The 259,688-nt window shown below is 55.7% G+C and overlaps 9 protein-coding genes across 17 annotated transcripts; 3 read left to right on the forward strand and 6 right to left on the reverse strand.

The window, feature by feature from the left end:
* The first annotated feature begins 687 nt into the window (after positions 1-687).
* On the forward strand, positions 688-56,294 carry GPATCH8 (G-patch domain containing 8). 5 transcript variants are annotated; one of them, XM_084222120.1, is made up of 10 exons: positions 757-785; positions 16,092-16,166; positions 17,134-17,168; positions 21,858-21,875; positions 23,973-24,045; positions 35,896-35,963; positions 36,390-36,476; positions 40,592-40,735; positions 49,950-50,080; positions 50,425-56,294. In XM_084222120.1, exons 6-10 carry the CDS (start codon positions 35,937-35,939, stop codon positions 54,245-54,247), a joined length of 4,212 nt encoding a protein of 1,403 aa, XP_084078246.1. In that variant the 5' UTR covers positions 757-785; positions 16,092-16,166; positions 17,134-17,168; positions 21,858-21,875; positions 23,973-24,045; positions 35,896-35,936; the 3' UTR covers positions 54,248-56,294. The 5 variants fall into 5 exon arrangements, with proteins under 5 accessions (XP_084078244.1, XP_084078246.1, XP_084078248.1 ...); XM_084222122.1 differs by lacking the exon at positions 17,134-17,168 and adding an exon at positions 24,724-24,810; XM_084222121.1 differs by lacking the exon at positions 17,134-17,168 and adding an exon at positions 33,865-33,909.
* A 1,058-nt stretch (positions 56,295-57,352) lies between these two features.
* On the forward strand, positions 57,353-65,885 carry ITGA2B (integrin subunit alpha 2b; the record flags this gene model as incomplete). Its single annotated transcript, XM_084222248.1, has 29 exons — positions 57,353-58,094; positions 58,172-58,269; positions 58,350-58,515; positions 58,605-58,654; positions 59,008-59,053; positions 59,224-59,349; positions 59,432-59,479; positions 59,726-59,769; positions 59,878-59,937; positions 60,053-60,105; positions 60,234-60,442; positions 60,552-60,734; positions 60,821-60,866; positions 60,944-61,048; positions 61,195-61,250; positions 61,347-61,498; positions 61,730-61,843; positions 62,545-62,615; positions 62,698-62,845; positions 63,612-63,704; positions 63,789-63,868; positions 63,988-64,068; positions 64,139-64,241; positions 64,331-64,483; positions 64,565-64,690; positions 64,853-64,966; positions 65,181-65,288; positions 65,364-65,486; positions 65,778-65,885. 29 exons carry the CDS (start codon positions 57,353-57,355, stop codon positions 65,883-65,885), a joined length of 3,606 nt encoding a protein of 1,201 aa, XP_084078374.1.
* A 1,040-nt stretch (positions 65,886-66,925) lies between these two features.
* Positions 66,926-75,440, forward strand: FAM171A2 (family with sequence similarity 171 member A2). Its single transcript, XM_084222346.1, has 9 exons — positions 66,926-67,067; positions 69,813-70,040; positions 70,943-71,035; positions 71,158-71,316; positions 71,402-71,578; positions 72,036-72,152; positions 72,477-72,603; positions 73,244-74,515; positions 75,169-75,440. The coding sequence occupies exons 1-9, from the start codon at positions 66,959-66,961 to the stop codon at positions 75,221-75,223; spliced, it is 2,337 nt and encodes a 778-aa protein (XP_084078472.1). The 5' UTR covers positions 66,926-66,958; the 3' UTR covers positions 75,224-75,440.
* A 78-nt stretch (positions 75,441-75,518) lies between these two features.
* GRN (granulin precursor) lies at positions 75,519-81,034 on the reverse strand. Its single transcript, XM_084222268.1, has 13 exons — positions 80,983-81,034; positions 80,005-80,108; positions 79,863-79,934; positions 79,678-79,762; positions 79,490-79,593; positions 79,260-79,407; positions 79,075-79,181; positions 78,343-78,457; positions 78,165-78,262; positions 77,349-77,591; positions 76,391-76,633; positions 75,753-76,037; positions 75,519-75,681 (listed from the first exon to the last, which is right to left on the reverse strand). Exons 2-13 carry the CDS (start codon positions 80,092-80,094, stop codon positions 75,583-75,585), a joined length of 1,689 nt encoding a protein of 562 aa, XP_084078394.1. The 5' UTR covers positions 80,095-80,108; positions 80,983-81,034; the 3' UTR covers positions 75,519-75,582.
* A 2,087-nt stretch (positions 81,035-83,121) lies between these two features.
* On the reverse strand, positions 83,122-87,775 carry TMEM98 (transmembrane protein 98; the record flags this gene model as incomplete). Its single annotated transcript, XM_084222237.1, has 7 exons — positions 87,701-87,775; positions 85,633-85,819; positions 85,063-85,194; positions 84,782-84,815; positions 84,379-84,494; positions 83,855-83,914; positions 83,122-83,329 (listed from the first exon to the last, which is right to left on the reverse strand). The coding sequence occupies exons 2-7, from the start codon at positions 85,761-85,763 to the stop codon at positions 83,122-83,124; spliced, it is 681 nt and encodes a 226-aa protein (XP_084078363.1). The 5' UTR covers positions 85,764-85,819; positions 87,701-87,775.
* A 1,375-nt stretch (positions 87,776-89,150) lies between these two features.
* Positions 89,151-100,671, reverse strand: ARHGAP27 (Rho GTPase activating protein 27). 3 transcript variants are annotated; one of them, XM_084222422.1, is made up of 16 exons: positions 100,543-100,671; positions 99,599-100,301; positions 96,020-96,445; positions 94,563-94,778; positions 94,131-94,241; positions 93,971-94,038; positions 93,787-93,874; positions 92,428-92,532; positions 91,947-92,045; positions 91,784-91,874; positions 91,531-91,650; positions 90,627-90,725; positions 90,279-90,356; positions 90,004-90,138; positions 89,603-89,708; positions 89,151-89,491 (listed from the first exon to the last, which is right to left on the reverse strand). In XM_084222422.1, exons 2-16 carry the CDS (start codon positions 100,280-100,282, stop codon positions 89,314-89,316), a joined length of 2,604 nt encoding a protein of 867 aa, XP_084078548.1. In that variant the 5' UTR covers positions 100,283-100,301; positions 100,543-100,671; the 3' UTR covers positions 89,151-89,313. The 3 variants fall into 3 exon arrangements, with proteins under 3 accessions (XP_084078548.1, XP_084078549.1, XP_084078550.1); XM_084222423.1 differs by lacking the exon at positions 91,531-91,650; XM_084222424.1 differs by lacking the exons at positions 90,627-90,725; positions 91,531-91,650.
* Positions 100,672-101,264: 593 nt separating this feature from the next.
* Positions 101,265-122,660, reverse strand: PLEKHM1 (pleckstrin homology and RUN domain containing M1). Of its 3 annotated transcripts, none has more exons than XM_084222315.1 (14): positions 122,609-122,660; positions 121,505-121,922; positions 120,831-120,988; positions 117,530-117,611; positions 115,776-116,023; positions 113,806-114,435; positions 112,290-112,623; positions 109,863-110,094; positions 108,523-109,428; positions 106,821-106,966; positions 106,493-106,686; positions 105,987-106,050; positions 105,423-105,580; positions 101,265-102,029 (listed from the first exon to the last, which is right to left on the reverse strand). In XM_084222315.1, the coding sequence occupies exons 4-14, from the start codon at positions 117,569-117,571 to the stop codon at positions 101,906-101,908; spliced, it is 3,078 nt and encodes a 1,025-aa protein (XP_084078441.1). In that variant the 5' UTR covers positions 117,572-117,611; positions 120,831-120,988; positions 121,505-121,922; positions 122,609-122,660; the 3' UTR covers positions 101,265-101,905. The 3 variants fall into 3 exon arrangements, with proteins under 3 accessions (XP_084078441.1, XP_084078439.1, XP_084078440.1); XM_084222313.1 differs by having other exon boundaries at positions 109,863-110,097; XM_084222314.1 differs by lacking the exon at positions 120,831-120,988 and having other exon boundaries at positions 109,863-110,097.
* Positions 122,661-242,881: 120,221 nt separating this feature from the next.
* LOC311163411 (somatotropin) lies at positions 242,882-247,104 on the reverse strand (the record flags this gene model as incomplete). The annotated part of the gene is made up of 6 exons (XM_084222249.1): positions 242,882-243,082; positions 244,639-244,800; positions 245,133-245,249; positions 246,040-246,203; positions 246,324-246,362; positions 247,095-247,104. The coding sequence occupies 6 exons, from the start codon at positions 247,102-247,104 to the stop codon at positions 242,882-242,884; spliced, it is 693 nt and encodes a 230-aa protein (XP_084078375.1).
* Positions 247,105-252,057: 4,953 nt separating this feature from the next.
* CD79B (CD79b molecule) lies at positions 252,058-256,939 on the reverse strand (the record flags this gene model as incomplete). Its single annotated transcript, XM_084222166.1, has 6 exons — positions 252,058-252,156; positions 252,460-252,501; positions 252,755-252,873; positions 253,376-253,684; positions 255,021-255,062; positions 256,873-256,939. 6 exons carry the CDS (start codon positions 256,937-256,939, stop codon positions 252,058-252,060), a joined length of 678 nt encoding a protein of 225 aa, XP_084078292.1.
* Between the last annotated feature and the right edge of the window lie 2,749 nt (positions 256,940-259,688).

Here is a 259,688-nt window from a genome sequence, read left to right on the forward strand (position 1 = left end):
ACCGGGGGCTCCGGGCCGCCCTCAGCCACCCCCCGCGCCCGCCCCGCCGAGCTGGCTCTGCGCATGCGCCGCCCCGGCAGGCGGCACGGCCCCCTGCGCACACCGGGAGCGGTGGCGAGTCCACGATCCCATTGGCTCACATGGCCATCACTCAAGAGACTGGGGCAGCTCCCATTGGCTCGGGCCGGGAGGGCGGGAAGGCTGAAGCAAAGCTCGCGATCTTCCGTGTCGAGCCGTCGCCGTGTGACGCTTTTACACATGCGCATTGCAGCGGGTGGGAAACGGTGCCCCGCGCTGCGCAGTAGCTCGCGCCCTAATTGGCTGCTAGGCACGCGCGTGCGCTACTCGCGCCCCCATTAGCCGCCGGGGCGCGCATGCGCGCTACCATCCGCAGTCAGAGGCGCAGCGAGGCTCGGCGGGACGTGACCTGCCGCGGCGGAGCCCTGAGGGTGCGGCCGGCCGTGCGAACCGGTTCTGCCCCCTTGGTGTGCCGACACCCGGCGTGCCGCTGTCTCCGGGCCGGCCCTGCCGCCGCCGCCCCGTCGGGCCCCGCTGCAGCGGCCGTTCCACTCCGCGCGTTGGCGCTGCCGTGAGGGACCCCCGGCTTGCCAATCACGTGACCCGCGCTGTTGCGCACGTGACCGGTGGGCGGCGCATGCGCGGTGCGGCGGGGGCGGTGCAGGCGGGCGGCGCTGAGGGCGGAGGCGGCGGCGGCCGGAGCGGGGCCGGGCCGGCGCGAAATGGCGGACAGGTTCTCTCGCTTCAACGAGGACAGGGACTTCCAGGTACTTCCCTCGCGCCGCTCCGCGCGGCCGCGACCCCTCGGGCTGGGCTCCGTTGCCTTCTCCCCACTCCCCCACCGGGGCTTTGTGTGCGGGCCCGGCGCTGCGCCGCGGCGGGGAGCGGCACGGAGGGGAGCGTGGGGGGCCGGGGCCGGCTGTCAGGATCACCCGCAGCTGGGGAGAGCTCCCGGGCAGGGTGGGCAGCGGGCGGCGTGTTGTGACGGCGGTGGCGCCGGGCCGACCCCGTGGAGGGACCGGCAGGGGAAGATGGTGAGGGGATCAGCTCTCCTCCAGTGATGGGACCGACCACCCCCCGTGAGGGGTTGGGCCCCTCCGCGGTGAGGGAGCCAGACCCTCGATGAGGGGAATCACCCACCCCCGGTGAGGGCTCGGATCACTCCCCCCGAGATCCGCACCGCGCCGTCCGAACATCTGCCAGCGACCCCCTTCTCTGTGGAAAAAACGCATCTTCCTTCTCACACCCGGCCCCCTCGCCCAAACATCAGTATTTCAACGTAATTAACGCCACTGATTCTTTTTGAAAGGGGCTTTAAATAAACAATGGGGAAATTAACGTTGACTCATTAAGCTCGAACAATGACATGTTGTTCTCTGACTTCAGCCCGAGAGAGTCTCGGGGTTAGAAAGGAAAACAAAAGGAGCGAGGATAACGCTGCTCGAGGAGAGTGGTGGATGAGCTGTTCTGTGGGTCCTTGTTTCGGGATCCTGCCGTTGGAATGGTGCTGTTCATCCTCTCTCGGGCCTTTCACCCAAAGACCTGGGAGGGTTTTTATACTGTGGAGCTTGCGTAATTCTGCTTCATCTGGCATTAAGGTGCAGTCTTGGAAGCAGTCAGGACATCCAGGAGTGACTAATTTATGTTGCTTCTGGATGTTATAAGGGGTGCACGCTTCAAAAATTGTTACTAAACTGTGCTAGAAACACACAAGAAAATAAATACCAGGGTAGTTGTGTTCTGTGTTGGCATTGCCTGCTCTGAGGATGGAGGTTTGGCTCCTGCCACAGCCCCAAACGTGGGCTTGTTTGCATCCTTCATTTCCTTCAATGAACAAACGAGCCATAATTAACACTGCAATAGTCTGATTTGGCTTTGAAGTTTGTGTTTCAGGAAGTAGAGCGAGCCAGATCTTGGGCTTGAAACACATTTCCTGTAATCCTTTGGTAAGGAAGAGATGGGGAACCTAAACCAAATTGGGTACTGTGGCTGTGCCCAGGGAACAGCTGAGCTCTGCAGTCGTGTCCACATTTGCCTTTGGGTGTCCTTGTTCCTGTCCCTGTGTGGGGAAACCCCATGGCAAGAAAAATAATTGTAGTGGCAAAACCTGTTAGTGTGTCGTGGCTCTGGACACACGGGGGAATGTGTGGTGATGTCAGGGAGGAAACTCGGCTCCATTACCTGATCCCAAGATCTTGGAAGCTGCTGAGTGTGCCTGGGGACAATAACTGAAGTCACAACCCTGTGTCGCCTTGACTTTAAAAAAGGGCACTGTTCTAAATTGGGATTTATCCGTGCTAAATACCAGGCTTTCCTTGTCCTTCCCATAGACTAGAGTGAAAAATAAAATGATAGGGTTTGGTTTTATGGAAGGGTCACTGCTCTGTTCTTCCCTGCCTGAAAATATGCCAGGGAGAAGAGAGACATTTTATTTTGTGTTAAAGCTTCCTGTGAGGGAAAAGTGGAATCGCTCCCCTGGGAGGAGCAGTTGGGAGCTGTTGAGGCTGCAGAGGACTGAAGGTGAAAACAGTGAGCTGTGGAAGAGAAGGTCTGAGGGGGACTGGGACAAGGTCACACTGAATTTTGAGAGCTCAGGGGCCTGTGCACCTACCCCTGACAGCTGGGCAATCTAACAGTTTTTCCAAAGTATATTGAGGGAGGAAAGCTTTTGGCTGAAGTAGAAGGAAAAATAAGGTTCAAAGTCACTTTCAGAGAAGACTTTTGAGTTTTCTTCTCCGTATTGAGACAGAGATTGCTTGAGCTGTAACATGGGTGTGGAGTACAGGAAATGCTTGCTGCGATGGGTATTTGCAGGGCTGCTGTGGCCATAGGTAAAAATGCACCTGTGTGTACCTCTGTAGAAAATTTTGGTCTGCAAATATAGCAAAACCAGGAGTGTTGCTGTTGGTGTCAGGGATGCCCTTTTCACACAGTTGTAGTTCTTTGGCAGGTGAAATTTCTGTCCTTGGAGCAGGTGTGACTCTAGATGTGATCCCATGTCCCTGCCAGGCTGGTGAGTCCCAGGGAGCATGGCCAGAGGGAGACAAGCTCTAAAATGACACAACTTGATCAGGGATGGATGCAGTGTGGGGAGGGAGGCTGTGGAGAGCTCTCGGGTTTTTTTCTGGATGTACTTGTGATCTCCTCAAAGTGAAAGGATGTGTATTTTGGAGAGAGGGAGAGAAACAAAAGGTTGGGAGTAAAGAGTATAGGTCAAAGGAACCTTTTAGCTGTTTGAAAGGAAGGCAGATATCTTGGGATTAGTGATGTGGCTAATGAAAAAAAAAAAGCATTTCAGAATTCTCATTATTATCAGCTGCCTTTCTGGAGAGAAGCTGGAAAGAGTCTGGGTTGGGAGGATCAGTTTGGCAAGAGTGCAGATTGAGCACTGTAGGCAGGGGAGAGCTGGCAGTGCAGGGTTAGCAGAGGTGATCCTTGGCTTTCTGAGCTTCTGATATGCTGGAGAAAAGTGGATTAAAGGTGAGAGCTGCTGGGAGCTGTTCTTCCCTCCCCTGTGCCTGACTGAAGAAAGATCAGAGCTCTCAGGGGAGGCTGGAATGGAAACAAACAGCACTGCAGGAAAATCAGGAGGGAAGGACCTAAATCAGCTGAGAAAGAGAAGGTGTCCATGGTCTGTAGTGCTTGGAAAGGTGCTCAGGGGAGAAGGGTTCTGCTGGGTGGGGTAGAGGGATCAGCTGAGAACTGGAGAGGTAAGAGGAGTGAGGGATCTTCCCATAGCTGTAGCCACAGTGATGTGGTGGGCATGAAGCGAGCTTCAGAGGGAGTGATGCTCCTCCCTGGGAGTTCTAGGGAGTCCTGTGGAAAAGAGTGGCTTGTGTAAGGATAAGAAAGTCATCTATCCCTAAGGATGAAGGTCATGGTGTGGAGGGAGAGGAGAAAGATTGTGTAGGTGAAATTGTAGTGACTCCTCTCTGTGTTGGGTGGAAGGAACCTTGAAGCTGAGGGTGGCTTGTAAGTTGAAATTGCCAAAGGAGCAGGAATTGCACTGAAGGATATCACTGCAGTGAGCTGATTAGGCAGCCCTTGGGTTTTTCCTCACAGGATTGTTGTGCTCTTGCTGTGCTCTGTAGCTTTAGAAGCCACACTAAAGGCTTAGATCCTCTTCCCTTTTTGCTTTAAGTTCTGAAACCTTACAGAAACTTGGAAAGCCCCTGGTTTTGAGTTTATTTTTCAGGTGCTGAACCTGAGGGCAGTTCCATAGAAAGGCTTTGAGCTATGCTCTGCCTGTCCTGGGGATTTGTCCCTTCCCAGGCCAGCACAGGGCTTCGTTTGGGAGCCTTGGACAGGGAAATGGATTAGTGAGGAGAAGGGGTATCTCTCACCTTCCTTCTCTCTTGCCTCTCTTCTAGGCTCTGCCATAGCAAGTGAAGTCTTGGGTGGCTCATCCAAATAAATCCCAACCTTTTTCCATTTTTCATTCAAGAAGGTTATTTTTGGGGTTCTGACAAGCGTAGTTCTTGGGGTGAAGGGCTGGGGAACTTGTCTGTCACAGGCTCTGTCACTTGTCTGTGCCACTGTCCCCTGGGCTGATGGGCTTTCCTGGCAGAGACAAATGGGAACTACCCTAACTTTGAGGAATTCTGAACAATAGCTGTAGATGATGCTAACAGAATATTATAGGAGCATTAATGAAAGCTGTATGAACATATGAAACTGCTGCAATAAGTAAATATATATTTTCCGTGCTATTTTTAAAGCATTTGCAATGATTTTATTCTTCAGACCAAGTATGCAAGCTCAGAGAATAATATCATGGATGTCCCTCTTGCTGAAATACAGGGGAGCTCCCACTTACTCCCAGATGTTGAGAAAATGTTTTCTCACTGCATTTTTCTCCTTTTCATTGTTGAAGCAGAAATATTACCAGCCATATGTGTCTATGTGTTCAATTATTTCCTCTTCCTACGTACATTGCACTTACTGGCATCATTAGCCAGACGGAACACAGGCTGTTCTGTCTCTTGTTTTTGTGATGTTGTGTAGTCTGTGCAATGGAATAACGCTTCCACCCAGCAGGAAGAGCCATGCCTGCTTTTCCCTGCTGGGTGGAAGTGTGACCAGTCTGAATCTCAGCTTGGGTATGCCTGCTAATTCCAAGAAGATAGGTGGTGTTTTTTTTTTCTTTCCCTCCACAAAGGATTTGAAGAGCTAAGCCAGCACATCGCTGTGCTTCTGGCCCTGCCTGCTTCCAGCAGGTTGAGCTGAGCGCTGCTGGCAGGGGGATTTAATGCTTTTTAATTGGCAGAATGTCAGGGATAAGTTCTGCTCCCAAGCAGCTTAGGCAGCGCTTTACTGGACAGCTGGGCCAGCAGCGAGGAGGTTTAGAATCTATCCTTAACGAGTGTGGTCATGGCTGCAGCTTCACTTCACTTCCCAGGTGCTGCCTAAGGGAAGTGCATTTGGTTTCCATGTCCTTCAGCAGGACCAGCTGCTCGGGGTGATGTGGCACTGAGAGCTGATGCCTGTGCTCTGCCCTGCAGAGAGATAAAGAGGGTCATTTTCTCTGCCTGCCTTTACTAATTGGGAAAAGAAAAACTTAATGTGGGGGAACAAGGATTGGAATCTGCAAAATCTGTTATGCTGAGCTTTCAGCTGATCCAGGATCCTGGGGTGTGAGTTTGCTTTTGGCAGGAGTAGCTGCAAGCAGTCAGGAGGCAGCCTGCGCCTTTTCCGCAGAGTGTTTTCTAACTGAAGAATTAGTCTGAGATTTTAGAAAATCTATTAGAATTTTTTCGAGATCTTAATTTATCATTTGATTCAGGTTATATTTCAGGTGTGGGCCCAGCACAGGAAGAATAGAGCTCTTACCTCCTTGGCAGGACGTTCTGACCTTTCAGTTGAGCAAAGCAGGAACAGCAGAACTGTGACTGATTTTTTTAACCTCCCTGTGTGAGCGAGGAGGGGGGGAGAGGACTGGGAGAAAATGTGTTCTAAAGTAGATCAAGTAGTAGTGGTTCCAGTTTTAGAACATCTCAGTAGGGTCTGAACTTCAATGTGGATTTCTGGGGTTCACGTGGTGAGGTAATTTTATATAGACCTTTCCTGTCTTAGTTGTGCCTTCCCCCAGTCTGTGTTGTCACTTCTCTCCTACAGCGGTGGTCTCCATTGCTGAGGCCCAGTGAATGGGAAAGGAAACAGTCCCACAAGCCACGGCTGAGCCACCTCAGCTTCTTCTGAGTCACCTTCTCTAAGACAAAACCCACCTCTCTACCCAGGCTCCTGATACCCTCTGTGTGGGAATGTGGAGCTCATCTGATAAAAAGCGCTGCTGCAGTTCTAGGGCAGCACTTCCTCAGTTGACAGAAGCTTTTTCCCTACCACATGGTTTTAAACCTGTAGTAATTCATGCTACTTTCTCCCTTTGGACAGCTCTATGGACAGTTAATTTGAGATTTTGGCCATTCACAGTTTTAAAGCCAGAAGTTAATATTAGGATGGTGGCTTTAAATATCTAGGTATTACTTAAGTTTCTGTTCCCATCTTGACCCAGTTCTGAGTCCAGGAGTTTGTGTTTGGCTGCAGTATCTCTCCCTTGAAGACAATTGGTGATGGGGAACATTTTCCTTTGTAGGTTTTTCTGGTAGTTTAGCCATTGAAAGCTGCATTTTCCTTAATTTTTCTTCTAGATTTTCTTTATTTTTAGCTCTTTGCTAAGCTTTATGTCCTTCTCTGCTGCTCCAAAGCACACATTACTACTCTTTGCCCTCTTATGTGAAGGCACATACAGCATTTCTGCTCAATTTTAGCTTCTGAGAGCCTTAATGGCTCTGAATTCTGTTATTGTTCTTTCTTTGTGTTGTTACAGCTTTCTGCATCCTAAATTGTCCACACTTGTAATTGGGAAACTTGCTGAGAGGAGACTAGAGCAGACTCTTGCCTGGTATAACATACTGAGATAAACATCTTTTTTACTGAGAGATAAATATCTATTTACTGCTTTTTTTTTGTGTTTGCCCTTCCTTTGTTGCACACCCTTGGACTGTATTTTTATCCTTTCTGCTGCCATGTTGCATGAGGAGGTTTTAACTGGGATTTCTCAGGCTGCTGGGTGCAGCCCTGTGCTGTAGCTGTGTTTGTACAGGGCTCTGTGAAAGCAGACGTGGTGTCAGGGAGTTGCAGCCACTCTTACACAGGTCAGGTTGCTCTGTACAAACACATCCTCGCTGTTGCTCCCTCTTTGTTGGGCTGCCTGATCTGCAAGCTGAGCTGGCAGGTGCTCTGTTTCCTCTGGTCATTGATAACAGTATTGAATGGAGTTTGAATCCTGTGAAGGTGCTCCTCAGGGAGATTTTCTGTGAGATTTTGGTTTAGAAACAATTCTTTATCAAGTCAGACACTGTAGTAAGAAAGAAAAGGCAGATAACTTCATGGAAGCTTGGAAGTTCATAGTGGTAAATAGGTTACACCTTGGATATCACATGATTGGCACCCTGTTCACCAGGGTTGTTTCTCTTTGCCTTGTACTGTCTGCTGTGCTCACCCGCAGCAGGGAAGGGATGGCATCCAGAGGGACCTGGACAGGCTGGAGAGGTTGGTCTGTGTGAACCTCATGGAGTTCAGCAAGGGCAGCTACACAGTCCTGCACCTGGGTCAGGTCGGTTCCAAGCGCAAATCCAGACTGGGGGAGAATTGATTGAAAGCAGCTCTGAGGAGAAGGACAGGGGGGTTGTTTGATGAGAAGTTCAGTGACTCAGCTGTGCTGGCAGCCCAGGAGCCAACTGTGGGCAGCAGGTGAGGGGGGAGTTCTGCTCACGTGAGACCCCACCTGCAGAGCTGCCTCCAGCCCTGGGGTCCCCAACACAGGAAGGACATGGAGCTGCTGGAGTGAGTCCAGAGGAGCTGTTCTGAGGGCTGGAGCTAGGCTGGGACAGCTGGGGGTGTTCACCTGGAGAAGAGGAGGCTCCAGGGAGGGCTCAGAGCCCCTTGCAGGGCCTAAAGGGGCTCCAGGAGATGTGGGGAGGGACTGGGGACAGAGGGGCAGGATAAGGGGAAATGTCTTCCCACTGACAAAGAGCAGGGTTAGATGGGATGTTGGGAAGGAATTGCTCCCTGTGAGGCACTGGCACAGGTTGCCCAGAGAAGCTGAGGCTGCCCCATCCCTGGAAGTGTCCAAGGCCAGGTGAAGCAGCCTGGGATAGTGGAAGACTATTCCCTGCAGGGGATGGAAGAAGATCATCTTGAAGGTCCTTCCCACCCAACCCCTTCCCCTTCTTTGGTTGTTTGAAGGTCCTGGTTAGCCATGAAGGTGTGGGTGCTAGAAGCTGCAGCAGCTTCTGCATCAAGGCACATTAAAAATGACAAGGAGAGAACTGGGTGAGTGAGGCTGATGCTGGCTCTTGGGTAGAGCTTGCTGAAGGGCTGCAGAGCATCCCTCGTGTGCTGGAACAGATCCACAGCTGGTGTTGGTGCGGCAGAAGGAATCTGAAAGACATGAAATTGTTCTTGTTTGGTGCCAAAGTATGCAAAGCAGAGACCTGCCTCTGGCTCCCACTCCTTGTGTGGTACGAGCTGTTTATCTCTGAACTGTAGAACATGTTTTTGTTTGGACAGCTCTAAGTGGGTATTGATATGTACGTTTTCCTGGTTTAAGCTGCTTGACCTGTGACTAGTCTTAAATATGTTCTGCTGAATGGGTTTTCAGTGTTTTTGGACTTAGCGGGAAGAGTTTTGTCAAAATTAATTTTTAGTTTGGTAAACAAAAGGTGCCATCAACTTCTCAATGTGCAATTCCAAGGTGCTTCTTTCAAACCTTGCCAATTTAAATTCATCTCCAAGTCTCAAGTGATTGCTTTTGTTGTATTGACTTGAGAGGATTTTCCTGTTAAGTACTCTCAGAATAATTGATGTGTGTGTCTGCTGAAAATGAGGTTTTGCTGCAGCTTTCACAAGATGTTGACTGTAAATATTCAGCTGTTTCTGGGGTGTGCAGATGTGCCGTGTCCATACTTCCCACTTGTATTCCAGGGAGAGGTCTGGGAAAGCAATTCCTGGTGTGTGGAGGGCAGTGAGAACGTGTTGTTTGGGAATGCTTCACCTCTGCGTTGCTAGGAAAGAATCTCTGGGTTTTTTTGTGTGTGTGTCTTTACAGACACTGCAGGGAACAACAGGAAAAAGGATGATTTTGTTCTGGGAAGCATTAACAAAGGCTTTTCAGGTGCCAATACAAAGTTGCTTTTGTATTGCTTTTTATAGCTTTGAGAACCCATGTGGCCTTTATAATTATCCGAGAGGGTTTCCAGGATTGGATGGAGCCATCTCCTAGGTGCATGTTGGTCTTAAAAATGTATTTTTTTCTGGGTGCATAATGAATATTCAAAAAACGTTGTAAGCCACACTTTCCTGGAGTTGTTTTTGAGTTCTTTGGATGGATTTCTAAACACCAACATGGTTGTCTGCATCAATTACATTTTGGAGCCCTTCCATGGTATAGAGTCATCAGGCCCTGCCGTGCTGCAAAGGGCAGCATGAATTACTACTGAGATCTGCAGTCAGCCTGCGTAGGGAGGTGTGGATCTTGCAGAGGTATTAGAAACCCGTTACATTTTGATTGTGTGTAATAAACACAACAATCAGTCATGGGGAGCTGCATTTGGGTTTAAAAACCTTCATTCCCCCACTGTTCTTGGCTGAAACTCGCTGTGAGGTCGGTGGTGATGTTAGTGATAGAGCCCCACAAATAAATCAGAGCACTGGCAGACCTTGGCACTTGTACCTCTTGTATCTCATCCATGCCTGGAATGAGTTTTTATCCTGCCTGTCCCACATGTGCCACTGCAGCTGCAGGTGGTGGGTGTCTCACCCTCAGGCCACATGCAGAGAAGTGAAACCAGCATGTCTGGAAGCAGCTGCCCGAGTTGGAGAGGTTTGTCAAAAGAGAACTAAATACAGCATGAGTGTCGATGGTGGTTTGCTGAAATTCCTGGTCTTGGGGTCAGGCGAGAGACGGGTGCTCCATCAGGGCTTAGCAGAGTGATTCCTGAGCCTCTTGGCCACTGTGCTGGTGCTGGGCAGGCAGCATTCACCCAGGTGTCCTGGATGTGGGATGTTGGCAAGAATGCTGGGAGTCAGCTCTGGGGAAAGTGGATGGATGTGAGGGTGCCTTATCCATCTAAAGGTTTTGTAACGGCTCCATCTGCTTTAAAAAAGAAGATTTCAATTTTAACAGGATATTCACTTCTGAAATCAGAGGGTTTTTTCCCCAGCTCCATGGGCATGCTGTGTGCGTGCAGAGAGGGAGAATTTGGCAAGATGGCATTTGCTCCCTTGTGCTCAGATGCTGCTCCAGTTCCCTGTGCTCAGACCTTGCATCTGTGCTGACCTGTCCCGGGAGGGCAGCAGGAAATGTCAGCTGTGCTTCCCAGCCGCAGAAGGAAAACATTCTGGGATGTGCAGCTCACGTGGCCTGCTCTGGCTTTATCCACACTAGAAAATGGCCTTTTTCAGGGGGGACTTATTTATCTTTTTGGATATTCCTGTGTCTCAGCTGCTGTTCTTAGTCTAATGCCCGCAAGGCTTTTGGGAGTGGGGAGTGGGCCCGGTTAAATGCTTTCAAGTGATACTTGTGGCTAACAACACTGCATTTTATGGCTTGATGTAACGTTTTTGGAGTTTAAGATTTATTGATTGAATTGATGGATAAATAGAATGTGAAAAAGTGGTGCTGATTTGCTTTAGTGTTTTAAAATTCCATTCTCTAAGGTAAATGCAATATAAATGTGATTTTTTGGAGTCTCTTTCTGGTACTCTCCTAGTGTAAAACTAAATTTCGAATATCTTAAGTAGCACACTGCACTCTTTTCAAGTGCAGTTAAGCAGTCATGATCATGCTGTGCTCTTTTCCAGTGCATTTAAGAAATAATAACAGTGAGTATAGTAAGGCTTTTCTGCAAAATTGCTTTCTTTAGATTGTTATTGGCGTGGTCTCACTAAGCAGCATCTGAGTGCCTTCCTGAGCCAGTCCTGCAGTCCAGGAGGGACGTAAATAGATTGTTTCTGCTGTGACGTCTCAGCAGCTGCATTCTGCCCATTCCCTCCCCAACCAGTCCTGCTTTAATGCTCCCAGGCAGAGCTGCAGGGTTTTCTGCCAGAATCTTTTCCTATTTTGCTCCATTCACAGCACTGAAGGCGTTGTCCCTTGTGGTTGGAGCAGGCAGTGTTTTCCAATCCTAGGCTCTTGCTATCTGACTTGTGTTGTGCTTATAATTCACCTTATCCTCTCTGCTGTTAATAACACCAGGCTGGTGTGACAGGGCTCTGCTGGAGCCCAGGGACAGCTGAGGGGAGAAGTCCTGAATGTATCCCCCACGCTCCTTTGTGTCCTGCTCCCAACTCCGTGGGAGCTCTGTGTCCCCAGCTTTGGCCCAGCTGCTGGGGCTGGAGACTGCCACATTTTCTTTGGGAATAATACATGGATAACTTAGGGCTGTTCATCAAAGAAACCACTCATTCCATCAGGAATGGGCACTGTATGGAATGTGTTCTGCATGCTGACATCTTAATATGCTTTGTGCTCGGGTGGATTGGACAGGGCAGTCCAGTAATTAATATCCAGGGAGGTCTAATGGGCCTGAAGCAGTTGAAGTGACTCATCCTTATTTTGTCATTGTGTTGGTAGTGCTTTAGGTGACTTAGAAATGCAGGCAGCGCTCATGACCCAGCTCTGGTTTTGGATACACCCTTTGGGGTGTGAGAGGGAAGGAGGCAGTCTATTTTCTTCTGCTTGTCAGTGTGAAGATTTTAAAGGTTCCCCCTCTCAGTGATTTCTGTGTGGCTTTGTGGTAACCCAGCTTCCTGAAGAGGTGCTTCATATAGAGGAGTGAGTGAATTCTGTGGTGCTAAACTGTGATAAATGGGCTTTAATCAACAATTCATTTCACTTGCATTGAGTGATTTATTGGCAACAGTTCTTGACACTAAGGATTTTGGGATGAAAGTGTAATTAAGTTTCTTAAATTTTTTTTATGATGCTGACTGGGTTTAGTTTCACTGCCACAATGTTTGGGACACTGTAAGTAGGAAGGAAGCAGCAATGCTCTTCCCCATAACTATTAACTTGAATTGCCCCAGGAAATGCAGTGACTGCACTGGGTATGATCTGGGACAAAATGGCATTTGTTGAGCCAGGCTCCAAAGTATTTACAGTCCAAAAAAGGGAGAACAAGGGTTGAAATCCTGCATGGAGGCAGCTTTTGTTGGTTGATTTTTCAAATGCCATATTCAGTGTGTGAGGGCTCTAAGAAGGTTTGGCCAAGAGCTTCGAGCAAAGATCAAACAATGGGAAAGTGGAGGAGAGAGCAGAGAACATGTGACTGTGAGTAACCAGAGTGCACAGAGAGCCAAAGTTCAGATGATATTACACAAAAATTACAGGGCACAAACATGTTGGCTCCTGGAGAAGAATGCACAAGGAAGCCATGTGGTGTGTAATGAGGAGTGTTTGCATGCTGGAGGCTTGTCCTTGCTTCTCATGAAGTAGGAAAATATATTGAATTTCAATGTGGTTATAGGGAAACACCAGTGTCGGAGCACTCGATGCAGCACAAAGAGCAATAAATGGTGCTTAAGTGGAAGCCTCTCATCTTACTTGCTCTGCTGTTCCAGGGTGGATGGAGAGGTGTCTGTGAGAAAGGGACAGTGCAGCACATCTTGTTTCACAAAGCAGAAGGGAGAGACCCTGATACAAGCAGCTGTGAAATGGAGGGGCAGAGGATGAGTGGGAGAAGGGTGCCGCAGTCAGCACCAAAATCCATGTCCACTGGAGCACGTGGAAGCTTTGCCATTAGCTCCCAGGGCTGGGAATTTACTGCATCTCTGTAAATCATATGGGAAGAAGGCTTGGGAATAGGTTTTGAGTAGTGCTGGGTTTAGTGCAGCTCTTATTTCATGTCCTGCTATCCATGGGGTTGAATACAAAGGGTTGAATCCTTCCTTTCACATAAAGATTTCCTCTGAAGTGGAAAGCATCTCTCAAGTTTGCAGAAGACACACTTCAAAATTTTACTGAAACATGGTCAGTGCTTGGGGTTTGTGTTTGCCAGAAATGTATTCTCAACAAATCCAGCATTTAGGGTTTATTTAACTGTTGGATTTAAGTGTTAAAGTATTTTGTGTCCTTCTGATTCATTGTCTTAAGGTACAGCAAAACAGAAATGTTTTATGGATACATTCAATGCACCAGTTTATAGGATTGGAAAAGAGGGAAACAGATGGAATTCTCCCCAACTTGTTCCTTAGCCAGTTCCAGGGATGAAGAAGCAAAGGGACAGACTATGCTGCTTCCAGCTCCAAAAGGCCTGGGATCCCCATGAAGGCAAACGGCATTGTTGTGGCCATAGCCATGGAACTATTTTTCTCTTAGCTGGTTAGACATCACTGTCCTAAACCTCCATAAATCCAACCTCACAATAACCATTGGATTGTCTGCTTGCCTTTTTCCAGGATGAGCTTCTTTCTGGTGCAAGGGAATTTTCCCTTTATCATATATTCTAAATATTGATAAATAAAGAGCTGTCTCTGTGATGAGTATTGATTTTGGCTCTGTTTGGTCACTTTGTTATTTTGAAGCCTTGAATTTCCAAGCCTGAAACACCCTCCTGAGCCAGGAGCAGGCTGGCAGCGTTCCCACAGGGCCTGCTCCCTGTGCTCTGTGGCCTTTTTATGCCCAGGACTTACAGAGACAGGCAGCACCTGCCTCTCTGGAAAGCTCCAGTTTTAGTATTGCAGCTGTTTGGACCAGGAACAAATAGAGATTAAGTACATAATAAACCCCAAAGAATATGAATATATAAAATAACCCCCAAAATACATGGAGTGGGTACTGGTGAGATCACCAGAACTCAGAGATAAAGGCTTTGTTTGCTCTCTGATTCTCTGGCTGGGGCACAGGGAGTGCTCAGCCTTTTGCATAGTTTCAGAGAGGAGATGTTGTTTTAAGCACTGAAGAAGTGACTTGTGAAGCCTCAGAGCAGCAAGGCGTGCTGCCCTCGAACTGGGATTGACCCTTGCCTCGGTAAAAACAGCTTTCAGTGCCTTGGCAGGCAGCCCACCAGAGGAGCTGGGGAGTGGGCAGCAATATTTAGCTATTCCAGATAATTTAGTGTGTGTTGAGCTACCTGCAGGCAGCAGGTGAAAGGAGGTGCAGGGACGTGTCTGGGTTTGTGCTGAGAGGGTTTCAGCTGTTGGTTAACTGAATGTTATGTGAGTTTAATGTTTTAATAGGTGAGGTTTAGCAATGCGTTTTTGCCAGTGTTGGAAGCTTGTGCACTCCTGACTGTTCTGGTCCTTTTGTGCACTATATTTTGGGAGTGCACTGAGGCAGGTTTTTGGTGTGGGCTGCTGGCCTCCTCACACACAAAGCCTGTGCATCCACACCACACTGTCTCTGAGCATTGTTAGCCTTCCAAAGCAGCTCAGCTACTGCTTGTGCATAGTAAGTTTGCCTTAGCTTGCTCCTTGAAGGCTGTCCAGAAAAAAAAAAAGAGTGGGAGTGGATTGCTGCCTGCAGATTAAACCCCAAATTTGCTCTGGAGAGGCCATGGGAGAGACAATGCCCGGGAGCAGAGCATGGCCAGGGTGAATTTACCACCGGGGCCTGCAGGTGATGGATGGGCTGGAAGTTGGGGCACCAGCATCAAAGCACCTTCTCTTGGCACTGGGTTTTAGTCAGGATGTTCCCTTGCAGATTTACATTGCTGCATAGGAACACTCCTTCCAGAGGATTTTTGGAGGCTGGTGCCTGGCTTGTAGTATTCCAACTGTCTGTCTGTTACAACTGCAGTTTGCTCTTTCGGGTGCTGGCTTCCATTAAAATTCTTGCAGAAGGAAAAGTTGGTATTGGTGGAAGGAGGAGGGTGACAACATGTTTCTCTTGGCAGCAGTGTTGTGTGTTCCTTCTCCAAGGGATTGTGGAGCTGGGATGCAAATAGAGCCTGCCAGGGGTTTGGTGTGCACAGAGCAGCCAGAGGTTCCAGTGGTACTGCAGGGCCTGAGGGGGCAGTGGAGGTGGCAGCCAAGGCTTGGCACCTCCTGGAGTTCTTGTGACACTGAGTGAGGCCTGGGAATGTAGGAGAGCCCGCTGAAATCACCCCCTTCAGTGGCTTTTGGTCTCATCCCAGCTGCAGGAATCTCACTTCTTTTGCTTCCAAGTGTGCAGCTGGAAAGTCTGAGTATTTCCTTTCCAGGTCTGTGCCAGTGATGGTGGATGTGTTGCATCATGGACCTATTGAACAGCCAAAAATGGTTCACCATGTTTGAAATCTCAGGAATTTGAGGTTTCAGAAACCTCAAATTATGGCAGAGCTGCAGTGGAGGTGTTTGCTTTTCCTGAAATGGCCTTTCACTGTTGTGTTCCAGCACCAGCACTTGTTCTGGAGATCAAAGATTGCCATTGCCATGCTAGCTCAGGAACCTACGTGCTCAGTATTCACCCCAAAATGGAAAGATGCAATTTTTCCAAGGGGGATGGTGGTCAGCTGGCAGGGGGGTTGCTTCAGGTCAGGACGAAGGCTGTGTGGTGTGTTGGAGGATCACTTCCACAGACAGATCACTGTTCAGATTTGTAGCAAGGGCCGCTCCATGGACCATGGACCAACACTGTGGGCACAGGAACAGGTTTCCTTTGGTACTACTGTGGGGTTTTGTTGGCTTATGGTGTATGAAATCACATGTATCCCTCAAGCAAATTCCTGGTGCAGGGAAAGCCTTCTAGTGGCGGGGACATCCATTCCTGCTGCTCCTTAGCACGTGTGGTTTCAATGCTGGCATTGGTGCTTGTGCTCAGTGTTTCATAGACTTTTGAAGGAAAAAATCCAGTATTTTCATTGTAAATGTTTGGTGTTTTGCCAACTTTAATAGTTTATTATTGTCATCAAATTGACTTAGGACCAAAAAACCCTAAAAACTTACAGTTGATACATTGAATTCAGCCTGTATTTAATAAGTTCATTTGTTAGCAAAATTCTGTAAAATATAACACTTTAACCAAACGTGTGTGGACATGAAACTGTTGGAGGTGTGTGCTGTTGTGTGGAGCTGACCCTGGTTTTCTCTTGCAGGGCAATCACTTTGATCAGTATGAAGAGGGGCACCTGGAGATAGAGCAGGCGTCTCTAGACAAGCCCATCGAATCGGTAAGGCCCCCCCCGACCAGCAGCGTTCCCCCGGAGCTCGGCCGTGTCGGATGGTCCTTGATGTGAATGCAGTCAAATCTGAGAGCAGTGGGCTCCTTGTTGGCAGTGAGGGGTAACTGGTGGTAAACTGCATGCTGACATTAGTGAGCCTGGGATTTAATCTTGAAGTAGTCCTAGAACTCAAACCTGAAATTTGAGTTCAACGTGATATTTCAGGAACTATTTAAAATAATACATTCATTCATAGATATTTATTTTAAGGTTTTATACTTTTCTTTGAGGAATCAGTTTAATTTAAATGTGAACCTCATGGAATAGTACAGTGAAATACATTTTGATCCTTTTTAGTTTATATTTTTGGAAAAGTACCAGCGTGTTTAAAGTGTTAGAATGACACCTGGCGGTATGGAGAGCGGGATCAGTGTTAGTCCAGCAGTCCTTCCCCATGGAGCTGAAGCTGCCCTGAGCCTTTCTCTAAAACTGCTTTACCTTGAGTTAGGTGTGAAGACTCCTGCTGTAAGATGGGGAAAAAATAGGTTTTGATTTTTTAATCTTCTTGGAGCTTTTTAATTTTTCTCTTTGCAAAGCACCTTCTGCTGGTTTTAGACACAGCAGCTTGTTCAGCTTAAACTGGACCCACGTTTGGCATTTAGCTTTAGCTAAGTTTCATTGCAGTTTCCTTCAGTAACAAGAAAACTTGTAGTGAATAATCAAGGGACACTTAGTGGTGTTCTGATAAGTCTAAATTTTTGTTAAGAAAATATTTGTCAAGTGGTTCTTTTGCCTATTAATTGAAGTTTAGTTGAAGTTTCTCTACATTAGTCAGCCCCTAGAAGAAGCAATGTTAGCCAAAGCCCACTATATATTTTTGTTGGTGTGTAGGTTGGTGTTGTGTGTGTTTGTGTGCGTGTTAGATGTTTACCAAAAATTTACACAACTTGGGGTGTTCGACGTTTTTCTTCCGCAGCAGTTGGCCCATATTAGCTAAGCAGCCATGATCTGGTTTGTATTGCACGGTCTGCCTTTTTTAATTTCTTCTCTAGGGTTTCCTTTCCCCTTCTTATTTCTGTTCTTCTGGTCCAGTGAACACTGCATATAGTACCTACTGTCTTAATGTGCTGGCATGATGCTAGATTTAGGCATGGCAGTAATTGATGACGCATGAGATAATGCTGCAGAGATGGGAATTGGTATTCACTCTTCTCCTGAATACTTCAGTCTTACCTTGGGACACGGGGATTTGAATTAAAATGCCAAGCTGGATGGAAATATAATGGGAAATACGTGTTGGTAGCCTACTCTGGGCCACACATTAGCATTTCAAAATAATCAAATGCTGCTTACAGACTAGACTGGTTACCTGATTTCCAAAAGGGCTTTCCCAAAGAGAGGAATAGAAGAGGTCACAGATTACATCTCTGGTGATCCAGAGGGAAGGATGCCTATGGAAGTGTGTAAAGCATGAGCAGGTACCCATAGGCTCATTGTGTAGATCTCATCCTCCACAGAAGTAATGCTTTGTGCAGTTTGATTAATGCTGAACTGCAGGAGAAAAAAAAAATTAAACTATGGCTTTAATATTTTATTCTTGTCTTTCACTATCCAAATGTCAGGACATTTTTAATCTTTACAACTCCTTGGTTAGGTACAGTTCAGCCTAATTGAAAATAGTTGGATGAAGAGGACAAGAGAATGGCTTGGTTTGTGAGGAGAAAGAGTTAAAACCTCAAATTGTTCTATAAAATCAAGTTTGTTCCACTCTTCTTTTGTCTGAAATAAGAGAATCACAGAATCATTAAGGTTGGAAAACCTCTCTAAGCTCATTGAGTCCAGCCAATCCCACAGCATTGCCAAGGCCACCCCTAACCCATGTCCCCAAATGCCACATCTCCATGGCCTGTGAACCTTTCCAAGGATGGTGACTCCAGCACTTCCCAGGACAGCTGTGCCAGTGTCCATCCCAGGGTTTCAGCTGTGGCTGAAAGGGGCTGAGAGGGGGTCTGGCCTGAGCATGGGTGCTGTCAGACTGCAGTCAGAAACAAACCAGTCACTTCTGAGGTTTCACGTGGCCTTTGTTAAAATACATTGTTGATTCCTTAATTCCCCATCTGGGAAGCAGGAATTACTTTGTTGTGTTTCCTGACACCTGTGGAGGTGATTCTGCTTCTACACTTTCAATGATCAGTGTGCTCTTTGAATTGGCAAATTACACACATTACCAGAAGGGACAGTTTCCTTGGCAGAATTCAGTGGGGTACCTCTCCTGAAAGATATTTCACCAGGAAAGGAGGGTTCATTCTACTCTTTTGGCTTTTTTTTTTTTTCCTTCTATTTTATGCTGTTTGCTCACCCAGAACCAAAACTGAGAGGGAAGGAGGAAAGGCAAATTAATGTTTTAGAGCTACCAGGCATCTAAGTATTTTCAACATTAACAAATTGGATTTTAATCCTTAACCAGTTCTCTGTTAGCAATCCACCTGGCTTCTTCCAAGGAATCTGCTCAGAGGCATGAGTGAGCCTGTGCTTCGTGGTATGGAAGCAGTTTGGGTGATGAACGCCCTGTGTTTATGACCGTGGCAGATCAAAGTGCTTTCCAGTTAAAATGTCGTTCTTCAGAACAAAGAGTGAATTTAGTATAGTCTCATAAATGTGCTCCTTGCAGCTTCCCACATCTTAGTGACAGGAAGGTGCTCCAAGGCCTGCAGGTGTTTGGAGATGGGGGGGAGTGTTTCCTTTGCCATGTCCCTGTGACAGTCCCCATGATGTGACATCCATCTCTGCAGCATTATCTGTTGAGAGGTGCTGACTGTACTGCTACAGCATGCAACTCAAAGGTGGCTGGAAAAATAGGTTTGGGAGTCTACAGATCATTACAATGTTGAAACATGTCCTCAATTAGCCTACTGGTGTTGTTGTTCCTGTGGAAATCCTGCTGTGTGCAGCTCATTTTGGCCAAAGATGTCTGCTCTGAAACATGCAACTCTAACCAGAGTACATTTATGGAAAACAGAGCTGCCAGGAGCTAGGGATGGACGTGGCCTGAACGAGTGCCAGCTGTTTTCCATTACTAAATTGAAGAAAGTATTTCATATCAATGGACTCTTCAGAGCTACAAATACTGATGTTTTTTTCCCCCCCACAAGTGACATTTTTTCATGTTGTGCTTTGAAAGATGCTGCACTTACACTGGCTGTTCATGTCAGTGCAGTCACTGATGTCCTTGAAAAATCAGAACACTTCACCCTTTTTTTCTAAACTCAAGAAGCTGCATGCATTTGTTTTGAGGCATTTTGAGTTCACTGAGTTCAGGTACTTGAATGGGAAGTCACAAATTATTGCAGCTTTAATAGAATCCAGATTTTCTCCACATTAATTCCTTATCTCTACTTGTTTATTGAGTCTCTTTGCTGTGAATTCCTGGTTTTCCTCATCCCAGCAGTGCAGATGGAGTAGGAGACAGCCCCTAGAGCCCCCAAGAAGCAGCCCTGGCCCCGTGCAGGCAGTGTCAGGGGTGGACCCACGCCGTCACCACTGCGGTTGGAGGCCAGACTGGGAATCACCCACTTATCCTGGAGCTTGTTAGTTTGTCCTTGTCCTAACTAACAAATGTCCTTTCCCCTCTCTCTAATGCTTCTCGGTGCCATGGGGGGCACCTTGAGCCCCCGTGCCAGGCTGCAGTCGGTGGTGCTTGGGCACCAGGGGCTGGCACAGCCTGGCCAAGCCGGAGCCGGGTTGTGGCACTGGAAATCTGTACGGATCTGTGGACTCCACTAGTTCCAAAGTGTCATTTGATGAGGCTGCTGATTTGACATTTAGCAGCAGCCATATGTGGACAGCGCTATAAATAATGTGCTTCTGGAAGCTGAATGGTGTAGCATTACTATTTGGCTTTTCTCTCTGGTCTTCATTGTGTCATCTGTAGTGAGCTCTAGGTTTTGTTTTGGGAATCTTTTCAACCTCTTGTTTGCATGGGTTCACCCAGTAGCATCTGATCCTTGCTTATAGATTCCTCCATACACAGTCAGCACAGCTTACAATCCACTCAAGAGAGGAATGGTTCCTGCCCGAGCTGGGTTGAGTGATGGGATCATGGGGATCTCATGGAAAAACCTGTGCTAGGCAAAACTATTGGTGTGGGTTACATCCCACAGGCATCATCAAAACCTTGGGCTTCTTCTACCCATCTTTTAATTGTAAGCAATTTTTTTTTTCTATTGGTCAAACCTTTATCAGAAATTTGTGCTGGAGATGTCCTGCTCAGGAGTCACTGATCTGCATGGAAAGGAAGCAAGGGCATCTTGTCAGGGCACAGGATGGGAATCTGGGGAGGCCAGTTAGAGCTGCTGGAGCCCAGTCACTTTGGATGAGGTTTTTCCAATGTAGCCTACCCAGCTCTGTGAAGGTCTGGTAGACCCAAGGCCTTGCATTTGCTACACCTTTGGAGAAGTTCTGCTTTGTCATTAGAGCAGAGTTGGCCATCAGTGCTGTGCAGCTCCAGAGCCGGTGTTGTCCCACCCGGAGCTGCTGAGCCCTTCCCCTGCATGGGGCACCCCACAGCCTGTGCCCACGTGGTCCAGGAGAGCTCTCTTGCTCACCCAAACACCTATTGGAGACTTACTTTGGCTGCCTCAATAATTTTTATTGTGGCTGTAACACAAGGAGCTCCCAAATGGCAGAGGAAGAAAGTGAGGAGACTCATGGCAGCCCTCTGCTGAGAATTGAGGGGTGTCCTCCTAGGGCTGTGGTGTTTCTGTAGATCACAGCAGCTCTTCTGTAGGAAAACTGCTGCAGTGTGAGGATAGTCTGTTCAAAAGGAGTGGCAGCTCTTGACATGGCAGGAAGCTTGCTGTGAAAAGCCCCATCTCTTCCATGTGAAAGTAGCTGTACTTTACAGAACTTTCACTTAAAACTGCACTTTAAAAAAAAAGCTGTCAGCTGTTACATTTGTTGTCCCATGTCCCATTTTGGTCCCAAAATCCCTGGATACTCCCTAGAGAGCAGACAGACTCTCACGTGGGATTAAGCAAGCCTGGCCTGCCATTATTTAATTTTTAGGGCAGGATTTGCACTGAAGAGCAGTTCTGTCAGTCCACCTCCATCAGAGGTCTGGGTTAGCCATTGGAAAAGGAGGGAGGAGCTGAACATGGCCAGAAAGGAGCAAAATGATGGCCAGGTCTCAACTCAAATATTAATTTTAAATTATTAGAGTTATTATTAGAGTTGTTCTCCTTATTCAGTGCAACAGAAGATGCTCCATTTCAATTGAGTAGGATCTAAACTTAGGGAGTAGTTCCACTGCATAAACAAACAAATGGAAAAGTTGGGGGGGGGGTGGGAACAGCCCCTTCCTGGGAACTGAGGGCAATGTTCAGGCATAATTCCAATTTATGTCAAACAACTCGGGACCATCCTCTTGAGTGGGTCTGTAAAAGTGGTGCTAATGTGTATAACCTTTCTAAATTTTTCTTTTTCCCTTTAACATTTGTTTACCCCTTCACTGTCAGTCACAACACACCGCTCTTGAATCTCCCAGCTGGTCTTGACTTGTTGAATTTATTTTATGCTTTCACTCTTCTTTAATAAATACATTACTTGCAAGCAGTGAATTGAAAACAAAGCAAAAGAAAAAAACTACCATTAGTGATTGGACAGTTTCTTACTTTGTGTTACATTTAACTGTTCTTTTGACAGCCCAGTTTTTAAAGCCAGGTTCGTATGGAAATGCTTTCACTCCACTTGCACTGCTTTTGGAATAGCGTTCTGCTTCATCTGTCTTTATTTTAGTGCATTCATAACACACACAGTCAGCACAATGTCTCATCTCCCCTTGGCCAAGACTGCAAAGTACTCCTTGTCCTTTGAATTCTTTTGTTTTGTTTTTTTTTTCTTTCTTTTTTTTTTTTCCCTTTGGGAAAACGCAGCCATTTTTGTCAGCACCAGCTTTTAGATTGAATGATCATTTGTCAGGGTAGGGCAATTAATGCCTTATCCCAAACATATCCCAAGCTGCAGCCCCTCTGTGCCAGGATGGGGCACTCTGTGGTCCTTGGGATTGGCCTGCCCAGGTGTGCCTGCAGGTAAGTGTTCCCTCTTCCCAGCAGAGAGCCTTCTCCATGGTGCCTGTGGTGGGGATCCATCCTTGTTGGTGTTTTTTTTTCTTTTTTTTTTTTTCCTTTTTCCTTTTTTTTTTTTTTTTTTTGCATTTAGCCTTTTATCCCCAGAAGTTTTCTTATGTTCCCTGGTTTAATTTTTTTTCCCATGTAGCCCTAATTATGTCCTGGGGCAGAGCCAGAAGTGTGGGAAAAATGTACTTTATTCCTCAGGAAATACAGGAATACAAAAATGTCTGACTTTATTAGCATATCAGAAAAAAAATCCAAAATTTGTACTTGATAACATCTTTTTGAGGAAAAATGTATCCATGCAGCCAATATCTTTGGGAAGGGTGTGCCTTTCAAGCTGATTCACCAAAGTTGTGCAAACCTTGTGGTCATTTTCTTCACTGTGGAGTGACAAAACCTACTCTGGTTTCTGTTGATTACTGTTATTTAATTAGAGAAACCTGCAGCTTATAGATAGAATTATTTTCTGGGTTCCATGTACCACTCAGTGCTCTGGAGTCACATCCTGTTATAATTCAGGATATTTCTGCAATACCTCGGGTTGTGGTTTGCCTGATGATAATTTATAATCAACAAGTTCATACCTGATTTTTATTTTTATTTTCTGTGATTGGAAGGTGTCCAAGGTCCCAGCCAAGAGTCCTTCTCTGAGGAGCTGGTCACTGCCTGTAACTGGGTAAACTGGTCACTGAGGGTGAGCTGGCAGATTGAGGTGGTTTGAGGGTGCTGTGAGTGCTCTGCTCTTTGTCTGGGGGCAGACACCCTGCAGAAAACACAACAATTTCCACACTGAGCCCTGCTCAACCCCATTGCCAAAAGCTGACACTTAATTGCTGCGTCAGTACTTTTCCAGTTATTCCAAAATAGCTTTTTTTTTTTAGGAAGATGAGACATTATGCTTATTGTTTCCCCTATATGCACTAATGGTTCCTTGCTGTTAACTTATTGCTAGGCCTGTTTCATTCTAACATCTTAGTATTTTTGTTAGTTTACATGTGAAATGCATCACCCAGTCTGTGCTTGAGCTCATTTTATTTAATTGATTTTTTTTTTTTGTTTTACTAACCTCACTGTTTTTTCAGTTTAATATTGGCTGCATGCTAGTTTATATATATATATACATATATAAAAAAACCCAATCAAGTCTAGCCTGGATTTTGCTCTGATTGTGTTTTGGTTTCTAGTGGTGGGGCAGTCTTGCACTTACAACTTACTCAGTATTATAAAAGCCTGACACACAAACAAAATGACTAAACACATTGTAGATTTTCTTTACAAAACAAAATCTTAAGTGGTGCTGTCTAGGTGATGGATATGATTGTATAAATAGCTTGATTTTATGCTTTTTACTGTCAATTTTTATTGGTACACTTTATTTCCTTCCACATTGCTTTTTAGTTTTATTATTTTTTTATTTCTTTTAAACGTGATGCACAAAAGTTGCCCAGCACACCATCAGAAAGTGACCGTCCCCAATACCCATCCCCCTGGAAAAATTCTAGCCAGCAATTTTTGACATTTGTCTTTCCCTTTATTGGGCATATATTGCCTTTTCAGTAGCATTTTTTTGCATGCATATATATGTAGAAAAATCTCTTGCTCATCACATGTTTAAATGTCAGCGGGAAGGGAAGAATATATTATTGGAATATTTTTGGTTTGTTTTCTCTGTTCTGTCTGTCAGGATAATATTGGACATCGCTTACTCCAGAAACATGGGTGGAAGCTGGGCCAGGGATTGGGAAAGTCGCTGCAGGGTAAGTCCAGTCCCTTCTGTCTGAAACCTTCAACTCCAGTCTCGGTCTTTAACAAAATTATTTCTGCTTTTTGTTCCTAGATTAGATTTTCTTTCCATTATTAATATATCCAAACAATTGCACTGTTAAGTTTCATATTTGGCAGTTTGCAAGTGGAAGCTGCTGCCTCCCTTGTTGGTACAGGTTAGAGCTGTGTGTGTGGTGGATGTGTGAGAGTCAGCGTGGAGGAAGGAGGATTCACTTTGCACACTGACAGGGAGTGGTGCAGCTTCCAGCTGTGCTGGTGTTTTGGTGTTAAAAGAATGAAAGATTGGAGGTAGTTCCCAAGATCTGTCAGTGCTCCCTGGGGTCAGAAGCCATTAGAAGGCCAGGAAAGGGCCCACTGAAGATGGAAAGTGGTGGCAGAGGTTCTCTGGATGGGAGGGGCTCACTCCTGCTTTCTCCACAGGACGGTCACAGGTTGCATTTATTCCTGTTCCCAGCAGTTTGTCAGGGATTAGCAAATCTCAGTGGGACACCAAAGTGCTGGTTGGCCCAGCACACACCAGACCTTGCTGTCTTGAGCCTGAATCCTTCTTGTGACACTGAACCCCATTTCTGTAGAAACCTGTGGCAGTGTTTGAAGCTCAGGTGTGCCCTGAGCCCCTCAGTAACTCACTCATGTTCCTGTGCCTGTAGTCTGAAGACCTGGGAGCTTGTAATCCATGTTCCATGAGGGAGCCCCTTAGAGATGGGGGTGTCTGTGCTGTGGAGGACTGTGCAGAGGTAACAAATTCTCCAAACTCTGGGAATGCTTATTAATCCCTGGACTGAGGCTCTCTAACCTCTCAGGCAGGACTGCCTTGCAGGTTAATGCTTCTGGCTTCCTCTAATGTGGTTTCAGTGGAGTTCTTTGGTTGATGCATGGCACTCTCCAGTCCTCTCATGTTCCTGCTGGGGCCAGACCTCAGGGGGGGTTGTAGCTGTCACCTCTGGGCCTTTCCTTTGGCACGTGGGATGTGCATCACAGGGTGGAGCTCATTGTTCTCTCTTTTGGGTGCCCTGTATTGATTGCTCTGTGTGTCACCAGTGTGGAAACACAGAGACTTGAAAGAAGGAAGAGCCTTGTCCCAGCCCTGGGTGGATCTCAAAGCACAGCCCAAGGGCCCAGTGGTGCTGCAGGCTCAGATGTGCTGGAGTGAGCATGGATGATGGGGCTGGGGCTGGAGTTGGGGCAGGGGGTGGTGGTGTCACCTTGTCCCATGGGCCGAGCAGGAATTTGCACTTTGGGTTTTGTCCAGATTTTGTGCCTCTCACTGTGCTGGAGCTGTTCCAGATCTCTCACACGTCCTTGGAGCTCTGCTGGTTGGGTGCAAATTGTGGGTGTGGGCTCTGAGGGCTTTCCTGTGCCTCCTGCATGGTCACAGGAACACAGGAGTGACAATAACCCACCAGTTTAACCTAGTTCAGTGCTGAGGCCTTCCTAATGGAGGCTTTGGAGCATGTGCATGAATTTCAGCCCTTTTGGAAGGGAGAAGTGCCCTGCCCACCTGCCAGCCAACTTCTCCAGAGGTCTGGTCAGGCAGAGGATGGAAGGGAGGCTGCTGCTGCTCCAGCTTTTTTCCTCTGAGTTCTCAGCAGCCAGAGCCTATGCCTGTGGCATTGGTGATGATTGTGTTGGGAGTGTTTAATTCATTATCCAGTGACCTTTCTGCATGAATCTTAGATTGGCCCAAAAATCCAAGTACAAAATGTCAGGAAGGAAACATTTGCATCCAATTTTAATTTATTCTAAGAGTTTGAAGAGTGAAGTCATTTGATGTGCAGTGAGAAGGGAGGAGCAGAACAGAAGTTCTTCCCATCTTCCACACTCCCTTGTTCAGGAAAGACCAGGAGAGGTTTCTAAAGAGATGTAGGTGTGTTCCTGTTAAACTCTTCCTGCTTGACACTGCTTGAGCTAAAATCTTGCACAGCCTGTGGTGAGGAGGTGCAGCAGAAACAGAACCCCTTCAAGCAGCCTTGAGCTGTGGGTGTGGTGTCTGACCTCCTGCAGAAGGTCCTTACGTCAAACCCTCAAAAATTTTGGGTTGCATGTATGGAATTGATACTGCATTCAGCTACTTTCTGTGCACTTCAGCTTGAAAGGAAGTGGATGAGTTCAATGTGCTGAGTTTTGTGATGTTGCTTTTCATTCTAGATCTTCATCTGAGTTGGGGCTCCCTCTTTAGTTCTGTTGAATCCCAAAGTGATGCTGGGTTACATCTGCCAGGCAGAGATGTTTCTTGTAGTTTTATGGTGTTGTTCAGCAAGAAGCTCACACTGCAGGACTTTACCCTGTGATGGTTCCTTCATCCTGACCACCCACATGGGGATGGAATCCAGTGGTGACAGTGCTGAGCCGTCTCTGGGTGGTACCTGCAGCAGCCTAAAATCTACACTTGCCACTTGTTTATGGTAAAAATCTGCTGGTGTGGTACACCATGGCTCATTCTCAGGAAAATTCCAGAGGAGGAGGCATTTTGTACCCCCTGGGGTAGCTGCCTTGTGGTGTAAATCTTGTTACTGAGAAAAGCTGAGCCCTTGGGTAGGGCAGCGCAGAGCCCATGCCCTGAGTGATGTGGCTGTCACCAGCTGTGTTCTGGCTGAAACATCTGCATCTTTCACTGAATTTGGGCTGTGTGCTGAGTGGAGCATCAGGCAGGGACAGTGCTGTCAGCTCTGACCACGCCAGTCCTGCTTCAGAGATACTCGTAGGGAATTCAGCAGAGTCATCCTTCAGCTCATCTCTTTCTCTGATGTTTTTCATCATATTTCCCCACAAATAACTTGTGTTATATTTGGAAATGGTGCTTCAGTTTGCTAACAGCCAGTGAAAATGAAAAAGCAGGAGAGGGGGTTGCCAGTTGACAGGGGTCTTTATTAATTTGGAAAGTATGGCTTAGGGAGCCGCTTTTCCATAGAGATATGGGATGGTTGTGCTCTGACAAGTGAGGAAATGGTGATTGTAGCCTGTTTTATCTTTGGGAGAATGCCTTTAGTTGATAATCCAGAATTTTGTGTCTCCTGGAGAAATGAAACTAGCAAACATCAGTTAAAAGCATTGCCTGACCTTCGTGTGAAGTCTTGTGCTAAATGAGCCCAAGGATTGTGAATAAATTAGGAGTTACATAAGTCAGGAGGGGAATGGGAGGGCTGAGGGAAATCTGAATTCGACCACACTCTAATGATTTCCCTTGGAATGAGTATTTCCCATTAAGTTAAAGTAGTATTATGAAAAGCCAGGAGTCTGACGTGCAGAAGTGGGATAATCTGAATGGTACATTTGAAAATATTTTTATAAGCTCTTTGCCTTTTCCCTGTCAATTTTTTTGACAAGTCTTGTTTGGAAAAAAAAAAAATTGTGCTGAAAAATGCTGGATTTTTTTTTCTTTTGGACTTGTGTGTTTAATATGAAGTAATAGTACTCTAGAGGTATATCTGCAAGACTGAAACCAGTAGTTTAATCTCATTCAATTAGACCAGGGGAAACTGAGTAGATTGTCCTGCTGTTTCCTGGGTCATAGCAAGGCCTGGGGAGGGTGGGCAGCTCTGCAGGGAGGGTTTGGAGAGGGCAGGAGGAAGGTTTGATGTTTACTGGCCATATGGAGGGGGCTCTGAGGAAGGATTGACCAGCTCTGGTGGACAGGTCCAGCTCATCCTTGGCTAGTCTGGGTAACAATTGTATTCAACACAGATTTGCCTCTCTGAAGTTCTCTATTGTAAACATTCTTGCCTGACTGCAGCCTTGACCCTTTAAAAACAGCCCCACCAGCAGTATAGAAGCAGTTACAAGTTCCCCTACACCACAAAGTATGTCCAGTATGATTAATTTGATTTGTTTTAAGGCACTGATTTCCTGCATATTCCCACAGTACTCCCAAGACCAGGATTCTCCTGATCTTTTGTGGTATCTCTGAGAGGTGAATCCCAATGTAGTACTTTGCTATGGCAACAGGAATGACACGATTTGTCATGGCAGAGCTGAGTGTCTCAGCTGTGAATCAAACAGCTCAGGTAACTGGGGGCTCAGTGTAGCTCTGGAATTCCTGTTCTTGCTCCTCAAGGGCTGAGGCAGCTCATTCAGTGCTTGGTTATTGTCATGAAAATGCTGAGAGTGAAACCAAAAGGAGTTTCAAGGTGGGTGGCTGCTGGTCTGTGCTGGGACTTGGATTATCTCCAATACTCAGGAAATAGAAGCATCAGGTGGTTCTGTTTAGGGCAGGGTTGTCCCTTTTGGGGCAGGTCCTTGCAGTGGCAGGAACTTTCCCTGTAGCCTTCAGTCCTGAAAAAATACCTTCTGTCCTCTGCTTCCTCTGCCTATTTAGTAATAACTTCCTTCATGTTTGCTTATGTTTTTAGCCAAGTTTTGGCATCATTTCAGTGTAACTGTTCTGGAAGAGCTGCTTCCATCTCCCTGGGGAGCAGCTCTGCTGATGTAACGCTGTGAGGAGAGGGCAGGGCCGTGCCTGTGTCTCTCTTGGCAGTGCCATGCAGGGCTGGGAACCCTTCCTGCATCCTGGTTCCCTTCCACTCAGGCTGAAACAGTAAACCTGCACAGACTCTCAGGACAGTGCTGTTCCTGTTGACCAAGGTGTGCCCCACACTGATAGTATAAATCATCCTGGTGATGATGAGCAGCAGTTAATAGAAAGTGCTTTGGGCTTATTTTATCCTTTCATGAGTGCATCCAGCTAGGTAGCAAAGCCAGGAATAGCAAATTTGTTAGCAAATGCTAAAATCCAATTCCTCCATCAAGCTGTATTTTTGTTGCACGGTTTTCAATTAAAAGAAAAAGCACAAGTGGATTTGTGCTCTGACTTGCAAATTCTGTGAGGATAAATATAGTCAGCACTTCCCCCCTCAGCATCACTATGGTGCAGTTCTTTGGCACATTCCTCCCCAAATCTGTTCAGAAAAGGGAAAAAATTCCCTCTTGGTCCAAGGGCTGAGCAGGGTGGAAGAGCAGAAGCATCTGACAAATGCTGGAAGCTGCTCAGAGCTGCAGGTGAAGCCGTGATCCCGTGGCTCAGGCAGGAAATGACCTCTCCTGGCAGCCCCTGGGGTGATCCCAGCTGTGAGATGGAGCCAGATCTGAGTCCCCATTTCAGGGCATTGCCAGGTGGCTGCAGGCACTGCCTTTGCTGGATGTTCCTCAGGCTGTGGGAGCAATAAACAGAGCTTTGACCACTCGAGCAACTGAGATCAGTCACAAATGTGATCACTTGGCAGCTGCAGCTTGGAGAAATGAGCTCAGGGTTTGAATTCCAAGGTCTTGAATCCTGGTGCTGTCACCTGCTCGCCAAATGGCTTCAGCTCAGATATTAATGTGTTTTCCATTTGTTGGCTCCTCTGATCTCGTGGAGGCAGACGGTGGATGGGTGTCAGGCCTGTGAACATGGAACAATGAGCATCTGAGGGACTGAGGGGTGTCAGATTTCTTTCTGGGTTTTGGAGCTTTGTAATAAATACAGGAAAACACAGGAGAGGCAGATAAAAATGCTTAACAGTGCCTTTATTCATTAGGTATGGGTTGGTTTGGCAGTCTTACCCAAAAAATAGCTGTGATCGCTCGCTTATCTTCTTGTATCTTCACATGTCCTCACAGGAACCTCAATCCTGGCATGGAGGAGCATTTCCATGCTGGTGTTTGCAACACAAATCATGGCAGTGGTTTTAAGAGTGGTGTTTTCATGTGAACTTAGCTTGAGAAACCTGGCCTGCTGTGGTTACTGTCATCATACCCATCTTCACTGCTGTGTTAAAACCCAGCAGACCACAGACCAAAAAGGAAGTTTGCCCAGTGCCTCGGTGTCATTTGGGGGAAGCAGTTGCCCCCTTGTTTGCTTTTGGAGGTGTAAGATCCTTCCCTTGATTACAGGTGGTGAGTTTGTGTTGCTTGAGTGGGTGCAGCCAGTGAAATCTGCAGTTATTGTGCTTTCAGTGCCTTGTGTTTGTTGTCATAGACTGCCTTCCCCTGGCTTGGCATGAGGCCTTCTGGCCCTTTGTGCTGGTGCAATGGAAGAGCAGTTTTGTTAAACATGGAGAGAGGAGTGTGGGGAAGGGAGAGGCAGTGGCCATGCACAGCCTGCCTCGCTCCTCAGTGCAGCCCTGAATCAGAGCAGACCCTTCAACCCCGTCCACTTACCAAGATGAACACAGACAGCAACTCTTACCTTGAATTCCTATCCTCAATCAACCAGGAATTGTGGTTTTGCTCCAACACCTTCTTTGTTGATTTTTAATCCGTTGCCCAGCATTTGGGATAGGGATGCTTTTTGACCCAGACTCCACTGTGTTCCTTCCCCTGCAAAAGTTCAAGGAGCTCTGCTTGGTGCCTCAGTGTCAAACCTCAGCTTGGCTTTCTGCAAGTGGCACCCTTGGTTTGTGTGTCTGTGAAGTTTTGAGCTCCCACTGGAAGTTTTCCATGTTTTTGGGATGTTTACCACTTGACTTTCTCTTGTAATTTCTTCCCTGCTTAGTAAGGATGAAATTCACAGGGCAGTTTCTGTGTTCTTGGAAAACACTCTCTCCTCTCTGGAACTTTGTTGGCTACCAAGGATGATGGACCTTTGTTTGAATCTCGTGATTGTTTTGACCCCTTCCAGAAATCTGACATAAACAGGATGAGCTCACAAATCTAATCCCAAAGGGGACTGGGATTAAAGCTTGCCCTTGTTTGTTCATTTGCTTCTTGCAGCAGTTGGAATGAGTTTGATAACGTGGTGTCACTTTTAGCCACTGAGGAGCCCCCAGGCTTGTGCATCAGTGAAAACAAGTGGATTTTCTCCTCTCTCCCCTTTTGTTGTACTGAATGTGGAATCTGAATTTTCAACAGGACAGCTCTTGGTTTCTCATAGACTCTTAGGGAGCCCAGTGCTGCCAAGGCCACAACTAACCCCTGTCCCCAGGTGCCACATCTGCACAGCTTTTAAATCCCTCCAGGAAAGGGGACTCCACCACTGCCCTGGGCAGGTCCTGCCTAGGCTGGACAACCCCTCCCATGAAGAAATGTCCCCAGTATCCAACCTAAACTTTCCCTGGCACAATTTGAGGCTGTTCCCTCTTGTCCTGTCACTTGTTCCCTGGGAGCAGAGCCAGACCCCTGTGCTGTGTTGAAACAGTCCCAGGAGTGTTGCAAAATTCTCAGCTTTAAAAATGCAGCTCATCCATGAGCACAGGGACTCCCCCCTATCTCCCTCTTCCCATACAGTGCAGCTGAAGGTGAGCCCTGCCCCTGTGGATCCATTCCTCCAGGTGTTGGTTGCTGACTCCAGGCACCTGTTTCCCTTGCAAGCCTGCAGTGGGGTTTGTGCTGACTGAACAAACCAGCCCTTATCCGCCAGAGCAGCCCTGTGCTGTGGTCATGAACCTGCCCTGCATGCAGCTGAGGGTCCCTTTCCAGGAGCAGCTGAAAGCTCCTGGAGGTTGTGTCTCACTGTGGGTTTCAGTTGCAGCAGATAACAAATAAGGAGAAATCCTCCATGTCCAACAAGATCAGATGCTGTTGTCTGTGTCCTCTGGAGATGCTGAGTTTATGAAATTCTCCTCCAGTGACAAGTGTGTGATATCAATCACTCCTCTAGGATTGGATCCTACAAAGCTTGTACCTGGGGGAAATTTCTATGAAGATGTCAACAAAACAGACAGGATTACAGTTCTTGTGTTACAGCTGTGGTGCTTACACACTGTGCATAAGGGACACAGTGGAAGAGATTTGATTGAATTATGTTAACATAGAATTCTTGGGGTACTTTTTTTCATCCTGTTATATCTGAATGCCCCTTTAACGGAGAAATTTACCTGTTGAGACAGGACAAGAAGTAGATGTTATAAATTAAATAAAGGATCAATTTACATTGGATATTAGGAGGAAACTTCCCTGTGAGGATGGTGGGGCCCTGGCACAGGGTACTCAGAGCAGCTGTGGCTGCCCCTGGATCCCTGGAAGTGTCCAAGGCCAGGTTGGACGGGGCTTGGAGCAGCCTGGGTTTGTGGAAGGTGTCCCTGTTCCATGGAGGAACTGGCTTTTAAGTTCCCTCCCAACCCAGACCTTTCTGGGATTCTATTGCCATATTGCTGTTTTTGGAGGGAGGAGTTCCTCTGAATCTGCAAATCTGATGAAAACTGTTTTCTGCTTTGACTTGTTAAAAACAGGATAAAACATTGGGCTGGTGTTGACAATGCTGGCATTTCCAGGCAGGCTCAGATGGCAGCTCCAGCTGGGATATTCGCATTCCAGAGGGCAGAGCAGCATCCACACCACATCCAGAGCCAGAGCATGGCCCTGAACCCACAGTCCCCCATGTGCAGCCTGACCTGTGTCTGATACCAAAGCCTTAGGATGAATTTTCCCAAGATTTAGTCATTTATAGCGCCAGGGAGAAAGTATTTGCTCATATCCAGTTGCTTTATGCAGTTAAAAACAAGGGAATCTGGAGAAGCCTGCCTGTCCACGTGCTCCCTGCCAGTGCAGGGCTCTGGGAAGGGATGGCTGTCAGGGTTTGTTTGGGTCTGAGCAATTTTTCACAAGCTGGGAGAAAGGTGTTCCCGTTTCTTGGGGAGAGGAAAGCAAAACAGGTACAGCAGGTCAGTTTGGGAATCTCATTTCATTTCTGAGTGCAGGGAATCATTACTAACCTAATTTCCTTTGAGATTGGGTTTTCTAAGGTGTGACTCTTGTGTGAGCTGTTTATTTTTTTCCATCCTGCTGGAGGTTCCTGCTCTGTCCTCTCCATGAGGTTTTCCCTGTGTGTGGGGAAGTGTTTTATGCAATAGCCCTCTCTGCTTTGGGGTCTGCAGCCAGTGCAGTGACCGGTCTGTGAAGGAGTTTGTGACCTGCCTCAAAAAGAAAATAAATGTCGCGAGATGCAGGGGGCTGGGACAGGGACACAGCAGGATTTGCCCTGGGAATTAGCCCTCCATGTGGCACTGCTTGCAGCCCTGCTGAGTGGCAGGAACTGTGGGAATTCCTTCCACGTTCCCTTCAAAGCCTACTGGTGTGCAGGAAAGGCTCAGCAGGGACCCCAGACTCTCAAGGGAGGCTCTCAAGGTCCAAGCCATGTTTACCTGCTGGGAAAGATCCTGTTGTTATGGCCAGCAGTAGGAAAAGCTTTCCTCAAGGAAGTTCCCTCAAAGGAGAAGTCATGAGCTGAGCTTGGAGAGTCCCATTTCCCCCTTTGGTGCTCCCCATGTCCCCCCTGGCAGCCAATGGACAAGGGGTGGCCCTGAGCCTGTCCCTGTCCTTTCACCATCGTGGCTTTCCTTGGAGATGGAGTGAGGCCACCCCTGTGCCCAGCAGCATGTCCTGCTGCCCCAGCTGGCTCCAGGGGGATCCATGTGGGGTTGGCACTGCTGCCATAGCTGTGCTACATGCCTGGATATGCCCCTTGTCACCTGGATGTCACACATGAGGTTTCATTCATAATGAAATGATGGTTCAGTTTAGAACAAAGGCATCGCTTTTTGCATGGAATATTCTCCTCTTACCTGCAAGCAGAGTTCCTTTTGGCCCAGAATATTTGTTATTCCTTAAGATCCTGATTTGTTTCCTTTTTAAATTGCCTGCTTACATGTGCCTCAGAGCCTCCTCGGAGCGGGGCCGTCACCAGGAGCTCTCCCAGCACCCAGCAGGAGTCAGAGCTGCTCCAGTGGCTCCTGGTTCTGCAGGGCAGAGCACGGTCATGGGGTGGAGGGGTGAGCAAGAAGCCTCCTGTTATTTTTTTTTACCCATCCTCCCTACCAAACGGCCTATTTTCTGCCCCTAATGGTTTCTGCCTAACAAATGGTGTTTCTTTTTTACAGCGTTATGATCCTGGACTTGTTGTGGTGATGGTAAACTTAGCAGTGGTAATTTTTTATTTTCAGACTGAATTACTCCTTTGTCATCAGTGCACCAATGTTAGGCTTACTTTCTCTGTTGTAGCCATCATCCTTCTGCTTGGTCTTTCATTTTCCTTTCCTTTCCTTTCTTTATGCACACTTGTCTGATCCTTGTTCATTAAAGGGTATTGCTAAGAAGGGATGTTTCTGTTTGTGTTAGAACTGCCAAAATCAGTTTAAGCATAAATTTTTAATACTGTCCAAACTTGATTTTTTCCCCCCAACACGATGGGCACTAGCACTTGCTACTGCAATTTCCAAATAGATTTTGAATTAAAAAAAAAACAACCCAAAAAACTTTGACTGCCCTTAGAAGGCAAAAGTACTGATGCATTGTTTGTGTACAGGGGTTTACCAGGCCAATGAGGCTGCATCGAAAGATCTCAATTGCTGGAGAAACAAAACAAAAATGAACCAAAAATACTCAAAACCAAAACAAAAAAGAAAAAAGCTTGAAAAAAATTTGAACAATAAATTGTTGGCACTTGGTGACAGCCATTCCATTTGGGTTCACCACTTACCAGTAAATCCCTGGCTGAGACGTTATGAAAGTGATATTGCACCTAGGAAGTCATTTTTATAACCTGTCTTTAATTTGGTCCTTTTGCTAAAAATTGCAGTCACTGCTTACTGTATTATACCATTGGGCATAAGAGAAACTTTGTCAAAGATGAGCCTTAAATATCCAAAGGAAAGCTCAGTCCAAACCGTTCCAGATCAATGTGATCACTACTTTTGAACCTGATGGATACTTGCCTGTCAAATTCTTGGGCATATCAACAAAACTGTAAAGCAATTAATTAAATGGATTTATTTCGGAATAAAACCACGTCTGTACTTTAAGGTTCAAAAGCCCCTCTAGGGCTGTGGTTTTGGCAGGAATTATGGCTGATGCTGGCAAAGAGTTCACACCTATCCAGGTTTTCTGAGGCAGTTTTAAAGACTTTAGCCTTTTGCACATGTGGATGGCAGTGGAATATTTCGGCATGACTCCAACGTGTCGATCTTTTAGCCCAAAGGTATAATACCTGTGTATGTGTGTATAACAAAAGAGTTGTTTACACCAAACAAGAGCAATAATAAGGGAAGTAAACATTCTGTTTTTTCACTCAAGGTTTGCACTGGAGAAGGTAAGTACTTTGTCAGTGGGTTACATCACAACCACCAGTTCCAGTTGTGATGTAAAAAATCAAAATAATAATAATTTAAAAAAAAAAAAAGCTGTGGTAGTAAAGTGCTTGTCTGCCCCATTTTGCTTTGTTTGGCTGGTTATGAGTGGATTAAAGATATGTTTTTTTAAAAAAATAAATCTCCAGCATAGTTTGATTAGTTCAAAGTCAATTTTCTTCGCAACCAGTCCTTTTCACAGCTTACAGGTGACACGGCAGGGCCAGAGCATCGCTCCAGGGCTGGGGGAGCAGGGACCCACCCCAGGCCTAAGCTGAGTGGTTGGGATGGGGGAAGTTTGGCTTCTGTGCCATCCTTCTCCTCAGCATTCCTTGCTCCTGGGGAGGGCAAAAGCTGGTGGGAGAGAGGCTTCCACATCTCTTACAGGGAAGTTCTAATCGATTATTCATGAGCTGCAGCAGTGAAATGTGATTAGCAGCTTCTTCACTGTTATGGGAAGATGATGAGCCTGATGTGGAAGCCTTGAGGAGAAGGCTCAAGTCCTGTTATCAGCCCTGCCCTAGGGCTTGTCATGGGGGAACATTAACCATGAGAAGCTTTTACATGAGCAGTTAATGTTCAGAAAAATGCATTTGTCATCCTGGGTACCGTTCGGAGCTGGGCTCAGCGTTGGCTGTAAGCTGTGAGAATGGCTCGTGTTTGGTTCACTGTAGCTTTCTGGTCTCTGCACTCCAAGGCAAGATCTCTAACCACCCAAACCCAATGTGTACAGTGAGCTGTGGTGCTGGGCTGCTGCTGACCCCTCTCTGTGTGTTCCTCTTCCAGGGAGGACAGATCCCATCCCTATCGTTGTCAAGTATGATGTCATGGGCATGGGCCGGATGGAGATGGAGGTGAGCTCCCCTCACTCCTGCAGGGCTTCTGGGGAGTGGGTGGGAAAGGCATTTAAAGTGAGAGGTTGTGCATCCAAAGCAAAGAACAACTTGCTCTTGAATCAGTGCAATAAGAAAACACTTGTCTGCAAAATGCATCCTCTGTTTATCCCTTTGAGCCTGAGTTCTGGGCTCTGAATGCTCCCCAAAATCCCTGGGCTCTGAGATTTCCCCTCCCCAGAGCTGTCATGGGCCTGCCAGGGCCCTCCACATCAGGGAGATTAATGACCTGTTTTACACTTGGGGTGACAAAGCAGGGAAAGCAAAGTACAAACTTGCATAGATTCTGTTTCAGCTGAAGTTGTTACGTTGTGGTTTCTGGTAGATGTGATAGTGCAGTGTATTTATGGCCCAAATTGCATCTCTTCTCTGTTTTTTATCAAACAGCTTGACTACGCCGAGGATGCCACAGAGCGGAGGCGAGTGCTGGAGGTGGAGAAGGAAGACACCGAGGAGCTGAGGCAGAAGTACAAGGTACAGAGAGAGGGGCATCAGCATCAGTGTCTGTGGGCTGGTTGGGAAAAGATCTCTTCTGATGGGGCTGAGCTCCCCTGCTTCTGCTGCAGTGATGGTGGTAGGAATTCACTGCTCTGGGGTTTGGTCATTGTGGAGATGATTTATATTTTAACACATTGGTTTTTCACTTCCTGGCATCAACCTTCCGGTTTGTTTGGCTGCTGAAGAGCCCCAGGACAGCAGCAGGGCTTTCTCCACTTGCTTTGCTCCTGTTCTGGAAGGAGCAGTCCTGGGGTGAGCTGGACATTTCCTTCCCTACACCCAGGGCTGCCAGATTTTTCAAGTGAGCCTGCAGGACAAAACCTGCAGGTGGTAGAGGGGCAGTTACCAGCTGTGAGGGAGGAGCTCCTCTGTTGTAGTGAGTGAGGAGTGAGCAGTACATTGTGATGTTATTGCATAAATCCTGCTTGCTTTGGAAAGGTAGGATATGGCTCCAGCTTGGAAAAATCGATGGGCTGGAACTCTTTGGAAGAATTTTTCAGGCAGCATTAAAAGAAAGACAAATTCTGTATTCCTATGTGATTTACAGAACCTCTGGGGTTATTTTGTAAGCCAAGGGCTGATAAAAATGAGCTGTGGTGTTGGGATTGAGCGTGACATGCAGGAGCATTTTTGGATTAGCTGTAACCAGGTTCTCTGTAGAGACATGGTCTCTGCTCATCCTTTAATCCACTCTTCTACTTCCCAGCCCTGCAGTCCATCAGCTCTGAGGAAAGCCTGCTTGTTCAATTGTCCAGAGATTTGGGGAGTACCAGAGTTGAGGAAGAGCCCAAGACATCCAAATGAAGTGTCAGTCTTGCATAAATTTTAATTATTTGAGAAATAATGGGAAAGTAGTTTCAATGCCATTAAAATTAAACATAACCTCGGCAAATCTAAAATTCCATTTCCCCAGTTGAACAGTTAATTCTTCAGGCAGTTTGCTCAGCTATGAAAATTTATTGCCTCCTCTCCTATTTTTTTTTTTTTTCCTTGAGACCTTGACTTGCTTGGTAAGTGAACTGCAGGTGTTTGGGTACCCAGGGGTGCTGTGGACTCCCCATCCCTGGGAAGGTTGGATGGAACCTGGTCTAGGGGGAGGTGTCCCTGCCCAGGGGGTGGGACTGGGTGAGCTTTAAGGTCCCTCCCAAGCAAAACCATTTTGTGATCCTGGAGTTCTTGGGGTTTACAATTATGTTTCCAAACGCAGCCCAACCTCTGTTGCTCTGAGACTCTTCTCTCTTCCTGCCCTCATCCAGCACAGGTTTTTTCAGGAGCTCTGGTGCAGTAGCAGTCTCTCCCAGCTCCAGTGGGTTTTTATAAGCTCAGTTCATCCTTATCCCCTTGCATTTTGGTATTAATCTGTGAAAAATCTCTGCAGCCGTTACTTTTTGCTGCTCCACAGGAGTCCATTATGTAAGTGCCAACGGCAGTGCATCCTGATCAGCCATTCAGGGAGCCCCAGAGAATTTCAGATAACTCTGCAGCCAAGAAGTGTGCTTTAATTCCCTTCTTTTGTATAAATTCTGATCACTCAAATGGCTGGGTTTCATTGTTTAGCCACAGGATGCTTGCTCAAAAAAACCCACACATGGCACAGGAAGCTTGTCTGGGATTCAGAGGAACTTTCAACGTCCGTGTTCTGTGGAGCTCACGCTGCTCTGTTTTCCTTTCTTGTCTTCCTGGGGACCTGCCTGAGGCTCACAACTCCAGATTTGTTGATGTTTTTCTTTTTTTTTTTTCCTTGTCAAGGGCATCTGGTAATAGATGGAAGCAGGAAGTTGCTTCCTTTTTTATGTAGAAGTGAACAGTGTTTGAAATTGAAAACAATCCCAAACATGAGCACTAACATTTTTTAGATATTTTTTTTCCTCTCCTAGGGTGTTGAATTTTTTTAATATAAATTTTCTATCATCTAAAACACACTCAGTAATGTTATTTTAATGCCATTTTGATGTGGTAACTAGGAGATAACCATATTGCCTTGAACAAGATCTGAAATTCAAAGGAAAAACCTTTCAAAGTTTTCTGTCTTAAACGTTTGCTGCCTCCTCTTGCTGAGGAAGGAAGCTTCCCATAGGAGGTTTCTATTGAAGATGGAAAAAAAGATCCTTAAGTGCTTTTTCTCTAACGTTAGGCTGTTTTTAAATATAATTTCTCTTTATTCCAGTTGAAATGCCTGTGGTCAGTGGTTATATGGGGAGTGCTGCAGTGAGTGCAGTGGGCTTTGTGATGCAGCATTTGTAACTGATTTTGAGTAAAACCTTCCACCTCCTTGGGGTAAAACTTCCCCAGAGAGCTTGTGAAGAGTGGTGATGTTTTATTAATTCTGCTGGGGGGGTTGTAATTGATACAGTCTGGCAAGAGGGAACAGCTGCCTAGCCCTGAGGTTGCTGTGTCCCAGCATCAGGTGTGTCTCAGAGCCCCCCGGGTGTGCAGCAGCCCCAGGGACAGCACAGGCTCCTTCCACACCTGGATTTCCAGCCAGTGCAGCCACCTGAGGGACTGGGATTTCCCCAGTCCCAGAGCTCAGTGCATATTCAAAACCTGGAACAAAAGAGGGAAGGATGTGGCTGTTGCCAGGTAAGACACCTCATCTATGCTGAGGTTTGGTTTTCCACCTGTGCAGGTGTTCAGTTGTAGAAGGGGAAAGACCCTGTCAGCCCCCCAGGGCTGTTACCTCTCCCTCACCCAGTCACTGCAGCTCCCTGTGCCCACTGCAGTGTGCTGAGCCCAGCCTGAGGGGCAGTTCTGCTCCTGGGAACATTTCCCTGGAGTGGATTGGGCTCAGCAGGCTCTGAAGGGTAATTCCCAGCCAGAGCCATGTTCCTCCCTCCTGAGTTCAGACAGCCAAGCCAAGATCAAGCAGACATCTCTTAGCACTCAGAGTGGAGCAGTGTCAGCTTTAGAGGTGTAAGGTTCTGCTCCCAAGGCAGGGATCCTCCTAGGTTTGATGCCAGTATGTCTCTGGATTAGCTCGAGGCTTTGAACCTCTCCTTGGAGCACAGACAATCCAGGAGGCTGCCCTGAGGCAGAGCTGCCTCACCCCATCAGCACTGCAGGCCTTGTTTGAAGCAGTCTTCTTTTAGTGGTACTTCTGCAATGACCAGGGGCTGTTCAGTCCTTGTGGGGCCCTTCCAGAGCAGAATATTCTGTGGCTGTGGGTAACAAATAGCACTGAGGTTAGCAGCATTGCAGAGTTCTGGAATCTCACCTGTGAATTTGCAAAGGCTGCTCAGCTTGATAAGCTGGGTTCAGTAAGGCCAAGTGCTGGGACCTGCGTTTGGGTAACAGCAACCCCATGGGAGGTTCCAGGTGGGGGCAAAATGACTGGAAAGCTGGACAGAACCTGCAGGTGCTGGTCAGCAGAGGCTGGACATGAGCCCAGGTGTGCCCAGGTGGGCAAGAGGCCAATGGCACCTGTCCCAGGACTGGGCTGGCAGGAGGACCAGGGCAGTAACTGTCCCCTGAGCTGGCACTGCTGAGGGACCTCAAGTGCTGTGTCCTGTTCTGGGCATGTCATGATAAGGACCCGGAGGGGCTGGGGGTGTCCAGGGCAGGGAATGAGCTGGGAAGGGTCTGGAGCCCCAGGAGGGGCTGAGGGAGCTGGGCAGGGGCTCAGCCTGGAGCAAAGGAGGCTCAGGAGGCCCTTGTGGCTCTGCACAGCTCCTGGCAGGAGGGGACAGCCGGGGGGTCGGGCTGTGCTCCAGGGAACAGGGACAGGAGCAGAGGGAATGGCCCCAGGCTGGGCCAGGGCAGGCTCAGGGTGGGCACAGTAGGAATTTCCCCACAGAAAGGGGGGTCAGGGCTTGGCAGGGGCTGCCCAGGGAGGTTTGGAGTGCCCATCCCTGGAGGGTCAAGGGAAGGCCTGAATGTGGCACTCAGTGTCTGGGCTGGGGACAAGGTGGGCATTGGGCACAGGTTGGACCCAGTGATCTTAGAGGTGTTTTCCAACCTCAGTGATCCTTTAATGACTGTAATCAATGTACACTAAGTTTTTATTAACCATTATTTTTCCTTAAAGGACTAACCCATCATCTTCTAGGCTATTCTACAGGATGCTTAACAGAAACAATTTTTTGTTAATTTTTCAGGATTATGTTGATAAAGAAAAGGCCATTGCCAAGGCTTTGGAAGACCTCAGAGCAAACTTCTACTGTGAACTCTGTGACAAGCAGTATCAGAAGCACCAAGAGTTTGACAACCACATAAACTCCTATGACCATGCTCACAAACAGGTAACCAGTTGTAGACAGCACAGTTCATCCATTTGATGTTTATTGTGGTGGTCTTGTTTGTGGTTAATACCTGGAGTTTCCCTGGTGTATCTGTTTTCCTTACTGGTCCTGGAATAGGTGTTTTATGTCACTGGGTAAGATTTTTATGCCCATCATTCATTTAAGAACACAAAACAAAAGAAGAACCTCAAGCCCCACTCCGTGGTTGGCATCAAGGAGCCCCGTTTCTCAAAGACCCATGGGCAGGCTCAGGGTGTGCTGGTGTAAAACTGAGGAGAGCACACGTGGAGGTGGATGGCTCCCAGCTTGCTTTTAGCATTAGTACAGCTCTGGGGAGTGATGATTCCCCACATTTTACTACCTGAGTCTGTGTTCTGATGAGTTACTGAAAACAGACTAGGAAATAATGGGCTGTGTCAAAGGAATCCTAAGAAAGGAGACCTTCCCAAATTCTGCAATTCTCAAGAGAAGGTGGGTTCAGAGTGGAGCTGGCTTTTTTCCCAAGCTAGGGATGTACTGTAGTGTCTGCAGGGCGCTTCATGCTGCACAGTAAGTAATGGAAGTTCTTGTGTTAGCCTGATCTGTCTGACCATTTAAGCTGCTAAATGAGATGTAACTGCACAGCAGATAGCAGTGTTGGGCTCCTCCAGGACTGGAAGAGCTCGGAGGAGGGGTTTGATGTTGCTAGTCATAAATTCTAACAACACAATCGTCAAAATGCTGGTAACTCGAGGAGGATGTGCTGTAGAGCTTGCAAAATAGCAGTGAAAACAGCTTAAAAACAAGAATGTGGCTGTAGAGTATGATTTTTGTTTGTGTGTATTAAGTGTAGAATATGACAGAGAGTCTGCTTTGAACTAAGGGAGTCTTGTCAGGAGTTCTCATGGCAGGGCAGTCGGGCTCTGTGAAGAGGAGTGGTTTGGTAGAATCAAGAGCAGAAATTCATTTATTCCCTTGGTTATTGGGCACAGGGGTGGTTTTAGCCAAGCTCAGTCGTGACACCTGAGAGCAGAGAACTTCCTTGAAAGGTCTCCGTCAGTCTGGCTGAAACCCAGGTGCAGTGACCTGCATTTATCTGGGAGGTGGCAGGACCTGTTCGTGTCACATTCTCGGTGTGCTGACGCCGTGGCATTCCGTGAGCTGCTCCAGCCCTCGGTGACTGACGGGGCACTGACGAGAGCCTGGCCAGGCTCTGAGCTCTTCCAGCAGCTGGAGATGCTGTGGAGGAGGAAACCAACCTGTGGAAAGCAGTAAAAGGAGTCAGCAGGAGTGGCCTGAGAGAAAAATGTCTTGTGTGCACATAGGGCGGGGTCATCTCATCAGGAGAAAGAATTTGGAGGTTGCTTGCTACTGCTGATTATTTTGAGAGGAATTGTGTTCTTGGATAATTCCATCTATTGCAGTCACTTCAGGCAGGCTTTGGAGAAAATGAGCCTCCAAACTCTGGCTGCATCACCCAGGCATTAATTTCTAGTTACAGAGGGATTTAAACAAAGAAGCAATCATGCTTTGCTTAGGGAAAAAATTGCTTGTCCAGCTTTGTCGGGTTGAAATGTGTGTGACCCCGCTGGGTCAGCGTTCAGGGAGTGAACTTGAAACCCCTGAGACAGAATGAAGTGAATTTGCATAAGGAACATTATCTCTCTGCTGTGCTCCCTCCTGCTCCAGGGAGGCTCATACCCAGCAGTCCAGTCTGAATTTTAGAATAGTTAAAAAATAAAACAAGCTGTGCTTTTGATATGTTGCACATTGATGTTTTATAGTTTGTCTCTTTGGACAAGAAGGTGAGGTTGTAGAAAGGTGAGCCTAAAATTTTTGAGGAAAAACGTTAACTTTTCCCAAAAGTAGGCCATCAGTTGGCTTTCTTGGAAAGAAAGGCCATTACAGTATCTGAGTTACAACAACCCAGCTTGGTATACATCATCTGCAATATTTTGTTGTCTCAGTGGTAATTTTTGAGGCAACAGAGCTTGTTTTTGCTTTTTTCTTGGCTCAGTTTCCACAGCATTTTTGCTTTTAAGTATTTTTAGTTCCACATCCCGCTGACGTTGAAGTGTTTGGTTATCCCTCTGTGGCTCTGCAAGCATTAGGCTGTCCCTGTAAATAGATGTTCCATCCTCAGATCCCTTTCCACTCCCGAGTTATAAAGACACTGTCTTGTATTCCAGGAAGGAACTCGGGATTATTGCCCAACAGGGATGATAGGTAAGTGTATTGATCCCAACCGGATGAATTTTGGACCCACCAAAATTGTGTCAACACCAAACAATTAAAGGGGAGGTTTATTCTCTTTACTTCCTACCTGTCCTGGTTTCATAGACCATTTGGCTACATCTGAATCAACCTCAACACCAAGTTTCTCCAAAAGGCAGCATTTCCTTACCTGGGAAAAGATCCTTGCATTTATTCTGCCAAACCACTGGCATGTTTTAGGCATTGTGTTGGAAGTGTGCAGTGTTGTTCTGGAGCTGGTTTTAATTAGGTTGACACTTGATGAGAAGTGCAGCTGTTTTAAGGACCAGTCACCCTCTGGTCAGCACATGGCCTGTCCCTCTCAGGGGACTGCAGGCAGCTGGAGTGGGTGCAGGTGGCCCTGCAGGAGGGACAATGAGCTCAGTTCTCTCACACACCCTGCAGTGAGCAGCTGGAAAAGGCTGATCTTACAACTTCTACTGCTGCTGATGTCTTTAATGGTGGTTTTTTAGCTGTAGGATTTTCATCTTGAAGGCCTGGTAGGTTATGAAGGGCTCCACTCCTGATGATACCCAGTCCTGACAGTCAACAGAGTAATAGTTAATAATAATTAACAGAGAGAAGGTGGCAAACATAGAAAGAAAGCTTCTGCAGCTAAGAAGGAGCTTGGGTGGTGAAGCTGGACCCAGGGTATATCCCTGGAGGTGTTCAGGGCTAGGTTGGACAGGACTTGGAACAAGCTGGGATAGTGCAGGGTGTCCCTGCCCGTGGCAGGGGGTGGAAGAAGGTAATCTTTAGGATCTTTTCTAAGCCAAACCAGTCTGTGATTTTAATGCTGCTCTCCTGCAGATCCACAAGGTCCTGATACTTGGGAGCTCCCACAGTCCTAGAACACTCTGGTCTCAGTGGGAATGTGTTCTGAAGGCATTACACCTGTGAGGGTCCCTTATTTGCTTTGGGGTTTTGACATTAAGATAAAGACTTCGTGTTAGATTTGTGTGAAGAAGAGTGTAAGCCCCTTGTCTGGGTTATGCCCAGTCTGTGTGTTCCTGTCAAACAAACCTGGATGTGCAGGGCCCAGCACCTGAAGCAGCCTGCAAGAGTTATGGTTGGAATTACCTTCTGTGTAAGTTATGTAGCATTTACAGTTAGCTTTTACTGTGGGGGGTTTTTAACAATCCAAGAACTTGGAGAATCTCCCACCATCACCTCGTTCTGCTTGTGTGCCTGCTGAGGGCTCGAGCTGTTTACCGAGTCACTGACCCAACAGAATCAAAACATTTCCCTTCTGCCTTGCCTGTGAAAAACAAACGAGTTCTGAGTGAACCTGTGCCAGGTTCCCTGGGAGAACACAAACCAGCATTGAAATGCAGATTTTATGTAGCTGTTTTTCCCCCTAAGTATGTGGTGTTTTGGAGGTGTAGGTGATTAATTCTGCCTAGATTCTCTTTGTAAAAGGGCAGAGGGAGTGTATTCTATAAAGAAGTTCTTTGGGAAAGAGGGTGGAGCTCAGAACTGAAGGTGGAGATGTGCAGTTCTCTTTGTGCCCTAATTAGCTGCATCTTTGCTTCTCATGCCGAGGGGGAGGGATCTGTTCAAGCGCAATAAAATTACCAAGGCAGTCACTGCTGGGGTTGGGGAATACTCTGAATGCAATCCCTGAACTTTGTGTTTTGGGGAGACTTGAGATTTCCAAAACCTTGGGCTTCCAAGCATGGCTTGAATGGAGAAGACTGAGGAGGGAATCCCTGAGGTACTTGGTGTTATATGGCAAGTTCTTCTGCTCCAGAAATGCTTTGCCCCCAGCAGACCCACCAGTTACCAATAAAGGGCTGCAAGAGACCTGGAGAGGGACTTTGGACAAGGGCATGGAGTGATAAAACAAAAGGGAATGGATTTAACTGAAAAGGGAGTAGCTTTGGGTTAGAGATGATGAGCAAATCCTTCCCTGTGAAGGGGGCAGGCCCTGGCACAGGGTGCCCAGAGCAGCTGGGGCTGCCCCTGGATCCCTGGCTGTGCCCAAGGCCAGGTTGGACACTGGGCTTGGAGCTGCCTGGGACAGTGGGAGGTGTCCCTGCCATGCCAGGGGTGGCACTGGGTGAGCTTTATGGTCCCTTCCAACCCAACCCATACTATATTTTTCTTAAGCCAGCTAAGAAAAATATTGATTCCTTCCAGGGAGGAAATTAAGATGAAATAAACCAGCATTTACAGGCCATTTCCCCTCTGTTCTTTTCACTTCATTTATAAGCGTGCAAAGAATGTTGATGACCAAAGATAAGCCAGGCTTGTGTTCCCACTTCAGGAAAATGATCACGGTTCCCATCGTTTGAGCTTCTGTTTCATGGTGTCATTCACTCCCAAAAGCTTTTGGGGCAAAGAATCAAGCAGACATCAAAAGTTCAGAAAGCAAGAAATCTGCTGGCACAGAATGAAAAGTACATTATTATTATTATTTTATTTAATGTGGGTTGGCAGAGGGACATGAGAACAATGGCAAGAGAGGAGGGAGCTCTGATGTCATGGGTGCTGCCTCCTGCCTCGAGAGGTGGATCTGCTTTGACCCATCTCAGTGTGAGGTTTGGCATGAAAGTCTCACATCTTCAGGTCTGGTGACAGTGCTTTTGTCTTTTGAGAATAACAGGGGCTCTTTCTGCTCTGCACTTTTAGGCAAAGAATGTCTCTCCGTGGGCCTCAGTTCAGTGATGCTGTGTGGCTTTGTCAGCTTAAATGGAGAAAATCCATTTACTGCTGGTCCTGAGCCTGTAAAGCTCTGCACCCCAGCTGGGTTCTGGGGAAGTCTTACCTGGTACCATCTCATCAGCAAATCTGGGGTGTGCTGATTTTTCTCATGGCCCTGAGGCTGCCAGAGCTCCAGGAATGCTTGGACAGTGCTCCCAGGGTGGGATTGTTGGGGTGTCTGTGCAGGGCCAGGGGTGGGACTGGATGATCCTTGGGGGTTCCTTCCTACTTAGGACATTCTGTGGTGATCCAGTGATTTTCCTGCTGCAGCAGTTCCTGACTCCTGCTCATCCCCATGGATTCCCCCCTTTGCTGAGCCTGGGATGGGCTCTCAGGAGCTTTTCAGCAGTGCTGTGGTGCAGCTGGTTTAAGCTGATTTGTGAGAATTGGAAGGTACTGGTGGTGTTTGCCAGGATTGTCTCTCCTGAGGCATGCAGGGATTGGGAGATAATCCAGCCCTGTGGCCTCTCTGTGCTGCAGTCCAGAGGTAGCTGCAGATTTGATACCAAACCTGCTCTTTAGGAGCTCGATTTGCACTCCTGTGGAAATGCAGAGACAAGTTTGGAGTTTTGTTAGAAACAAGGCTGGAAATTTAAAATACAATTCTTTGTTCCAAAGCTGAGGGGGGTGGCAGCTATTAATAGACCCCAGGAAGGCTGGAGGTAGTGAACTACTGCCTACAGCATGTGGAGATATGGAGAAATTTTATGTAAGTGCTGGTGATTTGTGTCACTGCTGGTCACTGTAGTGTAGCTCTTCTGACAGCTGAAGTAATAAACCAGCAGAATATTCCTTGGCTTTATGGTCCCCATGATCCTGCAGTTTGAAAGAATATTGCTGCTTGGATAAACTGCTGCTTCCTCAGAAAACACACTGCCCAGGGAGAAAAAAATGCCCCTTAATTTTGAAATCTTGTAATAGCATGAAGTATGTGTTTGATTTAATACAGGTTGGCTCTAATCCTGTTGAAAAAAATCATTGTCTTGCTAAGCACAATGGGAAGACTTTAAAAGGAAGGATTCACTCCAGAAGTATGAGTTCCCAGGGCTCCTTGTGGAGGGCAGAAGCTCCCTGAGGATGGTTGAGTGGCTGTGTTAAATCCTTGTTAGAATTTCTCCATGGTGCTGGGGAAGGGCAGTTCCATGCACCTCCAGCCTCACTCACACCCACACATATGGTGTGGTCCAAAAAGTCATTTGGAGGTTTTTGGGGGATTGCAATAACACTCTCCTCAGATGGAAATTTCTTTAGTGTAAACTGAGTTTAAATATCTGTTTAGTTCAAATTATTTCCTGGGCAGGCTGAGACCTGGAAGTGTGTGAGCAGCATTTCAGTGCTCCAATTGCTCACTTCAGCCAGTGAAATTGTCTTTGGATTGCTCCTTCCCAGTCAGGACTGGGGAGCAGGGTAGGCATGGCTGTAGTGAACTGGTTATCCACTCTGAGGGGATGAATCACTGGATTCAGTGACATACTTGAAAGAGTGAGGGGAGAGTTACAGGTTATTTTGAAAGTTCTGGGTATTTTTCATTCCTGCAGCAGGTTGTTATTACAGATGAGCAGTGTTGGCTCCTGTTTTCCTCCCTTTCCCTCCCCCAGGATGCATTTAGGGAAGGTAATGCAGTCCAGCCAGGTCTCTTGCACACCTGGAGTCATTTCTGATGATGGGTCTGTTGGTTTAGGTCAGTCTTAAGAAGCTGAGCTGTGTTCTGTTCAGTATTTTGCATTTCCAAAGAGCTGGCACGGTGCATTTGTGAGCTTTTCTGTCCTGTACTTCCCCAGCAAGACTCTTTTTCCTCCTGACTCCTGTGTGACAAAAAGAAACTCAGCCTTGAGATCTCTTGGTCCTTTGAAAACCAGACCAACTCTTCCCCAGTTTTGGAAGTACCAAATTCTCAGCAGTCCTGACACCAGGGCCAGTGGTTTGTCAGCCTAAAGGGCCCAGGTTTGGGTGCAGCTGGGAGTTACTGTGGTGCATATTCTGGATTACAGTGCTTTGGGGTAGTTCATTTGCTTCACACCTCTGAATTTGAAGTGCTGAGAGTGGGAGGTTTGGGGGAGCAGAGACACACAAAGGTCAGCATTTAATAAAGGGCATTTAATTCTGTCTGCATTCAAATTGCCATGTAATGGAGGCAGGAGAGCCTGGGGGCAGCTGCATGTTCCCAACAGCTCTGAGCCCAGTTTGTGTCCTGGGGGATGATCAGGACCGTGCCTGGGGGCGCAGGGGGCTCTGAGTGCACCATTGCACCTTCCTCTCGAGAGGAAAAGGTCACAGTTCATGTCTGGTGTAAATAGCTGGGTCATACTTTTTTCCAAATGGGTGAGTGATCTCGAGACTTGGCATCAGCCCCCATTAAATAGTTTTGTCAGCTGTTGGTGGCTGTAACTTCCCAGAGCATTTCAGACACACTTTCAAAATCAGCATGAAAAAGCTGATAGCATTGCTCTGTCCATCTATTTTATATTTTTTTTCCTTCCTCTTGGAAAAAAATTTCCTCCTCAACTTTTAACATACACCACAAAACCCCTGAGCCCTTTACTTGTCCTGGTGAAAGTAGCTCTGCTGTTCCAGGTGGGATCATGGCTGTGTCCGTGCGTGTCCGTGTGTGTCCCCTGCTGCAGACCCCGGCTCCTCCCGTGCCCCTGCTCTGTAGAGTAGCTGGCACACTCCCCCACAGCTCTCTAGTCATGCTTGCTTGTTGTTGGTTTTTTTTTTTCTTTCCTCTCTTCCACTCTTGTTATATTTTTACTTTCTTTTTTTCTTTGTGATGTGACATTTTCAGCTGATGTATTGAAAGCAAACCCTTCTAATTTGGGAGTCCAGATCACAAGAGTGAGTTTCTTTCTACCGGTGTCTGTAGTTGTATCTTTTTTGTGTGTCCTCCCCTCTGATTTTGGTAACAATCAACCACACTTAGTAAATACAATTAGGTAAGAGAATCCTCTGTCGTGTCCAATCTCTCCCTTTTTCACAAAGCAATGTTCTCTTTACATTGGGCCAGCCTAATTCCTCTAATTTGGGCTTTGGGTTGGCTTCCAGATCCACTGTTTCTGTGTGTGGCGGTCTGACTCTGCTCCAGGAAAGAGGCAGAGTCAGCCAGCCAGGAGTATTTAGAATTCACCAGTGATTTGTACATCCTGTACAAGAATTGTTCCAAAGTGACTCTTGCTCTGAGTCTCGTTAGTCTCCCAGGCCCTGTGTGAAATGCCTGAAAAACATGAAACTTTTTCCAAAAGCTGAGTACAGGATGCGTTCTGGAACTGGGCCCTTTGAAAGCGTTTTGAATTGTGCACTTAAAAAAAAAAACAATGAGTCCCTTTAGGATGGTAGAGGTCTGTCTTAGTTGCTTTCTGTTACTTAAACTTCTGTAGAGCACTCTAAAAAAATGTTGTGAATATCCACATATATTCCAAGAAAAACCAGCAGCCTCTTCTCCCAGTGCTGTGAGACAAGGACTTTCCAAAATGTTCTGAAGTCTTGGATGTTTATTTTCTATTAGAATTGGCTACCTAGACTTCCTCAGTGAATATTAGGATTTTTGAAATTCCTTGGGATTGGGTTTGCTCCCTCATGATAAGATTTCTGGGGAATTTGGTGCTTCTGTCCCCCTGCCCCCACCAAGGTATTCAACCCCAAGAGACCCTCCTGCCTTTAGAGCAGTTTGTTTCTTGACCCTCTCAGAACTACTGTCAGGAAAACAAGTAACTGGTTGTGGTGTATGTTGTACTCTGGGTTTGCTTATGAAATCATTTGCATGGGATTTTTGGCTCCTTCTCCAATGTAATGGTACATTGCTTTTGTCAGATGTCATTCCTGGGTAGCTCTGGCACCAGCTAATCCCTCCTGTCCTTTGGCCCATGCTTTTGACTCGTGTCATGCACTGTTTGTCAAGTACATCTGCACGCTGCAAGAGCAGCAAAGTAAACAATCCTTCTTCTTTTCCCCTTTTCCTTCCAGAATTTGCTTGTTGCTTCAAAATCAGCTTTGTTGTCCATGCTAAAGAAAACCAGTAGTGTTGATTGGAAAGGGCTGTACACAGAACTTGAAGTCATAGCCAAAAGTGACCACCAGTTGTCTTTTCCTTCAGCTGCTGGGAGGATGGCAGTGTGCTCCGTGGGGTTTGTTGAGCTAAGATGCTGTTGCTCCATCCTGGCTCAAGAAATGTCCCTGGGGAGGGGCTTGACACCGCAATTTCCAGTGGTACAGCAAAGAGCTGCTCTTGGACAAACCACAAACAGCTTTGATCTGATCCATCCCTGCTTTTCTTTTGCCTCAGAGGTTGAAAGATCTCAAGCAAAGGGAATTTGCTCGCAATGTCTCGTCGAGATCCCGGAAAGATGAGAGGAAGCAGGAGAAAGCCCTGCGGCGCCTGCATGAGCTGGCTGAGCAGAGGAGGCAGCCTGAGTGGTGAGTCTGGGTGGTCCCAGCACCCTTGGGCTGGGCTGGCATTCCTGCTCTGGGATACTGCACAGGCTTTGCGGGCAAAGCTTCACACTGGTGTGTTTCTGGTAGGAGTGAATTCACTAAACTGGTCATGCAGAGCATCCCCAAATGGCTTTATCCAGCAATACCTTTCCTTCAGTAATTTACTGTTATGAAAAACTTTGAGGGGCTGTATATTGGTGTTTTAATGCATGTGTCTGGGTGCAAGAGCACTTGAGCTGTGTAAGATTGTCTCCACTGAGGGATGGATCCTCCTGCAGAGGGAGAGGGACACCAGTAAGCTGTGTTTTCTCTCTCCCCTGTTCCAGTGCTCCTGGAAGTGGGCCCATGTTCAGGACCACCACGGTGGCTGTGGATGAGGAAGGTGGAGACGACGACGACTCTGCAGCCAACAGCGGCTCCTTTGTCCAGACGAGCTCCGGCCAGGCCACAGAGATGACCACGGACAGAGGCTTCCTGAACACTGGACAAGGCATTGTGATGCCAGGCCAGACATCACAGGGGGCACAGGCCATCAGCTTTGGCATTAAGAGCTCCTTGGGAACTCCGCTACAGAAGATTGGCGTGTCCTTTTCCTTTGCCAAGAAGACCCCAGTGAAACTGGAGACCATCGCTTCTGTTTTCAAGGACCACGTGGACGAGTCCAGTTCTGCAGACGGGGGAAAAGGTGATGAGAGGGGGTCCTCAGAGGCTGGCAGCCTGCAGAAGTCTGGGGAGGGTGAAGGCACCAATAATTCTGATGGCAAGGGGGAGGACGATGACCAGCACGACAAGGACAGCGGGGCTCTGGCCAGCACCTTATCCAAACTGAAGAAGATGAGGCGAGAAGATGGACCAACGGCTGTGGAACCACAATATTACCACTACATCCCCCCAGCCCACTGTAAAGTAAAGCCCAACTTTCAATTCCTGCTTTTCATGAAGGCTACTGAGCAAACGGAAGCGGAAAATGTGAACAAAAAAAACGCGCACGAAGTGAAAAAGGGGAGTTCCCCCAAACCCAAACCCAGCAAGCACACAGAAAAGGCTGCCGAGAGCACAGGGCAGCAGAAGGAGCAGAGTACTACTGAAACTGCAGCTCAGCAGGGCAAAACAGAACGAAAAGACATCCCAGAGAATGAAAACACGCAGGAGAGCAAGCACCTTCCAGAGAGCAATCCCCCCGAGCCAGACGCTGCTAAAGAAGCTCCTCCTCCTGCCTCGGGCTGCAGAGATGGCTCTGAGGGACCAAAGCACCCCACGGGACCTTTTTTCCCTGTTCTGAGTAAGGACGAGAGCACGACACTGCAGTGGCCTTCAGAGCTGCTCATCTTCACCAAAGCTGAGCCCTCTGTGTCCTACAGCTGCAACCCCCTGTACTTCGACTTCAAGCTCTCCCGTAACAAGGATGCAAAAGGGAAAGGGGCAGAGAAATCCAAGGATCCAGGGGGGCTTTGTAAAGACAACGCTCAGAGCACAGAACCTGGTGAGGTGAGCAAAGCCAAGGAGGCCGAAAGTGTAGAGAACAGTTCTGCTCAGAAAATGGAAAACAAATCCCAGAGCAAGCAGGAGTCCGGTCTGGGGAGCATCGGTAAAGGAGAGGGGGAGGACAGCAGTAAGAGTATAACGGGTAAGAGTAAATCTGGAAGGTCCCATAAACACAAAAAGAAAAAGAAGCACAAAAAGTCCAGCAGACACAAACGCAAACACAAGGAGGAAGCTGAGGAGAAGGCCCGGAAAGCTGAGCTGGGGGAAGAGAAACCCAAGAAACGGAAAAGGCACAGGCACAAAAAAGGTAAATCCTCCCTTTCGACGGAGTCAGATCGGGCTCTGAAACCTGAACTGTCTGAAGACTGCAGCCATTTCCAGAAGAAAAAGCGATGCTCCCAGGAGTCCCAGAGGAAATCCCTGTCTGCTGAGGAGGGAAGCAGCAGTAAAAAAGAGGACGGGGGTAACTCCTGCCAAGAGCACGGCAGCAAAAGACACAAGGCTGAGCTGCAGCAGGTGCCTGGTGCGAGGAGGCGCTGCCCAGCTCTGTCCCAGGCCCGGAGCGGCTGCCGGAGCCGCCAGAGCAGCGGCGATGATGACAGTGACGAGGGCTCCCCTGGCAAGCACTGCCACCAGAAGTCCCCGTCGCAGTACAGCGATGACTACGACTCGGGCAGCGAGCACTCGCGCAGCCGCTCCCGCTCGGGCCGCAGGCACTCCTCGCACAGGTCCTACTCCAGCAGCTCGGACGCGTCCTCGGGGCACAGCCGCTACAGCCGCCACAGGAGCTACTCGGACGACAGCTACAGCGACTACAGCGACCGCTCCCGCTGCCACTCCAAGCGCTCCCAGGACTCGGAGGATGACTCCGACTACAATGGCTCAAACCACCGCTCGAAGCGGCGCAAGTACTCCTCGTCAGAAGATGACTACAGCTCGAGCAGGAGCAGGTCCAGGAGTCGGAGCAGGAGCCGAACCCACCCTCGAGGCAGGTCGAGATCGAGGAGCCGGGGCAGGAGCCGCAGCAGCAGCTGCAGCCGCAGTCGGAGCAAGAGGAGGAGCCGCAGCGTGACAGGCCGCAGCTGGAAGCGCAGCCGCAGCTACAGCCGGGACCGCAGCCGCAGCACCCGCAGCCACTCACAGAGGTCCCTGTCACGGAAGGGCTCACGGGGCCACGAGAGCCCCGAGGAGAGAAGGTCTGGCAGAAGGGACTTCATTAGGTCCAAGATCTATCGCTCCCAGTCTCCCCACTATTTCCGGACAGGCCGAGGTGAAGGGGCGCTGCCGAAGAAGGAGGATGGCAAAGGAGAGGATCTGAAAGGATCTAGCTCCCTGTCCCAGAACAGCAGCGGCTCTGGCACGGGGCGGACCTCGGAAGGGGACTGCAGTCCTGAGGAGAGGAACTCCGTCACCGCAAAGCTGCTCTTGGAAAAGGTGCAGTCCAGGAAGGTTGAGAAGAAGCCCTGCGTCACTGACGACATGCTGTCAGGGGCAAACAAAGTGGGCATAAAGCTCAAAGATCCTCCCCAGGGCTACTTTGGCCCCAAACTGCCTCCTTCCTTAGGCAACAAACCGGTTCTGCCCTTAATTGGGAAGTTGCCAACCATTCGGAAACCAAACTCCAAAAGATACGAGGAGTCTGGCTTGGAGAGGGGCGAGGAGCAGGAGCTGTCAGATGCTGAGGATGGTTCGCAAGGTATGGAGGAGGGTCAGCTGGCTGGCCAGTCTCTCCTGGAAGATGTAGTGATGGTAATTCAGGACAAGCCTCTGGATGAGCAGAAACGTGATGAAGCCTCTGTGGAGATGCCATCCCTTCCCCTGGACACGCCGGCGCTCCCTGAGTGCTTTGGCTCCGGAGATCTGGTTATGCCACACAACTTCCTCTCGGATCCGAGCGATGGTGATGGGCTGGAGCCTATGGATGGGGGCACCCAGCCAGTCCCAGTGGAAACCAGTATGATGCCCTTAGTTCCAGATGTTGAGCACTTTCCTGGCTATGTGCCTCAGAGCGGGGAGCCGAGCATGGAAGGAGATCGGGAGGGGGGAGAAGATTCCTCTCTAGCCCCACTGGAGAGCCAGCCCATCACCTTCACGCCCGAGGAGATGGAGAAGTACAGCAAGCTGCAGCAGGCTGCCCAGCAGCACATCCAGCAGCAGCTGCTGGCCAAGCAAGTGAAGGCCTTCCCCACCTCGGCCGCCCTGGCGCCGGCCGCACCCGCGCTCCAGCCCATCCACATCCAGCAGCCGGCGGCGGCCTCGGCCACGTCCATCACGACGGTGCAGCACGCCATCCTGCAGCACCACGCTGCTGCCGCCGCCGCCGCCATCGGCATCCACCCCCACCCGCACCCACAGCCCCTCGCTCAGGTCCACCACATCCCCCAGCCACACCTGACACCCATTTCCTTGTCCCACCTGACCCACTCGATTATTCCGGGGCACCCCGCCACGTTCCTGGCCAGCCACCCCATCCACATCATTCCGGCATCCGCCATCCACCCGGGCCCCTTCACCTTCCACCCTGTCCCTCACGCTCTCTACCCGACCCTCCTGGCTCCGAGGCCAGCAGCTGCTGCTGCTGCCACGGCCCTGCACCTCCACCCCCTGCTGCACCCCATTTTCTCAGGACAGGACTTGCAGCATCCACCCAGCCACGGCACATGAAGGACAAAATGAAGGAACCTCGGAGGAAGGAGAATATTTGGCGTTTTGGGAAGGGGTTGGAGTCGAGCCAGCAGGCAGGTGAGGCCTGAGCATTTCCTTTCACTCTTGAGCAGCCAAAGAAGCCAGGGGCTCGAGGGCTGGGCAGTTGGCTGTGTCCCAGGGAAGTCTCCCTCCGACTCCTCCGTGCACGCAGCAGCACCAATCCAGAAGAACCATTTCACCTTTACAACAGCAAGACACTTGGAAAGGCTTTTTTCCCCCCTGGATTCTTACACTTGGTCATCTTCCTTCTGCCACCTTGTATATGACGAATGAGGTTTCATACACACTAATAGGATCTCTAAAAATCCTTTTAATGAGGTCATCTAATTAAAATAGCATGATTGAATCCAGCTTGTAATTGGTGATGGAACATCAGGAGCTGCCGGCTGCGGAGGGGCTGGAGGCCTCAGCTTTCAGGCATTGCAGGAGGTTCCTTGGCCCCTGTCTCTGCAGATGTGGGTTTTTCTTGGTGTGAGCAGCAAAGGTGAAAGTAAGATCTTCGTGTAAAGAGGAGGAGGAGCTCTGTGTCTGTGCCCAGAGCTCCCTTCCTTCCCCTGCATCCACATTCTCCTGCACCAGGATCATGCCTGGATATCCCAGACTGGAGAGAGGTTCTGGGGGTGGGATTCCAGTCTGGGCTTTGACCACTCTTCTCCTGAAAGGGGGGAAAATCACTTTGAATTCCATCTTCTGTGGGGTTGGGAAAGAGGCACTGGGATGGGAGAGAGGAGGAAAATCCTGTTAGGAATTGAAGCAATACAGAGGACAGGGGAGCGCGGCCTGGATGTAAAACGTGTTCTTTCCTCTGTAACACTGATGGTTTCCTTATTAATTTATAGGATTTTTTTTTTAATGTAAAGAATTGCACTGAACTCTGTAAACAAAGATGCTGCTTTTTGTAGCTCCTATCAAAGGTTACATTTGTAGTATATCGCAATAATATTTTTTACAGCCAGTTCTTAGTGGTACTTGTTCTGGTGGCTTCTGTGTAAATATGTTTGCCGTAGGTGACCCAAGACACTTGTAAAGGTTCAATTTATAGTTTCAGCTAGATGCAGAACAGCTAAGCATGTATATTTTATCAAGCTCATGTATTTTTGAAGTTTTTATGTAGTATAAAATGTAAAAACAAACAAAAAAAATCTTCATTTAGAATTTTGCAGAAGAAAAAAAAATCAACAGGTGAGACTTGGGTGAGGTGAGGGGTGTGGGGGTAGCAGTGACTCTGGCAGGTTCTGCATTCCTCCCTGCCATAGGAATGGGCACTGGAGCAGCCTGGGGAGCAGCAGGAATTCAGGGTGCTCCCAGAAAATAGGAGCCCTTTTTTTTCCTTTCCTTTTCCCCCACTTTGGAAGCAGTAATGTGCAGACCCTGCTGGTGCAGGAGGAGCCTTGGGACTTGGTCCAGCCCACACAGAGCTTAGTCCATAAGGGATTTCCCGGTTCTCCCAGCATCACCTAGCTCAGGTGACACTGCCTGTGGGAGCTTCCCCTCCCCAGTGCAGGGGATGTCCCCACTCACGGGGCAGTGTCACAGCCCTTGGGCCACCACCACTGGAGGGAGGGATTTCAGAGCAGTGTGGGGATGTGGTGACATCCCTGTCCCTTTCCTGTCCCCTTCCCCATCCTCATCCGCTTCCCTGTCCCCTCCTGGAGTGCAGCACAAGGTCAGGCAGAGTCAAAGGATCAAAACCCCCTGAGCTCCCTACCGTGTAAATGAGAAATTGAAGCAGGTCAGAGTGACAGCAGTCACAAAAAAGGGACTCAATTTCCTGTAAATACCAGACAATTCAGTGTTACTGTCAGAGCTGAGCTTCATAGGGCCCATCTGTGCCCTGGCCCCACTGCACTGTGGGCAGGGATTGTTTTTGGACTTCAGGATAGCGCTAAAATAATTAACCTGTCATTACTTACAAGCATAAACAGACTGTATTTAACTTTGTCACATAAGATATATATATAAATATATATATATGCTGTAAAATGAGGGAAAAAAACCTTTCTAATAAACCAATGATTTGTGGAAAAAGAGATGTGATGCTGTGTGGTGGTCGGGAGCCGCTGTGCAGAGCACCAGCCTCTGTTTTCCTAACCAAAGCCCTGGTTTGACTAAAGGAAAAAAAATCTAGCCCCCTGCATGCCGGCAGGCTCGGGGTCCAGGCTGCCACCTGGCCTTCCCTGGCGTTGGCCCTGGGAGGAGGTGGCTGATGAGGGATGGGGCAGCAGTGCTGAAAGAAACAGGAAATGAAGTAATGGGACAGAAGAAAAGATTATAATTGCCCTCAGGGGCTCCAGCTGGGTTCAAATGCTGCGGCAAGTTGGGGATGAGACCTCCCGAGGAGGAGCAGCTGCCCCTGAGTCCGGTGTCCTCCTCTCTGGGGCGCAGAGCTGCTCCAGGCTCAGCTAAACCCTTCCCACCCCTCGGAGCTTTAGGCAAATCCCGCTCTCTTCCATCTGCAGCTGCTCCGCAGGGCTGGAGCAGACCCCGCTCCGGGGACTGTGTCTCCCGTCAGGGGCCCCCTGTGCCCCCCAAAACCCCCCGAGTCCCTGTCCTGTCCTGCTTCCCACCTGCAGCTTCAGAGACGGAGGAGAAAAGCCCCATTTCACACGGGCTGGCTCCCAGGGAGCTGCTCCGGGGCTTCTCCCGGCCACGGGCGCTGGGTTGGCACGAGGAGCCCCCGGAGACCTCGGGCAGCCTGACTGTCCTTAATTAATAACAGTTTCAATTAATTCTTCAGGTGGGTTCAGGGCTGACGCCGCTGTCCGGGCAGGGCTGAGCCCCGTGGCTGCCCCAGGCCTGGCTGCAGGCACAGGAGACGCGGACGGGCTCTCGCACGGGGACAGGGACAAGGACGCGCCTTGTTCGCTCGGCCGTGGGCTGTGCCCACCCTGCCCCCGGTCCCTTGCCGGAGCCATTGCCCTGCACGGCGCTGCCGCTGCCTCTGCCCTGGCCGGTTTTGGGGTGTCCCTGCCCTGGGGAAGGGGACACTGGGGGGGTGATGCCCAGTGCGGGCGGGCTGGGTGCTGTCAGCTCCATCCGGCTGCGGAGGGGATATCGGAGGCGATGGAGGGGCCCTGGGCCCTGCTGTCCTCCCCCCCTCGCCACATTTCCGCTGGCAGGGACTGCCTGCACCCCGCAATATCCACCCCGAGATGCACATCTCGAAATAGCCACCCGAGACTGGCACCCCGCGGCGGGCCGGCCGCGGCCCCGCGGGCGATAGGCTCAGGCTGCTGTGGCCGTGTCCCCCCACCCTGTCACCGTGTCTCCCTGTGGCACTGCCACCTCCTGTCCCCCGCCCTGCTCCGGCCATATCCCCCGCACCTCTTCGGCTCCCTGCAGGAGCGGATACGCGTCCGGGGGGGCCCCTTCCTGTGTTCCCCATTCCTGCTGGGCCCGGCTCCAGCTGCGTCCCCCGAGATAAAGCCAAGGACACCCTTGTGGCTGTGGCCACATTTTGGGATGACGATGGGGCTGCTGCGGGTGCTGCTGCTCATCGGGGGGCTGCGCCTGCTCCTCACGCAGGGGCTTCTCCAGGAACCCCCCACCATCTACGAGGGACCCCCCGGCAGCTACTTCGGTTTCGCCCTGGATTTCCACATGAGCAAGGCACCGGGAGGTGGGGGTCGGGCACGGCACACGCCCGCCGACCCTGACACCCGCTCTGCCCCCAGGCGCAGCGTGGTCGTGGGGGCCCCCCGTGCCAACACCTCCCAGCCCGGCGTGGTTCAACCCGGCGCCGTCTTCCTCTGCTCCTGGCCCCCCGACGAGACCCCCTGCCGCGCCCTGCCCATCGACACTGCGGGTGCGTGGGCTCCGTGGGGTGGGGAGCGGGCGCGGGGGGTGCCAGCTCCGCACATTCCCCCTCTCCCGCTCCCCCAGGGAACGAGAGCGAGAGCCAGGGCACCTTGGAGCTCCGCACCTACAAGTCGCACCAGTGGCTGGGAGCGTCCGTCACCAGCTGGGACGACAAACTGGTGGTGGGTGCCTCCGGCGGGGATGTGGGCAGCCTTGGGTGTTGGCGGAGTGGGCACCCAGCCTGTCCCGTCGCCGTGCCCAGGTCTGCGCCCCGCTGCAGCACTGGAACGCTTTGGAGGGGCAGCACGAGTCGTTCGCCACCCCGACGGGCGCCTGCTTCGTGCATAACCCGAGCGAGGGGAGCTCGGTGTGGTACTCGCCCTGCCGCGACCGGACCATGGCCAGCACCTACCGCCAGACGAACTACGGTGAGGGGAGGGCGGGGAGCGGGGAGCGGGGAGCGGGGAGCGGGGGGGGCCCAGCCCCGCATCCCTCTGACCCTGCCCTGTGCCCGCAGTGCTCGACAAACGCTACTGTGAGATCGGCTTCAGCGCCGCTGTCACCCCGGTGAGAGGGGATTGAGGGGCTCGGGGGACTCGAGGGACTCGGGCACCTCGGGGGGATCGGGGGGCGGCGCCACCGGGGCGCCCCCCAGGATGCCCAGGGGGGCTGATAGAGGTGCAGAGGGTGCGGCCAGGATGGTACCTGGGTGTCACGGCGGGGGATGTTGGGGTAGGGATGCTGAGCTGGGGAATGCTGTAGTGGGAGTTCCGGGAGGAGAGGTCCTAGGAGTGGAGGGCGTGCCAGGATGGGCTGGAATGTGCCAGGACGGGAACTACCGGGGTGGGGGATACTTGGGTGAGGGTGCTTTGGGGGGATGCCAGGGTGCCCGGGGGGTGCTGAGCCAGCTCTGCCCGCAGGATGGGACGCTGGTGCTGGGTGCCCCCGGCGGGTACTACTTCACAGGTGAGTCCTTCCTGCCGGCGTTGCCACCCCGGCTGGTGCTCCCAGGCGGGGGGGGAGGGCACCCCGGATGCGGTACCCCTAAGTGCCACCCGCAGTGGCGCTGGCAGCCTAGGGCGTGTGGCAGCGGGTGCCCCGTCAGTGCTGGTGCTCCCCGCCGCGCTGTGCCCCAGGGCTCGTGTACTCGGTGGAGCTGGACAAGATCCTCAATCGCTTCCTCGGCACGTCCCTGCTGTGGCAGGGGAGCCCCGGGCGCCCCACGGAGCCGGTGTCCGGGGACTACGAGGACGGGTACCGGGGTGAGCAGCGGGCACGGGCACCCTGCCCCTCTGCCAGCTCCTGCTGGGCTACCCGGGGTCACCAGTGCCCATCTCCCTGCAGGATACTCGGTGGCTGTGGGCGAGTTTGATGGCAACCCGAAAACCAGAGGTAGGGCTGAGGGGTGCAGGGAACGGGGGTTGATGGGCCTGGGGCACCCTGGGGCTCCAGAGTGCCCTTGCTTCCCTTCCCGAGGGGGCTGGACAGGCTGTGCCAGGACAGGGGTCCTGTCCATCTCTGTGCCCTCATGGCCCCATGTCGCACCAGGGGTATCCCTGTGCCCACCCCAATGCCGGGGGTATCCCCGTGCCCCCCTCAATGTCCCAGTGGAGCACTCAGGGCTCTCATCCCTCACAGAGTACGTGGTGGGGGTCCCCAACAAGAGCAACACGAGGGGTGAGGTGAGTGCTCTGGAGTGCCCGGTGCCGATGCCTGAGCAAGGGGACACCAGGGGACACCACCAGGTGTCACCCCGGGCTGGGCCTGGTGTCTGACACTGCCCTGGGCAGGTGGAGATCTTCACTGAGGGGGACACCCTGCGCAGGCTGCGGGGCATCGCCAGCGAGCAGGTACCCCTGCCCTGTGACACCCCCAGCGCCCCCGCTGCTCCCCAGCACCCCAGCCCCAGCTCCCCCCGCCCACTGTGCTCCTGGCATCCCCCGGTGCCACCCTGACCCTTTCCAGGTGGCTTCGTACTTCGGGCACACGGTGGCAGTGGCCGATGTCGATGGGGACGGGTGAGAGCAGGGACAGTCGTCCCCCCTCCATGGCGACACCCAGGGGTGCTGCCCCGTGCCTGGCACACCGCTGGGTGCCCCAGCCCCCAAACCTGCGGACCCTGACCCTGACCCCGCGCCGGGCGCAGGAGGGACGATCTGCTGGTGGGTGCGCCCCTGTACATGGCCCGGCGCTCCGACGGGCAGCGCAGCGAGCTGGGCCGCCTCTACCTCTACCTGGGGCGGGGACAGCAGCGCCTCGCCGGCCCCCCCCAGACCCTGACGGGCACCCACCCCTACGGCCGCTTCGCCGCCGCCATCGCCAGCCTCGGGGACCTGGACAAGGACGGCTTCGGCGGTAACGGCGCGGCGGGGCGGGGAGGGGGCTGTGCCACCCCCGGTGCCGCGCCTTGGGGAAACTGGGGCAGGAGAGCGCGGGTGGGTGTTCACGTCCCTTCTGTCCCCAGACGTGGCCGTGGGCGCCCCGCAGGGGGGTGACAGTGGCAGCGGGCAGGTCTTCATCTTCCGCGGGCAGAGCGAGGGGCTGGCGCCGGTGCCCACCCAGCGCCTCGACAGCCCCTTCCCCGGCCCCGCCGCCTTCGGCTTCGCGCTGCGTGGTGCCACCGACCTGGACGGCAACGGCTGCGCGGGTACAGCTCTGGCACGACACCGCCCTGCCACCGCCCTGCCACCCCGGTGTCACCACCCCGGCACCGACCTCTGCGTGTCCCTGCAGATCTGCTCGTGGGGGCTTACGGGGCGGCCAAGGTGGCCGTGTACCAGTGAGTGCCCGTCCCTGCGGTGGCCCGGGGCTCCCTCTTGGGTCCCCTGGCATCTCAGCAATGTCCCCGTGCCCCAGGGGACTATCCGTGGTGGTGGCCCGGACCCAGCTGAGCGTCCCCGACGGGCTGAATCCTGAGATCCTGAACGATTTCCTGCCCGACTCCGGAGTCCATGTCAGCCGGTGAGGGACACTGCCATGGGGACACTGCCATGGGGACACTATCGCTGGAACACTGCCGTGGGGACGTTGCTGTGGGGACACTATGGGGACACCACCGTGGGCACAGGACAGGTCTCTAAGCCCCTGTTGGTTGTGTCCCCCCGCAGCTTCCACGTGGAGTTTTGTGTCAGCGTGACGGGCCAGCACATCCCTCAGAGCATCCGTGAGTGCCAGTGTCACCCGGGGGCACCGCTGGCACAGGGCCACCGCTGGGGTGTCACCGCGGGTGTCACCAGTGCCACCTCCCGTTCCCCACCAGAGCTGGAGGCTGAGCTGCAGCTGGACCGGCTGAAGCCCCGGCCATCGCGGAGGGTCCTGCTGCTGCCGGGACACCAATCGTCCTGGCAGGAGGCGCTGCTGGTGGCACCAGGGGCACCCCCTGTGTGCAGAAACCTCACCGCCTACCTGCGGGTACGGGCGCAGTAACAGCGCGGCAGAGGGCGGCAACAGTCCATGGAGGGGACGGGAATGGGGATGTGGCATCGCCAGCCAGGATGGGGACAGGGTTGGGGACAGGGATTGGGGATAACAGTGCCTCCTTGTCCCAGGAGGGTGGCTGACAGGGATGGGGACAGTGTTGGGTGGGGCCGTGGGGCGGGCACGGAATGCCCTCCAGAGTGCCGTGCCCATGGGTGTCCCCAGGACAAGACTGAGTTCAAGGACAAGCTGAGCCCGGTGGCCCTGAGCGTGGCCCTGACGCTGCCCAGAGAGGCCTCGGGGTTGGTGCTCTACGGGGACACCCTGGTGCAGGCACAGGTAGGGGGGACGTGGCTGTGGGGGGACATCACTGTGGTGACACGGGGTGGGCTCATCCCCACCAGGGCACATGTGGGTACCCCCAGCCTGGGTGAGCTCAGCTCTGGGGTCCCCAGCTTGTGCCAGTGTCCCCAGCACCCGCCTGGGACGTTGCCCCTGTCCCCCTCCCACTTTTCTCAATTTCCACTGGGATGTGGCTCCCACCCTCCCCCTCCCCCACTGTCCCTTATTCCCTCTCAAATGTGCCCCACACTGTCCCTGCCACTCCCTCGCATGCCCGTCCTGTTCTGCCCTCTGTGCTCACCCTGCAGTCCCCAATCCCTCCCCTGGATGTCCCCTCTGTACCCAGCACTGTCCCCATTCCCAGCCCTGAGATGTCCCCTCTGCTCCCTCTGCCATCTCCAGTCCCTCCCCAGGATGTTCTCCTGCTGTCCCTGCTCCCTCCTTGGCGTGTCTCAGGGTATGTCCCCATTCTTCTCTCTCGGAGATGTCACCTCCCTCCCCTCCTTCCCTGGAATGTCCCCTCTCTACTCTGCACTGCCCCAAATCTCCCCTCTGGGATGTCCTCTCTGGCTCTTCCACCAGCCCAGTCCCTCCCCGGGATGTCCCCCCGTGCCCCAGTGACTCCCCCTCCCCCACCTCACCCTGGATGGGGGGGGTCCCGCTGTCCCCTCCCTGTCCCCTCCCTGTCCCCCTCCCAGACCCACATCATCCTGGAGGACTGTGGCGATGACAACCTCTGCGTGCCCGACCTGCACCTGGCCGCCGACACGTGAGCACCGGGGAGGGCTGAGGGAGTGCCCGGTGTCCCCGCGGGGTGCTGAGCCCTGTCCCCGTGTCCCCGTGTCCCCCAGCCCCAGCCAGCGCCTGCTGATCGGGGCGGAGGCCGTGCTGTCCCTGCGTGCCAACGCCACCAACGCGGGCGAAGGCGCCTTCGAGGCCGAGCTGAGGGTGCAGCTGCCCCCGGGCACGCACTACCAGGCTGCCCGCAGCACCATCCCGGTGGGTGTGCCCGGGGGGACAGGGGGGACCGGGGCGGGGGGGGCACGTCCTGCCCTTGCTGGTCATCACCTGCCCCTTTGGGGGTGCCCGGTGGGGATGGGTGTCAGGGGGTGCCCAGGGTGGGAGACTCAAACCGTGTCCTTGGTGCTGTCACCTTCCCTGGGGGTGCCCGGTGGGTGTCAGGAGGTGCCCAGCTGGTGGAGGGGCCAGAGGGGACATCCCAGAGGGGAGATTTGGGACAGTGCAGAGTAGAGAGGGGACATTCCAGGGAGGGACCGGGCATGGAGGGGAGGGAGGGGACATCTCCGAGAGGGAAGAATGGGGACAGCAGAGGTGACACCCAGGGGGACGACTGGGGACATACCCTGAGACAGGCCAAGGAGGGAGCAGGGACAGCAGGGGGACATCCTGGGGAGGGATTGGAGATGGCAGAGGGAGCAGAGGGGATATCTTGGGGTTGGGAACGAGGACAGTGCTGGGTACAGAGGGGTGATCCAAATCGGGGGGCTCACACTGTGCCCTTCATCCTCCATGGGGCTGCCAGGTGGGGTGGGTGCCCGGGGATCCTGGGTTGGGGGTTCCTGTCCTGCTCTTGGTGGCTGTCATTCTGCACAGGGACCCCACTGGTGATGGGTGTTCAGGGATGTCCGGGGTGTGGGGCTCAAGCCCTGCCCTCAGCTCATGCAGGTCCCCAGTGTGGTTGGTTCCTGATGGGCCCATGACGTGTCCCCACCCCATGTCCCCACCCCATGTCCCCACTCTGCAGGGGCAGGAGAAGCTGAGCTGCAACCCCAAGAAGGAGAACGGGACCCACGTGGTGCTCTGCGAGTTGGGCAATCCCATGAAAGCAGGAGCCCGGGTAAGGGGACAAGGGGGTCCCTGCTGTGCCTGTCACCCACTGGGGCTGGTCACCCACCTGCCTCTCTCCTCTGCTGTCCCCCAGATCACCGTGGACATGGAGCTGAGCGTGTCCGGGCTGGAGGACATGGGGGATGCCATCACCTTCCACCTCCAGCTGCGGAGGTGACACCCTGCTGTCCCCCCCTCCCCATCCACTGCTGGGACACCGGCACCTCGGGCTCGGTGTCCTCAGCACGTCCCCAAACTCAGTGTCCATCTCTCATCCCGCTGTGTCCCCACAGCAAGAACAGCCCCAGCCCCAGCAACGCGTCGGTGACGGTGACGGTGCCCGTGGAGGCAGAGGCGGAGATGGAGCTGCGAGGGTGAGGGTGGGGGGAACACGGGGATAACGGGAGGGGACGAAGGGGGACACTGACCCACTTCTCCCACCAGCAACTCCCTGCCTGCCACCGTGGTGCTGCCCACGAGCTGGCACGGCGTGGAGACCAGCCGGCGGCCCGAGGATCACGGCATCAGGGTGGAGCACGTCTATGAGGTGATGCCCGCGGGTGTTCAGGGATGCCCGCTCTGTCCCCTGCCCGGCGTCATCTCCTGTGCTGGGCATCACCCGCCGTCCTCCCGCAGCTCCACAACAAAGGTCCCGGCACCGTCAGCGGGGTCGCGCTGAGCCTCGCCGTGCCCCACCGGCTGGGCGACCACGTCCTGCTCTACCTGCTGGAGCTGGGCACCGAGGGGGGCATGAACTGCTCCCACCACCGCGCCCTCAACCCCGCCCAGGTAGGGGCTGCGGGACCCTGCCCGCCGGCGGGCTCTGGGACGTGTCTGGGAGGTGGGTGTCACCTCTGTGTCCCCTTCCAGCTGGAGATCTCCGGTCCGACGGCCGCAGCGCCCGGGAACGGCACCCACCAGCGGGAGCGCCGGGAGGCGGAGCCGCCCCCGGCAGCGGGGCTGGGGGACGAGGGACTGGGGGAGCTCGTCCGTGTGGTGAGCGGGGGACCCTGGGGATGGAGGCAGAGCTGGGGCTCCCAGGGTGGGACCACATCCTTGGGTGACCCTGGGGACCTGCGGCCCATGGTGGGCACAGGGCTGGGAGTGTCCCCTGGGTGGGGGCCCCCCAACGCCCACCGTGTTGGACGCCACCCTCAGGACTGTGACAATGCCACGTGCGTGGACATCACCTGCCACGTGCCCAGCCTGGGCAAGGACCAGCGGGCACTGGTCAGCATCCATGCCCTGCTCTGGATGGACACCCTGCAGCAGGTACTGTCCCCCTCCTGGGGACAAAGGGGACGGGGTGGCATTGTGTCCTCAGGGCATCTCTGCAATGTCCCCTCCTGCACGGTGGTCCCCAGAAAGCATCCTGGAGATACCATGTGTGGGGTCATGGGTGCCCTGTTAGCTGCCAGCACCCCTGATGCCAGGTTCCCATGTGTCCCCCCATGTGTCCCCCGCGTGTCCTCCCTTCTGTCCCTAGCGGGAGCACCTCCTGACGCAGTTCCGCATCCAGTCACAGGCGTGGTTCAACACCTCGGCCATGCCCTACCGCGTCCAGCCCCGGGTCCTGCCCACCGGCAAGGCTGAGGTAGGGCTGGCGTGGGTGTGGGGACACGGGGACGGGCCGTGGTGGCAGCGGTGTCACCCCCCTGTCTCTCTACAGACTGAAACCTGCGTGGTGCGCACCAGCCCTGGGGGCGAGGGGGCTGTGCCGGTGTGGTGGGTGGTGCTGGGGGTCCTGGCCGGGCTCCTGCTCCTCACCCTCCTCATCCTCCTCATGTGGAAGGTGAGTGGGCACAGGGGGACACTGGGGACACTGGTGTCATACACCATGGTGGTGGAGCCTCACTGGCACCAGAGGGACCATGAAACACGGGATACAGTGTTGGGGGTGGGGGCTGTGGGACAGGACGGGGGACAGCAGCACGGGTGACACTGTGGGGTCCCCAGAGGCAGGGGGTCCCTCAGGAGCGATGCCATGTGTCCCCGCGGTGGTGCCACAGGGATCTCCGGGGGGCTCCTGGGGCTGCTGCCGCGGGGTTCCCCCGGGCCCGACTGTCACTGTGTCCCCTTCCAGATGGGTTTCTTCAAGAGGACGCGGCCGCCTGCCGAGGGGGACGCGCAGGAGCCGGGCCAGGCACAGGAGCCGAGCAGCGCCCAGGGGCCGGGCCAGGCCCAGGACTAGCGGGGTCCCCCCGTGCCCCACCCCCACCCCGCTCGCCTTCCCCAGCCCCCCGTGGGACCCCGGCCCCGCTCTGCTCCCCCCGGACAATAAATCCCTGCCCTGCCCTCGGGTGCTGCCCTCGGGGTGTGGTTGTGTCCCCCCGGAGCTGCACCGGGGCTCTGCCGGGGGACAGGGCACAGCAGGGGCAGGGAGGATTTTGGGGATCCCTGTGTGTCCTTGCGGGGCGCCCCGGGAGGGCAGCGGGGAGGGTGGTGCCGGGGTCAGTGCCGGGGGACTGCTGCACTGCTGGGGATCCGTACCGGGGCCGGTGCTTGGTACCGCGGGTGGGTCACGGTACCGGGATGGGACCGGGGGATCGGGGCAGTGCCAAGGGCCAGTCCCGAGATGCCGCTGCGGTACCGGGGCTCGGCGCTGAGGCTCACGGAAGTACCGCGAGTGGGTCCTGGGATGCTGGTGCCGGGTCAGGGCCAGTCCCGGGATGCTGGTGCCGGTACCATGGCTCAGTCTCGGGTCTCGGAGTGGAGCCGGGAATGGGTCCCGGGAGGCCTGTGCGGTACCGGGGGCAGTTCAAGGCGGCCGGTGCCAGTACCGGAGAGAGTCCTGCAGTGCCGAGTCCCGGTCCTGGTCTCGGCATCGGTACCGGGGTTCGTGCCGGGGCTCGAGACAACGTCAGAGGTGGATCTGGGGGTCGGTGCCGATGTCGGGGGTGGGTCCTGAGATGCCGCTGCCGACACAGGGTCAGTCCCGGGATGCCGGTGACGGTACCGAGTCCGGGTTCAGGTACCGAAGCGGTCCCGGGGAGGGGTGCTGGCGTCTGCTGCGGTACCGGCGACGGGTCCCGGCTCTCGGGGCACTGCAGGGGGCGGTGCCGGAGGTCTGGGGCGGTGCCAGGGTTGGTCTGGGGGTCTCGGGGCGGTGCCGGGGGTGGTCCCGGTGCCGGGGCGGTGCCGCTCTGGGGGTGGGCACTGGGCGGCCGTGCCCGGCGGCTCCGGCAGGTGGAGCCCGGTCCCCGCGGCGGGCGGGCGGACGGGCCGGGCGGGCCGGGCATGGCGGGGTAACGGCGCGGAGCCACCATGCGGCCCCGCCGCCTCCTGCCGCCGCTGCCGCCGCTGCCGGTGCTGCTGCTGCTGGCGGCCGCGGGCGGGCGGCGGGCGCGGGGCGCGGCGGAGCCGGGAGCGCACGGTGAGAGCGGCCTTTGTGTGCGGGGCGGGGGGCGCCGCCGGCAACACCCCCGCGTTCTCCCCTCCCGACCCCCGCGCCCACATCCCCCCGGCATCCCTCGGCCCCCACCCCCTGCCCCGCACCACCCAAGCCCTACCAACGCCCCGGCTCCCCCACGCCCGCCCGAGCCCCGCGCCCACATCCTCCGGGCATCCTTTGAAGCCTACCGCCCCCCCGCGCACCACTCCCCGATCGATCCCGGCACCGGCCCCCCCATCCCCGCATGACCCCCGCCCCGACATCCCCCCGGCGTCCCTTGGCTTCTTCACCCCCTCAGCAGCACCGGCCCCCTCCCGCCCCCCGCCCCGACACTCCCCGCACCCCAAAGCCCAGCCCCGCCCGCCCCCCGCCCCGAATCCCCATCCCGACACCCCCATCCCCTCCCGTCCCCCCGGCTCCGACACCCCCATCCCTGCCCACCCGCCCTCCCACTTCCCCCGCGCCCCCCGTCCATCCCCCTTGTCCATCCGCCGTCCATCCCCGGCTCTGTCTGTCCGGCCGCACCCCCCTCTGTCCGTCTGTCTTCCCGTCCCCGGGCGGTTCTGGCCACCAGCGGGAAGAGGGTGATGGGTGGGGGGCCTGGGCAGTGCCGGGGGGTGCAGCTGGTTGGGGGGGGTCTCGGACAGAGCTTCTGGGGACGAGAGGGTGGGGATGGTGCCGGACCTTGCGGAGCAGGATGGGGGGGGGGGGGGGGTCCCGGGCAGCGCCAGGGGGCCGCGATGGTGGGTGGGCGTCACAAACCAGGGGGTGAAGGAACTTGGGTGGGGATCACGGGCAGAGCTTGGGGTGCAGGAGGGTGGATGGGGGTCCTGAGCAGAGCTTGAGGGTGTCTGATGGTGGGTGTAGGTCCCAGGTCACGGCGTGCAGGAGGGTGGGTGGGCAGGGGGTCCTGAGCAGCAGCCGGGGATGCAGGATGGTGGGGGTGCATCCGGCAGGCAGGGTGGGCCTCGGGGTCCCCGCGGTTCCCTGTGACCCCCTGCTGCACCCCAAACCCTCCTGGCAGAGCCCCTGTGCCAGGGTGAGGCGTGCCTGGGGGTGACAGGGGGGCTGTGGGCTGAGGGGGGTCCCTGACCCGTCCTGTCTGTGCTGGCTCAGCTCCCCGCTGGCGTCACCCCTGCCCATCCCCGTCCCCGTGGGGTGACAGCCATGACAAGGCTCCTCAGTGCCCCCCCAGGGCCTGGCACCCCCGCCCTGCTCACGGGACACTGGGGTCAGACTGGGAGGCGCTGGGGAGCCAGCGAGGGGCCAGCGCGCCTCGGGGTGGCCGCACCACCCTCTGGGGACCCTTTGGTGGTGGCGGGGGGTCAGAGAGTGAGGACGGGGCCGTGCCTGTGCCTGTGTCCCCGTGCTGGGAGTGGCACCGTGGCCCCCTCCTCGGCCGCTGATGCCAGCTGTCCCCCGGCAGCTGCGGGTGGCCGGCGTGTGGCCGCGGGGACATTCCTGCCCGCGGGTGCCGGCTGTCCCCGCCATGCGGGGGGACTCCCCCAGCCCCTCCATTCCTGAGCCCGCCCCCCCCGCCCCTGTGCATCGCTGGAGCAGCTGCTGCGAATCTTCCCCCCTCGCCCATTGCCACATCTGGGCCGCATCTGGGCCGGGGCGGGTCGGGAGGGGTGCTCGGTGGAGTGGGGGGTTCCGGGGGGCCGGGGCTGCGGGGGGCCCGGCGGCAGCCCCGGGGCGCGGGATGAAGGAGGTCGTTGCCTGGGTGACGGCGCCGGAGCCGGGACCGCTGCCAAGGGCTGCGGATCATGCGCAGGATGGCGCCGGCTCGGGGGGGCCGGGGGCACACGGGGGTTTAGGGTCCCCCCTCCCTCCAGCCGGGCCCTGCAGCCGAGACTTGCCGGGGGGATCCCTCCCCCTGCTGCTGGTGGGGCCTGCTGGGTTCGAGACCCCCTGGCCTTGGGACAGGTGTGAGTGGCACCTGGGGGTGGCCTTTGGTGGGGGGGGGGGGTGAGAGTGACGTGACTGGGTGCACCCATCCAGGTGGGCACGGCACCCTGGGGCCAGGAGCCCCTCAGGGAGGCACAGGGTGGGCACAGCAGTGATGCTCACGCCCCCTCAGGATGGTGCCTACTGGGGAGCACCTGTGACCTGCCAGGGTGGTGCCTGTGACTCACCTGGGTGGTGGCTGTGACCTGCTGAGCATGGTGGGCGCTGGGATGGGTCCCACCACCTGCTGGGATGGTGGGCATGACCCACCAGGATGGTGCCCATGGCTTTCTGGGATGGTGCCTGTGACCTGTCAGGATGGGTCCCACCATCCTGCCTGGATGGTGACTGTAATCCATTGGAACAGGTCCCACCACCTGCTGGGGTGGTGACCATCATCCACCAGGATGGTGGCCGTGATGGTGGCCATAACACCCCTGGGATGGTGGCCATGGCCTGGCAGGGTGTGTTCCACCATCTGCTGAAATGTGGCCATGTGTGTGGCCAGCACCCTGTGCTATTGGCCATGACCCCCTATGATGGGGATGGTGGCCATGACCCAGCCGGTCCCACCACCTGTTGGTGTGGTGCCCATCATCCATCAGGATGGTGCCCATGAACCCCCTGGGCTGGTGGCTGTGACCCCCTGGGATGGTGGCCATGCCCCCTGGGCCGGTGGCTGTGACCCCGGGTTGTGTCCCATCCTGCTGAGACGGTGGCTGTGACTCCCCCCCACCCTGTCCCCTGTGCCCACGCCATGTCCCCGCCGTGTCCCCGCAGAGGTGCTGCTGCGGGTGCAGGTGTTGGAGAGCGGCACGCTGGCCCCGCTGCCGCAGGCGGCCCTGGACGTGTTCGGCGGCCGCAGCGCGCTGGCCGAGGGCAGCACGGACCACGCGGGCTCCGCGGTGCTGCCCGTGCCCTACCGCCTGGGCTCCTGGCTGCTCGTCACCGCCGCCCGCCGCGGATACGTCACCGCCTCTGTCCCCTGGCGCGTCACCAAACTGCCACGTGAGTCACCGGGACCCCAGCGCCTTCCTGGGCTGCTCTGGCTGGGGGTCCCCCATCCCTTACTGGGGTCTCTGAGTCTGACTGGGGGGCACAGTCCTTTCCTAAGGGGATTTAGCCATGAAGGGGGATCCCAATTGCCTTCCTGAGGATTCTGGGTCTGATTTGGGGTCCTAAATTCCTAACTGAGGGGCTCTGAGCCCTGGTGTGGGGTCCTTAGCCCCTTACTGGGACTTCAGTCTGTTCCTTACAGGGGACCCCTAATAGGTATCAGTGTAGGGATCCCTTATAGAAGGGTGTTTGGGAGGGGTCAGGCCCCTTTGGGAGGGAACAACCATGTCCTGGTGTTCCCCAAGTCCCCCATCCCATCCCATCCCATCCCATCCCATCCCATCCCATCCCATCCCATCCCATCCCATCCCATCCCATCCCATCCCATCCCATCCCAGGGGAAGTTGGGGGTGCCCCCTGGGATGCACTCCAGCCCTTTTCCCCAGGGCAGGGGGGACTGGGGGTGGCATCAGTGGGAGGGGTCACCTTGGGGGGGTGGCACACATGGGAGCACCCAGCTGGGGAGGTGGGAATGGGGGTACAGGGATTGTGGGGTACAGGATGGGGATGGGGGAATGGGGGGTACTGGGATGAAGCGATACAGGGACAGGGATGGAGGGTGCGTGGATGGGGTTGTGGAGGGGGTGCTCCCACCCTGCCCCCCCCGTTCCTCCTGTCCCTGTACCCAAATGCACCTCACCCCTTGCTGGGTCCCCCTTCCCCTCCCCCTCCACAGACCCCACCTCCCCCCTCTCTCCATCAGTTCCCCCAACCCCGGGAGGAGTGTGTGAGTATTTTTGGGGTCCAGGTGTGTGTATTTTGGGGTCCCCCATCACCCCCTCTTCCCCTTGCAGTGTACGCCTCCATCAGCCTCTACCTGCTCCCGGAGCGCCCGGCCACGCTCATCCTCTACGAGGACCTGGTCCAGATCCTCCTGGGATCCCCAGGTGAGACACGGGGGTGGCCCTGGGTGCCGCCACCCGCCCCGTGCCCCCCGGCCGAACCATGGGGATGGCAGTGGGTGACACCGCCATGCCCCCGGGTGCTGCCACCCGCCGTGTCCCCGCAGGTGGCCGTGGGCAGCCGTGGGCGCAGTTCCCGCGGCGGGCAGCCCGCCTGCCCCGCAGCTCCACCTACAGCCAGCTGGCCGCGTCCCTGACCGCCGCCTCCGGCCCCGGCCTGGCCCGCGCCTTCCCCGCCTTCCTCGGGGCCGAGCAGGACGGCAGCGGTACGGGGGACACCGGGCACTGGGGGGTGGGGGGCGCGCCCTATCTGACCCCCCCTTAGGGATGTCCCCGTCCTTGTCCCCGCAGCCAATGGCACGTGGCTGGAGCTGGCGCCGGTGGCGGCCGTCAGCGTCCACCTGTTCACCGGCAACGGGACCGAGGTGCCGCTGGCCGGCCCCGTCCATCTGTCCATCCCTCTGGCCCCCGACGCCGCGGCTGTGGTGGCCACCAGTGTGCCAGCCTGGAGGTTTGACCCCAAGAGCGGTGAGTGCTGGCTGGGGGTGGCAGAGGGGACACAGCTCCTGCTGGGGGTGGCAGAGGGGACACAGCTCCTGCTGGGGGTGAGAGAGGGGGACACAGCTCCTGTTGGGGGTGGCAGAGGGGACACAGCTCCTGCTAGGGGTGGCAGAGGGGGACACAGCTCCTATTGGGGGTGAGAGAGGGAACACAGCTCCTGCTATGGGGTGGCAGAGGGGACACAGCTCCTGTTGGGGGTGGCAGAGGGGACACAGCTCCTGCTAGGGGTGGCAGAGGGGACACAGCTCCTGCTGGGGGTGGCAGAGGGGGACACAGCTCCTGCTATGGGGTGGTAGAGGGGACACAGCTCCTGTTGGGGGTGGCAGAGGGGACACAGCTCCTGTCAGGGGTGGCAGAGGGGACACAGCTCCGGCTGGGGGGCCGGGGGGGTGATGAGGGGTCTCAGCCCGGTGTGTCCCGGCAGGGCTGTGGGTCCGGAATGGGACAGGGCTGATCCGGAAGGAAGGCCGGCAGCTGTACTGGACGTTTGTCTCCTCCCAGCTGGGATACTGGGCAGCAGCTCTGCCCTCCCCCAGCACGGGTAAGGTGACACCTGTGAGTGCCCTCCCAGCCTGTGCCCCTTGGCTCTGGGCGCAGGCTGGCTGAGGGGGATGGCAGCACCTTGGGGTGCTTCTCTCTCTGATCCCCCTGTCCCAGAGCTGCCTGAGGGGCTGGGACCACCCTGGGGTGCTCCTGGTGGGCTGGGGGCTCCCCCCAGTCCCATTGTCCCCAGGGCTGTCTGTGCTGGGGGGACACTGCAGCCCCCCGGGGTGCTTTGCTGGGGGCTCCCTTTGCCCCTCTGTGCCAGGGCAGCCCCCCAGGGTACTCTCAGGGGGGGCTTCCCCTCTGACCCTGCTCTCCCCAGGGCTGGTGGCGATGGCAGCGGGTGTGACAGACATCACCACCTACCACACCATCTTCCTCCTCACCATCCTGGGTGCCCTGGCCCTGCTTGTCCTCATCCTCCTCTGCCTCCTCATCTACTACTGCAGGTCAGTGTCCTGCCCATGGAATGTGGGAATGGGCGTCAGCACCCACCTGTAACCCCTGGGTGCCCCCATTGCTGGGAGGGACCATTTCCTGGCACCCTGTAACTGGTTATGGGGAAGGCGCAGCGTCCTCCTGGTACCCCTGGGTGCCCTATATCTGTCTTTGGGAAGGGGGGCACCACCCCAAGGCACCCCCAAGTGCCTTCGACCTGACTGTGGGGAAGGGGCACCACCCTCCTGGCACCCTTGAGTGCCCTGTAGCCATTCCGGGGTAGTCACCACCCCTTGGAGCCCCCAAATGCCCTGTAGTTAGCTATGGGGAGGAGGCACCAGCCTGTGGCACCTCTGGGTGCTCCTTAGCTCGATTTGGGAACCAGACACTGATCTCCAGAACCACTGGGTGTCCTACAGCTGGCTTGGGAAGCGGGACACCACTCCTCAGCACCCCTGGGTACCCTATAACTGGATTTGGGGGGTGACACACCACTCCCCAGCATGCCCGGGTGCCCTATAACTGGATTTGGGGGGTGACACACCACTCCCCAGCGCTACTGGGTGCCCTATTCCTCTAGCTCCTTCCAGCAAGTGAGGGAGGGGGCAAGCAGGGGGACCCTCGCCCACACGAGCCCCCGTGTCCCCGCAGGCGGCGCTGCCTGAAGCCGCGGGCTCAGCACCGCAAGCTGCCGCTGCCGGGGCCGCTGGACGCGGCGCGCCGGGACCAGGCCACCTCGGTGTCCCAGCTGGACCTCCTGTGCGGGGGCAGCCACCTGGAGACCGCCTCCTCGGGCGGCGACACCGACCTGCCCACCCCCAGCCTGCCCCCCTCCACCCGCGAGCTGACCCCCGCCCGGCCGGACTTCTTCCAGCCGCCGGCCCCGGCCCCGCTCCGCGCCGGCCTCCGGCCCCCGGCGGCCACGCTGGGCCCCCGCCGCCGCCAGCCCCCCGCCCACGAGGACTACGGGCGCTCCGGCGAAGCCTTCGGCCTCCGGGCCGCCCGCTCGGTGGACGGGCTGCAGCCGCCCGACGAGCACCCCCGGGGCACGCCCGCCTTCGCCCCGCGGCCGCCCTCGCCCTCGTTCTCCCGTTACGGGCCGCAGCCCAGCGAGCACCCGCTGCCCGAGCCCCCCCCGCGCCCGCCCTCGCTGGCCCCCCCCGGCCCGCTGCTGCTCTGCGGGCCCCTGGACCGCGGCGGGGGCCCCGAGGATGTTTACCGGGGCGTGATGCCCACCCTCCTCATCCCCGCCCGCTACATGCGCCTGGCCCCCGGCGAGCCCGAGGGTCCCCCGGAAGCCGACGGGGGCCCCGGTTCGACGGCGGCGACGGCCGCGCCCCCGCCCCCCCCCTCCTCCGGGCAGCCCTTCGAGGAAGGGGAAAACTGGGGCGGGGCTCGTGCCCCCCAACCGGTGAGCGGCTCGGTGGCCATCCCGGTGCTGCTGGACGGGTCGGCGGTGGCCCAGCTCAACGGAGAGCTGCAGGCGCTGGCGGGGCAGCAGCTCCTGGAACTGGCGGGGCCGCCACCGCCGAGAGCCTGGTTCGTGTCCCTGGACGGGCGCTCCTCCCAGGTTCGGCACTCCTACATCGACTTGCAGGGCAGCGAGAGGGGCCCCGGCCCCGCGCCCCCTCCCCGCCTCCCCCGGGCCGCCGGAGGCGGGGAGGAGGACGGGGGGCCCCGGCCCCCTCTGCCCGCAGCCTCCCCCGAGGACAGCTCGCTCGCCCCCTTGCTGGAAGCGGGCAGCGGGGGGCGGAGAGGGGGGGGCAGCGGGCGCAGCAGCGCCAGCGAAGCCCCCCGAGATTCCCTGACCAGCCCCGAGGAGGAGGCGCTGACCGAGGCGGGCGACGTGGGCGACGAAGGGGGCGACCGCAAGAGCCCCTGGCAGAAGCGGGAGGAACGGCCTCTGATGGTCTTCAATGTCAAGTGAGTGTGGGGAGGGAGGAACACCCTGGTCCGGGGTGGGGTCCATGGGGTGCTGAGGTGGTGGGGACACGGCTGCTGTCACCCGTCTCAGCCTACCACTCCTGCCCAGCCATCGTCTCCTCCCACCACTGTCCTCTGTCATTGCTGTCCCATCGCTGTGCCATCCCATCCCATCCCATCCCATCCCATCCCATCCCATCCCATCCCATCAGTCCCATCCCACCACAATACCACACAGCCATCATCTCCCACTGCTGTGATCCCCATCCCACCCTTCCTGCCATGCCATCCCACCCCACCACCTTCCTCACCATCCTGCCTTGTCACTGTCCTCTCCCACCACCATCCCAGCCCATCACCATCCTCTCCTGCCACCGTCGTGTCCCATCACTGTCTCATCTCACCACAATCCCATCCCACCACCACAGTCCCTTTCTGCCAGGGCAAAGACCAGAGAGACCACACCCATGTCCCTATTCTGCTCGGGACCCCCACCCTGTGCCACCAGACTCTGCCACACGAGATCTTGGTGCCCCTGTTCCCTCCGTGTCCCACCCAACACCACCATCTACCTCCCTGTTCTTTTGGGGGTGGGAGCTGCATGCTCCATGTTCCCCCAGTCCTGAGCCCTGTCCCCTTTTGTGTCCCTGCAGGACAGGGGGGGCTGGCACTGCCCCCCGAGCCAGCGGTGCCTCCAAGCTGCCATAGGAGCTGGGGGTCCCCAGTCCCTTCACCCTCATCCCCCTTTGGATTTTAACTTGTGTTTCTAAACGTTTTCTACGTGGTGAGGATGAAGAGGGGTCATTGGGGCCAGGCTGGCAGAGAGGGGGGCCATGGGGACCCCCCCGGGTGCCAGGCTGGGCAGGGAGCTGCTGCCTGCACCTGCCTGCACGTCCTGCCTGCTCCTTAGAGGCATTAATATATTAAATACACAAAATCCCCCCGCCTCCGCCTCCTGCCTCAGTTTCCCCCTTGCCGGGAGCCATGGGTTGAGTTTCTCCTAGAAACCGTTTATTGGGGTGGTGGCACTTGGGGGGGTGGTGGTGGTGGTGGTGTCCCCAGTGCCATCAGAGCAGGTCCCAGCGCTGGGGGCTGCACCCCCAGCCCCCCGTGGTGCAGCGGGAGCCCGCGGGGCAGCAGTGGCGGCCGTCGGAGCAGCAGGAGCCCTGCAGAGAGAGACGGAGTGAGGAGGGGGTGATGCCACCCCCCCCCCCCACCCTGGTGTCCCCCCACTCACCTGGGCGAAGGGGCAGCACCCCCAGGAGCCTCCCCGGGCCTGGCAGCACCGCTGGCCTCCGTGGCAGGAGCCAGTGGCACCGCAGGGCACGAGGCCACCCGGGCGGGAGCCAGTGGCTCGCAGTGGGACGGGGGGTGCCCGGCGGGGGGCAGAGGGGGCCTGGCGGGGGGCAGAGGGGGTTGGCAGCAAAGGGGTGGGCGCCAGCAGCTTCTCACAGCTCTCGGTGGCCACATTGCAGGTGTAGCCCCGGGGACAGCAGTGCTTGTGGTCCCCGCAGCAGACGGCCTGGGGGGGGGACACAGGATGGTGTCAGTGGGGTGACAGTGGGGGACATGGGTGGCTGGGGGACACAGGTGTCCGGGTACCAGGGACAGAGGTATGTCAGGTGTCCTCAGCAGAGACCCAGGGACTGTGCCAAACCCTGTCCCCAAGGTGCCCACAGAGCCTCCATGGAGGGTACCAGTGACAAACGTGGGAGTGTCCCATGTCCCTGCCCCTCCCAGCCCTGCTCATCCCCAGAGGGTCTCCCCCACAGTCACGCTCTGTCCCAACCTCCCTCCATGCCATTCCCAAATCCTCACTCCCTGGGACAACACCCGACCCCTGGGGTGCCCCCACCCCCAGGGACTCCCCCATACCTGCTCGAGGGGGCAGCACCCCCAGGTGCCCAGGCTCAGCCGGCAGCACGTGCTCCCATCAGGACAGCTCGTCTTCTCATCACATTTGACATTCCCCGATGTCACCTGTCCCCCCCAGGGCAGTGCCGGGGTCTTGCGCAGCCAGGGCCGGCGGGTGCCCCCCACCTGCAGGCAGCTGCCCCCCTTGGGGTCGCAGGTGTAGCCCTGGGGGCAGCAGTGCACGAGGTCGGGGCAGCAGACAGCCTGGGGGGTAAAGAGGGGGGCACTGAGCACAGGGGACCCCCAGCAACACAGCTGGGGAGCTCCAGGGACAAGTGCCCTCCTGCCTGTTCCTGCCCTCCCGTGTCCCGTGTCTCCCTGGGCCCAGCCTGGCTCCATACCCCCTCTGAGGGGGCAGATATGGAGACCCCCTCGTGACCCTTCTGCCCCACTGTGGGACACACAAATGTCCCTGAGCATCCTCATGTCCCTGGGCAGCCCGGTGGCCTTGTGTACCTCCGTCACCTCCTGCCACTGGAGTCCCAAACTGGTCCCAGTTAGCAGAGCGGGTCTGACTGGGGTTGGGGGCCATCAAAGGGGCCCTGTGTCCCATGGGAACATGAGGGGCTTGGAGCCCAGCCTGTCCTTCCTGAAGGACAAGGGACATCTGCCCTCATCCTTCAAGCAACAAAGGGGGACATCTGGCCTTGACCCTCCTGGCCTCTGTCCCCTTGGGGCACAGGAGACCCCCAGCCCATGGGACTGCTGAGGGGACAGGTGGTCGCTGTGCCCTGGGAACGTTCCCATGTCCCCAGGTAGGTCCTCCACTCGGGGTCCCTTGAGCCATGTCCCCCCCTCCAAGGACACCCCAGGACCCCCTGGAACCTCTGCTCAGTCCAGGACCCCCCACTCCCCTGGGTGGGCCCCCAAGGCCCCCACCCTACACAGCCATGGACACCCCTGGGCAGAGCCCCCACACCTGGCTGAAGGGGCAGCACCCCCAGGTGCCCAGGCTCATCCGGCAGCACGTGGTCCCATCAGGACAGCTCGTCGTCTCATCACAAATGACATTCCCTGATGTCACCTGTCCCCCCCGGGGCAGTGCCGGGGTCTTCTGCACCCAGGGCTGGCGGGTGCCCCCCCCCTGCAGGCAGCTGCCCCCCTCGGGGTCGCAGGTGTAGCCCTGGGGGCAGCAGTGCACGTGGTCGGGGCAGCAGACGGCCTGGGGGGCAAAGAGAGGGGCTGAGCACAGGGGACCCCCCCAAGGACTGCCAGCTCCACAGGAGAGGGGACAAATGTGTCCCCTCCTGCCCACTCCTGCCATCCCCATTCCCTGCCCCAGCAGTGAGGAGGGGGGGATATGGGGACCTCCTCATCCCTCCTGACCTCCCTCTTCAGTGGGACTCAGGAAGGTCCCTGAACACCCTGGTGGCCTCCAGGATGTCCCTTCACCACCTCGTGCCACTGAAGCCCCACTGGGGCTTTGACTGGGGGATGTCAAAGTGTCACCCTTCCCCATGGGACATCAGGAAATGGGAGCCCTCCTGGGGGACAGGGGACATCTCCCAGTCCCAGAGGGGCATAAGGGACCCCATCCTTGTCCCTCCCAAGGCGGACAGAGGACATCAAACCTTGTCCTGGGCAAGTTCAAGGAACCCCCACCCTTGTCCTTGTCAGTGGAACAGGACACAGCTGCCCTCATGCCATCTGGGGGGACAGAGGACATGTGCCCTCATCCCACCCAGGTGGGACAGAGGACATCTGTGTGTCCTGGGGGCACAGGGGACCCCTGTACCTGCTCGAGGGGGCAGCACCCCCAGGCCCCTGAGCTGAGCCTGCAGCACGTGTTCCCATTGGGACAGCTTGTCCACTCGTCACACTTGACGTCACCAGCTGGGGACAGGGGACAGTCAGAGTTGGTGTCCCCTCCCCGGGACAGGACAGGGGGTGGTTGTTCCCAGGGGGGTTCTTACCTGTGGGCAGTGCTGCCAGGGCGGCAGAGCCCCCCAGGGAGGTGCAGGTGGAGTGGATCAGGTCACAGGTGGTGCCCTGGGGACAGCAGTGCTGCCCGTCACTGCAGCACACGGCCTGGGGGGAGACACGGTGTGACAAGGACTCTGGGGATGGGGACAGGGGGGCACAGCAGAGGGGACATGGCATGGAGGTGCCCTTGGGACAGCAGTGCTGCCCATCACTGCAGGACACGGCCTGGAGGGAGAGACATGGCGGGACAGGGACCCTGGGGACAAGGACAGGGTGTGCTCAGCACAGGGGGCCGTGCAGGGTGCCTGGTATGGGGACATGGCACAGGGTGGGGTGCCCAGGGCCCAGTGTCCACCACAGGATGCCCAGCAAGGCGTGTCTGGTGTGGGATGATTGGTGCCCAAAATAGGGTGCCTGGCATCACTGTGGGGTGCTTGGAACTGGGGTGTCCAGAATGGGGTGCCTGCATGGACTGGTATGAGGTGAGTGGTGTGAGTCGGGGTGGGGGGTGCTGGAGTGCCCAGTGAGGGGTGCCTGGCTTGGGGTGCCTGGCACAGGGGTGCTTGGTTTGGGGTGCCTGGGGGAGGCTGGCCAGGATTTGGGTGTCTGGCATGGGGTGCTTGGTTTGGGGTGTTCAGTGGGGGGTGGTGGGTTTGAGGGGCTGGGCACAGGTTTGGCACAGCTGCCCATGCTGGGGTGCCCAGGGCTGTGCCAGCACTCACGTTCTGCAGGGGACAGCAGCCGTACTGCGTTGGGGACAGCTGGCAGCAGGTGGCCCCGTCGGGACACGCCGAGCGGCCATCGGGACACAGCACCTGGTGCAGCGCCACTGAGGGGACACACGGTGTCACCGCGTCCCCTCCGAGCGCACCGCACAGCGAGGGCACCCCCAGGGCACACCCCTTACCTGGGGCGGGGGGCTGGCGCTTCCAGGCGGGGAAGGCTGTGCCCAGGGGGACATCGGTGTCCCCGGCAGGGGACACACAGCGCCCGTGAGTCAGGTCGCAGACGGTGGCGTGGGGACAGCAGTGCACCTTGTCAGCACAGCACGAGGCCTGTGGGTGCCAGCCGTGCTCGTCACAGCGATGGCCGTGCCAGGTCCCCCCCTCAGTGTCCCCGTGTCCCCACACCCTGTACCTGGGGCATGGGGCAGCACCCCCAGGCGCCACTGCTCGTCACACAGCACGTGGCATCGTCGGGACACTCGGACTGGCCGTCAGGACAGGGGACAGCACGGGGGGCTGCGGAGACAGGTGACACCCCACTGTCCATCCTGTCCCCTCGAGGCCCACCTGGCCCCCCAGCCACCCCCCGTGTCCCCATACCCAGGTCTGTGACACAGGACTCCCCATCAGCGCTGCAGTGGGACCCTCGGGGACAGCAGCGGTGGCCCCCAGCACAAGGGACACTCTGGGGAGAGAGAAGGGGGGAGGGAGAGCAGGGGATCAGGGAGTGTCCCCCAGATGGCAGGGACAGGGGGAAACTGAGGGAAACAGGGGAGGGGGCTCACCTCTGGCAGCTGGCAGCTGGCGGGGCAGGATGAGCTGTCCTGGCATCCCACAGCACTGCGGGCAGGCAGGGCCTGGGGGGGCACAGGGGGGGTTACATCCCCTGCTGAGGCCCCCCCGACCCCCCAAACCCCACACACTCACCGGGGTGACGGGGCAGGGTCTCCCATGGGGACAGGGCAGCTGGGCCCCCGCGCCGGCCAGGGCCACCCACAGCAGCAGGAGGGTCCTCATGGCTCTGGGGACACCTGCGGGACCCCCCCGAACCCCCGGCCTCAGTTTCCCTTCTCACTGAGTCGGCAGGCGGCTCCGCCCCCCAAATCTCACTTCTTCTTTCAGCCATGTGTTGGGAAAGCTGCAGCCCCACCCCCCTTCAGCCAGCCCCCACCCCAGGGTGCTGGGGGGCACCTCAGGGTGCTGGGGGCACCCACAGAAAGCGGGGGGGCCCTGCGGTGTGTGGCACCCCAACCGCGCCCCGATAACATCTCCCTGCGGTGCCAGACGGGCACCCCCACCCCCCCCATCCCACAATCACTGTCACTCTCAGTGTCACTGTCACTTCCCTTTCCCCGCTGGGGACACCTCCTGCCCCGCCCAGGGCGGTCACGGGGCTTGTGTCCCATGGGGGGCTCGGGGGGACACTGGTGTCACCGCACCCCCACCCCTGCGACCCCCCAGGGCAGGCTGGGCTGACCCCAGACATCCCCCCGCAGCAGACCCAGTATCTCCAGTGCTCCCAGTGCCCCCAGTGTTCCCAGTGCCCCCAGTGTTCCCAGTACTTTCAGTGTTCCCAGTGCACCCGCTGCCCCCAGTGCTCCCAGTGCTCGCAGCACTCCTCCCAGCAGGGACTCCCAGCACTCCCAGGGTTCTCCCATGACTCCCGGGCAATCCTAGTCTTGCCCCATGACTCTCAGTGTCTCCCAGTTCCTCCCGTAACTTCTAGTTCCTCCCAAAGCTCCCAGCACCTCCCAGTCGTCCGTATGACTCCCAGTGGCCCCCGTGACTCCCAGTTCCTCCAGTGTCTCCCAGTGGCCCCCGTGACTCCCAGTTCCTCCTGGCAGCTCCCAGCGCTCCCAGTACCTCCCGGCTGTGCCCGTGTCTCCCAGCGCTCCCAGTACCCACCAGCGCTCCCAGTTCCCTCTCCCGGTCCCGGCCGTGAGCCCCCCCCGCCACCGCTGGCCGCAGGCCCCGCCCCCCGCCGCCCATTGGCCGCCCGCCGCACCCGCCACGCTGCCATTGGTCAACAAGGGGCGAGGGGGCGGGCACAGCGGCAGCCTCACCTCTGTCACGTGACGGGTGGTCACGTGGCCGCACCCCCCACCCCCTCCGGGGCTGAGGGCGGCGGGAGGGGGGGGGGCGGTTCGGGGTACAGAGAGCCCTCAGACCGGCCTGCCCGAGGGGAGACCCTTCAGACCGCCATGCCCGGGGCACAGAGAGCCCTCAGACCGGCCTGCCCGAGGGGAGACCCTTCAGACCGCCATGCCCGGGGCACAGGGAGCCCTCAGACCGGCCTGCCCGAGGGGAGACCCTTCAGACCGCCATGCTCGGGGCACAGAGACCCCTCAGACCGCCCTGCCCGAGGGGAGACCCTTCAGACCGCCATGCCCGGGGCACAGAGAGCCCTCAGACCGGCCTGCCCGGGGTACAGGGACCCCTCAGACCGCCCTGCCCAGGGCACAAGGAGCCCTCAGACCGCTATGCCCAGGACACAGACCCCACAGACCACCCTGCCCGGGTCATAGACCCCCTTGCCTGGGGCAGGGACTCTGTCTGCAGCCTTGAGCCGCCCTGTGCGGCCCCAGGCCCTCTCCCCTGGGCACAGACCCCCCTGCCCGTGTCTCAGGGTTTCACCCCTCAGTGCCTCAGAGCCCTCCAGGCCTTGCTCCCAGGGCAAGCAGTACCCCTAGAATCCCCAGTCCCCCAAATTCTCCCCAATCCCCGTAAACTTCCACCAACCCCCACAGCCCCCTCCAATCTCCCTGACCTTCCCAAAACTCCAGTCTTTGCCCCCCAGCATCCCTATCCTCCCTGCCAATGCCCACAATTGCCCCAAATCCTCTCCAAATCCCCTCCAACCCCCATGCCTCAAAGACTACTTAAACCTCTCCAACCCTTCCCAGAACTTCCAACCTCCATCTCCAAGCCTGTCCCACCCCCTCCAAGCTCCCCTAAATCCCCTCCAATGCCAACACCCCTACAAACCTCCTCCACCTCCCCAAACCCCTCTTCCAACCCACCCCAAACATTCCCAAACTCCCATCTCCCCTCCTACACCAACTCCCTCATTCTCTCCAACTCCCCCAAATCACCCCCCGGCCTCCCCAGTCCCAGGTAATTCACTCCAAAACCTCTTCCAACCCCTCCAACACCCCCTAAACCCCTCTTAAAACTCCCTCAACTTCTTCAATTCCCTCCAAACCTCTCCCTAAAGCCCAAAACCTTCCCTTCCAACACTCAAATCCCCTGCAAACCCCCAAACCACCTCTGATCTTCCCAACACTTACAAATCCCTTTCAGCCCATGCCAACCTCCCTCCACACTCCCTTCCCAGCCCCCCAGCCTCTCCCTAGACCCCCAACTCCTTCAAATCCCGCTCCAATGCCCTGAAATCTTCTCCATAACCCTCAAACCCCTTCAAACTCCATTCCAAGCCCCCCAAAACCGTCCCTAGATGCCCCACCCCCAACAAATCTGCCTCCAACCCTCCAAACCACCTCCAGCCTTCCCAACCCCTCCAAACCCCAGCCCCACTCCCTTCCAAGTCCCCAAAACCCTCCCTACACCCCAACCCCCCCAAAATCCCCTTCCAAACTCCCCAAAATCCCTTCTAGCTCCCCCAAACCACCTCCAACCTTCCAAACCCTTCAAAATCCTTTCAAGCCCCCTTCCAACCTTTCTCCACACTCCCTTCCATTTTCCTCAACCCCTCCCTAGACCCCCAGCTCCTCCAATTCCTGCTCCAACACCCTGAAATCCTTCTAAATCCCTCAAACCCCCTCCACCCTCACTCCCTAGCCCCCCAACCCCTCCAAATCCACCTCCAACCCCACAAAATCCCCTCTGAACCCCTCAAACCCCCTCCGCACTCCCTCCCAAGCCCCCCAGTCCCTCCCTAGACCCCCAACCTCCCCTTCAACACCCCCGTTCCCCCCACCAGACCCCTGTCCATGCAGACACCACATCACCAGCCCATCCCAGAGCCGCCGTGTGGGGTTGGGGGCACACGGGGCCTTTATTGGGGTCAGACGGCCTTTATTGGGGTCAGATGGCCGACTGCTCCTGGCGGGGGGGCTCGCCGGGGGCCGGTGGCCGCTCGGGCTCGGTGGCCATGGCGGCCTGGCGCAGCACGGCCATGTGCTCCTCGGCGGCCGCCAGCGAGCGCTCGACCCAGTGGCGAGCGGCCGGCTGGCGACAGGCGCTGCGGGTCACCAGCACCAGGTGACTGACCGACAGCAGCAGCGCCGCGGCCCTGCGGGGACACGGGGCTGTCACCGCCCTGTCACCTCCCTGTCACCGCCCTGTCCCATGTGGCTTCCTCAGCAGCAGTGTGGCCCCCAGTTTGCCTGTGGTGACTAGGGACAGGACCCCGGGAATGGCCTGAGGTTGTGTCACAGGGGGTTGGGATGGAACTCAGGGAAAGGTTCTCCCCCCACAAGGTGCTGGGCACTGCCCAGGCTCCCCAGGGGATGGGCACAGCTCCGAGGCTGCCAGAGCTCCAGGAGCCTTTGGACAGGGATGCCCAGGGTGGGATTATTGGGGGGTCCAGGTGGGGCCGGGGGTAGGACTGGATGAGCCTTGGGGTCCCTCCCAACCTGGGATATTCTGGGATCTGCTTATACCAAGGGGCCTCCCTGTTCTGATGGGTCACCTGGGCTGGTCCCTAAATGGGGTTGTCCCCAGAGGTGTGGTACGGGGTGGGGAGTGTCCCCACCCACAGGTATGTGTCTCTGTCCCCACCCAGGAGTGGGGTCCCTGTCCTTCCCACCGCTGTCACCTTGCGTCCAGCAGTTTGGGGTCCAGCGGGGGGTACATGGATCTCACCACATCGTCCACCCTGCAGTGGGGACAGCATTAACCCCAGGGACGCTGCGGTGACACCTCCAGCACACCCACCCCAGGCATCAAGAGCTCTCTTGGAGCCCTGGGACCCCCCCTAGAGCCCCAGGAACCCCCCAGAATCCCAGGTACCCCCTGAGCCTCAGGACTCCTCCCAGAGTCTCAGAACTACCCCAGGGCCCTGGGACACCTCTCAGAGTCCCCGGGCGCCCCTGAAGTCCCCATGTTTCCCTCCAGAGTCCCGAGGGCTCCCCCCTGCCCCACCCCAGTGCCTCAGGACTCTCCCCAGAGCCCCAGGACATCCCCAGAACTCCCATGACCCCTCCAGACCCACCCTGTCCCAAATCTCTGGGGACCCTCCAGAGTCCTGAATTTCCCCCCCCCCCCGCAGTCCGTGGGGACACCCCAGAGCCACAAGGCCCCATGCAAGAGCCCTGGGACCCGCCAGACATCCCCTGTCACCTGGGGCTGATGCGCTTGGCCACCACAATGATGTCACCCAGGCTGGCTGGGGACTTCACACGTGCGCCTGAGCCCATGGTCATGGCCACCAACTTCTCCGTCAGCGTGTGACAGATCTGGGGGATAGCGGCAGGCAGTCAGTGCCACCATCAGCACCAGTGGCACAAGTGCCACCTACCATCAGCACCAGTGCCACCAGTACCAATGTCACCATTGCTACCATTACCACAAGTGCTGCCCACCATTGACATCAATGTCACAAGTGCCTCTGGTACCACCACTGCCACCAGTGTGACCCTTGCCACCAGTGCCACTGGTGCCACCACTGCCTACGAGTACCACAGCTCAACCAGTACCACCAGTGTCATGTCACCCCTGCCACCAGTGCCACGCCCTCACTCACCTTCAGGATGGCAATGCAGTGGGACACCAGACCCCTGTGGAGAGGGAGGAGGGTGTGAATTCACCTGTGTCCCCCTGGCTCTGTGTCCCCTGTGTGTCCCCCATCTCCTGGCAGCCCACACCCCATGTCCCCCAGACCTATGGGGTTATTCCCACCCCAAGACCATCTTGAGGACCATCCCTATGCCTTGGTGACCTCCAAATCTGTCCTCTACATCCCATGACGAGGGGCTGGCACTGCATAGGGGTCCCCAGCATTGGGGGGACACAGGGAACACTCACGAGGCGTCCTCGAGCCAGTCCTCGTTCTCCAGGATGGCCTCTATGTGGGGGTTGGTGATGACCACGTCGTCCAGCTCCAGCTCCGAGGGCTCTGATGGTGTCTCTGTGGTCCCCATCAGGTCCACGATGGGTCTGTCAGAGACATGGGGGACATCCCACCAAGGGCCACCTCCTCAGGCTGCCCCACAGTCTCAGTGGCTGGTGGATGTGTTCCCATGTTTGTCCCTCTGGTGATGTGGAAGTGTCCCCAGCTTCTTCTCTCTGATGATGCTGGACATCACCTGCATCACCCTCCCGATCACAGTGGATGTGTCCCCATCTTTGTTCCCTGGATGATGGGGATATGTCCCCAGCTTTGTCCCTTTGATGATGGCCGATGTGCCCCCATCTCTGTCCCCCTGAGTATGGCGGGTGTGTCCCCATCTTTGTCTCCCTGATGACTGTGGACATGTCCCCCACATTGTCTCCTTGATGATGCTGAATATGTCCCCAGCACTGTCCCCAGCCCATGGGGGTTGGGGTCCCTCCCTGGTGGGGACAGGGACGCTGCCACCCCTGCGGATCACTCACTTGGTGTCGTAGTGGTGGCGCAGGTCCTTGGGGTGACAGTAGCGCTGCCTGCACACCACCACCAGCGCCACGAAGGACGCCAGGAAGATGGTGGCCAGCACCCCGATGGCCACGATGACAACGGTCTCCATGGTTCGTCCCCGCTGCAGGGGCTCAGGCGTCCGGGGCCATCACAGCACGCTGGGGGCTGCAGTGACAGGGGCACTGGGGACTGGAACCCCACAGATGTTCTCCTCTCTATCCTGCACCCCAAAATGCCCAGCCAGGACCCGGTGTCACCCCCTGATGGATCCCTGTCCCCAGGGTCCCCCTGTTCCCCCTCTTTCTAGAGGCAGTGTCACTTGGGGGATGTGGTGACTCTGGGTATGGGGTGCAGCATGATTTGGGGAGCTGCCCTCATCCCGTCACCATGGCCATGGGGATGCAGGGACAGGAGCTGGGGTCAGGAGAGCAAGGCCTGGGCCATAGAGGGGTGACACACCCCCAGAGTGTGTCCTTCTGGAGACCCCACCCACAGCCCTGTCCCTATGGGCACATGGAGACCCCCCCAGAGCCTGACCCTTATGGGGACCCCCAGAGCCCTTCCCTATGGGGCCATGGGGACCCCAGAGACTGATCCCTATAGGGAGCCCAGAGTTCCCAGATTTCCTCTCCCTATGGGGCCACAGGGACCTCCAGAGCCCCCAGTCCTGGTTCCTATGGGGTCATGTGGACCTCCAGAGCTCCCTTTCCATAGGGATCCCCCAAATCTGATCCCAGCTGGCCCACAGGGACCCGTGAGCCAGCCCTGCTGCAGTAGCAGGGCCTTTGTGTCCCTTGTCCCCATGTTCAGCAGGACACCAGCCATACTAGGCCCCGGGGACCTTGTGTCCCCACCTGGAGGGACCGGGAGTCCCTGTGGGGTTCCCACCCTGCGGGGGGACCCTCCGCCCCATGCCTATCCCGCGGGCCGGGGGCTCCATCCCTGCCCTCCCTACCTGCTCCAGCCGGGAGGCACCGCCGGGCGGGACACGGGACACGCGGGAACGGTGCCACTTCCGTGCCGGGCGTGCAAACACAGCCACACCGACCTTCGCCCCCTGACTCACACCTGGGCCCCCCACGGAGCGGGGGTGCGGGATGGGCCCCCAAAACCCTCCGGCCCCACTGCTTCCCCCCTCCCCTCACCCTTTTTGATTTCGCCCCTAAATCCCATTGGATTTTAAACCAGGGTTAAGGATTTGGCTTAAATTTCCAGCCCGGCTGCAGTTGTCGCTGTAACCCTACAGAGTTGGGGACAGTGAGGGGGGGCAGGGGGCTCCCCCCTTCCCTCCCCTCCGCCACTTTCTCACTGCGATTAAAGCCTTAAGAAGGATTTTGGCTGCCAAAGCTGCTTTTGCTGTAACCCCCTGGTGCCTGGTGCTGGGGAGGGCACAGCCCCAGGGGTGTCTCCAGGCCCCCCCAAAGTGTCCCCAGTGCCGCCCCCAGCCCCAGGGGGTGTCCCTGTCCCGGCTGGGCTGGGGTCGGACCCTGCCCGTGCAGCACCAGGGAAGGTGAGAAGGAGAAAGGGGGAGTCTGGGGGGGCACTGGGAGAGGGGTTTGGAGGGTTCTGGGATGGGTGGACGCTGCTGGGGGGGGGGGAGTCCTGAGTGTGTGTGGGGGGGGGAGTGCTGCTGGGGGGTGTCCGGAGAGTCCCTGTGAGTGCCTGGGGGGGTTGTGGGGGGGTCGCTGCTGGAGGGGGGACCCGGGGGTGTTTGTCTGGGGGCATTTTGGGGGGGGGGTGGGGCGCTGCTGGCGGTTCCCGGTCCCGCACAGTTCCGGTTACCGGGGGGTCACGGAGCTGATGGGGTCCCTCCTGGCCCTGAGGGTCGCTCCGAGAACCCAGAGATGGGGATGAGGGTCTCTGGGGGGTCCCGACACGGCTCTATATGAAGGATGGCTCCCAGGGGTCCCTTACAGAGCCTGGGATCCCGTGGAGGGGTGGGGGATGGCTGGGGGGGGGGTCCCAGGCGGGAGATCCCCTCCCAGATCCCTCGGCGGGTCCCTGCGACCCTCCCGGGTCCCCCCAATCCCTCCCGGACCCCCGCACCTGGAGCGGCTCCGCGGCGGCCGCGAACAAGATGGAGCCGGGCGGGGGGCGCGGAGCGGGGCCGGGAGCGGGGTGGGATCGGGATGGGAGCGGGGAGGGAGCAGAGAGGGAACGGGGTGGGAGCGGGGATCGGCCGGGCTCTGCCCCCGGCACCGCCCCCCTTCCGCCCCGCAGGGCCCCGAGGGTCCCCTGCGCCTCCCAAAGCTCTCAAGTGCGTCCCATGCATCCAAAAGTGTCCCAAAATGTCCCAAAGCACTCCCACTGCGCTCCTGAAGAATCCCCTCTTGTCACAAAGTACCTCCTTGTGCTCCAAAGCGGCCCTCTTGCACCCCAAGGTGGCTCTGTTCTGCCCCAAAGTGCCCCTGTGGCACCCTTGAAGCATCATCTTGTCCCCCCAAGGCATCCCCTTGTGCCCCCAGATTTCCTCCTGCATTCCACACCGTCTCTTTCCTGTCCCCAGTTGTGTTCCCTTGTGTCCCAAAATGTCTCAGTTGCATCCCAAATTGTCCCCATTGTGTCCCAAACCACATCCCTGCACTCCTGAGGCTTTCCTTTGTGTCCTGAAAATCCTTGTGCCCCAAAATGACCCCACTGCACCCCAAAGTGTCTCAGTCTTGTCCCAAAGTGTCCCCACTGCAGTCCAGCTTGGCCCCATTACATCCCCACCACACCCCAAAGTGCCCTTGTTGTGTCCCCAAGTTCCCCTCTGTACCCCAGCCATCCCTGGGTCCCCAACTGCTGCCATGTGCTGTCCTTGATGTGTTTCAAAGCATGGGACATGTGTCCCATGTCCCCACACCTCCTCCTGATGTCCCTGCCATGCCCTTTATTGTCCCCGTGATGCCCGAAAGCACTTTCAGTCATGTCTCTTGCCATCCTTTTTGTGTCCCATCCAGTCCTGGTTGTGTCCCAGCTCGTCACCATCATGACCCAAAGTGCCCCCACCCCAGGAGGTGGCTCTGGGTGAGGGAAACTCATGTCCCATGACCGTGTGGCTCTCATCACGTCTCGCTGTCTGTGGTGACATTTGTGGTGATGCAGTGCTTGGTGACACCAGCCAGGTATAGGTGTCCCAGGTCCCCTCATCCTCATGGGCTACGAAGGCCATGTGGTGTCCCCAAGGGTCACCAGGAACCAAGGAGCACCGAGCCCCTGCTGTGCCACCCACGTCCCTGGGATGTCCCCTTGTCCTGCCAGCCACACCGCAGCCCTGTGTCTGGATGGGCTCTTTATTTGGGATGGGGGCAGGGGCCACAGCCAGGGCACTGCCCGGCCCCTCCCTGCCCGCCGGCGCCACCGCCCAGCAGGCCCTGCCCGCCGGCCCCTCCTTGCTCCACCCGGGAATGCCGGCTCCAGGGGGCACTGCAGGGCTCCACTGACCACGGCGACCGCCCGAGCTCCCCCCACACCCCCCGGGGCTTGGCCCCCCACATCCAGCCCCGGTGGGACGGGGTGGCCAAGGAGGACCCCCCAGGTGCCCCTCCCTTGAGCCGGGTCACTGCGCTGCCCTCCGTGGAGCCACCACCGAGGTGACACATGGCCAAGTCCTTCCTGGAGATGCTGCTCCATCAAGTCCCCACTGCCAGGCTCGTGCCCACACGTGTTCCCAGGGTTTATCCATCAGGGAAGATGTATCCATAGTGGTTGAGGATGTGCTCCACCACTTGGTTCTGGAAGACCATGTGCATGGCCATGTTGCTCTCCTCGCTGGCTGGCCGCAGCAGCGTGGGGCCGAAGACGATGGCGACGCTCTGCACCGACATACGGTTCTCCTCCTTGTGCTCCACCACCCTGCAGGACAGGGGAGTGTCACCAGCATGACCCTGACCCTGGGGCCTATCCCCAGAGTCATGTTCTGCCTTCCTGCTCTGGGTTGGGTTTGGGGGAACAAGGAGCTGTCACCTGCAGAGGTGGCGGAAAAGGACCTTCATGGTGTCATGGTGGGCGGATGGCAGGGACAGCACCAGGTCCCGGATGCAGTGACCCCGCAGGGACAGGTCCTGGATCTCTGCCAGGGAGGGAGGGCATGGTGGGGTGCTGGCTCCAGCAGTCACAGCATCCCTGTCCCCACCTCCACTCCCATCTTCATCCCATCCTTCTCCCTGTCCTAATCCCCATCTCCATCATCCCCCCCGTTCCCAGTTCCTGTCTCCATTCCCATCCCTTTTCTATCTCGTTCCTGTCCCCAACCCCATCCTTATACCCTTCCCTATCCCATCTCCATTCGATTGCAGTTCCCATCCTTGTCTCCATCCCATCCCACCCCACCCCATCCCACCCCACCCCCTGTCCCTGTTCCTCACTGATGGCAGCGATGAACTTGTCGAAGTGGCTGAAGGGGACAAGTGGCTCTGGCAGCTCCCGCAGGAAGAGCTTCAGTGCCCCGGTGACAACGTGGATGTCCTCCCAGCGCCCGTCATCCAGGTCCAGCTGCTCATCTGGGGGTGGGGCAGCACCTCAGCTGTGTCCAGAGCCTCAGGGATGGGTGGGTGGTCCCTGGTAACCCCCTCCCTTGTCCCTCTGCCCCTGAAGGAGGCGATACCCCATTGTCCCTCACTGTCACTGCAGCTGACCGTACCGTGCTCCACCTTGTAGCGCAGTTTCTGGATGGTGGCCAGGTTGCCACTGACCCGGTACAGCCCATCAATGTCCAGACCTGGGCAGATGGAGATGGGGGAAAGCTCTCAGTTAAACAATCCATGCTGGGATGGGTCATTAGGCAATCCTGAGGGATCTCTGGGTCCCCATGTGTCCCTGCTGTCCCCTGGAGGATGTCCACAGCCAGCTGTACAGTGACCAGTACAGCTGCGTTTGTGCATGTAGCAGCCAAGGCTTCCAAGGAAAACCCAAATATCCCATGTAGCTGTCCCTGGAGCTGTCCCCATGTCCCCATGCCGGTATCCCAGGCTGTCCCTGTCCCCTGTACCTCTCCTCTCCACGGTCCAGATGCACTGCAGGACAAAGCGTGGCACCGTCCCTCGCTCCCGCTCACACAGCACCAGCAGTGAGCAGCCGAAAACCTGGTCTAGGAACACAGCAGGGACATGAGCATGGCCAGGGGACACCAGGAGTGTGGCTAGTGGGGGACAGGGTTGAGGACAGAGTGACTTGTTCCCATAGGAGTGTCCCACCACAGTGGCTGGAGGCGATGGGACATGCCCAAGCCCATCACCAAGACGCTGGGTCAGGCTTGGGCTCGGTCACTCAACCCAGTGTCCCAGCTCCCCCCTTGGCTGTCCCAGCTCCATCCCTGACTGTCCCAGCTCCATCCCTGCCTGTCCCAGCTCCATCCTTGCCTGTCCCAGCTCCATCCCTGCCTGTCCCAGCTCCCCCCTTGGCTGAACCAGCTCCATCCCTGACTGTCCCAGCTCCCCCCTTGGCTGTCCCAGCTCCATCCCTGCCTGTCCCAGCTCCCCCCTTGGCTGTCCCAGCTCCATCCCTGCCTGTCCCAGCTCCCCCCTTGGCTGTCCCAGCTCCATCCCTGCCTGTCCCAGCTCCCCCCTTGGCTGTCCCAGCTCCCCCCTTGGCTGCCCCAGCTCCATCCTTGCCTGTCCCAGCTCCATCCCTGACTGTCCCAGCTCCCCCCTTGGCTGTCCCAACTCCCTCCTTGGCTGTCCCAGGTCCATCCCTGCCTGTCCCAGCTCCATCCCTGCCTGTCCCCTCCCACCCTCCAGCCTGCAGCCATCCGGAGGGACTCAGCCCTCTTCCAGCACCCACCCTCGACAGCCCTAGCCCGACACCCCATCTCACTCTGGATTTACCCTCATCCCAGCACGTATCCTCAATCCAGCCCCGTGCCAGCACCCCCCGATCCCGCTCCCCACACCCACCCTTGATGTAGCCCCTCTCCCGCAGGGACTGCAGCGTCGGCCGCCTCTGCAGGAACTTGCGGAGTTTGTTCCGGACTCGGTTGGTGTCACTCTCGGCAGTGCCCGTCACCTGCCCGGCCGCTGCCGGGGACATGGCACACGTCAGCACCGTCCCCAGGGTCCGCCCGGGCGCTCCCGGCCCGTCCCACCCCGGGACCCGCAGGGTGGGTGGCACTGCCGGTCCCCCGTGCCCATCCCGGGTGCCGGTGCTCACCTGCCCTGCGCTCCTCGCCGCCCCCCAGCTTCTCCCGGGAACCGAATTCAGCCCGAATTTCGGCCTCCTCCTCTGCGGAGATGTCGGAGCCCTACGGAAGCGGCACCGTGAGACGCCGGGGCCCGGCCCCAGGGTGGCCGCGGGGGATCGGGGGCCCGCTCACCCTCCGGCCGATGCTGTCGGCGATGGCCTTGTGCCAGGCGGTGATGATCTGCTCCGAGTCATGCTGGATGAGGAATTCCGAGCCCTCCCGCGTCCTCAGCTGCCGGAGCGAAGGCAAAGGTCAGGGAAAGGGCACGGGGCTGCCGCAACCAGCCGGATTTGGGAACCAGGATGTGGCTGAGCCCGGCGCCAGCTGCGGTGACACCAAACGGTGCCGTCTGCGGGGAGCTGGGGCGGCTGGAGCGGCTCCTCCCTGTGCAAAACCCCTCTGGGAGCCAGGATGTCCCTTGGTGGCCTCTCGGTGCCCATCAGAAGGGGACAGTGACCGGCACTGCCAGTCCCTGTAGGCCCAACCTGGCACGTCCCCAGTGTGCCCACATCCATGCCCTGGTGGGATGAACTGGGCAGGTGTGGCATTGCCCTGTGGGCCACATATGGACCCTGGGGTGTGACCAGTGTCCCTCCTGCTGTCACCTGCTCACCTCCAGGACATTCTTCTTGCTGGACTTGTCCCTGCCGGCCCAGGTGAGGGTGGCCCCGCGCAGCTTCACCGTGTGCTCGGGGGTGGTCAGGGTGCTGGGGTGCCTCTGTGGGGACAAGGGGATGAGGGTGGCACCTGCCCAGAGGGGACAGGGACACCGGGATCCTGCTGGGGAGTGTGGGCTGCCCTCCAGAAAGGCAAGGTTGCCAGATGTCATTTGTGGGACTCCTCTGTCCCCTCCTATGGTCTCTGCAGGACTAGGACATGAGACTGCTGTGGTGGGCTGAGGGGACAGCCATGTCCTAGGGCTGCCATCACCTCAAGGGACATTCCCAGCCCTCCCCAGGGACCCTGGTGGGGCTCCAGCTTTGGGGTCCCTCTCAGTGACACTGCAGGAAGGGAAGGGGTGGCTGCCCCCAGGGAGGAGGATTTTGCAGAGGGAGAGCATCAGACCCACTGCTTCTCCTCATGCCCTGGATTTTGGGGTGCTTTGGCCATGGTTCCCCCTGCCCCAAGAGCCTCTGCACCCCCAGACAGAGCACTGAACCCCCGAGGTGGGGCCAGCACTGTCTCCCCAGCTGTGGGTGCCCTGTCTTCCCCGTCTCCCCCCCTCACCCGTCGCTGTCACCACAGGGTGTTGCAAGACCCACGGCAACTTCTGCACTTTGCATCCGGTGGCAGCTGCTGGGCACTGCGGGGGGAGGAGCTGGACCCGGGGACGACTGGGGCTGGCTCTGCTTCCTCCTGCTGGCTCCCACCAGCTCCGGGTGCTCCAACACTGCCACCCCAGCAGGGAGTGTGGGTGTGCTGGGGGGTGAGCTGGGGTCCCTGTGCAGGGCACCTGTCCTGGCCTGTGGGTCCTGGTCCCATCCTTCAAGTGCTGATCCCCCCCCCCCGCCCCAGTGCCGGAGGTCTCATTTTTTGCATGCTGGCCCTGTCCCCTGGATGTTGGCCTCAGCCTATGGGTGCTGGTCCCATCCCGCAGCTTCAACTCCATCCTGTGTGTCCTTGCCCTGTCCTATGGATGCTGGTCCTATCCTGCAGATGCTGGACCCATTCTGTGAGTGCTGGCCATGGTCCCCCTCCCCCAAGAGCCTCTGCACCCCCTAGACAGAGCCCTGAACCCCCATCCCAGAGGTGAGGCCAGTGCCACGTTCCCTGTGGGTGCTGCCCCTATCCTACACACATTGGCCACATCCTGTGAGTCCTTGTCCAGACCAATTGGGTGCTGGCCCTGTCCCACAGAGGCTGGCCCTGTCCCAGGGGTGCTGGCCCTGTCCCACGGATGCTGGCCCTGTCCCATGGACGCTGGTCCCTTCCCATGGGAGCTGCCCTGCCCCAAGGCCATTGGGGCTCTTACCAAGGCACTGGCAGCTGAGTGCTTGGAGTCCTTGAAGAAGGTGAGGATTCCCCCTTCCAACACTGTCCAGGAGGAGCTCCAGTTCTTCCTGGGGAGGGGAGCAGGGGTCACACAGGGATAGCACAGCTCCTTCCCCCTGCTAGACTCGTGTCTCCAGTGGCAGGGGACACCGGGATGTTCTTACCGGAGCCGCTTCCCTCTGTCCACTGTCTTGGTCCGGTTGAGCACCCCGGCTTTTTCGAGGCTTTTAAACTGGAAAGTGAAGGTGGGGGTGTCAAATTTGGCCCTTGCTCTCCCCGGTGCTGGGGTGAGGGCAGGCTAGGTGTTCCTCCCCGGGTGCTCACCTTCTCCTCCCTGGTGCCTGGAGCTGGTGACACGGGGCCGTGCCAGGCGGAGAGCCCGCTGTCCTGGCTGGAGCCGCTGCTGGCCCGCTTGTGGCGGCCGCCCAATGGCACCTGGGCAGGGAGGGGTCAGGTGAAGCCCGAGGTGCCCCTGCCAGGAGGGGGCTGGGCTATGCACCCACAGCACCCACAGCACCCCAGAGCCCCTGCAGCCCCTGCTCTGTGAGCTTGTGAGGATGTTTATCCCTGGCAGTCACCCCTGTCTGCATCTGTCCCTATCCCTATTGCTGTCCCTGCCCTTGTCCATAACCCATCCCTGTCTCCATCCCAGTTCCTACCCCTGTGTTCATCCCTCTTCCAGTTCCTGCCCCTTTCCCTGGCCCCATCCCCATCCTCAGCCCTGTCCCAATCCCTATTCCCATCCTTATCCCATACCGTGTCAGGGGCGAAGTGCTCAGGGTAGAACACGAGTCCCTCGGGGTGGCTGTGCCCATACCAGCCTGGGGGCGAGCCCACCTCTTCGGGGTGCCTTGGGGACAGGCAGAGAGAGGCACCCTGATCATAGGAGCCCACAGGTGAATAGTCTTCCTCAGGATAACACTCCAGCTCATCTGCAGACAGGTCAGGATAATCCGTTTCTGGAGTGGGTGGCTGGAGAGAAAAGAAAGTTAAAGATCTTGTGCCCAACCCAGAGATCTGCATCTCTGTCTTGCTCGCCCAGGTGGGCTCTGCTCCATCTCTGTCTCCATTCCCATCTCTATCTCAATCCCTGTCTCTACCTCCATTCCCATTCCTGTTTCCATCTCCAACTCAATCCCAGTATCCATTTTGTTCTCCATCTTCATTTGCGCCTTCATCTTCATTCCCATCTCTGTCTCTCATCTCCAACTTCATCCAGGTCCATCTCCATCCCATCCTGGTCACCATCTCCAGTCCCCTCCCTTTCTACATCTCTGTATCTGTTCCCATCTCCATCTTCTGTCTTCATCTTCATTCCCCATCTTTGTTTCCATATTAATGTTCATTTCATTTCCCATCCTTTCTCAATCTTCAGCTCTGCCACTATTTTCATCTCATCCTTGTTTCCATCTCCATCTCCATTGCATCTCCCACACCTTTCTCAATTCCAATGTCTCCATTTTCATCCCATCCCTTTTCCATCTCCATTCCCATCCCTGTCTCCAATCCCATTTCCATCTCCATTCCCATCCCTGTCTCCATTCCCATCCCTGTCTCCATTCCCATCCCTGTCTCCAATCCCATCCCATTTCCATCTCCGTTCCCATCCCTGTCTCATTCCCATCCCATTTCCATCTCCATTCCCATCCCTCTCTATTCCCATCCCTGTCTCCGTTCCCATCCCTTTTCCATCTCCAATCCCATCCCTGTCTCCAATCCAATCCAATCCAATCCAATCCAATCCAATCCAATCCAATCTCTGTCTCCAATCCCATCCCTTTTCCATCTCCAATCCCATCCCTTTTCCATCTCCAATCCCATCTCTGTCTCCATTCCCATCCCTGCCTCATTCCCATCCCTGTCTCCATTCTCATCCCTGTCTCCAATCCCATCCTATTTCCATCTCCATTCTCATCCCTGTCTCCAATCCCATCCCATTTCCATCTCCACTCCCATCCCTGTCTCCAATCCCATCCCATTTTCATCTCCATTCCCATCCCTGTCTCCAACCCCATCCCTTTTCCATTTCCATTCCCATCCCTGTCTCCAATCCCATCCCATTTCCATCTCCATTCCCATCCCTGTCTCCAATCCCATCCCATTTCCATCTCCATTCCCATCCCTGTCTCCAATCCCATCCCATTTCCATCTCCACTCCCATCCCTGTCTCTGCCCCCACCCCGAGCCCACCCCGCGCCTCGCCGGGTGCTCACCCTGTGCTCCATGGGACCGTACCGCGTCCCCCCAGGGAGCCTCTCCTGGGGGCTGCCCGTGTCTCCTGCACTGGGGGGGTCCCACGACGTCTCACCTGTCACCGAATTATAGAAAAAAGTCTGTCCGCTTCCTTCGTCCACGTGCTGTTCCCACTCGGGAAGCTCCGGGCTGTGTGCGAGCGAGGAGGCGGGAGAGGCGGCGGGACTCACTCCGTCGGCCGCCTGCCCGAAGGGACAATCCCACGTGGTCTCCCCCGTCACCGGGTTGTAATAAAACAAATGTCCACTGTCCGTGTCCGTGTGGGTTTCCCAGTCCGACACGGAGCCGCCGGGCTCCTCTGGGGCCGAGCTGGCGGCGGCTTCTTCCCGCAGCTCCTGGATGTTGAGGTAGATGGGATCAGGTGTCTCCTCTGACTCCTTGCGTGTCTGGGGGAACACGGATGTGTCACTACTGAGCTGGGATGGCATTCCTGGGGTATCCCCACTGTGGTGCCCGGGTGGCCGATGGGTGAGGCACTGAGGAGCCGGATCCTGCCCTGGCTGCTGGGTCACCCCCCTGCCTGGGCCTCCAGAAGTGTGAGGCAGGAGGTGCCAGTGATGGGAGGCCAGGAGGTGGAGAGGGGCACCCACAGCACCCAGAGTAGGGCAGAGAGCACCCACTGGCACAGGGATGAGCACATGGAGGTACATCGAGGTCCCCAGTACTTGTGTCACCTGCAGCTGGCAGCACCCTCACAACCAGCACCATGTCACCTGCATGACCCACTGCGTGCAGCACCTGCAGCAGCACTGCAGCATTGGTACCTGTGTCACTGCATCATCAGTACCTGCATCATCAGCACCCACATCATCAGCACCTCCATCACTGGCACCCATGTCACCCACATCATCAACACCTGTGTCCCTGGTACCCACTCATGCAGCACCTGTGTCACTTGTACATGCATCACCCGCATCATCCACACCTGCATCACTGGTACCTGCATCACCCCCTGGATACAGCACCCACATCACTGGTGCCTGCATCACCTGCTCTCCGCAGCACCCACAGCACTGACACCCAAACCATGAACACCCACAACCTCTGCTGTGACATCTGCGGTCCCAACACCTCCAACCTGCTCATCCCCTGCACCCCCAGCCTCTGTGCCCATCTCTCCAGCACCCCAACACTCACACCCATCTCACCCACGCTTGCACCCCAGCACTCATCACCTGCACCCTGGGACATTTCCAGCACCCACAGCCCCGGCCTCCCACCCAGAGCCGGATGCTGAACCAGACAGTCCCATCACCACATCCCAAAATAGCATCCCCAGCACCAGCCTGGCTGACCCCACACGAGGGGGGACGCTGGGGTAGGGGGATGTGTCCCCTGGGACCAGGAGGGTGCTGCCAGCGGGGAACCCCCTCCTATCACCCTTTGATCTCCCCAGCTTTACAGCCTCAGGCTCTCACTAATGGCTGCGGGGACAAAGGTCCCAACTGCAGCCCTGCCCATCACCCCGAGGGAGGTGACAGTAGGTGCACTGTCCTTGGGGACACCCTGGATCAGAGTGGGACAGCAGCTCGATGACATCTCTCATCCTCCCCCCATCACCCCACGACCCCCCCCACCCTGGTGAGCAGGGCCAGAAACTGCCGGGGGGTCTGCCCTCCTCCTGGGGACAGGGGACATGGGGGTGGCAATGGGGCATCCCTGGCACCGAGCCCCCCCAGCACCTCTCTCTGTCCTATGGGTGCATCCCTGGGGATTTCTCGCCCCTGGGGGGGGTTGGGTGGCCCCTCCCTGCTTTGGGATGGGCATTGTGGCACCTGCCAGTGCCCACAAATCCCCACAGAAAGCCAAGGGGGAGCCTAGCAAGGGGTGACCCCAAAACACCCCCCTGTCCCCCGGCTGAGAGCACCCAAGGGTGCTGCCTACCTTCCCCAGGTGCAGCAGCTGCAACGCCCTGCACCAGGCCTGCTGTGGCCCCCCCGGCACCCGGTCACCCATTGCGGTGACACCGGGGCAGCTCTGGGGGCACCAGGGTGGGGACAGCCGTGGGGACAGCCGTGGGGACAGCACGAGGCTCCGGTGACGCCGCTGGCGCCCTGAGCCGGGCCCTGCACCCACCGCGCTTCCTGCCGGGGCTCGAGGAGCGGAAGAGACGCCCAGGGCGGAACCAGCTCCTCTCGGGGTTGTTGTCACCCGTCACCCACAACCTGCCACTCGTCACCTGCTCCGGCAAAACCAAGGCCACCCAAGCAAGAACTGCTCCAGGGTGATGCTGAGCAGGAATTGCACTGGGATGGTTTTGGGTGCCCATCTGGTGTCACACTGCTCAAATGGAAGCTGATCTGGAGCTGCTGTGTCCCCACAACACTGGGATCATCCCATCCTGTCCCATCCCATCCCATCCCACTGGGTGCAGATGGTGACAGGACGGATGCCACCATGGTCCTGCCATGCCCGATGCTGGATGGTTTTGGCACTGGTTGGATTTGAGCAGGGAAGGGGAATGCTCCCGTGCTGGCACTGGGGTTGGGGACTATGCTGGGTCACCCCCAGAGGGGGCTCAGTGGCTTTGGGTGTGCAAAGGGCACAGCTAGGGGCAGAAGGTATAAAATGGGGTGGAAATTAGGTGAAAATGGGGTGGAAATGGGGTGGAAATGGGGTGTAAAACACAGTCCCCCACCACCAACACCCCATTTCCTCCAGCAACTCCCCCAGGTGCACAATCCCTCCACCCCCCCTTGAAGTGGGGGACACCCAGGCTCGGGGTGCTCCAGGTGCCCAGGGTTACTCCGAAGTGAGGCGCTCGGGGACAAGTGAGGAGTGGACAAGGTCGTGGGCCCCACCCCTCCGCCGGCACTGTCTCACCCTATGTACCCCGGCCCGCCTTGGTGGCCGGTGGGGACCCCCACCCTTGGGCGCCCCCCTCGGGGAGGTGCAGCCCAAGGGGTGCTGGGCAGAGCCCTTTGCTACTTACTGGTGTGGGGTGAGCGTGGGTTTGGGGTGTCGGGGCGCTGGCCTGTGCCGGGGTGCACCCAGCACCCACCTCGGTCAATGGGTGCTGCGCCCAGGTGAGGCTCCCGCCCCGGCAGGGAGGAGCTGCCGCGCTTCCCTGTTAACCCTTTCTGCCTCCTCTCACCCCGGAACACTCCGGGAACCTGAGGGATCACTGCAAAACCCCCCAGAGACCACGGGGTTCTGCAGAATAGGGGGCTGAGAGAGCCCAGGAGTGCCCATGATGGTGGGGGAACTGAGGCACGGGCCAGGGGATGAGGGTGGAGAAAGTGTGGGGAGGTTCCTGTGTGGGGCGGTCCCTCACAGCTTCGAAATGGTTAATTCTGGCAAACCCCTATGGTGGGTTCACCTGCAGGTTTGTCCCATGGGGTCAGCTCGGTGGGGAGACGTGGGGGGGTCCCAGCAGTGGCTGCAGTGCCGGGGTGTCACCCTACTCGGTGCCGGGGGTCACAGCGTCATGGTGGGTGGACACGGCCACTGAATCAGCCGGGGGGGCCAGGCTCAACACCCCTACCCGCTAACCCCCCCCAGCGCAGCTTTTGGGGACAGCAGTGGGGATGTCACCGTACCTGAGCCGCGGGACCGGCCCCCGGCCACCTCCTGGCCACGTCCCTGTCCTTGCCGGAGGTGCAGAGGGTCTCGGAGCGGCTCTTCCCGAGCGGCCGAGAGTGTCCTGGGGGGTCCCCGCGTGCCCCCGTGGCAGCAGTGGCACTGTGAGGTGCTGGCGTCACCCGCGCCAGGTCATCCAGGGAGTGCGAAGGTCTCACAGGCTCTGCGGGGTGCGGGGTCAGCCCCGGGAGGACCCGAAAAGAGCTGAGTGATGGTGGTGAGTCCCTTCTGGGCACCGAGTCCCTCCTGGGCACCGAGTCCCTCCTGGGCACCGAGTCCTTCCTGGGCACCGGGCACCCTCCTGCCGGCTCCCCCGGCTCGGCGGCGCTGATGAATCGATACTCGTAGGCTGGCGGGGGCTGAGGGACAAGCGCGGCCGGCTCTGTCGCAGCATGTCCCGATGGCGGGGGGTCCAGCGGGGCTGGGGCAGCGATGGGTGGCAGCTCCTTGACGTACTGGGCCGGGATGTAGAAGGGCCGGGCGTCCCCGCTCCTGCGGACGTGCCACCAGTGCGGGTTGGTGCGTTTGAGCAGCACATAGCGCTCGTTGGGTTTGATGGAGACCAAGGTGCCGTCCTTGGCGCGGTACTCGAAGCCGTACTCCACCAGCACCAGCGCCTCCTCCGCCGGCTCCGCCGCCTCCATGGCCTCCCCGCGCCTCCGCCTGCGGGACACAGGGCAGGGGAAGGTGACGGCAGCGCCCAACCCCTCCTCGGCCGAGGACCCCCCAACTCAGCTCCCTCGGGGTCCCCGCTGAGCTGCCGCCCTACGCGGCGGGTTCGGAAACCGCCCGAACCTGCTGGAACACCCTGGGGTCACCGCCACCATCCTTGCCACCGTGCCCGAGACCCCAGAGCCGCCGAGCCCCGAGGCACCGAGCCCGCGGTCCCCGAGCCCGCTCTCACCTGCGGCCGGCGCTGGGGCGGGGGCGCGCCCGCGGTGCCGCTCGTGCCCGCGCCGGGCCGGTCCCGACTCGCCCGGTTTCCGCCGCCGCCTCGACGAGAGACGGGGCCGGGCTCCGCGGCGGGTGGGTGCCCGGCCCCCGCTGCTGCTCGGGGTGCCGGGCCGCGTCCTGTCCCCTCGGCGGGCGGGACGGGACGGTGGCGGAGGGGACCCGCTGCCGCCCGACGAGGAAACGGCTCCTCGGGAGGTTCCTGCCGCAGGAAGGGCCCAGCCCCGCTGCTGCCGGGATCTGCGCTGCTGCCGGATCTGGCAGGGCCTCCCTGGGCAGTGGGATGGGGACCCCATTAGGGGGGCCCCATGGGAGCTGCCCTGCCCCGGTTTTTGTCCCCTGCACCCCTGGGAGTTCTGCTGTGTTGGTGGGCACATCCCAAGTCCTCCAAGCACGAGTGGTGGGGAAAACAACAATGGGAGAAGCTGACACCAGTGGGGAGCAGCTGGAAAGGAAAATGGGGCAGGGAAAATGGGGAAGGGACCTCCAACCACTTATCCAAGTGAAATGCTGGTGGATGGAGGATGGGCAAGAAAGATGGGGGATGAGCAGGGAGGATGGAAGACAGAGGACAAGGGACAGGCAGCATCCCCATTCCCAGTCCTCTTCCCACAGACCGTGTCAGGTTCAAACTGTGATGAGGTCCCACTGCAGAGAAGCAAGCTCAGAAATCGCTTCACTTGTTGTTAAATAGACTTTAATTATCTTTGCATGGGGAGGGGTTAAAGGAAAATAAAATTTCTCCCGAGGATGAGCAGCAGCAGGCCGAGAGGAGCAGCCCAGCTCTCCCTGGCTCTTCCTGGAGGCCACGGCCCTGGCTAGGCTGTCTGAGTGGGAGATGCTCGGGGCACCCACGGTTCCCCTGGGGCATGCAGGTCCCTAAAGGCACAAGTGTCACTTTGTCCCCTCCCTGCGTGGGTCCACCACCCAGAGCAGCTCAGTTGTGCAAAACCCCCGTGTAAAAAAATACCAGTTTTCAGTATCCTAAAAAACTAGAGCTTTGATCAATGTCAGTTCTCCACACCTTTGATTGGAATTCTGGGATGACACCCTGAAGAGCCACTGGGTTCCACTGGAAGGGGACATTGGCACCAGGAGGGTGGCAGGGAACAGCACCCGGTTAGTGTGAAGGGGGATGGATTTTTCCAGCCCCTTTCTTTAGCCCTGGGTGGGCAGAAGGTCCCTCTGCAGGGCAGGAGCACCCACCCCACTGTCCCTGTCCCCAGGGCAGGGCCAGGCGCAGGACAGGCAGGGGGGCTCCGCTCTGTCCCTCCCGCCATCCCCGTTCCCAGGGCAGTGTCGAGGTAAGTGTCAGGCTACAGGCTGGGCTCTGTGCTGGCCTCCAGCTGCCGCTGGTAGCGCTGCCGCCGCTCACAGCGCGGGCACGCCGGGGCTCGGGCATGGCAGTCCCGGTGGAAGACGGTTTTGCATTCACTGCACCTGGGAAAAGAAGGAAAAAATGAAACCCACTGTGTTGGGAACGTGAGAACAAAGAGCAAACTTCCCACACTGAACCAGGGGACACTTCCCTGTCCTGGTGTGTTTTGAGCACTCGCTGAGCAGAGCCCCAGCCACGGCTCAGGAGGAGCCTCGAGTGCAGGAGCAGCAGCTGCTCGAGTGGAACATCCACCCCAGCAGCTCCTCATCCGCCCCAGCAGCTCCTCATCCGCCCCAGCAGCTGCGAGCTGGGCCGGAAGGAGCGTGGTGGGCGCTGCCAATGTGTGAGAGAGACAGGACTGAGACTTGAGCTGAGGTTTGTGCCCTGCTCCCCCAGCACCAAGCGCAGCTTGAGGGTGTGACAACACCCCCTGCACAACGAACCCTGTGACACCAAACCCCGGACATCCACCCTTGTTTCACTGATCCCTTGACACCAATCTCATGACACCAACCCCTGTGACAGCATTGCTGTTGGGGACCCTCTGTTTGGCATGGCTGGGGTGGGAGAGCCCACCCTGACAGCAGGACCTGCATGTGGGGACAGCAGAGCTGCAGGGACAGGACAGACAGACAGGAGGGAGCTGCCCTTGAGCAGGTGGCTCTGTGGAGGTGTCAGAGCTCCCTGATCGGGCTCAGCAGCAGCAGGAATGTGACACCCTGTGAAGGACCCCACCTCAGGCAGGGATTTCACTGCTCAGTCACCAGCAGAAACGTCCCTGCTACAAGGGCTGAGGTCAATTTTTGGGTTGTGATCCCCAGCTCCTCAGTGGCAGTAAAATGTGGCTCAGCCACATGCCAGCGGGGCAGCCGGATTTACCTTCACTGTGCAAATACCTGGTGTACAATCCATGTGTAAACAGCATGAAACACCTTAATTCCCCAAAAGATGCATGGGACAGAGGCAGAGAAACACCCAGCAGTGCCAGGAAAGGGACCACAGCATCTCAGCTGGGGTGAAATCCTGCTCTGGAGAGGAGCTGCAAACCCTGAGGGACTCGCGACAGGGAAAGGCTCATGCGTGCACAGGCAGGATTTGGGATGGAAAATACCCATTCCCCCGGTGGAACACACTTCCAGATCAGCAGCAGTGGCGGCTGCTCCCCAGGCATGGAGGGGTTTGGGAAGCTGGGTTTTACCCAGTGTGGTAAAGCTAGAAGCGTCACCTCCTGCCTCCAGCTCCCCCCGAGCTGCCGGAGCAGGAGAGGGTCCTGCGCTGGCGGGGTCATTGTTTGAGGCGTTGCAGGCACATCCTGCAGCGAGTGCCGGTGTGACCCGGCGGCCCGGGGCGGGCAGAGGGGCAGGAAGCTGCGTTAGCTCCGCGAGGATGTCGGCTGAGCCGCTTTCCTGCTGCACAACCTCCTCCGGCAGGGTGAGAAAAAAGACGTCAACAAACTTCAGAGCTCGGCTCCACGGGACACGAGACCTCCGGCCGGCCCCCAGCCAGCTCAGCCCTGCGTGCCAGCACTTTCCAGAGCCTGGCTGCTCTTTTTCCAGGGAAAATCAGTCCCCTGGGGATGTTGTTGTCCTCGATAATGAGCTCAGTGCTGTCCCTGTGGCGGGGAGGGGAGCGAGCAGCGCTGCTCCTCCTCCACGGAAATACTCACAGCCCTGAACACACGGAGCACCCACGGATCCCGGTATCCCTGGTGGCTTCTGCAGGTTCTGGCTCTTGCTGCTCACTTTTAGGGACTGCCAGGCAAAGTGAGACCACGCAGCCCATGAGCCTGTGAAATCTCTCTGCCAGGATTGTGCTCAATGCCAACTAGGCCACGACAGCACAAGAGGAAATGGCCTCAAGTTGCCTCAGGGGAGGTTTAGGTTGGATATTATGGAAAATTTCTTCACTGAAATATTGTCCAACTCTGGCAGATGCTGCCCAGGCAAGTGGTGGAGTCACCATCCCTGCAGGGATTTAAAAGCCCTGAGGATATGACACCTGAGGACATGGATCAGTGGTGGCCTTGGCAGTGCCGGGGGAACTGTACTCGATGATCTTACAGAGCTTTTCCAGCCTGAATTCCACAATTCTATGGCATAACCATGGAGATGCGGATCTCTCTAGCTACAGTGGAGCAAGCTGCTGGGGTGGAAGGGTTTGACTTCCTCAGCAAACCCTGATGGTGGTGGGGATAAGATCTCCCCTCCAGCACCATCCCCATCCTGTTTCCAATTTCAGTCCAGCTGCTGCACCCCAACCCACAGCTGACCCCAGTGCAGGACAGGTCCCTCTGCCTGTGAGGAATGGAAGCTCTGTGGGCAGGGGAAAACTTCAGTGAGAGCCACTATCACCCCTTTCCTGCTAGGACACCCTTAGCCTCTCCCAGCACATCCCACCATGCTGCCCCCATCCACCCTCTGCACCCAGAGCAGCTGTGGCTGCCCCATCCCTGGAAGTGTCCAAGGCCAGCTTGAACAGGACTTGAAAGGTGTCCCAGTCCATGGCATGGGGTGGCACTGGATGGGCTTTAAGGTCCCTCCAACCCAAACCATTTCAGTATTCTATGAAATCTGTGTCCATGTGTTCATCCTTCATTCCGTGAATGTAGAGGGATGTAGGACAGTCCCACTGCTGCTTCCCCTTCCCTCCTGCAGCCCCTGCAAGGGGTCAGACTGACCCTGAGTGCGAGAGGCAGTGGCCAGGTGAGCAAGACAGGGACATGCAGAACGTTCCTCCCCCTCCTCCCTCCAGCCCCTTGGCTCCCCTAGCACCCAGCAAGGCCTTTGCAGGCTGACAGCAAGGTGCTGTCTGCATCTTCAGTCTGCAAAGCCACCTCTCTTGGTGACATCTTGGCTCTATGAGGACAGTCTGCTCCTGCCCCAAACAGCCTGGATTTGGTTTGGAGCACCCTGGAGCTGATGGGTTCCATGAGGACATGGGCATGAAGATGTGGGCATGTGAGGATGAATCCCACAAGGATGGGGGAACCACAAGGACGTGTCTCCCATGAGGACACAGGCACCACGAGGATGTGGACACCACGAGGGGATGTGGCTCCCACAAGAATGTGGGACATGAAGACAGGGCTCCCATGGGGACGTGGGCACCATGAGGATGTGGCTCCCACAAGAATGTAGGAGATGAAGACAGGGCTTCCATGAGGACATGGGCACCATGATGATGCAATTCCAACAATGACATGGGCACATTTGGCTGCCACGAGGACATGGGCACCACAGTAGGTTCCCATGGTTGAGCACATGGGAACCACAAGGTTTCAGGCATCACGAGGATGCAGAACCACCTCAGAGCCATTTCCAGTTCCCCCTGTGCCTTGCAAGTGGGGTGTGTGACCAGAACACAGGGGCTGGCTGGGGTGCCTGGCTAAGGCAGGCTGTGCCCCTGGGTGCCCTGGCTGCAGCGGGACGGGCAGGGGTGGTGAGAACCTCACTCACCTGGTGGTAGTGTCGAACTCGAAGGGGAAGATGATGTCGCTGCTGTTGCAGATCTGGCAGATGAAGCCGCGCTGGGTGCACAGGTCGCAGCTGTACACGTGGTGGGACGCGAACTGCAGCAGCGACTGCAGGAAGGCCTCGAAGGTGCCCTCAGCGATCTGGGGGACAGCGGGGTCAGCGTTTGCTGTGGCACACCCATCCTTTGGGCTCCACCTGAAGGCAGGGCTGTCCTCCGAAACAACCCCCAGCCCACAAGCCTGGGGTGCAGTGGGACCCCGGACTGCTGAGAGCAGCACCCACAGCCTGCCAGGATGGGGCTCCTGGCTTGGGGATCATTGAAAAACACAACTGCTGGGAACCTCCTGCTGAAGGAGCTGCATGTGGCATGCCTACAGACACTGGGGTGTTTTCACCTGGAAAACCCCAACAACTGGGCCAGGGGGCTAGGAGCAGTCTGGTCTAGTGGGACGTGGAACTGGATGGCAGGGGGTGGGTCTGGCTGGTCTTTAAGGTCCCTTCCAACCCAAACCATTCTGTGATTCTATGACCATACACAGCTCTCACCTGCTTCAGATCAGCCACGCTGTATTTGTGGGGACACTCCAGGAGGTAATGCCTGTGATCAAGCCTGCAAAGAAGTACAGAGAGGAAGGGGACAGATAGTCTCCACCACATCTCCAAGAGCTTTGGAGCAAGGAGCAACCTGGATGAAGCAGCCTTTTAAAGTGAATCACTGCAGAGCCCATTTTCACATCCCAAATCCTGCCACACTGGAAATCATGTGAGAGCATTTCAAAGGGGGGAAAAAAGAAAATAAATATCTCATCTATTTTGCCAGGTGTTTCCTGTCCAGCCAGAAACTCCTCAGCCAGGAAGGTGTTTCCTGAGTCACAGCTCATTGTGCTGACCCAGCCAAGAGATGGATAACTCCTTAGAGCAGATGATATGGAGGGAAAAACCAGCCTGAGCCTTGGCAGCACCGCTCCCTGCTCCCATGGTGAGTGAGGGGGGGGACCAGGAGCCCACTGGGGTGCCAAGAGAGGGGAATATCACCCCGGGAGGGAGCTCACCGCTTGCTGAGCTCCTTCAGGGCGCCGCTGCGGCACATGATGAGATAATCCCCCAAGAGCTTCAGCTGCTCCCGGCTGCGCAGGATCCGTCCCATCCTCTCCACGTGCTCGTAGAGGCTCTCGTTGACCAGCCTCAGGTCGATCAGAGGCTGGTTTCGGATCTGTGTCAAGAACTTCAGGGCCTGCTTGCTCACCTGGGGCACAGAGAGAGGGCACAGGTGGACACAGAGCATGGAGCAGCCCCAGAGCTCAGAGGGAGGTTTGGGTTGGGCACTGCCAGCCCAGGGAATGCCCAGATGGACCCTCAGGAAGCAGATGCTGGACTCACCCCCCGTTTGGTCAGGTCCCAGTTGTGGATGAGGCGGGAGGGGATCACGCTCTCCTCGTCCTGGTGGCAGCTGTCGCAGTAGTAGAGCCCCGAGAAGGCGCAGAGCTTGGGCCTGGCGAAGGAGAAGCCGATCTGCCGGGAGCAGCCTGCGGGAGCAGGGGGTGACAGGGGACTGCTGCCCACAGCCTCTGCCACCACTGCTGGATGGGGGAGGAACTTCTGGCAGCGTGGAATTGAGAAATGAAGTTTTGGGAAAGGGTAGAGACCAACTAAAGCACCTGCAGGATGTTCAGTGCGAGGCCACCAGCCCCCTCCTCATGGATTTAAGCCTGTGATGCTTCAACAGTTTCTGCTTCAGTTTTTCTCCATGAAAAGGAGGCTGAACTATCTGTGAACCCACTTTTATCCATCAAGTGGTTCGATTGTTTGTTTTTTTTTTTTTTAGGAAAAGTGAATTCTGGCAACATCGCAGTGGTTTAGGGAAGAACCTAAATCCCACTTGCTGTCCCATCACCTCCATCAGTAGCTTTGCACTATTTTGCCTTCATTCAGCCTTTTTTTTTCTGCTGATGTCACAAGGTACCAAAACCACATCTGCAAGGGATGAGATCAGGATGGATTAACCCAAAAAACCCTTTATTATAGCAGTGGGGAACCCATCTTGGCTTCCCTATCCCCATCCATTGCACTCTGGAATAGCTGGAGCTCATCCCCCCAAAATATTCATGGAGATCATGTGCTGCTTTCTGAATTAATAAGAAAAACCAGCCTTTATTGCTGATTACTCTGAGATGGAAGGGAATACATTGAGTGTCAGCCTGGGAGGGGGGGTAAAAGCAGGGCAGGCAGATCCCTAAAGAAAACCTACACAGAAAAACTGGGAATTTGACTTTTTGGCTTGTGGCTTCCAGCTGTGGGGAGGTAAAAGATGCAGGACAGAGCCTGGAAGGGAAGGCAGAGACCAAACAGACCAGAAAAAAAAATTATATAAGAAAAGGAGAGAGATTAAAAGAAAAATCCCAGCCTGCTGGAGGGTACAAGAAATATAATTGAAGCAGGAGAGAAATCTGAAATTTAATTAACATAGCAAGGTAAAGAGCAAATTACAGTTCCTGTGGAGGTCAGTGAAGGTGCCACCAGAATCTGCCTGTGTGCTGAGAGGCGTCAGGGGAAGGGTAAATGATTGTTTTGCAAAATCAGCCCGTCACACCCATGGCAATCCCCGCTCCCGTGCTGCCTTACTGGAAAAACTGCTCCAGATTGCGCTTTCCCCACAGGCTGGGGCCTCAAAACACCCAGGAAGAGAGTCCTGAGCTTCCTGATCTACCTAAGGTTGCTTTAACCCCAGTTTCCCATTGTCTGTACCAAAAAGCATCTTAAATGGGAGCCCAGAGCCCAGTAACATCCCAGTTGGACTGGTCTGGGGTGGGATGGGGACTCCACATGGGGGGGCTCACCCTGTGCCCACAGGACACCAAAGGTGCCCCTGACTGGGACATGAAGCCCCACCAAGGAGATCTTGTGCTGCTGGGTTCCTGGGAAAACATAGAAGCTGCAGCTGCCCCATCCCTGGGGGTGCCCAAGACCAGCTTGGACAGAGCTTGGAGCACTCTGTGATAGTGGAAGGTCCCTGTCCATGGCAGGGGGTGGGACTGGGGGGGCTTTAGGGTCCTTCCAACCCAAACCATTCCACAGTTTGTACCTGCACAGATGAAGCTCTGTGAGTCCAGGCCCTTCTCCATGGGGATGGCCACCAGGTACTGCAACAAGAAGCCGTTTTCCTTCACTATGTTCTTCAGGACCACCTGGGAGTGCCCATCCAAGCTGCCCCCCAGGGTCAGTGCCTCCTCAGCGCCCTCCAGGTAGGACATGAGCACCTCTCGGACCAGCTCCCGCCACGAGGCCGCCTCCTCTGCGCTCTCAGCCTGCAGCTTCAGCACAGCCTTGGAGGTGATCACCTTGAAGAAGGAGGGTCCCCCCAGGCTGGTGTCTGGAAGGATGTCCTGGATGGTCTCTATGCCATAACTGTTGCTTAAAATTTTGTCATTGTTTCTGATTTTAAAGCACTTCAGAGTTTCTAGAGACAGGGAAAAAATAAACGGGACCCAGGTTTTATCCACGTCCATGTACAGAACAGCCTCTTTGATGGCATCCAGCTCTGCTTCCGGAGCTGCACTCCAGTCCAAGCTGTTCCCAGGCACATCACTGTACTGGAGAGCACCAGAGTCGCCCTGGACGGGCTGGGCTTCGCCTCCATCCTCAGAATACTCCAGAGTCTCCCAGTCCTCCTCCTCCAGCTGCGGGCGGCACTTGCGCAGCGCCTCGCGGATCCTGTCCAGCCAGTCCTCGGCCTCGTCCTGGGAAGGGGCTCGGAGGAAGAGCTTTTTGCCCAGGAACACCAGCTCGAAGCGGCCGTCGGGGTGGGTCAGCGCCAGGGACTCGCAGCGCAGCAGGGAGAAGGTCTCCACGCAGATCCGCTCCTCGTGGTCCAGGAAGAGCCGCAGCTCCAGCGGGGACAGCTCGCAGGAAAACTCCTTCCAAATCCCCATGGCTCCTCGCCGCTCCAGGCTGCCCAGCTTCAGCAGCCCCCGGAAAGGGTTGGAAAGACCTGGGGCAGAGATGGCTCAGTTTGAGTGAGAGAAGGGAAACTATGGGGAAAGCCAAGAGGGGTTCAAAGCAAGCACCCAGAGGCATAGCAGGGGTGAGAGCCAGCGCTGGTACATGGTGGGCTGGGGCAGGAGCTGATGGGACCTTGGTCTCCATCACTATCCACCTGCACTTGGGTTTCTGTCCCCTGAATTTGGGTTTTGAGGTTGGGAACAAGTGGGATAAAGGAAAGGTGTCCCACAGGGTGGACAAACACACTTCCACTAAAATGCTTCCCATCAGAGCTTCCCTGGGCTCAGCAATGCCTTGGGAAGCTGCTCCACGGCCTTCTGTAGTTCCCAGTGCTGCCATCAGCTCCCACCAGCCAACAGCTCTCCCCAACCAGCCCATCCCCACCCAGAGCAGCCCCCGAGGTCAGCAGGAGGTGACTCATACCCATCTGCCTGCGGTGCACCACACTGAAGCCCTTCTGCTCCCGCTCTGGGGACATTTTGGGCTTCCCAGTGTCCGAGGATGGCACTGAGAGCTTCTCCAAGTCCAGAGCACTGATGAGCCCCGGGGCTGGCCCCTCGCTGTCCCCCTCCGGCCCGAAGCCGTTGGTGTCAGCTGTGCTCCTGCTGCTCTCTCCTGGGGAAGGTCTGTAGAAATCATCTTCTGAGATCCAGCTCTTCTGTTAAAAAAGGAAATATTAATAATTATTAAGCTCATCCAACACCCTGTGCCCCTCTAACACACACATCCTCAGCAACCTCTCCTCAGGGGCTGCTCCTTCACAGCCTAAATCCCAGGCACTGGTGTGTGGATTTAATGGAAGGTGTCCCTGCTCACGGCAGGAGGTTGGGAATGAGATGAGTTTTAAGGTCCCTTCCTCCCCAGACCATTCCATGACTGTCTGATTTTCTGTGAGACATTCCCAGGTGGATGGTTCTCCTGCTCCCTCCAGTCAGAGAATGATCCATAGAACTGTGTCAACAGCTGAAAAATACTAGAATTGTATTCTGGTGGGATAATGAAGTCCAAAATTCATCTGTTCTCTCCCCCTAAAACCACTGTGGAAGGAGAGCACATTCCCTGCAGTGACCACAGGTCCATGGGGTTTTACTGATGGGGGTGAAATTCTAGCCCTGCCATGGAAGGGCATGAGCTGGAGCAGCAGCACCAGGAAGAACAGAGATGGGGAGAGGCACAGAGATGTCCAGAGTGAAACAGAAACCTATTGCTCACAAGAGGATGCTACAGGGGCCTGGGCTGTACAGGGGAAAAATAAGGCAGGGAAAGCAGAAGAAGCCTCTGTCTGCATGTGCCATGAGGGGATGAGATCCATGAGCTGAAAAAATAAGTGGCTGTAGCTTCTCCAGGAGCTCTTCTGGTTACAAGAATCCCAGAATCATTAAGGGAGCAAAGCCCTTTGAGTCCCACCTGTGCCCAATCCCCACCTTGGCAGCCAGAGCAGGGCAGTGGGTGCCATGTCCAGGCACTCCTTGGACACCTCCAGGGATGGGAACTCCACCACTTCCCTGGGAAGCCCCTTCCAATGCTTGACCACCCCTTTAGTGAAGAAATCCCTCCTGAAAGGAGCAAGGTTCTGGGACAGGGTCCCTGAGCAAATGCCAGGAGGAAAAAACAACCCAGCTCAGTGCCTTGGCACAAGGGAGCAGCATTCCTAGACCCTTCCTGGGCTGCATCCCAACAGGAATGTCATTTCAACTCCCCTCTGCAGCCTCCCAAGAGCCTTTTATTTTGAATAACAATCGAAGTGACAGCAGAAGAGCTGTCACCACCCTTTGGGGAGGATCACGGATGGCAGCTCCTGGATTACTCCTGGGGCAGGAATGCAGGTTGCTCCATGAGTCATGGAGAGCAGGGGGAATTTCCTGTTGACACAGTATGTTATACATAGATTAGGTCAAACTGGCTCTGGGCCACGAGGAAGCAGCGGAAATGGGATAAGCGGGAGGGAACCAAGAGGAGCAGAGAGCAAAAGGAGAAGTGGTCTGGGGGGTGTGAGGTACATCCTACCCTCACCAGCATGGAAAGGATGGGAACCAGCATGGAAACAATGGGAACCAGGACGGATCAGTCAGTAATGAATTAGGACAGGGCTGTTCAAAGAGTTTCCTACAAGCAGAGGCCAGTGGATGTAGATCAGCTCCCGGTGGCAGCAGGGGAAATCCGCCGCTGCTCAAGAGCAACACCCGGGAATGCCATCCCACTCTGGGAACAGATGTGCTGCAGCAGGATTTTCCCACTGGGAAACTGGTTTGTTTCCTGCCCAGTCAACCCTTTTCCCTCCTCTTACGTGGCCCATAAATGAAGAAAAGTCCCCATGAGAACCCCGACTCTGGGGCTGTTTTATCGCTTGCACACAGCCCACAGCCAGATCTGTGCAAGAGCTCATCCCTCTCCAGATATCCCTAACAAATCAAAACTTCCTGCAGCAGCTGCTTCTGGAGAGGGATGCCTGACAGGCCAGGCAGGGCTTCAAAAGCTTTGGTGCCTCTTTCACTAGGGAACACAGATTTTGATCCAGTTTCTCTTGAGGCAGCTGTATGGCCCCAGCTCCACAGGGTGGAATCATCACTGATAACCAAGTGAGAGCAGCATGGAAGATGGCAGTTTAGAGAAATCTATCCATGGATGTGTCCAAGGCCAGGCTGGATGGGACTTGGAGCAACCTGGTCTAGCAGAAGGTGTCCCTGCCCATGGCAGGGGGTGGAACTGATGAACTTTAAGTCCCTTCCAACCCAAACCATTCTGGGATCCTAGAAAAGCAGTGCCTATTGGAGCTGTCCCCAGTTTTTTTCCCTTTACCACAGGATACAAACCCAAGGAGATGGGAAAGGAGGGAGCTGTAGCACATACCGCACACCCAGGCAGGGGAGAGAGCAGCTGCTGGGCCGTGGGGCTGCGCACAGCCTGGCTCCCCTCGCTGCCACTGCTGTTTGCTCTGCCCAGACCCTCCCGAGAGGCCGGAGCTCCGGAGGTGCTGCTGCCATCTCTGTTGCCGTGGCCGGGGGGCGCGGGGGCTGCTGTCCCAGCAGAGGTGTCCCTGCTGGGGGGAGGCTCCTGCTGAGCTCCGTGGGACGGTGCTAGGGGGCCTGGGGGGGGCCGGGGAGAGCAGCCCAGCACGCTGGGGAGAAGCCGTTCCTCCGGGGCATCAGGGCTGGGCCTGGCCTTGCTGAACTCGGACAGCACCCTTGAAATGGAAAAGTGATCGGTTTGAAGGCAGCTCAATAACAAAACCTATAAACCCCTGCCCCGTTATTGCAAGTTGTAACCATGTAAAAAGGGTTCAGTATCACTGCTGGCCTCTGTGGGATGGCAACACGGTGTGGCTGGAGAATCCCAGTGATGTCTACAGAAAAATGTGAAATTTGTGTCCCACAGAGCAGCGCCAGCCCCATGGCATGGAGCAGGACCCTGCCAGTGAAGGGAGCGTTTCCCAATTACATCCATGAATGGGGTTAAATTTGGTGGATGGAGGGACAGCACCGGTGCTCCCCACAGCCCCAGCCCCATGTACTGCTCCTGGACATGAATCCAGCCTTAGACCATATGCCAAATTCCAACTGTTTTCATTAATGAGCAATTAACAGTGGAGCCTGGCCAGAGGATTGGCTGTTCCCGTGTTCCCACTCTGCTGCCAGCCCCAGAATTAAACCAGCTCAAGATTAAAACTCAAAGGAGTGTCTCCATCACGAGTTTAATCCAATCAATGCAGGCTCTTCCAGGATCATTGGAAGATGCAAAATCCTGGAAGTAGGGAATGATGATTTTATAGATGGGGAAGCAGAGTCTGCAGTTCTAACTCTTCCTGAAGACTGGGAAGAGGCATCACCCCGAGGCTCGGCTCCCTCAGAGTCACACTCTAAAGGTGACAGGCAAAATATTTACAGATTACTCAGAGCTTATATAACCCTGGAAATCTTTGTGCTGGATGCTTGGCAGGGATAAATCACAAGGATGACAAACCAACAACCTCCCTCTCTGAATGATTTGTTGAAGCTGCAAATTACAACCCTTCCCTGTGACCAAACTCATTTCTTTCCCCCTGTGGAAAGCCCTGGAGCATCCCCCAGTGTACTCCAGGAAGATGTGACATTCCTAAAACCAGGGAGCAGCATTTTTCTGACATTTCTGCCCTGGTAAAGAGGACACACACACACTTCAGTGATTATGAGCTCATCTGCACTGGCAGTAGGGTCTCAGCAAGCCGTGCCGAGCAGTTCGTGCAAAGAACAAAAGCTCCTTCCAGAAGGGAAAAAGAGCTTGTTAAAGGCAATCAGGGAGAAAGACTTCCTGCCTAGAGAGAGAAAATAACAAGAGCCCAGAGAGGGTCAAAAATCCCTTTGGAGAGGAGATGTGGGGAGAGACTCACTCCTGCAGGGACCTGTCCAGGTCCTCAGCGGTGGCCGTGCCCAGGTCGGAGTCGCAGGACAGCGGCTCCTCGGCGCGCTCGGGGCTGCGGGCGCACGGCGCCGGGGGGAGGCTGTCCGAGCCCAGGCTGGACGAGAGCTGGGACGAGCTCGTGGTGTTCAGGCTCAGCGAAGACGACGTGAGCTTGATCTTGCTGCTGGCTTTGCTGATGGGCAGGACAGGGGCTTGGATCTCGATCTCATCCGACCCCGAGGACTGGGAGATGGAGCCCAGCGATGCTTTCCTGCGGGGTTCAGAGGATGTGAGAGGCTCCAGCAGCTCAGACATGGGACATAGACCCGACAGGGACAACGGGGTGATGGTCCACTCATTCAGAACTGCTGACTTGTAAGAGAGCTCGAAGGTTAAGGAGGATAAGCCCTGCAAGTAGCAGAGGAGAAACTCGCACTCCTCAGCATCCAGGAGCACAGCTGGGGCTTGGTAGTACTCGTGCAGGCGGGCCCGGTCCCGCAGCAGCAGCTTCAGGTAACACTCCATGAGGCCATCGTTCAGTGCCAGCCGCAGCCAGGCCCGGCAGCGCCCCACGTCTGTGTTGATAAACATCAGCTGCTCCAGCTCCGAGACAATATTCCTGGGAAAAGAGGAAAAATAAAAGAACAGGAGTGAGTGGTTCTGTTTTGGTCCATTGTGAGGTGGAGGAGGGCCAGAGCCTTCACTGGACACTGCCCAACCTGCTCTGCTACAGGGAGTTCAGGAGTTGGGATAAAACAAGCTGTGGAAAAATCTCTCTCCTTCATGGAAAGTGTGGTTTTCCATGGAGGGAGATGGCTCCTGAATGGCCTAAACTAAGTATGTTGGTAAGGACCCCAGGCAGCCTTGCAGCACCTCTGGCTGACCATCCTCTCTGACTGGAGGCATCTCCCACCCATCGCTTGCACTGAATGATGCAGAGGATTCCGGCTGTCCTTGTCTATTTGTGGGGTTTGTACTGGCTGGATCCTCCTTGGTGACAACCATGTGTCTAAATTCTCACTGCAAATGTAAAAGCAGTCAAAACACGCTGAAAAGTGTTGTAGCAGCCCCAAAAACCAACCTGACTGGGGCTGAGCTCAAGTAATCCCAAACTCCTGAATTCAGCTGCTCTTCCCTAAAATCCAACAGCGACACCATGCTCCCTGATCTCCCTGCTCCCAGCTCACTCACATACCTCAAAAACCAGAGCAAAGGTTTTGTAAGACTTATTTCCTAATCTGTCTCTCAAGACAGAAGAAAAAACCTTCAAAGGGCACAAAAATATCCCCCCTAGCATGTGAAAGAGTTATTTTCATCTGCTCTTTCATAATTCAGGAGTTGGTGATGGAACTGGATGAGGCTTTCAGAACAATTTGTGTGTGGGCTGTTATTTACTGTGTGCGAACTTGACTTAGGGAGTGGCTTAGAAAAACCCAGTAAACAGTGATCACTCAGGAGAGACCTCCTTAAAGGCTGGCTGGGACATGGGGAAACGGGGCCAACCAGTCCCAGCAGATCCAGGCCAGGAGAGAGCCCAGATCCCTGTGTTGTGCATAAGCAGCCACTGCTGGAGACCAGTGTGGCCAGTGGGGCTCCACTGGGCCCAGAAACCCAGCCTGGCACCCAAAATAAATAAGAAAGGGGTGTGCCTTCAGTTTCAACCCTCAACTTTTTGGGGACATCAACTCATCCCCAGCACACACTGAGCAGGAACATGGGGGCTCAGCCCCTCTTGGCAGTGCAGGGGCTTCACTGCTACTTCCGTTTCCCAGGGTCCTGGGCAGGGACCCCAAAGCCCTGTGAGAGCATGTTTCCCTGCAGCTGAGGGGACTGAGCACACAGATGGGGAGAGACATATCTGTCCATCGAGCCATCCTCCTTATTCCCTGAATCTGACAGCACCAAAAGAAGGGATAAACCTGAGCCCATGAATCCCTGCCAGCAGCAAGAGCCGCTCACCGATGCGTGATGCTCTTCAGCAGGCCCCAAAAGACTGGCTGGGGAAGGGGGCCCCGACCCCCTGATTTCTTCCCTTTCCCCCCACTCTCTGCCTTGATGTGCTTTGCCTTCAGGCCATGCACAAACACAGCTTCCAGGGCACTGCAGAGCGTGTTGGCGTTGCCGTCATCGCTGGTGACCACGGCGTCCGAGCTCACGTACTGCTTCTGCAGAGCCTTGATGGCATTCACCAGCTGCTTCTTGATCAGCTGCAAGACAGGAGGTGCGGGTTTGGATTATAAAAGTGAAAATATTAGGAAGGATTTAATGTGTAAGAGCTCATAAAACAGTAAGGCTTATCCACAGTGTAGCATCACACCATGACTCCTGCCTCGTCCTCACTCTTTTGGAGTGGTTGAACCGGTCAAGCTGGGGACTCACACTCCTGTCATCTAGCTTATTTTGTCATAAAAATAGTAATTTATGCAATTTTGGCTGGGCTTTCAGAACTGGGGTTGCCCTTAGAGTGTGTGGTGCTTCCTCTGCAGACAGGAAATGGCTTAAGGGGATGGGGAAAAAGGAATTGGTTCTTTCCAGGAGCTCTCTCGGGGGAAACATGAGGATTAAGTGTGGGTGAGAAAGGAGAAACTCAGAGGAGGAAATAGATCCCCTGAGCTCGTGCAGGTCAGCCCAAGCAGCATGTGACATGTGACACAGGCCTGCCAGCAGAAATCAAAGCCATCGACCTCACTGGCTGTGCTGGGTAAACACTCAGGGGACGGGTCCCAAAACACCGGGTTTGGAAGGACATCGGGGTTCAGCTGCTGCCCTCAGAGAGACTCACTGGCTTCTGGGATGTGGGAATTTTGCCTTCCAACAGCTTTACTTCCTCTTCCACCAGTCAAAAGCAGCAACTTCGGTGAATTTAGCAATTTCACACCAGTGGAAAAGATTTTTCCTAAAGCAGTTGAGCCTGGATATATCAACCAATCATTATTTTATCTTTATTTTAAATCAAGGTTTTTCCCAACAGGCACTTGGAAAACACCACAAATTCCTCCTCAAATTCCAACCAAACAATCCATGTTTCAGCACCACGCAGCATTTCCAGCCAATGCTGAATGTTCCTTGAGCAGGGCTCTGCACATTTTAACTCCAGCATGGGTTGGCTTGCACAAACCCATATTAAATTTCCAGCCTGGGATATTTTTTTTCAGCATCTAAATAAGATTCCCAGCAGGTGTAGCTCAAGGACATCAGCCAGGGGAGTGTGTCCCTTATTTGGGGTGCTGTTTTCCAGCTTTTTCAGCTGCCCCCCAGGTCTGCTGCTCCATGGAAGGAGCACTGAGGGCTGAGAAGAATAAAGAGTGCAGATGATTTTATCAGTCACGCATGGATTCATTCATGGGAGGAATAAAACACTTGGGTTTAACTGCTGATGTTGGACTTTGCTTGTTGAATGTGTTTAGACTCTCAAAGTTGAATGAAGAGATCCCAAACTGGGGGACTGGGGGGGGGGGACAATGCTTCTTCATCCAGGTACCAGAGCTGAACACCTTCTCTGCTCCACATGAGGTCTTGCAAAGGCCAAGGTGGGATTTAAGCCCTTATTTCCTAAAATCCCCCAACCCAGACAAACCATCAAGGATCCCTTTCTAATCCCAGTATAAACCATCCTAATCCCAGCTGGCAGCACCCACAAGTCTTACCTGTCCCCAGCAGTGCCTGGAGCTGCACTGGGAGCTGTCTGGGGAGCACTGAGGGCTTTGGCTCACCTGGATGGCTTCCTTGGGGTCCTCAGGGTGGCTGGAATGCATTTCTGCTGCTGCTGCTCCCCACGCTGCCTTCACATGTCACCTGTGGGACAAGGAGGGCATGGCTGAGCATCCAGGGGTTCCACCCCACTTACCTGCCAGGGGAAGGGCTCCTGGTGCCACCCACAAGGGATGGATCCTGCCCTGAGGCATGCTGCAGGTGCTCATGGCCAGGACACCGTGGGATCTGAGCTGGGACTGACTGACATAGAAAGGTACTGTGATTCCAGGGACAATTCCTGGTGACACTTCCCAGGGACCAGGAGAGTTTCAGGCAAAACAGACCATGGCCAAAAGACCAGGAGGGAGTAATGAACCCCAGTGAGGGCCCTCAGGCAGCCCCCAAGCAGGTCTGGCCAGCAGGGTCACCGGCACGCCAGGGACTGCTCCCCTTGTCCCTGTGTCACCTGGAATGCCTACGCCTGGAAAAGGCACCCAAAATCCAAGTGGGAGTGGCACTGGGTGGCCTGGACAAGGGGTGTCACCCCCAGCAGAGCCTGGGGAGATGTGACAGCAGTTCAGCTCTGTCACATGCTAGAGGAGTGATGCTGCTCCAAACCAGCTGGGACAGACCCTATCAGCACAGAGCTGCCTGGGGAGATGAGAAAGAATCATGGAATGCCAGGATGGTCTGGGTTGGGAAGGGACCTTAAAGCCCATCCAGTGCCACCCCTGCGATGGCAGGGACACTTCCCACTGTCCCAGGTTGCTCCAAGTCCCATCCAACTTGGCCTTGGGCACTGCCAGGGATCCAGGGGCAGCCCCAGCTGCTCTGGGCACCCTGTGCCAGGGCCTGCCCACCCTCATAGGGAAGGATTTCTTGCCAATATCCAGTCTGAATCTCCACTTCTAGTTTAAACCCATTCTCCCATGTCCTGTGACTTTCTGCCCATGTAAAGTTCCTCTCCACACTTTTTAAAAGCCCCTCTAAGTACTGGAAGGCTTTGGGTTCTCCATGAGGCAGATGAACCTCAGCATCTCCCCATGCTGGGTGGTGCCAGGGCTGCTCTGCTGCTTTGGGGGAGAGAGAAAAAAACCAGCATCCTCCTGCTATAGAAAACCCTGCAAAGACCTGATCTGAACAGTCTGGGCAGCCTGGCCAGGTCAGCTGCCACTGCAGGAACAAGAAGGTACGTTTGACTTCTGACTCTTGGCTTCCTGCCCTGCTCCTCCCTCGGGGCCGTCTGCGAAACCCAGCTGTGCCTGGAGCCTCTGAGCAGAACACATGGTGTCAGAAGGACACCCATGGCACAGCCAGATCCCTCTGCAAACACAGCTGGATCCCTCAGCAGGCACAGCTGGATCCCTCAGCAGGCACAGCAGGGCCTGGCATGAAGAGGGGTCTGAGGGCTGCTCCAGCCCCTGTGACTGCTCACAGCTCCCTAAGGATATGAAAGGCTGGAGAAGGAATTTATTTATAGAATCCCAAAATGGTTTGGGCTGGAAGGGACCTTAAGGACCATCCAGTGTCACCCCCTGCCATGGGCAGAGACACCTTCCACTATCCCAGGGTGTTCCAAGCCCTGTCCAACCTGGCCTTGGGCTCTTCCAGGGATCCAGGGGCAGTCACAGTTGCTCTGGCACCCTGTACCAGGGGCTCACCACCCTCACAGGGAAGAATTTCTTCCTAATATCCCATCTAATTCTCTCCTCTGTCAGTGTGAAACCATTCCACTTTGTCCTATCAAACTATTCCCTTAAGCTGGAATTGCCATCCAAATGGAGAAGGAGAGCCCAGATGTTGGCCACAGGACTGGACCTGCCTCTGGCAGACAAAAGGCTTGCAATGGCACTGATGTGTCAGATTTTATTTCCAAGCCAACACAAAATCCCCAGAGCTTTCTCCAAGCAGAACTGACAGCGTCAACCTGCCCCTCTCCTGCCAGGCCTGGGCAGAACCATGGTTTGCTGAGCAGCTCCTCCATGACCACAGCCAGTCCTGAAGGCAGCACTGTCCAAATCAGGAGCAGTTTAAACCCAGAGTGGCCCAAATCTGCAGTGGCCCAAACCCAGAGTAGCTCAAGTCTGGAGCAGCCCAAATCCAGACATCCCAGACCTAGAGCATCCTGTGCAGGTACCACAACAGCTGGCCCCGCTGACAGCAGTAGGACAAGAACTCCTTGGGGCCAAACCCAGGACAGATCCTCAATGTTTCCAGGGTTCACAGATGATTTCAGAGAAAATGAAACTGTTTTTGCTGTGGCTTGTCATGAGATTTCCTCTCCTTGTGTTGCAACACAGAAATGCAAGAGCATAGGAAAGTTAATGCTGGCTCAGGGGTGCTGGGGGGTTGGGGAACTACTGGGGCTCCAAGGACTGCAGGGAGCCACCCCCATCCCTGCCTCCCACCTGGGAAGCTCCAGCTCCTCAGGGCTGGGAAGCCTCTGCCCCTTTCCCCACCACCTTCTGCTACACCCTGAGGACAAGAGGCCCATCCCCCCTGGGACAAAGAAGGTGGAAGACCCAAGGATGGGAAATCCAAGAGTGAGAGGAGACCCAGGTGTGGGAGAAGACTCAAGGGTAAGAGACCTGAGGGTGAGATGCCAGGGTGGGAGACTTGAGGAGGGGTACAGGGTGGCATTTTTCATTTTTCACCCAGGGAGGCAGCAAAGGTGTTCCAGCTCCAGGACCACTCTGGAGCCCTGAGCTGGTCACAGGGAAAAGGGTGATAGCACAGGTTTTTCAAAGACTTCATCTAAGCTTTACAAAGACCTTGTCTAAGTTTCACAAAGTGAGAGTTATTCCCTCAAAACACTCTCCTTTGCCAGCATCACTTCTCCCAGAAGGAGATGAGAGCCTGCAGGAGGAGAGAGCTGAGGAGGACAACCTACCACCTTCACCACAGGACTCTCCCCTCCCACCACGACCAGTCCAACCAGTTTATTCCAGTGCCATAAATCCACACGGCACCACTTCTGTGGGACAGCATTTTCTTGAATAACGAGTGCAAGGAAGCAGCTCTGAGGAGAATTTCAGTAAAAAAAATCTTAGGTGAAACACAGGGAAATTGAAACAGGGCACTGGGTCTAGAAAGACCTAGAGGGCTCTGGAGCACTTCCAGGCAGATCCTAGAAAGCCATGGCTGTTCCTTGTGATCTTGGAAGATAAGAGATGGGATGGATGTGCCAACACAGAGACAAGCAGAGCTACAGCAGAGAAAACCCACCAAGTTTCACAGCAGTCACCACCCCGGGGGCTCCCTGGGTGAAGCAGGGAAAGGCAAGCAGGTGAGGAACAACCCCAGGCACAGAGTCTGACCTACCCAGGAGGAGAGTCACGGTGCAAGGGCAGAGTTGCTGATTTCCCAAACTGCTGCAAACCAGCCAGATTCTTTGGGAACAGCTGGAATCAAGGTTCATACCAGCAGAGCAGAGCCTCTGTCCCAGAGCCTGGCTCCTCAGTCTCCCAAGAAGCGACGTTCTGTGAGTTATAAATAAACAGGAGGTCACTGCCTGTGCTCTGGGATGGAAAACAACAGCCCACGAGGCCAGCGTGAGGGTGACTCAAAGCCTGGACACAGAGACAGTCATTTTCCAAGCACGAGTGCTGGGCCAGTTACCCTCTGCCCTGGGGACATGGGGGCTCTGATGGCACAGTGGGTCCAAGGGCTGCTGTGGGGACACCTCTCTCCTCTGATACAGCTCCTACTTTCCACCCAGAGCTGAGTGCAAGCTGGGCCCAGAGGTAGCTCAGGAGCAAGAAAGCCAGTGGCATGGCATGGGGATTGGCTGGTTGGAGGACAAAACCCCTGGGAATAGCTCAGCAAGGGTTAGGACAGGACAGAGCCCCAGCATGACCCTCATGGTCTGACTTTGGCTCCTTCCCTGTGCCCAGCCTGATGTAGCAGTGCTGTGATTCCCACAGCAGGAACACATGCATGGAATGAGGAACTGGGCCATCACACCACCCTCATCCCTGTTGTCACAGCTGACAAACCTGGTGGTGGCTGGAGAAGTGTCACCTCTGATGCACCCGTCCAGCTTCTGCCCTGCAGGGCCCAGGAGCACTGGGGGAGGAAGAGCAGCCACTGAGCTCCCAGGCTGGGCGGTGACACTGTGCTTCCAAACACTCCAAACTGGGAATTTCCTTCAGCCTAATACTGGCTCCTGCACCAGGCTACAATTTGCTGGAGCCGCAGGGAGAGCTGGGGTTGGTTTTCCACAGCACTGGAGCCACCATGCACGGACCAAGCAGGTTGTGAAAGCCCCAGTGTGTTGAGGCAAAATGTTCCCAGGTTTCTATTCCCAGTTTTTGTGTTGCTTTGGATTGCCAGCGCTGGAGTTTCCCCGTGGATGTTCCCGGTGCCATCCGGCTGGGTGGGCAGCTTGCATCCCTCGGCAGGGGACGGCGGTGGCTGCGAGGAAGGCAGGGAAGAAAGGGCTTTTTAATCTCTGTGTTTTACACAAATTACCCAAGAAGACGTTGTTTGCAACTGCTCATTTGATGTGAGAAAACGTGATTTATTGAGAATGTAACACCTGATAAATCAGGGAAAGCTGAAAGGATCCCACAGGATCTCTGGCTGGTGGGAGGAACAGGCCGAGAGATCTGGGGTGTCAGCGCTCCTGGGGGTGAACGGAGGACCAGACACCAACCCCCAGCGGGGTACTTTGGAAAGACACATCTGACCCGCTGTGCCCCCATGGGGGACACGGAGAGGAGGAATGAGAGGCCGAGGCTGATGGCTGGGCAGCGCAGCCCAGGTGCGCGGGGCCTGCCACGGGCGGGCCGGGGGCGGCTGTGGGGGCATCCGGGTGGTCGGGGAGGGATCAGGGCCTGACCAACCTTGGGGAGCTGGGGTAGCAGCGCTCGTCTGCAGCCCTGCACCCCCTGCCAGAGCCTGAGGCCCGCACCGCGGCTGACCCCAGCACCCCGCACCCCTCCGTAGACCCCGCCACTCTGCACCCCCAGCGCTCCGCAGCGCAGGACGCTCATCCCGCGCACCCCTTGGCAGCCCCACGGCCCGCGCTCACCCCGCACCTCCTGTCAGGGCCCTCAGGCCCCACCACCCGCCGTACCCCCAGCCCCCGCCCCGCTCACCGGTTCCGCGGCTCCGGCCGGGAAACCCGGAAGTGCCGGGAACGCGCACGGCCCGCCCCAAATGACGTCATCGCGCAGAGGGGCGGAACCTATAGCGCCAGGCCACGCCCCGCAGGCATGGCGCGGGGCTGCGGGCGGGAACGCGGATCCGGCTGGACACACAGCTGGACACAGCTGGACACATGGACGCAGTGGGACACGCAGCTGGACACACGGCTGGACACAGCTAGACACACACCTGGACACAGCTGGACACATGGACATACCGGGACCCACACCTCGACACACACATGGACACAGACCTGGACACAGCTGGACATACACGTGGACACACCTGGACAGACATTTGGACACACCTGGACCGTGTCACATGGCCCTGGGAAGGCTGTGGCTCCAGAAGCTGGGCTGCATTGACTTCTTGGGACACCTGGGGCTTCCTGGATTCCTCCTGTCCCAGTCCCCAGGGGACTTTGGGGTGTCCTAAGCACGGCAGCCACCAGCAGCATCCTCTTCTGCAGAGAGTGGTCATGGAGCCAGCAACCCAGATCTTGGGCTGCTGGGTGCTGGGCAGAGGCCAGGCAGGAGCATCTTGTCTCTGGGTAACAGCAGTTCCTTAGGCTTCTTCCATCTGGAATGACAGCAAGGAAACAACATCTGAGGAAATGAAGGCAAGGAAATAACTGTGAAGGAAATTCAAGGAAATAGCCAAGGAAACAGTCAAGGAAAAATCCAAGAATATTGCCTCCAAGGAAGTGTTATCCAAGGAAATAAAGGCAAGTAAATGACAAGAAACAACAGCTAAAGAACTGGGGTCCAAGGAAATATCCTGGGATATAGCCACCAAAGTAGCAGCATCCAAGGAAAACCTCAGCAGTTCTACATCAGAGCAAGAGCTGAACAAGAGGTGCAGGCATTGCCTGTACTACAAGTATCAGCCAGGCCCTCGATTCTCAGGAAAATGAATCCCTGGCTGAGTTGTGCACTGGGTACTGCAGTGTGGAGTGAGAGATTTTTCTACTCCCTTCAACTGGCTGGGAAAACACTGGGTGTGAATTAAGTGGCTGTAAACAGGCAGAGCCTGGAAAGCACAGTGCAAGGGAAAGATTTGGTACCTAACCTCACCTGCTCTACATCCTTGGCCTTATACTTCTTCCTCTCCATCACAGCTGTTCAAAGAACCCCCAAAGACGTTGCTTGTGTTCCCAGGGCCACCAAGGGAAGCCCTCTGCCACCACTCAGTTTAGCTCCCAAGGGTACACAGGGGCATCAGGAATGGAAACCATGCAACCATCAGCCTGGGAGCCAGGTAGGTGTGAGGGAGGGCAAAGGGAAGGAGGAGGAGGTGAAAACCTCAGGGGTGCAAAGGGGACAATGCTGCTTTTGCAACTCCAAGCCAGCACCACAGGGACACCAGTGCCATGGCCTCTGCAGGAGGCCACCGGCCATTCCCCTTCCCACCCACCACCCAGAGCTCTTGAGACATTTGGAACACAAAACTGTTGACCCTGGAAAGCTACAGGGGTCTTGGGATGTTTTAGAAGCACTACTGCAAGGCCCCTTACTTTGATATCCAAAGAGCTGTCCAGGAAGGCCCCATTGGAATGGAAAAACTCTGCAGGGAGTGCTGGAGCCAGGCACTGGCACTGGGGCTGGCAGAAATAACACCTGGGTGGGGTAGGACCAGGTGCATTCTCTGCTTAGCCCAGTGGCAGAGCTGAAGGGGGAAGTGGAAAGATAAGGAGTGTCAGGGAGTGGGAGAAGGAGAGGGACTGGTGGAGCCACTATGAAGCTGCCATTGGACAAAGGTCCCAGACAGACACATTCCAAGCAGCCAAGAATGCCCAAGGGTGTGGCGAGCAGGCAGAAGGAGGGGACCCAAAAGACAGGGGGAATGGGAACAGGTCCCTGCTGAGGGCAGCAGGAGAATCCCCTCATGGCCCCTCTCACTTTCCCAGCTCCCTCTAAACAACAGGTCAGGCTCTGGGCCTCTGGGTCTGGGACAATCACGGTGTGGACAAACTCTATCCAGGCTGGAGGGGCTGCCCAGGGGGAGTCAGTCCAGCCGCGCTGTTCGAGAGGCTCCCTGGGGACGCTGTGCTGAGGGGACTCCTGAGAGGAGTCCAGGGAGGCTGGACATTATGCAGGGAGAAATCCTCGAAGGCACAGGCAGGAACAGCCCGTGTCCATGTGCTCAAAGACGAGGTGGTGGGGAAGCAGAGTGGCTGAGCAGGAAGCTCTGCCTGGGACTCACAGAAAACACAGAATTGACAGCTTTGGAAGAGGGGCAGCAGCACAAGAGGGTGGTGAGGATGTCATTGGGGCATGTAGGGAGAAAGGTAGGAAAGTAAAAGCCCAGCAGGAACTGAATTTGGCCAATTCCATAAGGGAGAACAGAAACTGCTTTACAAATACATCACCAACACCAGGAGGAGCAAGAACAAACTTTGTATTTATTGAATGCAGGGGGAAACATTGCCACAAGGGATGAGGAAAACCCTGAGATACTGATGCCTCCTCTGGGTATCCTGAGCTTGTGCATGCCTGCAGCACCCTCTGCTTCCCTCAGCAGAGACAGCAAGAAAATAACAGTAAATGAAAAAGTATCCGAGGAAATAACAAAAACCAATGAAACAGCATCCAAGCAGAGCCTCAATATTTCCTATTCTGGAACAGGAGGCGAAGACTTGTTGGTATCCCATGAAGTTCTTCAGCCTCTTGAAAATCTCCCAGTAACTCGAGTTCTTCACACTATGCCTCTTCCTGAAATGCTTTTCTGTCACTTTCATAGGAATCTGTGATGCATTGAACCAACGGCATTTCAGATTTCCTGAACAGAGAATAGCTCCGGAAAGCGCCAAGGAAGGGAAGGCCTTTTAAAAGTAAGGATGCCCAGACAGTCTGGAAGAATGGGTGGCGCTGGCAGGAGCACCCTGCCCTTTTCTGCTCTACTTTCTGTGCCTCATTATCCTTCCTCCTTCTCTGTAGCAGTTTTACACAGAACCTGAAAAAATCAGAAAGGGAAAATAGGGATAAAAAGAGAAGGCAGCTGGTGATGGAGGCTGTGGGCAACAGGGCTGCCTGTGCTCTACCCTGTCTGGGCAGCCGCGCTGGAGGGCTTGGGAAGGGGCATTTCCAACGCTGCAAAGCAATGGAGTGAGCGAGGTGAATGGGGACAAAGAGGCTTCTGGACATCCCATCCCCAGAGCTCCCTGCTCCCGCTCCGTAAGCAGGGAGGTTTGGCCAGGGAGGGCTCAGCAGGTGCCAGCACCTCTCCCTGCTCGGAGCTGTGTCAGCCGAGCCCAAGGAAGATGGGGAGCCCCCAGCAGGGTTGGCAATGGCTGGCAATCCAGAGAACAAGCCCTGCATGCAAAAGGACAACTGCAAAAGGCATTGGGAGTGAGTTCTTCACCAGTCACTGTGGGGAGGGAGCGGGGAAAAAAGGGCCAGAGCCATCAGCAGAGGAGACTCTTCTGGGAACACAGAGCTATTGCTCATGCTCACAGAATTTCGGGAGCACACCGGGACCCAAGACATCCATCCCAGCACCGGGATGGGAAGGCCTGGTTGGGCTGGGAGCCCCCGGCCGTGCCCAGCGCTGCCGCTCAGGAGCCGCTCGCCCGGGGCTCCCCCATACACGACGCATTGGAAACACAGCCGGGAGAGTCCTGGACAGCGGCACCTGGGCAGCTGCGGGGCTCCAGGAGGAGCGGCTCTGCACAGGAAAGACTCTTGGTGGCACAGCAGTGGCATGGGCAGGCAGCAGTTACCTTTTCAGACAAAATTTCCTGGTGTGGCAGGCTTGGGAATCACCTTCACGGGAGAGGAAGCGCGCCTAGGGTTCGAAAATGGGAGATTTGTAACATAAGTTTCCCTGTAATATTCTGCCTGACAGGAGAGGGCAAAAGCTCTCATGGCTGTGTCGTTGAAGGCAGGAGAGCAAAGCAAAGCTGGGAGGAGCGGGGAAAGAAGGCAGGACAAGCTTCCCCCAGGTAGGCTGGAGCCTGCTGAGCTGAGTGCTGTGGATGCTGCCACCAGCTCCAGGCTTGGAAAAACATCTCCTGGGGTACCCAGCACATGCAGGGCCATCTGCAGTGGCACATGGGGCTTGTCACTGGAGCTCTCCAGCTACAAGGCAGACAACTGTGTGTCAGAAAAGATATTGGCTTACGTGGAAGAAGATTTTCAGCATCACACCAATGATAACGAAGAGAGATAACAAAACCACAAACATGGTCACTTCTTGTGTGTGCTGTTTTTTCTGTTCAGAAAAGAGGAAGGAAGATCACAGGGGGCAAGAGCATTCATCATTTCATTCTCCCTTGCCCAGCAGGACACACGCAGCAGTGCGAGCAGCTCGCCTACCTCCTCTGTGGGCTCCTGATCCTCCTCCAAAGCTGTGCGCCTGGAGATGTTCTCTTGCAGAGGACACCGGCCCATGCGATCAGAGGATCCCTGGTTCTGTTGCCACTCACTGAGCACCTTTAGAAGCAGCCCTGTCTCTGAGACCATCTTGGCACACACCAGCTTGAGCTGGGGCAGGCTGCAGTCCATCCTCAGGGATCGCTCCACGTGGGCCATGAACATCCGCAGGCGTTTGTCTGGCACCAGCAAGCGCAGGTGACGATCAACCACAGCTTCCAAGAGCTCTTCTGGAACTGGTGCAAGATCTGGACCTTTGTGCCTCCAAGGTTTATTGAGGAACCTGGAGTCTTCTTGCTGTTGCTTCCAGTGTGTGTCGGTGGTGTCAGGTACGATCAGGAGGCGCCCAGCTAGAGAGGAATGCTCCTCTTCAGCCGTGGTGCCTCCTCTGCTGCTCACACTGGGGCCACTCTGAACCAAGGGGTCAGACAGAAAATCCAGGTTCCTGTTTAGACGCTGCTCATCTTTGCTGACGGTGGCTCTGGGCTCTCCTTCTGCTTTCACAGGGCTCAAACCCTCATAGAAAAGCTGATTATGTCCAACCCAATATTGCCTGTCCTCCTTCTTTGGCTGTTTGTGTGAATTGACAAAGATCTGCCTCGGAGCTGGGTCTTCCACATCCTTTCTGAGGTATCTGTCAACTGACGTCTCATGAATCGGGTTTAACGCACCAGCTACATCCCAGGGGTTTAATGCTTGCCAATTCAAACGTGGTTCCATCTGCTTTTGATCCCAGCTTGAGGGTGTCATTTTCACCACATGCTTCATCTTGGCAGGCTGGAGCTGGTGTGGGAAAATGCTTTTTGCTGTCTTGATGGTTTTAGCTGTCTGCAGCTTCTTGAGCCTGGCCCTCAGGTCATCAGCACTTGTTTTGCCTTCATGCGCAGAGAGATGCTGAGGGGGATATGAATTTCTTCTGGAACTGTCTGGGCTGCTGACACCACCCCCAGTGCTCAGGGTAAGGGAAACCACAAGCGTTATAGTTTCATGATCTCCCAGTGATGACTCCTTGGGCTTGAGGCTCAACACTAGGCTAGTGTTCAGCTTTCTGCGTTGTTCCATGTCCATTATTTCTCCATGAGACTGTAGCAGAGCTGTCTCAGCTGGAGAACATCAAGAGAGCAGATCAGCAGCTGGGCACAAACACAGCTCAGAGGTTACCCCGAGCAGCAGGAGCACATCCCAAGGCTGGGGAGCACAAGAGCAGAGTGGGGAATGTGGAGAGAAGAGCCCTTCAATGCTTCCCATTATCCCCTCAGGGCAGAGCAGAGAGCTGGCTCTTTCCTGGTGTCTCCTGGGGCTCTGTTTGGATGGGAGGGAAACAGCCCTGGGGAATGGGATTGCTGTCAGAGAGGTTCCCACAGCTCCAGATGAGCAGGCTTGGCTTGCTGTGCAGGAGCCAGTGAAGAGGCAGAGACCCCAGAGCAAAGATCAGCACTGCAAGAGGGGGCACAGACTGGCAGGGGAGGAAAGCCCGGGGACTTCTTTGCTCTGGGCCATTCCCAAGAGCAGCAGCTGAAGCTGTTGCACCATGAAAAACTTCCTCAAGGGCACCAGAGCTCTGGGACTGTGCTGTGGGAAACGTGGGGCTGAGCCAGTGAGGGAAGCGAGCTCCCTGGGGCCCTTGGAAACCTGGCTGTATCTGGTTGCAGAAGGGCAGCCTGGCCCTGCTGTGGACAGGATGTGCTGTGCCCTGTGCCCAGCTAGAGCAGGACGCTGCTTTGCTCCCCTTGCACAGGCCAACCAGGGCATGACGGTGCTCGGTGTTCACCCTGCAGAGCACATCAGGGGCCCTGCCCTTTGTCCTGCAGTGGGCAGTGGGGTGGCACAGAAACCAGGCTGTTAGGGGAATCTGTGCCCTTTATGAGCAGACCTTGCTTCCAGCACCAGGGAAGGGCAGGGGGCATTCCTGCTTGCCTTGCCTGGGGGCATGGCATGGGTAGGAAATTGGTAGGTTTGGTGGGCCCAGTGAGCTGTTCCTTCTCCAGAAGTACATGACACACAAGATATGTACAATCACCAGGAACTTTCCATCCCAAGGTGTTTTGTCCAAGGCCTGTACTCCAAGGGGAGATCAGCACCCCCAGCACGGGGCAGTGCTGCAGCATCTCCCCAGGCTCAGGAGAAGTGGCAGATTTGATCTCCCCCCAGCCCCTCCGGACACCCACCGCACTGCGGGGCGCTGGTGCTGCACAGCTTCTGGCACAGGAACTGGATGGTCCTGCAGGGGCTCTCGGGCCAGGGACGCTTCTGGCACAGGCAGCAGGCCGCCTCCTTGGGCACTTGGCTGAAGACAAGAGGGGATTATTGGAGGAATACCTGGTCACCCAGTCCATGGCCCAGAGCCCAACTCAGGGAGCACACGGATACCAGGCGTTGGGGCTTGTGCCTCACTGTGTGCCACAGCTCTGGGAAAGGGCCCTGGCTCCCAATGCAAAACCTTTAAAAGGGGATTTTATCCTGGAAAGTAGAACTGCTCCCACCATACCACGTGACACAGAAATGCACCCGCCTGGAGTTGAAACTGCCCTTGGAGAAACGTGAGCAAGTCACCCCAAAGGTGAGATTCTGCCTCTGAGCTGGTGAGTTTTGGCACATTCCCAGAAGGAAAGTGCAACCCTTGAGCTTACTGGGCTTATTCAGGTTTTGTGGCACACGGATTTGTATCCCAAGCAGAGCCCCTGTCCCAGCATTCGGGGCCTGCCGGTGGCTGGGGCTCAATCCCACACACTCACAGGGTCTCCAAGCTCACTGTGCTCTGCAGGAGCTGCAGCAGCGTCTGCGAGGTCACTTGCGTGGCACTCAGGTCTCTGCAAGCAATGGAAAGAGCTCATGAAATTCTCCGGTCACATTGCCACAACTCTTCTCTGAGAGCAAGCCCAGGGCTCTGATGATGCTGGTGCTGTTGGCTGAGGCATCCACTTCTGCCTGCTCCGAGAGAAGCCAGGGTACTTGTGTCTCCGGCAGACTCAGGCTGGCCAAGAGGGTGATTTGCTCCTGCACCATTTGTGCTGCTTTCCTGACAACAGGGCACTCAAGAGAGACACAGGTCTCTGTGCATCTGCTCCAAATGAGCCAATACTTACAGAGAGCTCACTGAGGGCAGCTTGAAGAAGGCAGCATCATCGATGACAGCCAGCGGGTTGTGGCTGAGGATCCTGGGAAACAACAGAGCTCTGTCATGGCTGATGGCAAGGATGTGAGCTGGCTGTGCCGGGCACGTGGCCACGGCCTGGCCGCATTCAAGGAAGCCTTGCAGGAGATGAGCAGGGCAGGGGAAAGGGCCTTTACAGCTGCACACTCCTGGTGCTCCCTGGCTGACATCCACAGTCGGAATCAGGACTTTCCCAAGGGCCAATCTGCTCTTGCCCACTGACCCTGCAGAGACCCTGCAGAGACTCGCCCTGCCGTGCCTTCAGTTCTGGTGCCACTTACAGCTCTTGGAGGAACTGCATTCCATGCCAGGCCTGGAAAGTGTCCCTGCGGATCTTTGTAATGCCATTCATGGAGAGGTTTCTGGGGAAAGAGGAGGTCACACAAAGGAATCAGGCCTGCCCTGCAGAGAGAGGGGGCCAAGCGGGAGCCCTTTGCAGGACAGGTGCCAGTCCAAGGTGGAAGAGGGAAGACACTGCTGCTTTCTCAGGGTTTGTCGCCTGCCCAGGAGGGCAAGTGAAGGGCACACGTGCTGACTCTGTTTCTCTTCCAGGACGCAGCCAAGGCTGCAAGAACTGGCTCTCTGGTGGCTGTGTGTGGACAACCCCGCTGGGCTCTGTCCCCTGGCGTGCCCACCCACCCATCAGCATTGACCTCTGCAGCTCAGCTGGGCTCTGGGCAGGGCAGTTCTAGGGACTGTGGGGAAAACAACAGGAGCATTTTCCTACACAGGAAGGGTGTCCGCGCAAAGACTGAGCTAAAAGCACCAGAAAGAAACTCGAGCACTCACAGAAACTTCAGGAAGGGCAGTGGTTCAAATGCCCATTCCTCAATGGTCAGGATCTCATTGCAGGACAGATCCCTGTTCCAGTTACAAGAACAAATGTCACTTCCATTTTCCCTGTTGTTTTTACCTGCTGCTGCAGCCTGCATCCCAGGAGGGACAAAGGCCACGTGCCCGTGGCTGGGCTGAGCAGCAGGGCCCCAGGGAGGGGCAGGCAGGAGTCCCCCCTGCCATGGGCAGGGCACGGTGCTTACAGGTGCTTCAGCATGAACAGCCCCTCCAGGGAATGCCTCTTCACTGCCCGCAGCTCATTGTCCCTGAGCACCCTGCAAGGGGATACAGGGACATTGTTACAGCCGCCACAGGCCAGCAGCAAATGGGATTGGCATGGGAAAATCTCCTGCAGCAGCTTGACCAAAGCATCTCTTTGGGGCACTGCAGGGATCGCCCCCACTCCTGGCCAGAGCAGGCCCTTGCTCCTGGCCAGCTGAAGCTGACCACAGCTTGATCCCTGGGCAGACAGACACGGGGATGGTGCCCTGGCTACAAGAGACTCAAGGCACCTTTTACCATGCTGGGAGGCTGTGGTGATTCACACCCTTCCCTGCAGAGCAGCCGAGCTTTGAATGCCAAGGGAAGCAGGTTCTGTGGGTGCTGCTGCTCCAACCCCAGACCAAAGGATGGAAACTCCCCAGACTCCTGACTTATGAAATCCTGCAGGCCACTTACAAGGTCTCAGTCCATGGATAGTCCTTCCAGGCTTCGTCTCCAAGAGCAGCAATGTCGTTGCCAGTGAAATCTCTGCAAAGAGACGAAGACCCGGTCCCCCCTCAGGAAAACCCACTTCCCTGCCGTTCAGCTGCTGAGCTGGAAGCGGGCTTTGCCTGGAGAGGGCGCAGCGTGCGCGGCCTGGCTTCACCCTCGCGCTGAGCTCAGGCCCCCAAACCCCCTCTTGTCTCCGGCCAGGGAGTCCCCCGGGTGTCCCAGCTGGGGTCAAGCAGGGGCAGCTGCTCTCTGGGCTCTCTGCGGCTGCGGAACTCACAGCACGGCCAGGGCTCGGTGGCGGCTGCCCGGGGGCACGGTGGCCAGGCCGGCGTGGCCGCAGTCCAGCCGCCCACGGACTGGGCAGCGGCAGGGCTCTGGGCAGAGCTCCGTGCCCACGGCTGGGGAGGGGGCCACTGCCAGCAGCAGGGCCAGCAGGAGCAGAGCGCGCACGAGACGCATCACCAGGTCCATGGCGAGGCAGGACTGGCTGCAGTCACCTGGGACGCAGACCTGAGGTGCAGCTGTGGCAGTTCCTGTGTCACAGTGCTGCTGCCAATGTCACAGTGCTCCTTTTTATGTCACTGTAGCAAAGCTTCTTGTCCCAGTGGTGTTTTCTGGAAGTAGAGCTTGCAGCAAACTGCAGTTCAGGCCATGCTGTCGCCACATCACTCTGTCTCAGAGCCATCAATCTGCCAAATCATGGAATGGATTGGCTTGGAAGGGGCCTCAGGGCCCATCCATTGCCATCTCTACCGTGGCAGGGAACCCCACCCCTATCCCAGGCTGCTCCAAGCCCCATCCAACCTGGCCTCGGACACTGCCAGGGATCCAGGGGCAGCCACAGCTGCTCTGGGCACCCTATGCCAGGGCCTGCCCACCCTCACAGGGAAGGATTTCTCCTGAACACACCATCTACGCCTGCTCTCTGTCTCTGTGAAGCCATTCCCATTTGTATTGGGTTTGTGTGGCCAGGTTTTGGCATGGCTTTGGGGCTACAGGTACTATTGAAAATTCTTTTGCTTCTCATTATCCTGCTTGGATTTTGTTGGTAATAAATGCAGCCAGTATCCCCAAGTGCCGTTAGTTGTGTCCGTGACCGTGGAGGGTTCTCTCCCTGTCTTTCCATAAACTCATGAGCCTTTCGCTGTCTTTCTTCTCCTCTCCACTTGCACGGAGCGGTGACAGCGCCTTTGGCGGGCAGCCGGCATCCAGCCAGGGCCGAAGCCCGCCTGGCGCTGGGAGAGCGCGGGGAGCTTCCCGAAAGCCGGGCAATGTCGGGATGGCCGCCGGGAGAGCCTGAGGGAGCCGCAGCGCCAATGGCGGGAAGCGCTGGGAGCCCGGGGGGCGGCAGCTCCGCCTCAGCGCGCCGGCACCGGCAGCGAGCGCCGGTCAAAGGGAGCCGCGGGCAGCCGGGGCAAGGCCGGCACGGCGCCGCAAGCAGCGCCCAGAGAGGCGCCCCGGCCCGGCCGGGAAGCGCGGCCGCTCCGCCGCACAGGCAGCTCCGGCTCCGGGCAGCGGCCCCGGGCAGCAACCTCCCCGCCTGAGGGGGAGCGCGCGGGCCAACAGCTCGGGCCGGGGCGGCTCCGGCAGCGCTTGGGGCAGGGCTGCCTCCAGTCCTGGGCACAGAGTCACGAAGATTCTTTCTGTTAGAATCTGCTGGAAGCTTACAGGTTCCACAATATCTGTCAGAACCAATCCTTTATGGCTCTAAAGGTGGCTGTCTACCCTGAAGCTCACTGGCATTGGCTCTGCCGGACATGGCAGAAGATTCTGACACCTTCCCATAGCTGGCCCGATTGGAAGTGATGGTTACACCTTTGTGGTAACAGATTTGACAAGAAACCACAGTCAAGTTGTTACATAGTTTTAATTTTGACTAGAAAAAAGCAGGAGTGAGAACATGTGAGGAGAACCCCCTGCTTGCTCCACGGGCAGTGGAGAATGGGGGTGGGGGGAAGGGGGGGGGGGTGGATGCTCCAGGCTCCAGAGCTGAGATTCCTCTGCAGGCAGTGGTGAGACCGTGATGAGGCAGCAATGCTCCTGCAGCCTACAGGGTTCCACGGGGAAGCAGAGATTCACCTGCATCGGTTGGAGGAGCCCTGCTCCAGAGCAGCTGGATGCCTGGAGGAGGCAGCCCTGCTCCCACAGTGGAGCAGCCTGTCCTTGGCGGACTGCACCTGTGGAAGAGTGACCCATGCCACAGCACTTTTGGGAGGAATGTTGCCTGTGGGATGGACTCACATTGCAGAAGTTTGCAGTGAGCTGCTGTTAGTGAGATGGAGCCACATTGGAAAAGTTCCTGGAGAACTGTCTCCCATTAGAGAAACCCCACGGTTCAGCAGGGTTATAGTTTTGCTCCCTGAGAGTAGGGGAAGTCTCAGGTGATGAACTGACCATAACCCCCATCCCCTGTCTCCTTGTGCTGCTGCTGTAGGCAGTAGAGCTGAAAAGGAAGGAGGGGTGGGGGAAGGTGTTTTTAAGGGCTTATTTTATTTCTCATTATCTTGCTCTGATTGTGTTAGTAATAAATTCATTTTATATCATTAAGTCGAGCCTGTTTTGCATTTGATGGTATTTGATGAGTGTTTTCTCCTGGTCCTTATCTCAACTCATGAACCTTCATGAAATTTTCTCCCCTCTGTCCAGCTGCAGAGAGGAATGAGTGAGCAGCTTTGTGAGTGACTGGCATCTGGCCAGGGTCAACCCACAACGACCTCAAACTGAATTTGGCCAATTCCATAAGGGAGAACAGAAACTGCTTTTACAAATACATCAGTAACACCAGGAGGAAAAAGGACAATCTTTATTTTTATTGAATGCAGGGGGAGACATTGCCACAAGGGATGAGGAAAACCCCAAGGTACTGATGCCTCCTCTGGGTGTCCGAGCCCATGGTTGCCTCTGCATAGAGGGATAAATGTGCTGGCTCTTGGGGTGCTCCACAGTCACTGGGCACAGGCGTCCCGTCCTGGGGTGACAGCATTCGCTCACTTTTTCTTCTTCTCTGGGGCACTTCTCACTCACGTAAGAGCAAAAAATAACAGGAATAAATATCCAGGGAAATGAGAACAGCAGTCAAAGAAATAACACTGAAGTAAAGTCTCAGGAGTTTCTACATTGGAACAGGAGGTCAAGGACAATCTTCTTGAAAGTCTTCCTACTCATGCAAGATCTTCACATTGTATCACACTGTGGGGGACACCAGTGTTCCCTCTCTGTTTCTCTTCCTCCTTCCTTTCAAGGCACACAGGAAGTATTGAACTACCAGCAATCCAGCAGGGCCAGCAGGAGCAGAGTGCGCACGAGACGCATCACCAGGTCCATGGCGAGGCAGGACTTAGCTAAGCTTCTCTTAGCTAAGTCAAGCCGGTTTGAGCACAGGCTTCCCACAGGATCACAGCCTCCTTCGTGCATCCACCTGCTCCAAAATGGGTCCTTCAGGGGCTGCAGGTGGATCTCTGCATCCCTGTGAATTTCCATGGGCTTCAGGGGCACAGGAGCCTCATCATGGCCTTCACCCTGGGCTGCAGGGGAATCTCAGCTCTGGTGCTGTTCCAGACTGCAAGGCAAGATGTATTCTGTTGCCATCTGTATGGCAGTTGTCTTTTGTCAAGTGGGCAGTTTGCCTTATCTCTCTATGTGATCACAATCACTCCTCCCTCAGGAGGGGACATCTGCTGATAACAGGCTATTGAATGTCACTGAATGGCTGATAAGAACTATAACATCCCATTGTGAGATGCTCCACCCAAAGAGAGGAGCCAAGCATTGCTAGCCAGATGTAATCTGGAGGTTCTGAAACACCAGCAGGATTTCCTCTACTGGATTCCCCAGAGGAACAGCACCTCCTTCTTCTGCCACGGATCTGCAGAGGAAGAATACACTCTTTTCTACAGGACCCTCTGCTCCAACAGAAACAAACCTGACACTCCAGGAGGACTGCAGCCACTTTTCCAACTGGACTGCTACCAACACCCTGACCAACAGGGTGACAGGTTGAGTTCTGACTATGTCAGTGTCATCCTAGTGTAGTGCATTGGTTTATTTTATCCTTTTATTTTATTTCCCCTTCCCTATAAAAGAACTGTTATTTCCCACTCCCATATTTTCTGCCTGAGAGCCCCTTAATTTGACAGCAATTGGGAGGGATGGGGAGGGTTTGCATTCTAAATTTCAGGGAAGGCTTCTGTCTTCTATAGAAGGCACCTGTCATTCAAAACTAAAAAAGGGGCCTCGAGCAGATCTTGTCCCAATCCATTCCATGATTTGGCAGATTGATGGCTCGGAGACAGAGTCATTTGGTGACAGCATGGCCTGAAGTGCGGTTTGCTGCGAGCTCTGATTCCAAGCAACACCATGGTGACAAAAAGCATTGCTCCAGTGACATAGAAGGAGCACTGTGACATTGGCAGCAGCACTGTGACACAGGAACTGCCACAGCTGCACCTCAGGTCTGCGTCCCAGGTGACTGCAGCCAGTCCTGCCTCGTCATGGACCTGGTGATGCGTCTCGTACGCGCTCTGCTCCTGCTGGCCCTGCTGCTGGCAGTGGCCCCCTCCCCAGCTGTGGGCAAGGGGATCTGCCCAGAGCCCTGCCGCTGCCCAGGCCATGGGCGGCTGGACTGCGGCCACGCCGGCCTGGCCACCGTGCCCCCGGGCAACCGCCGCCAAGCGCTGGTTGTCCTGTGAGTCCCGCGGCCCCAGAGAGCCCTGCAGCTGCCCCTCCTTAGCTCCATGGGGCTGCAGACCCCAGCTGGGACACCCAGGGGACTCCCTAGCCGGAGACAAGAGGGGGTTTGGGGGCCTGAGCTCAGCGCGAGGGTGAAGCCAGGCCGCACACGCTGTGCCCTCTCCAGGCAAAGCCCGCTTCCAGCTCAGCAGCTGAACGGCAGGGAAGTGGGTTTTCCTGAGGGGGGACCGGGTCTTCGTCTCTTTGCAGAGATTTCACTGGCAACGACATTGCTACGGTTGGAGAAGAAACCTGGAAGGACTATCCATGGACTGAGACCTTGTAAGTGGCCTGCAGCATTTCAAAAGTCAGGAGTCTGGGGAGTTTCCATCCTTTGGTCTGGGGTTGGAGCAGCAGCGCCCACAGAACCTGCTTCCCTTGGAATTCAAAGCTCGGCTGCTCTGCAGGGAGGGGTGTGAACCACCACAGCCTCCCAGCATGGTAAAAGGTGCCTTGAGTCTCTTGCAGCCAGGGCACCATCCCCGTGTCTGTCTGCCCAGGGATCAAGCTGTGGTCAGCTTCAGCTGGCCAGGAGTAAGGGCCTGCTCTGGCCAGGAGTGGGGGCGATCCCTGCAGTGCCCCAAAGAGATGCTTCGGTCAAGCTGCTGCAGGAGATTTTCCCATGCCAATCCCATTTGCTGCTGGCCTGTGGCGGCTGTAACAATGTCCCTGTGTCCCCTTGCAGAGTACTCAGGGACAATGAGCTCTGGGCACTGAAGAGGCATTCCCTGGAGAGGCTGTTCATGCTGAAACACCTGTAAGCACCGTGCCCTGCCCATGGCAGGGGGGCTCCTGCCTGCCCCTCCCTGGGGCCCTGCTGCTCAGACCAGCCACGGGCACGTGGCCTTTGTCCCTCCTGGGATGCAGGCTGCAGCGGCAGGTAAAAGCAACAGGGCAGATGGAAGTGACATTTGTTGTTCTAACTGGAACAGGGACCTGTCCTGCAATGAGATCATAACCATTGAGGAGCGGGCATTTGAACCACTGCCTTTCCTGAAGTTTCTGTGAGTACTCGAGTTTCTTTCTGGTGCTTTTAGCTCAGTCTTTGCATTTTCCTGTGTAGGAAAATGTTCCTGTTGTTTTCCCCACAGTCCCTAGAACTGCCCTGCCCAGAGCCCAGCTGAGCTGCAGAGGTCAATGCCGATGGGTGGGTGGGCACGCCAGGGGACAGAGCCCAGCGGGGTTGTCCACACACAGCCACCAGAGAGCCAGTTCTTGCAGCCTTGGCTGTGTCCTGGAAGAGAAACAGAGTCAGCACGTGTGCCCTTCACTTGCCCTCCTGGGCAGGCGACAAACCCTGAGAAAGCAGCAGTGTCTTCCCTCTTCCACCTTGGACTGGCACCTTTCCTGCAAAGGGCTCCCGCTTGGCCCCCTCTCTCTGCAGGGTAGGCCTGATTCCTTTGTGTGACCTCCTCTTTCCCCAGAAACCTCTCCATGAATGGCATTACAAAGATCCGCAGGGACACTTTCCAGGCCTGGCATGGAATGCAGTTCCTCCAAGAGCTGTAAGTGGCACCAGGGCTGAAGGCACGGCAGGGCGAGTCTCTGCAGGGTCTCTGCAGGGTCAGTGGGCAAGAGCAGATTGGCCCTTGGGAAAGTCCTGATTCCGACTGTGGATGTCAGCCAGGGAGCACCAGGAGTGTGCAGCTGTAAAGGCCCTTTCCCCTGCCCTGCTCATCTCCTGCAAGGCTTCCTTGAATGCGGCCAGGCCGTGGCCACGTGCCCGGCACAGCCAGCTCACATCCTTGCCATCAGCCGTGACAGAGCTCTGTTTTTTCCCAGGATCCTCAGCCACAACCCGCTGGCTGTCATCGATGATGCTGCCTTCTTCAAGCTGCCCTCAGTGAGCTCTCTGTAAGTATTGGCTCATTTGGAGCAGATGCACAGAGACCTGTGTCTCTCTTGAGTGCCCTGTTGTCAGGAAAGCAGCACAAATGGTGCAGGAGCAAATCACCCTCTTGGCCAGCCTGAGTCTGTCGGAGACACAAGTACCCTGGCTTCTCTCGGAGCAGGCAGAAGTGGATGCCTCAGCCAACATCACCAGCATCATCAGAGCCCTGGGCTTGCTCTCAGAGAATTGTGGCAATGTGACCGGAGAATTTCATGAGCTCTTTCCATTGCTTGCAGAGACCTGAGTGCCACGCAAGTGACCTCGCAGACACTGCTGCCGCTGCTGCAGAGCACAGTGAGCTTGGAGACCCTGTGAGTGTGTGGGACTGAGCCCCAGCCACCAGAAGACCTCGAGTGCTGGGACAGGGGCTCTGCTTGAGATACAAATCCATGTGCCACCAAACCTGAATAAGCCCAATAAGCTCAAGGGTTGCTGTTTCCTTCTGGGAACGTGCCAAAATTCACCAGCTCAGAGGCAGAATCTCACCTTTGGGGTGACTTTCTCACGTTTCTCCAAGGGCAGTTTCAACTCCAGGCGGGTACATTTCTGTGTCACGGGGTATGTTGGAAGCAGTTCAATTTTCCAGGATAAAATCCCCTTTTAAAGGTTTTGCCTTGGGAGCCAGGGCCCTTTCCCAGAGCGGTGGCACACAGTGAGGCACAAGCCCCAACGCCTGGTATCCGTGTGCTCCCTGAGTTGGGCTCTGGGCCATGGACTGGGTGGCCAGGTGTTCCTCCAATAGTTCCCTCTTGTCTTCAGCCAAGTGCCCAGGGAGGTGGCCTGCTGCCTGTGCCAGGAGCGTCCCCGGCTCGAGAGCCCCTGCCAGACCATCCAGTTCCTGTGCCAGAAGCTGTGCAGCACCAGCGCCCCGCAGTGCGGTGGGTGTCCGGAGGGGCTGGGGGGAGATCAAATCTGCCACTTCTCCTGAGCCTGGGGAGATGCTGCAGCACTGCCCTGTGCTGGGGGTGCTGATCTCCCCTTGGAGTACAGGCCTTGGACAAAACACCTTGGGATGGAAAGTTCCTGGTGATTGTACATATCTTGTGTGTCATGTACTTCGGGAGCAGGAACAGCTCACTGGGCCCACCAAACCTACCAATTTCTTACCCATGCCATGCCCCCAGGCAAGGCAAGCAGGAATGCCCCCTGCCCTTCCCTGGTGCTGGAAGCAAGGTCTGCTCATAAAGGGCCCAAATTCCCCTAACAGCCTGGTTTCTGTGCCACCCCACTGCCCACTGCAGGACAAAGGGCAGGGCCCCTGATGTGCTCTGCAGGGTGAACACTGAGCACCGTCATGCCCTGGTTGGCCTGTGCAAGGGGAGCAAAGCAGCGTCCTGCTCTAGCGGGGCACAGGGCACAGCACATCCTGTCCATGGCACATCCTGTCCACAGTAGGGCCAGGCTGCCCTTCTGCAACCAGATACAGCCAGGTTTCCAAGGGTGCCAGGGAGCTCACTTCTCTCACTGGCTCAGCCCCAGGTTTCCCACAGCACAGTCCCAGAGCTCTGGTGCCCTTGAGGAAGTTTTTCATGGTTCAACAGCTTCAGCTGCTACCCTTGGGAATGGCCCCAGAGCAAAGAAGTCCCTGGGCTTTCCTCCCCTGCCAGTCTGTCTTTGCTCTGGGGTCTCTGCTTCTTTGCTGGCTCCTGCACAGCAAGCCAAGCCTGCTCATCTGAGCTGTGGGTAACCTCTCTGACAGCAAACTCATTCCCCAGTGCTGTTTCCCTCCCATCTACACCGAGCCCTGGAGACACCAAAAAAAAGCCAGCTCTCTGCTCTGCCCCGAGGGGATAATGGGAAGGATTGAGGGGCTCTTCTCTCCACATTCCCCACTCTGCTCTTGTGCTCCCTGGCCTTGAGATGCGCTTTTGCTGCTTGCGGTAACGTCTGAGCTTGTATTTCTGCCCAGCTGCTGATCTGCTCTCTTGATGTTCTCCAGCTGAGACAGCTCTGCGACAGACTCGTGGAGAAATAATGGACATGGAACAACGCAGAAAGCTGAACACCAGCCTAGTGTTGAGCCTCAAGCCCAAGGAGTCATCACTGGGAGATCATGAAACTATAACGTTTGTGGTTTCCCTGACCCGGAGCACTGGGGGTGATGTCAGCAGCCCAGACAGTTCCAGAAGAAATTCACATCCCCCTCAGCATCTCTCTGGGCATGAAGGCAAAACAAGTGCTGATGACCTGAGGGCCAGGCTCAAGAAGCTGCAGACAGCTAAAACCATCAAGACAGCAAAAAGCATTTTCCCACAAGAGCTCCAGCCTGCCAAGATGAAGCATGTGGTGAAAATGACACCTTCAAGCTGGGATGACAAGCAGGAGGAGTTATATTTGAACCAGCAAGCATTAAACCCCTGGGATGTAGCTGCTGCGTTAAACCCCACCCATGACAAGTCTGTTGATGGAGCCCTCAGAGATGAGGTGGAAGATCAAGCTCTATGGCAGAACTATATTACGACTGTCAAAGAGCAGCTGTACAGCATGCAGAAGCAAATCAACTCAAGGCAAAACGGGCAGATACTAAACCCCTGGGATGTAGCTGGTGGGTTCAACCCTAATGGCGATGACTCCATTATTGGACAACTCATAGATGTGTTGGAAGACCCAGCTCCAAGACAGAACTTTGTCAATTCACACAAACAGCCAAAGAAGGAGGACAGGCAATATTGGGTTGGACATAATCAGCTTTTCTACGAGGGTTTGAGCCCTGTGAAAGCAGAAGGAGAGCCCAGAGCCACCGTCAGCAAAGATGAGCTGCGTCTAAACAGGAACCTGGATTTTCTGTCTGACCCCTTGGTTCAGAGTGGCCCCGGTGTGAGCAGGAGAGGAGGCACCACGGCTGAAGAGGAGCATTCCTCTCTAGCTGGGCGCCTCCGGATCATGCCTGACACCACAGACACACACTGGAAGCAACAGCAAGAAGACTCCAGGTTCCTCAATAAACCTTGGAGGCACCAAGGTCCAGACCTTGAACCGGTTGCAGGAGAGCTCTTGGAAGCTGTGTCTGATCGTCACCGGCCCTTGCTGGTGCCGGACAAACGCCTGCAGATGCTCATGGCCCGCGTGGAGCGAGCCCTGAGGTTGGACTGCAGCCTGCCCCAGCTCAAGCAGGTGTGTGCCAAGATGGTCTCAGAGACAGGGCTGCTTCTAAAGGTGCTCAGTGAGTGGCAAGAGAACCAGGGATCCTCTGATCGCATGGGCCGGTGTCCTCTGCAAGAGAACATCTCCAGGCGCACAGCTTTGGAGGAGGATCAGGAGCCCACAGAGGAGGTAGGAGAACTGCACGCAGTGCTGCGTGTGTCCTACTGGGCAAGGGAGAATGAAAGGATGAGTCCTCCTGCCCTCCATGACGTTCTTTCCCCTTCTCCCAGCCAAAGCCAGAGACCATGGATGACACAATCACATTCGTTGTGTTGCTGTCCGTCATTGCAGTCGTTCTGCTGATACTGCAGGGTGTCTTCCACGTAAGCCAATATCTTGTTTGGACAGAGCTGCCTTGTAGCTGGAGTGCTCCGGTGACAAGCCCCATGAGCTACTGCACATGGCTCTGCATGTGCTGGGTACCACAGGAGATGTTTTTCCAAGCCTGGAGCTGGTGGCAGCATCCACAGCACCCAGTTCAGCAGGCTCCAGTCTGCCTAGGGGAAAGCTTGTCCTGCCTTCTGTCCCAGCTCTTCCCAGCTTTGCTTTGCTCTCCTGCCTTCAGCCACCCAGCAATGAGACTGGGAGCTCTGGGAGTTCAGAACAGCTCTTGGAGTTGCGGCAGAGAGGAACAGAAAATTGGGAGGGAAGGATAGGTTCTTTTTAAAATCGTTGTTGCTGGCACAGACTTTTCCGCATCTAGAACAGGCTGTGTTGGATCTTTGGTCTCCCGTGTGCTGTAGAGCATGACAAGAAAACTTTGGTGTTAAAAGTCTGTCTCCTTTCCAAGGTGTGTTCCCGATGTGCTGGAGCTGTTTGCCGACAGCTACTCAGAAGGAAATCGTGGCTGAAAAGGTAATTGCTCCCTGCCCATGCAACTTCTGTGCCACCAAGAGTCTTTCCTGTGGCGAGCTGCTCCTCCTGGAGCCCCGCTGCCCAGGACTCTCCCGGCTGTGTTTCCAACGCGTTGCGTTTCGGGGAGCCCCGGACGAGCGGCTCCTGAGCGGCAGCGCTGGGCATGGCCGGGGGCTCCCGGCCCAACCAGGCCTTCATGCACCAGTGAATCTCCTCGGATGGGGTGCACGTACTGGGCCAGCCAGGGATGTCCTTCCTGGAGCCCCCATCTTCCCTGGGCTCAGCTGAAATGCCCCCAAGCAGGGAGAGGTAGCTGAACCTCCTGCAGCCCTCCCTGCCCAATACCCCCCGCTCATTTTCTTTGGCTTTTAGGTTGTTTGTAAAGCTGCAACACACATGGAAGAAGAACAAGTACAAGGAGGCAAAGTATGCAGAGCAGGTAAGGGCAGGGAGCAGGTGCCAATTCTGGTCCTCTGCCTGCAGCACCTACTCTCTCCAAATCCTTCCTTTCCCTGGCAATTTCCAGGGTTTGCCTGAGCTCAGTGAAGCTGAATTGCTCTTGGTTCAATACATCATGGATGCCCTTGACAAAGAGGAAGAAGAATTGCAGAAACAAATGCAGAAAGAGAACAAAGATGTCTCACAGGAAGATATACAATGTGAGGAACTCCAATAGGGAGAGAAGATTTTCAAGATGCGAAGAACAAGAAAGTAAGATGCCAGCACTTGTTCTCCAGCTCTTCTTCTGATACAAGAACTTCTAGAACTTTCCTTGGGTGCTATTTTCTTTTCTATTTCCTTGCATCCTAGTTCTTGACTTGGTGGCTATTTCCTTGGCTCTTTCCTTATTGCTGTTTCCTTGAGTCTTTTCTTGCCTTTATTTCCTCAGATGTTGTTTCCTTGCTGTCATTCCAGATGGAAGAAGCCTAAGGAACTGCTGTTACCCAAAGACAAGATGCCCCTGCCTGGCCTCTGCCCAGCACCCAGCAGCACAAGATCTGGGTTGCTGGCTCCATGACCACTCTCTGCAGAGGAGGATGCTGCTGGTGGCTGCCGTGCTTAGGACACCCCAAAGTCCCCTGGGGACTGGGACAGGAGGAATCCAGGAAGCCCCAGGTGTCCCAAGAAGTCAATGCAGCCCAGCTTCTGGAGCCACAGCCTTCCCAGGACCATGACATCTCCTGGGGACACCGTGGGCGTGTGACAGGGTCCCCTTGCACAGCCCCCTGTGTGCAGCTCTTGTGTCTGTTCCCAGCTGGGAATGCTTTCCCAATAAATGCTGATTTTGTAAAGCCAGAGTGTCCTGGAAGTTTTCACATGTTTGCTGGGCTGTGCCCATTTCTGTGGGGCTGCGCACACATTTGCAGGGCTGTGCTTGTGTACGTGGTGCCAGAAGCAGGATTCCCATTTGAAGTGACAAGCACTGAACCCCTGGGATGTAGGTGGTGGATTAAACACCACTCATGACAAGTCTGTTCACAGATAACACAGACAAAATTTCAAGCTCCAAGGCTGAACTATGTCAATTCTCACAAACAGCCAAAGAAGAAGGAGAGCCAGTATTGGGTTGGACATAATCAGCTTTTCTACCAGGTGTTGGACCCTGTGGAAGAAGAGGGAGAGCCAAAAGATGAGCAGCGTCTAAACAGGAACCTCGATTTACTCTCTGACCCCTTGGTTCAGAATGGTCCCGTTGCGAGCAGCAGAGGGGGAGCCACGGCTGAAGAGGAGCATTCCGCTCTAGCTGGGCGCCTCCTGATCATGCCTGACACCACAGACACACACTGCAAGCAACAGCAAGAAGACTCCAGGTTCCTCCATAAACTTTGGAGGCACCAAGGTCCAGACCTTGCACCAGTTGCAGGAGAGCTCTTGGACGCTGTGGTTGATCGTCACCTGCGCTTGCTGGTGCCGGAAAAACGCCTGCAGATGTTCATGGCCCACATGGAGCGAGCCCTGAGGATGGACTGCAGCCTGCCCCGGCTCAAGCTGGTCTGGACCCTCAAAGAGGGGCTGCTTCTAAAGGTGCTCAGTGAGAGTCAAGAGACCCACGAAGCCTCTGATGCCATGGACCAGTGTTGCCTGCAAGAGAACATCTCCAGACACGTGGCCTTGAGGAAGAGCAAGTAACTCACAGAGAAGGTCGGAGAGCTGCTGGCCCTGCTGCGTGTGTCCTTCTCAGGATGAGTCCTCTTCCTGCCCCTCAGTACATAATGGATGCCACTAATAAAGAAGAAGAATTCCAGGATGAGACAGAAGGCAATGAATTCAGGAGATGAGGAAAAGAATCTAAGAACGTGACAAAGTAATTGGGACACCAAACATTCTCCTCCACCTCCTGTTTGAACAAAAGAACTGCCAAGGCCTTCCCTGGGTGCTTTTCCCCTGTTATTTCTTTGGTGCTACTTGAGAGGGAAGTGCCCCGGTGAAGCAACAGTGAGGGAATGCCGTCACCCCAGGACGAGGTGCCTGTGCCCAGTGAGTGCAGAGCACCCCAAGAGTCAGAACATTTATCCCTCTCTGCAGAGGAGGGTTCTGTGGGTGGCCACGAGCTCAGCATGTCCAGAGGAGACATCAGTATCTCAGGGTTTTCCTCATCCCTTGTGGCAATGTTTCCCCCTGCATTCAATACAAAGTTTGTCCTTGTTCCCCCTGGTGTTGCTGATGTATTTGTAAAAGCAGTTTCTGTTCTCCCTTATGGAATTGGCTAAATTCAGTTCCAGCTGGGCCTTTGCTTTTCTACCTTTCTCCCTGCATACCCCAGCGACATCCTCACCACCCTCCTGTACTGCTGCCCCTCTTCCAAAGCTGTCAATTCTGTGTTTTCTGTGAGTCCCAGGCAGAGCTTCCTGCTCTGCTGCTCTGCTTCCCCACCAGCTCGTCTTTGAGCACATGGACACGGGCTGTTCGTGCCTGTGCCTTCGAGGATTTCTCCTTGCAGAGTGTCCAGCCTCCCTGGACTCCTCTCAGGATTCCCCTCAGGACAGCGCCCCAGGAAGCCTCTCGAACAGCGCGGCTGGACGGACTCCCCCTGGGCAGCCCCTCCAGCCTGGATGGCTCAGACTAGACTTAAAATAGTGTCAGCGTGTGTAAGATAGGAAAAACAGAGATCAGGGAGGGATTTCTTCATGGAAAGGGTGGTCAGGCCTTGGAAGGGGCTGCCCAAGGAGGTGGCGGCCTCCCCATGCCTGGAGGGGTCCAAAACCGGCTGGAGGTGGCACTGAGCGCTCTGGCCTGGCTGCCAAGGCGGGGATCGGACACAGAATGGACCCGCTGAACCCGGAGGTCTTTTCCATCGTCAGTGACTCTGAGGCTCCGTGTCTCTGTGCCCAGGACTGGAGGCAGCCCTGCCCCAAGCGCTGCCGGAGCCGCCCCGGCCCGAGCTGTTGGCCCGCGCGCTCCCCCTCAGGCGGGGAGGCCGCTGCCCGGGGCCGCTGCCCGGAGCCGGAGCTGCCTGCGCGGCGGAGCGGCCGCGCTTCCCGGCCGGGCCGGGGCGCCTCTCTGGGCGCTGCTTGCGGCGCCGTGCCGGCCTTGCCCCGGCTGCCCGCGGCTCCCTTTGACCGGCGCTCGCTGCCGGTGCCGGCGCGCTGAGGCGGAGCTGCCGCCCCCCGGGCTCCCAGCGCTTCCCGCCATTGGCGCTGCGGCTCCCTCAGGCTCTCCCGGCGGCCATCCCGACATTGCCCGGCTTTCGGGAAGCTCCCCGCGCTCTCCCAGCGCCAGGCGGGCTTCGGCCCTGGCTGGATGCCGGCTGCCCGCCAAAGGCGCTGTCACCGTTCCGTGCAAGTGGAGAGGAGAAGAAAGACAGCGAAAGGCTCATGAGTTTATGGAAAGACAGGGAGAGAACTCTCCACGGTCACGGACACAACTAACGGCACTTGGGGATACTGGCTGCATTTATTACCAACAAAATCCAAGCAGGATAATGAGAAGCAAAAGAATTTTCAACAGCACCTGTAGCCCCAAAGCCATGCCAAAACCTGGCCACACAAACCCAATACAAATAGGAATGGCTTCACAGAGACAGAGAGCAGGCGTAGATGGTGTGTTCAGGAGAAATCCTTCCCTGTGAGGGTGGGCAGGCCCTGGCACAGGGTGCCCAGAGCAGTCCTGGCTGCCCCTGGATCCCTGGCAGTGTCCGAGGCCAGGTTGGACGGGGCTTGGAGGAGCCTGGGATAGGGGCGGATGTCCCTGCCACGGTAGAGGTGCCAATGGATGGGCCCTGAGGCCCTTTCCAAGCCAATCCATTCCATGATTCGGCAGATTGATGGCTCTGAGACAGAGTCATTTAGAGGCAGCATGGCCTTGTGAAAAGTGCATAAGATATGGCTCTACACAGATATTTACTATATGTACTTTTTTGTATTAACATTTTAATAAGATGATAAATGTAGTCTGTAATTAAAATGGTAACTGTCGTAGTTAGAATACGAACTATGTTATGTAGGATTTTTTTAGGACTTGCCAGATAGCAGCCACAGGGCACCTAAATCCTTCAAAGAAACGGAGTTTATTGCCCTCTTATCAGAAGAAATGAACTTCTTCCCACCTCGAAGGCGCTGTTAAAATTTGGAGGAAGAAGTTGACAATGACCAGACGGAATCCTTTGTGTAAAGGGAATTTATGCATCATGTATGACGTGTATGAATATGCAACCAACTACTGCTTTTAGGGGTTAATCCTTTGTTAACAGGAGTCCTTTTTCTGGGCCTGTGCTGCCCAGAAAAATGCACCCGGACATCCATAACTCTTTGGGTTTTGTCTCATATTGTCCTAATTCAAATTGTCCCAATTACTATTACTCTAAATGTATTCCTTTCTTTATAACCATTTTATTACTATTAAACCTTGAAAATATTAAAAACAAGTGATTGGCGTTTTTCACAGCCTGAACTGCGGTTTGCTGTGGGCTCTGATTCCAAGCAACACGATGGTGAAAAAAAGCATTGCTAAAGGGACCTAAGAAGGAGCACTGGCAGCAGCACTGTGACACAGGAACTGCCACAGCTGCACCTCAGGTCTGCGTCCCAGGTGACTGCAGCCAGTCCTGCCTCGCCATGGACCTGGTGATGCGTCTCGTACGCGCTCTGCTCCTGCTGGCCCTGCTGCTGGCAGTGGCCCCGTCCCCAGCCGTGGGCACGGAGCTCTGCCCAGAGCCCTGCCGCTGCCCAGGCCATGGACGGCTGGACTGCGGCCACGCCGGCCTGGCCACCGTGCCCCCGGGCAGCCGCCGCCAAGCCCTGGCCGTGCTGTGAGTCCCGCGGCCCCAGAGAGCCCTGCAGCTGCCCCTGCTTGGCTCCGTGGGGCTGCAGACCCCGGCTGGGACACCCGGGGGACCTCCTGGCCGGAGACAGGGGGGTTTGGGGGCCTGAGCTCAGCGCGAGGGTGAAGCCAGGCTGCGCACGCTGCGCCCTCTCCAGGCAAAGCCCGCTTCCAGCTCAGCAGCTGAACGGCAGGGAAGTGGGTTTTCCTGAGGGGGGACCGGGTCTTCGTCTCTTTGCAGAGATTTCACTGGCAACGACATTGGTACGGTTGGAGAAGAAACCTGGAACAACTATCCATGGGCTGAGACCTTGTAAGTGGCCTGCAGCATTTCAAAAGTCAGGAGTCTGGGGAGTTTCCATCCTTTGGTCTGGGGTTGGAGCAGCAGCGCCCACAGAACCTGCTTCCCTTGGAATTCAAAGCTCGGCTGCTCTGCAGGGAGGGGTGTGAACCACCACAGCCTCCCAGCATGGTAAAAGGTGCCTTGAGTCTCTTGCAGCCAGGGCACCATCCCCGTGTCTGTCTGCCCAGGGATCAAGCTGTGGTCAGCTTCAGCTGGCCAGGAGCAAGGGCCTGCTCTGGCCAGGAGTGGGGGCGATCCCTGCAGTGCCCCAAAGAGATGCTTTGGTCAAGCTGCTGCAGGAGATTTTCCCATGCCAATCCCATTTGCTGCTGGCCTGTGGCGGCTGTAACAATGTCCCTGTGTCCCCTTGCAGGGTGCTCAGGGACAATGAGCTCTGGGCACTGAAGAGGCATTCCCTGGAGGGGCTGTTCATGCTGAAGCACCTGTAAGCACCGTGCCCTGCCCATGGCAGGGGGGACTCCTGCCTGCCCCTCCCTGGGGCCCTGCTGCTCAGCCCAGCCACGGGCACGTGGCCTTTGTCCCTCCTGGGATGCAGGCTGCAGCGGCAGGTAAAAGCAACAGGGCAGATGGAAGTGACATTTGTTGTTCTAACTGGAAACGGGACTTGTCCTGCAATGGGATCATAACCATTGAGGAATGGGCATTTGAACCACTGCCCTTCCTGAAGTGCTCGAGTTTCTTTCTGGTGCTTTTAGCTCAGTCTTTGCGCGGACACCCTTCCTGTGTAGGAAAATGTTCCTGTTGTTTTCCCCACAGTCCCTAGAACTGCCCTGCCCAGAGCCCAGCTGAGCTGCAGAGGTCAATGCCGATGGGTGGGTGGGCATGCCAGAGGACAGAGCCCAGCGGGGTTGTCCACACACAGCCACCAGAGAGCCAGTTCTTGCAGCCTTGTCTGCGTCCTGGACGAGAAACAGAGTCAGCACGTGTGCCCTTCACTTGCCCTCCTGGGCAGGCGACAAACCCTGAGAAAGCAGCAGTGTCTTCCCTCTTCCACCTTGGACTGGCACCTGTCCTGCAAAGGGATCCCGCTTTGCCCCCTCTCGCTGCAGGGCAAGCCTGATTCCTTTGTGTGACCTCCTCTTTCCCCAGAAATCTCTTCTGGAATGGCATCACAAAGATCCGCAGCAAGACATTCCAGGCCTGGCATGGGATGCAGTTCCTAAAAGAGCTGTAAGTGGCACCAGGGTAGAAGGCACGGCAGGGCGAGTCTCTGCAGGGTCTCTGCAGGGTCAGTGGGCAAGAGCAGATTGGCCCTTGGGAAAGTCCTGATTCCGACTGTGGATGTCAGCCAGGGAGCACCAGGAGTGTGCAGCTGTAAAGGCCCTTTCCCCTGCCCTGCTCATCTCCTGCAAGGCTTCCTTGAATGCGGCCAGGCCGTGGCCACGTGCCCGGCACAGCCAGCTCACATCCTTGCCATCAGCCGTGACAGAGCTCTGTTTTTTCCCAGAATCCTCAGCCACAACCCGCTGGCTGTCATTGATGATGCTGCCTTCTTCAAGCTGCCCTCAGTGAGCTCTCTGTAAGTATTGGCTCATTTGGAGCAGATGCACAGAGACCTGTGTCTCTCTCGAGTGCCCTGTTGTCAGGAAAGCAGCACAAATGGTGCAGGAGCAAATCTTCCTCTTGGCCAGCCTGAGTCTGCTGGAGACACGAGTACCCCGTCTCCAGCAGAGCAAGGCAAAGGCCAAGCAGTGCTGCTGGGTCCCCAGCTGCAAAGCAACCCAGGAACTGGGACACAACCCTTCAGGGATGAGAGCTCATGCGGCTCTGGGGCCGTGGAGTGGCCGCAGGGCTCTGGGAATCAACTGCACTGCTCTTGCCAGCAGCTCCGGGCTCCCTCCTTCTGCAGGGACTCAGCTGCCCTCGGGGGAGAGCAGCAGGAGGGTCAGGTTGAGGCAATCCTTTCTGGTGGCATCTGTCTGCCACGAGAGCTGCAGGATTGCCCCCCTGATCCTCAGGGGAAGGTTTAGAGCAGGGCAAGGCAGAGGCAAGCTGGGCTCCAGAATGTCTTCTCTCGGAGCAGGCAGAAGTGGATGCCTCAGCCAACAGCACCAGCATCATCAGAGCCCTGGGCTTGCTCTCAGAGAAGAGTTGTGGCAATGTCACTGGAGAATTTCATGAGCTCTTTCCATTGCTTGCAGAGACCTGAGTGCCACGCAAGTGACCTCGCAGACGCTGCTGCTGCTGCTGCAGAGCACAGTGAGCTTGGAGACCCTGTGAGTGTGTGGGACTGAGCCCCAGCCACTAGTAGGCCCTGAATGCTGGGACAGGGGCTCTGCTTGTGATACAAATCTGTGTGCCACAAAACCTGAATAAGCCCAATAAGCTCAAGGGTTGCTGTTTCCTTCTGGGAACGTGCCAAAATTCACCAGCTCAGAGGCAGAATCTCACCTTTGGGGTGACTTTCTCACGTTTCTCCAAGGGCAGTTTCAACTCCAGGCGGGTACATTTCTGTGTCACGGGGTATGTTGGAAGCAGTTCTACTTTCCAGGGTAAAATCCCCTTTTTAAGGTTTTGCATTGGGAGCCTCGGCCCTTTCCCAGAGCTGTGGCACACAGTGAGGCACAAGCCCCATGTGTGGTATCCGTGTGTTCCCTGAGCTGGGCTCAGGCACTGGGTGACCAGGTGTTCCTCCAATAATCCCCTCTGGTCTTCAGCCAAGTGCCCAAGGAGGCGGCCTGCTGCCTGTGCCAGGAGCGTCCCTGGCCCGAGAGCCCCTGCCAGACCATCCAGTTCCTGTGCCAGAAGCTGTGCAGCACCAGCGCCCCGCAGTGCGGTGGGTGTCCGGAGGGGCTGGGGGGAGATCAAATCTGCCACTTCTCCTGAGCCTGGGGAGATGCTGCAGTGTGGCGTCATGTGTTTTTAGAAATGTTTATGAGTTGGTTTTTCATTTTGTAAGTTACAAATATGGTTTGATCTTCGGTGCACCCTCATGTACTCCCCCTCCCATTGTTTTCTCCCTAAGTTGTTTATGCCTTGTTTTCCCACCAATGGCTTGTCCCTCAGGAAGAGTGATCCCTTGATCCCTCCCTTTCTGCCTTTATAAGTTTATTTTCTCCCTCTTGGTGCTGCATAGCTCCCCTGTCTGTCATTGTAACCACCCTCCCTTTATTTTGAGAATTGTCTGTGTCAATCATCCCTTATTCGATGCATGATTTTCTTCCAGGGTGTCTTCCCTCCCCTATGTGATCCTCAGCGGCTCAGCTGTAACCCACGCTCTTCCTTTGATTCTCGTTTATTGGTTGCCTAGTGTCTCCTCCTATCACGCCCACTCCCTTTATCAGTGCCTCCTCCCCAAGCCCTTCTCCTTTGACACCCGTCCCTGATCCTGCCTGGGAAATAAGGCTCCTTGGCATCAACACGAGTGTCCACTCTCTCCTTCCTTCACCTCGGGACGTCGTAGCCATGCTCTCGCTCTCGCCTGTGCCACCCACGCCACAGACGGCATCACTACCCAGGGATTCCTGAGGAGAACCTGGGAGTGGCGGATCTTGTGGCCACCTCCTGCCATATCCCAGGAACAGCTAGCCGGCATTCGTCCAGCTCCCGTGGCCACAGAGCAGGCCAAACTGCAGCGCTGCCCTGTGCTGGGGGTGCTGATCTCCCCTTGGAGTACAGGCCTTGGACAAAACACCTTAGGATGGAAATTTCCTGGTGATTGTACATATCTTGTGTGTCATGTACTGTCTGGAGAAGGAACAGCTCAGTGGGCCCACCAAACATACCATGCCATGCCCCCAGGCAAGGCAAGCAGGAATGCCCCCTGCCCTTCCCTGCTGCTGGAAGGCAAGGTCTGCTCATAAAGGGCCCAAATTTCCTCTAACAGACTGGTTTCTGTGCCACCCCACTGCCCACTGCAGGACAAAGGGCAGGGCCCCTGATGTGCTCTGCAGGGTGAACACTGAGCACCGTCATGCCCTGGTTGGCCTGTGCAAGGGGAGCAAAGCAGCGTCCTGCTCTAGCGGGGCACAGGGCACAGCACATCCTATCCACAGCAGGGCCAGGCTGCCCTTCTGCAAACAGAGCCAGCCAGGTTTCCAAGGGCCCCAGGGAGCTCGCTTCTCTCACTGGCTCAGCCCCAGGTTTCCCACAGCACAGTCCCAGAGCTCTGGTGCCCTTGAGGAAGTTTTTCATGGTTCAACAGCTTCAGCTGCTGCTCTTGGGAATGGCCCAGAGCAAAGGAGTCCCTGGGCTTTCTTCTCCTGCCAGTCTGTGCCCCCCTCTTGCAGTGCTGATCTTTGCTCTGGGGTCTCTGCTTCTTTGCTGGCTCCTGCAGAGCAAGCCAAGCCTGCTCATCTGGAGCTGTGGGAACCTTTCTGACAGCAATCCCATTCCCCAGGGCTCTTTCCCTCCCATCCAAACAGAGCCCCAGGAGACACCAGGAAAGAGCCAGCTCTCTCTTCTGCCCCGAGGGGATAATGGGAAGGATTGAGGGGCTCTTCTCTCCACATTCCCCACTCTGCTCTTGTGCTCCCTGGCCTTGAGATGAGCTCCTGCTTCTCAGGGTAACCTCTGAGCTTGTATTTCTGCCCCGCTGCTGATCTGCTCTCTTGATGTTCTCCAGCTCACACAACTCTGCTACAGTCTCGGAGAAAAAGAATGGACATGGAACAAGGCAGAGAGCTGAACAGCAGCCCTGTGTTGAGCCTCAAGCCCAAGAAGCCTTCAGTGGGATATCATGGAACAGTAATGCTTATGGTTGCCCTGACCCTGAGCACTGGGGGTGATGTCAGCAGCCTGGACAGTCTCAGAAGAAATTCACATCCCCCTCAGCATCTCTCTGGGCATGAAGGCAAAACAAGTGCTGATGACCTGAGGGCCAGGCTCAGAAGCTGCAGACAGCTAAAACCATCAAGACAACAAAAAGCCTTTTCCCACACCAGCTCCCGCCTGCCAAGATGAAGCATGTGGTGAAAATGACACCTTCAAGCTGGGATGACAAGCAGGAGGAGTTATATTTGAACCAGCAAGCATTAAACCCCTGGGATGTAGCTGGTGCGTTAAACCCCACCCATGACAAGTCTGTTGATGGAGCCTCAGAGATGAGGTGGAAGATCAAGCTCTATGGCAGAACTATATTATGACTGTCAAAGAGCAGCTGTACAGCATGCAGAAGCAAATCAACTCAAGGCAAAACGGGCAGATACTAAACCCCTGGGATGTAGCTGGTGGGTTCAACCCTAATGGCGATGACTCCATTATTGGACAACTCATAGATGTGTTGGAAGACCCAGCTCCAAGACAGAACTTTGTCAATTCACACAAACAGCCAAAGAAGGAGGACAGGCAATATTGGGTTGGACATAATCAGCTTTTCTACGAGGGTTTGAGCCCTGTGAAAGCAGAAGGAGAGCCCAGAGCCACCGTCAGCAAAGATGAGCAGCGTCTAAACAGGAACCTGGATTTTCTGTCTGACCCCTTGGTTCAGAGTGGCCTCAGTGTGAGCAGCAGAGGAGGCACCACGGCTGAAGAGGAGCATTCCTCTCTAGCTGGGCGCCTCCGGATCATGCCTGACACCACAGACACACACTGGAAGCAACAGCAAGAAGACTCCAGGTTCCTCCATAAACCTTGGAGGCACCAAGGTCCAGACCATTCACCAGTTGCAGGAGAGCTCTTGGAAGCTGTGTCTGATCATCACCGGCCCTTGCTGGTGCCGGACAAACGCCTGCAGATGCTCATGGCCCACATGGAGCGAGCCCTGAGGATGGACTGCAGCCTGCCCCAGCTCAAGCTGGTGTGTGCCAAGATGGTCTCAGAGACAGGGCTGCTTCTAAAGGTGCTCAGTGAGTGGCAAGAGAACCAGGGAGCCTCTGATCCCATGGGCCGGTGTCCTCTGCAAGAGAACATCTCCAGGCGCACAGCTTTGGAGGAGGATCAGGAGCCCACAGAGGAGGTAGGAGAGCTGCATGCAGTGCTGCGTGTGTCCTGCTGGGCAAGGGAGAATGAAAGGATCAGTCCTCCTGCCCTCCATGACGTTCTTTCCCCTTCTCCCAGCCAAAGCCAGAGACCATGGATGACACGATCACATTCGTTGTGTTGCTGTCCGTCATTGCAGTCGTTCTGCTGATACTGCAGGGTGTCTTCCACGTATGCCAATATCTTGTTTGGACAGAGCTGCCTTGTAGCTGGAGTGCTCCGGTGACAAGCCCCATGAGCTACTGCACATGGCTCTGCATGTGCTGGGTACCACAGGAGATGTTTTTCCAAGCCTGGAGCTGGTGGCAGCATCCACAGCACCCAGTTCAGCAGGCTCCAGTCTGCCTAGGGGAAAGCTTGTCCTGCCTTCTGTCCCAGCTCTTCCCAGCTTTGCTTTGCTCTCCTGCCTTCAGCCACCCAGCAATGAGACTGGGAGCTCTGGGAGTTCAGAACAGCTCTTGGAGTTGCGGCAGAGAGGAACAGAAAATTGGGAGGGAAGGATAGGTTCTTTTTAAAATCGTTGTTGCTGGCACAGACTTTTACGCATCTAGAACAGGCTGTGTTGGATCTTTGGTCTCCTGTGTGCTATAGAGCATGACAAGAAAACTTTGGTGTTAAAAGTCTGTCTCCTTTCCAAGGTGTGTTCCCGATGTGCTGCAGCTGTTTCCGACAGATACTCAGAAGGAAATCGTGGCTGAAAAGGGAACTGCTCCCGGGCAATGCCACTGCTGTGCCACCAAGAGTCTTTCCTGTGCAGAGCCGCTCCTCCTGGAGCCCCGCAGCCGCGCAGGTGCCACTGCCCAGGACTCTCCCGGCTGTGTTTCCACAGCCCCGGACGAGCGGCTCCTGAGCGGCAGCGCTGGGCATGGCCGGGGGCTCCCAGCCCAACCAGGCCTTCATGCACCAGTACATCTCCCCGGATGGGGTGCACGTACTGGGCCAGCCAGGGATGTCCTTCCTGGAGCCCCCATCTTCCCTGGGCTCAGGTGACATGCCTCCAAGCAGGGAGGGGTAGCTGCACCTCCTGCAGCCCTCCCTGCCCAAACCTCCCTTTTCATTTTCTTTGCCTTTTAGCTTGTTTGTAAAGCTGCAACACACATGGAAGAAGAACAAGCACAGAGCGGCAGAGTATGCAGAGCAGGTAAGGGCAGGGAGCAGATGCCACTTCTGCTCCTCTGCCTGCAGCACCTGCTCTTCCTCACCTCTCCAAATCCTTCCTTTCCCTGGCAATTTCCCGGGTTTGCCTGAGCTCAGCGGAGGTGAATTGCTGTTGGGTCAATACATCGTTTATGTCCTCGACAAAGAGGAAGAGGAATTGCAGAAACAGGAAGAAGAATTGCAGAAAGAAATGCAAAAGAGAACACAGATGTCTACCAGGAAGAGATACAATATGAAGACCTCGAGGGAGGGATAGAAGTTTTTCAAGTTGCTGAGAAAAAGAAAGTAAGATGCCAGCACTTGTTCTCCAGCTCTTACAAGAACTTCTAGAACTTTCCTTGGGTGATATTTTCTTTTCTATTTCCTTGCATCCTAGTTCTTGACTTGGTGGCTATTTCCTTGGCTCTTTCCTTATTGCTGTTTCCTTGAGTCTTTCCTTGCCTTTATTTCCTCAGATGTTGTTTCCTTGCTGTCATTCCAGATGGAAGAAGCCTAAGGAAATGCTGTTACCCAAAGACACGATGCCCCTGCCTTGGCCCTGCCCAGCATGCAGCAGCACAAGATCTGGGTTGCTGGCTCCATGACCACTCTCTGCAGAGGAGGATGCTGCTGGTGGCTGTCATGCTTAGGACACCCCAAAGTCCCCTGGGGACTGGGACAGGAGGAATCCAGGAAGCCCCAGGTGTCCCAGGTGTCCTAAGCAGTCACCACAGCACAGTGTCTGGAGCCACAGCCTTCCCAGGGCCATGACACCTCCTGGGGACACCCTGCGTGAAGCGGCGAGCTGGGGAGGATTATCCCTCCTGGACATCCCGGCTAGCGAACCAGCACTGCTAGGAGCAGTGGGAAGCTATCCTGATTTCAGTGATTCGGGACAGGGTCTAAGGCAGTCACCTTGAGTCTATGGCAATCACAACCGCCTTGTCCAGAGACCTGGCTTGCAGCAACATTCAGCAGAAGAGAAGACAGTGGACTTCAACTGGGGTGAATCTGGGTTTATTGAATCCCCGCAGGGAGACGACACTTCTAGGGGAACTAACAGCCGAAGACCATTAATGGTGGTTACAACAGCTTCTGAAGAGGGAGGGGAGACAGGGGAGGAGTCGGTCTCTGAACCAATAGAATACCAGAGGGGAGTGAGATACAAAGATTGACTTTGGGAATGCACCAAGGGGAATAACTTGAGGGCGGGGCCCCAGCCCCTGAACCAATCACGCAATGCTCTGGCTGGAAACTTCTAGAGGGAAGGGAGGGAGTGCCGAGTGACAGACAGGGTACCGGGGAGGGATTCGATATAGGATACAGTGATCTCCATGGTAACTGGGGAGCAGTTGGGATAACTGACAAACACAAGGCAAGGAGGAGAGAACAACGGCAGAACCACTACAATGGAGGGGGAACAGAACAGTCCAGCTCACACAGCCACAACACAACACCTGTGCATTTGACACAGTCCCCTTGCACAGCCCCCTTTGTGCAGCTCTTGTGTCTGTTCCCAGCTGGGAATGCTTTCCCAATAAATGCTGATTTTATTTATTTATTTTAATAAATACTGCTGTACAGCCAGAGGGTCTTGGAAGGGCCCACATGCTTGCTGGGCTGTGCCCATTTCTGTGGGGCTGCGCACACGTGTGCAGGGCTGTGCTTGTGTACGTGGTGCCAGAAGCAGGATTCCCATTTGAAGTGACAAGCACTGAACCCCTGGGATGTAGGTGGTGGATTAAACACCACTCATGACAAGTCTGTTCACAGATAACACAGACAAAATTTCAAGCTCCAAGGCTGAACTATGTCAATTCTCACAAACAGCCAAAGAAGAAGGAGAGCCAGTATTGGGTTGGACATAATCAGCTTTTCTACCAGGTGTTGGGCCCTGTGGAAGAAGAGGGAGAGCCAAAAGATGAGCAGCGTCTAAACAGGAACCTCGATTTACTCTCTGACCCCTTGGTTCAGAGTGGTCCCGCTGCGAGCAGCAGAGGGGGAGCCACGGCTGAAGAGGAGCATTCCGCTCTAGCTGGGCGCCTCCTGATCATGCCTGACACCACAGACACACACTGGAAGCAACAGCAAGAAGACTCCAGGTTCCTCCATAAACTTTGGAGGCGCCAAGGTCCAGACCTTGCACCAGTTGCAGGAGAGGTCTTGGAAGCTGTGGTTGATCGTCACCTGCGCTTGCTGGTGCCGGAAAAACGCCTGCAGATGTTCATGGCCCACGTGGAGCGAGCCCTGAGGATGGACTGAAGCCTGCCCCGGCTCAAGCTGGTGTGTGCCAAGACAGTGTCAAAGACTATCAAAGAGGACCCTCAAAGAGGGGCTGCTTCTAGAGGTGCTCAGTGAGCGGCAAGAGACCTATGGAGCCTCTGATGCCATGGGCCAGTGTTGCCTGCAAGAGAACATCTCCAGACACATGGCCTTGAGGAAGAGCATGTAACTCACAGAGAAGGTCGGAGAGCTGCTGGCCCTGCTGTGTGTGTCCTTCTCAGGATGAGTCCTCCTGCCCCTCAGTTCATGATGGGTGCCACGTATGAAGAAGAAGAATTCCAGGATGAGACACAATGCAATGAATTCAGGAGATGAGGAAAAGAATTTAAGAATGTGACAAAGTAATTGGGACACCAAACATTCTCCTCCACCTCCTGTGTGAACAAAAGAACTGCCGAGGCCTTCCCTGGGTGCTTTTCCCCTGTTATTTCTTTGGTGCTACTTGAGAGGGAAGTGCCCCGGTGAAGCAACAGTGAGGGAATGCCATCACCCCAGGACGAGGTGCCTGTGCCCAGTGAGTGCAGAGCACCCCAAGAGTCAGAACATTTATCCCTCTCTGCAGAGGAGGGTTCTGTGGGTGGCCACGAGCTCAGCATGTCCAGAGGAGACATCAGTATCTCAGGGTTTTCCTCATCCCTTGTGGCAATGTTTCCCCCTGCATTCAATACAAACAAAGTTTGTCCTTGTTCCCCCTGGTGTTGCTGATGTATTTGTAAAAGCAGTTTCTGTTCTCCCTTATGGAATTGGCTAAATTCAGTTCCAGCTGGGCCTTTGCTTTTCTACCTTTCTCCCTGCATACCCCAGCGACATCCTCACCACCCTCCTGTACTGCTGCCCCTCTTCCAAAGCTGTCAATTCTGTGTTTTCTGTGAGTCCCAGGCAGAGCTTCCTGCTCTGCTGCTCTGCTTCCCCACCAGCTCGTCTTTGAGCACATGGACACGGGCTGTTCCTGCCTGTGCCTTCGAGGATTTCTCCTTGCAGAGTGTCCAGCCTCCCTGGACTCCTCTCAGGAGTGCCCTCAGGACAGCGCCCCAGGAAGCCTCTCGAACAGCGCGGCTGGACGGACTCCCCCTGGGCAGCCCCTCCTGCCTGGATGGCTCAGACTAGACTTAAAATAGTGTCAGCGTGTGTAAGATAGGAAAAAAGGAGATCAGAGAGGGATTTCTTCATGGAAAGGGTGGTCAGGCCTTGGAAGGGGCTGCCCAAGGAGGTGGCGGCCTCCCCATGCCTGGAGGGGTCCAAAACCGGCTGGAGGTGGCACTGAGCGCTCTGGCCTGGCTGCCAAGGCGGGGATCGGACACAGAATGGACCCGCTGAACCCGGAGGTCTTTTCCATCGTCAGTGACTCTGAGGCTCCGTGTCTCTGTGCCCAGGTCTGGAGGCAGCCCTGCCCCAAGCGCTGCCGGAGCCGCCCCGGCCCGAGCTGTTGGCCCGCGCGCTCCCCCTCAGGCGGGGAGGCCGCTGCCCGGGGCCGCTGCCCGGAGCCGGAGCTGCCTGTGCGGCGGAGCGGCCGCGCTTCCCGGCCGGGCCGGGGCGCCTCTCTGGGCGCTGCTTGCGGCGCCGTGCCGGCCTTGCCCCGGCTGCCCGCGGCTCCCTTTGACCGGCGCTCGCTGCCGGTGCCGGCGCGCTGAGGCGGAGCTGCCGCCCCCCAGGCTCCCAGCGCTTCCCGCCATTGGCGCTGCGGCTCCCTCAGGCTCTCCCGGCGGCCATCCCGACATTGCCCGGCTTTCGGGAAGCTCCCCGCGCTCTCCCAGCGCCAGGCGGGCTTCGGCCCTGGCTGGATGCCGGCTGCCCGCCAAAGGCGCTGTCTCCGCTCCGTGCAAGTGGAGAGGAGAAGAAAGACAGCGAAAGGCTCATGAGTTTATGGAAAGACAGGGAGAGAACCCTCCACGGTCATGGACACAACGAACGGCACTTGGGGATACTGGCTGCATTTATTACCAACAAAATCCAAGCAGGATAATGAGAAGCAAAAGAATTTTCAACAGCAGCTGTAGCCCCAAAGCCATGCCAAAACCTGGCCACACAAACCCAATACAATTGGGAATGGCTTCACAGAGACAGAGAGCAGGTGTAGATGGTGTGTTCAGGAGAAATCCTTCCCTGTGAGGGTGGGCAGGCCCTGGCACAGGGTGCCCAGAGCAGTCCTGGCTGCCCCTGGATCCCTGGCAGTGTCCGAGGCCAGGTTGGACGGGGCTTGGAGGAGCCTGGGATAGGGGTGGGGTTCCCTGCCACGGTAGAGGTGGCAATGGATGGGCCCTGAGGCCCTTTCCAAGCCAATCCATTTCGAGGTTCGGCAGATTGATGGCTCTGAGACAGAGTCATTTAGAGGCAGCATGGCCTTGTGAAAAGTGCATAAGATATGGCTCTACACAGATATTTACTATATGTACTTTTTTGTATTAACATTTTAATAAGATGATAAATGTAGTCTGTAATTAAAATGGTAACTGTCGTAGTTAGAATACGAACTATGTTATGTAGGATTTTTTTAGGACTTGCCAGATAGCAGCCACAGGGCACCTAAATCCTTCAAAGAAACAGAGTTTATTGCCCTCTTATCAGAAGAAATGAACTTCTTCCCACCTCGAAGGCGCTGTTAAAATTTGGAGGAAGAAGTTGACAATGACCAGACAGAATCCTTTGTGTAAAGGGAATTTATGCATCATGTATGAGGTGTATGAATATGCAACCAACTATTGCTTTTAGGGGTTAATCCTTTGTTAACAGGAGTCCTTTTTCTGGGCCTGTGCTGCCCAGAAAAATGCACCCGGATGTTATGAACAAGAAATGGGTTGTCCGATTTAAAGTTTGTAATTTAAGTGGTTGGAATGTTCTGTAACAATGTATTTTTTTGCCTGTTCTCAGTGACTGTGGGGCTGGGGAGGTCCTAGCGCGGGTCCCGGCGGGGCCGGGGCAGCCCCCGCGGGTGGTGCCAGCAGGGACCGGCCCGTCCCGGGAGCGTCCCGGGAGCGGCGGGCTGCCTCCCCCCCCCATGGGGCACGGGTACCAGGGGGGAGGGGGCACTCCGGGGGTGACAAAGGGGGGGAAGGGACTGACCCGAGTCCCTTCCCAGCAGAGACAGATGCAAAGCGTAACCTACTGTCCCCTAAATACTGGTAGATTGAAATGCTAACGTAGTAGTTAACGCTGTATTGTACCAGTATCACCTTGCCTGAGACGGTTTCTCTAAGGGGATAGGAAGGGGATATCCAGATATGTAAATGAATCCTGGACCCAAGATGCAACGGGGGGGGGGTGAAAACCCCCAAACTTGTCGAATAAAACCCCAAAACAACGAGCCACCTCAACTGAGAGTAGAGCGGGGTCAGGATATCAGAATCCCAAGCCTGCAGAAATGCTGGAAGCCTCGATCGCCCCTCACCCTAGCTGCAAAGGACCATGGCGCGAGTGAGGACCTCGAGGCTAGCCGGCAGGAGGCACGGGTAATACCCTAGCGCTCGTGCGAGGACGGGACCCCCAGCTCTGCCCCTCAGGGGACAAAGCTGCTGCACAATTCCTCCTCCTCTGAGTCACCCGGGAAACAGCGACAGGAGCCGTGGACCTGCCGAATGCTCCTATCCTGAGCTGATCACCTTTAATAAAGGCATCAAAAGGAGAATTGTCTCCTGCCCATTTATTACAGCTTGGGGGCTCGTCCGGGAGAGCCACGCCCACAGAGGACACCGGGAATCGGGCCGGCCACCCACCCTAGGACCTCCGGGACAGCTGGCTATCAGGACCAGAGAAGATCAGCTCAGGACCAGTGACGCAGAGGAGCGCCGGATTGGTGAGAAACATCCGGCGGCGGGAGTGGGAGGCGAGCGAGTGATGTGTGGATGAGACGAGAGCTGGCAGCTCAGACTCTCGAAGCGAGTGGGACCTCCTAGTACCGCATTTCCGGCATCCCGCGAGGGATCCGGTCGGGACCGGAGGGAAGTGAATGAAATTGGAGTGAGTGAGTCGCCTCCTGGGGGGGGGGGGATAGAAAGGCCCCCACCTCCAAGGTGTGAGTGGCACGCATCCTGACCAAGAGTCAGGCCAGTGAGACTCGATAGGGAATTCGAGCAGTTTAAAGGGGGGGGAGTCCCGCCTCCAAGGTGTGTGGAGGTAATTGGGTAGGAGTTGCACGTATCCTGACCTTGAGAGTCAGGCCACTAAAGCTCGATAGGGAATTCGAGCAGAGTAAAGGGGGGGGCCCCCCGCCTCCAAGGCGTGTGGAGGTAATTTTGGGAGTTGGATGCATCCTGAGAGTTCTGACAAAGGGAAGTCAGGCAAGTTGTAAGGCTCGATAAGGGATTCGAGCAGTGTCACAAGTCCTGCAGGCACATCAAGTCCTGACAAAGGGAGTCAGGCGCGAATCCCGGCGAAGGCGACCGTGGGTTTGTGTGTAAGTCCCAGTGGATTAGAGACACTGGGCAGGTGTTACCTGACGAAGGCGTCGGGGCCACGAACAAGGGGTTTCGTGGTTTAAAGTCCTGATAGACCTAAGACCTACAAGAGGCAGTCAAGAGATCAGGCAGTTGTTTTAGGCCAAAGTCCTGAGGGGTCAGGCAAATCTAGTTTGGAGAACGTTCCTTGAACAGGATTTAAAAGTGTAAGGGGGGGGGCCCCCGGGAGGAATTAAGTGGAAGTTGTGTGCCAATCCCGGTGAAAAGCAATCGGGGTTTGTTTGTAAGTCCCAATAGATTAGAGATATTGAGCAGGTGTTACCTGACCGGCAAATCTAGTTTGGTGGAGAGAGCTCCTCAAACAAGTGAGTGAGAAAAAAAATGGGAGGTTGTAATAGTAAGAAGACGGGACAAAGATTAAGGAATATACCTCCCCAAAGTCCCTTAGGAGAACTGTTAGAAAAATGGGATTCTATAGAGGCCACGGAAGGGCTAGACAAAGTTAAGATGATCCATTACTGTGTAGAGGTGCAGGGAGGGTGGCCTTGGTGTGGGACAAGAGATAAGTGGATGTGTCAGCAGCTAAACCACTATCTGACAGCTCGGGAGGATACCGATCCTGAGCAATTATTGTATGCAGATTGCTGGCTGAAGAGTGCCATTGGGGATGATGGTGTGCGAATTTGTAGGGTGCAGAGGAAAAAAGAAGGGAAGGAAGGAGGGCAGACTGGAATTGGTAAGAGATGGGATCCCCTAGATTATTTGCCTCCGAGTGCCCCTCCACCTTATAATACTCTTCCCCGAGTATCTCAAATGGAAAGTCCAGTCTTTCCCCCAGCTGCCCCCCCATTACCAACTCCTCAAATCCCTCCTCCTCCTACCACATCAGCTTCTTTTATAGCGGACCCGGTATCTCCACTGGTAACCACTCCCTTACCATCCTCTTTGGCTCCTCCAGGTGCTTCTGCACCACCACAAGTGTCTTCCCCACCTTCTGTCCTCTCCACTCTTTCGCTACCCCCGCTTAACATGCATGTAGGTTCTTCTCCCCCTGCTATTGCTGTCCCTTTGCCTCCTCCTAGTTGGGACACGAATAGCTCCTTACCGGATAAACAGTTATCACTAGAGACATCTCCAGACCTAGAGAAAATTCAAGGTAACACCAACTCCTCTCAGATAAGTAGTTTGCCTGGGGATGGGCCATACTGTGGCACACGATCCAAAGCCCCTAAGGCAGAGAGGCTTTTTCCTCTCAGGGAAGTTCCTATGGGAGGAGTGGTAGGAGGTGTTGGCTTTGTGAATGCTTCTCTAACCGCTTCTGAGGTGAGAGGATTCAAGAAGGAGTTAGGGGATTTAGTTGAGGATCCAGTGGGCATTGCCAACCAAGTGGATCAATTTTTAGGCCCAAATATCTACACTTGGGGGGAAATAAACTCCATTCTAAATATATTATTTTCCCCAGAGGAGGTCCGGATGATTAGGGCAGCTGGCATAAGAATTTGGGAGAAAGATAACCATCCAGGACCCCAGGTGCCATCAGGGGAACAAAAACTACCACTAACAGATCCCAACTGGAACCCTAATCAGGAGGAAGGGAGGAAGGCAATGACCGAATACAGGTCTTTGATAATTCGGGGGATCAAAGAATCAGTCCCCAAGAGGACAAATACCAAGTTGGCATTCGAAGATGTACAAGAGAAGGATGAAACTCCCGCAACTTGGCTTAATCGCCTAAAGCGGAATTTTCAGTTATATTCCAAAATAGATCTAGATACAACAGAAGGTCAGATGTTACTAAAGGTTCAATTCGTTACCAAATCTTGGCCTGATATACGGAGAAAACTAGAAAAGATTGAAGATTGGCAAGAGAAAGACATTAATGAGTTACTGAGAGAAGCATTAAAGGTATATTTAAGGAGGGAAGAAGAAAAATTAAAGGCCAAGGCTAAGATCATGGTTGCGGTAGCTAGGGAAAGTGCGGGAGCAAGCAAGTATATCCCAAGATTGGAAGTAACAAAAGAATGGGCAGTTCCACCACCAGGAGGAGGCAAGGATTCCTAAGGAGAACGATTGGGGGTGTCAAGAGCTCTATACTTTAGGGGACCCAATGCAACATCTAGAGGAGCCCTTGGTAAACTTTACGGTGGGACCCCTAAATGAGGAATTTAAATTTTTTGGTTGATACAGGAGCAGGTAAGTCCTGTCTCAACAAAATACCAGAAGGTATGGTAATTGAGAGAAAATTTTGTTAAGTGTTGGGCTGAAGGGAAACCATTTAGATCATCAGTGGTTAAAATTGTTAAAAATAATTGGTAACTCAAGACAGGGTGAAGCAAATTTTATCTGCCTAATCTAGAAAAAGTTTGTTAGGAAGGGAGCTACAAGTTCATTTGGGGGTAGAGATTGTCACAAGAGAAGGGAAGATGGTGGTACAGATTAAAAAAAAAAAAAAAGTTATCCCCGAGGTGTGGGCTGAAGGGGGAAAGCGGGGTTTATTGCACATTCAACCAATCACAATAATAATGCAGGATGATACTTCACCCCTTAAGTTAAACAGTATCCAATCTCCCTAGAAGGAAAGAAAAGGGCTTGCCATAATTATTTAACAACTGTTGCAAGAGGGAATTTTAGAACCCTGTATGTCACAGCATAATACCCCTATACTGGCAGTCAAGAAAGCTGAAAGAAAATGGTTAAGAACATCTGAAGTTAGAAAACACAGGTATAGAAGTATCTGAGACTGGCCAGCAACACCTAGTAACAAGTAACAGACAATGTGAACTTAAAAGGTACCTCATGATTGCAATGTCATCATGAGTGAAGGTAAGTAACACAAGAGTACCAACCTCAACTTCCCAAGCAGGTGGGAAGGGGAGGGGGGCAGTAAAAAGAGTGACCTGCAAACCAGGCTATTGTCCCCGGGCAGGTGGGGCTTTAGCTGAGGCGTGTGTGACCTGCAAACCGCCTGGCATTCCCTAAGTGTGTGGGAGAGCCGAGGCTGGAGAGTGAGTGACAGGCAGGCAGCCTCACAGCCCCACAGGTGAACAGGCACCAGAGGCAAGCAGAGTCAGGGCCCTTCCAGGAGGCCCAGAGAAAGATCCACTTGGTGTCTTGAGAGTATGAAAGGCATGTGTGATGGTGAAAGAGAACAATGAGTGAATGTAGAAATGTGAGTGAATGTGGACTAAGGAGATTAAAAGTAGTGTAGAAAAGCAGTATTTAAGCTACAAGTGAAAGTGAGAAACAGAAACAAGAAGTGAATAGATAAGAACGGATAAATCATAAAGAAAAACATTTACTAAGATACAAAGGAAAAAAAGGGAAAAAGTACTAAAAGAGTTAAGTAAGATAACAGATGCAAGAAATACAGCTCCTTGCAAAGTATAGAGTATGTAAAAGTAGATCAGAAAAAAACATACAAGCTATGGAAAAAGGGAAATTACCAATTTTACATAACATTAGCCCAGGAGATGGAGTTTTCATAAAACCATAAAGTAGTAGATCATTAATGCCTATATTTATAAGCTCCTTTCAGGTACTCCTAATTGCAGCCTCGACTGTGCAGACCAGAAGATTTGGACCCACATCACCAGATCCCATACCACTCACCCCCTGGCATTGGTACACCTGGCATTGGACCAGATCCACACCAGTTTCACCCCCTGGCATTGGTACATCCTCTGGCATTGGACTGTGAGCACAGCATTACATCCTCTGGCATCGGACCGGGTACAGCATTGGCTTCTTCTGGCATTGGGCCAGAACCCACACCACTCACCCCCTAGCATTGGTACATCCTCTGGCATTGGACTATGAGTACAACATTGGCTTCTTCTGGCATTGGGCCAGAACCCACACCACTCACCCCCTGGCATTGGTACACTTTCTGGCATTGGACTGTGAGTACAGCATTGGCTTCTTCTGGCATTGGGCCAGAGTCCACCACTCTCACCTCTGGGCACTGGACAATATTCATCCATATTGCAAGTATACTGTTATAAAAAGAGACTAATGAACTGTATAAGGAAATTGATTGGTATTGAACCATAGCATATCTTAAAGGGTTTTGGGAAGGTTCTGTGTTTGAGTAAATTGTTGTAAAAAGTTAAAAGCGGTTAATAAGTAGTTAAGCTCCCCCGACTTAAGACCAAAGGCTCTGGGTTGATCTTCTACAGAGTACCCTCCCCAGGATGGACCAAATTAGTAGGGAATAGACCAAGAGAGGCTTAAACAGAAATGGGTCAAAGGAACTCCACAGGGCTTGGAGACTTCTTCCCAGTAAAATCCCCAAGAGGCAAGGCCGGGTGGGCAGTCTGTGTGAGATGACCCATACCGGACTCTTGGGAAGGGTAGTAATGATGGCTTAGATTGCTGGTGGTGCCCTGGGGAGCCCAGCAGAGCCATGCAATAAGTGCTACCAACCCCTCTGTGAGGAAGAAGTAAGCTCCTTGTCGAGGGCCCAAACCAACTTTTACCCTGAGTGTGTTAACCTCTCCCAATTGGTCTTTTGTCAAAGGAAGAGAAAAGTTATTGGAGGGCCTGGAATACTGCCACTTTTAGGCAGCAGCTCTGGGGAGAGTGCCCTGTAGAAGAAGAAGGTTAGAGTATTAAACAAAAGGTTACTAAAGTAAGCTTGGTAAATCTGGCAGAAAGAAAAGGGTTTTTGGAAACAGTAACTTTCCCCACTTCGAGTATATTTGAGGGATTGCTCTTTGCACTATGTTTCTATTTTATTAAAATATTGATATCTGCTGTTAAAACCAACATAAAGTTCCAAAAAAAGCTAAAGATAGTAACAAAGTTAAGTAACCAAAAATATGAGACTGCTGAAGAGATTTACAATCGATACAAAAAGTTAAAGAAAATTTGATTAGTCCAAGACTGCAAGTTGATGCGAGCTTGAGTTTAAGCTCGATCAAAGTAAAAAAGGGGGGTCTGTTATGAACAAGAAATGGGTTGTCCGATTTAAAGTTTGTAATTTAAGTGGTTGGAATGTTCTGTAACAATGTATTTTTTTGCCTGTTCTCAGTGACTGTGGGGCTGGGGAGGTCCTAGCGCGGGTCCCAGCGGGGCCGGGGCAGCCCCCGCGGGTGGTGCCAGCAGGGACCGGCCCGTCCCGGGAGCGTCCCGGGAGCGGCGGGCTGCCTCCCCCCCCCATGGGGCACGGGTACCAGGGGGGAGGGGGCACTCCGGGGGTGACAAAGGGGGGGAAGGGACTGACCCGAGTCCCTTCCCAGCAGAGACAGCTGCAAAGCGTAACCTACTGTCCCCTAAATACTGGTAGATTGAAATGCTAACGTAGTAGTTAACGCTGTATTGTACCAGTATCACCTTGCCTGAGACGGTTTCTCTAAGGGGATAGGAAGGGGATATCCAGATATGTAAATGAATCCTGGACCCAAGATGCAACGGGGGGGGGTGAAAACCCCCAAACTCGTCGAATAAAACCCCAAAACAACGAGCCACCTCAACTGAGAGTAGAGCGGGGTCAGGATATCAGAATCCCAAGCCTGCAGAAATGCTGGAAGCCTCGATCGCCCCTCACCCTAGCTGCAAAGGACCATGGCGCGAGTGAGGACCTCGAGGCTAGCCGGCAGGAGGCACGGGTAATACCCTAGCGCTCGTGCGAGGACGGGACCCCCAGCTCTGCCCCTCAGGGGACAAAGCTGCTGCACAATTCCTCCTCCTCTGAGTCAGCGACAGGAGCCGCGGACCTGCCGAATGCTCCTATCCTGAGCTGATCACCTTTAGTAAAGGCATCAAAAGGAGAATTGTCTCCTGCCCATTTATTACACCGGACGTCCATAACTCTTTGGTTTTTGTCTCATATTGTCCTAATTCAAATTGTCCAAATTACTATTACTCTAAATGTATTCCTTTCTTTATAACCATTTTATTACTATTAAACCTTGAAAATATTAAAAACAAGTGATTGGCGTTTTTCACAGCCTGAACTGCGGTTTGCTGTGGGCTCTGATTCCAAGCAACACGATGGTGAAAAAAAGCATTGCTAAAGGGACCTAAGAAGGAGCACTGGCAGCAGCACTGTGACACAGGAACTGCCAAAGCTGCACCTCAGGTCTGCGTCCCAGGTGACTGCAGCCAGTCCTGCCTCGCCATGGACCTGGTGATGCGTCTCGTGCACGCTCTGCTCCGCTGGCCCTGCTGCTGGCAGTGGCCCCCTCCCCAGCCGTGGGCACGGAGCCCTGCCCAGAGCCCTGCCGCTGCCCAGGCCATGGGCGGCTGGACTGCGACCACGCCGGCCTGGCCACCGTGCCCCCGGGCAGCCGCCGCCAAGCCCTGGCCGTGCTGTGAGTCCCGCGGCCCCACAGAGACCTGCAGCTGCCCCTGCTTGGCTCCATGGGGCTGCAGACCCCGGCTGGGACACCCGGGGGACCTCCTGGCCGGAGACAGAGGGGGTTTGGGGGCCTGAGCTCAGCGCAAGGGTGAAGCCAGGCCGCGCACGCTGCGCCCTCTCCAGGCAAAGCCCGCTTCCAGCTCAGCAGCTGAACGGCAGGGAAGTGGGTTTTCCTGAGGGGGGACCGGGTCTTTGTCTCTTTGCAGAGATTTCACTGGCAACGACATTGCTACGGTTGGAGAAGAAACCTGGAACGACTATCCATGGGCTGAGACCTTGTAAATGGCCTGCAGCATTTCAAAAGTCAGGAGTCTGGGGAGTTTCCATCCTTTGGTCTGGGGTTGGAGCAGCAGCGCCCACAGAACCTGCTTCCCTTGGAATTCAAAGCTCGGCTGCTCTGCAGGGAGGGGTGTGAACCACCACAGCCTCCCAGCATGGTAAAAGGTGCCTTGAGTCTCTTGCAGCCAGGGCACCATCCCCGTGTCTGTCTGCCCAGGGATCAAGCTGTGGTCAGCTTCAGCTGGCCAGGAGCAAGGGCCTGCTCTGGCCAGGAGTGGGGGCGATCCCTGCAGTGCCCCAAAGAGATGCTTTGGTCAAGCTGCTGCAGGAGATTTTCCCATGCCAATCCCATTTGCTGCTGGCCTGTGGCCACTGTCACAATGTCCCTGTATCCCCTTGCAGGGTGCTCAGGGACAATGAGCTCTGGGCACTGAAGAGGCATTCCCTGGAGGGGCTGTTCATGCTGAAGCACCTGTAAGCACCGTGCCCTGCCCATGGCAGGGGGGACTCCTGCCTGCCCCTCCCTGGGGCCCTGCTGCTCAGCCCATCCACGGGCACGTGGCCTTTGTCCCTCCTGGGATGCAGGCTGCAGCGGCAGGTAAAAGCAACAGGGCAGATGGAAGTGACATTTGTTGTTCTAACTGGAAACGGGACTTGTCCTGCAATGGGATCATAACCATTGAGGAATGGGCATTTGAACCACTGCCCTTCCTGAAGTGCTCGAGTTTCTTTCTGGTGCTTTTAGCTCAGTCTTTGCGCGGACACCCTTCCTGTGTAGGAAAATGTTCCTGTTGTTTTCCCCACAGTCCCTAGAACTGCCCTGCCCAGAGCCCAGCTGAGCTGCAGAGGTCAATGCCGATGGGTGGGTGGGCATGCCAGGGGACAGAGCCCAGTGGGGTTGTCCACACACAGCCACCAGAGAGCCAGTTCTTGCAGCCTTGTCTGCGTCCTGGAAGAGAAACAGAGTCAGCATGTGTGCCCTTCACTTGCCCTCCTGGGCAGGCGACAAACCCTGAGAAAGCAGCAGTGTCTTCCCTCTTCCACCTTGGACTGGCACCTGTCCTGCAAAGGGATCCCGCTTTGCCCCCTCTCTCTGCAGGGCAAGCCTGATTCCTTTGTGTGACTTCCTCTTTCCCCAGAAATCTCTCCTGGAATGGCATCACAAAGATCCGCAGGGACACTTTCCAGGCCTGGCATGGGATGCAGTTCCTACAAGAGCTGTAAGTGGCACCAGGGTAGAAGGCACGGCAGGGCGAGTCTCTGCAGGGTCTCTGCAGGGTCAGTGGGCAAGAGCAGATTGGCCCTTGGGAAAGTCCTGATTCCGACTGTGGATGTCAGCCAGGGAGCACCAGGAGTGTGCAGCTGTAAAGGCCCTTTCCCCTGCCCTGCTCATCTCCTGCAAGGCTTCCTTGAATGCGGCCAGGCCGTGGCCACGTGCCCGGCACAGCCAGCTCACATCCTTGCCATCAGCCGTGACAGAGCTCTGTTTTTTCCCAGGATCCTCAGCCACAACCCGCTGGCTGTCATTGATGATGCTGCCTTCTTCAAGCTGCCCTCAGTGAGCTCTCTGTAAGTATTGGCTCATTTGGAGCAGATGCACAGAGAGCTGTGTCTCTCTCAAGTGCCCTGTTGTCAGGAAAGCAGCACAAATGGTGCAGGAGCAAATCTTCCTCTTGGCCAGCCTGAGTCTGCCGGAGACACAAGTACCCTGGCTTCTCTCGGAGCAGGCAGAAGTGGATGCCTCAGCCAACATCACCAGCATCATCAGAGCCCTGGGCTTGCTCTCAGAGAAGAGTTGTGGCAATGTGACCGGAGAATTTCATGAGCTCTTTCCATTGCTTGCAGAGACCTGAGTGCCACGCAAGTGACCTCGCAGACGCTGCTGCTGCTGCTGCAGAGCACAGTGAGCTTGGAGACCCTGTGAGTGTGTGGGACTGAGCCCCAGCCACCAGCAGGCCTCGAGTGCTTGGACAGGGGCTCTGCTTGAGATACAAATCCATGTGCCACAAAACCTGAATAAGCCCAATAAGCTCAAGGGTTGCTGTTTCCTTCTGGGAACGTGCCAAAACTCACCAGCTCAGAGGCAGAATCTCACCTTTGGGGTGACTTGCTCACGTTTCTCCAAGGGCAGTTTCAACTCCAGGCGGGTACATTTCTGTGTCACGGGGTATGTTGGAAGCAGTTCTATTTTCCAGGATAAAATCCCCTTTTAAAGGTTTTGCATTGGGAGCCAGGGCCCTTTCCCAGAGCGGTGGCACACAGTGAGGCACAAGCCCCAACGCCTGGTATCCGTGTGCTCCCTGAGTTGGGCTCTGGGCCATGGACTGGGTGGCCAGGTGTTCCTCCAATAGTTCCCTCTTGTCTTCAGCCAAGTGCCCAGGGAGGTGGCCTGCTGCCTGTGCCAGGAGCGTCCCTGGCCCGAGAGCCCCTGCAGGACCATCCAGTTCCTGTGCCAGAAGCTGTGCAGCACCAGCGCCCCGCAGTGCGGTGGGTGTCCGGAGGGGCTGGGGGGAGATCAAATCTGCCACTTCTCCTGAGCCTGGGGAGATGCTGCAGCACTGCCCCGTGCTGGGGGTGCTGATCTCCCCTTGGAGTACAGGCCTTGGACAAAACACCTTGGGATGGAAAGTTCCTGGTGATTGTACATATCTTGTGTGTCATGTACTTCTGGAGAAGGAACAGCTCACTGGGCCCACCAAACCTACCAATTTCTTACCCATGCCATGCCCCCAGGCAAGGCAGGCAGGAATGCCTCCTGCCCTTCCCTGGTGCTGGAAGCAAGGTCTGCTCATAAAGGGCCCAAATTCCCCTAACAGCCTGGTTTCTGTGCCACCCCACTGCCCACTGCAGGACAAAGGGCAGGGCCCCTGATGTGCTCTGCAGGGTGAACACCGAGCACCGTCATGCCCTGGTTGGCCTGTGCAAGGGGAGCAAAGCAGCGTCCTGCTCTAGCGGGGCACAGGGCACAGCACATCCTGTCCACAGTAGGGCCAGGCTGCCCTTCTGCAACCAGATACAGCCAGGTTTCCAAGGGTGCCAGGGAGCTCACTTCTCTCACTGGCTCAGCCCCAGGTTTACCACAGCACAGTCCCAGAGCTCTGGTGCCCTTGAGGAAGTTTTTCATGGTGCAAGAGCTTCAGCTGCTACCCTTGGGAATGGCCCCAGAGCAAAGAAGTCCCTGGGGTTTCCTCCCCTGCCAGTCTGTGCCCCCTCTTGCAGTGCTGATCTTTGCTCTGGGGTCTCTGCTTCTTTGCTGGCTCCTGCACAGCAAGCCAAGCCTGCTCATCTGAGCTGTGGGTAACCTCTCTGACAGCAAACTCATTCCCCAGGGCTGTTTCCCTCCCATCTACACCGAGCCCAGGAGACACCAGGAAAAAGCCAGCTCTCTGCTCTGCCCTGAGGGGATAATGGGAAGGATTGAGGGGCTCTTCTCTCCACATTCCCCACTCTGCTCTTGTGCTCCCTGGCCTTGAGATGCGCTTTTGCTGCTTGCGGTAACGTCTGAGCTTGTATTTCTGCCCAGCTGCTGATCTGCTCTCTTGATGTTCTCCAGCTGAGAGAGCTCTGCGACAGACTCGTGGAGAAATAATGGACATGGAACAACGCAGAAAGCTGAACACCAGCCTAGTGTTGAGCCTCAAGCCCAAGGAGTCATCTCTGGGAGATCATGAAACTATAACGTTTGTGGTTTCCCTGACCCGGAGCACTGGGGGTGATGTCAGCAGCCCAGACAGTTCCAGAAGAAATTCACATCCCCCTCAGCATCTCTCTGGGCATGAAGGCAAAACAAGTGCTGATTACCTGAGGGCCAGGCTCAAGAAGCTGCAGACAGCTAAAACCATCAAGACAGCAAAAAGCATTTTCCCACAAGAGCTCCAGCCTGCCAAGATGAAGCATGTGGTGAAAATGACACCTTCAAGCTGGGATGACAAGCAGGAGGAGTTATATTTGAACCAGCAAGCATTAAACCCCTGGGATGTAGCTGGTGCGTTAAACCCCACCCATGACAAGTCTGATGATAGAGCCCTCAGAGATGAGGTGGAAGATCAAGCTCTATGGCAGAACTATATTATGACTGTCAAAGAGCAGCTGTACAGCATGCAGAAGCAAATCAACTCAAGGCAAAACGGGCAGATACTAAACCCCTGGGATGTAGCTGGTGGGTTCAACCCTAATGGCGATGACTCCATTATTGGACAACTCATAGATGTGTTGGAAGACCCAGCTCCAAGACAGAACTTTGTCAATTCACACAAACAGCCAAAGAAGGAGGACAGGCAATATTGGGTTGGACATAATCAGCTTTTCTATGAGGGTTTGAGCCCTGTGAAAGCAGAAGGAGAGCCCAGAGCCACCGTCAGCAAAGATGAGCAGCGTCTAAACAGGAACCTGGATTTTCTGTCTGACCCCTTGGTTCAGAGTGGCCCCAGTGTGAGCAGCAGAGGAGGCACCACGGCTGAAGAGGAGCATTCCTCTCTAGCTGGGCGCCTCCGGATCATGCCTGACACCACAGACACACACTGGAAGCAACAGCAAGAAGACTCCAGGTTCCTCAATAAACCTTGGAGGCACCAAGGTCCAGACCTTGCACTGGTTGCAGAAGAGCTCTTGGAAGCTGTGTCTGATCATCACCGGCCCTTGCTGGTGCCGGACAAACGCCTGCAGATGCTCATGGCCCACGTGGAGCGAGCCCTGAGGATGGAGTGCAGCCTGCCCCAGCTCAAGCAGCTGTGTGCCAAGATGGTCTCAGAGACAGGGCTGCTTCTAAAGCTGCTCAGTGAGTGGCAAGAGAACCAGGGAGCCTCTGATCCCATGGGCCAGTGTCCTCTGCAAGAGAACATCTCCAGGCGCACAGCTTTGGAGGAGGATCAGGAGCCCACAGAGGAGGTAGGAGAGCTGCATGCAGTGCTGCGTGTGTCCTACTGGGCAAGGGAGAATGAAAGGATCAGTCCTCCTGCCCTCCATGACGTTCTTTCCCCTTCTCCCAGCCAAAGCCAGAGACCATGGATGACACGATCACATTCGTTGTGTTGCTGTCCGTCATTGCAGTCGTTCTGCTGATACTGCAGGGTGTCTTCCACGTAAGCCAATATCTTGTTTGGACAGAGCTGCCTTGTAGCTGGAGTGCTCCGGTGACAAGCCCCATGTGCCACTGCAGATGGCCCTGCATGTGCTGGATACCACAGGAAATGTTTTTCCAAGCCTGGAGCTGGTGGCAGCATCCATAGCACCCAGTTCAGCAGGCTCCAGTCTGCCTAGGGGAAAGCTTGTCCTGCCTTCTGTCCCAGCTCTTCCCAGCTTTGCTTTGCTCTCCTGCCTTCAGCCACCCAGCAATGAGACTGGGAGCTCTGGGAGTTCAGAACAGCTCTTGGAGTTGCGGCAGAGAGGAACAGAAAATTGGGAGGGAAGGATAGGTTCTTTTTAAAATCGTTGTTGCTGGCACAGACTTGCACGTGTCTAGAACAGGCTGTGTTGGATCTTTGGTCTCCCGTGTGCTGTAGAGCATGACAAGAAAACTTTGGTGTTAAAAGTCTGTCTCCTTTCCAAGGTGTGTTCCCGATGTGCTGGAGCTGTTTGCCGACAGCTACTCAGAAGGAAATCGTGGCTGAAAAGGTAATTGCTCCCTGCCCATGCAACTTCTGTGCCACCAAGAGTCTTTCCTGTGGCGAGCTGCTCCTCCTGGAGCCCCGCAGATGCCGCTGCCCAGGACTCTCCCGGCTGTGTTTCCAACGCGTTGCGTTTCGGGGAGCCCCGGACGAGCGGCTCCTGAGCGGCAGCGCTGGGCATGGCCGGGGGCTCCCGGCCCAACCAGGCCTTCATGCACCAGTGAATCTCCTCAGATGGGGTGCACGTACTGGCCCAGCCAGGGATGTCCTTCCTGGAGCCCCCATCTTCCCTGGGCTCAGCTGACATGCCCCCAAGCAGGGAGAGGTAGCTGAACCTCCTGTAGCCCTCCTTGCCCAATACCCCCCGCTCATTTTCTTTGGCTTTTAGGTTGTTTGTAAAGCTGCAACACACATGGAAGAAGAACAAGTACAAGGAGGCAAAGTATGCAGAGCAGGTAAGGGCAGGGAGCAGGTGCCAATTCTGGTCCTCTGCCTGCAGCACCTACTCTCTCCAAATCCTTCCTTTCCCTGGCAATTTCCAGGGTTTGCCTGAGCTCAGTGAAGCTGAATTGCTCTTGGTTCAATACATCATGGATGCCCTTGACAAAGAGGAAGAAGAATTGCAGAAACAAATGCAGAAAGAGAACAAAGATGTCTCACAGGAAGATATACAATGTGAGGAACTCCAATAGGGAGAGAAGATTTTCAAGATGCGAAGAACAAGAAAGTAAGATGCCAGCACTTGTTCTCCAGCTCTTCTTCTGATACAAGAACTTCTAGAACTTTCCTTGGGTGCTATTTTCTTTTCTATTTCCTTGCATCCTAGTTCTTGACTTGGTGGCTATTTCCTTGGCTCTTTCCTTACTGCTGTTTCCTTGAGTCTTTTCTTGCCTTTATTTCCTCAGATGTTGTTTCCTTGCTGTCATTCCAGATGGAAGAAGCCTAAGGAAATGCTGTTACCCAAAGACAAGATGCCCCTGCCTGGCCTCTGCCCAGCACCCAGCAGCACAAGATCTGGGTTGCTGGCTCCATGACCACTCTCTGCAGAGGAGGATGCTGCTGGTGGCTGCCATGCTTAGGACACCCCAAAGTCCCCTGGGGACTGGGACAGGAGGAATCCAGGAAGCCCCAGGTGTCCCAAGAAGTCAATGCAGCCCAGCTTCTGGAGCCACAGCCTTCCCAGGACCATGACATCTCCTGGGGACACCGTGGGCATGTGACAGGGTCCCCTTGCACAGCCCCCTGTGTGCAGCTCTTGTGTCTGTTCCCAGCTGGGAATGCTTTCCCAATAAATGCTGATTTTGTAAAGCCAGAGTGTCCTGGAAGTTTTCACATGTTTGCTGGGATGTGCCCATTTCTGTGGGGCTGCGCACACGTGTGCAGGGCTGTGCTTGTGTACGTGCCAGAAGCAGGATTCCCATTTGAAGTGACAAGCACTGAACCCCTGGGATGTAGGTGGTGGATTAAACACCACTCATGACAAGTCTGTTCACAGATAACACAGACAAAATTTCAAGCTCTAAGGCTGAACTATGTCAATTCTCACAAACAGCCAAAGAAGAAGGAGAGCCAGTATTGGGTTGGACATAATCAGCTTTTCTACCAGGTGTTGGGCCCTGTGGAAGAAGAGGGAGAGCCAAAAGATGAGCAGCGTCTAAACAGGAACCTCGATTTACTCTCTGACCCCTTGGTTCAGAATGGTCCCGCTGCGAGCAGCAGAGGGGGAGCCACGGCTGAAGAGGAGCATTCCGCTCTAGCTGGGCGCCTCCTGATCATTCCTGACACCACAGACACACACTGGAAGCAACAGCAAGAAGACTCCAGGTTCCTCCATAAACTTTGGAGGCGCCAAGGTCCAGACCTTGCACCAGTTGCAGGAGAGCTCTTGGACGCTGTGGTTGATCGTCACCTGCGCTTGCTGGTGCCGGAAAAACGCCTGCAGATGTTCATGGCCCACGTGGAGCGAGCCCTGAGGATGGACTGCAGCCTGCCCCGGCTCAAGCTGGTCTGGACCCTCAAAGAGGGGCTGCTTCTAAAGGTGCTCAGTGAGAGTCAAGAGACCCACGAAGCCTCTGATGCCATGGGCCAGTGTTGCCTGCAAGAGAACATCTCCAGACACGTGGCCTTGAGGAAGAGCAAGTAACTCACAGAGAAGGTCGGAGAGCTGCTGGCCCTGCTGCGTGTGTCCTTCTCAGGATGAGTCCTCTTCCTGCCCCTCAGTACATAATGGATGCCACTAATAAAGAAGAAGAATTCCAGGATGAGACAGAAGGCAATGAATTCAGGAGATGAGGAAAAGAATCTAAGAACGTGACAAAGTAATTGGGACACCAAACATTCTCCTCCACCTCCTGTTTGAACAAAAGAACTGCCAAGGCCTTCCCTGGGTGCTTTTCCCCTGTTATTTCTTTGGTGCTACTTGAGAGGGAAGTGCCCCGGTGAAGCAACAGTGAGGGAATGCCGTCACCCCAGGACGAGGTGCCTGTGCCCAGTGAGTGCAGAGCACCCCAAGAGTCAGAACATTTATCCCTCTCTGCAGAGGAGGGTTCTGTGGGTGGCCACGAGCTCAGCATGTCCAGAGGAGACATCAGTATCTCAGGGTTTTCCTCATCCCTTGTGGCAATGTTTCCCCCTGCATTCAATACAAACAAAGTTTGTCCTTGTTCCCCCTGGTGTTGCTGATGTATTTGTAAAAGCAGTTTCTGTTCTCCCTTATGGAATTGGCTAAATTCAGTTCCAGCTGGGCCTTTGCTTTTCTACCTTTCTCCCTGCATACCCCAGCGACATCCTCACCACCCTCCTGTACTGCTGCCCCTCTTCCAAAGCTGTCAATTCTGTGTTTTCTGTGAGTCCCAGGCAGAGCTTCCTGCTCTGCTGCTCTGCTTCCCCACCAGCTCGTCTTTGAGCACATGGACACGGGCTGTTCGTGCCTGTGCCTTCGAGGATTTCTCCTTGCAGAGTGTCCAGCCTCCCTGGACTCCTCTCAGGATTCCCCTCAGGACAGCGCCCCAGGAAGCCTCTCGAACAGCGCGGCTGGACGGACTCCCCCTGGGCAGCCCCTCCAGCCTGGATGGCTCAGAAAAGGCTTAAAATAGTGTCAGCGTGTGTAAGATAGGAAAAACAGAGATCAGGGAGGGATTTCTTCATGGAAAGGGTGGTCAGGCCTTGGAAGGGGCTGCCCAAGGAGGTGGCGGCCTCCCCATGCCTGGAGGGGTCCAAAACCGGCTGGAGGTGGCACTGAGCGCTCTGGCCTGGCTGCCAAGGCGGGGATCGGACACAGAATGGACCCGCTGAACCCGGAGGTCTTTTCCATCGTCAGTGACTCTGAGGCTCCGTGTCTCTGTGCCCAGGACTGGAGGCAGCCCTGCCCCAAGCGCTGCCGGAGCCGCCCCGGCCCGAGCTGTTGGCCCGCGCGCTCCCCCTCAGGCGGGGAGGCCGCTGCCCGGGGCCGCTGCCCGGAGCCGGAGCTGCCTGTGCGGCGGAGCGGCCGCGCTTCCCGGCCGGGCCGGGGCGCCTCTCTGGGCGCTGCTTGCGGCGCCGTGCCGGCCTTGCCCCGGCTGCCCGCGGCTCCCTTTGACCGGCGCTCGCTGCCGGTGCCGGCGCGCTGAGGCGGAGCTGCCGCCCCCCGGGCTCCCAGCGCTTCCCGCCATTGGCGCTGCGGCTCCCTCAGGCTCTCCCGGCGGCCATCCCGACATTGCCCGGCTTTCGGGAAGCTCCCCGCGCTCTCCCAGCGCCAGGCGGGCTTCGGCCCTGGCTGGATGCCGGCTGCCCGCCAAAGGCGCTGTCACCGTTCCGTGCAAGTGGAGAGGAGAAGAAAGACAGCGAAAGGCTCATGAGTTTATGGAAAGACAGGGAGAGAACCCTCCACGGTCAGGAGCACAACGAACAGTGCTTGGCGATATTCGCTACATTTATTACCAACAAAATCAGGTTACCAACAAGAGCAGGATAATGAGAAGCAAAAGAATTTTCAACAGCACCTGTAGCCCCAAAGCGATGCCAAAACCTGGCCACACAAACCCAATACAATTGGGAATGGCTTCACAGAGACAGAGAGCAGGCGTAGATGGTGTGTTCAGGAGAAATCCTTCCCTGTGAGGGTGGGCAGGCCCTGGCACAGGGTGCCCAGAGCAGTCCTGGCTGCCCCTGGATCCCTGGCAGTGTCCGAGGCCAGGTTGGACGGGGCTTGGAGCAGCCTGGGATAGGGGCGGATGTCCCTGCCACGGTAGAGGTGCCAATGGATGGGCCCTGAGGCCCTTTCCAAGCCAATCCATTTCGAGGTTCGGCAGATTGATGGCTCTGAGACAGAGTCATTTAGAGGCAGCATGGCCTTGTGAAAAGTGCATAATATATGGCTCTACACAGATATTTACTATATGTACTTTGTTGTATTAACATTTTAATAAGATGATAAATGTAGTCTGTAATTAAAATGGTAACTGTCGTAGTTAGAATACGAACTATGTTATGTAGGATTTTTTTAGGACTTGCCAGATAGCAGCCACAGGGCACCTAAATCCTTCAAAGAAAAGGAGTTTATTGCCCTCTTATCAGAAGAAATGAACTTCTTCCCACCTCGAAGGTGCTGTTAAAATTTGGAGGAAGAAGTTGACAATGACCAGACGGAATCCTTTGTGTAAAGGGGATTTATGCATCATGTATGAGGTGTATGAATATGCAACGAACTATTGCTTTTAGGGGTTAATCCTTTGTTAACAGGAGTCCTTTTTCTGGGCCTGTGCTGCCCAGAAAAATGCACCCGGACGTCCATAACTCTTTGGTTTTTGTCTCATATTGTCCTAATTCAAATTGTCCCAATTACTATTACTCTAAATGTATTCCTTTCTTTATAACCATTTTATTACTATTAAACCTTGAAAATATTAAAAACAAGTGATTGGCGTTTTTCACAGCCTGAACTGCGGTTTGCTGTGGGCTCTGATTCCAAGCAACACGATGGTGAAAAAAAGCATTGCTAAAGGGACCTAAGAAGGAGCACTGGCAGCAGCACTGTGACACAGGAACTGCCACAGCTGCACCTCAGGTCTGCGTCCCAGGTGACTGCAGCCAGTCCTGCCTCGCCATTGACCTGGTGATGCGTCTCGTGCGCGCTCTGCTCCGCTGGCCCTGCTGCTGGCAGAGACCCCGTCCCCAGCCGTGGGCACGGAGCCCTGCCCAGAGCCCTGCCGCTGCCCAGTCCGTGGGCGGCTGGACTGCGGCCACGCCGGCCTGGCCACCGTGCCCCCGGGCAGCCGCCGCCAAGCCCTGGCCGTGCTGTGAGTCCCGCGGCCCCAGAGAGCCCTGCAGCTGCCCTTCCTTGGCTCCATGGGGCTGCAGACCCCAGCTGGGACACCCGGGGGACTCCCTGGCCGGTGACGGGGGGGGGTTTGGGGGCCTGAGCTCAGCGCGAGGGTGAAGCCAGGCCGCGCACGCTGCGCCCTCTCCAGGCAAAGCCCGCTTCCAGCTCAGCAGCTGAACGGCAGGGAAGTGGGTTTTCCTGAGGGGGGACCGGGTCTTCGTCTCTTTGCAGAGATTTCACTGGCAACGACATTGCTACGGTTGGAGAAGAAACCTGGAACAACTATCCATGGGCTGAGACCTTGTAAGTGGCCTGCAGCATTTCAAACCTCAGGAGTCTGGGGAGTTTCCATCCTTTGGTCTGGGGTTGGAGCAGCAGCGCCCACAGAACCTGCTTCCCTTGGAATTCAAAGCTCGGCTGCTCTGCAGGGAGGGGTGTGAACCACCACAGGCTCCCAGCATGGTAAAAGGTGCCTTGAGTCTCTTGCAGCCAGGGCACCATCCCCGTGTCTGTCTGCCCAGGGATCAAGCTGTGGTCAGCTTCAGCTGGCCAGGAGCAAGGGCCTGCTCTGGCCAGGAGTGGGGGCGATCCCTGCAGTGCCCCAAAGAGATGCTTTGGTCAAGCTGCTGCAGGAGATTTTCCCATGCCAATCCCATTTGCTGCTGGCCTGTGGCGGCTGTAACAATGTCCCTGTGTCCCCTTGCAGGGTGCTCAGGGACAATGAGCTCTGGGCACTGAAGAGGCATTCCCTGGAGGGGCTGTTCATGCTGAAGCACCTGTAAGCACCGTGCCCTGCCCATGGCAGGGGGGACTCCTGCCTGCCCCTCCCTGGGGCCCTGCTGCTCAGCCCATCCACGGGCATGTGGCCTTTGTCCCTCCTGGGATGCAGGCTGCAGCGGCAGGTAAAAGCAACAGGGCAGATGGAAGTGACATTTGTTCCTGTAACTGGAACAGGGATCTGTCCTGCAATGAGATCCTGACCATTGAGGAATGGGCATTTGAACCACTGCCCTTCCTGAAGTTTTTGTGAGTGCTCGAGTTTCTTTCTGGTGCTTTTAGCTCAGTCTTTGCATGGGCACCCTTCCAGTGTAGGAAAATGTTCCTGTTGTTTTCCCCACAGTCCCTAGAACTGCCCTGCCCAGAGCCCAGCGGGGTTGTCCACACACAGCCACCAGAGAGCCAGTTCTTGCAGCCTTGGCTGCATCCTGGAAGAGAAACAGAGTCAGCACGTGTGCCCTTCACTTGCCCTCCTGGGCAGGCGACAAACCTTGAGAAAGCAGCAGTGTCCTCCCTCTTCCACCTTGGACTGGCACCTTTCCTGCAAAGGGCTCCTGCTTGGCCCCCTCTCTCTGCAGGGCAGGCCTGATTCCTTTGTGTGACCTCCTCTTTCCCCAGAAACCTCTCCATGAATGGCATTACAAAGATCCGCAGGGACACTTTCCAGGCCTGGCATGGAATGCAGTTCCTCCAAGAGCTGTAAGTAGCACCAGGGCTGAAGGCACGGCAGGGCGAGTCTCTGCAGGGTCTCTGCAGGGTCAGTGGGCAAGAGCAGATTGGCCCTTGGGAAAGTCCTGATTCCGACTGTGGATGTCAGCCAGGGAGCACCAGGAGTGTGCAGCTGTAAAGGCCCTTTCCCCTGCCCTGCTCATCTCCTGCAAGGCTTCCTTGAATGCGGCCAGGCCGTGGCCACGTGCCCGGCACAACCAGCTCACATCCTTGCCATCAGCCGTGACAGAGCTCTGTTTTTTCCCAGGATCCTCAGCCACAACCCGCTGGCTGTCATCGATGATGCTGCCTTCTTCAAGCTGCCCTCAGTGAGCTCTCTGTAAGTATTGGCTCATTTGGAGCAGATGCACAGAGAGCTGTGTCTCTCTTGAGTGCCCTGTTGTCAGGAAAGCAGCACAAATGGTGCAGGAGCAAATCACCCTCTTGGCCACCCTGAGTCTGTCGGAGACACAAGTACCCTGGCTTCTCTCGGAGCAGGCAGAAGTGGATGCCTCAGCCAACAGCTCCAGCATCATCAGAGCCCTGGGCTTGCTCTCAGAGAATTGTGGCAATGTGACCGGAGAATTTCATGAGCTCTTTCCATTGCTTGCAGAGACCTGAGTGCCACGCAAGTGACCTCGCAGACGCTGCTGCCGCTGCTGCAGAGCACAGTGAGCTTGGAGACCCTGTGAGTGTGTGGGACTGAGCCCCAGCCACCAGAAGACCTCGAGTGCTGGGACAGGGGCTCTGCTTGAGATACAAATCCATGTGCCACAAAACCTGAATAAGCCCAATAAGCTCAAGGGTTGCTGTTTCCTTCTGGGAACGTGCCAAAACTCACCAGCTCAGAGGCAGAATCTCACCTTTGGGGTGACTTGCTCACGTTTCTCCAAGGGCAGTTTCAACTCCAGGCGGGTACATTTCTGTGTCACGGGGTATGTTGGAAGCAGTTCTATTTTCCAGGATAAAATCCCCTTTTAAAGGTTTTGCCTTGGGAGCCAGGGCCCTTTCCCAGAGCGGTGGCACACAGTGAGGCACAAGCCCCAACGCCTGGTATCCGTGTGCTCCCTGAGTTGGGCTCTGGGCCATGGACTGGGTGGCCAGGTGTTCCTCCAATAGTTCCCTCTTGTCTTCAGCCAACTTCCCAGGGAGGTGGCCTGCTGCCTGTGCCAGGAGCGTCCCCGGCTCAAGAGCCCCTGCCAGACCATCCAGTTCTGGTGCCAGAAGCTGTGCAGCACCAGCGCCCCGCAGTGCGGTAGGTGTCCGGAGGGGCTGGGGGGAGATCAAATCTGCCACTTCTCCTGAGCCTGGGGAGATGCTGCAGCACTGCCCCGTGCTGGGGGTGCTGATCTCCCCTTGGAGTACAGGCCTTGGACAAAACACCTTGGGATGGAAAGTTCCTGGTGATTGTACATATCTTGTGTGTCATGTACTTCTGGAGAAGGAACAGCTCACTGGGCCCACCAAACCTACCAATTTCCTACCCATGCCATGCCCCCAGGCAAGGCAAGCAGGAATGCCCCCTGCCCTTCCCTGGTGCTGGAAGCAAGGTCTGCTCATAAAGGGCCCAAATTCCCCTAACAGCCTGGTTTCTGTGCCACCCCACTGCCCACTGCAGGACAAAGGGCAGGGCCCCTGATGTGCTCTGCAGGGTGAACACTGAGCACTGTCATGCCCTGGTTGGCCTGTGCAAGGGGAGCAAAGCAGCGTCCTGCTCTAGCTGGGCACAGGGCACAGCACATCCTGTCCATGGCACATCCTGTCCACAGTAGGGCCAGGCTGCCCTTCTGCAACCAGATACAGCCAGGTTTCCAAGGGTGCCAGGGAGCTCACTTCTCTCACTGGCTCAGCCCCAGGTTTCCCACAGCAGTCCCAGAGCTCTGGTGCCCTTGAGGAAGTTTTTCATGGTTCAACAGCTTCAGCTGCTGCTCTTGGGAATGGCCCAGAGCAAAGGAGTCCCTGGGCTTTCCTCCCCTGCCAGTCTGTGCCCCCTCTTGCAGTGCTGATCTTTGCTCTGGGGTCTCTGCTTCTTTGCTGGCTCCTGCACAGCAAGCCAAGCCTGCTCATCTGAGCTGTGGGTAACCTCTCTGACAGCAAACTCATTCCCCAGTGCTGTTTCCCTCCCATCTACACCGAGCCCTGGAGACACCAGGAAAAAGCCAGCTCTCTGCTCTGCCCTGAGGGGATAATGGGAAGGATTGAGGGGCTCTTCTCTCCACATTCCCCACTCTGCTCTTGTGCTCCCTGGCCTTGAGATGCGCTTTTGCTGCTTGCGGTAACGTCTGAGCTTGTATTTCTGCCCAGCTGCTGATCTGCTCTCTTGATGTTCTCCAGCTGAGACAGCTCTGCGACAGACTCGTGGAGAAATAATGGACATGGAACAACGCAGAAAGCTGAACACCAGCCTAGTGTTGAGCCTCAAGCCCAAGGAGTCATCACTGGGAGATCATGAAACTATAACGTTTGTGGTTTCCCTGACCCGGAGCACTGGGGGTGATGTCAGCAGCCCAGACAGTTCCAGAAGAAATTCACATCCCCCTCAGCATCTCTCTGGGCATGAAGGCAAAACAAGTGCTGATGACCTGAGGGCCAGGCTCAAGAAGCTGCAGACAGCTAAAACCATCAAGACAGCAAAAAGCATTTTCCCACAAGAGCTCCAGCCTGCCAAGATGAAGCATGTGGTGAAAATGACACCTTCAAGTTGGGATGACAAGCAGGAGGAGTTATATTTGAACCAGTAAGCATTAAACCCCTGGGATGTAGCTGGTGCGTTAAACCCCACCCATGACAAGTCTGATGATAGAGCCCTCAGAGATGAGGTGGAAGATCAAGCTCTATGGCAGAACTATATTATGACTGTCAAAGAGCAGCTGTACAGCATGCAGAAGCAAATCAACTCAAGGCAAAACGGGCAGATACTAAACCCCTGGGATGTAGCTGGTGGGTTCAACCCTAATGGCGATGACTCCATTATTGGACAACTCATAGATGTGTTGGAAGACCCAGCTCCAAGACAGAACTTTGTCAATTCACACAAACAGCCAAAGAAGGAGGACAGGCAATATTGGGTTGGACATAATCAGCTTTTCTACGAGGGTTTGAGCCCTGTGAAAGCAGAAGGAGAGCCCAGAGCCACCGTCAGCAAAGATGAGCTGCGTCTAAACAGGAACCTGGATTTTCTGTCTGACCCCTTGGTTCAGAGTGGCCCCAGTGTGAGCAGCAGAGGAGGCACCACGGCTGAAGAGGAGCATTCCTCTCTAGCTGGGCGCCTCCGGATCATGCCTGACACCACAGACACACACTGGAAGCAACAGCAAGAAGACTCCAGGTTCCTCAATAAACCTTGGAGGCACCAAGGTCCAGACCTTGCACTGGTTGCAGAAGAGCTCTTGGAAGCTGTGTCTGATCATCACCGGCCCTTGCTGGTGCCGGACAAACGCCTGCAGATGCTCATGGCCCACGTGGAGCGAGCCCTGAGGATGGACTGCAGCCTGCCCCAGCTCAAGCTGGTGTGTGCCAAGATGGTCTCAGAGACAGGGCTGCTTCTAAAGGTGCTCAGTGAGTGGCAAGAGAACCAGGGAGCCTCTGATCCCATGGGCCAGTGTCCTCTGCAAGAGAACATCTCCAGGCGCACAGCTTTGGAGGAGGATCAGGAGCCCACAGAGGAGGTAGGAGAGCTGCATGCAGTGCTGCGTGTGTCCTGCTGGGCAAGGGAGAATGAAAGGATCAGTCCTCCTGCCCTCCATGACGTTCTTTCCCCTTCTCCCAGCCAAAGCCAGAGACCATGGATGACACGATCACATTCGTTGTGTTGCTGTCCGTCATTGCAGTCGTTCTGCTGATACTGCAGGGTGTCTTCCACGTAAGCCAATATCTTGTTTGGACAGAGCTGCCTTGTAGCTGGAGTGCTCCGGTGACAAGCCCCATGTGCCACTGCAGATGGCCCTGCATGTGCTGGGTACCACAGGAAATGTTTTTCCAAGCCTGGAGCTGGTGGCAGCATCCATAGCACCCAGTTCAGCAGGCTCCAGTCTGCCTAGGGGAAAGCTTGTCCTGCCTTCTGTCCCAGCTCTTCCCAGCTTTGCTTTGCTCTCCTGCCTTCAGCCACCCAGCAATGAGACTGGGAGCTCTGGGAGTTCAGAACAGCTCTTGGAGTTGCGGCAGAGAGGAACAGAAAATTGGGAGGGAAGGATAGGTTCTTTTTAAAATCGTTGTTGCTGGCACAGACTTGCACGTGTCTAGAACAGGCTGTGTTGGATCTTTGGTCTCCCGTGTGCTGTAGAGCATGACAAGAAAACTTTGGTGTTAAAAGTCTGTCTCCTTTCCAAGGTGTGTTCCCGATGTGCTGGAGCTGTTTGCCGACAGCTACTCAGAAGGAAATCGTGGCTGAAAAGGTAATTGCTCCCTGCCCATGCAACTTCTGTGCCACCAAGAGTCTTTCCTGTGGCGAGCTGCTCCTCCTGGAGCCCCGCAGATGCCGCTGCCCAGGACTCTCCCGGCTGTGTTTCCAACGCGTTGCGTTTCGGGGAGCCCCGGACGAGCGGCTCCTGAGCGGCAGCGCTGGGCATGGCCGGGGGCTCCCGGCCCAACCAGGCCTTCATGCACCAGTGAATCTCCTCGGATGGGGTGCACGTACTGGCCCAGCCAGGGATGTCCTTCCTGGAGCCCCCATCTTCCCTGGGCTCAGCTGACATGCCCCCAAGCAGGGAGAGGTAGCTGAACCTCCTGTAGCCCTCCTTGCCCAATACCCCCCGCTCATTTTCTTTGGCTTTTAGGTTGTTTGTAAAGCTGCAACACACATGGAAGAAGAACAAGTACAAGGAGGCAAAGTATGCAGAGCAGGTAAGGGCAGGGAGCAGGTGCCAATTCTGGTCCTCTGCCTGCAGCACCTACTCTCTCCAAATCCTTCCTTTCCCTGGCAATTTCCAGGGTTTGCCTGAGCTCAGTGAAGCTGAATTGCTCTTGGTTCAATACATCATGGATGCCCTTGACAAAGAGGAAGAAGAATTGCAGAAACAAATGCAGAAAGAGAACAAAGATGTCTCACAGGAAGATATACAATGTGAGGAACTCCAATAGGGAGAGAAGATTTTCAAGATGCGAAGAACAAGAAAGTAAGATGCCAGCACTTGTTCTCCAGCTCTTCTTCTGATACAAGAACTTCTAGAACTTTCCTTGGGTGCTATTTTCTTTTCTATTTCCTTGCATCCTAGTTCTTGACTTGGTGGCTATTTCCTTGGCTCTTTCCTTACTGCTGTTTCCTTGAGTCTTTTCTTGCCTTTATTTCCTCAGATGTTGTTTCCTTGCTGTCATTCCAGATGGAAGAAGCCTAAGGAAATGCTGTTACCCAAAGACAAGATGCCCCTGCCTGGCCTCTGCCCAGCACCCAGCAGCACAAGATCTGGGTTGCTGGCTCCATGACCACTCTCTGCAGAGGAGGATGCTGCTGGTGGCTGCCATGCTTAGGACACCCCAAAGTCCCCTGGGGACTGGGACAGGAGGAATCCAGGAAGCCCCAGGTGTCCCAAGAAGTCAATGCAGCCCAGCTTCTGGAGCCACAGCCTTCCCAGGACCATGACATCTCCTGGGGACACCGTGGGCGTGTGACAGGGTCCCCTTGCACAGCCCCCTGTGTGCAGCTCTTGTGTCTGTTCCCAGCTGGGAATGCTTTCCCAATAAATGCTGATTTTGTAAAGCCAGAGTGTCCTGGAAGTTTTCACATGTTTGCTGGGATGTGCCCATTTCTGTGGGGCTGCGCACACGTTTGCAGGGCCGTGCTTGTGTACGTGGTGCCAGAAGCAGGATTCCCATTTGAAGTGACAAGCACTGAACCCCTGGGATGTAGGTGGTGGATTAAACACCACTCATGACAAGTCTGTTCACAGATAACACAGACAAAATTTCAAGCTCCAAGGCTGAACTATGTCAATTCTCACAAACAGCCAAAGAAGAAGGAGAGCCAGTATTGGGTTGGACATAATCAGCTTTTCTACCAGGTGTTGGGCCCTGTGGAAGAAGAGGGAGAGCCAAAAGATGAGCAGCGTCTAAACAGGAACCTCGATTTACTCTCTGACCCCTTGGTTCAGAATGGTCCCGCTGCGAGCAGCAGAGGGGGAGCCACGGCTGAAGAGGAGCATTCCTCTCTAGCTGGGCGCCTCCTGATCATGCCTGACACCACAGACACACACTGGAAGCAACAGCAAGAAGACTCCAGGTTCCTCCATAAACTTTGGAGGCGCCAAGGTCCAGACCTTGCACCAGTTGCAGGAGAGCTCTTGGACGTTGTGGTTGATCATCACCTGCGCTTGCTGGTGCCGGAAAAACGCCTGCAGATGTTCATGGCCCACGTGGAGCGAGCCCTGAGGATGGACTGCAGCCTGCCCCGGCTCAAGCTGGTCTGGACCCTCAAAGAGGGGCTGCTTCTAAAGGTGCTCAGTGAGAGTCAAGAGACCCACGAAGCCTCTGATGCCATGGGCCAGTGTTGCCTGCAAGAGAACATCTCCAGACACATGGCCTTGAGGAAGAGCAAGTAACTCACAGAGAAGGTTGGAGAGCTGCTGGCCCTGCTGCGTGTGTCCTTCTCAGGATGAGTCCTCTTCCTGCCCCTCAGTACATAATGGATGCCACTAATAAAGAAGAAGAATTCCAGGATGAGACAGAAGGCAATGAATTCAGGAGATGAGGAAATGAATCTAAGAACGTGACAAAGTAATTGGGACACCAAACATTCTCCTCCACCTCCTGTTTGAACAAAAGAACTGCCAAGGCCTTCCCTGGGTGCTTTTCCCCTGTTATTTCTTTGGTGCTACTTGAGAGGGAAGTGCCCCGGTGAAGCAACAGTGAGGGAATGCCGTCACCCCAGGACGAGGTGCCTGTGCCCAGTGAGTGCAGAGCACCCCAAGAGTCAGAACATTTATCCCTCTCTGCAGAGGAGGGTTCTGTGGGTGGCCACGAGCTCAGCATGTCCAGAGGAGACATCAGTATCTCAGGGTTTTCCTCATCCCTTGTGGCAATGTTTCCCCCTGCATTCAATACAAAGTTTGTCCTTGTTCCCCCTGGTGTTGCTGATGTATTTGTAAAAGCAGTTTCTGTTCTCCCTTATGGAATTGGCTAAATTCAGTTCCAGCTGGGCCTTTGCTTTTCTACCTTTCTCCCTGCATACCCCAGCGACATCCTCACCACCCTCCTGTACTGCTGCCCCTCTTCCAAAGCTGTCAATTCTGTGTTTTCTGTGAGTCCCAGGCAGAGCTTCCTGCTCTGCTGCTCTGCTTCCCCACCAGCTCGTCTTTGAGCACATGGACACGGGCTGTTCGTGCCTGTGCCTTCGAGGATTTCTCCTTGCAGAGTGTCCAGCCTCCCTGGACTCCTCTCAGGATTCCCCTCAGGACAGCGCCCCAGGAAGCCTCTCGAACAGCGCGGCTGGACGGACTCCCCCTGCGCAGCCCCTCCAGCCTGGATGGCTCAGACTAGACTTAAAATAGTGTCAGCGTGTGTAAGATAGGAAAAACAGAGATCAGGGAGGGATTTCTTCATGGAAAGGGTGGTCAGGCCTTGGAAGGGGCTGCCCAAGGAGGTGGCGGCCTCCCCATGCCGGGAGGGGTCCAAAACCGGCTGGAGGCGGCACTGAGCGCTCTGGCCTGGCTGCCAAGGCGGGGATCGGACACAGAATGGACCCGCTGAACCCGGAGGTCTTTTCCATCGTCAGTGACTCTGAGGCTCCGTGTCTCTGTGCCCAGGACTGGAGGCAGCCCTGCCCCAAGCGCTGCCGGAGCCGCCCCGGCCCGAGCTGTTGGCCCGCGCGCTCCCCCTCAGGCGGGGAGGCCGCTGCCCGGGGCCGCTGCCCGGAGCCGGAGCTGCCTGTGCGGCGGAGCGGCCGCGCTTCCCGGCCGGGCCGGGGCGCCTCTCTGGGCGCTGCTTGCGGCGCCGTGCCGGCCTTGCCCCGGCTGCCCGCGGCTCCCTTTGACCGGCGCTCGCTGCCGGTGCCGGCGCGCTGAGGCGGAGCTGCCGCCCCCCGGGCTCCCAGCGCTTCCCGCCATTGGCGCTGCGGCTCCCTCAGGCTCTCCCGGCGGCCATCCCGACATTGCCCGGCTTTCGGGAAGCTCCCCGCGCTCTCCCAGCGCCAGGCGGGCTTCGGCCCTGGCTGGATGCCGGCTGCCCGCCAAAGGCGCTGTCACCGCTCCGTGCAAGTGGAGAGGAGAAGAAAGACAGCGAAAGGCTCATGAGTTTATGGAAAGACAGGGAGAGAACCCTCCACGGTCAGGAACACAACGAACAGTGCTTGGCGATATTCGCTACATTTATTACCAACAAAATCAGGTTACCAACAAGAGCAGGATAATGAGAAGCAAAAGAATTTTCAACAGTACCTGTAGCCCCAAAGCTATGCCAAAACCTGGCCACACAAACCCAATACAATTGGGAATGGCTTCACAGAGACAGAGAGCAGGTGTAGATGGTGTGTTCAGGAGAAATCCTTCCCTGTGAGGGTGGGCAGGCCCTGGCACAGGGTGCCCAGAGCAGTCCTGGCTGCCCCTGGATCCCTGGCAGTGTCCGAGGCCAGGTTGGACGGGGCTTGGAGGAGCCTGGGATAGGGGCGGATGTCCCTGCCACGGTAGAGGTGCCAATGGATGGGCCCTGAGGCCCTTTCCAAGCCAATCCATTTCGAGGTTCGGCAGATTGATGGCTCTGAGACAGAGTCATTTAGAGGCAGCATGGCCTTGTGAAAAGGTCATAATATATGGCTCTACACAGATATTTACTATATGTACTTTGTTGTATTAACATTTTAATAAGATGATAAATGTAGTCTGTAATTAAAATGGTAACTGTCGTAGTTAGAATACGAACTATGTTATGTAGGATTTTTTTTAGGACTTGCCAGATAGCAGCCACAGGGCACCTAAATCCTTCAAAGAAAAGGAGTTTATTGCCCTCTTATCAGAAGAAATGAACTTCTTCCCACCTCGAAGGTGCTGTTAAAATTTGGAGGAAGAAGTTGACAATGACCAGACGGAATCCTTTGTGTAAAGGGGATTTATGCATCATGTATGAGGTGTATGAATATGCAACGAACTATTGCTTTTAGGGGTTAATCCTTTGTTAACAGGAGTCCTTTTTCTGGGCCTGTGCTGCCCAGAAAAATGCACCCGGACGTCCATAACTCTTTGGTTTTTGTCTCATATTGTCCTAATTCAAATTGTCCCAATTACTATTACTCTAAATGTATTCCTTTCTTTATAACCATTTTATTACTATTAAACCTTGAAAATATTAAAAACAAGTGATTGGCGTTTTTCACAGCCTGAACTGCGGTTTGCTGTGGGCTCTGATTCCAAGCAACACGATGGTGAAAAAAAGCATTGCTAAAGGGACCTAAGAAGGAGCACTGGCAGCAGCACTGTGACACAGGAACTGCCACAGCTGCACCTCAGGTCTGCGTCCCAGGTGACTGCAGCCAGTCCTGCCTCGCCATTGACCTGGTGATGCGTCTCGTGCACGCTCTGCTCCGCTGGCCCTGCTGCTGGCAGTGGCCCCGTCCCCAGCCGTGGGCACGGAGCCCTGCCCAGAGCCCTGCCGCTGCCCAGTCCGTGGGCGGCTGGACTGCGGCCACGCCGGCCCGGCCACCGTGCCCCCGGGCAGCCGCCGCCAAGCCCTGGCCGTGCTGTGAGTCCCGCGGCCCCAGAGAGCCCTGCAGCTGCCCTTCCTTGGCTCCATGGGGCTGCAGACTCCAGCTGGGACACCCGGGGGACTCCCTGGCCGGTGACGGGGGGGTTTGGGGGCCTGAGCTCAGCGCGAGGGTGAAGCCAGGCCGCGCACGCTGCGCCCTCTCCAGGCAAAGCCCGCTTCCAGCTCAGCAGCTGAACGGCAGGGAAGTGGGTTTTCCTGAGGGGGGACCGGGTCTTCGTCTCTTTGCAGAGATTACACTGGCAACGACATTGCTACGGTTGGAGAAGAAACCTGGAACAACTATCCATGGGCTGAGACCTTGTAAGTGGCCTGCAGCATTTCAAACCTCAGGAGTCTGGGGAGTTTCCATCCTTTGGTCTGGGGTTGGAGCAGCAGCGCCCACAGAACCTGCTTCCCTTGGAATTCAAAGCTCGGCTGCTCTGCAGGGAGGGGTGTGAACCACCACAGCCTCCCAGCATGGTAAAAGGTGCCTTGAGTCTCTTGCAGCCAGGGCACCATCCCCGTGTCTGTCTGCCCAGGGATCAAGCTGTGGTCAGCTTCAGCTGGCCAGGAGCAAGGGCCTGCTCTGGCCAGGAGTGGGGGCGATCCCTGCAGTGCCCCAAAGAGATGCTTTGGTCAAGCTGCTGCAGGAGATTTTCCCATGCCAATCCCATTTGCTGCTGGCCTGTGGCGGCTGTAACAATGTCCCTGTGTCCCCTTGCAGGGTGCTCAGGGACAATGAGCTCTGGGCACTGAAGAGGCATTCCCTGGAGGGGCTGTTCATGCTGAAGCACCTGTAAGCACCGTGCCCTGCCCATGGCAGGGGGGACTCCTGCCTGCCCCTCCCTGGGGCCCTGCTGCTCAGCCCATCCACGGGCATGTGGCCTTTGTCCCTCCTGGGATGCAGGCTGCAGCGGCAGGTAAAAGCAACAGGGCAGATGGAAGTGACATTTGTTGTTCTAACTGGAACAGGGATCTGTCCTGCAATGAGATCCTGACCATTGAGGAATGGGCATTTGAACCACTGCCCTTCCTGAAGTTTCTGTGAGTGCTCGAGTTTCTTTCTGGTGCTTTTAGCTCAGTCTTTGCATGGGCACCCTTCCAGTGTAGGAAAATGTTCCTGTTGTTTTCCCCACAGTCCCTAGAACTGCCCTGCCCAGAGCCCAGCGGGGTTGTCCACACACAGCCACCAGAGAGCCAGTTCTTGCAGCCTTGGCTGCATCCTGGAAGAGAAACAGAGTCAGCACGTGTGCCCTTCACTTGCCCTCCTGGGCAGGCGACAAACCCTGAGAAAGCAGCAGTGTCCTCCCTCTTCCACCTTGGACTGGCACCTTTCCTGCAAAGGGCTCCTGCTTGGCCCCCTCTCTCTGCAGGGCAGGCCTGATTCCTTTGTGTGACCTCCTCTTTCCCCAGAAACCTCTCCATGAATGGCATTACAAAGATCCGCAGGAACACTTTCCAGGCCTGGCATGGAATGCAGTTCCTCCAAGAGCTGTAAGTAGCACCAGGGCTGAAGGCACGGCAGGGCGAGTCTCTGCAGGGTCTCTGCAGGGTCAGTGGGCAAGAGCAGATTGGCCCTTGGGAAAGTCCTGATTCCGACTGTGGATGTCAGCCAGGGAGCACCAGGAGTGTGCAGCTGTAAAGGCCCTTTCCCCTGCCCTGCTCATCTCCTGCAAGGCTTCCTTGAATGCGGCCAGGCCGTGGCCACGTGCCCGGCACAACCAGCTCACATCCTTGCCATCAGCCGTGACAGAGCTCTGTTTTTTCCCAGGATCCTCAGCCACAACCCGCTGGCTGTCATCGATGATGCTGCCTTCTTCAAGCTGCCCTCAGTGAGCTCTCTGTAAGTATTGGCTCATTTGGAGCAGATGCACAGAGAGCTGTGTCTCTCTTGAGTGCCCTGTTGTCAGGAAAGCAGCACAAATGGTGCAGGAGCAAATCACCCTCTTGGCCACCCTGAGTCTGTCGGAGACACAAGTACCCTGGCTTCTCTCGGAGCAGGCAGAAGTGGATGCCTCAGCCAACATCACCAGCATCATCAGAGCCCTGGGCTTGCTCTCAGAATTGTGGCAATGTGACCGGAGAATTTCATGAGCTCTTTCCATTGCTTGCAGAGACCTGAGTGCCACGCAAGTGACCTCGCAGACGCTGCTGCCGCTGCTGCAGAGCACAGTGAGCTTGGAGACCCTGTGAGTGTGTGGGACTGAGCCCCAGCCACCAGAAGACCTCGAGTGCTGGGACAGGGGCTCTGCTTGAGATACAAATCCATGTGCCACAAAACCTGAATAAGCCCAATAAGCTCAAGGGTTGCTGTTTCCTTCTGGGAACGTGCCAAAACTCACCAGCTCAGAGGCAGAATCTCACCTTTGGGGTGACTTGCTCACGTTTCTCCAAGGGCAGTTTCAACTCCAGGCGGGTACATTTCTGTGTCACGGGGTATGTTGGAAGCAGTTCTATTTTCCAGGATAAAATCCCCTTTTAAAGGTTTTGCCTTGGGAGCCAGGGCCCTTTCCCAGAGCGGTGGCACACAGTGAGGCACAAGCCCCAACGCCTGGTATCCGTGTGCTCCCTGAGTTGGGCTCTGGGCCATGGACTGGGTGGCCAGGTGTTCCTCCAATAGTTCCCTCTTGTCTTCAGCCAACTTCCCAGGGAGGTGGCCTGCTGCCTGTGCCAGGAGCGTCCCCGGCTCAAGAGCCCCTGCCAGACCATCCAGTTCTGGTGCCAGAAGCTGTGCAGCACCAGCGCCCCGCAGTGCGGTAGGTGTCCGGAGGGGCTGGGGGGAGATCAAATCTGCCACTTCTCCTGAGCCTGGGGAGATGCTGCAGCACTGCCCCGTGCTGGGGGTGCTGATCTCCCCTTGGAGTACAGGCCTTGGACAAAACACCTTGGGATGGAAAGTTCCTGGTGATTGTACATATCTTGTGTGTCATGTACTTCTGGAGAAGGAACAGCTCACTGGGCCCACCAAACCTACCAATTTCCTACCCATGCCATGCCCCCAGGCAAGGCAAGCAGGAATGCCCCCTGCCCTTCCCTGGTGCTGGAAGCAAGGTCTGCTCATAAAGGGCCCAAATTCCCCTAACAGCCTGGTTTCTGTGCCACCCCACTGCCCACTGCAGGACAAAGGGCAGGGCCCCTGATGTGCTCTGCAGGGTGAACACTGAGCACCGTCATGCCCTGGTTGGCCTGTGCAAGGGGAGCAAAGCAGCGTCCTGCTCTAGCTGGGCACAGGGCACAGCACATCCTGTCCATGGCACATCCTGTCCACAGTAGGGCCAGGCTGCCCTTCTGCAACCAGATACAGCCAGGTTTCCAAGGGTGCCAGGGAGCTCACTTCTCTCACTGGCTCAGCCCCAGGTTTCCCACAGCAGTCCCAGAGCTCTGGTGCCCTTGAGGAAGTTTTTCATGGTTCAACAGCTTCAGCTGCTGCTCTTGGGAATGGCCCAGAGCAAAGAAGTCCCTGGGCTTTCCTCCCCTGCCAGTCTGTGCCCCCTCTTGCAGTGCTGATCTTTGCTCTGGGGTCTCTGCTTCTTTGCTGGCTCCTGCACAGCAAGCCAAGCCTGCTCATCTGAGCTGTGGGTAACCTCTCTGACAGCAAACTCATTCCCCAGTGCTGTTTCCCTCCCATCTACACCGAGCCCAGGAGACACCAGGAAAAAGCCAGCTCTCTGCTCTGCCCTGAGGGGATAATGGGAAGGATTGAGGGGCTCTTCTCTCCACATTCCCCACTCTGCTCTTGTGCTCCCTGGCCTTGAGATGCGCTTTTGCTGCTTGGGGTAACGTCTGAGCTTGTATTTCTGCCCAGCTGCTGATCTGCTCTCTTGATGTTCTCCAGCTGAGACAGCTCTGCGACAGACTCGTGGAGAAATAATGGACATGGAACAACGCAGAAAGCTGAACACCAGCCTAGTGTTGAGCCTCAAGCCCAAGGAGTCATCACTGGGAGATCATGAAACTATAACGTTTGTGGTTTCCCTGACCCGGAGCACTGGGGGTGATGTCAACAGCCTGGACAGTCTCAGAAGAAATTCACATCCCCCTCAGCATCTCTCTGGGCATGAAGGCAAAACAAGTGCTGATGACCTGAGGGCCAGGCTCAAGAAGCTGCAGACAGCTAAAACCATCAAGACAGCAAAAAGCATTTTCCCACAAGAGCTCCAGCCTGCCAAGATGAAGCATGTGGTGAAAATGACACCTTCAAGTTGGGATGACAAGCAGGAGGAGTTATATTTGAACCAGCAAGCATTAAACCCCTGGGATGTAGCTGGTGCGTTAAACCCCACCCATGACAAGTCTGATGATAGAGCCCTCAGAGATGAGGTGGAAGATCAAGCTCTATGGCAGAACTATATTATGACTGTCAAAGAGCAGCTGTACAGCATGCAGAAGCAAATCAACTCAAGGCAAAACGGGCAGATACTAAACCCCTGGGATGTAGCTGGTGGGTTCAACCCTAATGGCGATGACTCCATTATTGGACAACTCATAGATGTGTTGGAAGACCCAGCTCCAAGACAGAACTTTGTCAATTCACACAAACAGCCAAAGAAGGAGGACAGGCAATATTGGGTTGGACATATTCAGCTTTTCTACGAGGGTCTGAGCCCTGTGAAAGCAGAAGGAGAGCCCAGAGCCACCGTCAGCAAAGATGAGCTGCGTCTAAACAGGAACCTGGATTTTCTGTCTGACCCCTTGGTTCAGAGTGGCCCCAGTGTGAGCAGCAGAGGAGGCACCACGGCTGAAGAGGAGCATTCCTCTCTAGCTGGGCGCCTCCGGATCATGCCTGACACCACAGACACACACTGGAAGCAACAGCAAGAAGACTCCAGGTTCCTCAATAAACCTTGGAGGCACCAAGGTCCAGACCTTGCACTGGTTGCAGGAGAGCTCTTGGAAGCTGTGTCTGATCATCACCGGCCCTTGCTGGTGCCGGACAAACGCCTGCAGATGCTCATGGCCCACGTGGAGCGAGCCCTGAGGATGGACTGCAGCCTGCCCCAGCTCAAGCAGCTGTGTGCCAAGATGGTCTCAGAGACAGGGCTGCTTCTAAAGCTGCTCAGTGAGTGGCAAGAGAACCAGGGAGCCTCTGATCCCATGGGCCAGTGTCCTCTGCAAGAGAACATCTCCAGGCGCACAGCTTTGGAGGAGGATCAGGAGCCCACAGAGGAGGTAGGAGAGCTGCATGCAGTGCTGCGTGTGTCCTGCTGGGCAAGGGAGAATGAAAGGATCAGTCCTCCTGCCCTCCATGACGTTCTTTCCCCTTCTCCCAGCCAAAGCCAGAGACCATGGATGACACGATCACATTCGTTGTGTTGCTGTCCGTCATTGCAGTCGTTCTGCTGATACTGCAGGGTGTCTTCCACGTAAGCCAATATCTTGTTTGGACAGAGCTGCCTTGTAGCTGGAGTGCTCCGGTGACAAGCCCCATGTGCCACTGCAGATGGCCCTGCATGTGCTGGGTACCACAGGAAATGTTTTTCCAAGCCTGGAGCTGGTGGCAGCATCCATAGCACCCAGTTCAGCAGGCTCCAGTCTGCCTAGGGGAAAGCTTGTCCTGCCTTCTGTCCCAGCTCTTCCCAGCTTTGCTTTGCTCTCCTGCCTTCAGCCACCCAGCAATGAGACTGGGAGCTCTGGGAGTTCAGAACAGCTCTTGGAGTTGCGGCAGAGAGGAACAGAAAATTGGGAGGGAAGGATAGGTTCTTTTTAAAATCGTTGTTGCTGGCACAGACTTGCACGTGTCTAGAACAGGCTGTGTTGGATCTTTGGTCTCCCGTGTGCTGTAGAGCATGACAAGAAAACTTTGGTGTTAAAAGTCTGTCTCCTTTCCAAGGTGTGTTCCCGATGTGCTGGAGCTGTTTGCCGACAGCTACTCAGAAGGAAATCGTGGCTGAAAAGGTAATTGCTCCCTGCCCATGCAACTTCTGTGCCACCAAGAGTCTTTCCTGTGGCGAGCTGCTCCTCCTGGAGCCTCGCAGATGCCGCTGCCCAGGACTCTCCCGGCTGTGTTTCCAACGCGTTGCGTTTCGGGGAGCCCCGGACGAGCGGCTCCTGAGCGGCAGCGCTGGGCATGGCCGGGGGCTCCCGGCCCAACCAGGCCTTCATGCACCAGTGAATCTCCTCGGATGGGGTGCACGTACTGGCCCAGCCAGGGATGTCCTTCCTGGAGCACCCATCTTCCCTGGGCTCATCTGACATGCCCCCAAGCAGGGAGAGGTAGCTGAACCTCCTGCAGCCCTCCCTGCCCAATACCCCCCGCTCATTTTCTTTGGCTTTTAGGTTGTTTGTAAAGCTGCAACACACATGGAAGAAGAACAAGTACAAGGAGGCAAAGTATGCAGAGCAGGTAAGGGCAGGGAGCAGGTGCCAATTCTGGTCCTCTGCCTGCAGCACCTACTCTCTCCAAATCCTTCCTTTCCCTGGCAATTTCCAGGGTTTGCCTGAGCTCAGTGAAGCTGAATTGCTCTTGGTTCAATACATCATGGATGCCCTTGACAAAGAGGAAGAAGAATTGCAGAAACAAATGCAGAAAGAGAACAAAGATGTCTCACAGGAAGATATACAATGTGAGGAACTCCAATAGGGAGAGAAGATTTTCAAGATGCGAAGAACAAGAAAGTAAGATGCCAGCACTTGTTCTCCAGCTCTTCTTCTGATACAAGAACTTCTAGAACTTTCCTTGGGTGCTATTTTCTTTTCTATTTCCTTGCATCCTAGTTCTTGACTTGGTGGCTATTTCCTTGGCTCTTTCCTTACTGCTGTTTCCTTGAGTCTTTTCTTGCCTTTATTTCCTCAGATGTTGTTTCCTTGCTGTCATTCCAGATGGAAGAAGCCTAAGGAAATGCTGTTACCCAAAGACAAGATGCCCCTGCCTGGCCTCTGCCCAGCACCCAGCAGCACAAGATCTGGGTTGCTGGCTCCATGACCACTCTCTGCAGAGGAGGATGCTGCTGGTGGCTGCCATGCTTAGGACACCCCAAAGTCCCCTGGGGACTGGGACAGGAGGAATCCAGGAAGCCCCAGGTGTCCCAAGAAGTCAATGCAGCCCAGCTTCTGGAGCCACAGCCTTCCCAGGACCATGACATCTCCTGGGGACACCGTGGGCGTGTGACAGGGTCCCCTTGCACAGCCCCCTGTGTGCAGCTCTTGTGTCTGTTCCCAGCTGGGAATGCTTTCCCAATAAATGCTGATTTTGTAAAGCCAGAGTGTCCTGGAAGTTTTCACATGTTTGCTGGGATGTGCCCATTTCTGTGGGGCTGCGCACACGTTTGCAGGGCCGTGCTTGTGTACGTGGTGCCAGAAGCAGGATTCCCATTTGAAGTGACAAGCACTGAACCCCTGGGATGTAGGTGGTGGATTAAACACCACTCATGACAAGTCTGTTCACAGATAACACAGACAAAATTTCAAGCTCCAAGGCTGAACTATGTCAATTCTCACAAACAGCCAAAGAAGAAGGAGAGCCAGTATTGGGTTGGACATAATCAGCTTTTCTACCAGGTGTTGGGCCCTGTGGAAGAAGAGGGAGAGCCAAAAGATGAGCAGCGTCTAAACAGGAACCTCGATTTACTCTCTGACCCCTTGGTTCAGAGTGGTCCCGCTGCGAGCAGCAGAGGGGGAGCCACGGCTGAAGAGGAGCATTCCGCTCTAGCTGGGCGCCTCCTGATCATGCCTGACACCACAGACACACACTGGAAGCAACAGCAAGAAGACTCCAGGTTCCTCCATAAACTTTGGAGGCGCCAAGGTCCAGACCTTGCACCAGTTGCAGGAGAGCTCTTGGACGCTGTGGTTGAACGTCACCTGCGCTTACTGGTGCCGGACAAACGCCTGCAGATGTTCATGGCCCACGTGGAGCGAGCCCTGAGGATGGACTGCAGCCTGCCCCGGCTCAAGCTGGTCTGGACCCTCAAAGAGGGGTTGCTTCTAAAGGTGCTCAGTGAGCGGCAAGAGACCTACGGAGCCTCTGATCCCATGGGCCAGTGTTGCCTGCAAGAGAACATCTCCAGACACGTGGCCTTGAGGAAGAGCAAGTAACTCACAGAGAAGGTCGGAGAGCTGCTGGCCCTGCTGCGTGTGTCCTTCTCAGGATGAGTCCTCCTGCCCCTCAGTTCATGATGGGTGCGGTGTATGAAGAAGAAGAATTCCAGGATTAGACACAATGCAAAGAATTCAGGAGATGAGGAAAAGAATCTAAGAATGTGACAAAGTAATTGGGACACCAAACATTCTCCTCCACCTCCTGTGTGAACAAAAGAAATGCCGAGGCCTTTCCTGGGAGCTTTTCCCTGTTATTCCTTTGGTGCTACTTGAGAGGGAAGTACCCCACAGAAGCAACAGTGAGGGAATGCCGACACCCCAGGACGAGGTGCCTGTGCCCCGTGACTACGGAGCACCCCAGGAGCCAGCACATTTTTCCCTCTCTGCAGAGGAGAGTGCTGTGGGTGGCCATGAGCTCAGCATGTCCAGAGGAGACATCAGTATCTCAGGGTTTTCCTCATCCCTTGAGGCAATGTTTCCCCCTGCATTCAATACAAACAAAGTTTGTCCTTGTTCCCCCTGGTGTTGCTGATGTATTTGTAAAAGCAGTTTCTGTTCTCCCTTATGGAATTGGCTAAATTCAGTTCCAGCTGGGCCTTTGCTTTTCTACCTTTCTCCCTGCATACCCCAGCGACATCCTCACCACCCTCCTGTACTGCTGCCCCTCTTCCAAAGCTGTCAATTCTGTGTTTTCTGTGAGTCCCAGGCAGAGCTTCCTGCTCTGCTGCTCTGCTTCCCCACCAGCTCGTCTTTGAGCACATGGACACGGGCTGTTCGTGCCTGTGCCTTCGAGGATTTCTCCTTGCAGAGTGTCCAGCCTCCCTGGACTCCTCTCAGGATTCCCCTCAGGACAGCGCCCCAGGAAGCCTCTCGAACAGCGCGGCTGGACGGACTCCCCCTGCGCAGCCCCTCCAGCCTGGATGGCTCAGACTAGACTTAAAATAGTGTCAGCGTGTGTAAGATAGGAAAAACAGAGATCAGGGAGGGATTTCTTCATGGAAAGGGTGGTCAGGCCTTGGAAGGGGCTGCCCAAGGAGGTGGCGGCCTCCCCATGCCTGGAGGGGTCCAAAACCGGCTGGAGGTGGCACTGAGCGCTCTGGCCTGGCTGCCAAGGCGGGGATCGGACACAGAATGGACCCGCTGAACCCGGAGGTCTTTTCCATCGTCAGTGACTCTGAGGCTCCGTGTCTCTGTGCCCAGGACTGGAGGCAGCCCTGCCCCAAGCGCTGCCGGAGCCGCCCCGGCCCGAGCTGTTGGCCCGCGCGCTCCCCCTCAGGCGGGGAGGCCGCTGCCCGGGGCCGCTGCCCGGAGCCGGAGCTGCCTGTGCGGCGGAGCGGCCGCGCTTCCCGGCCGGGCCGGGGCGCCTCTCTGGGCGCTGCTTGCGGCGCCGTGCCGGCCTTGCCCCGGCTGCCCGCGGCTCCCTTTGACCGGCGCTCGCTGCCGGTGCCGGCGCGCTGAGGCGGAGCTGCCGCCCCCCGGGCTCCCAGCGCTTCCCGCCATTGGCGCTGCGGCTCCCTCAGGCTCTCCCGGCGGCCATCCCGACATTGCCCGGCTTTCGGGAAGCTCCCCGCGCTCTCCCAGCGCCAGGCGGGCTTCGGCCCTGGCTGGATGCCGGCTGCCCGCCAAAGGCGCTGTCACCGCTCCGTGCAAGTGGAGAGGAGAAGAAAGACAGCGAAAGGCTCATGAGTTTATGGAAAGACAGGGAGAGAACCCTCCACGGTCACGGACACAACTAACGGCACTTGGGGATACTGGCTGCATTTATTACCAACAAAATCCGAGCAGGATAATGAGAAGCAAAAGAATTTTCAACAGCACCTGTAGCCCCAAAGCCATGCGAAAACCTGGCCACACAAACCCAATACAAATAGGAATGGCTTCACAGAGACAGAGAGCAGGCGTAGATGGTGTGTTCAGGAGAAATCCTTCCCTGTGAGGGTGGGCAGGCCCTGGCACAGGGTGCCCAGAGCAGTCCTGGCTGCCCCTGGATCACTGGCAGTGTCCGAGGCCAGGTTGGACAGGGCTTGGAGCAGCCTGGGATAGGGGTGGGGTTCCCTGCCATGGTAGAGGTGGCAATGGATGGGCCCTGAGGCCCTTTCCAAGCCAATCCATTCCATGATTCGGCAGATTGATGGCTCTGAGACAAGAGTCATTTGGTGACAGCATGGCCTGAACTGCAGTAGGCTGCGAGTTCTGATGCCAAGCAACACCATGGTGACAAAAAGCATTGCTCCAGTGACATGAGAAGGAGCACTGTGACATTGGCAGCAGCACTGTGACACAGGAACTGCCACAGCTGCACCTCAGGTCTGCGTCCCAGGTGACTGCAGCCAGTCCTGCCTCGCCATGGACCTGGTGATGCGTCTCGTGCGCGCTCTGCTCCTGCTGGCCCTGCTGCTGGCAGTGGCCCCGTCCCCAGCCGTGGGCACGGAGCCCTGCCCAGAGCCCTGCCGCTGCCCAGGACATGGGCGGCTGGACTGCGGCCACGCCGGCCTGGCCACCGTGCCCCCGGGCAGCCGCCGCCAAGCCCTGGCCGTGCTGTGAGTCCCGCGGCCCCAGAGAGCCCTGCAGCTGCCCTTCCTTGGCTCCATGGGGCTGCAGACTCCAGCTGGGACACCCGGGAGACTCCCTGGCCGGAGACAGAGGGGGTTTGGGGGCCTGAGCTCAGCGCGAGGGTGAAGCCAGGCCGCGCACGCTGTGCCCTCTCCAGGCAAAGCCCGCTTCCAGCTCAGCAGCTGAACGGCAGGGAAGTGGGTTTTCCTGAGGGGGGACCGGGTCTTCGTCTCTTTGCAGAGATTTCACTGGCAACGACATTGCTACGGTTGGAGAAGAAACCTGGAACAACTATCCATGGGCTGAGACCTTGTAAGTGGCCTGAAGCACTTCAAAAGTCAGGAGTCTGGGGAGTTTCCATCCTTTGGTCTGGGGTTGGAGCAGCAGCGCCCACAGAACCTGCTTCCCTTGGAATTCAAAGCTCGGCTGCTCTGCAGGGAGGGGTGTGAATCACCACAGCCTCCCAGCATGGTAAAAGGTGCCTTGAGTCTCTTGCAGCCAGGGCACCATCCCCGTGTCTGTCTGCCCAGGGATCAAGCTGTGGTCAGCTTCAGCTGGCCAGGAGCAAGGGCCTGCTCTGGCCAGGAGTGGGGGCGATCCCTGCAGTGCCCCAAAGAGATGCTTCGGTCAAGCTGCTGCAGGAGATTTTCCCATGCCAATCCCATTTGCTGCTGGCCTGTGGCGGCTGTAACAATGTCCCTGTATCCCCTTGCAGGGTGCTCAGGGACAATGAGCTGCGGGCAGTGAAGAGGCATTCCCTGGAGGGGCTGTTCATGCTGAAGCACCTGTAAGCACCGTGCCCTGCCCATGGAGGGGGGGACTCCTGCCTGCCCCTCCCTGGGGCCCTGCTGCTCAGCCCAGCCACGGGCACGTGGCCTTTGTCCCTCCTGGGATGCAGGCTGCAGTGGCAGGTAAAAGCAACAGGGCAGATGGAAGTGACATTTGTTCTTGTAACTGGAACAGGGATCTGTCCTGCAATGAGATCCTGACCATTGAGGAATGGGCATTTGAACCACTGCCCTTCCTGAAGTTTCTGTGAGTGCTCGAGTTTCTTTCTGGTGCTTTTAGCTCAGTCTTTGCGCGGACACCCGTCCTGTGTAGGAAAATGCTCCTGTTGTTTTCCCCACAGTCCCTAGAACTGCCCTGCCCAGAGCCCAGCTGAGCTGCAGAGGTCAATGCCGATGGGTGGGTGGGCATGCCAGGGGACAGAGCCCAGCGGGGTTGTCCACACACAGCCACCAGAGAGCCAGTTCTTGCAGCCTTGTCTGCGTCCTGGAAGAGAAACAGAGTCAGCACGTGTGCCCTTCACTTGTCCTCTTGGGCAGGCTACAAACCCTGAGAAAGCAGCAGTGTCTTCCCTCTTCCACCTTGGACTGGCACCTTTCCTGCAAAGGGATCCCCCTTGGCCCCCTCTCGCTGCAGAGCAGGCCTGATTCCTTTGTGTGACCTCCTCTTTCCCCAGAAACCTCTCCTGGAATGGCATCACAAAGATCCGCAGGGACACTTTCCAGGCCTGGCATGGGATGCAGTTCCTCCAAGAGCTGTAAGTGGCACCAGGGCTGAAGGCACGGCAGGGCGAGTCTCTGCAGGGTCTCTGCAGGGTCAGTGGGCAAGAGCAGATTGGCCCTTGGGAAAGTCCTGATTCCGACTGTGGATGTCAGCCAGGGAGCACCAGGAGTGTGCAGCTGTAAAGGCCCTTTCCCCTGCCCTGCTCATCTCCTGCAAGGCTTCCTTGAATGCGGCCAGGCCGTGGCCACGTGCCCGGCACAGCCAGCTCACATCCTTGCCATCAGCCGTGACAGAGCTCTGTTTTTTCCCAGGATCCTCAGCCACAACCCGCTGGCTGTCATTGATGATGCTGCCTTCTTCAAGCTGCCCTCAGTGAGCTCTCTGTAAGTATTGGCTCATTTGGAGCAGATGCACAGAGACCTGTGTCTCTCTTGAGTGCCCTGTTGTCAGGAAAGCAGCACAAATGGTGCAGGAGCAAATCTTTCTCTTGGCCAGCCTGAGTCTGCTGGAGACACGAGTACCCTGTCTCCAGCAGAGCAAGGCAAAGGCCAAGCAGTGCTGCTGGGTCCCCAGCTGCAAAACAACCCAGGAACTGGGACACAACCCTTCAGGGATGAGAGCTCATGTGGCTCTGGGGCTGTGGAGTGGCCGCAGGGCTCTGGGAATCAACTGCACTGCTCTTGCCAGCAGCTCCGGACTCCCTCCTTCCGCAGGGACTCAGCTGCCCTCAGGGGAGAGCAGCAGGAGGGTCAGGTTGAGGCAATCCTTTCTGGTGGCATCTGTCTGCCACGAGAGCTGCAGGATTGCCCCCCTGATCCTCAGGGGCTGGTTTAGAGCAGGGCAAGGCAGAGGCAAGCTGGGCTCTGGAATGTCTTCTCTCGGAGCAGGCAGAAGTGGATGCCTCAGCCAACAGCACCAGCATCATCAGAGCCCTGGGCTTGCTCTCAGAGAAGAGTTGTGGCAATGTCACCGGAGAATTTCATGAGCTCTTTCCATTGCTTGCAGAGACCTGAGTGCCACGCAAGTGACCTCGCAGACGCTGCTGCAGCTCCTGCAGAGCACAGTGAGCTTGGAGACCCTGTGAGTGTGTGGGACTGAGCCCCAGCCACTAGTAGGCCCTGAATGCTGGGACAGGGGCTCTGCTTGGCATACAAATCCGTGTGCCACAAAACCTGAATAAGCCCAGTAAGCTCAAGGGTTGCTGTTTCCTTCTGGGAATGTGCCAAAATTCACCAGCTCAGAGGCAGAATCTCACCGTTGGGGTGACTTGCTCACGTTTCTCCAAGGGCAGTTTCAACCCCAGGCGGGTACATTTCTGTGTCACGGGGTATGTTGGGAGCAGTTCTACTTTCCAGGATAAAATTCCCTTTTAAAGGTTTTGCATTGGGAGCCATGGCGCTTTCCCAGAGCTGTGGCACAGCGTGAGGCACAAGCCCTAACGCCTGGTATCCGTGTGCTCCCTGAGTTGGGCTCTGGGCCATGGACTGGGTGGCCAGGTATTTCTCCAATAATCCCCTCTTGTCTTCAGCCAAGTGCCCAAGGACGCGGCCTGCTGCCTGTGCCAGAAGCGTCCCTGGCCCGAGAGCCCCTGCAGGACCATCCAGTTCCTGTGCCAGAAGCTGTGCAGCACCAGCGCCCCGCAGTGCGGTGGGTGTCCGGAGGGGCTGGGGGGAGATCAAATCTGCCACTTCTCCTGAGCCTGGGGAGATGCTGCAGCACTGCCCCGTGCTGGGGGTGCTGATCTCCCCTTGGAGTACAGGCCTTGGACAAAACACCTTGGGATGGAAAGTTCCTGATGATTGTACATATCTTGTGTGTCATGTACTGTCTGGAGAAGGAACAGCTCACTGGGCCCACCAAACCTACCAATTTCCTACCCATGCCATGCCCCCAGGCAAGGCAAGCAGGAATGCCCCCTGCCCTTCCCTGCTGCTGGAAGGCAAGGTCTGCTCATAAAGGGCCCAAATTCCCCTAACAGCCTGGTTTCTGTGCCACCCCACTGCCCACTGCAGGACAAAGGGCAGGGCCCCTGATGTGCTCTGCAGGGTGAACACCGAGCACCGTCATGCCCTGGTTGGCCTGTGCAAGGGGAGCAAAGCAGCGTCCTGCTCTAGCTGGGCACAGGGCACAGCACATCCTGTCCACAGCAGGGCCAGGCTGCCCTTCTGCAAACAGAGCCAGCCAGGTTTCCAAGGGCCCCAGGGAGCTCACTTCTCTCACTGGCTCAGCCCCAGGTTTACCACAGCACAGTCCCAGAGCTCTGGTGCCCTTGAGGAAGTTTTTCATGGTGCAACAGCTTCAGCTGCTGCTCTTGGGAATGGCCCAGAGCAAAGGAGTCCCTGGGCTTTCCTCCCCTGCCAGTCTGTGCCCCCTCTTGCAGTGCTGATCTTTGCTCTGGGGTCTCTGCCTCTTCACTGGCTCCTGCAGAGCAAGCCAAGCCTGCTCATCTGGAGCTGTGGGAACCTTTCTGACAGCAATCCCATTCCCCAGGGCTCTTTCCCTCCCATCCAAACAGAGCCCCAGGAGACACCAGGAAAGAGCCAGCTCTCTGCTCTGCCCCGAGGGAATAATGGGAAGGATTGATGGGCTCTTCTCTCCACATCCTCCACTCTTCTCTTGTGCTCCTCGGCCTTCAGATTTGCTCTTGCTGCACAGGGTAACCTCTGAGCTGTGTTTGTGCCCCGCTGCTGATCTGCTCTCTTGATGTTCTCCAGCTGAGACAACTCTGCTATGGTCTCAAGGAAAAATAACGGAGATGGAACAAGGCAGAGAGCTGAACACCAGCCCTGCGTTGAGCCTCAAGCCAATGGAGCCTTCAGTGGGAGATCACGGAACTGTAACGCTGGTGGTTGCCCTGACCCGGAGCACTGGGGGGGATGTCAGCAGCCCGGACAGTTCCAGAACATATTCACATCCCCCTCAGCATCTTTCTGGGCATGAAGGCAAAACGAGTGCTGATGACCTGAGGGCCAAGGTCAAGAAGAAGCTGCACAAGGCTAAAAGCATCAAGATTGCCAAAAGCGTTGAGCTTAAGAAGACACCCTCAAGCTGGCATCAAGAGAAGACAGAGCCACATTTATACCGGCATGGATTAAAGCCTTCGGCGTTAGCCAGTGGATTAAAAGGTGGTGACGATGCCTCCATGTCTGGACAACACAGAGATGAGGAGGAAGATCCAGCTCTCAGGAAGTACCACATGAGGACAGACAAATGGCACAAGAAGAAGAACAGCCAGTATGGGGTTGGAAGTAATAATCTTTTCTACCAGGTTTGGAAAGCTGTGAAAGTGGAGCGAAGGTCCAGATCTGACCCGCGTCTAAACAGGAATCTGGATTTTCTCTCTGACCTGTTTGTTCACAGCCGCCCCGGTGCAAGCAGCAGAGGAGGAGCCACGGCTGAAGAGAAGCATTTCTCTACAGGCAGGCACCTCCTGATCATGCCTGACACCACAGAGGAGGAAGGCTCCATGTTCCTCAATAAACCTGTGAGCCCCCAAAGTCCAGCACTTGCGCCAGTTCCAAAAGAATGGGAAACCAATGTTGATCATCAGTGGCCACTGCTGGAGGCACAGAAAGGCCTGCACGCATTCATGGGCCACGTGGAGCGAGCCCTGAGGAGGGACTGCAGCCTGCCCCAGCTGAAGCAGGCCTGTGCCAAGATGGTCATGAAGACCAGGCTGCTTCGGAAGCTGCTTACTGAGAGGCAAGAGAACCAGGGAGCCTATGATCCCACGGCACAGTGTCGTCTGCAGGAGAACATGATAATTCATATGGCCTTGGGGAAGGGCAAGGGACTCACACGGAAGGTAGGAGAGCTGCTGGGCACTGCTGCACGTGTCCTTCTGGGCAAAGGAGAATGGAAGGATCCATCCTCTTACCCCTGTGATCTCCCTTTCCTCACAGCACAAACTAGAAGTTGTGGTGTACGTGGTCACCTTTGTGGTTTTGCTGTTTTTCTTCATCTTTGTTTTGCTGATACTGAAGTGTGTCTTCCAGGTAAGCCAATAGCTTGTTTGAAACACAGCTGTCTGCCTTGTAGCTGGAGAGCTCCAGTGACAAGCCCCATGTGCCACTGCAGATGGCCCTGCATGTGCTGGGTACCCCAGGAGATGTTTTTCCAAGCCTGGAGCTGGTGGCAGCATCCACAGCACTCAGCTCAGCAGGCTCCAGCCTGCCTGGGGGAAGCTTGTCCTGCCTTCTGTCCCAGCTCTCCCCAGCTTTGCTTTGCTCTCCTGCCTTCAACGACACAGCCATGAGAGCTTTTGCCTTCTCCTGTTAGGCAGAATATTACAGGGAAACTGATGTTACAAATCTCCCATTTTCCTTCCCCAGAAGCGCGCTCGACGTTGTGGTTGTGAACTTGACTCCCAACCCCGCCACACCAGGAAATTGTGGCTGAGAAGGTAACTGCTGCCTGCCCATGCCACTGCTGTGCCACCAAGAGTCTTTCCTGTGCAGAGCCGCTCCTCCTGGAGCCCCGCAGCTGCCCAGGTGCCGCTGTCCAGGACTCTCCCGGCTGTGTTTCCAATGCGTCGTGTATGGGGGAGCCCCGGGCGAGCGGCTCCTGAGCGGCAGCGCTGGGCACGGCCGGGGGCTCCCAGCCCAACCAGGCCTTCCCATCCCGGTGCTGGGATGGATGTCTTGGGTCCCGGTGTGCTCCCGAAATTCTGTGAGCACGAGCAATAGCTCTGTGTTCCCAGAAGAGTCTCCTCTGCTGATGGCTCTGGCCCTTTTTTCCCCGCTCCCTCCCCACAGTGGCGGGTAAAGAACTATCTGCCAATGCACCCCAGTTGCCTTTTGCATGCAGGGCTCGTTCTCTGGATTGCCAGCCATTGCCATCCCTGCTGGGGACTCCCCATCTTCCTTGGGCTCGGCTGACACAGCTCCGAGCAGGGAGAGGTGCTGGCACCTGCTGAGCCCTCCCTGGCCAAACCTCCCTGCTTACGGAGCGGGAGCAGGGAGCTCTGGGGATGGGATGTCCAGAAGCCTCTTTGTCCCCATTCACCTTGCTCACTCCATTGCTTTGCAGCGTTGGAAATGCCCCTTCCCAAGCCCTCCAGCGCTGCTGCCCAGACAGGGTAGAGCACAGGCAGCCCTGTTGCGCACAGCCTTCATCACCAGCTGCCTTCTCTTTTTATCCCTATGTTCCCTTTCTGATTTTTTCAGGTTCTGTGTAAAACTGCCACAGAGTGGGAGGAAGGATAACAGAGCACAGAACATAGAGCAGAAAAGGGCAGGCAGCTCCTCCGAGTGTTGCCCCTGTTCCCGGGCCGTTCAAGGTGCTTCCCAGTGCTGTTCCCTGTTCATGAGGTCTGAATTGCCATGGATTCAACGCATCAGGGATGCCTATGAATCCCAGAGATAAGCATCCCAGGAAGAGACATGGTGTGAAGAACTAAGGGGGAAGACTCAAGAATGGGATGCCAGCAGGTCTTCACTTCCCATTTTAGCTGAGGCTCTCCTTGGATGCTGCCTTGTTGGTTGTTGTTATTTCCTTGGACGCTTTTTCCTTTTATTTCTTTGCTGTCTCTGCTGAGGGAAGCAGAGAGGGTGCTGCAGGAAAGCACAAGCTCAGGACACCCAGGGAAGGCATCAGTATCTCAGGGTTTTCCTCATCCCTTGTGGCAATGTATCCCCTTGCTTTCAGTAAAAATAAAGTTTGTCCTTGTTCCCCCTGGTGTTGCTGATGTATTTGTAAAAGCAGTTTCTGTTCTCCCTTATGGAATTGGCCAAATTCAGTTCCAGCTGGGCCTGTACCTTTCTACTGGTCTATTTGCCCAATTATCCCATCAAGGAAAAAAACCAAATAAAAGTAGCATCAATTTTAATTGAATAGCTTAAACATATAAAATCAAATACACTTGAAATATTAACAATATAATTTGGTTAAATGAAGGGATGATTTGGTTCCAGTAATAGTGCATAAGCAAAAACCCGCAGGTTACGGAGCGCAAAGGTCCTTGGACCCCTGCCACCTCACGTACAGACGTGCCAAACACAAATTCCCTGTTTTATCCCATATGTCGATGCCATCTCCTCTCATTTTTGATTCATCACACTTCAATCTGCCTTCATCACCACCTTTCCTACGCATGCTCCATCCCTCTTTTAGCTGGACGCACCACTCTTTGGGGGGGTCGCACTGATGAAGGCCTCTCCTCTTCCTCAGTGTCCTGTAATTCACCTTTGGGTTACACATGTGCACCAAGGCAGTATAATACAAGCCGAGACTATCATAATGTAAGCCAATATTATATTTAAGCATCAAAGCAATAAATGTGATATAATTAACATTTTCCTGGGACCCAACCAGATTTTCCTCCTCTCTCTGTTAATTTTTAGTAACTGTTATCTCTTGCTTCTTCCTGCCTTGAACATCTGCAGGAAAAGGGGGGGAACCCCTCCTCCTATCCCTTTCTTTCTGGGCATTACTCCTTTTAACGGTTTTATTACTTCCAAATATTAATTACTGTATCAATATTGATTACTGTTTCAATTTTATCAGCATGAATCATACCTATTTACCACATTGGGAAGGAAGGACAGGTTCTTTTTCAAATCGTTGTTGCTGGCACAGACTTGCACGCGTGTAGAACAGGCTGGGTTGAATGAAGCATCTTTGATCTCCCGTGTGCTATAGAGCATGACAAGAAAACTTTGGTGTTAAAAGTTTGTCTCCTTTCCAAGGTGTGTTCCCGATGTGCTGCAGCTGTTTCCGACAGCTACTCAGAAGGAAATCGTGGCTGAAAAGGGAACTGCTCCCGGGCCATGCCACTGCTGTGCCACCAAGAGTCTTTCCTGTGCAGAGCCACTCCTCCTGGAGCCCCGCAGCCGCGCAGGTGCCGCTGCCCAGGACTCTCCCGGCTGTGTTTCCACAGCCCCGGGTGAGCGGCTCCTGAGCGGCAGCGCTGGGCATGGCCGGGGGCTCCCGGCCCAACCAGGCCTTCATGCACCAGTGAATCTCCTCGGATGGGGTGCACGTACTGGCCCAGCCAGGGATGTCCTTCCTGGAGCCCCCATCTTCCCTGGGCTCAGGGGACATGCCCCCAAGCAGGGAGGGGTAGCTGAACCTCCTGCAGCCCTCCCTGCCCAATACCCCCCGCTCATTTTCGTTGGCTTTTAGGTTGTTTGTAAAGCTGCAACAGACATGGAAGAAGAACAAGTACAGGGAGGCAAATATGCAGAGCAGGTAAGGGCAGGGAGCAGATGCCACTTCTGCTCCTCTGCTTGCAGCACCTGCTCTTCCTCACCTCTCCAAATCCGTCCTTTCCCTGGCAATTTCCCGGGTTTGCCTGAGCTCAGCGAAGCTGAATTGCTGTTGGTTCAATACATCATGGACATCCTCGGCAAAAAGGAAGAAGAACTGCAGAAACAGGAAGAAGAATTGCAGAAACAAATGCAGAAAGAGAACAGAGATGTCTCCCAGGAAGAGATACAATGTGAAGAACTTGACTGAGGGAGAGAAGATTTTCAAGATGTTGAGAACAAGAAAGTAAGATGCCAGCACTTGTTCTCCAGCTCCTATTCTGATACAAGAACATCTAGAACCTTCCTTGGATGCTATTTTCTTTTTTATTTCCTTGCATCCTAGTTCTTGACTTGGTGGCTATTTCCTTACTGCTGTTTCCTTGCCTTTATTTCCTCGCCTTTATTTCCTCAGATGTTGTTTCCTTGCTGTCATTCCAGATGGAAGAAGCCTAAGGAACTGCTGTTACCCAAAGAAAAGATGCCCCTGCCTGGCCTCTGCCCAGCACCCAGCAGCCCAAGATCTGGGCCGCTGGCTCCATGACCACTCTCTGCAGAAGAGGATGCTGCTGGTGGCTGCCGTGCTTAGGACACCCCAAAGTCCCCTGGGGACTGGGACAGGAGGAATCCAGGAAGCCCCAGGTGTCCCAAGAAGTCAATGCAGCCCAGCTTCTGGAGCCACAGCCTTCCCAGGGCCATGACATCTCCTGGGGACACCGTGGGCGTGTAACAGGGTCCCCTTGCACAGCCCCCTGTGTGCAGCTCTTGTGTCTGTTCCCAGCTGGGAATGCTTTCCCAATAAATTCTGATTTTATTTGTTTATTTATTTTAATAAATACTGCTGTACAGCCAGAGGGTCTTGGAAGGGCCCACATGTTTGCTGGGCTGCGCCCATTTCTGTGGGGCTGCGCACACGTGTGCAGGGCCGTGCTTGTGTACGTGGTGCCAGAAGCAGGATTCCCATTTGAAGTGACAAGCACTGAAACACTGGGGTGTAGTTGGTGATTAAACAACACTCATGACAAGTCTGTTCACAGATAACACAGACAAAATGAGAAAGTTCAAGCTCCAAGGCTGAACTATGTAAATTCTGACAAACAGCCAAAGAAGGAGGAGAGCCAGTATTGGGTTGGACATAATCAGCTTTTCTACCAGGTGTTGGGCCCTGTGGAAGAAGAGGGAGAGCCAAAAGATGAGCAGCGTCTAAACAGGAACCTCGATTTACTCTCTGACCCCTTGGTTCAGAATGGTCCCGCTGCGAGCAGCAGAGGGGGAGCCACGGCTGAAGAGAAGCATTCCGCTGTAGCTGGGCGCCTCCTGATCATGCCTGACACCACCGACACACACTGGAAGCAACAGCAAGTAGACTCCAGGTTCCTCCATAAACTTTGGAGGCGCCAAGGTCCAGACCTTGCACCAGTTGCAGGAGAGCTCTTGGACGCTGTGGTTGATCGTCACCTGCGCTTGCTGGTGCCGGAAAAACGCCTGCAGATGTTCATGGCCCACGTGGAGCGAGCCCTGAGGATGGACTGCAGCCTGCCCCGGCTTAAGCTGGTCTGGACCCTCAAAGAGGGGCTGCTTCTAGAGATGCTCAGTGAGAGTCAAGAGACCCACGAAGCGTCTGATGCCATGGGCCAGTGTTGCCTGCAAGAGAACATCTCCAGACACATGGCCTTGAGGAAGAGCAAGTAACTCACAGAGAAGGTCGGAGAGCTGCTGGCCCTGCTGCGTGTGTCCTCAGGATGAGTCCTCCTGCCCCTCAGTTCATGATGGGTGCGGTGTATGAAGAAGAAGAATTCCAGGATGAGACACAATGCAATGAATTCAGGAGATGAGGAAAAGAATTTAAGAATGTGACAAAGTAATTGGGACACCAAACATTCTCCTCCACCTCCTGTGTGAACAAAAGAACTGCCGAGGCTTTCCCTGGGTGCTTTTTCCCTGTTATTTCTTTGGTGCTACTTGAGAGGGAAGTGCCCCGGTGAAGCAACAGTGAGGGAATGCCATCACCCCAGGACGAGGTGCCTGTGCCCCGTGACTACGGAGCACCCCAAGAGCCAGCACATTTTTCCCTCTCTGCAGAGGAGAGTGCTGTGGGTGGCCATGAGCTCGGGACACCTAGGGAAGGCATCAGTATCTCAGGGTTTTCCTCATCCCTTGTGGAAATGTTTCCCCTTGCTTTCAGTAAAAATAAAGTTTGTCCGTGTTCCCCCTGATGTTGCTGATGTATTTGTAAAAGCAGTTTCTGTTCTCCCTTATGGAAGTGGCCAAATTCAGTTCCAGCTGGGCCTTTGCTTTTCAACCTTTCTCCCTGCATGCCCCAACGACATCCTCGCCACCCTCTTGAGCTGCTGCCCCTCTTCCAAAGCTGTCAATTCTGTGTTTTCTGTGAGTCCCAGGCAGAGCTTCCTGCTCTGCTGCTCTGCTTCCCCACCAGCTCTTCTTTGAGCACACGGACACGGGCTTTTCCTGCCTGTGCCTTCAAGGATTTCTCGCTGCAGAGTGTCCAGCCTCCCTGGACTCCTCTGCCCCTCACGACTGCATTGCCAGGGAGCCTCTCGAACAGCGTGGCTGGACAGCCTCCCCCTGGGCAGCCCCTCCAGCCTGGATGGCTCAGACTAGACTTAAAATAGTGTCAGGGTGTGTAAGATAGGAAAAAAGGACATCAGGGAGGGATTTCTTCATGGAAAGGGTGGTCAGGCCTTGGAAGGGGCTGCCCAAGGAGGTGGCGGCCTCCCCATGCCGGGAGGGGTCGAATGAACGGCTGGAGGCGGCACTGAGCGCTCTGGCCTGGCTGCCAAGGCGGCGATCGGACACAGAATGGACCCGCTGAACCCGGAGGTCTTTTCCATCGTCAGTGACTCTGAGGCTCCGTGTCTCTGTGCCCAGGACTGGAGGCAGCCCTGCCCCAAGCGCTGCCGGAGCCGCCCCGGCCCGAGCTGTTGGCCCGCGCGCTCCCCCTCAGGCGGGGAGGCCGCTGCCCGGGGCCGCTGCCCGGAGCCGGAGCTGCCTGTGCGGCGGAGCGGCCGCGCTTCCCGGCCGGGCCGGGGCGCCTCTCTGGGCGCTGCTTGCGGCGCCGTGCCGGCCTTGCCCCGGCTGCCCGCGGCTCCCTTTGACCGGCGCTCGCTGCCGGTGCCGGCGCGCTGAGGCGGAGCTGCCGCCCCCCGGGCTCCCAGCGCTTCCCGCCATTGGCGCTGCGGCTCCCTCAGGCTCTCCCGGCGGCCATCCCGACATTGCCCGGCTTTCGGGAAGCTCCCCGCGCTCTCCCAGCGCCAGGCGGGCTTCGGCCCTGGCTGGATGCCGGCTGCCCGCCAAAGGCGCTGTCACCGCTCCGTGCAAGTGGAGAGGAGAAGAAAGACAGCGAAAGGCTCATGAGTTTATGGAAAGACAGGGAGAGAACCCTCCACGGTCACGGACACAACTAACGGCACTTGGGGATACTGGCTGCATTTATTACCAACAAAATCCGAGCAGGATAATGAGAAGCAAAAGAATTTTCAACAGCACCTGTAGCCCCAAAGCCATGCCAAAACCTGGCCACACAAACCCAATACAAATGGGAATGGCTTCACAGAGACAGAGAGCAGGCATAGATGGTGTGTTCAGGAGAAATCCTTCCCTGTGAGGGTGGGCAGGCCCTGGCACAGGGTGCCCAGAGCAGTCCTGGCTGCCCCTGGATCCCTGGCAGTGTCCGAGGCCAGGTTGGACGGGGCTTGGAGCAGCCTGGGATAGGGGCGGTTGTCCCTGCCATGGTAGAGGTGGCAATGGATGGGCCCTGAGGCCCTTTCCAAGCCAATCCATTCCATGATTTGGCAGATTGATGGCTCTGAGACAAGAGTCATTTGGTGACAGCATGGCCTGAACTGCAGTGGGCTGTGAGCTCTGATGCCAAGCAACACCATGGTGACAAAAAGCATTGCTCCAGTGACATGAGAAGGAGCACTGTGACATTAGCAGCAGCACTGTGACACAGGAACTGCCACAGCTGCACCTCAGGTCTGCGTCCCAGGTGACTGCAGCCAGTCCTGCCTCGCCATGGACCTGGTGATGCGTCTCGTACGCGCTCTGCTCCTGCTGGCCCTGCTGCTGGCAGTGGCCCCCTCCCCAGCCGTGGGCACGGAGCCCTGCCCAGAGCCCTGCCGCTGCCCAGGCCATGGGCGGCTGGACTGCGGCCACGCCGGCCTGGCCACCGTGCCCCCGGGCAGCCGCCGCCAAGCCCTGGCCGTGCTGTGAGTCCCGCGGCCCCAGAGAGCCCTGCAGCTGCCCCTCCTTGGCTCCATGGGGCTGCAGACCCCAGCTGGGACACCCAGGGGACTCCCTGGCCGGAGACAGAGGGGGTTTGGGGGCCTGAGCTCAGCGCGAGGGTGAAGCCAGGCTGCGCACGCTGTGCCCTCTCCAGGCAAAGCCCGCTTCCAGCTCAGCAGCTGAACGGCAGGGAAGTGGGTTTTCCTGAGGGGGGACCGGGTCTTCGTCTCTTTGCAGAGATTTCACTGGCAACGACATTGCTACGGTTGGAGAAGAAACCTGGAACAACTATCCATGGGCTGAGACCTTGTAAGTGGCCTGCAGCATTTCAAACCTCAGGAGTCTGGGGAGTTTCCATCCTTTGGTCTGGGGTTGGAGCAGCAGCGCCCACAGAACCTGCTTCCCTTGGAATTCAAAGCTCGGCTGCTCTGCAGGGAGGGGTGTGAACCACCACAGCCTCCCAGCATGGTAAAAGGTGCCTTGAGTCTCTTGCAGCCAGGGCACCATCCCCGTGTCTGTCTGCCCAGGGATCAAGCTGTGGTCAGCTTCAGCTGGCCAGGAGCAAGGGCCTGCTCTGGCCAGGAGTGGGGGCGATCCCTGCAGTGCCCCAAAGAGATGCTTTGGTCAAGCTGCTGCAGGAGATTTTCCCATGCCAATCCCATTTGCTGCTGGCCTGTGGTGGCTGTAACAATGTCCCTGTATCCCCTTGCAGGGTGCTCAGGGACAATGAGCTGCGGGCAGTGAAGAGGCATTCCCTGGAGGGGCTGTTCATGCTGAAGCACCTGTAAGCACCGTGCCCTGCCCATGGCAGGGGGGACTCCTGCCTGCCCCTTCCTGGGGCTCTGCTGCTCAGCCCATCCACGGGCACGTGGCCTTTGTCCCTCCTGGGATGCAGGCTGCAGCGGCAGGTAAAAGCAACAGGGCAGATGGAAGTGACATTTGTTCTTGTAACTGGAACAGGGATCTGTCCTGCAATGAGATCCTGACCGTTGAGGAATGGGCATTTGAATCACTGCCCTTCCTGAAGTTTCTGTGAGTGCTCGAGTTTCTTTCTGGTGCTTTTAGCTCAGTCTTTGCGCGGACACCCTTCCTGTGTAGGAAAATGCTCCTGTTGTTTTCCCCACAGTCCCTAGAACTGCCCTGCCCAGAGCCCAGCTGAGCTGCAGAGGTCAATGCCGATGGGTGGGTGGGCATGCCAGGGGACAGAGCCCAGTGGGGTTGTCCACACACAGCCACCAGAGAGCCAGTTCTTGCAGCCTTGGCTGCGTCCTGGAAGAGAAACAGAGTCAGCACATGTGCCCTTCACTTGTCCTCTTGGGCAGGCGACAAACCCTGAGAAAGCAGCAGTGTCTTCCCTCTTCCACCTTGGACTGGCACCTGTCCTGCAAAGGGATCCCGCTTGGCCCCCTCTCTCTGCAGGGCAGGCCTGATTCCTTTGTGTGACCTCCTCTTTCCCCAGAAACCTCTCCATGAATGGCATTACAAAGATCCGCAGGGACACTTTCCAGGCCTGGCATGGGATGCAGTTCCTCCAAGAGCTGTAAGTGGCACCAGGGCTGAAGGCACGGCAGGGCGAGTCTGTGCAGGGTCTCTGCAGGGTCAGTGGGCAAGAGCAGATTGGCCCTTGGGAAAGTCCTGATTCCGACTGTGGATGTCAGCCAGGGAGCACCAGGAGTGTGCAGCTGTAAAGGCCCTTTCCCCTGCCCTGCTCATCTCCTGCAAGGCTTCCTTGAATGCGGCCAGGCCGTGGCCACGTGCCTGGCGCAGCCAGCTCACATCCTTGCCATCAGCCGTGACAGAGCTCTGTTTTTTCCCAGGATCCTCAGCCACAACCCGCTGGCTGTCATTGATGATGCTGCCTTCTTCAAGCTGCCCTCAGTGAGCTCTCTGTAAGTATTGGCTCATTTGGAGCAGATGCACAGAGAGCTGTGTCTCTCTCAAGTGCCCTGCTGTCAGGAAAGCAGCACAAATGGTGCAGGAGCAAATCTCCCTCTTGGCCAGCCTGAGTCTGCTGGAGACACGAGTACCCCGTCTCCAGCAGAGCAAGGCAAAGGCCAAGCAGTGCTGCTGGGTCCCCAGCAGCAAAGCAACCCAGGAACTGGGACACAACCCTTCAGGGATGAGAGCTCATGCGGCTCTGGGGCTGTGGAGTGGCCGCAGGGCTCTGGGAATCAACTGCACTGCTCTTGCCAGCAGCTCTGGGCTCCTGCCTTCTGCAGGGACTCAGCTGCCCTCGGGGGAGAGCAGCAGGAGGGTCAGGTTGAGGCAATCCTTTCTGGTGGCATTTGTCTCCACGAGAGCTGCAGGATTGCCCCCCTGATCCTCAGGGGAAGGTTTAGAGCAGGGCAAGGCAGAGGCAAGCTGTGCTCCAGAATGACTTCTCTCAGAGCAGGCAGAAGTAGGTGCCTCTCCCAACAGCACCAGCATCATCAGAGCCCTGGGCTTGCTCTCAGAGAAGAGTTGTGGCAATGTGACCGGAGAATTTCATGAGCTCTTTCCATTGCTTGCAGAGACCTGAGTGCCACGCAAGTGACCTCGCAGACACTGCTGCAGCTACTGCAGAGCACAGTGAGCTTGGAGACACTGTGAGTGTGTGGGACTGAGCCCCAGCCACTAGCAGGCCCTGAATGCTGGGACAGGGGCTCTGCTTGGGATACAAATCCGTGTGCCACAAAACCTGAATAAGCCCAGTAAGCTCAAGGGTTGCTGTTTCCTTCTGGGAACGTGCCAAAATTCACCAGCTCAGAGGCAGAATCTCACCTTTGGGGTGACTTGCTCACGTTTCTCCAAGGGCAGTTTCAACTCCAGGCGGGTACATTTCTGTGTCACGGGGTATGTTGGGAGCAGTTCTACTTTCCAGGATAAAATCCCCTTTTAAAGGTTTTGCATTGGGAGCCATGGCGCTTTCCCAGAGCTGTGGCACACAGTGAGGCACAAGCCCCAACGCCTGGTATCCGTGTGCTCCCTGAGTTGGGCTCTGGGCCATGGACTGGGTGACCAGGTGTTCCTCCAATAATCCCCTCTTGTCTTCAGCCAAGTGCCCAAGGAGGCGGCCTGCTGCCTGTGCCAGAAGCGTCCCTGGCCCGAGAGCCCCTGCAGGACCATCCAGTTCCTGTGCCAGAAGCTGTGCAGCACCAGCGCCCCGCAGTGCGGTGGGTGTCCGGAGGGGCTGGGGGGAGATCAAATCTGCCACTTCTCCTGAGCCTGGGGAGATGCTGCAGCACTGCCCCGTGCTGGGGGTGCTGATCTCCCCTTGGAGTACAGGCCTTGGACAAAACACCTTGGGATGGAAAGTTCCTGGTGATTGTACATATCTTGTGTGTCATGTACTGTCTGGAGAAGGAACAGCTCACTGGGCCCACCAAACATACCATGCTATGCCCCCAGGCAAGGCAAGCAGGAATGCCCCCTGCCCTTCCCTGCTGCTGGAAGGCAAGGTCTGCTCTTAAAGGGCCCAAATTTCCCCTAACAGACTGGTTTCTGTGCCACCCCACTACCCACTGCAGGACAAAGGGCAGGGCCCCTGATGTGCTCTGCAGGGTGAACACCGAGCACCGTCATGCCCTGGTTGGCCTGTGCAAGGGGAGCAAAGCAGCGTCCTGCTCTAGCTGGGCACAGGGCACAGCACATCCTGTCCACAGCAGGGCCAGGCTGCCCTTCTGCAACCAGATACAGCCAGGTTTCCAAGGGTGCCAGGGAGCTCACTTCTCTCACTGGCTCAGCTCCTGGTTTACCACAGCACAGTCCCAGAGCTCTGGTGCCCTTGAGGAAGTTTTTCATGGTGCAACAGCTTCAGCTGCTGCTCTTGGGAATGGCCCAGAGCAAAGGAGTCCCTGGGCTTTCCTCCCCTGCCAGTCTGTGCCCCCTCTTGCAGTGCTGATCTTTGCTCTGGGGTCTCTGCCTCTTCACTGGCTCCTGCAGAGCAAGCCAAGCCTGCTCCTCTGGAGCTGTGGGTAACCTCTCTGACAGCAATCCCATTCCCCAGGGCTGTTTCCCTCCCATCCAAACAGAGCCCCAGGAGACACCAGGAAAGAGCCAGCTCTCTGCTCTGCCCCGAGGGAATAATGGGAAGGATTGAAGGGCTCTTCTCTCCACATCCTCCACTCTGCTCTTGGGCTCCTCGGCCTTGAGATTTGCTCTTGCTTATCGGAATAATATTCCAATATTACCGGATAGCACGTGTCTGCGCTCGTCCGGCCCTCGCTGCTCGGCCAAAGGCAGCTGCTGTGGTTTTTCACCACAGAGATCCCTCTGGCTAGCTAGGAGTTGCAGCTAGTCACTGAGAACAAGTCCAGGCTGGTAGGAACTCAGCTTTACCTCAGGTGAAAGTCCTTAGGCCAGGTGAAGAACGAAAGGAGTGGATTCTACCGCAGGGTTTAATCCAGAGCTTTATTCCAGGGTCTCTGAATCTGGGTAACAGCCACAGTAGAATCCGGCCGCATGGTCCCCAGGTCCTTTTAAGCTCAGGGGGATGGGGAGGGGAGAGGATAGGTGAGCTACCAACCAGGTGGGAGAGGGCGAGTCTCAGGGGACAATGACACTTGGACAGGCCAATAGCCCAGGGCTGAGAAGCATCTTTTGAACTTCTGCCAATCACACGATGCCCTTGCTGGAATGTTAAGCTTGATGGACATCACGTAGGAAGAGAAAGGAGGAGGGGAGCAGAGATGCTCTTGCTACCTGGGAAAGGACTGGGAAGTCTAAAACAGGAGATTGCAACGCACTACAACACTTGCTGCTCGGGGTAACCTCTGAGCTGTGTTTGTGCCCCACTGCTGATCTGCTCTCTTGATGTTTTCCAGCTGAGACAACTCTGCTACAATCTTGGGGAGAAATAACGGAGATGGAACAAGGCAGAGAGCTGAACACCAGCCCTGTGTTGAGCCTCAAGCCAATGGAGCCTTCAGTGGGAGATCACGGAACTGTAACACTTATGGTTGCCCTGACCCGGAGCACTGGGGGGGATGTCAGCAGCCCGGACAGTTCCAGAACATATTCACATCCCCCTCAGCATCTTTCTGGGCATGAAGGCAAAACGAGTGCTGATGACCTGAGGGCCAAGCTCAAGAAGAAGCTGCACAAGGCTAAAAGCATCAAGATTGCCAAAAGCGTTGAGCTTAAGAAGACACCCTCAAGCTGGCATCAAGAGAAGACAGAGCCACGTTTATACCGGCATGGATTAAAGCCTTCGGCGTTAGCCAGTGGATTAAAAGGTGGTGACGATGCCTCCATGTCTGGACAACACAGAGATGAGGAGGAAGATCCAGCTCTCAGGAAGTACCACATGAGGACAGACAAATGGCACAAGAAGAAGAACAGCCAGTATGGGGTTGGAAGTAATAATCTTTTCTACCAGGTTTGGAAAGCTGTGAAAGTGGAGCGAAGGTCCAGATCTGACCCGCGTCTAAACAGGAATCTGGATTTTCTCTCTGACCTGTTTGTTCACAGCCGCCCCGGTGCAAGCAGCAGAGGAGGAGCCACGGCTGAAGAGAAGCATTTCTCTACAGGCAGGCACCTCCTGATCATGCCTGACACCACAGAGGAGGAAGGCTCCATGTTCCTCAATAAACCTGTGAGCCCCCAAAGTCCAGCACTTGCGCCAGTTCCAAAAGAATGGGAAACCAATGTTGATCATCAGTGGCCGCTGCTGGAGGCACAGAAAGGCCTGCACGCATTCATGGGCCACGTGGAGCGAGCCCTGAGGAGGGACTGCAGCCTGCCCCAGCTGAAGCAGGCCTGTGCCAAGATGGTCATGAAGACCAGGCTGCTTCGGAAGCTGCTTACTGAGAGGCAAGAGAACCAGGGAGCCTATGATCCCACGGCACAGTGTCGTCTGCAGGAGAACATGATAATTCATATGGCCTTGGGGAAGGGCAAGGGACTCACACGGAAGGTAGGAGAGCTGCTGGGCACTGCTGCACATGTCCTTCTGGGCAAAGGAGAATGGAAGGATCCATCCTCTTACCCCTGTGATCTCCCTTTCCTCACAGCACAAACTAGAAGTTGTGGTGTACGTGGTCACCTTTGTGGTTTTGCTGTTTTTCTTCATCTTTGTTTTGCTGATACTGAAGTGTGTCTTCCAGGTAAGCCAATAGCTTGTTTGAAACACAGCTGTCTGCCTTGTAGCTGGAGAGCTCCAGTGACAAGCCCCATGTGCCACTGCAGATGGCCCTGCATGTGCTGGGTACCCCAGGAGATGTTTTTCCAAGCCTGGAGCTGGTGGCAGCATCCACAGCACTCAGCTCAGCAGGCTCCAGCCTGCCTGGGGGAAGCTTGTCCTGCCTTCTGTCCCAGCTCTCCCCAGCTTTGCTTTGCTCTCCTGCCTTCAACGACACAGCCATGAGAGCTTTTGCCTTCTCCTGTTAGGCAGAATATTACAGGGAAACTGATGTTACAAATCTCCCATTTTCCTTCCCCAGAAGCGCGCTCGACGTTGTGGTTGTGAACTTGACTCCCAACCCCGCCACACCAGGAAATTGTGGCTGAGAAGGTAACTGCTGCCTGCCCATGCCACTGCTGTGCCACCAAGAGTCTTTCCTGTGCAGAGCCGCTCCTCCTGGAGCCCCGCAGCCGCGCAGGCGCCGCTGCCCAGGACTCTCCCGGCTGTGTTTCCAATGCGTCGTGTATGGGGGAGCCCCGGGCGAGCGGCTCCTGAGCAGCAGCGCTGGGCACGGCCGGGGGCTCCCAGCCCAACCAGGCCTTCCCATCCCGGTGCTGGGATGGATGTCTTGGGTCCCGGTGTGCTCCCGAAATTCTGTGAGCACGAGCAATAGCTCTGTGTTCCCAGAAGAGTCTCCTCTGCTGATGGCTCTGGCCCTTTTTTCCCCGCTCCCTCCCCACAGTGGCGGGTAAAGAACTCTCTGCCAATGCACCCCAGTTGCCTTTTGCATGCAGGGCTTGTTCTCTGGATTGCCAGCCATTGCCATCCCTGCTGGGGGCTTCCCATCTTCCTTGGGCTCGGCTGACACAGCTCCGAGCAGGGAGAGGTGCTGGCACCTGCTGAGCCCTCCCTGGCCAAACCTCCCTGCTGACGGAGCGGGAGCAGGGAGCTCTGGGGATGGGATGTCCAGAAGCCTCTTTGTCCCCATTCACCTTGCTCACTCCATTGCTTTGCAGCGTTGGAAATGCCCCTTCCCAAGCCCTCCAGCGCTGCTGCCCAGACAGGGTAGAGCACAGGCAGCCCTGTTGCCCACAGCCTTCATCACCAGCTGCCTTCTCTTTTTATCCCTATGTTCCCTTTCTGATTTTTTCAGGTTCTGTGTAAAACTGCCACAGAGTGGGAGGAAGGATAACAGAGCACAGAACATAGAGCAGAAAAGGGCAGGCAGCTCCTCCGAGTGTTGCCCCTGTTCCCGGGCCGTTCAAGGTGCTTCCCAGTGCTGTTCCCTGTTCATGAGGTCTGAATTGCCATGGATTCAACGCATCAGGGATGCCTATGAATCCCAGAGATAAGCATCCCAGGAAGAGACATGGTGTGAAGAACTAAGGGGGAAGACTCAAGAATGGGATGCCAGCAGGTCTTCACTTCCCATTTTAGCTGAGGCTCTCCTTGGATGCTGCCTTGTTGATTGTTGTTATTTCCTTGGACGCTTTTTCCTTTACTTTTATTTCTTTGCTGTCTCTGCTGAGGGAAGCAGAGAGGGTGCTGCAGGAAAGCACAAGCTCAGGACACCCAGGGAAGGCATCAGTATCTCAGGGTTTTCCTCATCCCTTGTGGAAATGTTTCCCCTTGCTTTCAGTAAAAATAAAGTTTGTCCGTGTTCCCCCTGATGTTGCTGATGTATTTGTAAAAGCAGTTTCTGTTCTCCCTTATGGAAGTGGCCAAATTCAGTTCCAGCTGGGCCTTTGCTTTTCAACCTTTCTCCCTGCATGCCCCAACGACATCCTCGCCACCCTCTTGAGCTGCTGCCCCTCTTCCAAAGCTGTCAATTCTGTGTTTTCTGTGAGTCCCAGGCAGAGCTTCCTGCTCTGCTGCTCTGCTTCCCCACCAGCTCTTCTTTGAGCACACGGACACGGGCTTTTCCTGCCTGTGCCTTCAAGGATTTCTCGCTGCAGAGTGTCCAGCCTCCCTGGACTCCTCTGCCCCTCACGACTGCATTGCCAGGGAGCCTCTCGAACAGCTTGGCTGGACAGCCTTCCCCTGGGCAGCCCCTCCAGCCTGGATGGCTCAGACTAGACTTAAAATAGTGTCAGGGTGTGTAAGACAGGAAAAACAGAGATCAGGGAGGGATTTCTTCATGGAAAGGGTGGTCAGGCCTTGGAAGGGGCTGCCCAAGGAGGTGGCGGCCTCCCCATGCCGGGAGGGGTCGAATGAACGGCTGGAGGCGGCACTGAGCGCTCTGGCCTGGCTGCCAAGGCGGCGATCGGACACAGAATGGACCCGCTGAACCCGGAGGTCTTTTCCATCGTCAGTGACTCTGAGGCTCCGTGTCTCTGTGCCCAGGACTGGAGGCAGCCCTGCCCCAAGCGCTGCCGGAGCCGCCCCGGCCCGAGCTGTTGGCCCGCGCGCTCCCCCTCAGGCGGGGAGGCCGCTGCCCGGGGCCGCTGCCCGGAGCCGGAGCTGCCTGTGCGGCGGAGCGGCCGCGCTTCCCGGCCGGGCCGGGGCGCCTCTCTGGGCGCTGCTTGCGGCGCCGTGCCGGCCTTGCCCCGGCTGCCCGCGGCTCCCTTTGACCGGCGCTCGCTGCCGGTGCCGGCGCGCTGAGGCGGAGCTGCCGCCCCCCGGGCTCCCAGCGCTTCCCGCCATTGGCGCTGCGGCTCCCTCAGGCTCTCCCGGCGGCCATCCCGACATTGCCCGGCTTTCGGGAAGCTCCCCGCGCTCTCCCAGCGCCAGGCGGGCTTCGGCCCTGGCTGGATGCCGGCTGCCCGCCAAAGGCGCTGTCACCGCTCCGTGCAAGTGGAGAGGAGAAGAAAGACAGCGAAAGGCTCATGAGTTTATGGAAAGACAGGGAGAGAACCCTCCACGGTCACGGACACAACTAACGGCACTTGGGGATACTGGCTGCATTTATTACCAACAAAATCCGAGCAGGATAATGAGAAGCAAAAGAATTTTCAACAGCACCTGTAGCCCCAAAGCCATGCCAAAACCTGGCCACACAAACCCAATACAAATGGGAATGGCTTCACAGAGACAGAGAGCAGGCATAGATGGTGTGTTCAGGAGAAATCCTTCCCTGTGAGGGTGGGCAGGCCCTGGCACAGGGTGCCCAGAGCAGCTGTGGCTGCCCCTGGATCCCTGGCAGTGTCTGAGGCCAGGATGGACGGGGCTTGGAGCAGCCTGGGATAGTGGCGGTTGTCCCTGCCATGGTAGAGGTGGCAATGGATGGGCCCTGAGGCCCCTTCCAAGCCAATCCATTCCATGATTTGGCAGATTGATGGCTCTGAGACAAGAGTCATTTGGTGACAGCATGGCCTGAACTGCAGTGGGCTGTGAGCTCTGATGCCAAGCAACACCATGGTGACAAAAAGCATTGCTCCAGTGACATGAGAAGGAGCACTGTGACATTAGCAGCAGCACTGTGACACAGGAACTGCCACAGCTGCACCTCAGGTCTGCGTCCCAGGTGACTGCAGCCAGTCCTGCCTCGCCATGGACCTGGTGATGCGTCTCGTACGCGCTCTGCTCCTGCTGGCCCTGCTGCTGGCAGTGACCCCGTCCCCAGCCGTGGGCACGGAGCCCTGCCCAGAGCCCTGCCGCTGCCCAGGCCATGGGCGGCTGAACTGCGGCCACGCCGGCCTGGCCACCGTGCCCCCGGGCAGCCGCCGCCAAGCCCTGGCCGTGCTGTGAGTCCCGCGGCCCCAGAGAGCCCTGCAGCTGCCCTTCCTTGGCTCCATGGGGCTGCAGACCCCAGCTGGGACACCCGGGGGACTCCCTGGCCGGAGACAGAGGGGGTTTGGGGGCCTGAATTCAGCGCGAGGGTGAAGCCAGGCCGCGCACGCTGTGCCCTCTCCAGGCAAAGCCCGCTTCCAGCTCAGCAGCTGAACGGCAGGGAAGTGGGTTTTCCTGAGGGGGGACCGGGTCTTCGTCTCTTTGCAGAGATTTCACTGGCAACGACATTGCTACGGTTGGAGAAGAAACCTGGAAGGATTATCCATGGGCTGAGACCTTGTAAGTGGCCTGCAGCATTTCAAAAGTCAGGAGTCTGGGGAGTTTCCATCCTTTGGTCTGGGGTTGGAGCAGCAGCGCCCACAGAACCTGCTTCCCTTGGAATTCAAAGCTCGGCTGCTCTGCAGGGAGGGGTGTGAACCACCACAGCCTCCCAGCATGGTAAAAGGTGCCTTGAGTCTCTTGCAGCCAGGGCACCATCCCCGTGTCTGTCTGCCCAGGGATCAAGCTGTGGTCAGCTTCAGCTGGCCAGGAGCAAGGGCCTGCTCTGGCCAGGAGTGGGGGCGATCCCTGCAGTGCCCCAAAGAGATGCTTTGGTCAAGCTGCTGCAGGAGATTTTCCCATGCCAATCCCATTTGCTGCTGGCCTGTGGCGGCTGTAACAATGTCCCTGTGTCCCCTTGCAGGGTGCTCAGGGACAATGAGCTGCGGGCAGTGAAGAGGCATTCCCTGGAGGGGCTGTTCATGCTGAAGCACCTGTAAGCACCGTGCCCTGCCCATGGCAGGGGGGACTCCTGCCTGCCCCTCCCTGGGGCCCTGCTGCTCAGCCCAGCCACGGGCACGTGGCCTTTGTCCCTCCTGGGATGCAGGCTGCAGCGGCAGGTAAAAGCAACAGGGCAGATGGAAGTGACATTTGTTCTTGTAACTGGAACAGGGATCTGTCCTGCAATGAGATCCTGACCATTGAGGAATGGGCATTTGAACCACTGCCCTTCCTGAAGTTTCTGTGAGTGCTCGAGTTTCTTTCTGGTGCTTTTAGCTCAGTCTTTGCGCGGACACCCTTCCTGTGTAGGAAAATGCTCCTGTTGTTTTCCCCACTGTCCCTAGAACTGCCCTGCCCAGAGCCCAGCTGAGCTGCAGAGGTCAATGCCGATGGGTGGGTGGGCATGCCAGGGGACAGAGCCCAGTGGGGTTGTCCACACACAGCCACCAGAGAGCCAGTTCTTGCAGCCTTGGCTGCATCCTGGAAGAGAAACAGAGTCAGCACGTGTGCCCTTCACTTGCCCTCCTGGGCAGGCGACAAACCCTGAGAAAGCAGCAGTGTCCTCCCTCTTCCACCTTGGACTGGCACCTTTCCTGCAAAGGGCTCCTGCTTGGCCCCCTCTCTCTGCAGGGCAGGCCTGATTCCTTTGTGTGACCTCCTCTTTCCCCAGAAACCTCTCCATGAATGGCATTACAAAGATCCGCAGGAACACTTTCCAGGCCTGGCATGGAATGCAGTTCCTCCAAGAGCTGTAAGTAGCACCAGGGCTGAAGGCACGGCAGGGCGAGTCTCTGCAGGGTCTCTGCAGGGTCAGTGGGCAAGAGCAGATTGGCCCTTGGGAAAGTCCTGATTCCGACTGTGGATGTCAGCCAGGGAGCACCAGGAGTGTGCAGCTGTAAAGGCCCTTTCCCCTGCCCTGCTCATCTCCTGCAAGGCTTCCTTGAATGCGGCCAGGCCGTGGCCACGTGCCCGGCACAGCCAGCTCACATCCTTGCCATCAGCCGTGACAGAGCTCTGTTTTTTCCCAGAATCCTCAGCCACAACCCGCTGGCTGTCATCGATGATGCTGCCTTCTTCAAGCTGCCCTCAGTGAGCTCTCTGTAAGTATTGGCTCATTTGGAGCAGATGCACAGAGACCTGTGTCTCTCTTGAGTGCCCTGTTGTCAGGAAAGCAGCACAAATGGTGCAGGAGCAAATCTTTCTCTTGGCCAGCCTGAGTCTGCTGGAGACACGAGTACCCCGTCTCCAGCAGAGCAAGGCAAAGGCCAAGCAGTGCTGCTGGGTCCCCAGCTGCAAAACAACCCAGGAACTGGGACACAACCCTTCAGGGATGAGAGCTCATGCGGCTCTGGGGCTGTGGAGTGGCCGCAGGGCTCTGGGAATCAACTGCACTGCTCTTGCCAGCAGCTCCGGGCTCCCTCCTTCTGCAGGGACTCAGCTGCCCTCAGGGGAGAGCAGCAGGAGGGTCAGGTTGGGGCAATCCTTTCTGGTGGCATCTGTCTGCCACGAGAGCTGCAGGATTGCCCCCCTGATCCCCAGGGGCTGGTTTAGAGCAGGGCAAGGCAGAGGCAAGCTGGGCTCTGGAATGTCTTCTCTCGGAGCAGGCAGAAGTGGATGCCTCAGCCAACAGCACCAGCATCATCAGAGCCCTGGGCTTGCTCTCAGAGAAGAGTTGTGGCAATGTCACCGGAGAATTTCATGAGCTCTTTCCATTGCTTGCAGAGACCTGAGTGCCACGCAAGTGACCTCGCAGACGCTGCTGCAGCTCCTGCAGAGCACAGTGAGCTTGGAGACCCTGTGAGTGTGTGGGACTGAGCCCCAGCCAATAGTAGGCCCTGAATGCTGGGACAGGGGCTCTGCTTGGCATACAAATCCGTGTGCCACAAAACCTGAATAAGCCCAGTAAGCTCAAGGGTTGCTGTTTCCTTCTGGGAATGTGCCAAAATTCACCAGCTCAGAGGCAGAATCTCACCGTTGGGGTGACTTGCTCACGTTTCTCCAAGGGCAGTTTCAACCCCAGGCGGGTACATTTCTGTGTCACGGGGTATGTTGGGAGCAGTTCTACTTTCCAGTATAAAATTCCCTTTTAAAGGTTTTGCATTGGGAGCCATGGCGCTTTCCCAGAGCTGTGGCACACAGTGAGGCACAAGCCCCAACGCCTGGTATCCGTGTGCTCCCTGAGTTGGGCTCTGGGCCATGGACTGGGTGGCCAGGTGTTTCTCCAATAATCCCCTCTTGTCTTCAGCCAAGTGCCCAAGGAGGCGGCCTGCTGCCTGTGCCAGAAGCGTCCCTGGCCCGAGAGCCCCTGCAGGACCATCCAGTTCCTGTGCCAGAAGCTGTGCAGCACCAGCGCCCCGCAGTGCGGTGGGTGTCCGGAGGGGCTGGGGGGAGATCAAATCTGCCACTTCTCCTGAGCCTGGGGATATGCTGCAGCACTGCCCCGTGCTGGGGGTGCTGATCTCCCCTTGGAGTACAGGCCTTGGACAAAACACCTTGGGATGGAAAGTTCCTGATGATTGTACATATCTTGTGTGTCATGTACTGTCTGGAGAAGGAACAGCTCACTGGGCCCACCAAACCTACCAATTTCCTACCCATGCTATGCCCCCAGGCAAGGCAAGCAGGAATGCCCCCTGCCCTTCCCTGCTGCTGGAAGGCAAGGTCTGCTCATAAAGGGCCCAAATTCCCCTAACAGCCTGGTTTCTGTGCCACCCCACTGCCCACTGCAGGACAAAGGGCAGGGCCCCTGATGTGCTCTGCAGGGTGAACACCGAGCACCGTCATGCCCTGGTTGGCCTGTGCAAGGGGAGCAAAGCAGCGTCCTGCTCTAGCTGGGCACAGGGCACAGCACATCCTGTCCACAGCAGGGCCAGGCTGCCCTTCTGCAACCAGATACAGCCAGGTTTCCAAGGGCCCCAGGGAGCTCACTTCTCTCACTGGCTCAGCCCCAGGTTTACCACAGCACAGTCCCAGAGCTCTGGTGCCCTTGAGGAAGTTTTTCATGGTGCAACAGCTTCAGCTGCTGCTCTTGGGAATGGCCCAGAGCAAAGGAGTCCCTGGGCTTTCCTCCCCTGCCAGTCTGTGCCCCCTCTTGCAGTGCTGATCTTTGCTCTGGGGTCTCTGCCTCTTCACTGGATCCTGCAGAGCAAGCCAAGCCTGCTCATCTGGAGCTGTGGGAACCTTTCTGACAGCAATCCCATTCCCCAGGGCTGTTTCCCTCCCATCCAAACAGAGCCCCAGGAGACACCAGGAAAGAGCCAGCTCTCTGCTCTGCCCCGAGGGAATAATGGGAAGGATTGATGGGCTCTTCTCTCCACATCCTCCACTCTTCTCTTGTGCTCCTCGGCCTTCAGATTTGCTCTTGCTGCACAGGGTAACCTCTGAGCTGTGTTTGTGCCCCACTGCTGATCTGCTCTCTTGATGTTCTCCAGCTGAGACAACTCTGCTATGGTCTCAAGGAAAAATAACGGAGATGGAACAAGGCAGAGAGCTGAACACCAGCCCTGCGTTGAGCCTCAAGCCAATGGAGCCTTCAGTGGGAGATCACGGAACTGTAACGCTGGTGGTTGCCCTGACCCGGAGCACTGGGGGGGATGTCAGCAGCCCGGACAGTTCCAGAACATATTCACATCCCCCTCAGCATCTTTCTGGGCATGAAGGCAAAACGAGTGCTGATGACCTGAGGGCCAAGCTCAAGAAGAAGCTGCACAAGGCTAAAAGCATCAAGATTGCCAAAAGCGTTGAGCTTAAGAAGACACCCTCAAGCTGGCATCAAGAGAAGACAGAGCCACGTTTATACCGGCATGGATTAAAGCCTTCGGCGTTAGCCAGTGGATTAAAAGGTGGTGACGATGCCTCCATGTCTGGACAACACAGAGATGAGGAGGAAGATCCAGCTCTCAGGAAGTACCACATGAGGACAGACAAATGGCACAAGAAGAAGAACAGCCAGTATGGGGTTGGAAGTAATAATCTTTTCTACCAGGTTTGGAAAGCTGTGAAAGTGGAGCGAAGGTCCAGATCTGACCCGCGTCTAAACAGGAATCTGGATTTTCTCTCTGACCTGTTTGTTCACAGCCGCCCCGGTGCAAGCAGCAGAGGAGGAGCCACGGCTGAAGAGAAGCATTTCTCTACAGGCAGGCACCTCCTGATCATGCCTGACACCACAGAGGAGGAAGGCTCCATGTTCCTCAATAAACCTGTGAGCCCCCAAAGTCCAGCACTTGCGCCAGTTCCAAAAGAATGGGAAACCAATGTTGATCATCAGTGGCCGCTGCTGGAGGCACAGAAAGGCCTGCACGCATTCATGGGCCACGTGGAGCGAGCCCTAAGGAGGGACTGCAGCCTGCCCCAGCTGAAGCAGGCCTGTGCCAAGATGGTCATGAAGACCAGGCTGCTTCGGAAGCTGCTTACTGAGAGGCAAGAGAACCAGGGAGCCTATGATCCCACGGCACAGTGTCGTCTGCAGGAGAACATGATAATTCATATGGCCTTGGGGAAGGGCAAGGGACTCACACGGAAGGTAGGAGAGCTGTTGGGCACTGCTGCACGTGTCCTTCTGGGCAAAGGAGAATGGAAGGATCCATCCTCTTACCCCTGTGATCTCCCTTTCCTCACAGCACAAACTAGAAGTTGTGGTGTACGTGGTCACCTTTGTGGTTTTGCTGTTTTTCTTCATCTTTGTTTTGCTGATACTGAAGTGTGTCTTCCAGGTAAGCCAATAGCTTGTTTGAAACACAGCTGTCTGCCTTGTAGCTGGAGAGCTCCAGTGACAAGCCCCATGTGCCACTGCAGATGGCCCTGCATGTGCTGGGTACCCCAGGAGATGTTTTTCCAAGCCTGGAGCTGGTGGCAGCATCCACAGCACTCAGCTCAGCAGGCTCCAGCCTGCCTGGGGGAAGCTTGTCCTGCCTTCTGTCCCAGCTCTCCCCAGCTTTGCTTTGCTCTCCTGCCTTCAACGACACAGCCATGAGAGCTTTTGCCTTCTCCTGTTAGGCAGAATATTACAGGGAAACTGATGTTACAAATCTCCCATTTTCCTTCCCCAGAAGCGCGCTCGACGTTGTGGTTGTGAACTTGACTCCCAACCCCGCCACACCAGGAAATTGTGGCTGAGAAGGTAACTGCTGCCTGCCCATGCCACTGCTGTGCCACCAAGAGTCTTTCCTGTGCAGAGCCGCTCCTCCTGGAGCCCCGCAGCCGCGCAGGCGCCGCTGCCCAGGACTCTCCCGGCTGTGTTTCCAATGCGTCGTGTATGGGGGAGCCCCGGGCGAGCGGCTCCTGAGCGGCAGCGCTGGGCACGGCCGGGGGCTCCCAGCCCAACCAGGCCTTCCCATCCCGGTGCTGGGATGGATGTCTTGGGTCCCGGTGTGCTCCCGAAATTCTGTGAGCACGAGCAATAGCTCTGTGTTCCCAGAAGAGTCTCCTCTGCTGATGGCTCTGGCCCTTTTTTCCCCGCTCCCTCCCCACAGTGGCGGGTAAAGAACTCTCTGCCAATGCACCCCAGTTGCCTTTTGCATGCAGGGCTCGTTCTCTGGATTGCCAGCCACTGCCATCCCTGCTGGGGGCTTCCCATCTTCCTTGGGCTCGGCTGACACAGCTCCGAGCAGGGAGAGGTGCTGGCACCTGCTGAGCCCTCCCTGGCCAAACCTCCCTGCTGACGGAGCGGGAGCAGGGAGCTCTGGGGATGGGATGTCCAGAAGCCTCTTTGTCCCCATTCACCTTGCTCACTCCATTGCTTTGCAGCGTTGGAAATGCCCCTTCCCAAGCCCTCCAGCGCTGCTGCCCAGACAGGGTAGAGCACAGGCAGCCCTGTTGCCCACAGCCTTCATCACCAGCTGCCTTCTCTTTTTATCCCTATGTTCCCTTTCTGATTTTTTCAGGTTCTGTGTAAAACTGCCACAGAGTGGGAGGAAGGATAACAGAGCACAGAACATAGAGCAGAAAAGGGCAGGCAGCTCCTCCGAGTGTTGCCCCTGTTCCCGGGCCGTTCAAGGTGCTTCCCAGTGCTGTTCCCTGTTCATGAGGTCTGAATTGCCATGGATTCAACGCATCAGGGATGCCTATGAATCCCAGAGATAAGCATCCCAGGAAGAGACATGGTGTGAAGAACTAAGGGGGAAGACTCAAGAATGGGATGCCAGCAGGTCTTCACTTCCCATTTTAGCTGAGGCTCTCCTTGGATGCTGCCTTGTTGATTGTTGTTATTTCCTTGGACGCTTTTTCCTTTACTTTTATTTCTTTGCTGTCTCTGCTGAGGGAAGCAGAGAGGGTGCTGCAGGAAAGCACAAGCTCAGGACACCCAGGGAAGGCATCAGTATCTCAGGGTTTTCCTCATCCCTTGTGGAAATGTTTCCCCTTGCTTTCAGTAAAAATAAAGTTTGTCCGTGTTCCCCCTGATGTTGCTGATGTATTTGTAAAAGCAGTTTCTGTTCTCCCTTATGGAAGTGGCCAAATTCAGTTCCAGCTGGGCCTTTGCTTTTCAACCTTTCTCCCTGCATGCCCCAACGACATCCTCACCACCCTCCTGTAATGCTGCCCCTCTTTCAAAGCTGTCAATTCTGTGTTTTCCCTGCTGCTTTTCAAACAAACAATTCTGTTTTCCCTTCCTGCTCAGCTGCTCTGCTTCCCCACCAGCTCTTCTTTGAGCACACGGACACGGGCTGTTCCTGCCTGTGCCTTCAAGGATTTCTCGCTGCAGAGTGTCCAGCCTCCCTGGACTCCTCTGCCCCTCACGACTGCATTGCCAGGGAGCCTCTCGAACAGCGTGGCTGGACAGCCTCCCCCTGGGCAGCCCCTCCAGCCTGGATGGCTCAGACTAGACTTAAAATAGTGTCAGGGTGTGTAAGATAGGAAAAACAGAGATCAGGGAGGGATTTCTTCATGGAAAGGGTGGTCAGGCCTTGGAAGGGGCTGCCCAAGGAGGTGGCGGCCTCCCCATGCCGGGAGGGGTCGAATGAACGGCTGGAGGCGGCACTGAGCGCTCTGGCCTGGCTGCCAAGGCGGCGATCGGACACAGAATGGACCCGCTGAACCCGGAGGTCTTTTCCATCGTCAGTGACTCTGAGGCTCCGTGTCTCTGTGCCCAGGACTGGAGGCCGCCCTGCCCCAAGCGCTGCCGGAGCCGCCCCGGCCCGAGCTGTTGGCCCGCGCGCTCCCCCTCAGGCGGGGAGGCCGCTGCCCGGGGCCGCTGCCCGGAGCCGGAGCTGCCTGTGCGGCGGAGCGGCCGCGCTTCCCGGCCGGGCCGGGGCGCCTCTCTGGGCGCTGCTTGCGGCGCCGTGCCGGCCTTGCCCCGGCTGCCCGCGGCTCCCTTTGACCGGCGCTCGCTGCCGGTGCCGGCGCGCTGAGGCGGAGCTGCCGCCCCCCAGGCTCCCAGCGCTTCCCGCCATTGGCGCTGCGGCTCCCTCAGGCTCTCCCGGCGGCCATCCCGACATTGCCCGGCTTTCGGGAAGCTCCCCGCGCTCTCCCAGCGCCAGGCGGGCTTCGGCCCTGGCTGGATGCCGGCTGCCCGCCAAAGGCGCTGTCTCCGCTCCGTGCAAGTGGAGAGGAGAAGAAAGACAGCGAAAGGCTCATGAGTTTATGGAAAGACAGGGAGAGAACCCTCCACGGTCACGGACACAACTAACGGCACTTGGGGATACTGGCTGCATTTATTACCAACAAAATCCGAGCAGGATAATGAGAAGCAAAAGAATTTTCAACAGCACCTGTAGCCCCAAAGCCATGCCAAAACCTGGCCACACAACCTCAATACAAATAGGAATGGCTTCACAGAGACAGAGAGCAGGCGTAGATGGTGTGTTCAGGAGAAATCCTTCCCTGTGAGGGTGGGCAGGCCCTGGCACAGGGTGCCCAGAGCAGCTGTGGCTGCCCCTGGATCCCTGGCAGTGTCCGAGGCCAGGATGGACGGGGCTTGGAGCAGCCTGGGATAGGGGTGGGGTTCCCTGCCATGGTAGAGGTGGCAATGGATGGGCCCTGAGGCCCCTTCCAAGCCAATCCATTCCATGATTTGGCAGATTGATGGCTCTGAGACAAGAGTCATTTGGTGACAGCATGGCCTGAACTGCAGTGGGCTGCGAGTTCTGATGCCAAGCAACACCATGGTGACAAAAAGCATTGCTCCAGTGACATGAGAAGGAGCACTGTGACATTGGCAGCAGCACTGTGACACAGGAACTGCCACAGCTGCACCTCAGGTCTGCGTCCCAGGTGACTGCAGCCAGTCCTGCCTCGCCATGGACCTGGTGATGCGTCTCGTACGCGCTCTGCTCCTGCTGGCCCTGCTGCTGGCAGTGGCCCCGTCCCCAGCCGTGGGCACGGAGCCCTGCCCAGAGCCCTGCCGCTGCCCAGGCCATGGGCGGCTGGACTGCGGCCACGCCGGCCTGGCCACCGTGCCCCCGGGCAGCCGCCGCCAAGCCCTGGTTGTTCTGTGAGTCCCGCGGCCCCAGAGAGCCCTGCAGCTGCCCCTCTTGGCTCCATGGGGCTGCAGACCCCAGCTGGGACACCCGGGGGACTCCCTGGCCGGAGACAGGGGGGTTTGGGGGCCTGAATTCAGCGCAAGGGTGAAGCCAGGCCGCGCACGCTGCGCCCTCTCCAGGCAAAGCCCGCTTCCAGCTCAGCAGCTGAACGGCAGGGAAGTGGGTTTTCCTGAGGGGGGACCGGGTCTTCGTCTCTTTGCAGAGATTTCACTGGCAACGACATTGCTACGGTTGGAGAAGAAACCTGGAACAACTATCCATGGGCTGAGACCTTGTAAGTGGCCTGCAGCATTTCAAAAGTCAGGAGTCTGGGGAGTTTCCATCCTTTGGTCTGGGGTTGGAGCAGCAGCGCCCACAGAACCTGCTTCCCTTGGAATTCAAAGCTCAGCTGCTCTGCAGGGAGGGGTGTGAACCACCACAGCCTCCCAGCATGGTAAAAGGTGCCTTGAGTCTCTTGCAGCCAGGGCACCATCCCCGTGTCTGTCTGCCCAGGGATCAAGCTGTGGTCAGCTTCAGCTGGCCAGGAGCAAGGGCCTGCTCTGGCCAGGAGTGGGGGCGATCCCTGCAGTGCCCCAAAGAGATGCTTTGGTCAAGCTGCTGCAGGAGATTTTCCCATGCCAATCCCATTTGCTGCTGGCCTGTGGCGGCTGTAACAATGTCCCTGTATCCCCTTGCAGGGTGCTCAGGGACAATGAGCTGCGGGCAGTGAAGAGGCATTCCCTGGAGGGGCTGTTCATGCTGAAGCACCTGTAAGCACCGTGCCCTGCCCATGGCAGGGGGGACTCTTGCCTGCCCCTCCCTGGGGCCCTGCTGCTCAGCCCAGCCATGGGCACGTGGCCTTTGTCCCTCCTGGGATGCAGGCTGCAGCGGCAGGTAAAAGCAACAGGGCAGATGGAAGTGACATTTGTTCTTGTAACTGGAACAGGGATCTGTCCTGCAATGAGATCCTGACCATTGAGGAATGGGCATTTGAATCACTGCCCTTCCTGAAGTTTCTGTGAGTGCTCGAGTTTCTTTCTGGTGCTTTTAGCTCAGTCTTTGCGCGGACACCCTTCCTGTGTAGGAAAATGCTCCTGTTGTTTTCCCCACAGTCCCTAGAACTGCCCTGCCTAGAGCCCAGCTGAGCTGCAGAGGTCAATGCCGATGGGTGGGTGGGCACGCCAGGGGACAGAGCCCAGCGGGGTTGTCCAGACACAGCCACCAGAGAGCCAGTTCTTGCAGCCTTGGCTGCGTCCTGGAAGAGAAACAGAGTCAGCATGTGTGCCCTTCACTTGCCCTCCTGGGCAGGCTACAAACCCTGAGAAAGCAGCAGTGTCTTCCCTCTTCCACCTTGGACTGGCACCTGTCCTGCAAAGGGATCCCGCTTGGCCCCCTCTCGCTGCAGGGCAGGCCTGATTCCTTTGTGTGACCTCCTCTTTCCCCAGAAATCTCTCCTGGAATGGCATCACAAAGATCCGCAGGGACACTTTCCAGGCCTGGCATGGGATGCAGTTCCTCCAAGAGCTGTAAGTGGCACCAGGGCTGAAGGCACGGCAGGGCGAGTCTCTGCAGCGTCTCTGCAGGGTCAGTGGGCAAGAGCAGATTGGCCCTTGGGAAAGTCCTGATTCCGACTGTGGATGTCAGCCAGGGAGCACCAGGAGTGTGCAGCTGTAAAGGCCCTTTCCCCTGCCCTGCTCATCTCCTGCAAGGCTTCCTTGAATGCGGCCAGGCCGTGGCCACGTGCCCGGCACAGCCAGCTCGCATCCTTGCCATCAGCCGTGACAGAGCTCTGTTTTTTCCAAGAATCCTCAGCCACAACCCGCTGGCTGTCATTGATGATGCTGCCTTCTTCAAGCTGCCCTCAGTGAGCTCTCTGTAAGTATTTGCTCATTTGGAGCAGATGCACAGAGAGCTGTGTCTCTCTCAAGTGCCCTGCTGTCAGGAAAGCAGCACAAATGGTGCAGGAGCAAATCTCCCTCTTGGCCAGCCTGAGTCTGCTGGAGACACGAGTACCCCGTCTCCAGCAGAGCAAGGCAAAGGCCAAGCAGTGCTGCTGGGTCCCCAGCTGCAAAGCAACCCAGGAACTGGGACACAACCCTTCAGGGATGAGAGCTCATGCGGCTCTGAGGCTGTGGAGTGGCCGCAGGGCTCTGGGAATCAACTGCACTGCTCCTGCCAGCAGCTCCGGGCTCCTGCCTTCTGCAGGGACTCAGCTGCCCTCAGGGGAGAGCAGCAGGAGGGTCAGGTTGGGGCAATCCTTTCTGGTGGCATCTGTCTGCCACGAGAGCTGCAGGATTGCCCCCCTGATCCCCAGGGGAAGGTTTAGAGCAGGGCAAGGCAGAGGCAAGCTGTGCTCCAGAATGTCTTCTCTCGGAGCAGGCAGAAGTGGATGCCTCAGCCAACAGCACCAGCATCATCAGAGCCCTGGGCTTGCTCTCAGAGAAGAGTTGTGGCAATGTCACCGGAGAATTTCATGAGCTCTTTCCATTGCTTGCAGAGACCTGAGTGCCACGCAAGTGACCTCGCAGACACTGCTGCAGCTACTGCAGAGCACAGTGAGCTTGGAGACACTGTGAGTGTGTGGGACTGAGCCCCAGCCACCAGCAGGCCCCGAGTGCTGGGACAGGGGCTCTGCTTGGGATACAAATCCGTGTGCCACAAAACCTGAATAAGCTCAGTAAGCTCAAGGGTTGCTGTTTCCTTCTGGGAACGTGCCAAAATTCACCAGCTCAGAGGCAGAATCTCACCGTTGGGGTGACTTGCTCACGTTTCTCCAAGGGCAGTTTCAACTCCAGGCGGGTACATTTCTGTGTCACGGGGTATGTTGGGAGCAGTTCTACTTTCCAGGATAAAATCCCCTTTTAAAGGTTTTGCATTGGGAGCCATGGCGCTTTCCCAGAGCGGTGGCACACAGTGAGGCACAAGCCCCATGTGTGGTATCCGTGTGCTCCCTGAGTTGGGCTCTGGGCCATGGACTGGGTGGCCAGGTGTTTCTCCAATAATCCCCTCTTGTCTTCAGCCAAGTGCCCAAGGAGGTGGCCTGCTGCCTGTGCCAGGAGCGTCCCCGGCCCGAGAGCCCCTGCAGGACCATCCAGTTCCTGTGCCAGAAGCTGTGCAGCACCAGCGCCCCGCAGTGCGGTGGGTGTCCGGAGGGGCTGGGGGGAGATCAAATCTGCCACTTCTCCTGAGCCTGGGGAGATGCTGCAGCACTGCCCCGTGCTGGGGGTGCTGATCTCCCCTTGGAGTACAGGCCTTGGACAAAACACCTTGGGATGGAAAGTTCCTGGTGATTGTACATATCTTGTGTGTCATGTACTGTCTGGAGAAGGAACAGCTCACTGGGCCCACCAAACCTACCAATTTCCTACCCATGCCATGCCCCCAGGCAACGCAAGCAGGAATGCCCCCTGCCCTTCCCTGCTGCTGGAAGGCAAGGTCTGCTCATAAAGGGCCCAAATTTCCTCTAACAGCCTGGTTTCTGTGCCACCCCACTGCCCACTGCAGGACAAAGGGCAGGGCCCCTGATGTGCTCTGCAGGGTGAACACCGAGCACTGTCATGCCCTGGTTGGCCTGTGCAAGGGGAGCAAAGCAGCGTCCTGCTCTAGCTGGGCACAGGGCACAGCACATCCTGTCCACAGCAGGGCCAGGCTGCCCTTCTGCAACCAGATACAGCCAGGTTTCCAAGGGTGCCAGGGAGCTCACTTCTCTCACTGGCTCAGCCCCAGGTTTACCACAGCACAGTCCCAGAGCTCTGGTGCCCTTGAGGAAGTTTTTCATGGTGCAACAGCTTCAGCTGCTGCTCTTGGGAATGGCCCAGAGCAAAGGAGTCCCTGGGCTTTCCTCCCCTGCCAGTCTGTGCCCCCTCTTGCAGTGCTGATCTTTGCTCTGGGGTCTCTGCCTCTTCGCTGGCTCCTGCAGAGCAAGCCAAGCCTGCTCCTCTGGAGCTGTGAGAACCTTTCTGACAGCAATCCCATTCCCCAGGGCTGTTTCCCTCCCATCCAAACAGAGCCCCAGGAGACACCAGGAAAGCGCCAGCTCTTTCTTCTGCCCCGAGGGAATAATGGGAAGGATTGATGGGCTCTTCTCTCCACATCCTCCACTCTTCTCTTGTGCTCCTCGGCCTTCAGATTTGCTCTTGCTACTCAGGGTAACCTCTGAGCTGTGTTTGTGCCCCGCTGCTGATCTGCTCTCTTGATGTTCTCCAGCTGAGACAACTCTGCTACAATCTTGGGGAGAAATAACGGAGATGGAACAAGGCAGAGAGCTGAACACCAGCCCTGTGTTGAGCCTCAAGCCAATGGAGCCTTCAGTGGGAGATCACGGAACTGTAACGCTTATGGTTGCCCTGACCCGGAGCACTGGGGGGGATGTCAGCAGCCCGGACAGTTCCAGAACATATTCACATCCCCCTCAGCATCTTTCTGGGCATGAAGGCAAAACGAGTGCTGATGACCTGAGGGCCAAGCTCAAGAAGAAGCTGCACAAGGCTAAAAGCATTAAGACGGCTGTTGCATTGTGTTTTTATTTTGCAGGTTATTTTTTAATTTGTACTTTGGTAGTTTTTTGGGTTTTTTCTTTCCCTGGTTTTATGGACCTGCCTTTGTTATTCATTTGAGCCAGCTGTCTTATCTCTTTGCTGCTTAGCTGATTTTCTGCAAGTTTCAAACCCCTTCCTCCCACATCCAGTTGTTAAGCCCTCCTGTCCCGATCAGTTTTTCTCCCTTGTATCCCTTGCCTTGTGTTCCACCAATAGTTCTTGCATTGTGTCCTCCCTTGAGACCTGCCCCCCTTTATCGGCTGTTGCTTTCCCCCAGCTCATTGCCTGGGGCCCGAGGCCTGGGTAGTGTGACATCAAATAAAGTTATCCAGTGCCACCCCAGGCCCATGCTTTCCTTTTGTTCTGTGCTGCGCCTCCACTGGTAGCTGGGATTCTGCGGAGACCACAAAGAGGGGGACTGTCGCCCCCCCATTGTCACCATCCAGCCAGGACGCGCGACGGACTGCAAAAGCATTGTCCTTCAAAAGACACCCTCAAGCTGGCATCCAGAGAAGACAGAGCCTCGTTTATACCGGCAAGCATTAAAGCCTTCAGCGGTAGCCGGTGGATTAAAACGTGGTGACGATGCCTCCCTGTCTGGACAACACAGAGATGAGGAGGAAGATCCAGCTCTCAGGAAGTACGACATGAGGATAGACAAATGGCACAAGAAGAAGAACAGCCAGTATGGGGTTGGAAGTAATAATCTTTTCTACCAGGTTTGGAAAGCTGTGAAAGTGGAGTGAAGGTCCAGATCTGACCGGGGTCTAAACAGGAATCTGGATTTTCTCTCTGACCTGTTTGTTCACAGCCGCCCCGGTGCAAGCAGCAGAGGAGGAGCCACGGCTGAAGAGAAGCATTTCTCTACAGGCAGGCACCTCCTGATCATGCCTGACACCACAGAGGAGGAAGGCTCCATGTTCCTCAATAAACCTGTGAGCCCCCAAAGTCCAGCACTTGCGCCAGTTCCAAAAGAATGGGAAACCAATGTTGATCATCAGTGGCCGCTGCTGGAGGCACAGAAAGGCCTGCACGCATTCATGGGCCACGTGGAGCGAGCCCTGAGGAGGGACTGCAGCCTGCCCCAGCTGAAGCAGGCCTGTGCCAAGATGGTCATGAAGACCAGGCTGCTTCGGAAGCTGCTTACTGAGAGGCAAGAGAACCAGGGAGCCTATGATCCCACGGCACAGTGTCGTCTGCAGGAGAACATGATAATTCATATGGCCTTGGGGAAGGGCAAGGGACTCACACGGAAGGTAGGAGAGCTGTTGGGCACTGCTGCACGTGTCCTTCTGGGCAAAGGAGAATGGAAGGATCCATCCTCTTACCCCTGTGATCTCCCTTTCCTCACAGCACAAACTAGAAGTTGTGGTGTACGTGGTCACCTTTGTGGTTTTGCTGTTTTTCTTCATCTTTGTTTTGCTGATACTGAAGTGTGTCTTCCAGGTAAGCCAATAGCTTGTTTGAAACACAGCTGTCTGCCTTGTAGCTGGAGAGCTCCAGTGACAAGCCCCATGTGCCACTGCAGATGGCCCTGCATGTGCTGGGTACCCCAGGAGATGTTTTTCCAAGCCTGGAGCTGGTGGCAGCATCCACAGCACTCAGCTCAGCAGGCTCCAGCCTGCCTGGGGGAAGCTTGTCCTGCCTTCTGTCCCAGCTCTCCCCAGCTTTGCTTTGCTCTCCTGCCTTCAACGACACAGCCATGAGAGCTTTTGCCTTCTCCTGTTAGGCAGAATATTACAGGGAAACTGATGTTACAAATCTCCCATTTTCCTTCCCCAGAAGTGCGCTCGACGTTGTGGTTGTGAACTTGACTCCCAACCCCGCCACACCAGGAAATTGTGGCTGTGCAGAGCCGCTCCTCCTGGAGCCCCGCAGCTGCCCAGGTGCCGCTGTCCAGGACTCTCCCGGCTGTGTTTCCAATGCGTCGCGTTTGGGGCAGCCCCGGGCGAGCGGCTCCTGAGCGGCAGCGCTGGGCACGGCCGGGGGCTCCCAGCCCAACCAGGCCTTCCCATCCTGGTGCTGGGATGGATGTCTTGGGTCCCGGTGTGCTCCCAAATGTGTGTGAGCACAAGTAGGGCAGAATTCCGCCTCACCCTCTGGTCACTCTGCTGGGGATGGTAATTATTTCATATTTTGATGGATTTATGAGCCAGTAGAATATAGAAATTGCCCCAGCAGGGATTTACCTTCACAGAGGCCAGGTTCCTTCCTCATTCCCTCATAAATAACCACATCTTCCTGCTTGGACTTCTCCAAGTTCTGTGTCCAGACACTGGATTTTGCTTTAACTTTGCCTTTGTGGTTCAAGATCAGCCACGGCTAGATGATTTCTCCTGTGGCAAATCACCCCTTTGCTTTCTATATTGTCAAACAGGCTACCTTTCTCTCATTTCAAGATGGATCTCACATAATTCCTGTGGCTCATCCCTGAGCTTTTCTTTTTGCAAAGCAAGGTCAAAATACCTCGGCAGGAGTTTGTTATGAAATAAGACACCCCCTCCCTTCGTGATTTGGTGAGCTTGGTGTCCCTTCCCATTGCTTGAGCTGCCTCAGATGTTCATTGATTACCAGGCTACAAAATCTTATTTCATGTAATGGAAAACATGTTTGAAAGTAGAAAGAGCCTTTGTTTTACGTAATGTTAATGCCTCAACTACTTGGGGTTCAACACCTGTGGTTCCCAAGGCTCTTGTGGCTCAACACATTTATTACAAGGCTTTTTTTTCTTCATAGAGAAATACTTTTCTGTGCCTGTGCAAATGAGTCCCACAGCTACTCCTGCTGGTAAGACACCTTCCACCTCCAGTTTTCTCAGAGCGACTCTGGGCTTTACGTGGGCTCCTGTAGGGAGGGTTCATTCCTTTTGTTGTTCTGGAAGTGCTGCACAGATCTGATACTCTGTCTAAATAATCCTGCAGCTCTGCTGGTTCCAGATATAGCTGACCTCAATAAGTTGACAGGAAAACACCTCATTTCCAAAACCAGCATTTTTTGGGGGGCTTAATTTTAGTAACATTTAGGTTTATTGCCCATTTCTGTTGCTGTTACGTATTTGGAGGAGAAGCAGACATTGGATGTGACGCACATGGTGTCTCGTGACAATAAACTTTCATCCCTAATAAAACACTGCAAAACTTTTGGAAACTATGATGACAGAGCTCCTTTAATTCAGTGGCATCATTAAAACTGAGATCAAACAAAACTGCTTCTTTGAGGTCAAACTGTTCCAAAGACAATTCACTGGCCTGGGAGAGAAACCAAGCATTCCTCTCTACAACGTTTTAGTTTCATCTCTATGCGCATATTTTTGTCATATATAAGGGGCAGCTTCCCCAGAATTTACCACTTGGAAATGTTTCTGCTTTGGAAGGACTGACTGACATCACGAGGCACTGAGCCAGAAGGACACCCAGCCACTCTCACCACAAGCAAGTCCTTCCAATTCCCTGTCTGTTCCCCTTTCCATTGGGCTGGACACTGCCTTGTGGAGGGTGGGTTCTGAATTCCCTCCCACCCTGTCCCAAGGGAATTGAGCAGGCAGGGAGCTGAGAGATGGTTCTGCAGGAACAGAACTTTCTGTTTGACTCTGCTGCTCCCTTCCCTTGGGGGCAGTACTGGTGAGGTCAGCTCTCTCTGGCTTTGGAAGGGGCTGAAGAGTAGGGCCTGCAAGGGGGTGGGTGGAGAGACAGCAAACCACCAGAAATTCCATCTTCTCAACTGACAAACAAAAAATCTGATGGGCATTGGTTGTGTCACACCCCAAAATGCTCCGGTTTTGCTGCTGCTCTTCAGTAAGGATCCGTGCCCGGGGACAGCAGGTGGCTCAATGTCGCCAGAGGGAACAGGGTGTCACAAGGGTGGGCAGACACTGCTCCAGGCAAACTGCAGGAGGAGTCAGAACCATGGAATAGTCTGAGTTGGGAGGGACCCCCAAGGATCTTCCAGTCCCTCCCCTGGCCCTGCACAGACACCCCGACAATCCCACCCCAGACATCCCTGGGAACTCTGGCAGCCTGGGGACTGGGACCATTCCCTGGGGAGCCTGGGCAGTGCCCAGGGCTGGCTCACAGCAGGAGCAGCTCCAGAGAAGCCAAGACCACCCTAGACTTGGCTCTTTCCAAGCAGACAAGAAAATGCAAACCCTCCTTTTTTTGGGACAAATGGAAACACATCAGGGTCTCAGGAAATGGCACCACAAGGACAAGCACTGGTGAGCTGAGCACTGGGAATGAGTTAAAACAACCAAGGGGATTTGGGGACACTTCTGTGTGCCCTCATTTCTGCTGCATCAGTAACAAAGCATGACCCTGCAGGGACAGGGCTTCCCTTGCTGTCAGCTTTTCCCCCTTTTCCATGAGGTTTGTGTTGAGAAGTGCCTGTACCTGCTAAGGTGAGTGGGCTCTGGGCACAAAACTGACCTTCCCCAGGGAAGCCGTGGTGCTCCCAAATGCAGTGACAGGAAAACCCTCTACTCAGGGCTTGTGCCAAGGCTGGTGCCAGCACCCACCTCATGAGCACCACCAACCAAGACCACCTTGGACTCAGCACCTTCCAAATTCACCCCATGGCTCCACCCTCTTCAGATCCCAAATCCTCTTTCCCAGGCCCAAATCTGCCTCTTGGTCCCAAATCTACCCCCAAATCCCTCCCAAGCCACAAATTCACTCCCCTCAGTCCCAACTCTGCAAATCCAGTCCCAACCGCAAATCCAAGCCCTAATTCATCCTTCCAGCCCCAAATCCACCCCCAGCCCCAAATTGCTGTTCAGCCCCAAATCCACTCCCCAATCTCCCCTCACAGCCCCAAATCCTTATCCTTCAGCTCCAAATCCACCACCCAGTCCCAAATCTACCCCTAAATCTCCTCCAAATCCACAAATCCACCCACCTCAGCCCCAGTTGTGCCCCACCCCATATCCATCCTGTAGCCCCAAGTCTATCCCCAAATCCAACCACCCAACCCCAAATCCTCATCCCCTGGTCCCAACTCCACCCCAAATTCCCCCCAGCTCCAAATTCAAGCAAATTCTCAGACCTAAATCCCCCCTCCCCAGCCCCAAATCCTCATCCTTCAACCCAAAATATCTGTCCTAGCCCCCAACCCTCACCCCAGAGCGCCAAATCTCACCTCCTCCTGCAGCATCTCACCCCTCCCAGCCCCCCGAACATGCCATGCCTCCCAAAATCCAGACTCATGTCCACCAAAAGCCAGACTCGTGCCCCCCAAAAACCAGACTCGTGCCCCCCAAAAGCCAGACTCGTGTCGGCAGTAGCGGGTTTTATTCTCCATTTTCTTGTCCCAGGAGCGGGGCGGGCTCAGAGGGCGCAGTTCCCCTCTCCGTAGCGCCGGCACCTCATCACCTTCAGGTAGGTCTCCACCTTGTGCAGGTCCTTTTTGAAGCACGACAGCAGCCCGTAGTTCTTGACCAGGGCGTCCTCGCCGCGGAGGTGGAGCTCGAATTTCTCGTAGGTGGGTTTGAGCACCTGCGGACCCCGCGGGCTCCGCTCCTCCAGCTCCTGCGGGACAACGGGCACATTCCGGGAGAGGCGGGGCCGGGCAGGGGCGTCTCTCAGGGACAAACCTCCTGCCGAGCTCTGGGACAGGTCAGGGGGATTGCCTCCAGCTCTTAAATGGGATTTCAGAGGTGATTTTGGGCGTGTGTGCGGCAGAACACGCAGGTGGAGGTGGTGCCGAGGGGTGATGCCACGCTGAGCGTGCCAGTGAGACACACGGGGCTGTGGAGAGGCAGGAGTGTCCTGGGGGGAGCTTAAAATAAAGGCAAAATCACAGAGAAATACTGCAGCCCCTCCAGCCAAACTGCACAAATAATTCTCTCTTCCCCTACTTTCCTAAAGCTCTGATCCAGCCCACATATTCATCTCTGGAGATCTGTAATCAGCCACTCCCCCTGCTGTGTTCAGCATCAGAATGGTTTGGTGAAGTAAAAAGTGTCATAAATTGGTGAAAAAGGAATATTTGTGTTATTTCTGTGTGTGGCTTCCCAATGCCCAAACGCATATAGAACGCAGAGCAAAATCTGCAGTGGTCCTGATTGTTTTGCCTTCTTACTCCAGCACAGAAGCTGTGTGTGCTCACAGGGCCTGACTTGCAGAGTTATTTAACTGCTAGAGGATGTAAATAATGGCCCTGAGTAATTACTCACAGCTACAGCTTCAGGGTGATGCTGGCAGATAAACTGACAGAATAAGCGTAACTGAAGGGTGTCCTGGCAGATAATAGGCAATTTAATTTAAAACAACAAACCCAAAATTAAGAAGACCTTAAAGGGGCTTTAAAAGAGAGGGAGAGTGGCAAGGGGGAATGGTTTTAAACTAAAGGAGGGGACATTCAGGTTGTCTCAGGAAGAAATTCCTTCCTGTGAGGGTGGGCAGGCCCTGGCACAGGGTGCCCAGAGCAGCTGTGGCTGCCTCTGGATCCCTGGCAGTGCCCAAGACCAGGTTGGATGGGGCTTGGAGCAACCCGGGACAGTGGAAAGTGTCCCTGCCCATGGCAGGAGGTGGCACTGGATGGGTTTAAGGTCCCTTCCCACCCTTTCTGGCATTCTCTGACAAGATCTTCCTTGGAAAGAACCCCCTCCAGCTCTCAGCTTGGAGTGTTGTATTAATGGAAGAGGGAAACATCAGAGCGAGTCCTTCCCTGCACAAAAACATGTTTATAAAATGTTGTGAGGTTTCAAACCTTGTAAAATTTGCCCATTTCAAAGTACTTTGCCTGGAGATGTAACAAACATTGTTCTGCTGTTTGTCCAATGTATTTCAGCAACTGGGAATTCCTTGGTGCTGGGTTAGGAAAGATTTTGGATTGGAATGTTGTGATTCCTGGAATCTTCTCCCTGAGGGGTGGTGGCAGTGCTGGTAACACCTGTCCTGTGTTCTTACCTTCCTCATTGGTGGGACCTGTGCACTGGGGGTCATGATCTTGTTATCTAAAGGGAAGCAAAGTCCAAAAGATGGCCTGTGGAATTCGGGGAGATTTCTCATGGTCTGTGGATCCCTGAGAGTGACCTGTGCCTGGAAAATCTCTGTTATTCCACAGTCATGCTGGGACTTACCCTCATCAGAGCTTGGATCCCTTCTTCCAGGTCCTTTAGTTTTTCATACACCCTGTCTGAGGTGCCAAAAACCAAGTTGTTTGTGAACACCTTGCTCAGGTACTGCACTGGGGTCAGCCAGGACTGGATGAGAACCAGGGAAAACCGGAGAAGCTCCATGTCCTGAAATTGAGGCAGGAAAGGGTGAAAGCTGAGTAGGTGTCATGTTTGGTGGAGTGTCCTGCTCCCTCTGGGGCAGCCTGGAGGGACACTGCTCCTGCAGCTCCAGTTTGCAGGCTGAGGGCACTACACAGTCCCAGGTCCTGTGCAGACAGCAGTGTTCTCATGCTGGAGCTGGGAATATGATTTATAGTGTAACCCAGAAGAGCCTGCAGGGTTTAAACAGCAAAGAGAGAGGAGGGTGAAAATACCAAAGGTCTCACAGGTGGAAACCCTCTAATCCTGCAATGGGGACTCTACAGACAGACCTATGCCTGTCCCAGGTCAGAACTCACCGATTTCTGCTGGGCATCCTCCTTCCCTGTGGGAGCAGGGATAGTTTCTGAGTAGCAGTAGGCTACCTGGGAGTTTTTGTTGGTGTGCCTTTGGTCCTCTGGGATGTAGCTGCGTTCCTGTGGAGACATCCCAGATACATTCAGGTCTGCTGCCCATGGGCTGGAGAAGAGCAGAGAGAATTCCCGAGCTGTCCTGCATGGTTCCTCTTTGCAAGGAATAAAGGGGAAAGGTGCCTCTGGACAGGGTGGGAAACAAGGGTTTGTGTGTTGGCACAACAGCTGCCCTAAAGTCTCCCTCTCCCTAGGGCAAGGTGCTGCTCTTCAGTAAGGGCCAGTTGTGCCCATGGGCAGCAGGTGACCAGGTGACTCAGTGTCACCAGAGGGAACAGGGTGTCACAAGGGTGGGCAAATATTGCTCCAGGCAATCTGCAGGAGAAAGAGGAACAGAACACACCTGGGACAGGTTCTCCCAAGGAGGAGATGATCCCCAGGGATAGCGTGTGCCCAAAGGACAGCCCGTGCCAAAGGGACAGCCTGTGTCAAAGGGACAGCCTGTGCCAGCTCCTGGGTAGCAGCAGACACTTGCTGGGTTTAAGCACTCAGACCCTCCCAGGGACAAAGGTTACCAACACAGGGAAATCCTGAAAAATATCTGTGCCACCTCCCAGTTACCCCTGTGCAGGGGGTCTGGACACAGGTGGAAATGGCCCCAAGGAGGCATCAGAGAGGGGACAGAGAGGTGACAGTGTCCAGGCTGGTGGAACACAACCTGCCCTATCCTGTTAAGGTTCCTTCTCCTCCCTGAGAGCTGGCAAAGGCACCAACAGCTGGGAATTCTCTGGGAGGTTTTACAGCCCTGGAGCCATCAAGGAAACACAAGGAGGTGCCCTCAGGCCACAGCACTCACAAACTCCTTGTAGGTCTCAGCAGCCAGGAGGTGAAGGTGCTGAGCCCTCAGCACAGCGTTGGCAAACAGGCTGGACAGGGGCATGGCTGGGAAGGTGGCAGCTGCATGTGGCCACTGCAGTCCCAGGGTGATCACAGCAATGGCCAGAGGAGAGAGCCAGGACCCTGCAAAGTGGAGAGGAAGGTGTTGGGAGTCCTTGGGACTGTGCTGAGGAGGAGGTGGCACCTGGGAATTCATTCATCCAGCCTGGGAATGAATTCTGCCCGTGCTGGATCCACGCTCACCTTCCGTGGTGCCCTGTTGGACACTGGGTGGGCTCAGCCCTACCCAAAATTGAGGGAGACCCTTTCACTGGACCGGCCCTTGGGGCTGGAGCTGCTCCCAGTGAGACCAGCAGCATCTTCCTGGCTGGAATTTTGGATGGTCAAATAAAAATAGGAGGTGTCCCTGTGGTTTTCCCTGACATACTCAGTTTTCCTCTAGGCCTTGTCCCTGGCCTTGCTGGGACAAGAGCTGGTGGCATCACCTGTGCTGTGACCAGCTGCTTTTGGTCCCTGGGTCACACCTTTAGGATTTGGTGATCTTGGTCAAGCCTGAAGGTTTTCAGCCCATGACATCCAACACAAATGTCCACCTGTGCTCACACAGACCACAAAGCTCATCTGAAACAAAGACCCTTAGGAGGAGGAATGCCCTGGAGCCTGTAGGACTTGGACATTATTAGATACCATCCTCATCCCTATCTGAAGTTTGGAATATGAGTTTTATTATCCCTGCCAACATTTATGGTAATAGTAACTATTACATCTGGCTTGATCTTGTTCTTTAAGCTCACAACACTCTCCTTGCCCACTTTAGGTTAAAGATTAATTAGTGGATTAGAGTCACACTTCAGGGAAAGGTTTTCTTTTTCATGGATTTTGTAATTGACATATTTTAATTTAGGAATGGTAAGAAGTGTGTGTAGCCCACCACAGAACCACCCCATCATCATCATCTCCTGTTATCCTACAAACCCAGCACTGGAAATCCTTTAAAACTGAAATAAAATGTACCTGGAGCCATTTCTGCTGGTGAGTTGCTCAGGTGTGGCTTGGTTGGGAATGTTTCCTTCTTTCACCTGTGAAGGGAACTGGGGAGCCCCCCCCTTATATAGCAGGGGGTCTGTTTAAAATGGATCTGTGTGTCCATGATCAGAACAACAGCTCTGCACCTTCCCCCTGCATAAATGCACAAGTGTTCACAGTGGTGCTACCTCATCCCAGGCATTTTCACAGATGTGCAGCTTGAGGAGCTTTGTTTTCCTCGGGATGAGACCCGTGCTCCATGATTTCACCATATTCTCCTGTTTATTGCAATTAAAGGTTTCCTCATCACAGCAAAACTCAAATCAGATTGTGGTGGGATTGGTTGTGTCTCCTGATGTTCCTGCCTGGCTCTGCCACCTTGGCCCGCAGAGCTGACCACCCAGCCCGGGGGAATTCTGGCTTAAAGCAAGTGGTGAGTGGCACCAGGAGAGGTTTAGGTTGGATATTGAGGAAAAGTTCTTCCTGAAAGGGGTGTCCAGCTCTGGCACAGCTGCCCAGGGCAGTGGTGGAATCCCATCCCTCGAGGGATTTAAAGCTGTGTGGATGTGGCACTTGGGGACAGGGGTTAGTGGTGGCCTTGGCGGTGCTGGAGGAATGGTTGGACTGATCTTAGAAAACTTTTCCAACCTAAAAAATTCATAATTCTGTGATGTTTTCCTCTCTATTGTTTGTGGGGATAGAGCTGGCTGGATGTTGTCAGATGAATCCCATTTCTACCAAGGAATTTCTTCCAATTTCTCCCAAAATGTCAAAAGTTCAGCTGGTTTGTCACAGGGGAGACAAGGAGCTGTGCCGCTCTGGTGCTGGTTTGATTCCAACCTGCCCACTGCAAATCCAGAGCTCTGGGAGCTTTCTCTGATCCTCACCTGGACAAGGCTGTGGGAAAACCTGGTCATGAGCATCTTCCTGCTCCTGCCTGAGATGCAAATGTGGGATTAAAGAGAGGAATGATATGGAAAGGAGCTAGGAGGGATAGGGAAGAGGAGATGGGGAAGTGAATCAGAGAATCATGGAGTGGTTTGGGTTGGAAGGGACCTTAAAGCCCATCCAGTGCCTCCCCTGCCCTGGGCAGGGACACCTTCCCCTGTCCCAGGCTGCTCCGAGCCCTGTCCAGCCTGGCCTTGAAGAAGAGAGGACACAGCCCACCCATCCCTGCTTTTGAGAAAAACAAGACAGAACCTGAGATGGGCAGCTCCAGGGGGGATTTAAAGGACTTTTACTCCACATAAAGCCCCCATTGCCCCAAACCAGAGTAGTTTGGCCTTTGTCTGGTGTTCAGGGGATGTCCTGTGTCCAGAGGTGATTTGGCTCGCCCAGGCCCCGTTTGCTGCGTGTGGCTCTGGTTTCCAAGCAGCAGCGTCACCCCCGGAGCCGCTGGAGCTGCGGGAGTAGAGAGAGGAGAGCTGCTCGATAAACATGAGGGAGAGCAGGGCTGTTCCGAGAAGCCCCCGGGTGTTGCTGCTGGAGACGCGGTGGTGTCACAGGGAAATGTCAGTCCCGGCAGCAGAGGGAACAGCGGGTCCTGCCGCTATCAGGTGTCCCGTCACCCCACAGCGGCAACATCTGGGCGTGTTTTTATGTTTTCTACTCCAGCTCGTGTTTAAATCCGTCAGGGCTCAGCCCAGCCCTGCCCTGGATGGCGCCGCTGTGTCACTGCAGCTCCCGCGTCCTGCGCAGCTCTGGGTCAGAGCCGTGCTAAACCCGCATGGTCCGGCACGGAGGGGCCGGGCTGAGCCGGGCCGGGCTGCCCAAGGCTGGCAGTGTCCCGGCACGGAGCCGGAGCGCTCCCCGGGGCTGTGTCCCGGCACGGAGCGCTCCCCGGGGCTGTGTCCCGGCACGGAGCGCTCCCCGGGGCTGTGTCCCGGCACGGAGCGCTCCCCGGGGCTGGCTGTGTCCCGGCACGGAGCGCTCCCCGGGGCCGGCTGTGTCCCGGCACGGAGCGCTCCCCGGGGCTGGCTGTGTCCCGGCACGGAGCGCTCCCCGGGGCCGGCTGTGTCCCGGCACGGAGCGCTCCCCGGGGCTGCCTTTGTCCCCGGCACTGTCTCTCAGTCAATGAGGCAGAAGCGGCGCATGACGAGCGTCGGGCCGGGCAGAGCCGTTAGGGTTGCATAAGCGGCTCCCAAACCTCACCCGGGCCAATTTCTGGGTCTGTAATTCCTGCATTCCCAAAGCACAGCATCCCATCTAAATCAGCGTCACACTCAATGATTTCCACATTCCTCGAAAAAGAAAAAATCCCTCCATTTTTTTCAGGGTGGCTCGGTGTCCCCCCACCACTCCCCGAGCTTTTAAACAAGTGAAATAGCTTTTCCTGGGTGTGCTCCCGGGGTCCTGGCCATCCCCAGCCCGGGGAATCCTGACGGAGGAGCAGTGGATGAGCCACAGCGCAGCTCTGCAGAAGGTTTGGGGTGTGGGGGATTATCTCTCCTAACTCACTGCTCCAAGGAGAAATTCCATTTCAGATTTATGGGGATTATTACCAGAGCTGGAACTGCTGGGTTTCACTGAACTCCTGTGAAAAGATGAGGCTGAGCCCCCAGGTTCAGCTCCCCAGGCAACCCCACCTGTCTGCCTGAGCATCCCGATGGAACAACAGGTTATTCCCCTTCCTACTATTATCTGGAAGGAGATTGTAGCCAGGTGGGGTCGGTCTCTTCTCCCAAGGACAAGAGGAAACAGCCTCAAGCTGTGCCAGGGGAGGTTTAGACTGGATATTAGGGAACATTCCTTTACTGAATGGGTTGTCCAACCCTGGCAGTGGTAGAGTCCCCATCCCTGCAAGGATTTAAAAGGTGTGTGGATGTGGCGGTTGAGGACAGGGGCTAGTGGTGGCCTTGGCAGTGTTGGGGGACACAATGATCCTAGAGGGCTTTTCCAACCTGTGTGATTCCATAATTCAATGACAAAAATCAGGACAAAATACAGGGCCTGGGCTGTGTAGACTGATATATTTATTTACAATAAATGTGTTTTAAAAACAGACCACTCTCAACATAGAATGAAATGAACCCCCCATCTCCAGGCTCCTTAGAAACTACTCCAAGCATTTCAAATAAACCAACAACACTACAGAAATATTTATTTACTTCTGCCATTTTAAAGGAGGCCAGAGCCCTGGGCTGAGGGAGCAGCCGAGCAGGACTGGGGTCACAAAACCTGCTTTTGACACAAGTGGTTCCTCACCAAGTGCAAACAGCAAATTGTCTTTACTTTTTTTTCTATTATTCTGTTCTGTCACTTGAGTGAGTTGTTTACACAGATCTGAGGAATCTGGAGCTGGGAAGGCCAGAAAAAACTTCCATCTTCCATTTGGAACTGAATACAAGGAATGGAGGGATGAGCTCTGCTAGTCCTAAAATCTTGGAAACGTGGAAACCAGGAACAGCCAGTTCTTTTCTCTCCCTGTGAATGTTCCTTTTTTTAATTAACCAATTTTATAAGTAAAATATGCTTAAATATCTTAAATATATATGTGGCAGAACTAATTTGGGGTAGTTTTATTTAACTAGTACAAATCAATTCAAAAATGCTGGGTTTTATGCTGTTTAAACTGAATTCCAGTTTTCCATGGAGTTGCTTTACTGGTAAAGAACCATCCTATTACTTCTGAAAAGCCTTTTTTGCTTAGAATTTTACCCTTCCCTGGCCATTTTTGGGGTGCAGAGCAGTTGCAGGAGCTGCTTGGAGCCCAAAATGTCGTGAAACACCAGGACACAGAGGCCTTGGGCTCTCTGAGAGGAGGCAGTTTGAGCCACAATGTCCTTGTCACCCTCGTCCAGCCAAGCCCCCACGCCCACTGTGCCCCCCCAGCCCTGGTTTGGGTGCCCAGCTGGCCCTCGGCCCATCACCCTCAGCTGTTGCTGCCATGCCAAGATAACTTAATTACAAACCCAATCTCCAGATGTTTTTTAGCTTCTCCTTCAAGACCAGATCTAGCTGAGAGTGAAGCTGCTGGTCCTGTTCTCCTGCTCTGGATCCTGGTGATTCTCTTTATCCCATCCCAAGCTGATGTTTTGGCACTGTTGAGGTCCCCATGGGTAGCCTCACATCTTCTTTTGGTTTTCCATCCCTGCCTGCCCTCTGGGTGAAATTTGAAGAGGTGAAGTTTGGTTTCCAGCAATGCTGGACCCAAAAAGCTGCTCATTATTCCCAGGAAATCAGCACCAGGATTATGGGACACCCCTGGAATGGGCACAGCAGGATGGAGCAGGATGAGGATTCACCCATTACCTTTATTAGGACTTCAAAAGCAGTTGGAAGTTTGTTCCCACAATGTACAATTTTCCCAGATGTTCTGAGGCCACACACATCCCTCACCATGGGGACAACCTTGTGACAGAGGCCAGCTCTTGCTTGGGGACCAGCAAACCTTGGGGTGAGACCTTTCTCCCCAGCTCTTCCATAGTCTTTGGAGAAAAGGAGGGGCTTCTGGGGCATGCTGCATCTCAGACCTCTGCCAGCTGGGCCTGTGGACACAGCCATGGCTTTGGCAGCTGAAGAGTGGACTAAAATCACTTCTCACAACAGCCCCACTGTGCTGTTGGCAGTGTCCTTGCAGTGCCTGGTCCTGTCCTTCCCAGGCAGAGCCCTCATTCCCAGTCCTTCCTTGGCACTGCCCAGGCTGGAGCTCAGTGCTGGGTGTGGGGCTGCCCAGGCTGTGTGACCAGTTTACTGCTGGGGGATCACAGGTGGCTCCTAATTTCTACAGAGACTTTAGGGGTCAGTCAGCGGGGTGGGGACAGTGACAGTGGGGCAGGGCAGCCTCGGGGACACAGCCCAGACATGTGAGCACCCCGGGGCATCAGGCTCCCAGCCCTTGGCTGTGCAGGTGTTGGCAGCCCGGGATCCGGGCAGAGCCGTGCTCCAGGGGATCTGTCCCCACGGGGGCTGGTAGGGTGCTGGCAGAGCCTGGCAGGGGGCACAGGTCCCCTCACTCTTCACCTGGGTGCTCCCCCACCGTCCACTTGGCCTTCACGTCCCGGAAAGGAGTGATGTCCTCGTAGGTGGCCATCTGCTCCACCTCCAGCCCCTGCAGCAACGACAAAGAGGGAGGGACATGGCAGGAGGCTCCCCACAGCACACCCCTTGGGACACCTGCTGGGGACCCTCCCAGGCTGCTCCCCCTGAGCCTGGAGCAGCTTCTCACAGGGACAGAGGATGGACATGGTTGGATGTTGGATGCTGGATGTGCACTGGGTACTTCCTGGAGCAGCTCAGCACAGCTGATGTGTAATTTGGGAGGAAGGTGACCCCCAGCAGACACCCAGCAGGGACACAACCCCCTGTGTGAAGGTTCAGCTGATGTTAGGGAGGTCCTGCTATCATTAATTACCTCATAGGTGTGGTCCTCCTCTGGACTCTTCTTGTCTTCACCCTATGGAGAGTCACAGGTTGGGGTCAGCACCCACCAGGATCCCCTGTCCCCAGGCTTGGTCCCGCAGGCCAGGTCCCACCACTTCCACAGGCACATCCATGGAGTCCCCACAGAGCATTTGAGATGGGTATGTTCCCATTTCACATATCCACAACCCCAAACCCATCCCACAGCCAGGACTGGCCTGCCTGGGCAGGACACTGCTGTGAGCCCAGCTGGGTACATCCCCTCTGCTGGAGGCACTGTCACTTGCCTTATCTAGGAAGAGGAGGATGGGGATGCTGATGAAGATGACGAGCAGGATGGACTGGATGATGATGATGGCATCTTTCAGCGTGTTCCTGTTCTGGAACTGCTTGATGCTGCTGGTACCTGCAAGCAGCAGCACAGGGAGAGCCCACATCACCTCTGTGCCAGGCTGCAGGGGAGAGATGAGCTCTCCAAGGCCAGAATGTGTCAACAAGGGGGCTGTGGGGACCAGACCTGTCCTCTGCACTGGGAGAGACCAGAGCACTGCAGCTGCCCCCAAGGTTGGCATCAGGGACCAGCTCTGGGATGGGACACCTTGGGCAGCACCCGGCAGTCACCAGGAGCAGGACAAATCTGATTTATTAGAGGAACATGTCCCTGGTTTTTGCAGGATGGCTATGCTAGGGCAGACCCAGGGAAGTTGTCCTGCTCCTTGGGGCTGGCAGTGAGGAGTGGAACCTCTTGGGTGGCACAGAGCGCCCACAGCTGGGTCAGAGAGGGTCCCACCAGCAAAGGGAGAGGAGGAGGTGTGGGAACACCATGGGGGGATCACATGGAGGGGGAAATGGGAGAGGAGGAGAAAAGCATCTCCTTGGGTGCAGGAGGATGGGGAGCTGCCACTCACCCATGACCCGGAGCTCTGTCCCACACGAGTGCAGCTTCTCCTTCTGCACCAGTCCCTTCCTGTCGCACACGTAGATCCCGCTGTCCTCGGAGCTGGCCCTGAGGAGGGTCAGGTTGATGGAGCTGTTCGTCCTCTCGATGTGGTAGCTGGCTGTGTTCTGATCCAGCACAGAGAGGTCATCCTTGTCCTCTGCTGTCTTGTACCACTGCATGATCTGGGGCTCCTGGGAGTAGCACATGAAGTAGATGGGCATGTTCTTCTTGACGGCCACGTACCGCACGTTCTGGTGCACTGGGGGACACCTGCCATCTGCAGGGGACAAGGCTGTCACTGCAGCCACTGCCATGAGAGCCCCCCAGCACCTCCCAAACAAAGAGCTTCCTGTTTTCATGCTGCTTCTGAGCATCCAGCTTGGTTTTGGCGAATTATTCTCATCCCAGATCCCCCCAAGGAATGGGCATGGCCCCGAGGCTGCCACAGCTCCAGGAGGGTTTGGACAGCACTCCCAGGGATGCTCAGGGTGGGATTGTTAGCGTGACTTGGGCAGGGCCAGGGGTTGGACTGGATGATCCTTGGGGGTGCTTTCCAGTCAGGATATTCTGTGATTCTATGAGATCTGAGGCCTTTGGTGGAAGTCTGCTTTTAATTGATGCCTCAGGTTTTAGCTTTTATATTTTTCTGTTCTGCTTTAGTGTGTTGCTCTGGGCTTCATATGAGGGGATGGTGAGCTCTCTGCACCAAGCAGGGAGACAAAACAATTCCTTCTCTAGCTGGGGACCAAGGACAAGTGATCCAAATCTCAGGCCCAAGAGCACAAACAACGTGGGCTGAAGAGAGAAAAACAAGCAGGTGGGACTGCATGGGCTGGAGCTGTAATTGGACAATTACCTCCAATATGCAAATGGACCAGAACTTATAAAAGTGAGAGACCCCGTGACTGGTGGGGCATTTTGTGACCATTTTGGGTTCACCTGGGGTGTAGCCCTGGCTGGGCTCTTGTGCTGCCCAAGGTGCATCCCTTGAGGCCTTCCAATAAATACCTACCTGCATCCTTCATCTCTGTCTAGTCTCTGATCTAGGTCAGCCTTCACAAGGCATCATAATGGGATCCCTAATTTTCTGTGGGAATACCTCTGCTCCAATACTTCTGTCTTGCTCCCACTCTCTCTCTCTGTGCACATTGAGTTAATCCCAGCTCCAAAATTACACTCTGTGGAATCCCAGCTGCTTTCTCGTTTGCTTCCACATTTTTTGGCCTTTTGCTTTATTTTGTATTTTTGTCCAAGTTTAGTCCCAAAGTGGTGGCTTTAGGAGCCCATTTGGGTTGCAGAGGTCACCCTTAGGGCCCCATGGGTGGGAATGGCCAAGGACAATGGCACAAGTCTGTGGCACAAGGCCAGTGCTAGTCCCAGACTTGGCCATGCAGCAAATGCAGAGGAAAAACATGTGGGTGCTCAGGAAAGACAAGGCAGACACAGCCTTGCAGAGGGAGAGGAAGGAGCAGGATTGGGGATGAGCCATGGGGGAATGTCATGGGAATGCCTTTGGTGGGAGAAAAGCCCGTGGGGGGTGGGACAGCAGCAATGTGGGACAGGAGGACCCTGGGGACACACGGAGGGGAAGAGCCCAGCAGGTCTGGGGGTACCTGTGCTGTTCCCAGTGCTGTTCTTGTCTGCTGGGGTTCCACCTGCAAGACAGGAGAAGGGCCTGAGATCGTGGCCAGGAGCCCATCAGGATGTCCCCAGTGGGATGGACGTGCCCTGGCCCTTCCTGCCCACTCCATAGGGGATGGAGCAACAACAGCACAACAACTGCCTCCTGCTCAGAGGACCTGGGGCAGCTCAGATTTGGGTACAAACCCTTCAATTTCCATCCTGTCTCCTGAAAGTTTTCCAGGTTGTTTTCTGGTTGATACCCCAGTGAAATCTGCTGTCTATAATGTCAGGTGCCTCTCAGGAAGGCTCCAGATACTCTCAGCTCTGCATTCCCACTCCCTGAACCAACCAGAAACCCCTCCCTGCTGGGATTTCCTGGGCTCAGAGCCTGTGGTGACCAGGGGTGTTCCCAGATCCTGTGGCCACACATCCCCCTGGGACAAGGGCTGGTGCTGTGGGACCTGCAGTGCAGGAAGCAGGGGGAGGTGGGGACCCCCCAGCACCCACGGGTGCCCTGCCCACACCTCCAGTGCCTCTGGGCTGGTTCCTCTTGCTGCAGCTGGGCAGGAAGCCCCAGCCCTGTTTACTGCCCCGCTTGAGTGCCCAGTTCCCTCTTGGTGGAGATTCACCAAACCCTGTGGAGGAGCTGGCACAGCGGTGGGGCTGCAGCACATCCCTGCAGGGCAGCTGCAAACCTCCCCATCCCCAGAAAGAGAAAAAGGAACAGAAAAACAAGAAGAAAGGTTCAGTTCCCCAGCCTGAGCTCTGTGCCACCCTCCTGCAGACTCCCAGCCTGCAGGGACCTCCTGGCTTGGGCAGGGGCTCCTCTCATTGCCCCAGAGCCCCTCCCATGCTGCCCTGTCCATTTTCAGCACCAACACCTCTGCAGGCAAATCCTCCCTTCCTGCCCCATTCCATTTTGTTCCAGGCTGAGAGATGCCCTTTGTCCTGGCTGGGCACTGGCTGTGTCCCTGTCACCCGCAGTGCCACCAGCCAAAGCTTTGCTCCCTGGGTTCTGTTGAGTTTCTAAAGGAAGACCAGGCTGGTCCCTCACCTGAGAGCCCTCAGGTGTCAGGAGTTCCACTGCAGCCACAGGAGGGCTGAACTTCCCCTGTCCTTCCCCAAAATCATCATGAGAGCCATGTTCAAACCCTGCAGCCTTGAATCCATGCTGGATGTGTGTGGCCACCAGAGGAGCCTTTTAAATGCCCTTTGTCCCATGGGCACACGCTTCCCTCTGAGGGTGAGATCTGCTGCAGGTTCTTGTAGCTGTCCCTGCACCAGGCAAAAGGAGCTGGAAGGGGACAGAAGCCATGTCCTGGCTTTTGCTGCTGCTTCTCCAAGGGGAACAGGGATGTTCTCACAGACTCCACAAATCACCCAAAAAGCCTTTTTCCTCCCATTTCTCCTCTGCTCCTGGGCACTGAACCCCACAGAGCAGAGGCCACAGCCTTGGGGATGTGCCAGCCCCATCCCCAGGCCTCTGAGAGTAATAAATGGTTAATAAACCTCAACCTTCTTTCCTGCCACCTGCAGCCCCAGCCAGGCTGGCTCTGCACCCGCTCAGCCAAAGCCACCTGCCTGCCCCAGAAAGTGTCCTGTCTGCACACCCCAAAGGAAGCAAGACCCAAACCCGAGGCAGGCACTGGGCTCTGAGCCCTGTGTGCCTTCCTGGGCTCCCTGGGAGGCTCCCAGCACAGTACAGGACTGAGAGAGACCAGCACAAAGGTAAAAATTATTGCACTGAGAGGCAGAGCTGGGGGAAGGCCCCAAGCAGGGGACACAGCCCAGGCCAGTGTCCTGGCTCCTTGCTCTGAAGTGCAGACCCCGTTTGGTGCTTACCTGTGAGCAGAGGCAGCAGCCAGAGGGTCACTGGGAGCAGCCAGAGCCTCGTGCCCAGACCAGCCATACTTCAGTGCCCAGGGCAGGAAAACATCCAACCTGTGCTTCTGCAGAAACAGCGGCTGCTCCACCACCCTGGCCCCAGTACCTAAAAATGGCAAAGCTGCTGCTCTGTGCACGGCCCCTTTCCTGCTCATGTAAATCCTCCCTGCCGGGGACTTTCCCTCGGGGCCGGTTTTGAATGTGGCGCAGACGCTGGGGCGGCTGTGCCTGTGAGCCCCGGGTCCCTGGGCTTCATCCACCCTCCTGGTGCCAGGCATTACCCTCTCCATGTCCCTGGGCATTGTGCATCCTCCTGTCCCTGGGCATTGTGCATCCTCCTGTCCTTGGGCATTCTCCCTCTTCTTGTCCCTGGGCACTGTCCATCTCTGTGTCCCTTGGCATTGTCCACCCTGGTGTCCCCTGCTGGCTCCCTGTGGTGCCAATATTCCCTTGCCTGGACTGGCCCTGCAGCAGGGCTGGGGATGAGCCCATCTGCAAACCTGGCTGAGCCCAGGATGTGCCCAGGGAATGGGATGGGTGCTGCCCGGAGACAGCACAGGAGTGGGGTGACCCCCAGGGCTTCCCCCCAGTTCCACAGATCCCCCCAGGGTGTTTGGCCCTGAAGGGAATGGGCAGGGATTGATGGTGGCCCAGAAGCCAAGAGCTGCAGCAGGAATGGGATAAGAATAGGGAATGTTAGTGGGGTTGCTTGTTGTGGGATGCAGTGGGATGGGTCCCTCAGCTCCCATCCCTGCATCCCAGGGAGTCCAGAAATCTAAAATCATAGAAGCATGAGTCAGTCACAAAATCACTGTGGTTTGGAAAGACCTTTAGGATCATCAGCTCAGCAGCACCACCACAATCACCACTAACACATGACCTCAAGTGCCACTTCCACGTTTTTTGAGCACTTCCAGGGAGAAGATGAGATGGGGAAATGGCCAAAACAAGGAGTCAGTTGGGTACCAGCCATGTCCACCTCTTCTCCACTTCCAAGATCCTTCTCAATGGGACCTTTGGGACAGCCAGGCCCCAGGGAAGCACAGCGAGGCCCCAAGGTGAGCTCTGCTGCAGGAGCAGTTTCCCCCAGGCTCTGCCCCCCCGTTGTTGCTCGTTGGGTGAGCACTGAACTGTAACTCCAGTGAAAAACACCTTTGGGTACTTCTGCCAGTCCTGTTGGTCCCCAGAGCCTGGTGCCACTGCCCGGGGCCTCCCCAAACCTTCATCTTCTGCAGGCTGGGAGGGGTTTTCTGCCAGTTCTGAGCATCTGATGGGTGCTGGGTACCAGCCCCAGCCTGACTTTGCATGCAAAGGGATAGGAAGCAAGAGAAATACAGTTTTCCAGAGAAAAAGTGGCTCCTGACTTTGCATACAAAGGGACAGGAAGGAAAAAAGAAAGTTTTCCAGAGAAAAAGTGGCTCCATGAGGGCATGATGATGGGAGAGGTGCCTTCTCCTGGTTCTGTATATGGGGCAGTGCTGTCAAGTACCTGCTGCCATTACCCCTGGGTCTGGGTGGAAGAGCAGAGCCTGGCCCTGATATCCCAGCAGGGCAAGGGGAAAGGGATGCCCACGTGCTTGGCAGCCATTGGAGGGGTTTTTATGGGGTTCTGGGGCTGCAGATGGAAGCTGGGCTGCTGGAGGTGCCTGGGAGAGCCCTGGGAGGTGAAAGCAGGAGTGGGGCACAAAGTGAATAAGGGTTTGGATTGGCAGTGGCCAAATCAGCCCCTGTGCTGCCCGAGGGCTCCCTGGCACCCTTGAAAGGCCCTGAGGGTCTCAGTGTCCCCTGGAGACCCCTGTGTTCACAGCAACCACGTGTAGGAGAACCTGGTGGCCGCACGGGGAGGGTCCCATGTCCCCACGCCTCTTCCCCGTGGCCACTGTGGCTGCACGGCTCCCAGAGCAGAGCTGCTGCCGGCAGCTGCACCTTCCCCACCTTCCCCAGCCCCCCCTGTGCGCCAGGTTTGGGTTTCACCGGGTGTGCCCGGCCCTGCAGCCCCCGCCTGCGGCACAGGCGGCTCTGCCCGGCTTACGCCAGCCCTGGGACGAGCTGTTCCAGCGGCGGCAGCGGCCGAGCCGAGCCGCGGCCCCCGGGACGTCAGCGGGGCCCGGGGCGGCTCCTCCTCGCTGACGCAGAACCTCCTTCACCCACCCCTGTCCTCTCCCGGTGATGCTCACCTGCTCCCGCCTGGATGTTGGGGTGGGCTTGGAGCCTGTGTGGGGCAACGCGGGGATTGAACCTCCACCAAACCCTCCTCTGTCCTTGGTGGAGCCCGCAGCAGCGTCTCTCCTGTGGCTCCCGGCGGGCACCGAGGGCTCCAAGGGGTGGCTTCATGAGCAGAAGCTCTGGGAGCTGGGCTGGAGGTCCCAGGGGACAGCCCTGGAGGTTCCTGTGCAGTGTGAGACCCCCGGGTCCTGCTGGGTTGGCAGGTCCAAGGCCGAGCACAGGGAGCCAAGGGAAGGGGTGTTCACCCCTCCCAGCACAGGGAAAACATTTCCTCCCCCAAGACACCCCAACACGCTTGGAACCGTAATAACAGATCATTTACAGTTGTTTATTGTAAGAAATGTACAAAGAAAACGGCTTTAGCTCGCACAAACCCTCTCTGGGGCATTTCCCCATCCCCGACGACGCAAACGTAGAAGCAGCATCGATTGTGAACCGCGGTCCGGGCGGGGACTGCCGTGCCGGGGCTGCTTCCCGTGGAAACGCCGGCCACGGCAGCTCGGGCTCGGCTGCAGGGAGCATCGGCATGGAAATGAGGGCACACGGCC

This window comes from Fringilla coelebs (assembly GCF_963513975.1).
Source record: "Fringilla coelebs genome assembly, chromosome: 27".
NCBI classification, from domain to species: Eukaryota; Metazoa; Chordata; class Aves; order Passeriformes; family Fringillidae; genus Fringilla; species Fringilla coelebs.

Excerpts from the sequence above, each read along its gene's own strand:
- GPATCH8 (XM_084222118.1), top strand. The coding sequence starts at position 741 with ATGGCGGACAGGTTCTCTCGCTTCAACGAGGACAGGGACTTCCAG. Across the intron at positions 786-16,091 it reads ACGAGGACAGGGACTTCCAG|GGCAATCACTTTGATCAGTA; the intron begins GTACTTCCCTCG and ends TTTCTCTTGCAG. Across the intron at positions 35,964-36,389 it reads TGGGCCGGATGGAGATGGAG|CTTGACTACGCCGAGGATGC; the intron begins GTGAGCTCCCCT and ends TTTATCAAACAG.
- FAM171A2 (XM_084222346.1), top strand. The coding sequence starts at position 66,959 with ATGCGGCCCCGCCGCCTCCTGCCGCCGCTGCCGCCGCTGCCGGTGCTG. Across the intron at positions 71,036-71,157 it reads GATCCTCCTGGGATCCCCAG|GTGGCCGTGGGCAGCCGTGG; the intron begins GTGAGACACGGG and ends GTGTCCCCGCAG. Across the intron at positions 71,317-71,401 it reads GGCCGAGCAGGACGGCAGCG|CCAATGGCACGTGGCTGGAG; the intron begins GTACGGGGGACA and ends TTGTCCCCGCAG.
- GRN (XM_084222268.1), bottom strand. The coding sequence starts at position 80,094 with ATGAGGACCCTCCTGCTGCTGTGGGTGGCCCTGGCCGGCGCGGGGGCC. Across the intron at positions 77,592-78,164 it reads GGTGCTGCCCCCTCGAGCAG|GCCGTCTGCTGCCCCGACCA; the intron begins GTACAGGGGTCC and ends TTTGCCCCCCAG. Across the intron at positions 76,038-76,390 it reads GGTGCTGCCCCCTCGAGCAG|GCCGTCTGCTGCGGGGACCA; the intron begins GTATGGGGGAGT and ends TCCCCCCCCCAG.
- ARHGAP27 (XM_084222422.1), bottom strand. The coding sequence starts at position 100,282 with ATGGAGGCGGCGGAGCCGGCGGAGGAGGCGCTGGTGCTGGTGGAGTAC. Across the intron at positions 91,651-91,783 it reads CGGCGAGGAGCGCAGGGCAG|CGGCCGGGCAGGTGACGGGC; the intron begins GTGAGCACCGGC and ends TGTCCCCGGCAG. Across the intron at positions 90,357-90,626 it reads CTGGACCGTGGAGAGGAGAG|GTCTGGACATTGATGGGCTG; the intron begins GTACAGGGGACA and ends CCATCTGCCCAG.
- PLEKHM1 (XM_084222314.1), bottom strand. The coding sequence starts at position 117,571 with ATGCATTCCAGCCACCCTGAGGACCCCAAGGAAGCCATCCAG. Across the intron at positions 110,098-112,289 it reads CTCCCCTGCCTGGGTGTGCG|AAGAGCTGGATCTCAGAAGA; the intron begins GTATGTGCTACA and ends CTTTTTTAACAG. Across the intron at positions 102,030-105,422 it reads GAGTTCGACACTACCACCAG|GTGCAGTGAATGCAAAACCG; the intron begins GTGAGTGAGGTT and ends TTCTTTTCCCAG.